Source organism: Ischnura elegans, chromosome 9 (genome assembly GCF_921293095.1).
Source record: "Ischnura elegans chromosome 9, ioIscEleg1.1, whole genome shotgun sequence".
Classification (NCBI taxonomy): Eukaryota; Metazoa; Arthropoda; class Insecta; order Odonata; family Coenagrionidae; genus Ischnura; species Ischnura elegans.
This window is the reverse complement of record NC_060254.1, coordinates 3,093,082-3,337,321: the sequence shown is the minus strand read 5'-3', so window position 1 is coordinate 3,337,321 and position 244,240 is coordinate 3,093,082. Positions and strand designations below refer to the sequence as shown.

Below are 244,240 nucleotides of genomic sequence, written 5' to 3'. Positions count from 1 at the left end.
TTGAGAAGATTCCCATAGTCATTCCCAATGTGTCAGTTTTTAATGGCATTATGGTGGTAAGAAAACCGTTTCAGACATGAAAAATCCAATTACTCATTGCATTTTAGGAATAGCAATAAAAATGCTGACAGGTTACTTTACTAATAAGGTTACCTTGGATATTTGCTCTTTTTGACATAAAGGTCAATAATTCATCAGAAAGCCTACTTAACTCATTTTTGACTTTCTTCGTGCTATTTTTCGATGCTCTGTATGATAGAAAATCCGTAACAAGACAAAATCCGCTAAAGAAGCTATCCTTAACTTTGGCGTCAAGTCCGTAAAATCCATAAAATCGATAAACGGGAAAAAATAGGAAAATCCACAAACCTGAATGAGGCACTTCAAATAAAAATAAAAGGTTTCATATTTGGGAATCATATTGTTATCATAATAAAAAATATCATATTTTGGGAAATACTTTTTACTTATTTTCCGTTCATCTTCGGTTAAAATAACTCAATTTAAGAAAAAATGTAAATATTCCATCCGCTAGCCTAGATGCATGTTTACTAAAACGTTTCTTTAATAAAAGTTTCTACATAACTGAATATTTCAAAGCATACCCTGCTAATGAACTTAAATATACTAAATAGGAACTGAAAGTTTTCCGAATACCTTTATGATAGAGAGAGAGTGTTCCACTGTTTCAAGAGCCAAACTCTATGAATAATATTTCATTTATGATCGAAGTAGTCAAAGGGAGGGAAGCAATAAATACATTTTAGTGTCCAAAAAAGGCTATTCGGGCTTCCAGCCGGGTGGTCTCCCTCCATTCTGCCGACGTTTCGGAACACGAGTCGGGTTCCATCCTCAGGGCTAATGGTGAGTGGATGAAGTTTGCCAGCTTGTTTACTTTTCAGTTGGTTGTGAGGTCTAACGTGATTGGCTCGGAGGCAGCCAATCTTATTTTCTTAAGTGCCGGTTTCCATGCATTACTCAGTGAATACCCTGTGTCACGATTGAGGGTGTTAGTTGCCAGCCGGATCTCGATGGATTCCTTAACCAGTCTTTTCCAGAAATCAGTCTCGCGGCATAGAATTTTCACGTCATCCCACTTTACCCTATGATCGGATTCAATGGCGTGTTCTACAACCGCGGATTTTTCCGGTTGGCAGAGCCTAAGGTGTCTCTTATGTTCTTTTATCCTTGTATTGATAGTTCTCCCCGTTTCCCCCACGTACACCTGCCCACACTCACAAGGAATTTGGTAGACCCCTGGAGTTTCAAAACCACAAGGATCCTTCGCTTTAAGAAGTAGATCTCTTAGTTTGGAGCATGGTTGGAAAACGGTGTCAATACTTTGTTTTTTGAGGATCCTTGAAATTTTCCCGGACACCGTAGACACATAGGGAATTTTGGCAATAGCGATGGGCTTTGGTCTTTCTTCCTCCTTTAAAGAGCCTAGATTTTTAATGCTCCTTTTTAGGGCTGAGTGTATCTCCTCATTACTGTAGCTATTTTGCTTGAAGGTGGTTTTCAGATGTCTTATCTCTTTTGGCAGGCTTTCTTGGTCCGCTATGGCTTTTGCTCGATAGAAAAGGGTGGACAAAACTGCTCTCCGTTGGGCGGGGTGGTGATGACTTCGCCCATTTAAATAGAGGTCCGTGTTGGGCGGCTTGCGGTAGACGCTGTGACCGAGCGTACCGTCGTTCTTTCTATGGATAAGGATATCCAGAAACGGGATTCGGTTGTCTTTCTCGATTTCCATCGTGAATTGTATATTTGTATGTCGACTGTTCATATGGCTCAGGAAATGTTGTAAACTCTCCCTCCCATGAGGCCAAATGATGAAGGTATCGTCGACATAGCGATAGAAGCATCTGGGCTTGAGGGTTGCAGATGAAAGTGCTTCTTCTTCGAAAGACTCCATGAAAAAGTTGGCTATTACGGGAGATAAAGGAGAACCCATAGCAACTCCATCTGTTTGTTCGTAGAAGGTGTCGTTGTACTTGAAGTAAGTCGTGGTAAGGGCGTGATGAAAGAGAAGCACTGTGTCATGGTCAAATTTTCCCTTCAATAGCTCCATCGTATCCATGATTGGCACACGTGTAAAAAGAGATACGACATCAAAGCTGACCATTATGTCCGTGCTCTCCAATCGCATATCAGCAATTGTTTTCACAAACTTAGATGAGTTTTGGATGTGATGGTCGCCATGGCCAATGTGCTCGGATAGGATACCCGCGAGGTATCTGGCTAGTTGGTAGGTGGGCGCCCCAATGGAACTAACGATAGGCCTTAAAGGTACGTTGGCCTTATGGATTTTCGGAACACCGTAGAGCTTCGGTGGAGCCGGCGCCGGTGGATAAAGTCTCTTGGCAGCCTCAATAGGAAGCCCTGATTTCTTAATTAGTGCTATCGTCTTCCTGGTGATAGAATCAGTGGGATCCCGTGATAGTCTTCGGTAAGCTGGGTCTTGTAGGATATCAAGGACCTTCCGATGGTAATCGTCCGTATTCAATAAGACGGTGGCATTCCCCTTGTCTGCTGGCAGTACCTTAACCGTGTTGTCGTTGCGAAGGGCACGAATGGCGAACCTCTCTTCTCTGGTTGTATTGGGTTTCGGAGGAATGGCCTTCAAAAGGACCAAAGAAACCTCAGAACGAACTTCCTCCGCTAAATCATTCGGCAGTTTTCGGATGCCTGGTTCGATGCCCCCAATGACATATCGGTATGGAATGATGCTTGGAGCCGGAGCAAAGTTAAGTCCCTTAGACAAGACTGATATAGTCGGCTTGTCAAGAACCTTATTAGACAAATTTATTACCAACCGTTTAGGATCCATACATGCTGCGGCAGGACGTGAAGGAACAAGTTGGTCAAACTTCTTCTTCTGCCGCTCCTTTTCCTTATTCAAAAGTAATTCACCGCTGGCTGCAGTGGCTCGATCAATATATTCCCAGTCACAGGGCCGGATGGTGGCCATTAGATAGAGATGAAGTTTGAATAATTTGTTTGCATTGTTGTCAAGGCGTCGTCTTTTGTCGTGTATACGTTCGCGAACTAAAGCATGGCTCGTACGTTTAAGAATGCGTTGAACAGCTGGTGAATCGAAAGATGCTTTTACAAGGGCAAATGATGGTACTGCTTCCTCCTCTCGACATCTCAAGAGAAAAGCCAAGGAACTAAGAAGTCTTGATCTTTCCTTCCGCAGCTTCTCTAGTTGTCGGATGCTGCGATGAACTTTCTCCCCGTAGAGGTCTGTGAAGTAAAATCTGATGCTTTCCCGGCGAATATGTTCAAAAAAGGCTATTCGGGCTTCCAGCCGGGTGGTCTCCCTCCATTCTGCCGACGTTTCGGAACACGAGTCGGGTTCCATCCTCAGGGCTAATGGTGAGTGGTTCCATCCTCAGGGCTAATGGTGAGTGGTTCCATCCTCAGGGCTAATGGTGAGTGGTTCCACTCACCATTAGCCCTGAGGATGGAACCCGACTCGTGTTCCGAAACGTCGGCAGAATGGAGGGAGACCACCCGGCTGGAAGCCCGAATAGCCTTTTTTGAACATATTCGCCGGGAAAGCATCAGATTTTACATTTTAGTGTCGTTTACAAAAAAACTTAATTCCATTTTATAGAGAAGATTTTAGCAATTTCAGAGAATAAGAGTTGTGCTCCATATGACGGCAAGTGGATTTAAAAATAAAAATCCTAATGTCAATTCATTGTCAAAGTTGACTTCCTGACATCGGTTTTCGGTTGACTTGGAAACAGAGAGACATTAAGCATGTTATAAGTACCCTTAGGATAAAATGTAATGGGTTGACACGCACTCTCTTCCCCGTGCATGATTGCAAAAGTCAACCGAAAAATAAGTACATGCGATTTCATTTCCAAGAGCAATTTATATTCGAATTTCCAAATTAGGATGAATTAAAGGCGAATATTTACGTCTGCTTTGGATTGGGTATAGATTGCTCAATATTATTGAAGAAAGAAGGCATTGCTATTTCATGTCAGCCCTGCTTTCAACCCTGGTCGGAACCAACGCCCTTCTCGCTGCACCAACCCCTTTCTTCCACCAACCCTCTCACCTTTATTTCCCTTTCCACCTACCCCTCCTTCTTCCCCCCTCCTACCCCTCCTCACCGCCCCTCCAGCCGCTCTCCATGCGCGGGACTCCAGTCAGGCGAGCGACGCCGTTGGGGACAGGTCTTTTCCCGCCGGCTTGCACTCTCGCGTCCCGTCACGTCTGCCGCGGGATCTCCCGCCGAAAAGCCGTCAGGAGGAGACGCTCTCCACACGTCCGTATCCCCCAACTGCACTGGCGAGAAAAATCTCCGACTGAGAGGGTCTGAACACGTTTTTCTTGTCCGTTTACCAATCCTGCCAAAGAGATTTCTGGCCTGCTACACCCTCTTCTCTTTGTTATCTCGCGACCACCTCGTTGTTGTGTGATCTCAAAACGTGACGCGGTGACATTCGGCACGATTTCTGCCGGACTTTCATCTTTCACGCGAGCTCATCAAAAAGGAAGGTTCCTCGCATAACGAGAGTGAAATAGATTTTCTTTTCGTCTCCGCAGCTGTAATCGTGGAAAAAAGCCGGGACAACATTTCACTCGCTTGCACTGCCGGTCTAATTCGAGTGATCAAGTCCTCCTTGCAGTCAGTTACTTTGTGTGATTAGCTTGAAAAAATTTCCTCGTCCTCACGAAAAGATTTACCCCTCTTTCTTCGAAATTAGAAGGCCTGACTGTGATTGTTACCATAGCAATCCCCAGAAAGCATACCTACTAGATTAGACTGTTAATGATTGGCTTTAGAGCCGTCACAACAGACTCACTTTTGCAAAGTTTTTAACGTCTTTACTCCATTGCCGCTGTTGTGGAGATACAGGGGTGAAACGAATTGGTGAAATAGTGACGTATCCACCTTCTCAACGCCCCTTTACAGTTGGGAGTAGGCACGTTTTTATTCGTGGACACGCAGCGCGGTAGTGTATTGTTTTGGATCTGTCTTCGCTGGAGAGGAGCGCGCGATTTCGGCGATCGAGTGACTGTCTGCGTTGAAACCACGGGGCGGCGAGGGAGAGGAGTGAAGTAACCAAGGGAGAGAAGAAAAAAAAAACAAACAAACAAACGTATAGAGAAGTGTGAAAAGCCACCGCTGGTGGCGCTCAGTGAACCGTAGGCTCCAGAATCGTATCAGCTCCCGATCCGAAAGGTACTAATCGCAACAGTCCACCGAAGAGAACAGAAGGAAACATCTTATCGAGTCGCTGCTACCAAATAAGATACAAAGTAACAAAGAATACACCTTTTAAGAAACATCATATTAAATTAAAATACGAAGGGTTCGAAGAAATACCATCGTTATTTCGGAGTAAATGTGTGGAGAATGACAGGTTTCAGAACACAAAAGAAAATATCGCATCAAGTGGCGAAAAAAAGAACAAATTGAATTGAAGGAGAAGAAATTTGGCGATTTTTCACATAATTATTTAATTCGGCCCCAAGCGAACGAGAATTGGAGAGATTTATCAGAAAATTGGCTCATATTTCACGAAGGAGATAGAGAATACGAAAGTGTGGGCATATGCCATCTTTTCGTACATTTTCCCTGTGATTCACGAAGGCAAAGAAGAATAACTGCTCAGCGTAGGGCGTGTTGAAGTTGGAAAAGTGTGAGGAAAGAAGGAAGAACCTGCCTGACCGGACTTGAATACTTGTTGCTCCTGGGTTTACAACACGGAGGAAGGATTGGAGGGAGAAATTTAGAGTCCAGAGATGTGTTTGACGATGTCTCCTGCATCACGACTGCGAACTACGTGAAAAAATCGACACCAGGAAGATTGTAGGAGGACTCTGTTTCTCGGACTGAAATGTGTGTGAAAGGCAAACTGTAAGAGGAAGACAAAATCGAAAAAAACGACATACCCTGCGGCTGGACGTTAGGCGATTGATAGACGAGCAAGTTTGTTCCAAAAACCAATGGCTCTGACAGTGACGCCGTGTAGCCAATTGCATTGTCCGATAGTGAGGCGAGACCCAGGGATCATCCGGCGACGTGAGGACAGAGGGTGAACACAATCCTCCCGCACCAACCAAAGGAGCGGACCAAGGGTGCAGAGCCAGTTCCATCAAAGGGTGAGCGAGCAAAATTTCTTGAATTTTTTAGGCCTTTACTATTTACGGGAATTACAACCTCGGTCATTTGTAACCAATTTTCAAGGATATTTACTTATTTTAATTACTAAAACGGTATTATTTTTAATAAGATTAGCCATAAATTTCTCAAAATCCTCTCCTACTATATAAACAAAACATATAATAGCAACGTAACAGATATACATGTCTTCATTCGCAATTACACCAATACATCAGGAAAATCAACATAAATGAGTTAGCAGTCAGACGTTACAAATAATTTAAAACATATTTGAGGGATATGAATTATATAAGGATAGTGGAAAGACGGTGTTTACGAACAATGCTCAACAAGAGAAGGAACACGTAGAATGGCCATTTTCTCCGACTCGAAAGCATGACTAAAAGCATATTAGAAGGTAGATTCGAGAGGAAAAAACAAAAGAGCAAACCTAGACTGAAACAATGTGAAAAAGGAAGGAAGTCAATGGAAGGAACTCCGCTGCGAATCGCAGAAAGAAGAGAAATGATTGGCCAAAGATCGGATGAAGCGGAAGAGTGAAAAGCAGTCCAATCCTTACACTGTAACCAGGAAAGAAGGGAAAAACTTATTACTTCCGAGTGCGGGATTGGTCGTATATTTGCCTTTGTATCGACAAATTACTCGTTAAATTGCATCTAAGTTAATAATAAATATTTAAAAAATTTCATCTAAGTAAAATTGCGTCTGACCATTGATCGGTTGAGATACGTTCGAATTGAAAATGTTGCGTATCACATCGGCCTATTACCCCTTCCAAATTGAAGTTTCCTCTTCAATCCACCATTCCCTTTCATTCTTTCCATAAACTCTATTCTCCTCATTCTCCACATTCCACAATTGCTTCACATTCTTCCCTTTTAGTTTTAATCATCATCCTCTTCTTATATAGTAGTCGTTCCATCCATACCTTTTGCCTCCTCCGAATCTACTACACTACTACTTCGGTCCTCTCCTCGACCACCATGTCCAGCACCACTTCTCTACTCTTCTCTATTCGCTTCATATTCTCCAATCATCTCAACACACGCGCTCCTAGATTCCCTATAGACATTCCTCGCCTTCTTTCCTCATCTTATTGGTGTTTTATTCCTTTTCAGATAGATATTAGGATTCGACCGCTCATGCTTTTACTATTAAATATCAGAATTCCGTCTAAATCATATCATCGATACTGATTTTCCGGTTTTCAATGGCAACCATCAACCGTGAGGTTGGAGCATCGGGAGAAGATAATACCTCAGCTTCTAACGGCAGGCTAATGGCAGACTTTGGTAATGGTTATCTTTGTCGGCTAACGGAATTCTATCGGAAGCAATACTTTTTCATCTCCCTTGTCCTCTAATGAATTCTCACAATTTGATGTGGTTTAGTACCGCAAGACATATTAATATGAGCCCAAGTGATAGTTATCGCTCTATTATTTTTCTAAGTGTAATGTAAAATAGCTTACCTATATCTCAGCTGACCTGAAATCAAATTCATTCCTGATAACTAACCCCTGACATTGAATAATCAATGGAGATGCAAAAACGTTTAGTCATCGTTTGTCATTTGTTTGTATAATTCCAATTCGCTGCACTCAAATCAATATCTCTATCATAGATTAAGCCAATATAAGTTTACTCCAAGAAATGATCTCTTTTTATAATTATCATTATTTAAATAATTTTTACTGTTAATAACCGTTACTTTAATTATTATTTTAATGATAAAAATATCAAATCACACCCAATGGCAATTTGATCCAATTTTTTTCACATCTCAAGGGTTATTATCACGTTTTTGTAACTATTCGCGATTTCACATGTCCAAAAGTACGCGATTTTAACTTGGCATGGCAACGGCCCTAAGTAGGCATTTCAAAAACTCCTGATTTGCAATTACCTCAAGTATCCCTTACGTAAACGATGAATAATGCATTTTTCATTGCCAAATCAAAATTAAGGGCTCGTAGTAATTAAATTTCAATCATTAGTAATCATTTAAAGAACACAGGAAAAGTGAAAGACAAAAAAAACTAAGTGGGGCTTGAAAGCTACACTGGTATAACTATTTGGAAATTTCAGACGGAACTTTTATATGTTCGTAATAAGTGTCAGGACCACTCGATTGTCTGCGGCATAATTTGCCGGGATACAACGCGAGTCAACATGAAGACGGCTGACTCCAATACATTCTTGAAGTCTCAGACACATCGCTTGGGCAGGCCGTGGGGGAAACTATGTCGTTAAAGTCTTCCAGTTCATTGACTTTTACAAGTGAGTGTGCAAAAAGATATGTGGAGGTATCAAGGAAGCAGTAAAAATCGATCTCATTGAACACAGAGGGATTTTACGGCAGGTATATCTCTAAATATCGTATGGGTATTGCTCTGGTCCAAATATTTATCCAAGAAAATTTACAAAAAGTAAATAAGAAATATTGAGACAAAAGTTTGATGATGTAGGGTAAAGTTGATTACGTGTATCCATCTTTCAGCAGAATTTATTCCTCTCAATTAGTACCATAGAGTTTCCCAAAAGAGTTGCATTTCATCTCTCTCCGGAATCCCTTCCTCGAATATATAGACAAAACCCTGTCAACACAACAAAAACAAGTCGTAGTTGCCTTCAAAATTTACCCCACGATACATAACACATACATCAATAAATCAGATTTTTACAAAATTACAGAAGATTTATGAATATCAAATGTGAAAACTCTAAAAAGTGTAGGAAAGAAGTCTTCTGAAAGCCTTTGGAAGAAATAGGGCAATTTAATTGGTTACCTACTTCATGAAACACAGTGGAAACGAAATGAAAATTATCGTTGAAGGAAAAGTGGGAGGAAAGAACGACGATGAAGATGAAGGATGCAATATGAATGAATAAGGTGTGAAAAGATTAGCTGACAGGAGAATAGAATGTAGAACTGCGTCAAACCAATCTTAGGATTGATTGCTATTGATTATATATATATATATAATTCAGTATAATACATACAGCTTAAATATTTGATTCTGATGAACTATTTATTTAATTGATGCAAGGATTTTGGTCCAAAATCATGGACAAAGTTGCAGATTTGGAGAAGCAGAAAGCGACCTCATTTTCACACCCACACTCGTTGTTCACTGCTGCTCCATTGTGACATCGTTCATACACACAAATGAGCTCTTAATTTGCCCCTGCTCGTGTAATCACCATCTCCACACGTTTCCTTAATAGCCGGGCAATTAGCTATGAATCATGAGCCGGGTTATGGATAGCGCTTTGATGAGGAGATGACGAAAAAGTGTTGACGTCTCATTTTGTCGATAAAAATGGCGCGGAACAAGCCGGGAGTTTTATTTATTTTTAAGGCTTATTGCAAAGGAGTCTCTCTTTAGGGAGGCCTGAAGGAATTCGATGGCTATCAAAGACGTGAGCCCAGGGGCACTTTCTCAGAATCTCGCTCAAAAATACAAAAGTATCCCGGGGATCGTTAAACGCTGCAGTCTTCCATGAAAATTCTGATGCATAAAGTTGGTTTAGATATTGCCTAAAACTCGGAAAACACTCATTAAGTTTTATTTTATCATTCTTGCTAGGTTTATATAAGTTTTTTTCCTTAAAAAACCAATGCATAGTTTTCAATTAATCAAAATTTCCTCATGGTTCGATAAAGAGGTGTGTCTATCTAAAAAGCTTTTTTTACGAATGATTTCCACAAAATTGCAGTAAAAACTTTACTGCTAGGACAAGAATCATTGATTGTCAATCAGATTAGCAGAGAGCATTTCGCGATTTGAATGGGAATGACATCTCCGTCGTTTCTATGACAAAGAGTCATTTCAACGTAAGAAAAAGAAATTTCTGCTGTATGTTGCTCACTGAATGTGAAATAATTAGGAGGAGCATTTATTTCCCTAGAATGAATAAGTACAAAGACATAAAATCCAAATGCCAATTGAAGTTAGGAGGAAAGATTTTCCGATTGGTCTATCCCTCGGTGGATCAACACTTGTATTTCTCTCCGCTCATAATTGGCTTTTTCTTACTCAGAGACTTTTTCACTGATTTTGAGATTACTCGCCCTCTGTATGACCCTGGACGTTATAATGAAGTTTGAAGATATTTTTCGGCTATACATCTCCCGATATGCTGCTATCGGAAAAGCAAATTTTCACGATTAAGTTTCATCCATTCGTTCTATTGTCAACCAAATAACCTCGTTCAAATTCATTTCAATAGTTAAAGAGGTAACAAGAGTAATTTTCTGCATTTTTTATAGTTTTCCTCGACCAGTATCCACGTTTATCACACCTCGAAAAAAAAAACTTGCGAGGTATTGAGGCGTAAATTGAGTCTTGAAAGAGGTTGAACCAGTTAAAATTGGAAAGAACAGCTTAAAATTACATCTGGAGAAATGGAATATGAGGTGCAGAAATATTTGTGTGGCAGATGTGATTTTCCAGATATCTTGGCGTTACCCGTATGAAGTCTGGTTTACATTCAGCGGTAGTCTGGATTCTGGAGAACACTGAATGCTTGATTTGTAAGGAATAAGTGCCTCAAAGGAAATTTTTATTGTAGTCCATTACACGCTTCAAAGTCCGAAAATTATGTTGTATTAAATAATTAACTTGGCTTCATTAAAAGATATTTAAGATATTAGCATGAAATGTTGACCATACTCAAACTCAGCAACTACAATGAGATAAATAATTTGTTATCTTAACCATAAGCAACCTCAAAAAATATTGTTACACATTAAAAATCACAAAAATGTTTCCCTCCCTAATACAAACCTGATACTAATTCAAAGCAGGAATTAGTTGCATCTTCAAAATTTCATTCAAACGAAATGTATCTATGATAAATCGAAATTCAGCATCATGATCAACACTCAAAAATCCGAAAATTTGTTTGACGAACGTTCTAATAAATTCTCCTGTCAGCTATCTGACACTTAATCAACCAGAAGCCTTTCTTTATCGTTCTTTCATTCCATTTTCCCTTCGGCGAATGCTTTCCTACACACCACAATGCATCACCGATTAAGTGTTACCATCTTCTTCCCACGGTTTTCAAAATACCACTGAATGTTCCCACACTACTAACACGATTTGTCAATTATATATATTCTGTATACACACAGAAAAATAGAGATAAGAATCGATGGAAATGAATGTAGCTTCCGATACTTTGTGTGACTCCATCATATAAAAAAAGGAAATACACTTCGAGAACTCCACTGAATATATTGAAACTACATTAGAGTCATTACGTTTCACTGCAGTCCAGCATCATCACGACTGAGCGCTTAGTTATCGTTGTTAGGAGGGTTTGACCTTGATCATCCGTCATAGGTCAAGATGTTTCGAAATGGAGACTAAAAACATTGTCATTGACTCGAGGGCAATGAGTTAACGGTTCTTTCAACGGCCAATTCAAAACGGATAATGCAAAGCAAATCCCCCCGACATCGGAAACTATGCATCCAATCTTAACGTTGCACCAGAACATTTTGACTAGAATTGAGAGGAATTAAACACATTGAGATGAATTTGCAGAGTGTCATTGCCTTACAGTTAGTGAAAGCAATCGCGTTTTCGATAGAGGGAATGAGGCTTCTGAGGATACACTAGTGGGGGATTGATTTTGATGTGCCTGACCCTGAGGCATCCCTTATTTCTTCGTCCCTTTTTAATCTTCCCCGACAACGGAATCCTCACAAGGGACCCAAAAAAGGCCACTGGTTAGTGACGGTGATCACGTAACGCCCGTTCGTGACTGGTCTTTTTTTCCCTACACAAGACACGCAAATTCAGATGTCACAAAATGCCATCCTTCAACGGTCTCCATACGCTACTATCATTTTAAGCCTAAGTCGACGGATTAACCGCGCTGTTCGTGATTTTTCCCAGGGGCGTACGAAAGCCTCGAACCAATATACATGTGATTGAATCTTTGCGGGCCAGAGGTACCTACAGAAGTTATTTCATTTATTGAAGTATTCTTCTGGTTAAGTTACGTTTTTCTTATTAAATTCTTCTATTCTTCATTGATCGTCCTACTAAGTAATCGAAACACTTCACTTTTTTGTGAAATTAGTGGAGCATAATTGAAACTATCATGAAAATGACGATTAATTCGATGATTTCAGGCTTAACTTTGTGAAAATCCATTGCAAACAATTAAAAAGGTATGGTACATACTTTTTCACACACTTTATTTAAGATGACCGACTTCGTAACCGGTTTCCAACGCGTAATAGCAACCAAATAAACAACAAAATAATAATTTCTGTACCTGAAGATGTCGCCTATGCGACGAAATTGGTCGTCTTAAATATATTGAGTGAAAAAGTACCATACGTTTTCAATTGTTTATGAAAATGATGCTTCGTATCTTCGACTGACCTCCTTAATTTGACGATAAAGAGGACGAAATGAAGAAAGACCCTTTGGTGGTGGGCGTGGGAGGAAGGAAGGACCGACTCTGAGCCAGTCTGGGGACCGAACAAACATTTCGACGAGCGTGTCCTTACGCTGCCTGACCTCTATCGCTGGCGAGAGTAACTAATGGAGGTGGGAGAAGGTTTTTTTGGAGCGATTTCCGGGTTCCGAACTTCGGTGTTCCTAATAGGGTTTCCTTTTAGCGCCGTGGCCCACGCAAAGAGGTCAATCGGAGTGGCTTTAGCGCGCGCTGTCACCTGACCCTCGACTTATGAAACATGATACTCGAGATATGCTCATATAATTAGATAGTTTATAATATACTAATTTATATGCAGCAAAAAAGCATTAGGGAGATTGTTTATTTTTGGATGGGTTTAAAAATTTTCATAAACCTCTCTTCCAATCCGTTTTTTTATATACTTTATTTTTCCTCTAAAAAAGTACTTGTTTTTTTATCGTAACATCAAGTTGTCTAGCATTGAACCTTTTTTATTCCTATAGTTCTCGTCCATTAACTACGGATCCGGAACTATTCCTATATATTTGCAGAAAACATATTTATATGCAACTGAAATTGAAAAGGACGTTGTCTCAATTCAAAAATTATTCATCCTATTGTACAGTATGTTGGATCGAAAAATGACTTTATCGGGATCAAATTATCTCTTCGCGGATAAGAGACATTTTTCGGCCCAGCCTGCAGTAGAGGGCAAGTAAGTGATTCGGTCCAGCATTTCCTCAATGATCCGACTTTAAAATTACACTGCATATCACTCCATTTTCCCATACATATATATCCTTCGACTCTTCCGCCGAGAATTCCCACCGCAAGCTCGTCACAACACAGGCCTCCGCAGGCGTGTGTGTCTCAAGGGCGCAGAGGCGTGTAGCGTAGCGGTGAAGAATATTCGCGGGAGCGGACCGCAGCATCCAGGTGCGGATGTCAGCGGAAGTGGACGACAACTGAGGCGCGGCTTACGCAACTCCAATGGGTCTCTCGTTGCAACCGTCGCAAAAACTCGAGCTGGATGGGAAAATCGATTTGTAGCAAGTCAATTTCTCTCGGTCTCCTGACCGAATTCGGCTGTCGATCTCATCAATTGGAATGGAATGCTGTCTATAATGGAATCATCAATGGAATGCTGATTATAATGTCCCCTCTCCGAGTAAAGCCGAGAAATTGCGCAGCTGGCCATTTTGAATAAAGTCGTCTATAATTTCGCTCCATTTAAAATACCGCATGGGAGAACGAGAGCTTAACTTTGAAAAATTTTCTCAGCTTCTATAATTCGGAGGAGATTGCGACTCGGAAGGTAGTTTTCCAGGACCCTACAAAAACAAACTTCAAAATGGACTCTTCTTTCAATAGAAATCCGCGTATTTCCCCATTAAATGTAGCGTACGAGGGAGGCGACCAAGTTTGGAGAACTTGAGCCACGACCACCGTGCTTCAGCCTGGCTTCAACTGCTTTCTTGCATAGCGGTCCAAAGCGACCAACAGCGGCTTCCGACCAAATTTTGCTGCCGATCTCGTCATGTGATCATTTAGATATTTTACAGATAAATTACAATGTAATCGTCGTCCTCATAAGATTGGTCAAAGTATCAGCTTGCCTTGATTACCACAAAATTCTGTCGCCTCACATTCACGAGTTAAATAGGCATATATTCGTAACTCGGGGTCGATTCCCAGATAAATGAAACAGGAAAAAGCCCAAAATCTTTCGATGATAGTTAGTACTTAAGCAGGAGAGCCCCACGAGGAAGGCTCCCCTATCAAGTGGCAACTGCAGAACTGAGATGCAGTGCAGTCTCCCACGGCTGAAGATGATTTTCATTGAGATGACGAGGCGAGGGTGGATCCGAACAATGGTGGAGAGAGAGAAAGACAATCGATATGCGATGGTGGGAGGACTACTTAGCAATCGATCGGCCTCCTTTCTTTTGTCATCCATTGGCGAAGGTGCTCGCGAATCTCCTCGAGACATCTTGAGACACGTGAACAGGTACATCCATCCATCCTTCCAGACATCCTCTCATTCCCCGCGGCACATCTTGATTGATTTCGGGGCCACAAAATGGCAGGGCATGATCTTTATGATTTCTTTACATAAGCCAGTTTTAATATTTTGATATAACATGAATGAATTTTCAAATAATGCCACGATCTCATGTAGTATTATTCAACTTACCGTTATTAATTTGGGTAAATATCCAGGAAAACGAATCTTGAATTGACGTGTTCAATTTTTCCTCATTTTTTAAATTGCAAGAAAATTGTTGGGTGAATTTTTTAGCAAAATAGACAATGTAAAAATACATAGGTTGAGTAATTTAGTAAACTTTTCCCCTCTCAAAGTGTTATTTCAAGTAACTCGAATTAATACGACCCTAATCGTCAGATTTAAGGGTCTCTCATGGTAAGACTAACAATTATCATGTGGACGGCATGATATATATGGACGATTGATATTTATTTACACATGATGGAAATTCTTGAGGGACAAGTGGATGACAAGAAAGCACTACTTTCTCATAAACACATCGTATAGACGCTCTTTCATCACTGCAACTGCGTTCATTGTCAAAGTTTTACTTTGAATTCACATCATTACCTACACTAAAAAGAAAAGCATACAATTAAAAAAATCTACGCATTCTTTTTGAGCTCTTCTTCCTTTCGTGTAGTCTTCAGATAAATTTGACTCTTCAACTGCATGACCCTTCTTCCACACAATTTTAACTCAGAAGACGTTCTATAAATACGAAAATTCAGCTTCTGAAAGTGACCATTGTTTATGTTGTACTTCGATTTTTTTCAGCACAATTATATTTTAAAGCTTAGCCCACATATAAATATATTTGTTTTCAATTGTGTGACTCGCTAGAATACTGAAAGACAATGAAAGGCGTAAGAATGACCAAATTTGTCCAAAAAAATCCAAATAATTACTTTTGAATCGATTATCCCTTCATTAAAGAAAGCTTAGTAATACGAGTGGAATAGGCACATTAATGTGTGGAAAGTTTTAATTAGAATTAGATACTAAAGTTTTAAGATACTGATTCAAGCCAACTTTCGCGAACTCCTTCTTCCGAGCTACATTAGTTATTAATATGATCTTTTCGAGGTGGCGAGGTCATTTGTGACATAAGGGAAGGGCAGTGGAGGGATGGAGGGATGGAGAGAAACACGGAATCGAAATAATTAGCTTGCTCTTGACAGAGGGAGGCGTAAAGGGGATCACGGCAGAACGTCCCATCCGACGGACGGAGTGTTGCACTCGAAATGTCTTCCACACAACACTCTAGCAGACGTCTGACAGACTGATGAAAAATCTCTGCCACAGCCGCGAATTGAACCCGAGCTCAAGGACTGTAGAGCCTACACTCTAGCCACCATTGATCTCTGAAGTGTATTAAATATAGGAGAAATGAAAAAAATATAAAATCGTGCATAAAAAATACTAAAGCACATTTTTTTAGCCCCTCATGTTTTTTGTATACATTTTTTTATTCATCCGTCTCCTTCTCCACTTGCTCCACCCCTTTTTTTATTATTATTATTCGAGGAGGGCGGGAGACGGCTATTTATAGAAACATTCAACTCTTGATTGCGTGCATTTTTTTCGCTCCCCCCCCCCTCCCTTCTCGTCTCGAGGCGTCTCTTGGCAACCAACTCCCACTCGCCCACTCCACCAGGACACATCTCCAGCAAGCCGGGAGAGCCCTGGGAACGCCGAAGCAAGGTGTTTTTTTATCATCAGGAGTTAAAGGGAGGATATCAGGCAAGAAACGGAATGACGCCTTACTTCGAGGCGTTTTATAATTCGGATCTGAGAAGCGTGAAAGTCAGGGAAATCGGCATTCGGTTAAAAAATGGAGAAAAGGTAAAGAAGGATGAGAAAGAGAAGAAATACGTAATAGGTGTGAAAAGATTATCTGATGGAAGAACTGAGTGGAGAGCTGAGTCAAACCAATGTCAGAATTGTTGACCAGTGATGACAAATAAAAATATTAGTTAAACTATTTTGACCGCATTTACTACCAAATAATAAAATTATGTCATTTTTGGACTGTTCTGGTTTTTTTCATATCATTCATTCCCTCTACTGAAAATAAAATTATTTCATTCCGTCGTATTCACTTGTTCAGGGCGTTTACTTACGCTGCATCTTCTCATTTGGATTCCTCGAAAGCCTTCGGAAAAAAAATCTCGACAGAAGAGTTGTTTTCGCATTTCTACTGTTTCTCGTTCATTGTTGCGTGAAAGGCATTTCCAGCGGAGCTTGTCAGTGGGCAAATTCTAAAGATAGGGTAGCCCAGAAGCCATTCATTATCTGTGAGTGGATCAAGGTCAAATCTTGCCCTTTGGATTTCTTTAGTCACACCGCTGGTCGTTGGTATGACTACTTCTCATAGAATGTAAATATATTTATAAATGAAAAACGATTTCTTCCTTTTAAAAAATCAGAAAACTTACTTTTTAATAATTCTGAGTTATTCCCATTAAGTCCCAGTATAATAACAAAATATTAATAAATTGAAAATGAGAAATCAAGGGAGTAAGCTTTCGAAATGTGTTACAACAGAAAAATTTACTTCCAATTTTAAGGTCATAGCACTAGAACTCAAGCTGCCCAATCGCGCATTAAGTCAAATTAACTTAACATAAGCTTCATGATAAACCTTGACTAGCCGATGATGCCGGACCCCTTGAAATATAATATTGCATACACACTGTTTTGGGGCTGTCGCAATTTAATTTTAAGTATATCATTTCATAAAGAGACGAAGTACGACTATTACGTGATTCTCTCTCCTGGGAAAAGATAGTATTATGGTATTTACCAATAATTATACTGGGCACCAAGGTTGAATTCGACTTGACAACATTATTCGTCATAGCAGAAAGTCGAACCCAGAACTCCCGATCGAATCCCAGTTTAGTCAAGTGACTTTCTCATTTCGAATTCCAACGTTGATGCATATAAATTTGCTCCCGTACATAATACTGCATAAAACTTTACTCGTTTCATGCAGTAATATTTTGATCCATTCACTTGCAAGTGAAGAGATTTTCATTGCAAATTATCAATTATACTCTGACACCTTGTATTTTCGCACACATGAAATAAATTCATTTCTATGAATGTTGCGACACCAATTTTATTCTGATTCCGCGAAAATAAATTTATTTTTTAAGTATAAAAATAAATTATTTATTTATTTCTTATGTGACTACCGAAATTAATAGAATGAGATACCTCGCCAACTGCTCTTCGCCACCCGTTACAGTTCTGCAGTAGTAATCGTATACAACTCCGTATTAATACAATGCTATTGCACTATTCAATTATTTTTTAAACGCTTAATGTCTAAAATAAAGTTGGTTTGGATTCCAGGTGTTGATAGGACTGTCATTATCGGTAAAACATCAAACACGAGGCACGAAGCCAGAAATTTGCTGCGGCAGGACCCTGGGTGGCACGCCATGGTTGCCAATATTGGAAGTTTGCTGCCAATGCTCACGCATCGATAAAACATAAATTCCATTATATAAGCTGTACATTGCGTTTGTGCTGATGATTATAGTTTCGATAATTTTTTACCGAAACTGACGGAGTTTCGGTAAAAAATTATCGATGACGGAGTTGGTTTGGTCTCCATAAGCGTTTGCTCCCTATATGCGCCTGATTTCTCGCGAAAATGTTCAACTTTTGGGCCACAAATATCAGCATGTTCCTTGAGAGCGATTTTGATGCACATTTCATGCAATGAAAAACGGAGTACAGCAGAGACAGGTGCCCATGGTATAGTAGCCTCCTCAGGAGATGCATGTCTGACAGTCGCTGTTAGGAGCTACAGCAAATTTCGGGGGGCGGCGCTGAAATCTCCTATGGCTATTTGCCTGTCATAAAAGCGAGATAAGTTGATGCGAGAACAGCTTTTCCTGCTCAGTAGCCAATGTGGTCGGCCGACAATAATGCTTTATTTGCTCTCCCACATGGAAGCATTTGAATAAAACTCCGTAATTAACTTAAGCGCACTAATATTGAGCCATATACATTTTCATGAAGAAAAATACCATTTACAGGCTTTCCATAATCTCTGTATTCGTCGTGGATCCTTACAAAGTGATAGTGATTTTCTTTCGAAATACAGGAAAACAATTTTTTTGTATTTTGATGTATTTTTGGGGCTGGAAAACATGGTTTAAATACAGAACTACTTTGTTTGTACTATACAATTTTTCGCATTTTAAAATTGCGCGATCGGATGAAATAATCCGATTCGAATTGTTATCTATTGTGTTATTTTTCTAAGCATTGTCCTAACAAAATTTTTCCGCGCTTTGAAATAACAATTTATCTTATTTCGCACTAAGCTGTTAGCCATAGACCATTAGAATGCTTGCGATTGGTCATAGACCATCTTAAAGCTTGTGATTGGAAATAGAATATGAAGTAGGTATCTGCCTGCCTGCTGCCATAAATATCTCACAAATTAAGATTATAGACTTCATTCAGATCTTGGGAGTGAACTTGAAATATTTCATTGCGTGAGAACATAAACACGACACCCTTAACGATGCAACGGCGTCTGCTGCTGTTCAGATCGGAATGCGTATTCGCCGTCGAAGCTGTTTTCAAACTATGTATATAGCACGACGCCAGATCACGCTTGCAGCTCACACAGCTCACACAGCTCACCTATCCTCTGGTATAATGATTAGTGATGAAAAAATGCGGGTTATTTATTTAAGTACATATACCGGGACTAGCCGCGGTGATAACTTTTACGGAGTCACCCGCAATGCACAAATTGTACGAATTGTGGAAATCGAGGGATCCGGGTTTGAATCCCGGTCAAGGCGAATGATTTTTCCTCTGTGGATTTTTCGCACAAAACATGAGTGGAAAAGGGATTTCGAACGAAAGGGTATTTGGACATTTAAACATTGCCTAGAAAAAAAAAATCCAAACAAGAGCAAATTTTTGACTTCGTGAGATTTAGGAAATTTTTAGGGGATTGACCACGATGAGACTTGGGATGTCCGTTTAGGGAATTAAGCATTACTTTATAAGTAGGTAATTGTCATTTAGGCAAGAAATACAAAACTCTGGGAATAATTTAGTTTTTTCCATTCTCTTTATCTCAATTTTTAACGGTGATTAGTGTCATGGAGTGAAGCTCTTTAAGAGTTATATACTTACAAAATATTTTGATCGATGTTTCGGCATATTTTTATACCTTTTTCAGGATTTTTTACAATGAAAATGATTTTTACCTTCAAATCATAGTAAACAAATAAATAAATCATATTCATTGAAAAAAAAGCCCGGATAAAAATATGAAAATATAGCGAATCGTTGGCCAATAAAGCCATCCATTCTCCTCCTTTTCTTTCAAGGCAATGAGTGTATTTATTTTTTGTAGGCATTTTGGAGCACTTCAGCCTTTTCTCAGTAGATTTTCGTAGGTTTTCTTGCAGTGGATTTCTTTCCAAAAAGTATACGTCGAACAAAATCCTTGTGTTTTTCTCAATAATACACGTATCTTTTCACAGATTATGTCACTATTTTGCAGTATATATGTTAGTTTTCATCTTTTTTTGTGTTCATTATAGTCTATATCACCAAGTATTTTGAAGGAATTAATGTTTACATCTTGGCTGCATTAAATCTTTTGCTTCCATCATTTTTAATAGGCTATTGAAATCGCTGTAAATATTTAGTAAGTATTAGTTCAATGACGAGATGTTAGATGGAAGAAGGGACTTCATAGTTTCAGCCAGGTACAGTATGAAATTCAGCAAGCATGATTGATGGTTTGGCCAATAGGAGCTCTGTGATCATTGTTTCTATAGCGTACCCAAATGACTAATCATAATAAACAATTAATAATGGACTGTGTAATTAAAGATTTTGATGCATCAACACTGAATGCATTCCTGAAATATTATCATAGAATAGAGTATTTTAGCATTGTTATTCCATGGCTGACCCTTTTCCTTAAATAAATACCTCAATTTGTGGGACGCCTTGGTGGTTTCCGAGTTCTTCATGAAAAGAGTGTGCTTTTGGGGTTAATTTCTGGGGTATATTAAACGTTGCTAGTGGTATTCTCCTGTAAGAATATCACTCAAAAGTTTATTAGACATACTGGGAGCGTAAACTGTCCCTGCGTTCACGAAAACCTCCACATTTGCGCCACCGAAGCCCGATGAGGGCTGGCGTCGTCCTTCTTAGGGCGGCAAGGGGATTGTGCTCACCCATCCGTAAGTTGGACGAAGCCATTGCATGGGGCTAATAGACGGGGCTGCCTGCGGTGGCGACTCTTCGGTTGGAAGGAAATCGACTAATGATTGCGGTCTGTGTCCGAAACAAAAAAAAGAAACTCGGGTATGCGTGTTACCTGAAATTCTCTCTACAACTTTATCTTGTTATCCAATGAGTGTAAAACAAACCTATCCTTACATGGGAAGACAAAGGAATTTCAAGAAAAGTGAAATTATTTCTGTACGTTCCACAGTAGCAATTTGGTGCCGACCACAGCTTTGACACTTATGACATTGTTAAGGTACTATCGTTCAAAATGGTTTCCTTACCACTTAAGTGTTGCATAAATGGTTCCATAAACGATTCTCGACTTCCTCTATTTCTGTGTAAGATTCAAGGGCCATGCGGTTCAAAATCGAAATCATAACATTGCATTATGTCGTATGCTCTTAAATCGATATAACTGATGTGCACCGCTTATGGGAAAGCAAATTATAAATTAATATTTAATGGAACATGATCAAGTACCCACTCATTAACATGTAATTTGAGTTAAAAGTAAATCAATCTTAGAGTAAGGATTAGCAGTGGGCGGATGACGTCAGTGCCATCATATTTCAAGCCACCAATGGTAACGTGGGTATATTGTCACGTGACTTGCATACGATTAACGAAATGGTGCGCTCATGTTGTGCATTTGGGCAACAAAAAAAAATAATTCAAGGAAAGCCAAGTGACCTTTTACTAACGAGTAATGTGCATATATTCTATTTTGATGTGTACCTCATATTTCCTCCCGGCCTCATTGACGTTTAAATTTCCCACGTCACGTGATACACATGATGGGTAAATGCGCTCCCTGAAGAGGACTACCCTCCCTCCATTTATAATTACTTTAAGAATCCAACACGTCTTGGAATGCGAGAATTACTCAGAATTTGCTCGTGTCGCCATGGTGACATGAGGAAATTCTGAGGTCATTAAATTTGCTTCCATATGGCTTATAAAACTGGATTATATAACATTGGCTTTGCCGAATATGTTCTCTTTTCTCCTTAATTCTGCCATCTATTTGATTATGTCTCTGAAGAGAATGTTAAATGGTTCCCACACTTCACAGCATCTTAAAGACCAAACTTTTATACGTTTTCCACACTCTCCGGGAGGTACGCATTAAATGGGGATAAAAAAGTATTTCAAGACACATTTTGTGCTATGCCCCGGAGATTATAAATATTTTTTTTTATATTTTCTGTTTTGGCTTTATTTAGCTCAACTTTAAATTAAAAAAAAATATTTATGTATCAATACAATGCTCAATTTTACAAATATATCCTTATTCTGCCTTTTTTTCGACCATCAAATTTCGACCGGAAAAGTTTTCGACCATAGAATCACTTATTGAGTTTAATTTGGCAAATTTGTACTGAACCAAATTTTATACACATCTAAAAACAAATGAATTTTCCCATTTTTCTATTGTACCTGTAACCTTTAACCCTACATTACCTGACCATTACACAGTTTTCATTCCTTTTTCTGATTTCTTTATGATTTTCTGTACACCTCAACAAATTTCCACCTGAAAAATGTTCATTTTTCTCGTTTTTTTCTCTTCTTCACGAACTACCTCTACCACGGGTACGTTTATTTATTTCATTTGTTTTTCGAGTTGTCTCCGTTCGGAGCCTCAACCTTTGAGGAACTGAAGATACGAAGGGAGGATAGAGATACGACCGAAAAAGTGCAAAGAGAAGAGAAGCGAGAAATTTAATTCACAAAAAACCACCGGACGGCGGCAAATAATAGTCAGAGGAGCGCAATTTTTCTCGTTTCCAGACACTGCCCCGCAGCCTCAGCAAAAAGTAATACAAAAAATTCAATAAAAAAAGCAAACAGTAGAGTAGGGAGTCTGAAAGTCTACGGAAAGGAAGGGATTTAAAACGATATATGGAGTGCACGCAGAGGAGAGGAGGGAGAGGAAAAGAGAAGAAGATGTGAAGTGTACGTTTCTTATTTATAAAAGAGGGTGGGGCGAGATGGAGAGGGAAACGTTGGCGAGCATTTGATTCGGAGCGCGAGAAAAAACGCGCGTGGTGGAGGCTGTGATTTGGACCAAAGCTGCGATGTAATGGAGGGAGGAGTTGCTATGGAGACGATAGCATTCGGAGCGAGAAAAAAATATATTCCTCTCCAAAATTTAATTTCGGCCGATTATACTAATGGAGAACAAGGTTTGTAATGCGATAAAAGATATACCACGCATCTTTTAGTGGTAGTTGTTGGAACTGATACACACGAGTTATGGTGGGATTTGTGATATGCAGCTCCTTAAAAATCTTTAGGCGGCTCCAAAAGGTATATACATCTATACTTTCTAACTAGCTGATGTTTCATTTTAACTGCCAGCATTTAATTAGCGGAGATTGTGATCGTGGGTGCCAAGATATGGTGAAAACCATTGAATGAAATTATTCCTGATGCGAAAGGCATTGGCTTTGTAAAATTGCACAGATTATTTTGATTATGTGCCGTCATGAAAGTAGGGAACAATGAATTATAAAAATATTTATTTTATGATCTTTTCATTTTGTAAAACAAGTTGAGATTACGTATAGACAGTATAAAAAATATTACCCCTCACTTTCTCACTATCTGGTTGAAAAATATTTTAATCATAGAATTTTGTTAGCGCCAATTGTACAAATGGAGAAAAAGGACCCGTGCAGACTGAAAGAATGAATGAAGTATGTACGGGGAAAAATACAATATTAGCTGGACTATTATAGGTTTGATGATTTAAAAATAAGGGTAGTGTTTTAAATTGGAGTCAGAAATAGTGGAGAATCAATAGTACCAGAGTTCAGCGGAGCCTATTTCTCCGTTGACGCTCTATTTAATATTCTGAATAGACACGGATGAAAGTGGAAAACTATTTTTAAATTCAGCAATGTCAGAACGAGGGACAACCGCAGAGAAAAAAGGAGGATTACAATGAAAGGGAGAGTAAATGGCGAATTAAGAAAGTTAGCCAGAGGTTGGAAAAGCGTATACGACGATTACGACGATAACTACGGCTCACGGCAAAAAACTTAATCCAACTGGCATAAAATTGACTGCAGATAGAAAAATAGAAAGGCCATGTGCCGCAGTAGGATACTTTCTCTACAGCTACCTTGAGGATGCGTAGCCAAGGCCTGATTAGGACGTAATACTTAACAAAAATGTCATGAATGGCATTGTTTAGTTTTTTAGTTGCACAAAAATCACCATTAAAAGTAAAAACAATTTAATGAAGAAAAATATACAAAAGTGGGTTCAACAAATTTCTCTAAAATATTCTTCGCTCAAATTATATCATATAAATTGAAAATTATAAAAAAAAAACATTTATTTATGTTATTTCCATTTTGAAAAACATGCTGGTTGGCAGATATTGAGCAGGAGAGGGGTAATTTATTAAATATCGTCCGCGCGTAATCTAAGCATGTTTTTAAAAGTGGAAATAGCATAAATAAATATTTTTATAGCTTGCAATTTATATGATATACTTTGATATACTTCTTGATGCTCACCTGCACATTACCTGGTTGGCATATGAGGTGAGGGGTATTGAATTTTATTTGCGCTAATTGTAAAAATGGACAGAAAGGTGGTTGGGTAATGTAACTAATGAATCGTTCTCAGGCATGCTACGTGATAACTTCTACTCTGCAGGACCTCAGTAATCCTGTACTTCCTCAGATTGGTAATTCTAAATCTTCTGCCCTGCTGATTTTTTTTCGGCGAAAGCATTTAATTATGGGGGATTTTACGCGTGAAAAGCCTAGGATAAGGTAGGGAAAACATTAAATGGAGGAAAAAGCTTTTTGGGTAAGATATTGCAACAGGAAGGAAGAAAAATAGACGAGGATGTAGCAAGGTACTGGCTTGTAGGATAAACTTACATCCATTAACACTGTGAGCTCCGGGGATTTGGACTTCATTCAGACTCACGCACGCGTGGCGTTTACTTTGTTTCTCAAATGAATTCGGCGGATTTTACACGCGGATGGAAAAGTAAGAAAAAAATGGTGTAGGGTGAGGCAGGAGGGGAGAGTGGGAGTGTGAAAGAAATGGTGTTTCGCAAGGATATCGCAACAAGGAAGGAAGGAAAAAATAGCCGAAGAGAGGGAGAGAGTGTGGGATGGGTCTGATACACACGAGAGTTATAGTGGGAGGTTGGGAATTGGGCGCCGTGGGAGTGCGGGAAGGGTCCATTGGAGAGGGGGGGGGGGGCAGGGTGTCGCGAAATGTGGAGCAGGGGTACGAGGGAATCGTGGGAATATTTAAAAGCAGTTCTTCACGCACAGGCGCTTGATGAAGTTGTGCGGTCCACATGTTGTCAACTGATAATGCTTTTGGGTTTACCCGCGTTTGACGCCTCTTCTTCTCTGCCGGGGACCTCTTCAGGATTAAGGTGTATTATTATAAATGTATTGTACACACCTTAGTCGTGAAGAAGTCCCCGGCAGAGAGGAAGAAACGTTGATTTTACATCCACCAGACGCGGGTACACCAGAAAGTTTTATCAATTGACAATTCACCACAAAAAACTCTGGGAGGAGGACAGGAATTTCTAACGATCTGTAAAGAAGAACACCCGGTCATTTCGATTCACTAAGTTTTTTTATAGTTTCATGTTCCACATTGCGTTATCTATTTAGTTCTTGCATCAGTCGACGGGCAGCAGAACTGGCCCCTGAATTAGTTTGGGTTTAAATCCATATAATGGAGAGAGCTTTGAACACTAACTGGTTACATACACATTGACACATAGAAAAATAATATAACTTTTTTTCTATCAGAATTTTTTTTTAATTTTTACCCGAATAAGATAAATTTCCTCGTTAAAATCATGGAACCTTCGAAAAAAAGTATATAAAGAGATATTTTGTGAGGGGTATCTTTTCTCCTACTCATGGTTTAGAACTAGATTTGTATGCTTTTATTGGATTTGGCCAACGTTACCCCAATGGATGATATTGCCCGAATTTTCTATTAAAAAATCGTAGTTGTTTAAAGGGCTAGAGGTTCAATAAAAGCCTTAAATTGAAGGTATGCGATCGGTCAATAATTGTAAATATTGTATCTTTATATACATTGTTTATTTATTTTAAAATTAGATAAGTTTGTTTGTTTCCAAGAAATCATGAAAATTTGTGCCAAGTTTACCCCAGTTGACCTATCTCAATTATTCTAATTCTTCGGCATATTTTCGAATTCCCACTGGGAGTGCAGGAGATGAAAACAGAGAAAAACTAACCTCGTTGTGACGTTATTATCGGAGAGGGCCTGTCATCGGTGATCCATATCCTCCTAGCTATAACTTCCATTTGAAAGCTTCTAATGAGAAATTGCGAAATAGTTTTTCTATATAAGCAAAGCATGAGTAAATCCAAAAAATGGCGCTAAAACTCAGATTAACCCTTTATAACCCAGAGCTGCTTAAGGGAGAAATCAAATTTCAAGATTTTTCATTCTGAAAAGATGAACATTTTGCAGTCAATCATATTTATCCTGGAAGATAAATATATCGTCATCAAAATTTACACCACAAAATAATACTTGGTTTAGATATTTCCAAAACAGAGCTGAATAAGTATACGTTTTTGGTGTTGCTTTGAAGCAACATTGGGTTATAATGGGTTAATAGAACTAGTGAATGGAAAAAAATTCTTTTTCTCGTGAAAGTTTAAAAACATCGATGAACAAACGTTTTTCCACATTTTTTGCCATCTTGCATTTAATTTTTACCTGGCCAGGTATGCTCTCTGATCTTTAATTTTATATTGTTCCCGTAATCCTGCTATATTGTCATTTCCAATGACTAGTTATAGCATGGACATATTTATTTAAGGCATCAGTACAATAAAATATCATTCCTCAATGCCATAGGACTCGAACACGAATATCTTGGGGGCTAATTATTAAGAAGGTATTAATTAAACAGAAATAAGGAGCTTATTAGATCTTAAAGGTAATACATAAAATTGATAACAAGATTCAAGGTACTACAATAATACGATGTTTTATGAAATGAATGAAGTTAAAAAGTTCACTTTTATTTCAAGGTGCCAGTGTGTCAGTAAAATGAGAAATGAGCAGTTAAATTAAAGCAAGTAAATAAGTTTGAACATGGCGTGTGGATCAAAGTAACGTATCTCGACCCCCTCGTGTTAAACATGCGGTAAAATGACTCAATTTTAGCCAGGCTAATCGGTGAATAAGGCAGTGTACAAGAAATCTAATTAATAATAAAATCAAGGGAGATAAAATATATCCGTAAATGGTGTTCGATTGCCTTGTGCAATCGTCTCTTGGGAGGACAAGTCAGGTGCTATTACACCAAGGGGTAGACTTAAGGTCATGGCTTTGATTCCCGTCCGTTGGCTGAGTGATGACATCACGTAAAGTGTATTTTATAAAAAATGAATAAATATAAATCAGAATCAAAGAAAAATGAGCTTCATAGCTTCGGAGCGTCCATAGGAAACATTTGCGTCGATTATAAACCATCCATCATTCTTCTGCATAACCATTACAGCTAACTGCCGCACTTATGAGAATGAAATTGAGTTGAGATGTTTGTTAGCGGCATCGATGTCTTTTATGGAGTTAAATTCTCAATTATAACCACGTAAGTTTTCATTCTGAGATGGCTTATTCCATTATTCACGGTTAGGACAACACTGAATAGGACATCAACAAAACAAGGCTGAATAGCGCACGAAAGAAATTACGACGACACAACAATATCCAAAGTTTCACCCTATTTTTCTCATTGATTTAAAATTGGCCCTGGGTAATTTTACCCTCGCCAATATTTTCTATGGACAATGGGTATTGCTACTAAAACCTCACGCCATGTGCTCCAGACAGAGTATTCATTGCAACCTTAAAATCGATTCTACAGGAATTACGATATTGTTTATTCTCAAGAACACACATGCTGCCTGTAAACTTGCAAGGACTTTTTTTAAATAATGACTATATTTGATCCACTTTACCAACGCCGATAACGGTACAAGTTGCTGTGAATCAACACACGCTCTACTTAGTTATTCCAATTCTCAGTTCGGAAATTCAGTGGATTTGTTGTGGACAAGGATTAACACCCGGTTCAAAAAATCCAAACGAGCTCGTGAGTTCGTGACAACGCAATCCTCAGCAAATATTTTCTATATGTTTTTGTAAACAAATACTTTTTACTCGTTGTCAACATCCATCGAGGTTATAAAGCAAAGGAGGGTACAAAAAATTTGAACAATAAAATCCTTATATTTTTACAGCTACCTTTCCAGCTGTTTGAACACCACAAAAATCAGTTAGCTATTGTTTACCGGTAAATAAATTATTATCACATTTCTTCCTAAAACTGGATTGAATCTGCACAAAAAAGTTTCATTTGAAGCACATTTAAAAAATCGACGGTGCAATATTTTCCGCATTTGAACGTTATCGGCAAAGATAAATTTATTTTTTTCAACATTTGTAGTTGAGATTCGTTCACTGTAATACAATTTTATTTAATTGAACGCTATCTTCAAAGATATCGATTCAGTGATAAAAAAGATAGACGATCGACTGGAGAAATGCTAAGAAGAGCGGGAGCAACGAGATAATATAATAATAGATGGGAGAGCTGCGTCAAACCAATCTTAGGATTGTTCACTAATGATTACGTCAATGAATAAAAAAAAAATTTTTTTAGGTATCCATCAAAATTGTCTTTAATAAAATCAGAAATGGCATTATAGAGCAAAAATAATTATCTAACTTTTTAGCAGCAAAATTTTCTACCAGCAATTCATCCCAGAGCCATTAGTAAATAAAAATTTAGCGGAGAGGAACTTGCTACCTGGCTGCTCCGTTCAAAGGCAGGCGTGTTAGCTGGCTGTTGGTGTTTCCTCGAATGTGTGAGGAGGCGTGTCGTAGGCGTGGGTGCGGTTAACTGTGGGTGCGGGAGCGAAGCGAAGGGAAAAAAACGAAGTGGGCGGAGTTATATCCTTCCCTGCTTAAATATAGTCCGCATCCCCTTTTCCTGAAGAGATCTCTGAAGTGAAGGGCGGCAGATATATATGTGTAAAGGCGGGGATATTATCGGAAGGGGTGACAACCTTCACGTGACAAAAAACCGACTCTCAATATAAAATAACAAGCAGTCAATTTTACAGCGCTTAAAGGAAAATTTAGCTTCACTGCTTTTCAGCGTGTGTAGAAAAAAAATTAACGCGTACTCAACGCCATCTATATTTTCTTCTGCGAAACTTTTACAGCAAACTGCCGCACACAAATTAGGTTCAGTTGTTTCCTTGATGTACAACTGTCTTTTCCGTAGCTTACTTTTCAATCTCATATCATATGCCATTTTATTTTTCTTCCAGAGATGCTTTTTCCCACGATTGACGAATACATCTAGAAAAAAACATGGTTGTAATGAGTACGAAAAAATGACTACGTCATGCGCGTTCCAAAGTTTCACGCTAATGTTTCCTTTTACGCAAAATCGACCAAACGCTACATGTCGCGATAATAACCGCACTAATCTTTTCCGTAAACGCTGCCATTGACCTGTGGGTACTTAATACTCCCTACGCTTAATTTTTTGCTAATTTTTTCTGAAAAGTGGCTTTTTTTTTAGCAAGATGGGCCTCAGCTGGCGTTCTGCTTTTGCCGTTGCCTCCAAATACCACGACCGATGCAAAATATCGAAATTTTTATCATACGGAGGGAAGCGTTATCAAAATTTGCTTTTGTCTTAAATAAAAGAGTTCACCTCAGAATTTTCCCACGGTAAAATTAGGATATTTGGGATACCTAATTGCAAATTTTGATGTGCCGTGTTTATATGAACGGTATCTTCACAAAGATCGATTCAGTAATGAAAACTGATGCAATGGATCGACTGAGGAACTGCAGAGAAGAGTGGGCGAAAAGAAAACTCTTCTAAAGATCATATTATTCTTAAAAATCATTATATTCTAAAAAATTTAGAATTGATAGCTTATTTTTTAAGCAAGTTATGAGTCACCAAAAAAAAGACGAAGTATGATTGATCTGTATGCGTAAAAGTATGGTATAATTTAAAGTATGAAAGGTTGATGCGTTCTCTTAGTTAGTGTTCCTCAATTTTTTAGACACGATCTCTCTCAATAACATTTTCCTCATCGATCTATCACTAGCACACTTTGAAATCATCATGACAGCAAAACATCAGTCTAGCTCAGTGGCGTAACTATGGGGATGTGCGGGTAGATCCCCCCCCCCAAAGCCTCAGAGAAAGGAATAAAATATTTTAAATTATTATCTAGTTTTGACGTGTTATAACTGCATCTGCTCAAAGTTAAATTTTTAGTGCCAAAATGATGTAAAATGTATTTCCAGGCACGTCATCTTCAAAACATTTTCCCGAAAAGTTGTCTATGGGGGGGGGGGGTCGCAACCCCAGGCTTTCCCGTCCCCCTCCCCCCACAGCATATTCCTAGTTACGCCACTGGTCTAACTTCAAAAAATATTCGCCATTATTACGATACCTAAAATGCCCCTTCCATGGGACTTCATCTAACCTCGCACCTTCGCCATTTATTTGGCGATCCACAACCCGCCAGCCATATTTTTGTTTCCAAAACACTGCACGTGACAAGTGACTCAACATGCAGTCACTCTTTGCAAATTTTCACCTAAAGAGAAATTTGCCATGGAAATATCATTCGGCTAGGTCAACCCAGACCCAGATATCCAAGCAGCTGGTCAGGAATGTTACCATTTACAACAAAAAGGCAAATCTTAGACCGATACCGATACGGCATGTATCAAGACAAATCTTCTTCTGAGGTAAATCTCGGACTGCGTTCACATGAACATTGTGCTGACGTCTCAAGTTCACATTGTGACGCAGGAGATGCAGGTCGTCATTACTAACCTACTGTCGGAGAAAAAAAATCACGCATAGCCGTTTCTCAGCAACGGACATTTTTCCAAGCACTGAAGAAGGTGTATTGGTGATTTAACTGGTCGGGAGATTCGGGTTCGAATCTTGGCTAGGCCAAATCGTATTTTAATAAAAGTTTTCACCCTTGGTGTATATTTTAATCCTTCGCTTTTGCAAAAAAAGAAACCTAGTCGTCCTCATCATTCATAAAATGGTTTTTCATCTTCTTTATTCGGAACTTGATATAATTTGAAAATATATGCAGGCTATCACGGCGCCCCAAGACTATGCTATGAAAAAATGGAAGAAAAAATTAGGGCAGGAAAGCATTCTGTTTTGACAAAAAAATATGAAAGGCAGGGATGAATGTGACGAGGAAATAGGCATAGTATAAATTCATCACTTTGCCATACCAATATACGAATTATTATAACATCAATGTTGTAATTGCTGTCGAAATAATTCATTTGAATGTATATGGAGATTAAATTGTCTCTAACTGCTGGAAAAAGTTTAAATAAAAGGTTCATACACCGACATATTTTCACATGACTTTTCCGTATTCGAAAGCAGTTTAAGTCATATCTAAGAAAAGATCCAAATTTAGTACCCACACGTATATGTTCTCGTAGCGGTGGGAGAATTGCGATATGGCTGAATGAGTTTCCTTTCCGGATTTTTTTCCATACCTTCCCTTTGCAAATGATTTAGGAAACGCGAAGAAGTCGCTTCACCGCCTTGTGCTCTCGTCGGAGTTACCACCCGTGAAAAACGCGATTCGAATCCGCAGAAAGATTCGCTTTGACCCCACACCGAGACACTTACGGGGATGTATCCCTTTTCTTTGATCTCTCCAAACCCTAAGCTTGCTCACATTCACCCTCTCTCCGGAACATCACAAACCAACCCTTAAAACCAAAGCCGCCGCAGAAAGATAACGATTCCTTTTCCGGGTTTATATTTGGACTCCAATACCTTTCCCAGAATATCATTTCCTTGCTATACATACTGTATATGTCTCCCAACCCAACCAAGCCAGAGCCATTTTTGGTTCCCTAGTTCTGCGATTTATTGACGACAAAAATTTTCTTTGACCCCTTTGGAAGTACATAATCACTGACCCTCAAAATATAAATAAAAAATAAGGTGTAAGGATGAGTTAGAAGACATAAGTAAAGCGTTGGACGTGATTTTTGTCGAAATTAGACCACGTGAGTGTTACCAGACACCATGGCGAGGCGATATTTATTGGCATTTCACCCATCGTCCGAGGTGATACACGGCTTTGCAGCATACAGTGGTTTGCATGTCAAATCTTGAAAATTTAAGGAAATCAATGGAACCGTATCGCAAGAATGACTATAAAGTCATTTATTAGGCTAATCAACTTCATTAGTCATTAGTGAACATCGACTGTAATCTTAAATCCTTAGCTTTCATTTTGACTTCGCCATCATTACAAGTTGAGAATCTGAGATTGTATTGACGCAGTTCTCCACTCTGCTCTCAAATCTATTAATTTCTTCTTTGGGTTCTTTGAAGAATTCCCTTCTCTCCCACTTTACCTAGGAAATCCTCATAACTCAATCGGTCGATACATTTAATCTTCATCATACTTCAGCAACACCATATTTCGAATGATTCCACTCTTTGAATTTTAAACTATTTTCAACGTCCATGCCTCGCAAACATAGAGGAACATCGTCCTTAGTTACTTTCTTATAAATTTATTCTCATTTCATTTTTGGGAACTTTCGTTATCTACGAGGGACTTTTTTTTAACCTCCTATGGGTCACGAAGAGAAAACGGAGTGAATGATTAAAAATTATTTCATGGCTAAATGTTGAGCACACTTGTGGTATCCTTTCGACATAATCGCCTCTGCGATTGAGGTGTTTTTCGTGCCTGTGGACAAGTTTTACTATACCCTCTTCAGAAGATGTTGCCGCCAATGACCTCCAATGAATTTTGCCTTAGTTCTTAAGCTCAAAGCCTGTTTGAAAACCCTTCTCTCCCAGCCAATTCTTCACTCGAGTGTTAAGATGGAAGTCACACGGCTCTATGTGGGGCTGCATCAGCTCTGAGATGACGGGCGTTTTCATGGATCAGAACACTTCCTGAAGCCAGCGTGTCTCCTCTTTTGTTCTGAAGGGGAATGGGTGTAATGCTTTACACTGTTTTACACTCTAGCCGCAGCGCATAAAAAAGTTCTCTATTATCGAAATAAAGGTCGAGAAATGTCAATGCTGAAGGCATTCGGCGAGTTTTCTGGCTGTCGCTCCCCAGGCGGGAGAATCCATTGTGGCAGTGTAGTTAATGAGATTGCCACTAACCTTAAACTAAATTCTTAAGATCAGGCATGACTTGAGCATGTGGTGCGGAGGACGTGCAGTCACCAAATGCGTAGTGTCCACCTGTCGCTTGTCAGGTGTTTTTGCCGAGCGATTGGAGGTCGAAAAAAAACTTCCGTCGTATTATAGTGATCGGGTCTGGTACATCTTCCGCATTTGCATTCACTTCCTCTCTTTTCCTAGAGTTACTAGTTCACCACTGCACCCAAGGTCTCCCCCTTAAAGTGAGTAAACTGCGGGTCTGGGGATCGTGTTGCATGCTTGTAATTGGTAACCCCCTGCCAGACATCCTCGAGCTATCTCAAAGGGTTTTATGTATTTGTATGCACACAAACAAGCGCTCAGTTTGGCTGAAGGCTGAGGTAGATTCTGAAAGCACGTCATTTAATAAAATTCTCCGTACCATTACAGAAACTAAATCACAAAGTAAGCTGTTGTTGAAATAAAAAAGTTAAAAATATTAGCCTAATATGTCTTCTCCAATACCATATCACGTGAGTCCTAAACTTATTGGAGATAAAATTATCTTATAAAATTGTCGAACTCTATGTTGCATTTCTATAAATGATATATGTAATAGAATTACTTATTGATATATGTGGTCTTGCTCCATCAGCAGTCATCGGTCACAAAATAGCTTTGAAGCAGCTCTCCACTCAATTCTCCGATCGCCGAATCTTTTAATGAATGCATAATTTTCTGATACTCATCCTTCATCGTCTGCTCCATGTGTGCTTCGGCCTGCCTCTGCCATTATTCCCTTCCACTATTCCTACCCGTCAACGGTAAAATTCTAGAAAAAAATAGACTATCGAGTCCCATGACATGGCTTACGATTATTGCCGGACGACATTGTTAACTGTAACACTGTAAATCAATTCAAAATGAAAATGTATGCTAATTTACTTGAAAAATATAATTGTAATTAAAATACTGTAATACTATTTATCATTTATACCGTAAAATTGTATTTTCACTTTTTCTTTGTTGTTCACTGCTGTGACTTATTTGTAAACTGTGTTCTGTTCCGTAGGACAAGGTTATTGAACAATAAATATATAGCAATAATTCATATTATTATTATAATAAAGAGCTTTGGTATTTCTTGACATGAATAATCATAATGATGGGGTCTTCGGATTAGCAATCTTGCACGCATTCCACAAAACAGCTCATTCGTACTGCTTCGCACCGAGGCCATTACATTCCCATCCCACCGTCCCAATTCATTTTCTCCCTCCGCTACCGATAGGTGTCAGCACATTGTGGCTTGTCAGCATCCTTCTTCTCCCTTTCAAACATTTTCCATCGCTTTCTTTTTTTTAACGACCCATTCCAGTTAGAGCGATTCCATTTCGGATATCATTTGTTTCTCTTTGTCCCAACCGATATTTATAGATCTTCTTTCTGTCTCCCACCACTTTTCCGTTCCACTTAGCGTCGTAGAAACGGAAAAATATTTTCGTTGAAAGGTATCACAAACCCCTCGTTCTTCGCTGACACTACATTCAGAGCCAGATTGATGAAACGTGAAGTGTACCTTCCATTGAGTGATGTCTTCGAAAACCAGAGGATTCCGTCTCATTATTTCTGAAATGTTTCTTTCCAATTTCCATCCTCTGTTGCAGTTTATCGGGAAAACTATTTTTAGATTTAGCTATGTACAATAATATATTAGGAAATATTTATATTGCACAAATATTACAAAGACTGCATAAAATTTTATACGTCATCTATATCATCATGTATTACGTTAGCAGAGTCATCCAGATGAATTTAGTATGCAACAAAAAATTTCTACTCACAGCGAGAAATTTAAACATAGAAACAATTAATCAGAACTTACATTTGCAGTGTGCGTCACTACGAAAGTGTGGCATTGACAATGATAACGACGGAGGAATAATGAGTGGAACAATGCATTTAAAGTGAGACTGTAGATGTCATTGTTGGAATTGTTTTTGTATGTTTGAGTAGCCCAGTACTATTTTGAATTGTCCTTTGAAAAAAATGATATTTTTAAGAAGCACATTTGAATAATTAAAAGTAAAATGGAAAAAATATCGGCAAAGGCTGATGAAGACGATTCCGGGGCTGCAATTATACACGACGGATTGAAAATGAGATTAAAATTAACCAAATTTACAAAATTTTATTGTTATTACTAAAAATATTGATTTCATAAGTAAAATCTTTTTCAATGCTAAGGGGAAAACATTGACCCATTGATACAGGTAAGCCAAGTATACTCTTTACGCCTGCACCTTACTCTTGATTTATAATTTAACCCAATTATAATCAAATTCGCACGAGAAAATTCATTTGAATTAACATTCTACAGTCGTAGTAAGTTTGTGGATAGCGCGCTCCCCTAAGGGTCGCAGCTTCAAACCCCGGGTGAAGACTATGGAAAATCTCAAAGGAAATTTCTCAAAGTGTGAGTTGGCGCAGGGAAAGTAACTGACCACCCATTGCCATTAATTAAAACCATACGAGCTCTTTCCCATCTGAATGGAAATCCTTAAGGTCATTATCATTGGATTTGATGCATTGTTATTTGTTCACATTTAATATGTTTGAATGTATTGGTATTTTTTATGGTTTGCTATATTGTGCCAATGTAAATCACAAATTAGAAATTTGAAAACGATAACGTTTTTTAAGGAGTATGTGGAAAATGGGAAAAGATATCCTATATGGCTGTCAAAAATCCAAATGACTACGATTCCGGGGCTGCAATTATGTACAAAGGAATCAAAATTAGATATAAATCTATTTTAGAAGGCAATCGTGGGCAATTTGCTAAATAACTACATGAGGCTTACTCCGGGATGAGTTCAGTATTCAACTTGCGAGACCAACGTCTTGGTAGAATCACTGCATGAGTGAGCATCACGTAATTATAATATACATTTTGAAAGCCTATAGAGCAGTAAAGTGGAGTATATGTGATTGACACATATTTTGCACGGACACAGCCGCCAAGTAAGACTCTCACTTTGACCTGAAAAAACAGTCGAAGGCAAAACACCGTGCGAAAGTCTTCAAAACCATCAACCAAGAAACCATCCCTCAAGATGAAACCGCCACTTAGATGGTCCCTCAGAGGGAGGAAGTGGACGCGAGCGGCCGTTTCAAAGCTCCCCGTTCAATCATCCCCCGGCGAAAGAGAACGCGATAGCCACGCCCCCTACCCGCGATCACGATTGAGCGATAAATCTGACTTCTTAACGACACCTCGGCAAAACAGCCAGACCCCTTCCGCGCTTCTGCTCACGCAAATGTTCCGTCTCCCTCGTTATAAAGTATCCCCTAATCGCACAAATGCCTGGCCCATGTCATCTTAACCATCGTCCTCTTTACCATACCTCATGCTCTGTACTCATGATAACACTCATCGCTTGCTCGAGTGGTCTGTTTTGCTGACGGTTAACTCGCTTTCAAACTCCTATTAGTGCTAACCCATTATAACCAATCTCTTACTCCAGTGATTGGCATTTTTGCCAAATTTTAGAGATTTTTATTAATTTTACTACTGCGCTCATAAAGTCGAAATAAACCTGCCATATCTAAAACTCAATCTTGTAGTATAATTTCTAGGCACTAGTTCGTCTAAAGAACAATTCCACGTAGATATCCGATTTTAATACTACGGCGGCATAATAAAATACGATCGAATTCAAACCGACGTAATACTACGTTTCTCGAAGTTCTATGAAGTTTCGCGAGAATGTACTATTATGTGATTAGCACTGAAACTGTTAAACCTATACTATCACCAATAAATTTGCAGGCTGTATGAAGCAGATCACTGTCAGAGAATACCTGTAAATCAAATTTAATCATTTTGCTTTTTAAACATTTTCTTGGCTGTAATTTTAATATCTGACTTGCTGGAAAAATGTTCAAGAATAAAATATAAGTTTTAGATTAGTAATCCGTCTCCAAAAAACACTAAAAACTAGTGGAAAGGGAGGGGATAGTTTTTGTGTGTTTGAGTACTCCACAGTTACTAACATTATGTGTTTTTACAAGTGTTTTTAAGAAACTGATTTTTATATTCAAATGGAAAAAAGGGGAAAATATATCATCATAATTGGCAATATTGGTCCTTTTAAGATGACGAATTATTGCAGGTAAACCGCTCTTTTTTTAGCGATGGGTCTTTAACCTAAAACCTACGTGAGAATTTTGAAATATTTCGGGATTCTGCGATAATTTATTTTTATAAAATTGGTGGCATAAAAGTTAACTTGAGGAAGCCAGCAGTAAATCTGCACGACACTCGCTCTTTCAATGTTCGAGACAGTTTAGCTGCTGGATTAACGCTGAAACTATTCCGTGAATGCGGTGCTCAGTTTTTTCCTGTACTTCCGAATCAAATGACTGCATTCGTAGAGCTGTTGAATCTTCAAATGAATCGCTCAGTGAGTAATTCATTGCCCGAGGATAACTGTGATACAATGGAAATGAACCATTCCCGTGGAAGTGAGCCGTAACTTGCGGGCTACTAATTCTACAACTAGTTGAACTTAATCAACTAATTCCAAACAATGCTCTTCTTTGGATGAATCTGCGAGGCCCACACTGACAAATAACTGAAAGAAAGAGGAATCATACCTTTTATTTGTCAGTGGTTCAAGCAAATGCGTTGTATTAATTTCCTTTATTTCTCGCCAGTAGAAATTATTTCTTTCTGACTTAAGTTTTCCCTCTTATTGTTCGAAATTTCCAAAATTACTTGAGGTATTCTAGCGGTAAAGGTTTTCAAATATCATTTTGCGAATAGCCAAGCTTTACCCTTCCTCAAGTAGAACTTACCTCTGCAATCACTTCTAATTGTATTCCGATTAGCTTTAAAACATCGCAATTGATGAATTTGTTGCATTAGTCAGTTTGAGACCACGATTTTCTATAGTTGGCCCTCGCGCTAAGAAGAAGACTGCTTCTTTTCTCTTAGGGGCTTCCATAACTGTCGCCGCGACATAAACACGCTTGCAAATTGGACAAGTTGTTTTGCCTTCTCCTGCGAAAGATCTATATTTGCATTGGTCCTTCGTTCGCGGTGACCTCACTAACCCCGTCCGTTCCTCACCCCGTCCGTCCCTCACCCCAACGACTCCGAACCCATCTTTATTCGCTTTCGCATCCGGTCCGCTGTCCTCCGCGTTAAAAGTGAACCCGAACGGCTGAATAAAGTCGCGTGAAACGTCTTAAAAGTCGTCCTCTACGCTGGCCAATGGCAATCTCAGATGATATACGTTTCTCTCCAGTCTTCAGTGTCCTGACATTCTCCTCGATAAATTAACGCGGGGAAAAATACACACAGCTATATGGACAGAATGTTCACGACTCCGGGAGCATAAACTCGTATCGGTTCCCCGCGGCAGCGTTGCCAAGTTTCGCACTTAATTCCGCGAGCTAATGGTCTCCCGTTGCCAGATTCGCCGAGGAAATGGCATCAACGTGTACAAATTTAAAGCACGGCTGCCAAACGTAACCGATGGACGGTAAAATGGATACCGGTGCGAAGAGCTATATTTTGTTGAGGAGATACTGATAGACCATCAGTGCGATTAAACATCGTAGCAAGTTCGTGGAAGTGCAAATGCTACTCGGAGGAAACTCATACAACTTCATTACGCTTCTCATGCACAAGATAACTTATTCGGCAATACTAATTATGTATTTTATGCCACACACCGAGTACTTTCCTAGTAAAAAATTAATTGCTCACGGCGTATTTTCAAATGATTGGTCATTTTTAGTACTCTAATGAGATGAGAAATGAATACTTCAACTGAAGAAATTGCAAGGTATTCTTGATATAAAACGTCATTACTACGCAACATATTATGAAATGATTATGTTCTTACCGAGAACGGAAAAAAATAACAATAAAAGTAACAGCAGATAAACACAAATTCCATACAACGAGACATTATTATATAATTTTAACAGTATCTTCAACTGGTTCTGATACTGTTATGTGCGTCAATCACCTTTATAGGCATTCGTTTCACATTACTGGATAGAATTCGTGTAGGTAAGGAAAGGAAGCCATTAATCTATAAAGGCATATTTATTACATTTCAAATATGGTCTTGAAAATAGTTCAATAAAAGTATGGAAAAAATAGTGTGATGTAAAGAAATTATTCTTCATCCATTCTGCATGCCTTAAAAATAAATGAACACAGGAGGGCGCAAACCTTCTCTCCACGTGATTGGTATTTATTTTCTGGTGAGGGATTACTCCCCTAAAAATCTGCTATCATTAAGAATGAAGATGGCAGTTTCAGTGGGAATGTGGTGGAACCGACTGATTCTCAATGAAAGAGATGTTGCAAGTTACTCTGAAAATTTTGCATCTCACATAATTAAATCTCATTCAAGACACGAAAATTTTCTATGATTTTGTATAATTTTCAATGCAATGAATGTAGTTTCTCCTGTGAAACTCGCAAGACCCCTTTCATTTGAGCATCGATAAATTTTTAGGGTATACAAAGTAGAACGCCGTCAGCACGCGACTGAACTTCAAATTTGGTAATATCACCTTTAAACTTATTTTTTCATGTTTATTTTATATAAATTTGAGATACGATCAAATTTGGATCTCTCTCTACCCTCAATAATTGCAATTAAACTATATAAGGACATATTAATCACATTCCAAGTTTTCCTTCCTCCTGAACATACGCCCCGAGTTTGTTCGTTCGCCCACATTCATTATTATTATTATAATTTTGGGCAATGGCCCGTCTGCCGGTGAGTATATTTAATACCTCTTCAGCGTGTAAGACGCACGAAAGGTGCAAGTAGCACCTCAAGCTTAAGGGACCAGTATTACCTTTGTCAGTGTAAGTGAAGGCGAAGACGAATGATAGGCTATTAGAAAGCGCGTACAATGCGAACTAAATCTTGTAAGAACTAAAAATAATCGATAACAGACATCGGGAAAATATTCTAAATGGACAGCAATAATTTAATTTTAATACAAGTTTCTTTTTTTGACTATTTGGTTTTTATTGATTTCTATTGGTTTAATAAATGTTTTGTTTTTTTATTAATATTTTTCTATATTTCTTCATTTTACAATATTTTATAATTTTTTCCTTTCTTACTCCAAATTTTATCTATTTCTTCTCGAAAAAATTATTTTATCATTTTTTAGATTGCTAGCAGTATCTGGCCAATGCCAACTGGCCAACTGCGTGGAAAAAATCACATTAAAATTGTTAAAATAATCATAGTAAATCAAACAAATAGGAAAGAAATAGTTTCGACCGAATTATGTATTATTTCTTTTGCAAATCTGTCGCTTTTAAAGCGTTTATGATTGACTCTTTTACGAGTGACACGCACGGCTCTTTCTCCAGGTAATACGGGTGGTCTCCACGAAGCCAATGCGAAAACGAAAACACGGAAAACCCGTCCGCGGCCAATATCGTTTTTAAGGCCCAGGCCTGCCTTCTGGCCGGAGGAGGGCTTACCGTGAGTGACTCGTCAAAATGTTGGCTTGCGTTCAACCGTATAATTCATGCGCCACTGATGCTCGGGCCATAATAGACTCTAAATCTCTCTCCACGTGAAGTGCCTAATTATTTTTAGTCCTCACTCGGCCCTTGGAAGTTTTCTGGAACAAACGTTCATCATGCGTGATTTAATCCAAAATGCTCGCAGATGTAACCTCTGCAAACATACGGAGAGAATATTTCTGTAACATTTTCCATCGAGTGTGTGTCCATCTTCTAAAATGCTACATCATGAATCCTCTCTGTTTTTGAAGGTCATTGAGAAAGCAGTAATCTTCAATCACTACCATCTCAAAATATCTTGCCTTGCTTCTTAATGTTTTTCTTTATTTCACCCGTACTTTCACTGATGCTTGCTGACATAAAATACACCATTATTCACACACAAGTTTAACTTCAATAGGTACTTCATTTTTCGAATAAATAAAAGACCATAGTGCAGAGAAATGTAAGCAACTCCTTTTTTAGAAACATGTTTCCATTTATTAATTTTTTATCTATCTCCCTAAGTTGTATTTATTTTAGATTATTAGATTTTGTTCTAACTGTAGTTCTGTATTCTGTGGTTCTCTAAGCTGCTATCCCCTCACCCAATCTAGTCTTTGAAATTTTTATTTGAATCCAAGAAATATATGCCTACATATCTAAGAAACATTTACGTACATAGGAAGAATGACATTGCCTCAATATACCACATTTAATCTACTGTTAATGTAGTTACGATCTTGTAGTCTTGTAGGCTTGCTTTTTTGCTAACATCTCCATGATACTCTCAAATATGATTAACACCGATGTACCAAATGTGCCCTTCAAACCAATTGCCCTTCGTCCTTAGGATTCGAGCTAGACGCATCCGTTTGTTTGTGGACGCTAGATATCTTTTGGATAGCCTCGATCTATTTATGAGTCTAGGGAGGTTCAAGATCAACCCTCGCTTGTCCTCTCAACGCCTCAGAATTTCTAATTTTACCCATCCCACTCCCCTTTTAAATTTCCCTCCTCCCCGCTTACTTAATATAGCGTTTTTACATCTCCACCCCCCTTCCTCTCCCAAGTGATTCGAAGCAGGCCCTGAACAAACCACGCGCCATATCCTCAAACAAACACAGACGACGAGGAGTTGTAAACACACTTCCCTAAGTTATGTGGTGCGCTAGTCTTCGAGTTGTTGTCCGGGCAACCTGTGGATCTTGGGCTAGGATACACACGATGCCCCGAGGTCGACTCTTACCGCTACAGTAAGAATATTTTCTATCGTCTCGAAGAGTGATGAAAAGGGCGATTTTTTCTCCCTCTCCCCCTCGCATTTTCTTTAAATCGCGACTGCGTTTCCTCAGGGACCGCAGAAACAGCGTTGCGAACAAAGTTACGAGTGGCAACGATGACAAACATCGCGGAGAAGATCATTAATTGCCACGTTTCTGTTATTCCTCTCGTGGTCATCACGATCTGAGTTCAAACCTCCCAGAATTCAGCTCAAATTTTCCATTTGTGATGATAATTAGTTATTTCATTTTAATTATATGACCCATACCATTTTATGTTCGTTCTTTGTCACCAAATTGACTGTTTGAGGTAAATGGCATGGGGAGTTCTCAGCTTGCCACCGAGTCAAAGGGTTGATTTTCTCCAACGTTTCGAGTGCGTAATAGCCATCAACTTCAGGATAGTGATAGTAATCACCCTGAACACAATGGCTGACTATTTCCATGAAACGTTGGGGCAATTCAACTCGGTGGGAAACCCAAAAACTTTGAATGTTATGGTTACTCTTGGAATTTTGTTATTGGTAACATGGAAATTATTTTAATCAGATTTGAATAATAATCATGAGTGACAATCACCAATCGGATACAAGCGCAAATGTTTAGGCTTGCCGACATTTCGACGAACCCGCTAATATAAGAATTCATTATTTTTAATCGTGCAATATTTTCCCTAGCGTGTACAGTCTCCACAGGACCTACAACCATGAATATCAAGTATGAGGTGAAAACGGTAGACTGGAAAGGATGAATATGACACGGAATTCGTTACCGTCTGGCATGCATCATCTATAAGCCTCTGATAATACCCAACGGAATCAATTTGCGTAGAAATATAAGAGCAAACGGCAGTTTATCAGTAGAGTCATGATGAACGCTTTTAAGTAATGAGGAAACATGAAAAAATCCTAAAGTGTGTAAAGGAAAGATTATTATTTGCGAATGTGAAGTAACCAGATTTTTCCCATAAAACGTACTTTACAAACGATGCTTTAAATTCTTAACGCTACATTCAAATAAGATACCAGGACACCGTGAGAATCGCTTTGTACCCAAGTCCGATATTGTGGAAGATAGCTTACTTGTTCTTTTGACATTACCACGCAATAAATAAGGCTGAACAACTAAAAATTGAAAACAATTGGCCCACAGCATATTCCGTGAATTATTTCAATCCATTCTGATATTTAACTTGGCTAAACTCACCATTACATAGATAGATATAAAGAATCTTTCAGTCCTCAGTTCAACAAAAGTAATTTTTTGCGAGATTTTTACTTCGGTGCATTGATACATACATTGGGAGTTTGTATTTCATTTTTCTCTCAACACAAACACATCAGTTCTCTTAAAAAAATTATTACATTATCGCAGAAAAACATTATTATTACAGAAATGTAGGTAGGATTATTGTCTACTTACTTTTAAATTTATAGATTTAAGCTTCAAACATCTTTTTGAAGCATTGAATGTCCAATAGCAAGTTGTTGCCTCAGTAATGAAAGATGTTTCTGGAGGCAGAAAATTAGTTTCTTTGCCTGTCCAGCATTAACGGAGATGGAGGTACCCATTGAGGGGCATAACAAAGTGAGCTTTTGAAATTTACGAGGAAGGTTAGATTATGGTGGTTTAAAAATTAAATCTAATTGAGTATTTGTATATAAAGGAAAATATGAGGAGCAAAATCAGCTCGAACTAGAAGGTCACAGACCGGTAATAAAATAGGTCTCGAAAGAATACTTTGAATATTTTGCAGTTATCTACACATTTTATTAACTTTGAGAAGTGTGATAGTGATAGTCATATTAGGTGCTAAAATGTGATCGAAACACAGTTGAAATTGGCATATTGACCTTTAGCTACCCTCTTCAATCGTTTGATCAAATTTGAAATCATTATCCTTGATTGCATTAACAATCGGAAACTGCTTCAATTTCACATGTGGTGGAGATACTCTTAATTATAACTGTTGTTCGTGCTTTATTCCTAGACCTTCTATTTCATCCTTCTCGAACCAATTGAAGACATTAGTAAAAAGTATTAATGTGGGATCTCAGAGAAACAACAACCCCGCTTCTACCACCTTAAGAGGATGAATCACCCCCACCGCTATAATGGCGCACTGGCAGTGATGCGTCCTCTTAAGCAAAAAAAAACAGTGGTGCGTACTTTATACAAATCACGCGTCCGCCAAATTATAAATTATACTTCATTTGATGAGAAAAAACGTTTGGAATATTTCTTAAAAAATCGGGCGCTCCAGATTTAACTGATTTTGATTTATTTTTGCTGACTTTAAAAAGTCTACGTATAGAATAAAAACATTAATTCAGTTTTATAGCCCTGGGGTAACTCAAATTGGGATATTAATTCCAAATGCGAAATGAAAAAGCCTATTTTTGTCTTTTCTTAGTGAGCTTGCTTCGCATTATTATTCTCACTCGTCGGCCTATTTTTTTTATTTTTTTACATTCTTATTTGCATATAAATGAAGATAATTACTAGATATTTCAAATGGATGCAGAGTAAATCTTTGCCAATATTACCTGTAAACATTTTACCCTAGAGCAAATACTGAAGTGAAATTGGGAAAATTTGAGGTAGGCATAGAATGTTAAATAGAGTGTACTCAATTTACCCTGAAAATATCAAGATGATGACTTGAGTTAAAAACCAGTAATGAATCTCGAAAAAAAAATATATATATATGAGGACAGCGAGTGGTAATAAACTTAGCTTTGGCTAAAATGAGCTTAAAATATTACTCAAAGGTTCGGGGGATAATGTGAGGTGGAAGGAGGAGACCTTTTTCCCCCACTCTACCAAAATTAGGAAAAGTTTAAACGAATAAGCTGTCAATCAACCACCTATTAATTCTATCATAGTATGTGAGTGCAGGTGATGTGAGTTCCCAACAACGATGCTACTCAAGAATGTAACTCAAACCCACCAATGCAAAGCAAGAGTTAGCTGACGGTTGGTAACTTAAATATACACCTCATAGCATTACCTGGAGATGGACCACACCTTCTTATTCGACCAATTTACTCATTACCAATACTCATGTTTCGCAGATTTTACTTTTGCATCTTCACGTCTTGATAACTATTGTTATGAGTTATCTTTATCCGAAAATAACAAATGCGTATGACACGGCCATAGTTACAATTGAAGCAGGGGAACTCAAAAATAATTATGTTCCGTTTTACACGGCTACAACACCCGTGATAGTTTTAAATCTCGGAAGGAATATACTGATAAAATGGCTAAAAATCATTCAACATTAGTATGTAAATGAAAAGATTTTCTTCTTCACCCTTCAGCTACGTTAAACTACATTGAACTGATGGGGCGGAAGAGCCCAAAAGGTTTTTTTAATCATCATGACGGCAACCGGCGGGATTTTTGACGAACTCTGCATAGTATTTTTTTCTTTCTTTTGACCTCTATTTTTAACGTTGATAATTTTAACGTCTAACGGATAGCGTCATGGAGTGTAGATCTTAAAGAATCAAATGAAATTTTTTTAATTTCCACATATTTTTATACCATATCAAACAAATCATATTCAATGCAAAAAAATGCCCTGATAAAGGTATAATAATAAACCGAAAAGCTGGCGAACAATTCGCATTTAATTCTTAAAGACCTACACTCTAAGGCGCTAATCAACAATAGTGATTCTAATCCGTTTGACTCGTGTACGATGGGTATGACGTAGGGTGATAGTGGCAGTCATCGGGGCAGATATAGACTCGCAAAAACGCAATTTAATCAACACATTGACCTTTAGCGTGTCTTCCCATTCGTTAGATCAAATTTCAAATGCTTGCCTTGAATCGCATCGGAAACCGAAGCCGTCGACGTGCTGCTTCGTCTCCCCCTCCCACCGGCGGCGGGAACAATGGTGTGCCGAATGACGTCACAGGCGAGGCTTTTCCCCTCCCCGCCGTCGTCGTCAGGGGGAGAAGCATCAAGCCCCGGCGCGAGAGAGAAAGAAAAAAAATCCCCTTCAACCCCCTCCCCTCTTACCCCCACCGCCACTCCCCGGGACGAGAAACCCCGTAGTGACGTCATTGATGACGTCAGAGAGCGACGCTCGGCCCAGCATCCACGGCGACTGTTCAATACTAACCCCCACCCTCTCCCTCCCCCTCTCTCGCGGAAACCACCCCTTACGGGCACATCGGGCTCCAACCCCTTCAATAACCACCCCGAATTAAGGAGGATAGCCACAGGCGGAGTAAAAGTTATCACCAAATGCATTTCCATTCACATGATTTAAAGGGTGTGTCATTTTAACGCCAAAATTAAACTAGGTACCTGTGTAGTATGTGTGTGTCATCGCGAATGTAAATAAACGCCGCTTCACGTGCAAAGACCTTTCAATTTCATGAAAATTTCACCTGGCGTGACTTCAAACATGTCCGCCTAATTTTTACTTTATTGATCCTCGATCAAGCAATTTGCATTCCAATGATTTGATAAACATTTCGATTAAATTCCGATTGCTTATTTGGGTTGGTTTACATGACGCAAATGACCCCATCCTCTCCTGTCTTGAAACGACCAGACACTTTGGGTGGTGTACGAGTTGATAACGTTCCATTTATTTATTTTTCATTCTCATGCGTTGCGAAACCATATGTCTTTAAAAAGACTTTAAATAACTTCGTACGTATAAAAGTAAAAAATATACTCATCATTAGTTGTTGCCAAATTGGGTTGAGTCGTGGTCTTTTCTTTTACATAGGTGTTCATCAGCAGAATGCAGCCTGAATATTCGTACAATTTTATAACTTTATGCAACTGGTTAATATTAGTGGTTAATGTGTGTGGCCAATTCTCCTGCAAAGGATAAGCTTGATCACGAATTGAGTTCTTTTCTCTCTCACCTGCTGTACAGTTCCGATTAGAGCTAACCCTATACTATCCTCTAAAGTTCACAACTCCGGGAACCTAACTCTCTTTCTCCTCCTTAAAGAAAAAAGTTCTGCATATTTCTTCTCTTTGCAACCGTTGCGGAATGCTCTTCAAGATATCGATTCTGTATGAAACAAACTTATTTGAAATCCTATTTATTCCTAGAAATCTTGCGTTAGCTCCCGAATAGATATATTTTTATGCCGTATCATCATTTTACACCGCAATTATTTGCGAACTCCTGGTGTACAAAATTTGTCCTCGCATGAAAATCCTCGCATCCCTCGATTTTGGGTGAGCTATTTATAAGCTTCATCGATTTTTGAAGTGGATTTATTCATAGTGGCGACGTTTGCGAACTCTTCGCGACAGATTTACTTTCATTATTCGATACTATATTGTATCGGGGGACTAAATAGATGTTCAATTATTGCAATGGGGATTCGTTTGGTAAAAATATCGAAAGGCACAAATTTTGATGGTGTAAATCCGAAGATAATCCCGGGATTTTGGTGAGGGATGGTCCATCAAAATAAAAAAACGATGACAACAAATTGATGATGATATCTTCCAATGCTGACCGCAGCGATAAACATTAATTTATCAAATGTAACTTAACATTGTCCGCAGTCGACCATGGTCATCATTGTACTGAACTGTGAACAATCGAACTCTAAAAGTCCCTCTCAATATGATCCCAAGAAATTGCCCATCAGGTCATCTTGATAAAGTCATCTAAAGTTGCGATCCGTTTAAATATGTGTGAAAACGCGGAAATTTGAAATTTTTATCAGCCCATGCAATTCGTATAAGATTGTGATATTATTGTATTTTACTGCTAATGCGGGAGCAGAGATCATTAATGTATATAATTAACAACAGGGGGCCTATTACGCTTCCTTGTGGAGCTCCTACATCTACATCTACATAATACCCTGCGAGCCACCTCTAGGGTGTTTGGCAGGGGGTGATCAATCACCAGCATGCAGCATGCAATTGGACTCCCACATGCACACCACACAGTCCAAAAAAACGTCACGCATACCAACAAATTATACTACCATAAGATTTTGATATTGAAGATAAATTAAAAAAAGGGATCCCCTGCGACAGACTTTCATCTCGAATAACAATATCCTTTCAATCGATTTTTGCGCTTTTTCCCATTTAAAATATTTCATGGGCGTCATGGACTATGTTTCGAGGACTGGGTCTTGGGTTTGAGCCCGCCTTCAACTGTTCCCGACCATTGGCCGAAGTAAAAAAAGTTTCCCCTGCCCACATTCGATATTATCCACGGTCGTAACCGTCGATATTGATTTGCATGGAGCAGGAAACATCGCAACATCGGAGGGTAGGGCAGTTGCGGAGACAGTTCGAATTCAATGTCACTCAAAGCAATAGGGAGTCATTTGCATGCGGTGCCGATTCCATCGTGAGCCGAGCCGTTGGGCGGAAGCACAGCTGTTAACGAACTCTTGCTCGCAATTTCATCAAACCAATATCACTGAACACAAAAGCTTGAGGGAGGATTGCCACCTCGAAGGAATCGTGATGCTGCATATCAATCGACTACCACTACATCTTTGTTTTGATGGTTTTCTATTTGCTTGTCGTCCCTTTGGAGATGTAATCCATGATTATTTCGGATGGAATGGAATTCAAATTAAAGAGAACTGATATTGATCCTTTATCTTAAATAATACAGGCCAACAATGAAAAATTTTTATACTGAAAATACCTTATTCTTATGTTTTATTAAGTTACTGAATCCAAATGTGATGCTGAAAAAGTTGTATCACCCATTAAGTATTCTCATTTTACATTTAAATTTATGAAATCAAGCAATATTTTTAGAATTTGACAGCTTTTTTACAGTTAAAATAAAAATTGAAAAAGTTGGTATAATGAACGAAGATAAAGGGGGATTACTGTTGGTACCTACTTCACCGAGAAGCTCAGCAAGCGATTCATCGCAGAAAAAGCTACACAAGAAGCTTCAAAGAAAACAGGGAAAGAAAATGTAGACCAATTTCAGTTGACAAGTGAATGCTACATTACTATTGTAAGTAATTTAACAGTAAATACAAACAATTTTATGAATTAACACAGTGTTTCATTGATTTCCCTATATAATGTATAGGAAAATCAGACTAATTATTAAAATTGGTTGGAATTGCTTGGAAACTATGGGTGATACAATAAAACTAAGGTCAGGTTTGGATTCGGCACATAAAAATTTATAAAGATCAGCTATTAAAATAAAAAAGTTTTCGAACAAAACTTTTTTGTTGGCCTGTGTAATCAATCTATCAAAAACTGAATAAACCGATAATTCGGAAAAAATAACGTCAAAGTGAAAATAATATGTCACGAGGGTAGTAACTAATGCTATGACCAATCTAGATGGCAAAATTCACTCGCATTAATTTTTAAAAAGACATTGGGGCGAAATGCATGGAAACTAGAATTATGCATAGCACTGGAAAATTAAATAATTACACATTTTCACACCTATACCTAGAGTTTGACACTCGTACTATCGTCAAACCTACCTAATAAACACTATTGGCCGGTCCTCATTTAACATACTTGCCATTGACTGTAATTTTTTGGCCATTCCGTTCGTTTTAAATATTTAAATGCCAATGAGAACGAAGTTTCCATCCATGTTGGTTCACCAAACCTCTTAGGTATATTAAACTATATATCATATCTTAATTCTCTAACATAATATCTTACCTTAAGTGCCTCTTCACGCTTCAACCGGGTTGTACAGACTTCCTTAGAGGGAATCCCAAATACCAGGAGCGCTAAGTATCCTACGAGTTCCTGCGGATGAGAAAGAAAAAAGACAGTCTAACTTACTTTGGAGCCTTTCACTGAAATGTCCATCAAAATCTTAACTTGAGATTTGACAAAATTAGATATCTCTATTTCCCTTGATGCGATTGCCTTGTATATTAATCTACGAGATGCGGAGGGTTACTTTCACACGCTGACAATGAAATCGCTTGAGATTTTCCATTCGAAGGGGTCATTTCGCATTTCTGAATGTGGGCTCATATTTGGATGACGTCACCGAGGTCCATTTTAAATTGGTTGCTCTTCAATTGGTTTTCAAAAATACCCATATACAGTGGCTGAATCCAGAGCGATCAACTTTTCTCTAATATTTTACAATATAGTAATTACAGTAGCGAGGAATAGCACTATAAAGTTGAGAATTTGATAGACAACATCATCTAAAATGTAACTTTCTATTAGCTCATGGCTTATTTATCCGTGAAATGCGGATCGCGCTGCCCGTCAGTGACGGGAGTGTCGTCTTTTATAAATGATTTATTTATTCCCATGCCACCGAACACAGCGCCATTGGCCTTTTACATCGGGGTTTTCATAACATTTAAATATTAAACTTAGACGATTATCCGAGGCATGGATAAGGGGAACCTAACCAGTCGGGACTCGAACCCCGACCTCTTATTTAGCAAGCAACGACCTCTCCTACACCGAGGCCAGCAATTATGCCACATAAATAAATTCGCGGAGGACGAGAGTAAGTACATCTAAAGACCGAGAGCACATCTAATGACCGAATGGAGAATTCTCTATTGTAATATTCGTGGTTTGAATCTATATCGGTGGCGTAAATTTCAGTAGAGCTTTAATTTCATTTCTATATATTTAATCCCACTATTCAATTTGAGTGGTGTTTGAGTGTTCGCTGGCTGGAAGGGCATCTTCATCCCTCTTCCACCGCTTGTCATTTCCCCGACCCTCGGACAACCTCATCTCCGATATCGTCTCCTCACTCACTGACGTCATCCGATGTTTCTCCCCCCTCCTCTTCCCTCCCCCCTCTCCCCCCACCACCCCTCCCCCCCTCCCCTCCACTCTCCCCGCTCTACGCCAGAGTCATCGCACGGAGGGAATGACGTCATCAATATGGCGGGAGTCGCAGGGTTGAATGCCGCCCACACGACGACGCTGCTGCAGTCGGGCGCCATTCTACGCCCCCCCCCCAATCGCCCCTGCGTCTGCCATCTCCATCAATCACGTCGAACAAATCCAGACTCTAAATCCTGCAAAACCACGAAAGACATTCGGCTCTTGCACCAACATTTGATAGGAATATTGGTTGATTACGGGAAGCCCCCCCCAATAATTCCTGGAAATATTGAAAGCATGGTACTCTTTAAGATGGATATCTAATGAAAATTTTCATTAGATCTTTTCATCTTAGCAAACACTATTTCACAATAATTGATGAATATATGAAAGCTACTTCTCTACGCACACTAGACCTCGAATGCATAATCACTGACAATGAGAGGTATTGCATACCACCACGGTGTTACGGAATGTAATAAATAACTTTAATCCGTCCCACACCAGAGGAAGGCATCCAATCAAATATGTGGAATATACGAGAATATTTATGATACTTGTTTTCCAAGAGACAAGAGGTCTTCACCAACATGCATTACGATGTGCATTATTCTGCCGTGAGAAAAAACTCTTGCACAAAAGCTCGTATGGAAATGCACATTGTGCATGGAATCTTTTAGCTAAAACACTGAAGATGGTTCGTACGTAGATTCGCATAAATGAGTTGCAAGATCCCATGTAGCCTGCGTGTCTCCACGCACATCTCTTTGCGGAAAAATAAATGTATTCATTAACTTTGAATACATTCAAAGATCAGAAATACAAATGAGCATAGCAATGGAAGATCAAAATCACGCAAGAAATTACTGACACGATGGAATACCAAAATATAATCCAAATAAATAAGCTCTTATAAAAAAATTTTTTTAAAAACCAGCCTTTATATTTAGATTACAGGGGATGAGCAACGTTTATATATGACACAAAGCAAAAAAACTCAGTGACCCCGAAAAACCAAAAGTGACGTATTAAAAAAGTCACTATATTTATTACTACGAATCTGCAGGCGCTCGAAGGGAAGAAAAATTTTTTGACGATTTTCGAAAAAAATCTAAGTGCCGAAAAATTTCCAAGTCCGGACCTGGGACGACGGAATTCGGACGAAATTTTTCCAAGTCCGAAGCCGGACCCGAGACGACGGAGGGACTTTGAAAAATTTTCGAAAGCGGGGGTCTCGCCGAGTAAAGCAAGACGAATCCCCCAAGCTAGGGCTGAGTCGATGGGAAATTTTATGGTGGATAACTTTTACTGTGGTCGCAAAACACGAAAATCGACCATTTGGAACTTCTTTGATCAAAAACATGTTTTGGGGGGCTATAGGTTGACTGGGGGGTGGTTAAAGGGGGGTTGGAGAGAAAAAGTTATATTTTCATGTATTGTCATCGGAAATGAAGAAGTGTGCAAAATTTCAGCGTTTTTGCTTCACAGGAAGTGAGTCAAATTTCAGTTACAAGATTTGTACCAGACAAACAGACAGGTTGGTGAGTTGATATAAAGACTGTAAAAAGGGGTATAAAGTTTTTATCATTCCAGTAACGCTAATATTACAATACATAATAGAGAATTGAAGATGTAGATACCATTAACTTTCGACGATAACTATGCTGTCACTGAATTTCTTTTGTCGGATAATTTTTTTGAACGAATAATAAACCTATTTTTGGATAGTATCGAACACAAAAAAAGCTTACATTAAGTCGCAATAGGCATGGGTTAATTCGGTGGTAAAATGACAAATTACTCATTGATTCTCCTATAAAATCGTTATGAAAACATTTCTGTTTCGCTAATTAGCTACGAAATCCTAAAAAAAACGCAATTTGCTATCGGTAGCTTTAGTATTAGTATTAGTATTATTTTACTTAGGTATTTGGTATCGCGAAAAAATTAAATACTCATAAGTAAAACATTGCTGTTGGATTAAGTGGATGGACCACGAATCCATGCCGCGTTAAATTAATCGTGCTTAATAGAATCATAATTACGATTAAAATTAGGACGAGTCATCGTCTTAATCACTTACTGTATTTGTACACTATTTATCGGAGCAAAGTTCTCTATTTTTTATTAGTAAGTTAAAAAACATTTAAGACAAACGTTATAGCACTTTGTTTATCATTCCATTAAATCGAGGTATGAATCAAAAGAGTTTCATACTAATTTACCAAAGACAACGCTTGACATGAAAGCCTTGATAATGGAAAAATAAAGTTCTAAAACGTTAGTCTCACATGCATAGGGTTTTTAATTCATGACGGAGACCTATCCTCGAATAATTATTCTGAGTTTGTAAAAAATATTACAGCTTACGAAGCTGATAGCATATTAAAGAAGAAAAAAACAAGTCCAACGTGATAAATGGATTATAAATTTAACTGTATTGGTATCAGTAGAATACAGCTGGCCAATTTAAACGTATTTAATTCAAAGGCTTCTGCTTAGAGTATAGAATAAAAGTCTTCGCATCAGAGGTTCTTGAGTTGCGTTCAACAGAAGCCGAGGAGTGTCAAAATGACAAGAAGGCCCTGGATCACTTCTCTTGCGCGCAGTTTTCCCTCTTCTGGGAGGTCTGGAGGCTATTTTCTAGCTGTCAAAATCTTACTAAAAAAATCGGAACGTCACTTAAATGAATGCAGAGAGTGAAAACCACTCAGCAACCCTCTCGTTCTATTACGGATCCCAATCGTAAACGTCCCTTAGTCACGATTTTTAAGTGTGGAACTCAACTAATAGGGCTTCCTCATCTTATTCAATACTATCAAATTCAGCATATGAGCATGAAATAGAATAAAAATCAGATTATTCAAATTAAAAATTATATATTTAAAGGATATTTTCTAAATTGTGGCTAATGCAAAAAAGAATATAGCCCTCTGATATTTTCTCGTGAATAATATAACTTGCACTGGGGAACAAGTGTAATGATTTTGGTATTAGCAGAAAAAAATCTAAAAACTACTGCCTTCGCTTCTACATTGTTTAATGAAGTTATCGATCAGGCAACAGCAATTTTTGATGAACTTAACAAAACTTATGTAGCAATGAATTTATTAAAAAGCTAGTCTACAGTATTGGCTGCACAGCAACAATTAATCAATATACGTGTTGTACTCGTAATACGTAAAATCTTAAGGACTTTGAGCGAGGGTAAGATTTTCTCATTGTCAATAACAGTATTTTCTACGATAAATAATTTTTTTGGATATAGTGCTGCTGTCTGTCAAAGGCTGTGATCCCACAAGGACGTACAATGAACAAAAGCTTACTTGAAAATGTTACGTTTGGTAATACAGAATCAATAGATAGGTGCAATCTAAATTTCCCAAATGTGAGTACGTGTTTTCCTCATTCGGAAATGCCATGAAGAGGTACATATTTTGATGCATATCGAAATGTATTTACTAAAAATTACGACTCAATCAAAATTCTACATTGACGTATAAAATTATGCTCCATCATTTTGATAGGATGTCTTTCAAGCCAAATTCATTTATATCTCAGAGAGGCTAAATATTTTTGAATGAAACTTCGTGATAATCACGTGACATTTAGAAAAATTCAATTAGCTGTACGTGTGGGAGGAACTCAACTTGGATGATAAGGAAAAAGACCAGACTGCTCCTGTACATCCTCTAACCTTTAAAGCAAACTCTCTCAACAAGGGTTGTACCACTGGGAACCTGATAGTGTCTCCTTTATTTCTTTTTTTAACCTCGGGGTAAATTGAGACCTCGATCGTCGGCTGTTCGGGAGAATGTATGTATATATGTGGTGCAGCAGGAAGTGGGAAAGAGAATACGTCCAACTTGACGAGTCGAGCACTCGATGATCCGGTGACCCCGATAACCTTTCAACATAATGGGCCTTCGGGGAAAACTTTTTGTCGACGAATAACGAGGTTACTTTGCCCTCCGCAAAATAAATTTGATTTTAAATAGCTTCAGTAGGACTCCAGCTTTGGACTTTTCTTTCAGAAATAGAATTGCTCGAGCTAATACTCGGACCAAAACAGCAACTATAAATTTTTATCTACTCCTACTTAATTTATGTTGGAAAAGAAGCTACAGACAGCTGATAACACTAGCGTAGAGGAATGATAATTCATCAGAACGTATGAAGATATATATTTTTTTAATTAGCCATTTATTGTAACCGCAGCATAGAGGTTGAGAGAATAAGCATTCGAAATTCATGAATGCTTCCGCAGTTCGGGAAACCATGACATAGTTAAAACAATTTTTATACGAGGATTGCCGAGAATAATATCCACGTAGAGATTCGTGTTCGTTGCATAGAATAAGGGAGCCAGAATTGCTCTCATAAGGGTAGAACGAAAAAACAGTGCAGTGACATAAACATGAGGTTGTTCTCTAATGCATTTTTCCCAGTTAAGAAAAGGCGGAGAGGAATGAGGAGAAAAACAAGAGTCAAATAAATGATTGGAATGAGAAAAACATATCTTCGATTATTGGGACAAAAGCAACGAATCATTCAATCGTTTATCATTAGGAACCCTCAACTCTGCTGATATGGTTTACTCCTCCACGGTAATTATGCAACCACAAAATGCGTGGAAAAATGTGTGAAGTGCAAAATACGACGAATCCAAACGAACCAATCAGATTCCGCCTGAATGGTGCCCGATGGCATTCACACGGACAAAAATAATCTCTACCCTTTCTACCAATCTACCCTTCAATTGATGGCGGTCTCTTTAGCCCTCGCAATTCCGATATCAAATAAAATTAACACCCGGCGAGAAACCCAAAAATCATCTTGGAAACCACGTGCCCCCGCGCCGGGAAAAACTGAAATCCTACATAAATACATCCGTTGGGTAAAGCCCTGACACTGAGTCACTCACTCACTCATCAACGTCAAAGCGGTCCAATAAATGGAGAAACACCCATAAAATAGTCGGGCTCCATTATTTGTGTGGTGTATAGAGAAACTAATAAAAGTCCTCCTCGAGACCCAATTTTTGGGGTTGTTTTGTTTACAGTTTGATGTTAAATTTTTGGTATCGAATGAAAAGCATTGGATTCGGTGTAGAACGTTTTTACTTTTGCCATTTTGAATCGCTTGGTACACTTGGTGTAATTTTATATGATCGAGAGGGAAAGGAATGCAGTACAATTTATTTTGCTCGATTTCCAATAGAGAATCATTGGTACACACGCCAATACACAAAATAGAAGGATATATCGCCTCGCCCAACTGAGCACTCGCAATTGCGAGAGGGAATAATCCCCCGCGCGTAACCTTTTCTGAACCCTGTTCGAAGCCGCTTGGAGGAACGTGGGTGGTGCGGCACAGTTCCCTCCCGCATCCCTGCTCCTTCCACAGCCGCTCCTAGGCACACCACGCACCCTCTCCTTAATGCTCCTTCGCACCACGCCACCCACGCCGCGCCGCCGGAGAGCAAAGGACCAATCTCCGGGATACGATCACACAATGCACCCACCCTCCATCCCCGCGACCGCCACTCTGGATTTAAGGGTGCGGAGGGGACAAAAAGAAAGATAAGGTGACGAGCCGCAGGGTACGTCTGCTCCTGACCATCCCACACACTCCAACCTCAGCCAGATCACAATTAGTATCAAACCGTCAAACCGATAACGAACTCTTTTTTAATCAAAAATATTATTTGAAACACTTCACTAAAACATTTCCCCAAAATAGCGTAGCGGATATTCTGTATAAATTGCCAGGCTAGGTCTGTGTGTGTAATTCATACAAACCGATACCTTTGATACGGCTGACCTGGAAACCAGTGAAATAATAGTAAATGAGAAGAAAAAAGCACATTTTGCGTGAAGAAAGATACGCTTCATGAAAAGGATTCGGGTGCCCTGAATGGTAGTAGACCAAAAGTTCAGTTCTGTGCTGTCATCGAGTGGATAATTAAATGCACTACTAAATATTTAATTGATCTCGTTTGTTTTCTATACCTAATTTCGGTGACTAACTGTGTAAAGAAAAAAGAAATCACTTGCACCCCTTGGTTTCCAACCCACTCAGTGAGAAAATACTGGGGTTAAAATGTCCATTTTAAGATACGGGCTAGTGCTGACAAGGGTCTACCATAAATATCCAGATAATTTCTAGATATTTGCGTAAGTAAAAAAGGATAAATATTCAACGAGGAAGGCTGGTCAGATGAGAGTGATGATGCATTCTCCTAAATGGTCGAATCTCACGAAGTGATGAAATAAACGGCAGCATTTACATACGGTCCCGTCCATATCTACATACTACGCCTGTAGCTGTCTCAAGAAGCGTGTGGCGGGTGGTGTTTAGACGCCAAACGTTTGAATTAAAAAGAATTCGCGAACGAATCACCACTTTTTTATTTAAGTTTTTTATTCTAACGGGAAAAAAATCCTGAGCCAAAATATCTGGATAAATATATGAATCTTTTCTTCGGGAGTGAGGTTCTAAGATGACGACCTTCGTGTTGCTCAGAAAGACATCTATTCTTTATTGCTCAAACTATCTAACAAAAAGCCAACTTCGTGTCTTCGGAGTCTCTAGCGGCTACCAGCCGAATTCCTTTATAATGTGTGTCACGTTCCCTGTTCTTTCGTGGCATTTTTTCAACGAATTAGACTTTTAATTCATCACTAAAATATGAATATATTTCTTAACCTTTCCCATTCTGTCGAGTGTAAAATCGGTCTTTACTTAATAGGCTTCCCCGGCTAGATCGGTGTAGATATTTTATCGGGTCACGGCTCCATATCAGGCTTTTTGATACTTGACCATCGCATCAGACCTAACGAGTGATCCGAAACTCGTCAGTCATCAGTTCATCTCATCTTTACTGATTAAAATGCAGGAGACAGGCATCGAAACGTCGCCTTTAGAAAACCCTACTCATTGGAGTAGCCGAGAAGGATTTTCTCTCTCTCCAGCTAGTAATTAATAAATGTATATTACGAATACTCTTTTATTGATATTTCTAGCTCTTTCTCTGTCAATTAGTTCATCAATTCTCCCGGAATTTCACGATAGGACGATTTTCCCTAGTTTACGGTTACATAATCATTTCTGTGTGCCTAATCAAGAAATACCAAGGATACGGAGAAAAAGAAAGCTCAAATAGGTACATGGAGATAAGAAAACTTATTCTCGACAGTTTAAAAGAAGGAAGCGAAATATGCAATCTTTTCACCATCAATCATTCAATCATGAGCTACAATTAAAGCATTCGACGTCCATTATGCCTTTTATTGTCGAGATATTTATCGTACTTATGCGCTAAAAAATATGCTCGTTGACATTTTCCTCAATTATAAACTCTCAATCCAGTAGTCGTATGGTACAGAAAAGCCACGTTTGGCGAATCGAGCATCAAAACTTCGACTATGGAAATCCTAAAGTGGTGGATAGCCCGAGAAAAATACCTGAACACTTCAGCTATTTATTGATAAATTAATATTATGCTTTCTCCACAGGCGCTTTCTCTATCTTTTTCTATCCCACTTTTTAATCACTCGCCTATGCATTTGCGTAAATGGATGAACTGCCTGAATTCATCTCGACGATCAATAGGTGATGAGTAATCAATGAATGGCCAGCAGCAATACATAACTAATACAAACTCCAAATATTTCTCAAGATATCCCAATGCATCACTCCTCCGCCTCGTATCCGTTCCAATACCAGTTGTATAGATGGCATGGGATGGCTATAATTCGTCCAATCACATCCCAACCGGACGTGAAAAGGCTAAACTTCCTCTTCCGGTATTGTTTGCCGATCGCAAGGGATCACGGGGAATTTGGTCGCTAGCGCAAACAATGGAGACCCAGGGATGCGACAGCGAGATTTGCCCAACACACACCACGCGATTGCGCAGCGCTCAATGGGGTATAATAAAGGGTCGGAGAAAGCCAGGGGAAAGGAAAATTATGGCGGGTGTCGTCTAGTCACCGGGTTTTAGCTATCTATATCCTATTCCGCTATTTGCATCTATAGGTGTTAGAAATTTAACAAAATAATCATCTTAGGATTTCCCGGCGCATCAGTTGCAGAAAAGTTTCTCGGGTTTTCCACCGGTTGATGTCGTCCATGTCTCCCGACGTTTCGACCCGCGATTCCGAATGAGACCCGATCATTCGGAAGATCCCCTGAGGATGATCAGCAAGTAGCGGATCGAAACGTCGGGAGACATGGACGACATCAACCGGTGCAAAACCCGAGAAATTTTTCCGCAAAAAATAATCAAATAAAAAATAAAGAAAAATAGATGCGTTACCAAGAATTTTTAAAGTCCTTTATCAATGGGGGTAAAACGAACTACCGTGCCGATCCTATTGGAAAAATATCTTTCTCAATGTATCGTTTCTATATGTATTCGTATGGTTCTAAAATGATATTCGCCGTAGATATATGTTATAAATTTCTCCAAGATTCGGTCTATCATCTCTTCTCCGAGTTTTAACCGCTTCTCAGCCTAATTCTTCAATAGGAAAGGGCAAAATTCTCATTCTCAGTTAAACAATAGATATTATTGATGAATTCTTCTCGGGTTCTCAGCCAGGTTAATTCTTTCATATAAGCCGACGTTTCGAGAGTCGACTTGTAAGGAATCACGGTAGTCACTGTAATCAGGTGTATAAAAAAACCTAAAGGAAGAACGTGAAGAATTTCAAAAGACCTACAGCCAATCGGACGACACCTGAGCCGTATTGTTGTCCTCTGTAAACGGTCGATCCGGTTCAGTGTGAAATTGGACTTCCATAGAGCAACACGGCCTTGAAGATGGGACACAAGTCGTATCTCGAAACGTCGGCTTAAACGAAAGAATTAATCTGGCTGAGAACCCGAGAAGAATTCATCAATAGCATTCACCTGGAGAAATTAAAATCGATTTAGAGGTTATCGGAGTTACGAGAGAGGTTTTTTTATGATTCAAGAGCTTCATTTGTGGGAAAAAGTGATAGGCCTTCGAGCCCAGATGCTGGTGGAGGATGCTAAAGATAATAAGGACGGATAGAAATATATTAGGATGTTAATAGAGAAGAAGAATAGAAGAAGGAAGGGCGCTTTAGATCGCCAAAGAAGAACACGGTGGATAGGCCAATCAATGAGTCAACGCCGTCAACTCGTGGGAAAAATAGTGGAAGGGACAATTGATGGAAAAGTCTCCAGAGTAAGACTAAGGGATAAGTACCAATAGAACAGATCAAGAAGGAATAATAACCTCAGGGAGGTAACGGATGCTAAGAAATGAAGGGTAGTAGTATGTTTGCTAACCTTAAGATTACAAGAGAATGAATGAAGGGTTGGACAGCAAATCAATAATTCAATCCAAATATACTTAACAATATAATACTTATACAAATATTTATCCAACGTTTCTTTCCTTTCATCAACAATCTCAGCGCGAAAAAGTGCAATTTTGATCGTGACTATACAGTCATTTACGCATAATCATTATTAATGTCACACGGGTACTGAAATTTGGGTCTATATTTTTGTACCTTGGCATAAAAATATGTAATCCGCGCGAAAAATAGCAACAAATCAAATCGCAAGAAAAAAGTGCTTGATAAAATAGAAATAGAAACGCATTATTAGTTAGACTACTCGCAAGGCATCCCGAATGATATTGAGAGACATATGAAACTGTTATATCATTATATTTACCTGCGCGAAGTGTATACATGTGTGATACGGTTGGAGACGGTGGTCCGTGAGTCAATGTAGTGCCATGAATGGTGGTGGGCGTAGCCGGTGGGATGATGGTGTGGTGGTTTAAGGGAGGTGAGGGGTGGTTGGGACAGCGGGGGGGGGGGGGGAGAATCGGGGCAGGTTGGGAGGCGGGGGCGCCGATGCTGGGGCGGAGTGCAGAGGGAGCATTGGGGGCAGGAAGGCTTATTCCACGAGCGGTTCCCCATCTCGAATCACGGTGTCTCAAATTAATTGATGGACCACAACGCCAGAAGCAAATACTTAATCTATAAACGTCGATCGATGTACACTGTCCACGACAATGTTTGTATGTGGAAATCCATTGTCCGTTGAATTAAGATTTTTTATATTTCTCTACTTTCTACGCTTTGGAATTCTTAATGCCTTCTATTTTTGGTGTTCATCGACTATCAAACGTCTTCGATCATCGCTAATTTCCCCTATTCACTAGTTCTCAAGTCTTTAACTGCTTTCCATTATCAAAGAGTATAGACCGTCTTTTTCCTTCAATTTTCGAACTATACGCATTGCTTTGCATGGATATAATTATATATTATGTACATGCACTCGAAATATTTATATGTATTAGCAAGGCATTATCCGTATTTGTAATTGTTATCATTTTCCATCGATACGAATTAGGGTACAGTTTGAATTTTTCTTTGATTCACTATAGGCGATGATGAAAAACAGTCGAATAAATGGATGACGACTCCAATTTTTTCCTCTACTGACGTAATTATTAAAAAAACCAGAGTCAAATGACACCCCTTGGTAAATATTCTCGCTCAAAACTCTCGCCTTATTCTTAATTCTCACATGCATTTTGAATTAAGCCTCTGTTTTCCAGAGGATTTGGAGATTTTGGAACACTTCACCTTTTTGTTATTTAACGTTTATGAGATTCCTTTCATTTGCGGTTTTTGAAGGTCACAACGAAAAAGAAGTCAATTACATGAGTAGACACGTATGAACTGTAGGCGCTGACTTTTGAGTGGGTGAGTAAATGACCTCAACTTCTACGCACACGTAGGCATACCACATACTGTTACAGGCTAATACGAAGACAACTACAAAATATACAGTAGAATATAATGGGTCTTGAAATTTTTGTGTTGCCTATCTGGAGATCCAAATACCTAGAATAATTATTAGGTACACTAGCAATAATTATTGTAGTTACGGTTACATCCACCCTCACCGACTACTGAAGAAATGTAAAACCCTACCACTGAATGATTTTCTTTATGTGAGCTTCACATGTTAACATTAGAATTATACAGTGAAATCTCTAATACTAAACTGTAGCTATAAGTTTTTTTCGCAAACAAATACATAACCGTTACAAATTTGTTATTTATATTTTTCCTCCCATTATTGTCTATTAATCAAGACGGTTAAGGAACTCCATTTTGGCGAGGGAGAGGTAGGGAAATTATTTTCTTATTAACAAAGAGATTAAGTTCATGGAAAATCTCACGTTCCTGGAGATCAATTTTGCCCTCTGCTAAAAAAATTCCCTACCTTATAGAATATCAAATGAAAATTAATTGCCGGAAAATTTCTTCAATCAACTGCTTCCTTTGAATATATAACGTGTCGGCTATAAAAATTTAAAAAATTTCGCAAAAAATACTCACCATTTATGGGGAAAACCTTTCCTGCAAATAAAAAATATTAATAATTAAAATTGCGCAAAATAATGAGCTCCATTGAGCTCAGAATTTAACGCATTCCTTTCTCAAATATTTATCCCAAAAATTCGTTCTTCTAAGAAAAGCTGCCATACGCCTTTGATGTGAAAGGGGAGACCTTGAGAATACGTGTAAAAATATAACCTCTACTCAAAAATTTTGATTATTTCTTCGCAAAAATGAGACTTAAATATTAGGCTGCAATAAAAATGAATTGAAAATTCCATTAAGAACGACGGTAAAAGTTTTCTCGGAATGGAGGAAAACAGATAAGAATTCTCTTTGAGCAGAATTACGTCATGAATGGACAAGAATAAGACGCAAATTAGTAGTACCAGATATACCTATTTCTAGAATTTTATCGAAATTGACTCAATCAATCTAAAACCAATGATCTGCTACTAATTAGCGAACATTTCATAGAAGAAAAGTCATTTCCTTGTCTTGGTTGATTGAGTGCTCAAATTAATGGAATCTAAATTCGAATCTTTGTCAAGGCAAACGCTATTTCTTTGTGAAATTTTGGAAATTCCTGGTTACTACGTAGAGATACTACACCGATTATTTCCTTGAACATTGTATCATGTATGGTAGTCTACCTTAAATTCCAATAATCATATAGTCTTGATTATAATTTTGTCGCCAAAGCAACCTAAGGATCAATACCGTTCGATAAGTATGTCCATTTGTGTCATTCGGTAAATTCCCGAGTTTGAAACGACAATAAAAATTTGTTCTCAGAAAGGTGCTAATCGGAGCGACACTAAATTTACTATCTCAGCAAACAGTCGCAGAGAAAGACCGAAAAGAATGGATAGGTAAAATACATCGTTGTTCTTTACACCTACACTGACATAGGAAGCTGCAAGCCACCTCTAGGTTTTTTAAATTGTTTCCATTCGAGATATGCGACTGTGGTTTTCACATTTAGGTGGGTTAATTACTTAATTTTCATCCTCTATCAACCATTTTATTGCCTACGATTATATTTTCCTTTCCTGATGCAGTGAAAGTGGCGAGATTGCTTACTTGCTTGCTCTTGGTCAAGGAGTCTATCGTAGAGCACGTGATCAGAGAGTGGTTGCGATTTCTTTAAGGGTTTTGCGGCCTGGGCCAATGATTTCCGATTCGAGCTAGGAAGCGAAGGAAGGAAGGGAAGGTGAGGAATGAGACGACTGGAGGGAGGGGGAGTAAGATGGCAGGTGTGAAGGCAGGATGAGAATGGTATGAGGAGAGAGGGTTGAACGGTCTCTCAAGAGGACTCCTGGGAAACGCGTGGGACGTACCTCAGGGGGGGGGGGGAATCGCAGAGGGGGGTGAGGGGGAGCTATTGTTCGGGCCAACGTGGGCGTATTAGATTTCTTGTTTCCCCTCTCCCCATTTGGCTGGCGCCACATATCGCAGAATATCCAGAGAAACTGGATGACACTGAATGCGAGACGCGAGTAAAATATCGAAGATACCGATCGATCTATTATTGCGATAAGCTAAATCGATTGTTCGATTTATCGAAGCTACGAGAGCTAATGATTTTCCTAATTGTCTATACGAAAGCGGATGCGATTACCCCCTGCCACACGCCTTAGTAGTGACTTGCACGGCACCTCGTAGATGTAGATGAGATTTCATGTTTTTCCTGGACTGGCACACATAACGAAGAGTTTCCTGATAAACGAGACGTTGCCGAGTGATAATGCCTCGTTCACATTACGATTGTTCCAGCAATTGTTGGAACTATATTCACACAACGATTGTTAAAACCTGTGCTGCCCTCTAGTGCTGACATCTAAAGTGAACGAGAAATAGACGATTAGCAAAGCTGTTGAGGTATGCAGGGTCAACATATTACTTTGTTCGACGTGTATTTAACGAATAATTTTTCCTCCTCCCATCTTCTTCCTTCCTAGGACAAATGCATGGAAAAATTCGAAGAGAGCTTCTCGAACTTTTCGTCTTTCTCTTGTCACTACCTTTTCCGGACTCCCAGCGCCTAACCATCGTAAAGAGGCATCGTTCGGAACTACACGAACTATTGTCAGGACATGCATTCACACTGCTAGCTCGGCCAACTATCGTTAGGACGATAGCTCGGACAATCGTAATGTGAACGAGTTATAAACGAGGGTAAAATATCGAAGATGCCGTTCGATTTTTGCAATAAGTCGATTGATCGAATCCAAAGCCAATGATTTTTCACGTCGGTCGAAATTGACCGGATATGTTTTTATCTATTACATCATTTGCAGCTGTATGAGATGAGACAGAGATACAGATAAAATATTTAAGATTTCCATTTTGCCATAAGCTATCACGATGATTCCGCCAATTGAAGATCATATTTTGGATCGGTCGGTCCTTTGGGATGGATGGAATTACCTCGACTGACGCAAATATAATTGAATTCCTAGACGAAAAGACTCGAAGGAAATATGATATAAATGATAGCATCTTTTGCATTTGTCCAACGTTTTTGGATCAGCTTTCAATGTTACCAACATTCAATCATAGTTTACTATTAAAATATTTATTTTCTCCATAGCCTGTGCTCATCCAGAATAAAAGTTATAAATGTTTTAATTTATTATTTTTAAGTTTCAGAATTGCTTGTTTGAAAATACTTGCCCTATAATTTCTCTTTGAATATATACCAATGAAATTGTCGAAATGAAATTTTTAAAAGCAAAAGAAATCCCTTGGAAAAATTCCCTGGGAAATAATGGAACAATTAAACTCGAAACAAAGGAATAAAAATTTCAATTGCACGCAATCCGTTCAAGCTGTTTCGCGGAACAGCATCCAGGGTTATTATTTATTATTTTTCCGTGGCTCGGCGTACCATTGTGACGACATCGTGACAGTGATGTGCAAAGCCACGGCGCAGCCATCATGTTCGTCGATAATTCAGCGAGATGACGTCAACGACGTAGAGCGCATTTCGTCCTTCTTCTTTTTTCACCTGCGAGTAAAACGAAAAAAAAACAACAGATGACTGCTCTCGGTACGGCAGCTTCCTTCCCCCCCTCCACTTCGCTCCACTTACGTCACACTTCCCAGGGGAGAGACGCCTTTCCCGTGACGGGAGGGTGGAAAGTGGAACAAAAGAAACGCGACGACGCGCTTCTTTTTTTTCTACCGAGAGCACGGGCCTCGCGGAGTGACGTCACCGATGTCCCTCGCTCACACGTAGAGATGCAATACCTACTTCCATGCAAAACTTGGACTTCGATTGCTCGATATATCGAAGGCTTAGGCTCGCATCCCAGAACACGACTCAATATTGAGTTCTCTCCGTTCTTCTTCGATGGTTCAGAACTCAGGCTCAGGTCAAGTGTACGTAATATTAATTCAAAGTCATTTTCCAAAGCTCCATAGATAGGTACTATTGGTCGTATTCCAGTGCGTTACTCAAGTTTGAATCCTGGCTCTAATTCGACTCGGTTCCCACGGATATATTATGAGACCTCAGTTGAGTCCCAGAGCACGCTCACCTATTTTAATTTCTACTCATTTCTATTTTTATTTCAACTCAACTCACTTGAGCTACAGCATTGGGGGTAACGTTCAGCCATAAAATTTACTCTCCTACTCATCGAAAACTAGCATAACTAGAGTACAAGAGTACGCGTGGAAGAAATTTTACGAGATATGTTTCATTTTAAAAACGATTTACGACGGCGGCGGCGGACGTCTTGGAAATTGCCGAATCGATTCGAGTTGGGACTCGACTTATCAAGTGCGAAGAATAATCTGAGCGTGCTTTTGCACTCAACTGAAGTCTCGTAATATAAACGTGGGAACCGAGTCGAATTATAGTCAGGATTCAAACTTAAGTAACGTACTGGAATACGACCATTAGTACCATTCTATGGAGCTTTCGAAAATGACTTTCGGCAATTTCATGGTAGGAGCAACACATGTGACTTTGAATAACCAGCAATATTATTTTTCGCATCCTTATTAAATTTTGCATTGCGTTAAAAATTGCATATTTACATCCATCATTCTGAATTTTTTTCGAACAACAATAGTACGGTCAGATGTTCAACTGTATTTTTAACGTAACATTAGCATGCAGGGAAAACTATAAATATTCTTCTCAACTCTAAACTAAGGAAGGGAAGAAAAGGAGGAGGAATTGTAATGTATGTAAACAACTCTATTCATTTTGAGGAGCAAAATACTCCCTCCACTAAATACTTTGAATCAATATTAGGTACCATTACCTTAGGTGATGTAGAGATGACTATTCTCTGTGTGTATCGACCACCTCATTACAAAGTCACTGACTTTATTACTGAATTAAATAAACTCATAGATGACTATTGTATAGGAGAATGTTTAACACTTGGAGACATGAATATTGATATGAAGGATAGCAGTAATATAAATACAATTAGATATAAAGATCTTCTTTCTGCTAACGGTTTTGTGAATATCATTACTGACTATACTCGAGAAGAAGTATCTAATAATAGAATATCTAGGACATGCATTGACCACATACTTTACAAAGGGAAATTGTTCCAGACGGATGGTTTAATATTAAAAACAAAAATATCTGATCATTATGTTACTGCTGCTGGTTTCTCACAGTCATATCATAATTTGTCAAGAAACAGAGATGGAAATAATGGTAGCATTAGATATATCTGTAAAAGTAAAATGAACTCTCTTATGAAAAATACTAATTGGTGTAATTTAATGGATTGTAATGACCCTGATAAATTATATGATGCTCTGTGTTTGAAAATGCAGAATATTTATGATAAATCAACTGTCATTAAATATGTTATGAGGCCAACAAATAAGAAAAAGGAATGGATGACCGAGGAATTATTAGAAAAAATAAAACTTAGGGATGCCTTGTTTAGAAAACTGTCCAAAGATCCATCTAATCCCGAACATAGACGTCAATACCAGAGTCAGCGAAATAAGGTAGTAGCAGCAATAAGAAATCAAAAGAGGGATTTTTATATGAAAGAGGTGTCAGTTATAGGAAATAATCCAAGAAAAATATGGACCATGTTAAACGAAATCACTGGCAGGAAAAGTGTTGTACGTGCTGACAGAAATTTGAAGGGTTTCAAAGGAAAGTCTGATGTTGATCTAGGAAAAATATTTCTAAAACAGTTTACCGAAGAAATTGAAAAACTCAAAGTAAATTGCACCCAAAAAATTCTATGTACTGCTGGTAGTGTTATGCAAAATAGTATTTATGTTCCAGAGATAACTGCAAATGAGGTGAGACAATTACTAACTACTATAAAAAACAAAAGCCCAGGAATAGACAGTATCAGAATCACTGATGTAAAAAATTATGAAATACTGCATGATATCATGGCAAAATTTATTAATTTGTCTTTACAGAAAGGCAAAATACCTGAAAACATGAAAACTGCTATAGTATGTCCAATTTATAAAGATGGTTTACATAGTGATCCAAACAACTATAGACCTATATCCATATTGCCCTCTATGCACAAAGTCATTGAAAGACATATTGCTAACTGTTTGCTTAAATTTATGGGAAAAAATGAGATAATTGCTAAGCAACAATTTGGATTCCAAGAATCAAAAGGTGCCAAACATGCACTGGAGAAACTTTCAGAAACTGTTAGAAATTCAATAGAAAAGAGGATGAGTGTAATTTTATTATTTATTGATTTTAAAAAAGCGTTCGATGCAGTAGATCATGATATACTCTTGCATAAACTGAATACTTTAGGTATAAGAGGTACAACGTTGGAATGGTTTGTTAGTTACCTAAAGGATAGGAGAATAAGGATAAAAATAGGACATGACTATATAAGTGAACCTGCTCAAACAGTTACAGGTGTACCTCAAGGATCTATTCTGGGACCATTATTATTTTTAATTTATGTTAATGATATATTTAAAATTATTAAACACTGTACTTTACTACTGTATGCCGATGATGCCTTATTAATATCAACTCATACTAATTTTAAAGATGCAGAGTTGAATTTAAAAAAAGATTTTGAGCATTTTTTATGCTGGTCCCATGATAACAAGTTAATTGTAAACGAAAAAAAAATCAAAAGTCATGCATGTTGTGACAAAAACTTCACAGAAAAAAACATTAAAAATTTGTAAACACTCAAATGACTGTTTACAGGTAGGTACAAAAAATTGTAAATGCCCATATCTAGAACAAGTAACAAAATATAAATATTTAGGTATAATAATTGATGATGCTTTTAAATTTAAGACACATGTCATTGCATTAAATACAAGATTAAGAAGAATATTATATCAAATGTATTACATTAAGGATATAGTTCCATTTTCTGCATTAGATATTTTCTCCTTCTCAATAAAATACATACGCATGTAGGGTGAACCCTAACCTCACCTGTCCAAACCAATCTTCATGTCCAAAAAATCTCCAAAAAAATCTTCAAACCAATTTCCAAATCTTCGTGTTGAATCACTAACAATGAGTGGAATATAAGAAAAATGCCGAAGAAAAACAAAAGACATTGGGGGAAAATTGGAAAAAATGGAAATTTTATTTCCGTATCGAAGTGGTCACCTTGCCTTAAAGACACGGAGCTGTCTGGGAGGGTTTGAAGGAGAAGGGACTTGTGAGGATATTCTTTCTTGAGTTGAGTCTTGAGAGTTCCGATTGAAGAGATGCACGCTCAGCTCTCACGACTCCGGAACCACTTTTGCGAGCCTCACTCACGACCACACACCCACCTCGTGGCGAATATCGAAATCTTCTCGGGTTTGGTACCGTATGTTTAAGGGAAGCGTTTCGATGAGAAACTCCCTCAGCGTCATCGGGGCGAAGCCTGACTGCCGAGATTGTTCACGCCCGGTTTTTCTACTTAACAACATCTTTTAAACACCATTTTAAAAATTATATTTTCATCAATAGTATTCGCCGGTAAAGCTTACTATCTTTTAATAATATCGTGTCTCCCTTCTGCGGCGAACAAGAAAGTCAAATCAAACATTTATTCCGATCTAGAACAAAATTATCAATTATTAATATTTCTAGCCTGCCGCGTGAACGGCGGTGAAATTTAAATGACTTGCCTCGAGCAAATATTGCCCTGGACTCGAATCCGGGAATCGAACCACAGACCCCTTGGCTTTACGGGCCACGGCACAGACCACTACGCTATCCAGGTCCCTAAATTACCATTGCCCTTGATAGCGTAGTGGTCTGCGCATAAGACCGGAAAGCCTGAGGTCCGTGGTTCAGTTCCCGGTCCAGGGGAAGTTTTTCTCCAGGAAATTCATTTATAAAATGCGTTCATCCAATACTCCGCACTATACATAAAACTGAGGGAAATTTGCAATGTTACAGCCATGTATAATAGATGGCTCGTTTGTGTTGACTGGTGGAAGTTAGACATATTTAAATAAATAAAAGATTGTTGCACTTTTCCCAAATTGTTTTTACTGCGTACAACGTGTTTCAGCTCACAGAGCCATCGTCTGGTACAAAAGTCTGGTCTTGGTCTGGTCTGGATCTTGGTCAGATCCTAATGTTGTACCAGATGATGGCTCTGTCTTGCTGAAACACGTTGTACGCATGAAAAAAATTGTGGAAAAGTGCTACAATCTTTTATTTATTTAAAATTTAAAATTATTTCAACTTTGAAGGCTGTGCATCAACTAAAGACAAATCCGAAAAGATGTTAAAATATAAATTCAATCAATAAAATGGATTATATTGTAAAAATAGCCACCTGAAACAAAACTGCAAAGGACTATGGATTAACTTCTTTTGGTGTTGTCATCCATTGATTACGAGAGGACAGCTGTATTTATAATGGCGATACGTCGAGATTAGTGCAGTTAATGTAAAAAACTTGAGTGTGGTAGCATATGGTTTGGCTGCTGACCTGAAGGGTCGCGGGTTCATATCCCGGATGAAGCCTTTGGACACCCCAATCTAAAATCCTCAAATTGTGAGGTGCTTTGGATTTGACCCTTCTAAGGTTTGTGTTCCGAAGACAAATTCCCATGAGTAATTTACGTCGTTTTAAGAATTAGCAAAACGGACAACAAAAAAACAAGAACGCTGCGAATGATGAAAGGAACACTTTTTGCAGCTCTTAGCGCCACATTTTGTTCCATTATTATCTTTTAAACCTATATTTTGGACCAATTTAAAGCGCTCAATTGTTGATCACTCAAGATGGTTGCATTACATTTTTATCATGCCTTTTCATAATTAAGCGCGTACTTAAGAACATCGTCGATTGCCCGATTCCTGATGATAGCGTTTTATGACTTGTGGCGGTATTCTAACAAGAATTCGTATAATCTTTTTATAAGTAAGTATTTCATTTTTTAATTCTAGTTTTCTATTACATTGAAGTTTGAAAGTTATTTACTCATTTATATATCTTCATAACGCCCAAAACTGCAACGCTAAGCCTTAACAGCTGAGGGTTGACAACAAGTAGCTAAGGATGATCACAAACGCCCATGTACTGGATTTAAGAAACCTTCCCAGGTGAAAATCGAACCCAGGACCTTCGATTTGGCAGGAGAGGACTTAACCCTCTACAACGGAGGCCGGCAAAATTCAAATTTCAATTTTGGTGCCTGGGCAGCTGCCTTGAAACCTCAGTTCCTTATTGCTTTTGAATCGCTACGCATCTACCCTAGGTCGATTGAAGAGATCTCTATTGAGAATCCCCGAGACTAGATAGATATCGAAGATTCCCAGAGTGAAGTGGGGCACCTCTGTTTGAATGGGCGACATGAACACGCGACGCGGAAAGGCATCCTTACCCTTTCGAGTGCGAACAAGATTATTCATTGTATGGAAAACCCCCAATTCTAACCAAGAAAAGAACAAATTCTCCACTCAATCTCTGACTCCCTTCTCAGTTCATCTCAACGTTATTCCTCCATGTGACGTCCTTCATTGTTGCCTGCACTGAAAAATCTCAAAGGCATTTCATACTAAGGACTGTTTTGAGTGAGGAAGGTATTTTGGCATTTTAGACGTCGACAAGGATAAATAATAGGGATATCCTGTTGTTTTCTGTGCTAACTAACAATACGTGCCTGAAGGGAGACCGACTATGGCACTGCATCGATAATATTCGTGCACCGGAACCGATGAACATGGAAAAATAAATCTGAAGGAATAATTGTGAAAGGATTTTCAAATGTATTGAAAATTGATGCAAAAGCTGTGTTCCATCCCAAAGGTGTCTGGAGATTTTTCTTGGCTTTTTGGTCGTTTATCGAGGTTAAAAATGCACCACAGAGGCGATGCTTGCTAATGTATGATTTTAAGTTTTTTAGATAAATGTCCATTCATATTGATTCCGCACCCTTCGCAAGCTTTGATATTTTTTTTAATTGCGAAATATCGACCGGGAAAGTTTGAACTTCGAATTTGCCGAACCTCCCAAAAAAAACTTTTCTTGGAACAAGTAGGATACTTAAAACTATTTTTGATGCATACCCGCTCAATGAATTTCGAAAAAACTACGACTATTGTCAGTGAAAGGCATTGCATGCAATATGTTATTCGGACATATTTTTTGGAAATTTAAGTTAAAGAATACAAATCTTGCATTGATTTTTATATTAATCTCTGCCAAAGTCATAATTCTACCTCGGATAAAAATGAAATAGATATAAATTTGCCCAAAAGCTAATGTGCAGAGAAAGCATTTTTCAGGCTAACATAGTCTCTATTAGAAATACTTCTCTTTATTTTAAGAGAGAAGCTGTTAATTTGTGTAAATTAACCTTTATAGCGTCCAAAGACATAATTAATTGGGTATTTTCAGCTTTCTTTAATGTTTGTCTTTCACTTCATTCTGCAAAAATCCCATTTGGAAGGTACATGGTGTCACTTCTCTGGTTCTATCAACACGTACGATTTCTTAGTTATCATTCAATCATTCCCCAACTCTTCTGTCCAAATGTTTCCCGATCTCGCCATAATAAACGAATCTAACGACCAAAATGTCTTCCGCTGTAACAATCTGTCAATTTTTTTATCTTTCATATCTCATTACTTTTCTTCATTGCGATATTGATAAAGGGTTCAATATTGGTGAGAATCAAGGTTTTATCTCGTTATTTCTCCGAAGAATATAATCCTGAGGCCTCCTCTTAAGCTGTTTCTTTTGTCCAATCATTTCTTCTCATTTCTACCCTCTCTTCTCTCATTGCCTGATTGAAATTCTCGCAAAACTGGATTTATCCGAATTCTAATACCCTTTCGAGTACGTATACCACTCGTCGAATCTTGTCTTTCTTGGTAAAAAATTCTCATTTACATTTTACGCTATCTACTCGTAATTAGAATTACCATGGTAAAACAAAACTTTTTTTCTACACATACCTGGGTCAAAATTATAAAAAAGTTACATCTGAGAAAATGCTGGGGTTAAATCTCCATTATGAGAAACGATCAAATTTTGTACAAATTTTTTGTCCAAATACATTTTTCATGTAACGTGAAATTTTCCAGATGACACTAGGTTCACAGAGGTCTTGGAATGCTGGGAAATGCCATGGTAGTAAAAATTGGGAATGGAAGTCAGGGAAATGTCGAGGCTATTAGATTATGAGCCGGAAAAGAAAACTTCAGAGGAGCAGCATAAAGGTGAGAATGGTAGAAGTTGAACTTACGGAGATGTGTTGACCTCAAGAGCGCAAGAGTGTGCATTTTGTATTGCTTGAGTTCGGAATAAGGCAGGAAGAAGAAGGAGGAGATGAGATCATTGGCACAAAATTTGGCTGGCCTGAAAGCCAAGAAGGCCTCAGAAACTGAGAATGATGCAAAAATGAATTCGGTAAACGATGGCCAGATGGCGGCTGTAATAATGGCAAACCAACGATGAGTTTAGAGTTTTCACAAGTTGAGTGTCATCTCACAATCTCAGTTTTTAGGCAAAGATAGGTTAGATTTGAATTTTTTCTGTATATGAATTTCTACTCCATTATTCAACATTCCTGTAATAAATTTATTTTATTTCGCAATGTAAATTGCAGAATTTTTCCACCAAATCCCTTTGTACGAGTGCTTTGCCATTTTCATGAAGTCAGGAAATATTTAAAAAAATCGAACTGGATATAGAAGAAAAGCCAGGAAAATCGAAAACAACGTTGGTATGCTCCCAGCGACAGAGTTAGTTTTAACTGAGTAATATGTAATGAAGCAAGACCGATTGAAGTGATAACTCCCCTTTAGAGAAATAGAATCGTCAATTTCCTGTGTGTGCTTCATTTTACGTCAGACATTGGCCCACATTTGAGTTTTGGGGCATCAAGTCCACTGAATTGTAATACTTGGGATTGCACTCAGAGAAAATGTGGTGAAGAATAAAAGTCACGCGAATTCAAATCAAAATAACGTAATTTCACCCGCCCAGGCCGCGAATAACAAAATGAACTCCAAGTAAACTATATAGTAACTAGTAATTACACAATGGTTAAACTCAAATAATAAGGATTTTTGAACAAGTGAAGTTTTTCTATTGTTTTCACTGTTGTTTATTGTATTAATAGCTAAATAATCGTATCAGATTCGTCCGATACTTTTTACATAAATACAGGTTATGCAGGATATTTATATGATTAAAACAATACTGCAAATGTGTAGATTGTCTTTTGTTTTTATGACAATCGTCTGTGATGAATCGACCCAAATTCAAAATTTTCTTCGGCCGTAGAGATCGATAGATAGGGAGAAAGAGAAATATTAACTACCTGTTTTGCTTACGATAATACCAGTTACTTCGAGTTGTTACCCTATTTCTCCTGCTTTCTATTTCCCAGCCCATTGTTTTCATTACTCTGTTCCATACCCTAGTGATCTGGCTAGAATATTCCGAACCACTATATCTATGGAATCCACATTTCTCCAAACCGTATCATGAATGTCCTCCTTTTTCAGCTCGAAGAATTCTCCTCGTAGAGTCCTGGAATTCTTCTCATATGACATTCAAAGCATTGATTGGATCCACTCAAAAGCAAAATTTATCGGAATGAAACGGAAAGGAAATGAGTTGAAGGATGAGGAAAAGAATCGTTTGACATTCGGAGTTCAAGTTTCATTTCAAGAGATATTTCGTTTCAGTTAAAGCCTGAAATTACGTATTTGCCACGCGTGCATAGATGACAATAAAACCATAAAAATTCAAAGCCTTTATCACTTACCATTTTGTGCACCTTATCCAAACTCTCTTTTCCCTTATTTCGATTTTTTAATCTCAGCAATCTATGCTAAAATTTATTTAAGTAAAATACGCGAAAATTATTTGTTTTGACCAAAGTTATTCCTATTGTATTATAGGTTATAATACAATAGGAGTTTAAATAATAAATTCGTGCATAATAAATATATACTAATAAATATATAGAGGCTACAGGAATATGTAAATGTAGGTATGAATGAAACCCACAACAATTTTCCTTCGATTGTATTTTTGTCCATACTACTTATACATAGTTCTTCATCCGGAATAAGTAGCTGAGAAGCCAAATCTCATATTGTTAGCATTTTCCTTGGCACTTGGTCTTTGCTCTCAACAGATCTCGCATTGCACATGGGGGTTGGAAGACTTTTTTTCTTTCGAGCTCTTCACTCGGCAAGCATTCTGACGTAAGAGGATTATATTCCCCAGCGGTCGTACGCTATGGCTGTCTTCATTCATTTCGCGATGGGACCGCTCAAATTTGGCCAAGCGCTCCTTCACTATGAAGCAAGAGTTCTCTCATTTTTTCCTTTTTTTAACGAGACAAAAGGCAGTAAAATTCAAACCGACATGATTTCCATTTTGAAAAAATCCTATTGAAACCGATTTGTAATCAATTTCCGGGGTCAGGCAAACAAAGATCATTCTGATTTATAGAGGAAATAATTACATGTAAATATTGATGATAGCAATAGCTAATTATGTAAAATCATTTGAATGCCGATGAACTCTTTCATAAAATGGTAAAACAATTCATATCAGTACCTGTTGATTTTCAAAACACGCTCAATGGATTACTTATCATTATCAATACAGTTTCTCACAGGAAACATTGCTCAAAAAGCGTTTTATTTCTTGCAGACTTTTTTAAGTTTCTTATAATTACTATTTAATTTTTTAATGATGAGTATAATGCCAAATAATAGCAGAATGATGACTTCTCCCTATTGCCATAAAAATCGATTAAATCAAAGAAAAGTCCATTTTGTTCATCAATTAAATATATATTATGTTTAAATGTATGTCTACGATGAAAACTAAAACATTTATACGACTTTATTTATCGTAAAATTGTTCTCGGACTGGCCACCACCACGTGACGATTAGTGAAATTCTGTTGTGGATCCTGACAGAGCACTTGCTAAATACGAGAAACAAGTCGATTTTGGAAACGTTGAGGCTTTTGCAAATCAACACCCGGTGTAAAGCCCGATAGATATTTTTATATTTTGAAAAGCGTATTTGATAAATGAATTCCTACCGCAATTGTGTACGATTGCTGGGGGAAGAATCTTTTTGCATTGGGATGCCGGAGCATTGAAAGATCGTTCAATCCACTTGGTTATTCAGAGTTGTGAAGAGCAGAGCGTCGGAAAGGTAAAAAAACTAATTAAATAAAATTTGTTTTTTCAACTATTTTTGCAGAATGAAGAATTCTTATGTGGCTTATTCTCAGTATCGAAGGAAAGCCGTAACGCATTTGTTTAGTGCACTATTAATACTATCATTATTTTGTTCACATTTAAAAATTGGTACACGCCATATTAGGCGTAGTCAGATTATAAACTATTTAAAAATATAAATCCTGAAACATTAAATCCAGAAGACCCCCATAAGGAAAAAAATTTGTGAAACCGAAATTATATACGACTTAGTTTTTTGTTTCAAAATGTCCAGAAATGTTTAATATATCTATTAATCTATCTCCAAGGCATGAATGAGCAAATCTGAAATCTGCTTATCATTACTACATCCCTTTCACACTTGAAACCTTGGGAGTGTTTAGTGCCTTTCGCAGCACCTTGATGGAACTTTACTTGGGTGGAGCCAATGAAGGGACACTCCCCTCTCTCCCCCAAGCGAGGAAAGGTCAGGGGTTAGACCGCATATTGCGCTTCCCAAGGCCTCCCCTCCCCACCCCGCCGAGCACTTGGCCAACCCAACCCCAATACCTCTCCCACCCTCCACAGCAGGCGAAGTGTTTGCCCCTATTTCTCCAAACCCACCCCTTTCTCCCCCCACTCCTTCTCCACCCGCCCCTCCCCCCCTTCATTCTGAGACTCGTGCACGGCGTCAATTTGATGGAATAAAACCACATCCAGCCACCCTCCCGCCCCACGCGAGAGATTGATCCCCAAGCTGCGTTATCCAAAGGTCACCCCGCCCTTGTCACCATCATTGTTTTGTGGGTTCGGATGCGAATTAAGAAAAAAAACGTAACGAGAAAAAAAGAGAAAAAGAATAGGATTGGGTGAATTGTACTTCATTTCGTTTCCCCAATCTCTCTCTCCCTCGGGAGAAGAAGGGGGAGAAGAAGGGGGAGAAGAAGGGGGAGAAGAAGGGGGAGAAGAGGAGTATGGGAAGAAGAGCATCTGCGGTCGCAAAAGCCGATTTGAAGCCGGATGGGGAATGAATAGAGGCATATGGTCAGCTTAAAGCCAATCAAACGTGCACTCCAATCAAGCTCTTGAGAAGCAGCTTTGAAATATGGGCTTCATTAGTCATTAATATTCGTGATAATAGACTACACTACAACAATAAGGAAGACGGTGTTATTAGCTCTTTATTTTACTACTTTTAATATTCACAATGATGGAATTCATTTCGTTCAAAACTTGTATACGAATAATATTCATCTATAATTCGTATATTTTTAAATCCATAGGTTTAAATATTACTAATAGGCTTCAATGACACCTTTCCATAACTATCTTGCGAGCGTATTGGCTTATTGCTTTGGCTAATCAAGGGTACATTTACTTAAAAAATAAGGAGATAACAGAGAAAGAGAATATGGATTTGAGGTATCATATCTGCCTGAGAACACATTGAAAAACCGAACTTAAATCAGACATGGAATGACACCACTTAATATTGCATTCGAACCTCTACTTCTAAAAACTTACATACAATAAAATATTCATTTATCATACGTGTATAAGTTAATTTGATGACTTTTAATTTGACGAAATTGAGATTCTACTTTTGCATATTTAGGTTACCGAGATCATACAGGGAAATATTTAGTTAAAAACTACTATGAATATATACCTCATTACTCGCTAATAATTCAAATAAATTCAAATTTTAACTTTAAGGATATGCTCGCTAGCTGTGCTATCCGTATTAGCTTGATATTTTTCAGTTATCAAGAGTGCATAGGGAAAATATTTCTTCAAAATGCGGTCCCTCTCAGTAAACTTGTTTTGTGGTTTTTTTAGATTATGATTTGAAGTCTGATGAAAATTATCGTTGAAGGAGATGTCGAAGGGAATAATGGTAGATAAATACCACATGTGAGATAGATACAGTAATTGATGAAGGTTTTAAAGCGAAAGTATTATGTTAGGGTTATAAATTGTGTGATGGCGAATTGAGTGGAGAGCCACGTAAAAACAATATTCGGATCTATGACTGTTAATGCTGATGATTTTAAACATCCGCACCGTTCATATTTGTCTCAAACTGCAATACAAGAGCTTAAACATATGAATTTAAAAAAATGAATTTCATGAATGAAACGACGTGGTGCAATCCCGGAAACTATAAGAGCATCTACTGCTGTCTTGAGGAGAACTTTTAGAAAGCACTTAAGTGCACTTGTAAGATAGCAGAGATTTCATACTGACATTCTTATTGAGGTGTCGTATGTTAAGAACAATGGTCAGCATTGCTTTGCAAATGCAAACGCAAAATGCAAATGCGCTCAATGGGTATGTCAATATCATTGGGGCATTTTAAAAATGGAAGCATAGTTGAAAATTAATGCCTAAAAAAATAAACAATAATAATAATTTATTCTTCCAAAAAAGAGACAAACGGATTAATACAATATATATAAACATAGTGGAGGTTAGCTGCCCCACTAGACATAAGGCCTGTATTTAGGGTACCAACATGCATAGCTCAAATTATGTCAGGGTATTACAATATATATGAGAATATTTTTACAGAAAAGAAAAACAAATTTTCTTTAACATGAAACTTGACTCTGGCAACAAATGAAATGAAAACAAATCTTAACGAAATACATTTTTAATTTTTATGAAAGACATTAACCACTGTTTACCTTAACTAAGAGAATTTGTACGAAATATCTCCTCTTTAATTTGTTTGTTACTTTTTCATATAATTTGGCCCAGTTAGCAAAAGGAATTTTTTTTAAAGCATGAGCTATACTTATCTCTAGATAACGTATAAAATGTTATGTGCCTCTGAGCCAATTTTCCAGAAGCTGGTATAAAAATATTTTACACGCTCGTCACGCATATATGTTTTCATCTTCATATTGAACAATACTCCGTTCATAGTAATTTTATTATTGCATTTTTTTGTGATTTTACTTGACTCCACGTCTTCGTAACTAATTCTTTTTGTTTGCACTGATAGCGAACTTATTGATTACGTTATATTCGTGGTAGTGAAGGCTGAGTGAGCTTCACTCAGCCCTGAAGATGGAGTACGACTCGTACCCCGAAACGTCGGCAGCCATGGAGGAGATTGCCCGGGGGAGAACTCGAATAGTCTTCACTACCAGCATACGCCGGGAAAGCATCCGATCATTTTTCAACGTTATATTCGGACTTGCATTATTTCAGTAGTATAGAATGATTTTTCAGTTCATGGAAAAATTGAATCGTAATTTGTCTTAATTCATGCTTTTTTATGCAAGCAGAATTTTCTGTATTATTCCACGAACAAAATTGCCATAGATTACAAATTTGAGTGATTCCAGGCTGAGAGGCTTGTTGACATAATTGACTACTCCTAATAATATGATTGACATCCCCACAATTAATTTACATTTCACATTTGTAGGGTGGCCGCTGGGAATTATTTTAACGTGTCTATATCCTGTTCTAGGAAACTCTTGACTTAAACGTATGATTTCGCGGTGAGAAGGGATCAGCAATATGCTTTTCATATTGATTAACTTCAAAATGAACGAGTGGCCTCGTAACCGTTTAACCTTTTCAAGAGAGTCTCTCTTTCCAACTCCGCATGCATAATTAAATTGGACTCGAAGGCAGAGGCATGGGTTTGCGGACGGCCGAAAGGAAAGCCGATACATATTATCCTTTTCTTTTCAACGACCTTGAACAGCTGAATCCGAAATCAAACCCCCGACGCTAATGCGAATGGAAACAAATTAAAGTTGATTCAGAAAAGGCGGGAAGCTTTCGTAGCTTACATCCAAAGATATATGTTTTTTTCTCGACTCGCACACCTCTTCTCCAATTCACATCGCCAACCTTTCAAAATTCCACCAAATTTATTCCATGGTATGATGGTTTGGTATTTGGAGGAGGCGATTGACGGTTGAGGTTATTTACGCCATAAGGAAGGGCAGGGTGGAGAGAAACCCGGCGTCGGCATTAGCCTGCTCTTGATAAAATGCTTCATGAGGACCACGGCCTAAAGTCCCAACCGACTGATGGAGTGCTCTAAAAAAAGTGCCCTTTAGTACTCATTGAAGTGCCCTTCAGAAAGCACTCAAGTTGGGATCGGGCACACTCTAAAAACTTCCACTACCGCCGGAATTCGAACCCGGACCCACAGAGTGAAAATCATCCAGCACTCCAGCCACCTGATCCCTCCTAATTAGTTTCATGATATGAACATTGTGATTCTCACTGATTTCTTTTATTGGAACACACACATTACTGGATGACGATGATGGCAAATTAAATGATAAAATAATTATTTATATGGAATGACAATTTCATTCTGCCATCGTTCCTCAATTTCCACTGTAAATGTGTAGCCATACTACTTTTATATTAATTAATTTACAAAAACGAAGCCTTAAATTATTTTAATTTATTCATTTAACTCAGTGATTTAACTCAAAGGTTGGTTCAGGGAGGAGAGGGCAGGGCTCACCTCGAACTAAGGCACAGGCATGTAAATTCCACACACATTTAGGGGGGGGGCTTCTTTTCCCTGGGCCAGCTTCGAGGATTATTTTTGCTTGAGGGAGACCGAAATCTTCATCCGGGATCTGATCCCGTGGTCCCCTCGAACGGCAGCCAATCGCCAATAACCAATGACACACTCCGCCTGCTATCTATTAGTCGATGGAAAAATAGTCTCTCTATTACTTAGCGATCGAAATACGTGATTGAAGTTCTTTCTCTTTCATTGCCAATATTATGCCACTATTTTACGTAAATGAAACATTCAAATCTTATGCAATACATGTTTTATTGAAAGAGTTCTCAAGATGCCATTGAAAATTTTAAGCCTACATTTCACATGATGGCGCAGGAAAATGCATGTCGACAATGAACGTCTTTTTGGTTCCTAGGTTTAAATACAATGGTTTCAATTTATTTAATATCAATGCCATGCCTAAAAAGTTCTTTAAAAAAAACCATTCAAATTCAATAGCTAAATATTACCATTCCAAGTAGCTCATTCTTAGAAACAGTGTAGGGAGAAACCCAGTAGCTGACGCAGAATCTAGAAGAGAACATGTTCTCCATGCATCAAGGGTCTAACCTCTGACATTTGGATCTATTCCTATGCTGCCTCCCTTACACAAGCGAATCCTGATCCTTTTTCCTTCCCCAGCCCTTTATTACCCTTTCGTGAACCCTATTCAAATGACATATCAAAGACGCGGTGCTCTGAAAGGCTTAACTTTGTTCATCAGTATTCAGCACCGTTCATCTCACACTATTCAATCGCTGCAATTTCTAGAGAGATGTAGAGCATTATATGTATATTACTTTCTATATCAATCAATTACATTTCAACTCAGGAATAGAGGAGCGAGTTAGCCTAATGAATAAAACGCTTGTATACCGACAGAAGGGTCCTTAGTTCGACTTCTGGGTGATGCCTCGCGACATCCACATGGGAAACTTTGTAGGATTTAGGTTTTTGCAGTAAAATTCATTGTGGCGTAGGATGCTTTGTAGAACTTCATGATAACGAAAAATTTATTAAGTTTATTAAAATTCTACTCAATATCTCCACTGGTAATTCCATTCAGTATGTTAAACTGGACTCCAGCAACATCAGGACAGAATACATAGTTGTCTTTATCAGAATGGTTTGTCAATGGTTATCCATAGGAAGTAATGGTCATATTGAATTCATTTTACGAGTAGTTAGTAGCTTATTTACGGAAGGAGAAGAAAGGGGCCAAGGTGGAAATGTTGCATAAAATATAATTGCTTTGGCTGTTAAAACTGATGCGCTCATTACTAATGACCACGCATCGTCTTTCCACTCCTTGACCTCTGACGGATGATCCAGGAAAAACCTTCCTAACAACGGTAACTATGCATTCAGTCGTGATGATACTGCAATGCAGTGTTACACGTGGGATATAATAAATTATAAATGCAATGTATAAGTGGAATTTTGCGAAGTTTAATTAATTTTCCATTATTGCTGAAATACCTTCCTTGAAACCTTTGCAGATGGTCTCCGTGGAAATGTAAGGACGCCTGCAAAATTTGAAATTCTCGGAATTAAAGATGCTCGTGCTCATTATTAATTAGTTTGAAAGAGGACGAGGTTAGATTGAAAAGGGAACTCTTGGAAAGGCCGGCGGTTCATGACTGGGTCGAAGCGTGGGCACGTTACATTACACCGGTACACTTTTCCGCGTGGCGAGGCAACCACAGACGAAGGCTAAAATTAAATACGACCGCGTGGGCTTCGAGAAATCCATTAGCTAAACGCGACAGTTTGATATTGATCAAAACTGTTTAATAATTGGTAGAGGTGAGGGAAAATCAGCCTAAGTCCTTCAAACGATGGGCCCATAGCGTAGACTAACTTTAACCGTAACCTTGGCCTTAAATACGGAATCATTCCTAAAATTTTATTCTTAGCGGGGAAATCAAATGTCTATTTCGAACGCTTTTAAGGGTCAAAATTTAGAAAAAAAAACAAGATTCTTCCACGAATTGAAGCCAAATTTGGAGAAAGAAATATTTTAAATGCACAATTTTTTATGCATGGCCAATCTAATTATAAACGTTTTTACACCGTTTGGTATATGAGCTAGTTAATGTTATAGCTCATACATATTTCACAGGATTTCCGTGTAGGATTTGCTCGAATGCGTACAATTATGCGCAGATATTTGCAAAAAGGTTCTGGACGCATGCGGCCAACTGAGGGAAGGAGTGGCTACTTTTAGCTCATTATGAACAAGAAGACTGCGTAGATCGACTAGTCATAGGCTTTCTCCGTCCGTGGTGGTTTGAAGAGCAAGGTTTATTGGTTAGCTAAATGTGGAACCACGCCTGTAGCATCTGGTCTCTCAAGCAAGTACCTGCCACGCAGTCGTAACCTCATGGACTTTTTTTTCACCTCAACCTCATCGCAAGTGCGTGAAGTAGATGTATTAACGGAGGAGAGAAGCTCTACGCTACCTTTGCTATTGTGAGAGTTTGTGAGAATTACGAGATATTGTGATAAACGAAGTATTTTCACCTTTTTCGAATGATATTCCATATAACATACTCATAATATGATCTATCAAATAGATAACTCATCAAAATATACCTGATTTTTTCAGGGCGATAACTTACCATTATGGTAAATGAGGTAGGTTTCCCGACAGATAGATGTCCTTACTGTCGCAAAGGACTCGATATAATAGGAGATGCATGTATGATCCATGCTTTTGACGACGTAACTATGTAATGAAACTCTGGTCGTGCTTTTTCAAATATATTAGAGAACCTAAACAATTTTTTTCATTTTACGTACATAATTGTTCAATTCAATCGATTAAAATTGCAAATAATATACTGAAAGGGACGAAATTGGATCCTTCTGAACTCATTGTTGCGCTGCAGGTGTTTGTGAAAGCATTCAAAAAAGCGCCCCAAGCGGCAAGAACAGAAAGCGACCTTCAATGAGATAAAATGGGGCCTCCCTAATTTAGTCAGTCCCCTGGGCAAAACGCCGCACCCACGCCCCTCAACCTCATCGCGTCTAGAGAGAATTAACGCAGGAAATAAAAAGCAGTGCTGTCCTGTGGGTCAGCTTGGAGTGATATCCCATTACAAACCCACCTCGCCGACACACACACACTCAAAACAAGCCCGAAGGTCAAAACTGAAGGAAGGGTCTGTTGAGAATCGCCACTCGCAATCTCTGCTGCGGGAATGAATGAATGGCGCCCATCACGGATAAATAACCTCAGAGTCCCATTCAACTCCACTCGTCCTTTCGCGCGGCTTCGCTTGCCTGCGTGTCCAGAGCTCATTCGCCCATTCATTCCCCCTTACGATTCCCATCTCTGGACTTCATTCATTCTCTTCTCGGGATAACCATTTCTTTTTGGTTCACATTACTGTTATCTTTTAATTTATGGTCAACACAGCCTACAACATTTTAGACATAACATTTGGTATATCTATTTTTCTTAGCCCCAAAAATAACGAATTTGGGACATCGATTTTGAATGCTTATTAAATGCTTGTCTTTTTTTAACCCGTTAATGAGCCTTAAATTGGCGCTCTTGCTAAAGTTATATTGTAGCTAAATAAAATATATGTTAGAGAGCAAACTATTTGAAATTTGTGACTAAAAATCAATGCTTATATAAATTATTTGTGTCGTGCCGGAAGTAAGAATGAGCCTATATTGTTAAATTAAAGTTGGTGATAGGGTCGGTAACTCTAAATCGTAATTGGTGCAAATATATCGGAAGTTGCTAGGGAGGGATACTATAAGACGAAGACATAGTAAATCCTTCTCATTCAGCCACTACACATAACTTTCAAATGAAAACAATGCAAAAGTTAGCTTTTCATGAGTTGGTTGACGTAATTTGAGTTTAGGTTCATTTGGAATGGTATGATATTTGGATAAGGTGGTCATTCGTGCCGTTAGGGAACGGTGGAGAGAAACCCGGCGTCGGCATTGCCCTGCTCTTAGCGAAAGGTGCCAAGGGGACAAAGGCTTAACGTCCCATCCGACGGGCGGAGTGCTGCGCTTGAAATGTCCTCCACACCACATTCAAGCAGGAATTGAGCAATCCCTGAAAAATCTCCACCACCGCATGGATTTGAACCAGGACCCATTGGATGAGAAGCCAGCACTACTCTAGCTACCACATCAACCCGATTCCCAATATACTTGTATAAAGAACAGTTCGTTGATCGAAGGAATCACTCGAAAGAGCGCAATCAACGACGAACAACGCGAGAAACAAGTAAAAGACAGAGGAGTAGTTGAGGAGCGGTTGAAGTGGAATGGAATGAGTTCGTGACGTCAACAACTTAATCTGCAAGAGGGTTGACGCCGTCGATTAATCTCCGAGAATGGTTTGAGAATCAGGCGACACTTAGAGAAAAGGAAATAACACACATATTTTTTATTTTTAAAACTTTCACAACTGACAATAACAAAAATAATTGCACACCAACCCAATTTACAACTTAATTTTCCAACTTTCCCTCTCTCTAGCCAGAGGCGGTTTCAGAAACATCTTGCAATGAAAATTCCTTATGGTCTAGGCAATTAGTAGCACATCATTAGGTTTTAGGGTTAATTAATTTTTTTATCCAATTATATTGGCCCTTTTCTGGCAATTGATGTGTCATTTATATAAGACGCTCAATATGTCGTAGTGTCAAATGAATTCACAGAGCCGTGAGGCTTTTATCGCAAACATTTAAGATTGGGGGGGGGGGGGTCGGTGGCGGATTTAAGGGGGGAGCCAACGCCCCCCCGATATTTTTTGATGAAATTGAAAAAAATTGCTATCATTAAGGCGGTCCTTCAGTTAAAGTTAATATTTCCCAAGTTTAAAAAAGGTCAAAAATAAAAATAATGAATAATTAAAAGATACGCATATTACGAGACGCATTATTGCGAAAAGGTATTTCATACTACCAAAGCGCCGGTGAAAGTGATGAACCGCCCCCACAAAACGACATTAATCCACTTCTAGGCAATACATCCCCTACTTCCGATTTTTCCTGAATTTCAACCCTCCTTTCCATCTTTCCAAAAAGAGTGTATCTTATTTTTTAATGAATATATGCTACCAAAGTTTTTCGCCTCAATTGACGTCTTTTTTGGTGCCTGAAAACGTAATATGTTGGCGAAGAATGATTTATAAATAGTAAGACATATAATTACTGGCAATTTACGCCTTATTTTTCTGCGAAGGAATTAATTTTTGAACTATATTAAACATTACTTCTGCGAATACGAGTGCGTCAACATCAGAGAAAAAAAAATATTTCTGCCTCATGAACAAATTTCTAATAAAAACTGCATAAAAAGTCAAATGACTTCTTATGAAAGTCAAGTACACATTAACTAAACTTTTTATGAAAATGACACAGTCCCCAATGTCGAATTTTCGTGTATTTCGGCGCAAATCAGGCTAATGTAATTAGAATGTATGCACTGGAGTATCGTTGCGGCGAAGTTTTTTGCGAGCATACATTCTCTTTCAGTCGCCTCGTCAGAAATTCAGTATACGGATGCATGGAGTCCAAGTTTAAATGCATACGAGGAGTTGGACAAGTGGGAGACTGTTGTGAATGAGAGAGATCACGTGATGTGGGCGTGAAAACATTTTGAAAGGGTCAAAGGTTACCGAGTGGAAATTCTTCCCTTCGATCCTCACCTTCCAAGCATCTTCTCCGTAACCTTTGACCCTTGGAATAACCTTTTTCCCCGCGGGTCGCATTCATGGTCATTTTATCGAAGGGTTATCCAACCAGTGTCAAGCCTCTGGCGTAGCAAATGGATTTAACATGCACGCATTTTAGCAGCCACGCAATCTCCTACACCCGAAAAGAGATACGTTTTTTCCATGCTTTTATTTCAAAACATTAAATATCACTCAAATCTAAATTCAGGCAAAGAACGATATTTTCATTTTGATATCAATTCCCTTCCTTTTCATAAAAAATAGATATTATTTTTTGTTCAAAAATCGGATACGAAAATAAAACTCACTTTCCCGAGACACCAACTTATCTTGATGGAAATCTGGGTTAAAATCTTCATTAATGACCTTGCCATCTCAAAAAAAGTATATAACCGCCAAATAGCGACCATAATGCCACAAAATCACACATTAAGGCGCATATAACTTTAATTAACTTCAAATATTCCGATTAAAAAGTGATTTTTGTCTGACGAATAAATTGCAAAAAATTATTTATGATTGTAATGTTCGTGGTTTCAAGAATGAAATTCATTGCATTCAACTTTTCAACATTGCAAATTCTTGATTTCTATATCGATTCTGGTATAATGATAGCGAGAAATATAAAAAAGAACTTTTCAAAAACTTTAAGTGCTCATACACTAAGGGTGGAATCAGCCATGAAAACACATCTTGCCTTGGCCGGAATTCGAACTAACCACTCGAATTCAGGCCAAGCAAAAATATTTTATCATGGCCATCATGGCTTTTGGTGTATGCAAGCAGCAGTGGGCTCGAAATACGGGCTTGGTTCAGTGTTTTTAATACTGAAAAATGATGTAATGAGGTTTGTCATCAGTCCAGGAAAAACAAGCCAAGAAAATAATAATTTATCAAAAGATTGGTTTTGATTGAAGAGGACGCATTGATTACCAGAAGTTGATGAAATTAAGAGATTAAATACTGGCTCTCAGGCGATTAAAATAATCCCGACGTAATTCTATGTTAATTTAATAAAAGCGAATCCCTTACTCGGGCGCTGGGTAAAAATAATATGAAAATTCTCCTTATTACATTCGATTAACCTTGGTAGAAAGAATGCAAAACAATACATTTTCGATTACTTCAGTTTAAAAATTTATCTTTTTGGTAAGCATGCTTTTATCTATCGAAATCCTTAACTCCTCAAACAAAATACACTTTAAATTATGGAATAGTTTGATTAGATAATAATACATTTACAGTTTATAGAAATTTATGAGGTCTCCCATTAGGTGAGTAACTTCATCTCCGTCGACGTTTCGATTAACGACTCGATAATCATCCTTAGGACTTCCTTATGCCGTTGTACTGACTTGTCCGTCTTAAATACCCTCCTTTCTGGAATGATGTGCCTTCTGATTGGTCGAAACCCCTGCCCTGTTGCATCTCTTTGAAGATCGGTTTCCAGGTGTTGCTCAGCTGCCAGACGGAATCTCAATCGATGTTATTCTTGTGAAGGCGGAATTTAATGGCCTCTTTTGTTAATCCATCCCAGTAGCACAAAGGCATATAGAAGTCCTCAAAATGATTACCGAGTGATGCTCAAAATAAAATTCGAAACATCTACGAAGATTGAATTACTCTATCTCTATGAATACGTAGGCCCCAGAAGAGATCATGCGAATGATTCGCAGGGAGAGCTCTACAGTATTTCCGTAGCATAAGGAAGAAGTGCAGGCCCATTTGCTTGCTTGCCTAACGTGACCTTTCTAATCTCATTTTACTCCGCATTTTTCTCTCTGCTCCGTCCCCAAAAAACACATGTGCACCTAAATTGTGAAAAACGGTTCTTATCTGTCGCCAGAATCTCCGTTCGACCAACGCACGCCATGTGTCTCCTCCAGAACAAACCAATCCCAAATCCATTTAAGCCTTTATTTATACCCGCACCCCACAATTTCCTCCCTTTCTCAATGGAGGGTAGAATTCCCAACCCCCTTGCACGATTCATCCCCTTCGATCGCTCTCCCTATAACGGAAAAAAAATCCCAAATCCAAAACTCCGAGCAATATCCACCGTAATCTAGCGACAAAAAAATTATATTGATCTGACGGTACAAAAATAATGAGCTTCTCTTTTTCATGAATTAACGAAGATATCTAAGCTACATATCGATGGCTAAGTTCTAACAACACGTATCTCAAAAATAGCAACTTTTCAGGAGAGCAAAAAAAACGATTAATTTTTTAAATTTATACTCTGAAATTAAAAACCAAAAGTTCAGAAAACTGAAAAAGAAGCATTCGTTTCCAAACAAATAGTTGCTTTTTTGCTTGTATTTTATTTTTTAATGTCATTACACTTTTTTTAAGATGCCTATTTCAAACTGGCCGAATTTGAGATACTTGTTGTTAGAACTTAGCCATCGATATGTTAAGTTTCACCCTTTTTAGATTGATAACTTTAGGCTATACATCACCCCCAGAGTTTGGAAGTAGCTGAGAAGAAGTATCTTGAGTTACGAGTAATAACAAGTATGAGGTAAATGAAATCTATAGATAACATTTCATTTACCTTAAAGTTGTAATTGTTAAATTTAAAAAATGTTACTACTACTTGTATTGCACTTATTGCATTACACAAATCTCATATAAAACTTTTCCATGAAGCGAAATTTACAGTTAACTTGTGGTTCAGACGCGCAAAGTAAATGGAATACGGAATGCAGACATCCAATTCACTCTAACATGCTACCATCCATTTAGTTATTTGATGGTTGAGCTGACGCTGGAGGTATTTTCACTTGACGAAAGTCCTATGATCTCTACATTTCATTTGTTGGAACAAATTTGAACATGAACGTTTATGCATCACACTCCTACAAACAGAAAATCATATTAGTAGTTTGTCGTTTTAAAATGAAAACAAATTGAAGAGATATGTTGGTTGGAAGCTTTCGAAATGTGGTATTGTGGAATAATGACCATGATTAAACCATAGAGTTATTAAATCACTATATTTGAACTATATACTCTAAGGATTAATGGATAGATTGTATGAGTACTTCTGTAATTCTAAGAAGAGAATTCCTTTGAAAATCTTGGGTAATAGATGGGGAAATCAACTACTTTTATGATTAAATTTCTATTTTTATTTTTAATTTAGTCGGCTATATCATGAGACGCGATAGAATAATGAGAGTTATATCGTTAGAGGACAGTTATAAGGGAAAGGTAGGCCATGGATGAGAGAGTACATAGAGCAGATAATGAAGGATATATGATGCTGTAGAATTACGTAGGTGTTAAATGATTGTCCAAAAACTGAACAAAGAGGAGAGATTTGTCGAACCAATCTTAGAATTGATGACTTTTGATGATGACAATATGCATGCGTTGTTACGGCGAAATGTCAAACTTTTACTCTTACAGAAAAGCAAATCCAAAGCATATCATAGTTGACATCCTCTTGTTTGAAATTTTACCATCAGCCTCCATTCTGGATTCTTCGAATTTGATTAGCGCCGTAGTGTTTCCTATACCTTACTTTCCTATGGACTGTTTAAAATAATCTAGAATCATATTTCTTCAGGCGTTAAATTGAAATGACTGTCCTCTCATCTGCACGACGGAACTTCAACCCCGATTACCTTCTGTGTTTCCTCAAACATTTATGTTTGCTAATTGGGAGGTATTATCTAGACAACTTTGATGCGTATTAAAAATTTTATCTTGCTTCATTATTTATGTTTAACAACTACTTCCAATATAAATTCTATATCCAAGCAGGAAGTGGTATGAAAATCACAGTATATGCTCAAATTTATGAGCTTTTTGAAGCATAAATTTGAAATTATATATTTTGTCATTTTGGCCTATGAAAAATCATTAAAAATAGGTATTTCTAATAGAGGATCAAAAGGAAAGAAATCGAAAGAGCTTCGTTTATTCAAATTCAAGTTTGGGAGGGGGTATAAAAGGAATACGTTAAAGGGATCTCCAAGGCGACGACCGACAAAAGCTTCCAGAAGGGGAGGGGGGAATAACAGGAACTGAGGATATCCCAATAATAGACGTCGTGGATGGCATGAAAGGGCCGGACAACTGGTGGAGAGATTACGTCATCGGTAGGGCATTATAAATAAGCATAGAAAAAGTCATGGAAACCGAAAAAAAACCATCCACCACGAATAAGACGATCCACGGACACTATACACGTATTGAGGAGAATTTATCCAATGTTTGTATGTCCTCGCTTTCATAACGACAATCTTTTTCCGGGGAATCATTGTTCAAGGAATTAAACAGAGGCATTAATCGTTTAGTGATAATATTTTAACTTCATCGGGGTATGTAATTGGGGTAGGCGGGGAAAAATACTATCGGGCTCAATCACAATTACTCTGTCAAATTTGTAATTAATGCCAATTAAAAACAAATTCTTTGAAAAATTAATCTGTACAATTACAATTATGATAGAGATTACTTTTAAATTTGCTCCTATAAGTAATGCGATGGCAGTTGATGTTTTCTCAAACAGTATTTACATGCAAAACAGTATTTCAATTATTTCCATTGCATAAATCAATTATTTAGATGTTTGATTTAGATACTTCAAGCATAAATAAATATGTTCCACCAAAAGTGTACGCCTGTGAGTGAAGGTAATGCAGCTGGAACTGCTTTTAGATCAGCGCTCGTGGAATTCAATTTTTCACTTTCAATTACTCAAATGTAACGATTACTTGCACGAGCTTTGGATATGATTTACAGTAAAAAAATAATCTGTTTGAATGTATCGATTTCAGGCCAAATTTACCAAATACGTAACCTTTAGCAGTAATTCAATTACTTTTACTTCGTTACATCACGTCAATGAGGGACTATTCCCGTATAATGCATTTATGCTGATCGTACCGTACAATAGAGTATCTTTTGTGCCATTATTATTTTGATTCAAGGTACTAACTTCCATCTAGGTAGTTATTTGCATCAAGAAATATTTGTGAAATGTGAACGTGTTGAAAGAGTGTAAGTTTTTTAGGTGGACAAGATTATTATTTTGGGCATGTTGAATAAGACGTCGTAATAACTGAAAGCGCTGTAACTTTAAATTGCAAATTAAAATTACTATCTTGGATCATTAAAATACATAGCAGATGCAAAAGTAATAGCAGTGATCGATCTTATTTGTTTTTGCGAAAAAGTGCTCCTGTATTTTTATGAAATCTGTATGAGATTATCGATATACTTTTACTCTAATTGTACCTTTAAGAATAACGCACTAACTGTTGCATTAACAAACGTTGTGTAGAAAAATACTAAGCCGTTATTGCTCCCACTGATTAAAATCTATCTTTTTCAATTATATCCCTTTCGTCCCATTTTCCAAGGGGACTCTTTAGAAGTCTTTTCAACTAATATTAAAGCTTTGATTTCAGCCAGCCCACAGCAAACCAATTTCTCTCCTCCAAACTACACACTCAACATTTTGGCGTTGATTTGGCCTCTTTCACTCTTGACACCAAGGCCAATGGCACAATATCGATTGTCCTCTTGCCCGCAGTTCACTTTATCACCATCACAACCCCCTCCCACCAACAACCCTCCCTTCTCACATTTCCCCCGTTGAGTATTTTCAGAGGTGACCTACTATCTAGGTGCAAACTACCCCTCAAATGTGGGTCGGTACAGTAAAAAATAAAATTATTAAGGATTATTAATACCCTATCAAACGAAGGAAACTTTCCGACCATACGCATTTTTAATGTGTGATTATTAAGAGATGTTTCCCTGATCTCTGTGCCTCATACATGCATTTGTAATCTCAGACGATGTAAAACTCTTGACTACTCGTATAGAATAAGGGTCCCAGGGATGTCACGCGGAGTGGCATCGCATGGGCTCCAGTCTGGCCTTTTTTAAGTGACGTTAAAATTGACCATTAACATTCGTCTGAACTGGGATTTCTAGAACCAAATAATTTGTATATTTTGAATAAATTAATGGTGGGTAACGAATCGCAAGCAATGCCTTTCGCTCTCTTTGATGAAGGAAACTACCATATTGAAATATTCCGTCGGATAGGACGTTAAGCTTTTGTCCCCTTGGCGCCTTTCGTTAAGACCAAGCTAACTCCGACGCCTGGTTTCTCTTCATTATTCCTTCTCTATTCTTCCCTCTTCTCTACTCTTCACTCATATACCTTCTGTTATCATTCTTAGAATTCATTGTCTCGGGATTTGGTTCAATAAATCGTTTTTTTCTCCGAAATATGTGAGTCACCGTGGAAACGTTTTTCCCCCCTTCCATCTTTTCTTTTCAAATCTCATTTGTTCTTCCAAGATTTTTTTTCTTTCCTCTCCTCTCTCCATAACATGTGCATCTTCTCCTTGGCTTGAAAACAATTTGATTTTCGTTTCTGATTTCGCGGAAGTGACTATTTTTCAATCCTTCAGGTGTGATTATGAGTTTGTATTCGTCCATGTATTGACACTTTCAGTCCCAGCAGGTGATGCAAAACTCTTTCAGTGATTCCACTTCGAGTTATTTTCTTGAAACGCCCAGTTGTAGCAATTCTTTTTCTTATATGTGTGTCCGCAAGTTTTGAATGTACGCACTGGGTTTATTACAGCGACAATTTATTTCATAACCGCCTCGGTTAGTGCCTGAGTAATAGATTAGCCTCGCTGTTAAGTACAACCACTTGACGTGACAGCTGCATGAGACCAATCGTGTAAGGAAATTTACTTTCGTATTTCAAACTATTTAGTTTGAAAACGCAAACCCGCCACCGTTTTCCAAAATAAATGCTTTGAGACTATTTTTACCCTAGAGTTGGATTGAATATCGGATATTCCTACCTGATCACGAGGTATAGCGATTTTACCAAGAAGCCTAGGGTCACCTCCAACTAATAGTATAATGCCATCATATGTTCCAGAGGATTTGAAGTCATAATATCAGTATAGCAAATTGTTTAGATAACAGGAAAATAACGGACCCAAAATATAATTAATAGCAAGAATGCTTGGGTATCAACGTGATCAATTCTCATGACGAAATAATTAGCAAATGATTAAAAATCTCGAGAGAATTAGAAAGAGATGGAGAGAGATTATTTCTTCGATTCTTTTAAAAGAATTATGAATCCCAGTAATGCAGCTCAATAATGCGGAGAGAATTGGCAGGACACCAGCATCTGTTTACGAAATCCGCGTCGGGAGAAAGCATGCCACCCCCAGAAGATTTAAATGGAACAAATGTATACTAAACAGACCAAACAAACTAACCCTTAGTTCACAATGTTCATACCTCCATTTTTTCTATTTAACGGTCGTAAAGCCTCATTGGCTGCTCCATAAGCACATCTGCATTTCAAAATTTGGAATTTTTCGAGAAAATTCAAAGTATAATCTCTCGCTTAACTTTAAATACCACATTTTTTCGTATCTGCATTACAAGAGAATTTGGTTTAAATTGAGATTATTGATGTATTTTTACATTTTTAACTCCTTGAAATTTTTTTCTCTATCATTTCCATTTAAAAAATGAAAGTTGACGAAATATTTCCTCATGGCATGGGTGCCTCGCTAGGGTATCACAGAACTACTGTCATAGTTATTGCTTCTATGTCCGAAAAAATACATAAAACAAATATCAACTCAATAAAGTCCATTGAGAAGGTAAGGGTAAGTTAAAATCATCCCAAACGACTAATGACGATTTTTCCCCGAATAAAGTGTCTGCACATGAGAATAAATGTGCATGTGAGTTTTGCCTTCGGTTGAATCGAAAATAGAATGCATGTTGGGTGGGTCGTTGTGGGTGTAGGAGGGGTAGCCGTGCATAGGAAATAGCATTACCCAAGGCGACATTTGGGGCATTGATTTTCTATTTCCAGACACCCACACCTTAACAACGTGACATAAAACTGCTCTGAGAGTACTTGACGTCGTATGCCAAGCCGCCTTGAGCTCTCCTCCTCAGCGTTATTCTTTCAAAACTAACAGGAAGGACGTGCTTACTTCAGCTAGCACTAAGAAATTGGCGATGCATTCAATCATTGGATAATGTGCCACAATAAGCGACCAAATATAAATGTATTTAACTATCGCACGGTCATCTTGTTGTAATAAATCCAAAAAATGGTGTTTATGCTCTTCAATGGATTGGTAGTAAATAAACAAATAACGAATATTCATCCAACAAAATCAAGTTCTAAATGTCTGATTTTGATTTTCCACACATTAAATGGTTCAAAATTAAGGTTATTTTGGAGAGGGTAAAGATCACCCCGGACTAAGCCATTGGTGTCTGAATTTCAAATTTAAGAGCTAAGGGAGAATGCAGTACCGTTCCCAGGGACACCTCGCGCGACAAGATTTCTGTGTGCGAGTGTGCGAAAGCTTCACTCAGGGTATGAACCCGGGTTCCTCCATTTGGAGACAGACAGTGTCAAAATTCGAATCGTCAGTGGCTCTGTATGGTTCAGAAGATTGGACGATAGAAGAAAGTGATCAGAAAGGAATGGAGGCCTTCAAGACCTGATGCAGGAGGATGAGGGACGGATAGGGTGAGATGGGTACGGAAGCACAAAAGGAAAAAGGGCAATATGGATCACTGTGCAACCAATAAGAACGCGATGCATTGGCCTCTTAATGAGACACTGCAGTTACGCGGGAAACGTTATGGAAGGAAAAATTGATTGAAAAAGTCCGCAGAGGAAGTATAAGGGACAAGTACATATATTGGACAGATACGGAGGAGAAGAATAGCCTTAGGGAGGTAGAAGAAATAGCTTGGGATTAGGGATGGCAAGTGAAACCAAACGATAATGATCCGTTTCGACCCGGAGGGAAACGAAAATACGAGGCCTACGTTTAGTTTCGTTCCCGCACGAAATTAAAATCACCAAGGAGTTTAGTTTCGACCCGGGACGAAACTTAACGCCCAGGAACGAAACTAATCGAATCGAAACTCCTCTGCTCATAGTTAAGTTTGGCTCCCAAAGGTTGAGAGGAGGGGGATAATGAGATGGAACAATTTCGACACATTACGTTTGACATACGTGCAGAGAGGTTAAAACATCGAGATTAAAAATCGAATGGTCAGGTTGTGTTCACCGTTCGCCTGTTAGTGGTAAAAATATGAGTGTAACTAATGGCTGTAGGCCGAACCTCTTAGCCATTCAACCATACTTCGTACTCGGTGCATGGATCGAAACTAAAGTGTTCGAAGGTGAAGCACATAGTCCCTACGGTGCGAAACATTATCTACGTCTCGTTTCGTTCCAGAGTTTTAGTTAAGTTTCGACCCGAAGTAGTTTTGACTCCGATTTCGTTTCGATCCTGAGTTTAGCTCCCCGGGATTAAATACATTTTACATTTTACGTTTCGCTCCTGGGAACGAAACTATTGAAATTTTACTGGTTTTCACCATCTTTTAGCCTCTATAGCCACCCTTGCTTGAGATAGGGACAGATGGAGGGATGCAGTATGTATACCGATTGTGGGACAGCAATACTATGTATTTATGAATGAATGGAGGGTTGGAGAACAAATTTAATAATTCAATCAAAATGTAATAATATATTAATTCTGAAAATATTTATCCAACGTTTCATTCCTTTTTTCATCAATCTCTGCGCAAAAAAGTGCCCACTCGGAAGCAGCTACGAATTCATTTATGCATAGTCATAAATTATATCATACGGGTCCACGTTTTCGTTTCTTGACATTAAAATATATTATCCGCAATAAAAAAATAACAGCACATCAAATTAAAAGTAAGATAATCGTAAATGAAACAAGACAAAATAAATAAAAAAGCTGAAAATTCGATTTAAAAAAATATTTATGATTGAATGAATAAATGACCCTTCCATTGGGAGCCCAATGCTCTAATCTCAAGGTTACCATGGTTCAACGTCCAATGGAAACGGTTAGAATAAGGGAGAATACTTTCCGATAGGATAACAAAATGAATGATTGTAATCCAGAAATGCAATGAGTTTTATTGAAAAAACTGAGTGGTTCTAATAAGTATGGCGTTATAATTGACTTATAATGAATCACCGCCGTTACCGCGTCCTTCCACTCATCCATATGACTATTTGCGGAATCATTTGTAGCAGAAGTCTGTCACTAGGAGAGTAGACACATAGGAATTTCGGTCAAGTGATATATTCTACGCCAGACTGCAATATATTAATGGATATGAGAAAGTAAACAGAGATGATGCCTGTAAAACCCTCGATATCTCACCCAAGAACACTTAACATTTTTCCTCTTTTGTATTCTCTGCTGGATATCATTAGATAATTTTAAACATGTTGATTAATAAAAGTATTATAAAATGCAAAACGAAAACCTCTTTGAAGGAAGGTCAAAGTGGACGAAATAGAATTACTATTAAGAATTTTGTGTCATCAGTCTTCGTCCGTGTAACTTCCCGCTATTTCAAAAGTTTTTTGTATGTGAGGGGGAATTTGCACTAACAAGGGCTCAGACAAACGATTAACAATATCCGAAAACACGCACAATAAAAGTGGTATAAGTTTCTATTAAACATGTGACAGGTCTACAGGTAAATCAGTACACTCAAGAAGTCACAATACCAAACGAAGGTGAGTAATAAAAAATATTTTAAGCTTCAAGAATTAGATCTAATTAAATATGCATAGTTAGAAAGACATAAATAGCAAAGTAATGTTCAGAATAAATAAATAACCATAAATAACGGACTCAGATCATAAGATCAAATTGAAGAAAAATTTACTGCTTCTTCCTCCTCAGCAGCAAGAAAAGAAATTGTTGACTCCTTTGAAGGCTGAATTCTCCGCTCCCAAAAAACTTTCCGCAACCCTCCACGCGTCTTCCGCGTTGGTGTTTTGTGTGATCACAAGTATTTCCCCCACATCAAAGTCACCGCAGCTCAGCCACAAACAGCCCGACCACATCCAAGCTGTCTTTCTTTCCTCCACCAACGAAGCGACTTCTGAAGGCACCCACAGCTCGTGCAGGTGGCCAAGCGTATCCCGTAGTAAAGGGTAAGAACACCAGATCTGGGAAGCTAGTCCCTATTCCACAATTTTGGGCTCACAAGACTAGGGTGACGTCACAGATTATGACAAATACAATACAATATTTGGAAGTTCAGTTAGAGACCACCAACGGCGCGTAACGCAGAGTCCTCTAGAATGAACTCTCAACATTACTCTCGCAGTTATTATATGCCAATATAGAGGACTCTGGATTCACTTAAAAAGGGCTCACCTCCACCGGAACGGATCTTTCACATCGTATCATCGCTGTTGTCTCGAGCAGTGAATGACTCATTGATTCGTTTGAAGATCCACGAGTCATTGGAATGTGGTCATTTTCATTCGGCGATGCAGTGCGATCCTTTTGGAGCCAGAAAAGACTTTTTATGCTAGATTCACAAATCATGATCAGGGTGATGCAAAGAAAAAAATCGAATTGGGACCTTCAAGAATCGGAAATGCTATAACCTATGCACGGACAACGTAGTCTACATTTATATAATAACACGCAAACCGCTTCAATAGGCGTGTAGGCCTCAACTAGACACCAACCGTCAACAAAAGTGCAGAAATAAAAAAAACAAAGGACAGTGCGCTTTGGAGATATTAGTCTGTTGAGAGCCCCGCCTTGCATTTATTAAAGTTCTTAATTGTTAGGGGAAAAATGATAGCTAATGCATATCCATCTGACTAAATACCCCTCTCGCATTATCCCTACTTTCGGACCTACTGTCGGCATCAAAATGATGTGCCTCTGTACTTTGCAAATTTATACCTGGACCTCAGTGCCATGCCATAATAATGAATAATACGCCATTTTAAGGGAAATTTTATTTTCAATTCTAATTTATTTTTAGTTTTATGAAAAATTAAAAAATGTAGACACGTGACTGCAATAAATGACTCCGCGCACCATAAAATTAGCGTTTTGTCAACTTCATGAACTTTGTAACTGAACCCAGGGAAAACCACTACGTCTACAACATTCATCTTCCACAATAAGTTGCAAACGTAAATGTAGATTAATAAAATGGATTTTGCGTATTTTTATACGCATATGTTTGTTGTAAAATAACGAAAATATTAAAAGTTTAAATAGTCCTACAGTTTACCCCGAAAAAATTGATAAAAACACTTCTTAATTTATTTGCAATTTTTCTATGATCTAGGTCCACAGGTAAATAAATACACTCAAAAAGCCGCAATACCATTATGTGGCCCAAGTTTATGATAATTTAATGGTGCGCGGAGTCATTTATGGCACTCGTGTGTCTACATTTTTGAATTTTTCATTTAAAAAATTAAATCAGAATTTAGAATAACATTTCCTTTAAAATGACATATTATTCATTATTATGGCATGCACCGAAGTGCAGATATAAATTTGCAAAATACAGCGGCACATCATTTTGATGCCGACAGTAACAACATGGTGATCTCCCAAAGTTTTGTTCTCAGGGTCGCTCTGAATGACATCCGTTCTCAATATTTAAAGCGATTCAAGCCAAGCATAAATCCACCAAGTCTCAAGTGGCTCTCATTCTAATTTAAGTATAATATGTGCTCTGCAACAACTTCGGAAATCCATAATGCCATTATTAAAAATTATATAAATTTAAATTGATTGTACAAATTATTAATTGATCCACCGACATTCAATTCCAGCTTGACTTACACCAATTCGATCCGGAACTTTACTTTTAAAAAGCTAATTGAATGTTTTAATGACTTATTGGTGAATAAGGGATGATTCTATCATCTAAAAACAAATGTAAAGATAAACTTCCTAGTTTCTTGAAAAGACATTGAGTAATTTTTCGCCAACTGTATTGCTCTTTACTCTTCAGCTTTTAGCCAAAATTACAGTCAATATAAATATTAACTAAATATTGCCATGTATTTGAAAGGTATAAATATATCGTCGGGTTAAGAAAACGTATGCGGTTTGTTTTCGCGTGAATTACCTATTTTCGAATTTCCCAAATCTTGGTACAAATGGCCAAATTTTCGTTTAATTTCACCAGAAGCCTCTTCGGGATCTATCCTAGAAGAGACGTCATGAAAAGAAAAAGAGACGTTGGTAATTAAATGCCGACGAGACGCCGGGAATTAAAAAAAGAGGTTTTTTGAATGGTAGATAAATCGAAACATTTTATAGTATTCTCTCCCATAACCACATCACTTCGATACCTAATTTCACGTTTGTCGAGTCTTCCCAATTTGATTCGTGCAGTCGCGAACATTTCTCCTCAAAAGAAGTTTGAAACAAAGGTCTGAGTACTTTTTGCGACCATTTACGTCAGATGATATGTTCGGATGGTTATCACGCAGAAATATCATTGGAGAAGATTCTGGATGAATTAAATTCATAATCAGGACTTTATAACATGAATAATATGAGCAGCTGGGCTGAACAATATTATCAAGAGGATATATATGGTAGATATATAATTACTAATCTGTATAATTATAGTAATCCTAAGCAAACAATAATGTGTATAATAAAGTTATATTTATCATTTACGCTTAACATTTTAATACACTGATTATTTGCTTAGGATTACAATAAATATAAACAACAGTCGAACTTATATCCTCTCATTCCATATTTATCCTCTTCATAACATTGCACTGCCCAACTGTTTATATTTTTATTTAATAGAGTCCTGGTGATTTTCGTAGCAGCTTTTTATAAATACATTTCTGTACTGCAGAGTTGTACAAACAAGACGTTACTTCTCTCAAGTAGCCCAAGACTAATGTTAGTTTTGCTACCTTAACATGAAAATGTATTTAAGAAACCCCTAGCGGCTTGAAAACACATTCTCTAGATTTGCGCTAACTCTTCACGCCATGACTGCCTGCCAGTGAGTGAGTCGTGAAGCGTTTACCGCGGAGCGAGTCACTCAGAAGAAGGATTAAGACCACACGAGACGTTGTCACCACCTTGCTTTAAGATCAGACGCCTTCTCAGCTTCTCGAGTGCACCTGAGACGCCAGAAAACATCGCACCAGGTGAACACACAGCTGTCAGAGGATGGAAATCCAGTCCCGCCGACGGGACTTACTCATTTTCTTTAAGCCAAAGTGGCAGTTACTAATAGACGCTAAACCATTTTATAAATAAAACGTGATGCGTAACATCCACAAAAAGGGAATTTGCGTTTTTGTCGTTTCGATTGGGCAATCCAGCACACCCAGGTGGTCGCGGTTTGCAACTCTTTGGCTGGGCCGCCTATATTTAAAATCAACCCCAATTCTTTGTTGGCCAAAACTTACCAAGATTTGTATCAAACAGCAAAGCCATCCATCTTACGAATAGGTAACTTAATAGAAGATTCACTGTTGACTATTTCACCAAATCTTTTAAATTGTCAATTGTAATTAATTTTAATTATAACGAGAGCCGGATTATTTTTCGATTCTCGATCCGTCGCAAAATTTCCGATATATTTGCGGATTAATCGACGGCCTGAACTCTATCGAAAACACGTTGATGAGGTCACAAACGTACTCCGAACGCGTCACCACTTTTCTCCTGCTCGCCCATTCATCTCAAAAGATGTGCTAGTGTTCACATTATCGTGCGATTCCCTCAATATATAATTCTCCCTGAACGAGTAGATGAACCTTTAAAAAATGACGACCAGCTGGTCAAAAGAAGGCGCACGAATACTTTCCACCCTGCCACTTGAAGCCAGTCAAAAACCACAAACGCACTTATTTAAACATTTTATTTTTTCAATGTTGACCTTTCCTCTTCCTCCCTGGATTTCCAAAAATATTCTCCCGCACAAAAATAGCATCTTTTGCAAGAAATAATTATCTATAAATTAAGTGACGCAATATATAAATGCATAATAAACAATAACATTTTAACTAGATACTACTATACTGTATTACGCATAAATTACACTTAATTAGTGAAATCATATCCTATACGAGGTTCCGAATCAAACCGCGATGTAATGCAAGATCTTTGTTTATGTAATAACCAAATAAAACTCTTATCTTTGAAAATCTTACCGCATGCTAAATCTTTTTTTATTTTAATAAACCATTTTCAATCAAACAATTTTAATGTATTCCAATAAAGAAAATATCACTTCATAGCCATCAAGTACTTCCTAGTATCACCTTGTTGATAGGTAAATTTATAAAACTTCTAAAATATAATAAAAAAATTACAATCGTGCACGTAATATGAGAATCATTTTAACGTGCTCCTTATTCTATAAAATAAAATAAAAACTAAAATAAGGGTGCATGGAGAAATCGGCAAAAATCTTATCAATCAAATAGGATAAGGAAAGGCTCGCAATCCTTAAATTCCATTGTCCTCTCTTATTATCCTACAGTTTGGGCATCCCGCTTTTCTTACACGCAGTGAAGGTTGATAATATTCACGGCGCTGCGTTAATGCCAAGAAATACCCAGCAAGTTCAACAGCCTATTATTTGGGATAAGTGCTCTCTATATTTAAGATTAGACCTCGTAGCCATACCGTTAGAAGCGAATCCTGAAAAGGCTGGAATGGTCCTTAATAATAAGAAAATATGTTATGGCACTAATCACATTAGATGAACGGCACAAATACAAGCAAATGTTTTTTTTTGGAATTGAAGAGAATTTCTCTGCTTTAAAAGGAGCAGCAGATCAGACAAATTAATATCGTCTCGAATAGGAGCGAAAGGGTTTTTTTTGCACGAAAATCAAAATAAACTCATTTGATAGTTGTGAATGTGAGCCCACCACGGTAAAATATTTTGGAACATTTGTGAGTCCTCCACTTTTTCTGGTATAATTATTTATTACTCCTAAATAATCTTTCAATAGGCAATAGAATTATATAACGTTCGAAAGGTTCCTAAATTAATCACATTGTTTTCTATGAATTCAAAAAACGTGACTTTTCTCCCGAGTCCAAGTGCCTTCTTTCTCCAATTAATGAAAATCGTAGACACTAATCTGTTCCAATCAGAAGAAAAATCATAAGATTCTAGTATCTATTTATCCCGCGTAATTATTTCGCATTGAATTGTTTTTTATCCGAAATGTAACTATCCTAAAACTGCATTTTAAAAATCATTATACAGGTCAACAGCGCAACTTGCACTTAGGTTAGGGGTGACGGAGTTACATTGAATAACACACCACACCAGGTAATAATAACCGCATCTAGTTAGGCCTGATTGTATCAATTTAAGAATTCTGCAGGAATTTCTTAATTAAGTATGTGAATAAACTAATAATTCAAATAAATTAAAGAGGCCTAAAAATCAATGCTAAAATATTATTAACAGCATTTTTTAAACATGATTGCTTTTATACGAATATTCTTTTTTATTTTGAAGGGTTTAGACCTCGAATGAAATATTTAAGATAAGTTAAGATGGGTATCATGTAGAATAAAGACATCAATGTGAAAATAAAATTAGCTGATATGAGAATAGAGTGGAGATACTCATGTTAAGATTGGTGGCCAGGGATGATGATTGAGGGTCTGGGAGTTTGAGGGGTTTGTTCCGCTGATAACACATAGTTACGCCACTGGTAAAGAGATAACAAAAGCAACTTTTGTCTTCGGTACTTCATTGTTTGAAGAAATCACCGCAATTCCTGCTTCGACTCTTTTTGGCAGTGATGCATTGGCATTGCGGTGGTATTGGGGAGTACATTAATCTTGATATTTTCTTTCCTTTCGATGTATTTATAGAATTCGGACGAGTGAGCACCTGGCACGATATTCGACGGAAAGGAGGGAGACGGAGACAGCGCCAGGACGACAGCAGTGGTCGTAAGGAGAACCTCTGGGGATTCCCGCCAGACGCCATAATGAGGACGGAAGGCAAGCGGAGAAGTCCCTTCCTCAGCTTCCTCTCCAAGGTAAAGAGAAAGCCAGCTCAAGATGTACTCGAAAACACTCCAATGGGAGGCCTCCTTATTTTTAGACTTTCATTGCGTTACATGCGCGAACATAAACCATCAAAATTATGGAAAATGGGAACAAATTTTTTATTGAGTTTTTTATGGATTAATTTTTTTGGAGTTGATTCAAAAAATTGAGCAAAACCTCCATTAGAAGTACTTGTGTAATTCTTTGTAAGTTCATTTCTGCATTCGATGAAATGCTCAAAGTTGCGTTCCTACTGCTGGTAACGTCTTCAGGATGCTGAATGAGATGTGAAAATCTTTATCTGGATGACTTTTGGAATTTCGACCACTATTGTCTTGGATTTGAAAAATAAAACCAATACAAATAATCGAATATTATACATCACGGAACGAAATGTGGACCATTATAAGTTCATTTTACGAATGCAGTTCACCTGAAAATAAATTATAGGAACGCTTCCAATGATATGTTTGCCCAATTTGTGGAATAATTGGGAAAATAATGAGGAATAAAAAACTCCAAGTTAAATTGTTTTTCCCAATAAATTTCCTACTCATTGTAAAACCCGAGTCAAAAAGTCGTACTCCCTATATAGCATTCAAATAATTATTATCATCGGTCACTATTAATAATTATAATCGGTCGTCTGGTGACGTAAGCAAACCAAGATGACACGCACTGCCAGCTACTGTAGTACTGCTGCCTTTACTTTGTGCACTATGTGTGGTGTTGACCGTCTTGGGGAGTAAACAAAGTATTTCTATGACCGTTCTTAGTATGATCGGTCGACAGATAGTCCTCTTAACCCAGTGCAATGGTGTTTAGATGATGGTACTCGAATTGATTGAAATCAAATTTTATAGTTGGTAATGAAAAGGTAAACCTCGCCCACTGGTGCATTCACTCTCGAAAACTGGTTTTAGACTCGTCCAGACTCATTATCTTCAGCTGCGCTTCGCCGTTAGCAAAATAAAAATTATGCTGTGGAGTAGCTGCGACTCCTCGTGGTAATGATGTGATGGTTTCCCCTTGCCTTCCACATCGCAGTACTACAGCCGCTAAAGTAAATATTACCACTAGTACCGTAGTGAAATGTGCGTCACTGTACCGACCACTTTGATCTCCACCGTCAATCAAATGAAGAAGAGCCGCTGCCTCCAAGGGTTGGGAAGCATAATTTTTGGCGATCTTCCGTTACCAAGTAACGGCATCTGAAGAGGTTTCGGTAGCAATTAAATGGGCTACCTAACCCAAGGAATCCATCAGTCCACCTCCTCAGAACACCGTCGCTTTTTGTCCACGACTGCTTACTCGACAAGTAAACTCGCTCATAAAGCAGCTAACCTCAATATCTAATAGTAGTACTAGTATTTAGTAGATGTTGATCCGATATGCGCAAACCGGTGGACGCACTCGGTGGCTTTATTCTTAGCCGCGAGAAAGATTTCGGGGGAAATGTAAAAATATTGTTTGTTTTTAATATTCATCCATACTCTCTGTCATCCTAGTATGAAAGTAAACAGTCAATGCCAGACGCTCATATGAATCTCCACTCGTAAGTCAGAGAATTCTACGGAGCATTATCTGAGGCAAACGTAATTTTGGCAATATCCCGAAAGGTGAATTAGATTAGCATTATATCGTTTGGCTGTACGCAACCGTGAATACTTCTGTTAACTTATTCTTTTACATAAGCACTAATACCATTTAAGTAAACATAGTCAGTAAATTAAACACTTAAGAATAATAAATGAAATTTACTTATAACGTCATCTGAAACACTGTATTATATACAAACTAGCTTAGTGCTGAGATAAATAAAATATAATGAAAAAAACGGAATATTTTCTCAGACAACCAAAACCTACACTAACACAAGAGGCAATTCATAGGTTTTTAAGGTTTAAATGAGAGGTAATTTTCAATTTACTCCTCAACTCGTGTGAAATTAGGGAGATTATGGAAACAATAATAGAGCACGGCATTTTCCCCCACATCTCCATTTAAAAAATTGGGTCCAATAAACAAACCTCTGATAAATCATTTCAATGAAAGGTCAATGTGTCGGACTCATTTGAAACGTTTGACTCATATTTATACCGCCAGTCACGAATACTCTCCATCTATGGGATTATCCAGGTCGCTTCTTGAATTGTTGACACCCAAAAAACACGCATATAAATGGGTTTACAAAAGTCGCCACTCGCGCCGCTGACGGGTAGGGTGGTTCTTATTTTACGGAGGAATAAGTTATAATGAGGGCTGTTAACCAATATTTATATTCATAATGGTGTGATCTATGAAATTCATGACTATTCGATGCCATTCCTCGCGATTTTAAAAATTAAAAACTAAATATTGGGATAAAAATGTAGTGATGAGCGATGCCTCGCCAACTGTGATTGAATCAACGTTACTGAAAAGTAGCAGTCACTGTCGGTGATTCAACATTCGAAATCACTGTGATTGGATCACTGTATTCGGTGAAGGCTGCTACCGAGTGATGAGCGATATATCGCCACCTGTGATTGAAGAGAAGTAACCAATCACTGCCGGTGACTAAATCACTGAAAACACGAAATCACAGCGACTGTGAAAACGGTGAAGATAGCTTCGGCTGTTACTACTGCTACCAACAATATAACAAAGGATGTTTCATTCATCTTTTATCATGAATAAGACATTCTGTACGAAATATACAGCTAACTGTTTGATTCATGATTTTTTTAAATGTAAAATATGTTTTAAAAAATGCCGACGGGATTTTAATGATCGCCCCTTATCAATTCTCATACCATATCAAATTCACTTAATCATCGTAATATAAACTCAGAATCAGAACTATTTTCCCAAAAAAATGTATTGTCTAATTTTTAAATTTTCAATAAGTTTATTCTTGCCTTTTGAGGAGAGCACATTCATTGGAATTGGACAAAGTACTAGGAATAGCAGTGCCACAAACCACGGCTGATTTTTAAAAGTGATTCTCGTCGATGATCGCAATTACAGTCAAGAATCACCGTTGCTGATGAGTAGCAGTCACAGGTAACGAAGTGATCGGATAATCACAGTTCCGCTCATCACTAATGAAATGGATCGCTCCGCACCCAGAGCCGAAAACCTGAAAACCTATTGAAGAGCACCCGCAGTGACAATGGAAAACCAGCTTCAACGGGATGCCGCCTTCTGTGTGCTGCTCCCTTGCCGCCAGTCATCGAAATATCTCTGAGAAATCGTTCGACTTCATCCACGGCGCCGGAAATCCACATGTTAGGTGATGAGAAGTCAAAGGACACATGTGATTTTTTTCTGAACGAAGTTAGCTACTGGTACTGATGGAAGAAGTTTATAAAAATTTAGTGTCCAAGGGATACAAGTGAGTCTCCGTTTTGTGCTGACATCGAGTGTAAATTTAAAAACACTACTGAATATATAATAAGTTGATCTTGTTTGTTTTCTTCGCCTAATTTCTGTACCTTACTCCGTTTAAAACAAAAATTACTTTTATTCCTCGGCTTCTCAACCCCTAATATCACCCCCTCCTTGGTTGAAAGTAACAGCTGATCGCTGTCGCACATCAAAACCTCCACGCACACGTGGCAGAGAAAGTTGACGAAAGTGAATCCTCCGAATATGATGGATAAGTGGCAGCAGGGTGGTTTCCTATTAATTATTTATTGCCTAAATCGAAAGATTATTACTCCTGGAGTACGTATTTCACGCTCTTAGATTTTTCAATGACAATATATATTTTTCGCGATCAAATGAAAAGTGAAAATTTTCAAGCGCGCGAAAACGCGACGGCTAAGTATAAATGCTGACGAAAGCCCTCTGTGACGTCTAGCTGCTGCTGTGGGAGGCCACCTGTTTGCGAGGCAATGACCGCCGCTACGATGCAGGCTGCTTGCTGCCGAGCATGGCGGTAGCGTAGATTACTCTGCTAGCAGGTAGCGCTTGGTTTAAATAAGGATTTTAATACCTTATCAAACGAAGGAAACTTTCCGACCATAGGCAATTTTAATAGGTGATTATTAAGAAATGTTTCCCTGAGCTCTGTGCCTCATGCATGCATTGGTAACCTCAGGCAATGTAAAACTCTTATCTACTCGTATAGAAACTAGGTCCCTGCGACGTCACGTGGAGTGGCATCGCATGGGCGACACTCTGGACTTTTTCAAATGAGGTTATAATTGAACTTTAACATTCGCCTAAACTGGGATTTCTAAAAGCAAATAACTTGTATATTATGAATTCAGTAATGGTGGGTAACGAATCGCATTCAATGCCTTTCGCTTTCTTTGACGAAGGTAACTACCCTCTAGCCAAAAGCCTGCATTTGCCTCGATTTGCTTCGTCCGGCTTAAAAATTTCAATGAGAGTTACATCTAGTTCATTAGATTTGATCAATACACGAGCACTATTCCTCCAGTATAAATTGATGGTAGAAAAATATGAATCAGAGGAATTTGTCGAATCACATTAAATGCCCGTAGGACACGGAAGTAAGGTCAAACTGTTGAGAATGTCGAAATATTAGGAGAAAGCAGACTTTTTTCGCACGACTACTCTCTGTGCTTGAATTCAAGAAGGAACCGAGGGTTAGTCAGTGGCGTATCTATACGTTGTCACGTGCAATTGCACTCAAAGTAAGAAAATTTCGAAGAAGAAATATATCTTGTGCCTGGATCGAAATCCCGATCAGAAAAAAATATGCTATAATTTCTCTGTGGAATTTCCATGCTATATTCGGCTTCAACCAGCACTCTTAGATTCATTATAGACTCCTCGTTCGAAATTTCAATCATGCGCTCATCATTGTCTTTGTTCTATGTAGATATTTTTGGGGTTCCGAAGGTTTTCATTTCTATTTTGCTCTTAGGAACCATGAGCCTTTGATGTCTGGAATGTTCATTCTTTTGCTCGACTTATTCCGAGAGAAAACCTTTTAGTTCCAATGAAGAGTCGAGTCCTTAAGTTTGATGAAATCATAAGTTTGATTCATTGTGCGTGTTATAAGCACGATAGGATATGTGCCAAGGTATGATGTTAAAAGTGCAGACAGAAGGAAAATGCTAAGTCACGTGTGTATCCAGCAAAGTCGAAATTGGATAAGGGCTCTATTACTTAGCTAGGCAGGAATAATTACTTTGCCTCATCATGTCCATTCGAAGCTATGCCCTTCTGCTTGGGAGAATAACTATATTAAAATCTTTCTCAACTCCATTATATTTTACTGAAGTATCTAAGAATCAGACACATTCGACACATTTGACTCAAAATTTATTCCGCTATTTAGCGAAATGTCTCATATAAATCCTTCGTCATCTACGGTACGTTTATTTCACACTCCCTATCCTCCTGGGGTGAAAGCAACAGCTGATGCCTGACGCACTTCATAACCTCCAAGCGAAGGTGTCGGAAAGAGAGAGAGAGAGAGAGTGATGAAAAAAGTGAGTCCTTCAAGGTTGACGGAAACGCGGCGATTCCCCGAACGGCGGGCGGCTTTTGCCACTCCGATTGCCGGGCAATTTTCGTGCTCCCCACTCGCATAACGCGGCTTCAGCCTATGTTCGCAGCCGCTCCTCGGAGAAAGAGAGGGACGCTAAATTAAGGGAGCTCTGGTGACGTCAATGCGGATGATTAAACGCGACGAATAACTCCCCATTCTGGGAGTGAGTCATGCGATGAGAGGACACGGCCCGTCTTCTCCCTTTGCAACTGCCACTTCGATCTTCTTGGCAGTGATATGCAACTCACAGATAAAGCGGGGGGCGACAATGGCCCCAAAGAAAAGCAAGCGCCTCCTCTCCTCCGCATCATAGTGTTACGGCCTAAATGTGTTTGCCTTTCTCCCGATCCACGGTCGAACGGAGCCAAGAGTCGTCATTTGTTTTCACAACGCGTCGAGAACCTGAAGAGTTACAGCCTTAATTTATCGCTACCATGTACTCCGGACTACTGCGTGAACTTTTTTAAGACGTAAGTTTTTTTTAGAATACTCAATTAGGATAAAACATTACTTCGGCGACCATACTTTTCACTGAGAAGGGGTACTGATATATATATGCAAAGAAAACTATATTGTAGGCTCATCAAGCTTCACTTCACGGAAGTTACTACTAAGTATTCATGTGAATTCTGTCGTAGATATTATTTCACTGCTATTTTATTGTTTGTAAGTCAAATTTCACTGATACAATTATAATATTCACATGCAAAGAAACATTTTCAGATCTAATAACGGTTTTAATTTAATGATTGAAGTTAACTGTCTCCTCAACTATAATTTTCGCTATCTTAGCGAGAAAACTGTTTCCTAAAAGAATGTTCTTAATGACACATTCAATTAATTGGCATTATCTGCAGTGATTCAAAGAATACGTAAATATTACAGATCGACGATAGACCAAGGAAACTTCTTTCAGGTGACAGTGTTACGGTGGGCTAAATGTGTTTTCCTTTCTCCTGATTCAAGGTCGAACGGAGCCAAGAGTCGTGATTTATTTCCACAACGCATCGAGAACTTTTGCCTTATTTTATCCCTTCCACGTGAACTATTGAGAGACAAACTTTTTTTTGGAATAGGTCCTCCATTTAGGGTAATCATTTATTCAGCAACCATACTTTTCTATGTGGAAATACGTGATACTGGTATAGCGGCATGGTATTTGGAGGAGATGGCCGCCTTCTGAGGCCATTTTCGACGCGTGGGAAGAAAAGAATAAATATTTACTTTGCTCTGAGCATCAAAATTGGGGCAAAAAACAAGTTCAAGGGATAAAAACTTGGCTCAGCTAAGAGAACAATATGTACATGATGGCATAGTCGAAAACATATATGAAAACGAAAACCTAGATGAAACAACAAAGCAGTAGAACAAATATACTTTTACAATGGTCAAAATTTGCAGGCTGTAATTTATTCGGCAGAGTAAGGTTAGTTTTTCTTTTCATTGATTTGAGTTATGTATAGTTAATTCTTTGATCGACGAATGTATAACTAGCTCCCTGCCCTTCTGTGACAAATTTGCAGGAGAGAAGTTCAGAATTTCAATGCCGTGAATAGCGATGATTGTCGCTATGCAATTGGACGAGGAATTGGTGTGTGTAAGTAATAGCTCTTTGAAAAAGATATTTTCTGAATGGTTTACGACCAAATCTGTTGTAAATCACTGAAGAAAGGTCGGAGAGAAACCTGACGTCGGAATTACCGTGATCTTAGCTAAGGGCGCCAAGGAGATCACGGCCTGATGATGTCCCATTCGACGGACGAAATCGGTACTCGAAGAAAGAAAAAGAAAGCAAGCAGTTTCTCAAAATCTGTGCCACTGCCGGGAATTGAACCTGGATCCACAGAGTGGGAAGGCAGAACTCTTAACTACCGCACCAACCCGATCAAAAAATTAAACCATCTAAAAACAAATAGAACAAAGAGCCAATGTAGTCTTCATCTCAACTGGCTTTACTTCATAGAACTTAAAACTAATTCATGTTATCAAAGCTCTTTTGAGATTCTGCATTAAAGCTCTTTTATTTTTAGTGAGAATAATTTCTCTGATCGACGAATATAGTAGAGATATAAAGAAATATTTTCAGACCTAATAATTTATAAATTAAAATATTTAAGTAAACCGCCGCTTCAGCCATAATTTTAGATATCACAAAGGAAAAATTGTTTCACAACAATTTGCGCCTATTATGCACCCATTTAATCGGCGTAATCACTTAACCTGTGAGACCTGTGCTAATATTTCCTTTAAACACGGCCTCAATAACCATAGAGTTGCAAGTAACCCAGTGGCTAGAAAACGTGTCTAGAAAACATAACGAAAACGTACTAAGGTATCTTTAGCCTGGCCACCAAATGATAGACCAAGAAAACCTTCCTCGGGTTATAGGGTTTCGGTGAGCTAAATACGTTTTCCTTTCTCCTGAGTCATGGGTGAAAGGAGCCAAAAGTCATAATTTCTTTCCCTAGCGGGCGGGGAAAGTAATTATTGCATTAATTAATTGCTTCTCTATACCTTAGAGACATCCGCGAACATGCGAAAGACTGCATTTTGTGATGAGTAGCTGAATTTGAAGAAAATAATAACAATATCGGAAAATATGGAAATAATATTTCACGAACTATATTTGTTCTCCATAAGTTACATAGTTGGGACAGATATCAACGGAAGTGAGGCCCCAAAAAAATTCATATCGGCAAAAATGTCAAATAACCATTTTAATTTATTCTATTTACAGAAGTATCTATCGTAATGACTATCCATTCTCAAATCTAGCTCAAGGGGAGTTTCTACGTCAGTAGAAAGCGTAACCGTAGTCCTGATTGAGTGAAAACATTCTGCAGCACAGAATTTATTAATACAAAAGCTACAATAATTGCCACGGGTTATTAGTTCCCCTGGAGCAGGATTCAAACCATTATCAGTTTGCTTTTTGAGATACTCACGGACCGCTTCGCTTACTCAGATTTTTTAAAATTTCAATGACATTTTAACTCGGTGCATGATGCTGGAATATTTTTCCATGCACTTTAAGTGTGAGTTTCAGCTCCGTTTACGCGGTAGTAGTGTAAGATATCACGGAAAGCAACAATATGGAATACACTAACGCATGTTTAGAGTATTTCTCACAGACTAATCGGACAAATTGGTGTGAAAAATTCCCATCATCATCATAGGTCAACAATCGTGAGATTATTTGACGCAGCTCTCTATTCCTATCTCCAACACGCTTGCCTTTTCATAGCGATGTCCATTAAGCGATAGATGAAGCCTGTGAAGACGGGACACCGCCAACAATTATGCCTCTTATCACCCGGGGGAGAGGGCAGCAGCTCTTCTTCATATATGAGAAGGTGGAGACCACGGTGGTCAGTACAGTGAGATTCATTTCACTGCAGGCGTGGTAACATTTATTTTAACATGGCGATATGGAAGGGAAGGAGAAACCACCACATTATTATCCCGCGGAGTCACAGCTATTCCAACCTTAAATAATCAGGCATGACGGGATTCTTTCAGGTTAAACATTCCGGAGAAAAACAATTTGAATTTAAAAAAAGAATAAACTTAGGGATTTCTGATAAAATAACTATGTTCTGCCGGACAGTCTGATAGGTAATGATACTAAATGTTAAAATCTTTCCTCCCCCCAGTTGGCAAGGCCCTTGGGACGGAAGAGGGCCAAAGGAAGCGATGGGACCACCAACTGCGACTCCTCCGCCGTGGTAATCCTCGCTCCGGAGGACGACTCCGGGGCCTTCCGCGACCAGCAGCGGCGGAGAGAGTCCAAGGTCCTCCGGCTGTCGGCCTCGGAGCGGTCGGCCCTCCACCGCATCCCGGAGCCGGCTCTGCCCGAGGTGGACCTCGACCTGTCCCCTTGTCCCCCACCGGCAGCGGCGCAAGTGTGCGGGGCGACGCCCTATCAGGGCCACGGCAACAGCAGCTGCGAGTACGACGTGATAAGGACGCTGGCGGAGGGATGCTTCGCCAGGGTAATGCTCGCCAGGCGGAAAAACGGGCAGCCAGTCGCACTAAAGGTAAGTAAAGGATAGTTTTTTTTCTAACATAACCCTCCGAAAGAATCAATAGGCTCGCTCGTGGAGTACATATAACAAATACAAGAAACGTATTTCAGGAAAATGTACACAGAATCATGAAGTTCCTGAGGCATTCCGGTAAATTGTGATGATAAACTTCCCTCCACTTTACCCTCAGAAACGATAAAATAATAGAGATATTATGCCAGACGAATAAGTTTAGGAAATATTATCCATCCCCCGCCCTGCCAATTCCGCTGATCTCCAACCTATTTTCTTCCTCCAGGCGGTGCACGCGGAACTGACTAAACCCAAGGATTTCTACCGGGAGCTGCATTACAGCATCAAACTGGGAACTCACCAGGGCATAGTGACCACGTACGAAAACGCGGCTTTCGTGGTTCGGGGCTCGGCCGTAGTGAGCGGCGGCGGCGCTGCGGATGCCCGCACCCCGCTCACCACATCTATCTCCCGGCACCCATCCGCCAACTCCGGCACCACGTCTGGATACGCCTCCTGCAGGTGAGAGCGCAAATGCCCATTCGACCGCATAATCTGCTGATTTCTCCTCAATAAATCCTGAGTCACGTGATATTTGGCCTCACACGAGTCCAATGACAACAGCGATCACAGAATGTCCACTCGACTGGCATTGTCCAGGACCGAACTTAAGGTACAGACAATTTGACGAATGGCGCAAACTCACTGGTTGATCTCATCATTGGTGCGGCAGTATATACTTATATCTTCCAGAAAGACCCAGTGGCCTTTTAAAAATCGACTTAGCTTATTGTTATGTTTTCATTGCGATCAGCAACAGTTTTCATCAACAACTGCATTTGGTTCTGCGAAAAAAAGCTTTCCATGGTGACATGTAACTCAAAAAAGCCATTTGCAAGTGCAAGTATCGTGTAATTGGGGAAAATATCTTCAGAGGCATTCCAGATGTGGTCCTGGAAACCCTGTAGATGCCAAAATCCTCGAACTAGAAAATTCAAGCTGAATGTGGCTGTGGTTTAGGATGAATGCTATTTTTTCTATTTCTTCAGGTTGGCCAGCCTGGAGCGTCCGACGCCCACCAAGGGGAACGGGGCGGGTCAGCTGAGTCCGCAGGGGGGCCACTCTCCGTCCACGCCCGGGGGCAACTCCATTGGTGGCCCTCCCCTCTTCCCCGTGCCCCTGCCCGCATTCTACGTCATCGCCCAGGAGGTCGCACCACTTGGAGACCTCTCCGCCCACGTGGCACTCTGGTAAGCACGCCTGCCACCAACACTACTTCTTCTTCTTTGACATAAAGTCTCGCAATGTCAACCATTCCACATCATGACTCAATGTTGAATCTAACTCGTTGATTCTGATATCAGACTCAAGTTGTGTTTGAGTAATAGTTCTTATTTTGGAAAATAACCTCAACTCAACTCACTTGAACTATGGTCATTGTGGTAACATTTAGAGGTATAATTTATAAAAAAAATACATTTAACGAAACAATATTCAATCTTGGTATCCTGCTCTTAATATGCCACAATTACTGGAGTGTTATATCACGCGTAGGACTTTTTTTACGCGAGTAATTAGATTTCAGAATCGAGAGGGAATAGAGCCGGATATCTTGGAATTTGGGAACACAATTTGAGTTGGGACGACTTATCAAATGTAAGATCGAACTTTGGGTGTCAAGAGAGTTCTCATAACACTAAATTGGCAACCTATAGTTGATTTCAAATATCTTTGCGACTGGGAGGCAGGGCCTAGGTTTTGGTGGGGGGGGGGGGCACGTGACTTCCTGAAAATCAACCAAGACGCGATAGTTGGAGCCAAACCTCCGGAAAATTCAATCGCTTTCATATCACCACGGTACACGCTTTGTGAGTAAGAGTTAGCTGTGTTGCCAAGTGTTGTGAGGGTTTTCGATTCAGTCGTTCGTTTACATTCACCGACAATGTCTTTTGAGTAAACATGGCAACGCCCGCCTCTCTCTCTCCCCATCCCACATCCATATTGTTGTAGGCCCCACCTTCTGCTGCGACGTCACTCGAAATATTCTGAGCATTCACGAGTGGGCCAGTCGAAACATATTTGAAAAGGATCATACTCCAGGTTAAGTTAGGTTCTACAAACTACATGACCGCAGTTTCGCTAGCACTGCTGCTAGCGTCTTCAGGTCGAAGATTCCGGTCCACGATTTTTGTCCTCGTTGGATAGGGTCTCATTCCCGCCAGTTGTGACTGCTGCTCTTCATTGGTCCGTTTGAATTAGTCTCCTCCAATTGGCATCCAAGTGGTATCCATCGTCTGTATTAAAAGTTGCAATGCAATTGAAATAGCCAGGACTGACACTTTTAATACGGACGATGGATACCACTTGGATGTCAATTGGAGGAGACTAATTCAAACGGACCAATGAGGAGCAGCAGCCACAACTGGCGGGAATGAGCCCCTATCTAACGAGGACAAAAATCGTGACCGGCATCTTCGACCTGAAGACGCTAGCAGCAGTGCTAGCGAAACTGCGGTCATCAAGAAACAACCAGACGCGGGAGCACCAGAAGAATGGAGATTATGGAACCTCGACACCGCGGAAACCTACGCAGTCACTTATCCCACTGGGTGGGAAGCAAACATTCAAGCCACCACACCAACCCAATCCCGTCGCATTTCCTTTGGCACGTAATGCTTTCCCCTTAACAGGTGCAAGGCGCCGCTGTGGCGCCGCGGTGGCGCCGTGAACGGAGCGTCGCCAGGCGTGATCCGCGGCCGACCATCAGTGGCCTCCATCGGTCTGTCTGCAGAGGGCGGGTCGCCCGAAGCGTCCGTCAAGAGGGCCGCCAAGCAGCTGGCCTCGGCGCTCTCATTCATGCACGACGCGGGAGTCGTCCATAGAGACCTCAAACTAGAGAACGTTCTCGTCTTCGCCGCGGACCTATCGCTCGTTAAGGTGAGTCGCAAGTGGTTCACACCACTATAGGGCGGTTATACTCAGGGATGCCGACTTGCAAAAAATATTGGGGGGCCCAAACCGGGGATCTTGCCCCGGGAAATTTTATAAGTAGTGAATTTTAAGTTTTTTAAGCATTTTAGAAGAGCCATATGATCAACATTAGAACCCTGATGACTCGAATCTCGATATCTGGGCATTCCGAGGAAAATCGACAAGCCTGACACATTTTTCCTCCCACCCCCATAACGAATTTTTGAGGGGGCTCAGGCCCCATGGAGTCATCGCCACTGGTTATCCTGCATTTCCGAATGAAAATGACCACATCCGGAGATGTGCTGGATCTTCTAATGAATCCATCAATGGGTCCTGCACAGGATGTAGAAAAATTTTCTCGAAATTTTAACCTTGGATAGCTGAAACCAGTATGAGCCAAAATTATCAATTATGTTTAGGTTGAATACTCATCACATTTAAACTGCAGAAGTTTTACTCCCAGCGCTTCGATTTTCCGCGAGTTTTCCCTAATTCGGGATGCTCTCGATAACTCACGACTTCGAATGCTTTGCCTTTGACTTTGTCCAGAGCATTCTGCAAAAGGGTAAAATCGGAGCGCTTGGCTTAAAATTTCTGTAGTTTAAATGTGATGAGTATTCAACCTAAACATAAATTTCCATTTTGGTTATCTACGAAAAATCGTAGGATTTTCTTTCATCATAATTAAATCTTTCTTTTTTGTAGAAACATTAAATTATGGTTTCGCTAGTAGTAGGACCCGCCCGCTTCTGTGACGGTGCGGGATTCCCCTTCCTTCCCTATCCTATCCCAGGAGGCATCGCGTCGTCGGGCTCCTATCGCAGCGTCGCACAGTGGGGCCAAGCCCTACTTTAGACGACAAAAGTCAAACACTTTACTAACAACCCAAAAATATACGTATACATGTTTTGAGAGACCGCTTTAATGTTATCCAATATTAATTTTTCATTATTTTCGATTTTTTGATTTTTTTTTTTCAATTTTATTACTTTAAGAATGTTAAAAGTAACTTGATTAGTTGTAAAAATAGATTATATATAAAAATTTGAAATAATAAAAATAAAAGTTCACGTCAATAATCCTAGTGGTCAGAAAAAATCTGATATAAAATTTGCAAAATTATTTTAGCAATATCTTTGAAAAAACCTTCATGCTTAATAGAAAAATAAAGATTTGATCTTAAGTTTGCATGTACCATTTTCCAATACACAAAGAAAGAAAATACTACATTGAAGAGGTAGTTGTAACTTTCAAAAATAAAATACAATAGAATATGGTTTATTGCGCGTAGAGTGTGAAAAAGTACTAAATTGGCATTCCGGAATCGAATAAGTACACCTCAGTTGAACGGAAATAACCTTTTCGAGCACTTTATTCACGACATGGTGGGAGCCTCGAGAATGGCATTTCTACATTTCAAAAATCTCAGCCCTTGCGTAGAAAACTTCACCGCTTGTATCTACGTGTAGACAAAATATCTAATGCATGCAAATTTGATTTATTACAAAATAATAATATCTTAATGGGCACTGTTTACATTATAGTTTACCCGTTGCTATGCGGCCATAGCGGCCGGATGGATCCCTTTCGGCTTGTCATGCATAGCTAATCTTTTATCATAAAACTCCTTTTGCAACTCGATGGCAGTTGATTTCTTTTACATTATTTAGCTCATTCTTCAATTAATAATATATCTAAAAATCACGTTACGATTCCGTCCGATTATATAACTTTTCTCTAATTAAATAAAACTTTTCATTGTGAAAAATCAACGACGTTCCATTCATGATAATTAATTTCTCCACGGATTTTTTCTCCAAAATATAGATAGTAAAAGCACATTTATATTTTCCATACTTATTTCATTTGACTGCAAGTTAAAAAAATAAAATCAAAGGGGCCAGTGTACTGTAATCATAGTTTAAAATCGACCGTCCATTTAGGCGTCTGCGACTCCGGGACCAGTGCTTCGCTTTTCTCTCACTTTGACACTTATTTCTACGCGAAGTTGCACACATACCAACCCGTAAAATACACTGTTCTGCAGTTCAAACATCCTATTACCCAACCTTATATTAAAAAAAACCCATTTCAAACTTTCATTTTTGGACTTTTGTCCACTTAAAGTGGGGTTTGGCCCCACTGTGCGGCGCCTCCTTCCTTTTTCCTGCTCTGTCCTCCCCCTTCTGCGGTGCAGAGGTGATAAGCTAACGCTTCCAGACTTCGGCCTAGGAGAGTAACCCCGCGAGCCCGCCCTAGGGTTTCGAATCCATTGTGAATTTTGGTCCCTACTGTAAGTAAATATCCAGGGTTAAAATTTCGTGACATAATTATTCTTCATCTTGCATTGCCATTGATCACATTTCAAATAGTGATTTTAATTGCAATTAATGACAGATTTGGCGGTATACTCGTGATTGAGCCCGATAACATTTTCCCCAACACTGATGATAACAGATATTCCTGCCTCTTCTCTTTCTCGAATTCCTCTCCTGCTTTCGACAGATCTGCGACCTGGGCTCCGCGCGTCGCTCCGGCACCCTGGTGACCAAGGTGCGGACCACGTGGTCGGCGTGGGTGCCGCCCGAGGTGCGGGCCACGCTCGACCGCGAGCACTACGAGTGCCGCCCCGCATCCGACGCCTTCCAGCTGGGCCTGCTCATCTGCACCACTCTCGCCGCCGCAGCCAACGCCAGCGCCGCCGCCGCCGCGGCCGCATCCGCCGCCAGCGCTCCTCCGCCACCGGCGCCACCTACCGCAGGTGAGACACACCCACTGCACCGCGAAATCGCTCCGACTTTGAACTTATATCGTCGGATTTAAACAACGTTCGTGTGTGGAGCCAAGAGTGGGTACTCGAACTTAATATGAGCAAATGCAAGGCGATACATTTATTGCGGAATTCGTCCAGCTATAACCTTGTTAATGCTATGGATGGTATTGGGTAACACAAAGGCAACAGACGAAGAAACAAAACATACGATAACCTCGAACCTCTCATGGGGAACACGTATAAGGAATGAATGACCGTAGGCTTTCCCGGCGTATCGAATCGTGGAAGGTTCTTCGGGTATTCCACCGGGTCAGGTTCTCCTACTCCATCTCGGCCGACGTTTCGACGGACGAGTTGTCCACCGTTGATGCCCTGATGACCATGGACAACTCGTTCGTCGAAAAGTCGGCCGAGATGGACTGGGAAAACCTGACTCGGTGGAATGCCCGAATAACCTTCCACGACATATAAGGAATATTTGTGGCATAGCCCTGAAGAAATTATGATCCGTCAAGCGTTTTGTGGGAATATTTTCGGGTGAGAGAGTAAAAGAAAGGTGCTATTTGTCACACATCCGACCGCACCTTGAATATGCAGCGAGCGTATGGGATCCGGTGCAGAAAGACTTAATTCGCGAACAAGAGAGATATTTTGCACAACGGATAGATATGAAAATTCGTTTCCCCGAACCATAAAGGACTTCTACAAATATTAATCGCTATTTGTTTTGAGCATTTTCTTTTTATATATATAGATAAACGGCTGGTGTCCTAACACCCCCTGCCACACTCCTTTTTAGGCGTCTTGCGGAGTAGTTAGTAGACGTAGAAGTAAATGCATTCTTCAAAGCAACGTGTCCCCACTAACTCATTCATTCGTTCGTTCATTCATCAAGGCAAAGACCAAACTACTGCACAAGAGACATTTTTGAAATAATCTGGACGCAATCCTTATGCGAATGAATCCTTTGGCGAATGAATGTAAGTAACGATTTTTGCTAAAAACAATTTTAGTTTTTTTTTACCTCAACGAAGTTAAATTTTGTTTCCCATCAGAAAAGAATCGCAAGAATCCATTCCTTTTCTTTTTTAAACAATAAAAATTAGCCTGAGCTGCCATTATTGAGCGTGTATCGAAAATATTTTAATGAAAATTAAAATATTTAATTGGTATTCACACCGGTAGTGTTTTAATTTTATGAATTAAAATTCATGTCATATATGATTCTAATGGTTTCAATCCCCGTTGAATGTGTGTGTGGGTTACCATTCGCTTTGTCCTTATAAGGCGTTTGTCAAGGATTTCAATATCAGTAAACACGATTGCAGAACTGAGTTCCCGATTTTGACTCTACCCATATATGACGAGTGACGATGACGATAAGTGACGAGTTATCATGGCAACGTTAACCTGCAGAGGCGGCTAACTACGCCGCCAATATGTAAAAGCGAACGTCGTTAAGCATTTGTATTCCCTTAGAATATGATAATTAACACAAAAAACCGCCTAAATTATCGTCACTAACGCGTTATTTCCTACTCACTAGCAACTAAAAAGTATTTATTTGGAAATGTATGTCATTGTTAACAACCTGATGAAATTTAAACAGTGTATTTTAACATAACAGGTAGCCTGATTGTGAAGTGAATATAACTTCTCTAGTAATTATAGAGACCACCTGAGCCGTTGACAATTTAAATATCTTGCATTTGAGGTAAGGGGATCTTAACTAAAGTTTACTACCCAGAACCACAAGTAACCAACAAGCCGTGAGTAGCACGAAACTGTAAAAATTTCACCTCTGGATATACCCAAATTTGAATCCGGAACCACCCAGTGTTAAGTGCAACGATTTATATCGAGACTGCGACATAAAATTGACAGCATTTGTATTTGTTAAAATTATGAGATCGTTGTCACATTCCTAACGAACCGGCAATGTGCAGAATTAGTCAAATGCATTCAGTGTGATAGAAAAAAGTCCTCCGCCATGAAAGCAAGACAGACGAATTATCTGATTTTATTAATACTAAGGGGAACCGCCAATAGCAACTTAGAAGCTGCGGCGCTGCAAATCACAAAATGCAAAACACTCTCAATAATGCTTTCGCGTCATTTTGTTGTATTTTTGCCTTGAAATATTTTCCCAAAAAATTAAATCGACAGTTTTCAAACTGAATTGTTTCCATTTATTTAGATTTGATCGATGACAAAAAGTTTACAAAATAAGAATTTACATGATGCTTCGAAGCAATTTAACAATTCACTCCTTCAAGTAAGACCAACAGATAAGTAGCTACTTGTAGCAGATGAAAGAGGTTACAAGGAGAAGCATCGGGAAACTGAAGGAACTAGCTTGGTAAAAAGAAAATTGAGGGTTGAATTATATCAGTCTTAAGATTACAGTGATATGATTAAATAATCTACATGACATGCATCGCCGAACACGAACATCATTGTCCATTAATTAAATAAAAATTTTCCTTTATGGACGCTTTTTTACTTCGAAACTTAACCACTCGTTCAGATGTATAGCTGATTCATCAGGTCGAATACATCAGGTAGTTCGGATATAGTTACTGATCTTTAGTTAATTACAAACGAGATTTTGTTACATGTCTGTGTACGATACTTATGGCGAAACTCGTAGTTCATTTTTGCAATTTAAAGAGTGTAGAGCATGGAAAAGTTATACTTAACGCGTTCATCGTGTTGTTCCACCACATCTAGCATAATACAAGAGCGCCATTGTCCATGTTTCGCCTCCTTTCTGTCTTATTTGCAGTTGGCTCTTGTTGTAAATCCCAACCGATGTGGGTCCAAACTCGACTCTGCGCTAATGAAGGTTTGATAAGGCAATAAATCAGAATGTTTGCCGTGTCGTAAAGGGGAGGTCGCACGCGTGATAAGGAGTGGCGTGGGAAGGAATGAAACGGAGAGACACTCGCGACGTGTCCTTCTTCCACACCTTCTGCGTCTTTAATGCCCGTCTAGATCCCATCCTATTAAAAAAATAACGAAAATAACTCCCTCCTTCCAATTCCTAGAGCAGTTTCACGGCTCCCCCGCCTCCTTCCTTCCGCCATCACCCTGGCATCCGTTCAGTCTTCGCGATGGAGACTAATTCCTTCCGGTGGCGCACCTGTGGTCGACCGTCAACCATCTACGCCTCCCAAGGGCGGAGAACAAGATGGCGGCCCGAGACGAGCACAATCTGGGGTACCCGACAGGGCTGTCAACATTGCGGTTTGCCATTTCCCTCAATGTGCTTGGGGAGGCCTAGTCTGTGTTTACGAATTTGGGCCCAGATTCGGATGACGTCAAGATTAACTATCCAAATAGAGGCATTGTTTGGAAGTTCAATAAAAGACCACCTTCGGCGCGCTTGTGACGGCTAACTGAGAGTCCTCTGGATGACCTTTCTGAGAACTAGGCACTCGATAACCAAGTCAGTTATCATAAAGCAATCTAGAGGACTCTGGGGTCGCTTAAAGGTTTCCTCTACAAGGAAACGATACATTTCCATCACGAGCAATGAATGGCTCATTGAACGATTCACTTTTAAATCCAAAAACTCTGGTTAATGAATGTGGTTATTTTCATGAAACTCCCATGAGCTCGAGAGATGGCCATTTTCTAATCTGACAAACTTGAAGTGACCTGCTTTTCATGACATCATTCACAAGCTGACCGCGGGAGGCGTCCATTTGTAAATCCCACTTGGACCACAGGTAGAAACAAGAGTTTTCATATATCAGGGAAAATCATCGTTTTCTTCAGATTGCTATTGATAATTAATACGGTTTTTTTTTCAAAACAATTGAATTTGCTCTCTTCCAGCCACCTGATGCCAAAATATTTATGGTCTGCCTCTTATGAGATTTTAAATGCAAAATGGTTGAGACATGGCATAACTTACAATTAGTAAATTACAGTGGGAAAAAAACGATTTTGTCAATCGGATGTCTTCATAGTAATGTTTTATTATAAGTACTGCAGCCATTATTTCGAAATTTGATGAATCGGTACTACTTAATTAAAAATCAATTTGTTTAAAGACTGATATTAAAGAAACAGCTTAGAAAGGAAGTGGGAAGTATGTCTATTTCAGCAGGCATTTTTCGGGTATCTACATCTACATAATACCCTGCGAGCGACCTCTAGGGTTTTTGGCAGGGAGCTGCGTAGATAATTGGTACAAAAATGTCGCTCGCAAAATATTAATATTGTCACTATCAGGTGTTTTCCTACACATGATATCGCCGCGAAAACCTGAGACCAACATACATGAATGTTTTTTTAGTGTGACCTACGGAAAAGAGTCGAAAAAATAGAGACGGAATAATTAATATGGTTGCGCCCAAAGCGTATGCATCGCTGCGAAAACATAAATCACTCTGCTTCGTTACAATCAATTGCTATATTTTAGATTTATGATTCTGCCATTCCGAATGCAAGTTACGAAGTGTGAAAAGGTTTAAAAGGTTTTAGCGGTTCTATCCTGCGAAGCAACTGAGTAACCTCGTGTCATTCTATTAGTTGTACTTATCTGTTCCTTCTGAATTTGAAAATGCTTCCAATGTACTCAAGATGCATTCGCGTAAAGTACTATTTCAAACATGAATTAGTCATATATTTCCATTCCATTATGACATTAGTTATCCACTTCAATCAATGATCGCTCGAATATGAAACTCTTTTCTACAATATTGCATAAAAGTTGCATTTAACATATCGAACACATCTATTTTTCACTGCACTTTGTCCGTTATCGAATTGACATAGATAATGACTTCGATGAGGACTTTTTACTCTAACTTTCAAATTGTTAGCACTTTTTTATATTAAATTCCTCACTTTAAATCCGATAAAATCGTTCACAAAAAAACTATTACGCCAATTGAAAATACGTTTCTAATTTTCACCGAACTACTGACAACGAGAGAACAAAATTGTAAACATCTTACGGTGTACTTCCTTCACATAACTACATGCTCAATTTTGATCATATCTTCACTCTAATTCAGTAAACAAGGCAGGCAAAATTGGCCCGGATAAATGGTGAGGATATTATTTGCTCAGAAGGAAGACTACAAAATTTTTCATGACTTTATCATGCAATCGTGTAATTTACACTGTCGATGGCTATCACAAAGGGGCAAAGTTGCAGACCCCTGTTACGCCGGTCTGAATGTAAGCGGAAGAACTATAGAACATGCTCGATTGGATGAACTTAATGACTACTTTTTCCCCGAAATCCATTCCGAATTGAGAAGAGAAACGTTCGTGACAGGCAGGACACATTGTCTGCTGCTCTCATGGCGAGACTCTCTAAATGGGATCGAGCGAAAAGATTCGTCTGGGATTCCTTCGGCTCGCACTCCGATGCTCAAATGTTCTCGACTGTTTTCCGGGTCGCGCTAATTAATGAAGGCGTTCGGAAATGGAACTTCGGCTTTGAGAGCGACGGCCTGGCGTTGTCCATACAAAATGAAATTCTCCCTCTATAGCGCCCAATCGAAGAATGGCCCCTACTTCACTCTACTACAGAGAGGAAGAGGAAACTGTGACCTCAATACGCTGGACAGGATTTGATCCCGAAATTATGGCCCCCTTCGAAAAATATTCCGAAAATGTCACATGATCGAGCCACCGACTTGCGGCAAGCCATAATTGAGTTCATTTTGCACTCTTTTTTGCCTTCAAGCTCACGGTTAGACGCCCTTTAGGTGCAAGTAAATACGGAGTGGGACGTTGAGGGAAATGTTTTTCCAGCCCATATTCCCTTGATAGGACACACACCTCCTCATTGGATCGGGCTTTATAGTGACGAACTGCACGCTCAAAAACGCTCAAAAAATACTACCTACCAACTTGAAATTTTCAGTGTGTATATTTTTTCTTTCAGCGTTGAGTTTTTCGGGGTTACTACCGCGTAGATTCATATCTGCAGACGAGAGTTTCGCCGGCATTGCAGCAGGCTTCTTCAGATCAATAAAGTGGAGATCCGCGGTATCGCCCGTCTCTTACAGACCCCGTCGGAGGCCGGTGTCTTCTCATTGGCTGGTTCAGGAGGCCCGGGTGGCTTCTCATTGGTCGGCACCTCCCGGCTCTGTCCTGTCTCTCCGGGTTTACTCTTGAGGACTCTTCTCCATGTGTTAATGTGTTAGGGATGTGCTGGTATCCGTCCTCCCTATTGAGGGTGTCCGGTGTCTTCATTATCTCTATAGCTTCCCCAATGATCCGTGGGAAGTATCTCTTTTCATCGGAAATGACTCTTGCATTGTCATAGTCGGGATTGTGATTCGGCCCACTCCATGTGTGCTCAGCTATGACCGAGAGGCGCAGCTGTTGGTTACTCGAGGCTCTTTGGTGTTCTTGGAGTCGACCTGTCGTTTGCAGAGATGAATCTACGCGGTAGTAACCCCGAAAACCTCAACGCTGAATCCTCACCACACCGCGAAAGCCTACACAATACCTACACACCGCGAAAACCTACATTCGGATACAAGCGATGGATTCTCCGTATCATTGCTTCCTGGCTCCAGCACCGAGAATTCTACGTTGCATGGAGACCGGCGGTTCCCAGGAATCGGCGCATAAAGGCTGGAGTACAGCAGGGCAGCATGCTGTCCCCCATTCTGTTGAACACCTACACAAGGATTTTCATATGGTAGCTCTCTGCTAAGCTAAAAGTCACCTTGTGCATCAACCGGGTTGCAGGGATGGTGAATCAACCTCCAGATAAAGGGGTTAGCTGCGATATAAATGAGTTTACTCGTCGGATAAGCAGTCGTGGACAAATAGCGCGTCTACCTGAGGGACCATTGGTTCATTCTCGTGAAAGGGCTGGTCATTTAAACGAAAACCTATGAACATGCCATGACTTGGCAACCAGAGGCCACCAACGGTTATGCCTCTCCTCACCCCCGAATAGAGGGCAGCAGCTCTCGTGCGTGTAATGTAAGTGCCTATTTCACCTAAAGGTCCTCGAGAAGTATCGCAATGCAATTATAAGGGCACATTTCATTTCATATGAATATCATATTTGAGATGGATCACCGATGTGCTAGTGTAGGTAAAAAAATCAGTTCCATTAGTCTACGTGGTAGCTTAGTGGATATCAACAGAAGTACCTCGGATCCAACAGACTCCATTTTTTTAAATTTACTTTCGTTATCTTCCGAGTCTCTTTACACGAAAAAAATATTGCAGGAGGTGGACTGAACGCAAATTGACATTTTCTATGCCATGTTATTTAAATTAAATCGTCAATATTTGGTATACATGCGTTGCAGTGGACTCTACGTGTTTGATTACGCAAAGCACACGCGAAATTTACTTAAACCTCATTATGCATTGCTTACCCGATCATGAGCCATGTGGCTGTGATTTTCACGCATCACATCTTTAGAATTCTACATTTATGCAAACAGCTAGTTGGCCAGTTCATTGAAAATAAATTCTGATTGTAACGTTTGATATTTAAATACCGTTATTTAATGTTGTTAGGGAGTTGTTGATGGAAGGGTAGGCGAATTTGTTGAGGAGAAAAGGGAAAGTGGCTTAACGGAGTGAGACAAAAAAGAAAACTTTAATTTGAAGAAAATAAAGGCAGTTTTTAAGAAAAAAAAAGCAATCATACAATGTTACGAGGTTAAACTAATCGTTTGCTCTGGCTGGGTAGCTCACACATTAAAATGTTCACTCAAATGAATGACTCAAATGAACCAATGACTGAAACTGTTCCCTTCTGCGAATACAGGCGCCACAAAGGCAGCGGAGGTGCCCCCAGCGGCCGCGCCCGGAGGTTCGTCGTGGTGGTGGGCTCGACGGAGCCGCAACAATCGCAGCAGCAACAACAACAATAACAAAGCGGAGGCGACCAAGGGCTGTCGGCGTGGCTCAGTTCCGAGGAACGCCGCTCTTCAGCAGCACCGTGCTTCCGTTACGGCCGCGCCGGCGCCACTTGAGGTGCAGCCGTGGTCCGTGGCCGAACCAGCAGACCCAGAGTACAGCTCATTCATCCGGTGGCAGAGGAGGCGAACTACCAAGGTGGGTGGAAATTAGCCATTTTCACTCGAAATAGCGAGTGCTGGTGTCGCTCACTGTATCACCCGCTACGACAATTTCTCGTTATTTGAGAACTATCATCGCCGCCAATATCGTAATGTTCTCGTCATATAGAGGTCCTGAAGATTACCGTTGCATTGATTTAACTTATAAATTCTCGTTATTTTGGAAGCGCTGAGCATAGATATGGGAGTCGTGCGCGCCGTAGCGTCCGAAACCGGCTGGGATCTGCAACAAAGAGGCATGCCAAATTTAGGTCGCAGGTTTCCTTTGCTTCGCCACTGGCAATGTCAAAGCAAAGGAAACCTTTAACGAAACTCTCGCTAGTCTCTTTGTTGCGTATCCTAGCTACGTTTGGCCGCGACAGCTTGCACTTCTTCCCCATCCCTGCAGAGTGAAATTCTTGCTATATTGAGACCCTGCCTGTGACCAATATATCACTAGCTGTAACGAATCATCGATTTATTAGGTTAAAATTTCGCCATTCATTGAACAACATATGAGATGTGATCGGTGTGTTGGCTAGGGTGTTTCCTTTCCACACTTTGGGTCTAGGTTCAAATTCCGTCCGTGGTAGAGATTTTTTAGAAGTCTCTGGACCCCTGCTTGAGTGTTTAGTGGAGAACACTAAGGGCCGGATTTATAATGTCTAGTACGCGTTAACCGGAACATGATACATGGGCGTACCCAGCGAGGGGCAGGAGGGGGCAGCTGCCCCCACCTAGAAGCAGAAATAAGGATGTCTTTAAGGACGATAATATTTTTTCAAGCAAATAATTTTTGAAAACTATATAAGAGCTTTTACAGTTTCCTTTAAATTTTGGTTTAATTCACCTTTCCTATGCTTAAATCTTAACTTTAACTTGATCAACCATGGCTTGCCCCCCCCCCCCCTAGTTCTGATCCTGAGTACGCCCTTGATATAATAGTGTCGTAACCTTAACTGAAAAGTATTTTAAAGTTAAAGTTGTGAAAAGTAGTTCAGGATAACGGTTAGTTTAACAGGTGACTCCAAGTGGAAGATATCGTTAACTCTGATTTTTATGCTCCGAAAAAAAACTTAAGTAGGCATTATAAAACCGGCCCCCAGGGTTCAATCCTCCGTCCGTCGCATGGGACGTTAAGTGCAAGCCTCTCGTTAAGAGCAAGCGGTCGCCTGGATTTTCTCCGCTCTACCTTACCATTCCCTAGTGGCGTTGATGTCTTGAGCTGCTGGTCGCCTCCTATAAATACCATACAATGCCTTTGAATGGCCAAAGTGGCGACGAATGAATTTCAGGCATGACGTTAGACGTCAAGATTAATTATCCAAATAGAGAGGCATTGTTTGGAATTTCAATAAAAGACTGCCTTCGGCGCGCAAGTGACGGCTAACTGAGAGTCCTCTGGATGACCTTTCTGAGAAATAGGTACTCGATAACCTCGTCAGTAATCATAAAGCTTTCTTGAGGACTCTGGGATCGCTTAAAGGTCTCCTCTACAAGGAAACTAATCATTTCCATCACGAGCAATGAATGGCTCATTGAGCGATTCATTTTTAAATCCAAAAACTCTCCGAATGTGGTCATTTCCATGAAACTCCCATGAGGAGAGTCGTACACGCTATTCCAGGGATAGCGTGTACGACTCTCGCCCGAATAGGTTTTTTTACTTCTCAGTGCATTGGTATGGATGAAATTCCGATGATCTAGTCACAGTCTTGTCATCAAATCATCATGCCATCCTGCTGGACCCACTATGGTTTGTCGAGGGTTTGGGTGTAAATAGCTTTTTTCCTTTGGTCCACTCAAAAAGGAGTCCTCTAATCGATCTGGCTTGAATGAATACCCATTTTTTAGATGCACTACCAACTGGGTGGGGTATTTATGCTTGGGGTTACCACATGAGTGTGAAAATAGTATCTTGCAAGAGAGCTGAGGGGAACCAACGTAAGGATAGTTAACCGATGATGTAGGCGACCTTCTGGCTATCTCTATCCAGCCAACGTTTCCAGCTCAAAGCGAAGGAAACCGAACCCTTGCATATTTTTTGTTTTCAGATCCCAGCCAGGTTCCGCCGCTACAGCGCGCGGTTCCTGAGACTGGCGCGGCGTCTCCTGGACCCGGATCCCGAGTCTCGATCTCCGGTCTCCGAGGTGTACAAGTACCTGGAGGATCCATGGCTGGACCGCGCCTATTACCCAGCATCCCCTCTGCCCAACTCGGCCGCCTCGTCCACCACGCAGGCGACGCAGTCCGTCCAGAGGCCGCTGGTCAGGCCGCCGGACAACCTCAGGCGGGCGTCCGTGGACAACCGCTCGGCCAGATCGCGATGCGGCAACGCCTCGCCACGCCTGGCGGGCGACGCGCTCTTCGGGACGGGCGACCTCGCGGCGAACAACGCGGGGAAGTTCCTCACGGTGCCGCAGGTAATCAAATAATGTGTACAGTTGCTGCCGGTACATTGGACCACTGGTAAAGATGGCCAGCCGCTTATTTTGGACGAGTCTCAAAGAATAGAATCCAGCATAGTAAAACCACTTGTCTGTTTCCACACACTTTTATTTAAATCGACCATGGTTTCGGCAACTTGAAAATGGCACGAGTTGCCGAAACCATGGTCGGTTTAAATAAAAGCGTGTGGAAACAGACAAGTGGTTTAAATAAGCTGAATATCAAAGATTTCCACCGTATCACGCCGAACACTGCATCTTTTTAATGGAATCCAATAAGGAAGTTATCTAGAGCTTTCTGGGGTCAACTGGAACAAAAGCTGTCCAAATTAATACCATTTGTGCAATTTTACGAGAATATATGCAATCTTTTAAACTCTATACAACCGATTTTGTTCACATTCCCTCTCGATTCAATAAATATTAGCTACTTCTCTTCTTCTATTGTCTCTCTTGCCACTGGAACACATTCATGCATTAATTTCACATAATTACCGCTGAAACAGTTCGATTTGTTGGTGAGCGCATCTTTTTTCTTCCCCAACGACACTGTTAATTTTTTCAGGCTTGTAAACCGTGTGTCGTAACATTCACTTCAACCAAAACGTCCCCATAGTTAACAAAAAGTTACATGTCTAAATATTATATAAAGTGGTAGAATGAATACTATACATGGATGCGAAATTTCCAAGTACTTTAAACGTCTTACCCTGCAATTATTTATAACAAATTTTGATGGCATGAATGTTGACATCGGTAGATATGAAGGTTCAAATCAGGATCTAATAGGGTGTGGGTCAAAGGCATGAGATACTTGGAACGAAGTTTTACGTCGAACGTCTGAATTGTGTTCTGAATTGTCTCAATCTCCCGCAACGTAGGTGACTGGCGTGGCGGTTGGCTCCAGAGACGCCGACGACGACGAGGAGGAAGAGTTCTACGAGTTCGAGGACGACTGCTGGGACATGGACGCCAACGAGGAGGATGAGGAGGAGGATGAGGAGGAGCTGGACCCGAGCAGGCGGAAGCTGCGTCGGCTGCTGGCGGCGTGCGGCGTGGAGGGCGGCGCGGACCGCTACGCGCAGGCGCAGAAGAGGCTGTGGTCGTGGGTGCTGGAGAGCCAGCCGGGGGCGGACGGGGGCGAGGAGTGGTGCGAGGAGGGGGGCGGGGGCGGCGGGGGGCGCTGAATCGGAAGGCCCCTCATCGAATCCTTCGCCGAGCGCCCTGTCCCACCGGGGCAGGGCCTCTTCCTCGTGCCCACCCGACGACGCCTCCCCCCGGGCAACCCGCCACGCGGCCGCTGCCGCTGCGACGCAGTGGGCCGCCGCCAATTCGAGGGCCGCGCCCAAACCTGCCCGCCCGGACTCCGTCTGCGCATGTACATTAAGAACATATGCATAATCATCGTCATTGTTTCCCTTCTCGCGCCCGTTTGTCGCCACAGCCTGAGTTCAATCGACGGTCCCTGGATGGAGCGGTGATGGTCAAAATAAGTGTCTGTGCGCCAAGGTCTTTGTTTTTTTAAAAGCGAGAATATAGCTGTTGGTATGAGACATGTAGATTATGCGATAATCCACCGTTTTCGCAATCACCAGGCAGACTTGGACAGCTCGTCATGTTGGAGATTGATTTTACTTTGGTAGTCCCACAAGGAAGCGTGATAGGCACACATAAGTGTTAGGCGTACTCGTACTGTCGGTGATTGCTACCAAGTGGTCTTTCACGGAAATGCATCATGTGAAGGTGACGTCTCGTTGATACTTCGCGAGGCATCATTACAGTTCTAAAAGGTGGTCAAGGCTTGCGTGCTGTTGACAATATAGTGTCAAGAAGTATTTGCGTGGATTTTTTATGAAGGCTGTTTTTCACGATTGCTTTTGGGGAAAATATTAGAGTATTTTCTCAGGGTAAGAGTTCTGTGCCAGCCGTCAACGTAAACTTTTGTGATTGGCGAAGGGTGTCTAAACAGATCTCTTTTTGGTCTCGTCCTCTGGCTGATGGACTGCTGCTCACTACCACAACAGGATGATATGCCTCGACTGTAGTCTTCCGAAGGACCGGTGCTGTATTTTGGGCATAGGTAAAACAAGGGAAATGATATTTCGGCGAACAGCGCAACGTGAGTGCCTCTAAAATCTTATCAAGAAATTGGGCCCGTTTTTTTATAAAAATTGAGGAAGAGCGTGCATGAGGGGCCTGTATAAAACTTTAGGTATATTTTCTCAGCGGACCATTCAAGGGCCCGGATTGAGTACTCATCCGAGCCTGTGTTTTTACTCACCTCTGCCTTAAGTCTTGAGAATGAAGTAGATATCGCTTCAGCTCGAATTCGAGCGATTTTATTCACCTTTTCACGGAAAGAGCTCGAAGAAAGGGAATACTGTAAGTCACAGATCAGCTTAAGCCTGGCCTTTTATGGCGCCTAGAGAGCTTCAACAGTTCGATAATACACCATCCAGGATTGCATCGGTAATCAAAATGGAGGTTTTCCTAGTAATTGGCTGATTATTAAAAGTATAGTTTTGGATACGGGGGGTCGGTAATTCTTTTGGATATTTTGTTGCTCTCCGAAAAAAAAAAACACGCTAAGTTTCCATTGGTGACAAAAAATTGAGACTTGATTGGAATATTTATCTCAACATAATGTCCACTAAAGGCAACTTACTGAAAATTACCCCGCTATCAGTATTCTGAGACCAGTCTCATAAAAACGAAAATATTTCGAATTTTCCCGAGACTTTTTCGCAAAAGCTGGGAAGAGAGCGTGGCCACTGGCAACAATTGAAGTCTCCGAGACTTCATGCGTAGCACAATCACACTCGCAGTCTCTGAGAGTGGTCTTACTCCCATTTTCACCTGAGAGTCGACTTTCGAGACTCAGTCTCGAGACTTTTAGTCTCCTGTGGACTCGTGGCATAAGATTTATATTTGAGAGATTAAATCTGAACGTAGCAATCTCTGGACTAGTCTGGCATTCTAGGCATGCAAGGTGCAGTGGGAATTGTGCGAAAACATGCTTTATTAAAAACCTCACAACCAAATAATGAAAGGAGTCTTAAAAAATAGCTCGCGCACGAGAAAAATAAACACAACAGCCAGATGTATTTCTAACACCGACCGTAATTGTGGCCATTTGATGAATTTACAAATGAACTCTTTGCGCTCTTGATTGAGGAATAAACATTTGACTATTTTGCACCTTCAAGCCCATTATCCCTCGTATTCCAAACCCTCAGTTATTTGTGTCAACAAGGATACTTATATAATTCCTTCTTACAAACTTTTAAACCGGTTCAGTAACAATGGAAGGTACCCAAGGATCGCGTTCAACCTAAGCATTATGGCGGAAAATGACATTTTTTTAGGCCAATGTGTTTTCTCAAGCGTCCAATGAGACTAGAAATTTACTAATACTTTATTCTGACTCAAACTCACTCGTTTATCATGTTGGTATGAAGAGACATAACTCGAATACCGAAGTTAGCTTATAATATGGTCCACGGTTGATAAGTGGAGTCCCAACTTGTCAAATTGAGTCGCCAAATAGCAAGATGTCCGCGGCCGCCGCCGTCTCACGTTTTTTAAATGAAACATCTCGCGTGAAAATACTTCCACGTGTGAAATTGTGCTCCAGAATGCTAGTTTTTGACGAGCACGGGACAATGAGTGACAAAAGTTTAGGTAAATGTATTATTTTGTAAATTTTAAAACTGAAAGTTGCCATATTTACGCTAAATTAAGTGAATTGAGTCATAGTCAGTTTCAAAAATAGAACCCTCACTAGAACTCAAAATGGGTCTGAGATCTGAAACACCGAAGTAGAGTAAGGACTCGAGATTTAGGCAAATATTGGAGTAAGGTAGTTAGTTTTCGAAATATAATCGATAAGAAGGAACTGGTAAACGCCTACACATATGCAACCCGATATTCAACTACATCGCAACGCAATAAATGGCAACATTGACACGGAGACTCTTCCACTTCGTTGCTAGGCTCGAGGTTGAGCGGTGTTGCCATCATTAATGCGGCATTTTTGTATCGCGAGTCGCATAAATTAAAACGTTTTACTGACACATCCTATCGGCAACACTTCGAAAACTAACGTCCATTGGACGCTTGAGCATGGACACCTTGGTATTTAAATTTCGTTCCCTGCCAAACTGCGAAGTTTGAACGCGCTCTTGAGCTGAACATTACGGCACCTTTATTAGTAAGCAGAACTTAGCCATACCATTCAACAAAACCATTAGCACAATCTTCTCTTTCACGGTTAGTGTGTGCAAATAATAACCGAGAAATTCGAAACAGTTCTCACTTGCCAAATTCAATTACGAAGTCGAAAATGCCATAAACCAGCGCCCGTGCACCATTATCCAACGCGTATCTTGATGCAGATCATTCCTTGAGTATCCTCAGAATTTCAGCTTCTACTGAAAATGCAACCACTTATTAGCATGCAATATTGCACCATTTCAGGGAATATGAGAGATGGTTTCAATGCGGCAAGGTGGATAGCTTTTTTAAGATCTCATGAATGCACGATTATCCATTGAATCCACAGTTCATATCAAAAATAAGTTTACCCCACATTTTTAATCTTAGCTTTGTACTATAATCGAGCAATTTTTAATAACTCAAAAGATGAAAAAAAATATTTGGGACGAGAGTGATACTATTTATTATATGCATTATTATTATTATTCCAAACGTATCACACGACTTTTTAAACTGAAAGGTCCGGGACTATTTACTAGCTGGACATTTTTATAGGCCCAGCTATTCTATGCTGCAATTCATATCCCTGCTTTTGTGTACTTTTCGAAAGTGTATGTTGTAATTGAAGGACTTAGCGAGGAACTGTCCGTGATAATAATTATGATAATAATAATAGGAAATTTCTAAGAGTGGAGTTAACGTCGATTAAATTAGTTCAATTGAATCGATAGAAAGCGTTAAATCATTCGGTAGTGTTGAACGAAGGGATGATATTTTATTAGGGCTGACCTTTGAATCAGCAAAATAAAGAACGCGACAACATGTCTTTCCGTATAATATGAGAATTATTTTCGGAAAACACGACGTCTTCCACGATAAACAATGCATTGGAATTGGAGAAAAAACTGAAGGTCAAATTTGGCACGATGTAGATGGCGATAATAACGACGGAATAAAGTTAGACGCTATTAGGAGACGTGTCATGTGAATGGTGTGTGGTAGTTTTAAAATTGAGGGATCTTAATGATTGATGAAGAAAGTGTTGTTCAGTGAAATATATTTGAAAATGTTTACCAAAGAAAAAACATATACATGATAAAAATATCGCGATGCAAAAAATTTGATGTCGAAAACCATTGAAGAGTTTTAAGTACGAGTGATATATTTTTATAACTTAGAGCATGGGTTCCACATCAGGTCTATCATTTCATTATTAATCTTAAATGTTTACTTTACTTCGCAGAGTCCAATTTCTGATCTACTCTGGATGAAAGAGGATTTTATAGAATTTTTTCAGCCATTGGCGGCATAATCTTCAAATATGTCACAGACTCATTGAATCAAAGAGTGGTCAATGAGATTCAAGGTGCTGAAGGCTGTTATATCCTCCGAGGTTTCTGGATGGGGCTTTCGCTATGCCTCTAAACGTTAACGTGAAGCCCGCCATTTTGATATACCACGGATGAAGCAGAATACACAGCACTGAACTGTAAACAATGGAATGCTGACACGTGAAACCAAAAAATTGCGCATTTGCCCATCTTGAGAATCACCTCTGAAATTGCATTTCATTTGAATGCATGGGAAATCGCGCAACTTCGAATTTTTTCCCAGATCGTGCATTTCGGATGAGGTTGCCCCTAGGCAATTAAAGTCCCAAAACACAGTTTTTCACCAAAAATGCGCCCACTATTCTTTCAATCGAATTTGAGCATTTATTATTTAAAACAATTGATGGGAGATAGCCAAGTTTGTAGGTCCGTGATGTGTTCAACAACTTCCGTTCGCCCACGCCGGTCATGGCAACCAGCATTATATCGTTTTCAGTTCAGTGATACTCAGAATCTTCCGACAAATGTGGGTAAGAAATCCAATTTTTCTCTAGCGACAGTTCGGCAATCCCTTATCAGCACAAAAACGTGAAGAAATTTATTTTGACGCGTAGCCATTCCAAGATATAAAAACGCCCATATTTATAATTGCTAGCCAAAGCTAATCACTATCCGAAGCGCACCTTCTGAATGCTTTGGTAGCCTTGTGCCATGGAAAAATTTACGATTTAGTTCCTACACATGCTTACGAGAAACAAAAAAGCGCGTTCGGTCACTATGGCGGTAAACAGGATTCATCTGGCTTCACTTTAATGCACTCCAGAAATCTCTTACGAGTCTATCCGGCTCCCCGAAAAATAGCGCCGTAGTTTTCTTGAGGAAACATCTGTGCATAATGATAAGGGCCTTTTCAAAATCGCCAATTCTCAAGTTAACTTGATACATAGTACACCTGATGACGTAGGAAACGATCTCATAATTACAAGTCACGAACAACCTCCGACGGAGGAGACATCCGGCGGTCATCGCCGAATTAATCATTTTGGCACTTTCGGTACAATTGGAATTTCGATTCTCATTTTTTCGCAACTCGGCCGTGGCCGCTAGAGATCTGTTCCGAGGGAAATATTTCGTTAATTGGGTCCATTCAGGCGCACCTTTGCTAAGTGAGAGGTCATGACGGCATGGAACTGAGAAGAGTGACGTCACCGATAAATCGCCATTTCATTGACCGTAAAAACACTACGCTCACTTCCGATCACACCGGAGCAGAAGGAAGGAAAACAATTGAGAGTCATGCTGCGTACTGTTACGGAATCCCGCGCATTCGGAACGCTCTCACACAGTGATCGTGACATCATGAGCCACTGACCACAAGCGCGGCTGAATGTACCCATTGTCATAATAAGAGGTTGTTGTCCTGCGTAATCAATTAGACTAGACATCAAATCAGCTTGATTTCTGGCCCTTCCAATAACACGATGAATCAATGTTTTCCCAAGCGCTGGCACACATAATTTTATCCCGAATTTTTCAATAGGTTTAGGAAAGCGAGGGAACTCTTTTGTGTTGGAAAACAGCCCACCCGTAACCGTCACGCGTGACCATCAAACAATTCATTTCTCCGCATGGATTCCATGCAATGCTGGTGCCCCTTCTTTCTGGAAAAGTAACGAAGGTGGTGTCTTCTATAGTGAGGTGTAAATGTGTCCAAGTAAAGTGTCCGTATAATTTGAGTGATTACTGAGAACCGTTCCACACTCAACTCCATAGACAAAAATAATCGTTGGACTGAGGTATATATAGGCGTCTCTTGGTGGTGGTTTTTTTGTAATTGAAAAAAGCAAGCCTTTGAGGGAGACCAAACCGTGGAAACTAGATTTTAAGGTGATGTAATATACTTATATAAATACCAACTGAACGTCATTTACGTGATATATACATATAAACATGCTAAAGAAGCCAAATATATAATGTTGATACATTGATATGCAAAATTTATTTTATGACATGTAAACAGTGTGTATAATAAAGATTAATATGATAATTAATCGTGTAAATATTTTTGTCTGTATATTTCCTGAGAAATCAACCTGCCCTTTTTTGAAACCCTTTCAGCGCTATTGTAGATAAAATTTAATTTTTTTCTCAAATTCTATTAAAAGGCGAAAAAATATAGGTTTCCCCAGCCCACAAAATGCTAAATGGTTCTTTTACAATCTAATGATAAAATAAAAAGAAGCTCTTGCGGAAAAAACGATGTGGGGGATAAGCGATCTCAAAACTGTCACCTTGGCAACCCATTGCTTTGACCACTAGACCAACGCATCACTATGGAAACAACACGGGCAACAATACGTAACACATTAGTAATTAACGTTGGCATGGTGTTCCCTCAGTAGTTCCAAGTCATCACCTTTGACCTCAGTTATTTTGCGACGATATTATACCATTCAAAGTTTTTAATGATATCATTTACACAGAAAAAATTACCATTATTCACAGAAAACATTTATCACTTCTGCAAAATTAAAACGCGTGATATCATCACATTCATCTGACCTCTCCCTTCTAAAATTCTGTCATCAGCAATCTGTAATATCAACAGGGAGAGAATGAGTATGAATTACGATTTGCTGACGGTATGTCATACAGCCGAGGCGAATGGATCCTAGGAAGACAGATAAATATGGAAATGAAAATGGCCAGGTATGAGCCCAAAATCGGTAAAAAAGAATGCTCCGAAGTACAATCGCATCTTTGCAAACGGTCTGAAAGTTTGAAAGAACGGCTGAAATTACGGGGGCCAATGCTCAATAGGAATTGGTCCTTATTTTTCAATTTTTCGAATTTATTTCGGGACACCCCTCATTTTATGCCAATTGGTGTAAAAACATATCCTGTTAAATATTACCTATTACAATTGTATAACGGGAAGACGTGCCGAATCGCACTCAAAGATGAGAAATTTTGCCATTTTTGGCTGTTTTTCGGATATGAATGGCGATAAGAAGACGCTGTAGAAGTAGTGGCTCTCTTTTTCCACCTTCTTCGCTCTATCGAAATCAATTTTGTGGCCCGCCTCGCTCCGAGCATACTCCGCAATGGCTGGCAAGTGCAATTGTTTCTGATTAGTGGCTCTTAAATGCTCCTTCATCCTTGTCGCCATTCATTGCCATTTTTCGCCAACATATGCTCTTCCGAAGGAACATGGCACGTCATACACGCCTTCGCACAGTTCATGCGGTACACGATACTTTGGTCCACGTACAATATTTTGGATCTTGGTCACGCAGTTGAACCTTGTGACCTCGTGATGCTTCCTCGAGAATGAAGAAGATAAAATGTATTGACCGTGTGAGTAACCAGGAAGTGCTAAGGAGAGTGGGAGAAAAGAGAAGCCTCCTGAAAACCTTAAGCAGAAGACGGGACAACTTAGTTGGCCACATTTTGAGGCACGATGGTCTGATGAAGACAATTGTTGAAGGACAAGTGGAAGGGAAGAATGACAAGGGACGGCCCCGAATGAGTTAGGACATAGGACAAAGGGTTATTAAGGATGTAAAAGAGAAGAAGTACGTCGCTATGAAGAGATTAGCGGATAAGAGAGATGAATGGAGTGCTTCGTCAAACCAATCTTAGAATTGTTGACTCATGAGAGATATGACGAGTATAAAAGTTCAAAAAAAAGTTAGACAGTAATTTGAATAATAAAATCCTCATATTTTTATGTCAAAACTTTAAAAAAATCGAAGCGAAATTAGCATATGAATGAGGAGATTTGACGTCATCTACAGGATTTAAATGCTAATTACTCAGAAAGTTGTCGGTTGACCATCATAATTTTAATTTTTATTTGATTCTAATGGCAATACGAACATAATATCAATTTTGATCGAAACAACACAAGTTTTCCAGCATTAGGCTACAATTTTCGTGTGCTTGCACAAGCGGTGTCTTAAGATAACGAGTAAGAACACGGATTACCGAATGAAATTTCAAAAAAGTATAGCACACAAAAGGTTTATTTTTTAAGGCATCGATGAAGTACAGTTTCAAAAGCATGTTAAAAAATTTTCTTCAAACTGACATATTGTACCTACTTCGTTCCTTATAGCAACCTGCTTTAAGAGTGAATTACTTTCGTGGTTCCAGAGCAATGTCTGGAGGTGGCAGTGAAAAACATTTATTGCTATTTAATATCGTCATTAAAAGTCAGCAAACAAACAGATACCTTTAACTTAGCTCCCCATTTCGCTGTCCTATCTGCGTGGAAGGCCTCTAAATTGCTTTGATTAGGAGAACACAAGCCCGATCTGACAAGACTGCTCGATCACTGCTTGAATGCTACGTGGAGGATGTTTCAAGTGCAAGACTCCGTCCGTCGGATGGGACGTTAAGCCGTGGTTCCCTAGGCGCCTTTCGTGAAGAGCAGAGCATTGTCGACGCCGGGTTTCTCTCCACCCTCCCTTCCCTCATGGCGCAAGTGACCTCACCTGTCGGTCGTCTACTCCAAATACCATACAATTTTAATTCGGGTTTTTTAATCGTTTCTGCCCATCGTAACGATATGATGCGGACTATTTATGAACGATTCGAGAATATATTGTAAGCACTTTTCACTTAACCAGACGAAAGTACGTGCTAAAATATATCAATTTTATCTAGATAACGCGTTTAACCCGTAACTTGGTTATGTAACTTATGTTATTATGTTATGTAACTTGGCAATACGAGTGGTACTTGGTACGAGTGCTCACTTATTCATGGGGAGAGTTTGAAAAAGTTTGGAAAAAATCGGTAAAACTGTGTGAGAGCTGGGAATAAAATGATCTAAGTTCACGCACACATTCGGGAATTTAAGGATGTGTCAAAATTATGATCCTACCTTCATTTGGTGTCGGTCTTGGGGCGCACCATTCCACTGCGTCTCTGATTTCACTCGGTCCACGGTATCACTCACCTAAATCGATCGCCCGTCTCTGAACAGGGCAAGCCTCAAACTTATTTACTTCATTTACTTATTTGACACAAAAAAAGCACTTAAGACTTTGTATTGGGTTACATAAATTGGGTAGTAATTAAGTAATTAATTATTTAAATATGGTAAAAGCAAGAATAGACATAATTGGTAAATAAAATTGACGTTTATCAAACGCAATATACTATACCAGAGAATCTTTTCAGGCTTTGCAGTTGGCTGTCGACACTGGTGCGGGAGGCTTTGGGAAGAAGAAGTAGCAGTTGGAGAGGGAATTGGAAAGGGAAGGAAAACGGTATAAAAGGGATCTTTGGGAAATTGAGAGTCGGAGCTTGGGGTGGTAGAAAGCTTCTCTATTGCGGGTCGTGCGGCCTGGGATGTGGAGCGAAAAGAATCCAAGGATATCAATGCATGTGAAAGACACCCTCGCAATGCCATCAAGAAATTTGATGAAATGGGGAAAAAATTTTAAAATGGGAATATATGGAGAGGGGAAGGCAAAGAATGGGAGTGCAAAAGAAAGAGAATTCCGATTGATGGTGGACGCGTGGTTTCCAAATTCCTTCCACTACTCGGACACCTTCCACTGGCCTGCACCCTGATTGTGCGAGAAGGGTGAGAGCGATGTCGTTGCCAGGGGCAACGCGATTCCCCCGACGGAAGGTGATAGCAGCGATTATGAAACCGTGATCGCACTCCTTATCACGCTGCGAGCGTCATCGGCCTATCACGTTCGAAACCGATGGTGATAAGCATATGCTGGCATAAAAACGAGCACTAAATGCATGTATTAGCATAAAATTATTGTTTATTTAATTTAAAAATGCCCTATAATCGAGTAAAAAACAATAAAAGTCTTAATTATTTCCACTGGAGTGCTGTCTTGACTTTATTAATTGTCCTGGTTGTTCAATTGCTACATGCGCATGGTGGTGAATTCGATTATGCTGCTTTATTTCCACACAGCAAATTGGAAAGTACTGCTAATTGAAGTACATCCATGATTTAAAAGTCAATTAATTTGTACCGAAGTTTTATTATCAACATTTTCCAAGAACGTTCTCCAATATATCAACATCGTTAAACTTCTATTCGATTTTTTAATCATCATAAATCAACTATTAACTACTTACATTCAAATCGCTAGCGTGATTACACTTCCTTCGAATTTTACTTTTCCATTATCATTTCAACATTAATTAGTTTCAATCCAAGGCTACGACTTTTCGACCATTCGCTACGGCATAGCAAATATAATGACTGCAGCATCTCCTGGCGAGCATTAGCTTAATAAACTACGTGATCACACATCGAGAAGTAATACTACACTTTACCATAATACTTTATCATAATATTACCTATTGGCGAAGCGAAGTACTTAGCCTTGAACAACTCCATTATATGTTTTCGTTGTTTGTTATTTCAAAGACACCGCAGACGACGCATTCACGGACAGAGTCTGTCGAAGGATTTCATTGACCCTTCAGATTTCCCAATGGTACCAACCTCGCGCGCTAGTACCTATATGCTAGGCGCGATGACGGTGGCTTACATGATCGAACGATACAGCGGAACTTGATGGCCATCTATCGCCGTCGTCGCTGTCACATTTACATATTCGAGGTGCTGGTGTTTGACTCCAGAGTCATAAGCCGTTCTATGAGGCAATGGGCGAGAGGTATGGCTCTTGCAGCGAGGGCCTAACGTCATGTGCATTGTGTGCCCATCCAACCATCCCATCCCTTTCCCATAAATACACCTCATGCATTCGACCGAAGAGTGGAGCATATGTGTGCACACAGACTTCAGCAAACGATAGTACCTATGTACGAGCGTTTTAATTTCTGTTAAGATGATGACAACGTTTTCAAAAACGGTCAGAGCGGCCCTTACCATAGTTTAGTATTTCGTCTGATCTCGTAGATTAACGTTGCGATATCCAATAGAGACTCAGGGACTACGTGCAAGGCCTTGATTGCTTGAGAAATTAAGAAAAGATATCTTTCAGAGCGATACGTAGAACCTCATTTAGAACCTCTTCATACTCCTTATAGCCTCGTTGATTAACGCAGAAATATCCGCTAGAGACTCGGAGGCCACGTACTAATCTTGGATTGCTTGAGAAATTAAGAAAAGATATCTCACAAAGCGACACAGAAAATACAGTACCTATGAGAAACTCATTCATTATATTCCCTGGTCCGACAGGACCGATAAATCTAGATAAATATTTTGAGAAATATTTTTTACGCCAATTGAGACGTCTTGTGCGATAGTATTTAAATGTAGAAAATATGACGCCATAAAGGAAGAGAAAATATAATGGAATATCAAGCACACCGCAATTTCGACCGGACTCTTTCATGGTTACTTAAATTGGCCACATAATGAGGCACGATTATCTGAAATGCGAAAGATTTTTCAAATGCAAAAAAAAAAAACTTCACTAAGTTCCTATGAAAATTTGGAAAAATTTTAAGCATTACCCAGATGACTATAGTTATTTAATTTGGAATTGAAATTTGCATACCTCATCAACGTTCTAAAAAATTGCAATTAGTCATTGGATCGACCGAGTATGCAATGAGGAAGTGCTAAGAAGAGTGGGAGAGAAGAAATGTCTTATCAGACCTTTTAAAAGACGGGACAACTTGGTTGGCCTCATCATGACGTATGATGGCCAGTTGAAAACAATCTTCGAAAAATAAACAGGTGGACGGGAATAAGGGCAATGGAAGGCCCATCATAAGTGTCACAGGGCAGGTTATTAAGGACGTAAAAGAAAAGAAATCCACAAATATTCATCCTTTTCCATTCTTGCCATCGACTTATCCAAGGAAGATTGCCTACATCAGGCCATCATGCCTCAAGATATGGCCGACGAATCAATATATCAGAGACTACGTGCCTGTAAGTTACCGGCAGTTTTCCGAAAATACTTTTATGTTTACTTCAATATCGGTTTCAACATCTGTTGTATCATCTTCAGTTATTATTCTTCACCTGATTCACAAAAAATGAATCGAAACCATTCTTGAAGTCAATTAAAAGCATTTATGGAAAATTGTCACTAACTTTGGATTCACCAATGTGTTAAAATTTCACCAGATTAATCCTAAATTAACTCTCTATTCGAGCGATTAAGTTGTCCCGCCTTCTTATCGAGGTTTTCATAAAAACTTGCTATTTTTAAAAATTTCTGAGATCTATACTGAGTTTTAATTACGCTACCACATTTCGTTGGAATTGAATCCCACAGCATTACGCCTGACGCCATTAAATCACCACTTATGACAGAGGAGTAAAGGGCGCTGCCAATCTACAAGTACACGTCAGTGCGAGCCATGACTGGAAACGATAGATAAATGATACGCCTTCCTCAAGACATGAAACCACCTTCGAAATACCGAGATGACTAATCCTGCCACAAATACAGGTTCCTTAGGTTACGGTCGCGGGCTCTGCCGATGCACGGCAAGCGCTGCGAAACAGCTGGGGACCTCGGGAGGGTGGGTGGGTGGGAGGGAGATATTTATGAAGGGAGGAGATAGGCCCAAAGGTAATAAAAGGACGGGAAAAATCTGTCGCGGTCTTCAGTGCACCCCTTCCTCAAAATGACCCCCCCCCCCAAATATATACAGGCTAAGTCCTTGGAATTGGATGAAGTACACCGCCTATTGTCCGTGAAAAAAATCAACACACTTCAGAGTTGGAGGAGCCGTATCGTGCAAACGATGCAACCAATTTCGATGCGATTAAAAACATATCATAGTCCATATATATATATTATTACGTTGGTTGTCGGCAACACTTTAAAAACTCCTCTCCCCCTAAATGTAATTTGATCCTAATGCTTCCCCAAAAAAGTAGGTACTCCTTTTTTGCGCGTAATCACGGTCCATAAAATCGAGCGTTCATGAATTGACTGTTTACGGCTTAGCACTGCAAACCCAGAAACGATCATTTCGATCGTTCATTTGTTCACTCACTTTAAGGAAAATACCACAGCATTCAATAGGGATGTGATATTTTGTGTCTTTTTTAAAAAATTACATGTATTAATGCTCTTAAAATTAGACATGAATTTTTAATCATTTACGAGCCACGCATTTTACCTAATTTAAGTCCATAACTAGTAATTTTTTCGGTTAATATTCGCATACAGCCGTTAAAGTGGTGGGTGTGTCAATTGCGTACTCCAATATCTCAGTGAAAGATTTCACGAGCCCTGTGACACAAAAGTAGGGGTCCTTTATGTATTTCAGGCTTTACCTGAATTCGAAAAATGAAACTCTAAAATAAATGACATACTTATAGCGCCAATATCGATAACACGCAGTAGTTAGGTAAATATTACCTACAACCCAAACGTATCATGTTAAAGGAGAATACAAGTTTAAACCAACAACATTTGGAAATATGCACACAGTTAAACAGATGCATTCAGGGAGTATGAAACCGAACATTCAATAACATCTGCCACCCCGTATTTTCTCAGCGTATCCGCTGCATTTCCCTGATGAGAACTGTCAGTGTGCTCACGGTATAGGATTCAGCAATAGTCGCCAAGGCATCCGACATTTCCCAAATTTTCCTTTATCGTCGTCCCATTCACTTGATATTCTAATGGAACCTTCCAACCTATTGCGAACTAACAGGATACATAAAAAATTAAATATTGCATTGCCAACAATTGCAAATGTGCGCTATTGGTGCAAAAACTGTGGGCGATAAGAAATTTTGAGTTTCATTTCCGTAATCAGGTTGAAATGCCTATACACATAATATTCACTTTTTTGTAAAATGTTTTTGTGACCTTGAAGTCTGTTGCATAGTTTAACAATTGGCTACTTCGCCCGGTAACCGGTAAAACTTTTTAGCAATTTAAAAAAAAAATGAAGAGGGCAAAGATTAGGTGCCATGGAAATATATTTAGAGTACCTAGTGTGAAGTCAGAACTTAGCAGTAAAAATTCCATTGTCTGACATAAAGCAGTAACTTCTACATTTACGTCAAGAGGTAAAAAAATCAATCGATACAAAATCTCTTCGAAATAATGGAAAAAATACTACTGGTCAAAATTATAGATAAAGGAGTTGCAGATATGACCTGATCTCACAGGGTCCTAGCGTAATTAGAACAAAAGTGAGCCTGCAATGCATAAATAGCCTCCCACGTTGCAGTAAGCACTTACACTCGCTCTCAACTAGAGACGATCACGGAGTGGGCACTTCAAGTTTTAGTGAGGAAAATGACTCGAGATAACGCAACTGCATAGCAATAGCGTTTGTTGACCCAATATTTTGGGAGGGGGTCCATGATAAATATAAGGTTACGTTGTGTATTTTAAATAAGGACGTAACGTGATACAGTGGCGCAGCGAGGGGGGGGGGGTTTGGGGGATAAACCCCCCCAGAGCTCAGAGAAATGTTTAAGTTTAATCCATTTTACTTAATAGAATTAATATTACTTATAGAATAATATAAGGATTATAAAATATCCCTCAGAAGGCCGTAAAACTCACCATTTTGAACCATTTATTATTTTTTTCTGGGGGAGGGGCTCCGTACCTCCTGCTCCCCTGGCGGGTATTCCATACCCCTTAACTCCCCAGTATGAGTTGTGCCTAAAACCCCACCCCTAGCCTCAATTCCTAGCTGCGCGCCTGCCGTGATATACAATATTTGAAATAAATTTGGAAATATTAAATTGCATTGAAAAAGAATGACAGTACAGTCGCGGATCTTACTACCCACGAGCCGAAAATTTTCCAAGTCCCACATTGAGGCCGAATTGCCAATGCCGCCGAACCATGACTAAGCATTCGAGAAGAAATAACCCCCTTGGGTTTGGAGGGAGGGCTTTTTCTGCGGTGCGGTCGAGGCGTGCCCAAGTAGCTCATCGAGGAAGGGAATTTGACCAGCAAAGAGATTGCTATTCGAGGGGGAGCTTACGAGCATCAGGAATTCCTCACGGATTTGACAAACGAAGTACATACTTTTTAATTTCCTCCGCAGAAAGCGTTTTCGTGCGTATTGCTGGGAAGGACAGCCCAGAATACAATAAAAGTCAATATAATTGAAAAGCCTTCCTTCATTCCCGTTCTTTCGTGGATAAGGCTTGACTGCCGATAACATTACGATTAAGAAGATAATACAACAATCGTAGCGAGAGTCGCCAATAACTTCCCGAAGTTGAGTACGCGAAAGCTAATGGCGTCAGCCCCCAGAAATTTATTCCCTAGTGACGACTATCCACTGAGCGTGTGCTGAAGAGACCACTAACGCATCTATCCTCTGACAATCCATTTTCCGAAGTAGTAAACATTTCATGTCTGACAATAACCAATGTTGAATTTGATTGTTAGCACAGCACAATGCAAACGAAATATATAGCTGACTTAATGATTTCACGTAATTTCAACCCTGGATAGCTGATGCCAGAAACTACTTATGATGTTTACGTCGAAAACGCACCGTTTTTTAACTATAGAAACTTTTAGCCAAGCGCTCCGAAAGTCTAAAATAGGCGAGTTAGTCCTGTTGTCGGATGCCTAGGATAGGACGAAGTCATGATTTGTCCAGAGCAGCTGACAACAGGACAAACTCGCGGCCAATCGGAGCGCTCAGCTTTCTATAGTTTAAAAATGGTGCGATTTCAACCTAAACGTCATTAGTAATTTCGGTTCTTACTGGCATTTGCCATCCAGGGTTAAAATTTCTCGACAGATTTTTTTCTCCACCCTCTATAGCTGACTTGATAAAACATATCGATGGCTAAGTTGTAGCAACACGTATCTCAAAAATAGAAACTTTTCAGGAAAGCAAAAGAAACGATTTATATCTTTAAATGTACACTGTTAATAACTAAAAACCAAAAAGTCATAAAACCGAAAAAGAAGCATACACTTGCAAACAGAGAGTTTTTTGCTTGAATTTTATTTTTTAAATGTCATAACAGTTTGTTTAAGATACCCGTCTCAAACCGGCCAAATTTGGAGATACGTGTTGTTAGAACTTAGCCATCGATATATGGTTTCCGATGCGTGCGAATTGCTAACAAAATATCAGTGCAGGTGACCCTCAAACTTCCCAAGCGCCTCCCCCTCTCGAAGCAATTTTTTTGCTACGTGCCTGCGCCCTAAAGATCCAGCGTTAATCCTAACCCGGCAAGAAGTTACCCCAATGGAATCGAGTGGGACTTGAGCGCATTGGATGCATTTGACTCACCCGCGGCAGCAGAAGGCGTCGGAAGCACACCTGGAAAGTGGCTCCCCTCACCACAACTGCACGGCGACAGAGGCTTGCTGGGCCATTAGCGTATGCTCGTGTGAAGCAGTTCGTCACCTTCCGGTCAAGGGCGGAGCACGAGGAATCCCAAAAACGGATTCATATAAATTCCGCGGTCGCACACCAAGAACTACATTTATGCGTGTTGTCTTCCTCGCGACAGTTCTGCCAAGACTGAGCAGTTGAAGTTTGCAGCCTCTAGGTGGAGGAAGTGTAGGTACCAGCCGAGGAGAAGCTTGCGCAGTAGAAAGTAAGTACTTAACACAGTGAACTATTTTCTGGCCCATACGTTTTGTTTCCCTGCAATCCCGAATGCATTTGCGATGTTGAATTCAGCAGAGTTACTACTCTTAATTGTTGCTAATGTCTGAAGGCTCGGTTATTAACCCATACGAGTTCATGTGTTTTTGCATGAAAGATTTTGGTGGACCGGAACGGAACATGTACGAACGCGCAAACCAAATTAGAACAGGTTCTCTTTTTTGTTCATGCATTCGTACAAGATGGGTGGTTACACGGTGCATTTTAGTGCTCATTCACGCCTTCATACGTTTAGGCATCAACTCGTACATGTGAATTTTTCGGGTAATTAGGCCTTCGGTAATAGCCTTACTCCTGTGACATGTTAACCCGCAAGTCTGACTACATTCCCGATGCGTTTTAACATGGGATTCTTTTATCGTTTCTCATTGTTATGTCCGAGCTATTGCCTTACTAGAAATTCCTGCTAGCGTAATTGTACACTAATAAATTTGGCAACGCTTGGCTTATGCCCATCATTAAGGTTTTCATCGCGATATCACTGACTTTAAAGTTACCTTCCTAAATGGCGTTTTAACCTTAGTCTGTCAACTTACTAACTTGGTAACCGTAGCGTTGATGTAGTATTTTAAAATTTCTTATACATGGCTGGATTTTAAGTTTGATTTATCATTCCGAACGCCTTTTTCCGAACATTTGAAGGCTAATCATGTTGTGCAGAGACGAATATGAGTGTGTGTGTGTAACGGTCAACGCGATTAGATAACGAAGGTGTGTTCATATATACTGACATATCTTTATTTTCAATTTTTCTGATAAACTGTATCAACAGCTAAGTTTGATAGTGATAAGGTCCTCATTATTTGTAAACCTGATCAGTGCCAATTGAATAAAAAGGCGTCTTGTTATTCATATGGATTTGGGTGTTTTGAATAACAGCAGTACGATTAGTGTCCATTCCGAACAAGGTCTTTCATTTGAAGAGGAAATGACCCTTTACTTCATCGCAACGTGAGTTAACGCTTTTTCTAGGATGGTGTTCGATTACGCTTCCGCTTTAAAGCGATAAATAAACCTGGGGTAGGTACCTATTTTTAATACGTAGAGTATGGTTGTATGGACTTATTTCATCGAACCGAGGCAATAGTTTTTTCGAGATAATATCAGGGGCTATCGTTAAATACAGGCACGTAGTCAGACATTTGCTTTGGGGGTGGGGAGGTTGCCCTTCATTGGTATACGAATTTCAAAGCATGGCTAACACACCTGACCAGCAATCGGGAGATCCGGGTTCGAATCCCGGTTAACTCAAATATTTTTTCATGGCGAACCACATCCATTGGGGTATACGAATTGTGTGATGTATTGCTGTCAATTTACATGAACATTTCAACAAGTCGGCTGTTGATCGTTTTTAAAAATGTTTTTCATAATGATGAATATTAAATTCATCGCTAGCGATTCGCAGTCTTTATGAAACGAAACATTATCGGAACCTTATGAGTGAGAACATAGATGCCCCTAGGCTAGTGGTTTCCTTATTATATGCATCGCGGGTAGTCGCCACTGGGGAAAAGATCTGGGGGGGACTAAAGCCTCCAAAGCTTTCACCTGGCCAAGTTCGTGGTTCAGTCTGGGGATAAGAATAGCAGCGGTATTCTTTCATTCAGGTTCACTAGGGTCGCAATGAAGAAAACTATCACTGCTATAACATAAGACTGTTTCGGCGTATCGGCGAAACTGTCGTCGTCAGACATCAATCAAACAATGAGAGCAACCACTTCTCATGTGAGGGCACCAATGGCATTTGGTCTCATGATTTATTCATTCCTTCTTCGACAGGGAGGAAAGCAGCCACGTGGAAGGAAGTGTTGCTATCATCGCGTGAGGGAAGCTAGTCGCCGCTGTTTCGCGTGACGGCCGTCGATTTATCCAGCACAGAGCGCAACTCGCATAAGGGCGGGTCTAGCAAAGAATGCCGGTGCCGAAAGCGAAGACTGCTGCTGCTGAGAAGGGCGTAGCGGCGAAAGCCGAGGCCCCCGTGCCGGAGAACCCGGCCAAGCCCAAGTGGATGCAGTACCGCAAGGCGAAGCCGGAGGCGGCGCAGACGACGGACGAGGAGGCGGAAGAGTGGTCGGACGACAACGGCTCGGATGGCAGCTGCCTCGAATCGGAGGGGACGACGTCCTCTTCGGAAAGCGATTCCGATTCGGGAGAGAGCGAAGGGTCGTCCAGCGGAACTTCGGATTCCGAAAGGTAACTTCTCCTTTTTTTTTGTTGAAATTGATTGTTCGAGGCGTAACTTTGTGAAAGCGATTCATTACGAAAAATGAAAAAAAGAAGAAACTTTGTGCTTTCACATGAATATATTTATTCACACATTTACACGACCACGGTTTCAACGTAAGACGTCATCATCAGGTGAACTCCACAGAGGTCCATTTAATCAATTTACACCTTTAGGCTTGGAGGGGGAGGGAGGAGGGTATTGGGATTGAACGGATCGGTCAACAGAGATGAGGGAAGGGGAAAGAACTTGGTCGTGCGGTAGAAAGGAGTTAGGGGGAGCCTCCTCCTATGTGTGAATAAATGTTCATGTGAAAGCATTAAGTTTCTCCTTTTTCATATGTATCACGATTTCACCGAGTGACTGCCATATGTTCGTTCTGCCGGGAAACGCTTTGCAAATCGAACTCATTTCACATCCTGATAATCTGACTGCTTCACTGAAATTTCCAGTACACACCAGACCCGGGTGACAATGCATTCTTACCCTATTTCAAAATTTCCGACCCTACCTTCCGACCATCCTTACCCTATTAAAATTTGTCCGAAAAAAGCACGAAACCTGTACATTCAAGTACAGTGCATACGAAAACATCAAAAGTTGAAATAAGTTTAACAACATTTTTGTATTGTTTTTACTTCAAATTTTGTTTTCAGAGGCTAAGTTGAATAAATTTTCCAGACGAGGGTCCCAGGCAACCCCCTTCCCCATGTTACAGGGGTTATTCCATTGCCCCTGAACTTAAAAGCCCCAGGCAGGATTGGTGCCCCCCCCCCATAATGTAAAACACTTTCGACATCTAATATTTGAATTAACAGCTCAGCTGCAGCATCAATTAAAACTCTTCTCAACTACATAAGTCTCCGCAGTGCACAGACTAGCAAGGGAACAGAAGATTTTCAATTAGTTCGGGAAAAGGCGTTACTTTTTCATCATATTTGTTTCTTTTTTACAAGCTATCTTCACCTGTCTTAAATCATTTTAGGTTTTGCTATTTTTAATCTCCAATAAGAAAAAATTAATTTAATACGTGACAAAATCATTGTAAACACTATCTTTTTTCATTTGAACTTTAAATACACTATCCTGCCTTGCTAAGGTTCAACATTTAAATTTTACAGATTAATGATTGCATGTTCAAAACAAAACAAAAACACTACACATCAATTTCAACACCTTAAATCACCATTCTTTCCCTGTGAATGTCCTTTACAAAGCTGCCATTAAAATATGTGCCAGTGCATTTATATCACCCCAGTGTCACATGTAAAGTGGATGCAAATCATGCCTTTTGTTTTGAATATGCAGCGACTCAATTTTAATTTTTAAATGTGGGGAAGTTTGGTTTATATCCTCCTTTTTAGTTTATACGACAAAATTTGCTCAACCATTATTTCTTTAGTTTCTTCTATTTTCTATAAATAACTTGTAAAAAATTAACCATATAGAGTACTTACAGGCTGGTTATTATAAATGAATGAATTAACAGGGTTGTCCACTGCAGAGCAGTAATAAATTTCCCTGAGAGTCAAAGGTATTCAAGGGGAATGGCTTTGTTTTTCAGGGTGCTTTAGGAGCAATTTTGGCAACAGTGTGAGACGAAATGCCTTAATTTTTTTCTGCCTAATTAAACTAATAGGTAGTTCAGTTTCATATCCCACATACCCTAAGAGAGAGAGTGAATATTAAGAAAATTAATATCACTATTAACAATAATCAACCCCATAGCGTTTCAGAATGTAACTGATAGATTTACTAAAGTAATGAAGAATGGTGAATAGGGAGTGAGACGCCCTTAAAAATGGACTAACCTGTATGTGTTAAGATGTTGAAGGGGTGATCATGGACTTAAAGCTGTTGCCATATACTTGCGGCATACACGACCCATGATTTCCATGATGCTATTGGAAATCATGGATGACAATATGAGTAGTCAGTGCATTCAAGATTTTCAACTCCTTTTCAGATCAAGTGAATCAACATCCGAGAGTGGCAGCACTTCGGACAGCAATTCGAGCGATGATTCGGAAGGGACTAGTGATGATGAAAGTTCAAGCAACTCTGAATTAAACTCATCTTGGTCTTCTTCCAGCTCAAGTTCAAGCAACTCTGAATTAAACTCATCTTGGTCTTCTTCCAGCTCAAGTTCAAGCAACTCTGAATTGAACTCATCTTGGTCTTCTTCCGGCAGCTCAGACTCTGAGAATTCAAAGTGTAGGAACAGTTCAGCAAAGTGGTAAGTGACCAAGCTGGCCAGCATCCTTAATGTGCTACAGCATGATTTACTTGTCACAGACTAGTGTGTACTAATACCAGTGTAGCGTTTACCACTCAAAAATTTGCCATCTACAGCCTTGCATTGCACTTGTATGAAACTACTTTCACTGTTTCTGATAATACAGAACTTCTGAAGTGTTCCTACACTCTGCTCTATGGAAACAATTTACAGAATCTGTAGAATTACCATTGCGTAGGGGGCACAATGCCACCGAAGGTTTTAACTTTAAATGTGACATGTTAGCATGGGTAATATGGGAAGAAAGATGAAAATGGGAATTTCTTAATAAGTAGTACTGCAGTGTCTAACAAAAGTATTCTTCCACTTACAGATTGAATAAACGTCTACATAGTGGCCTCAATGCGGAGCAATCCAGTGAAACAGCTAATAATTGCAAAGTACACATTGTATTACAACAAAAAGAGAGTGAAAGAAATAATTGCTGCAAGAGTAAAGATATGTTAACATATACAATACTAAACTATGGCCTCCAAGTGTCACTGTATGCTTTCTTAATTACAATTGTGTGCTTTTTAACTAATTTAACGATTATATCTTCATCAATGCCATTATAAACAATCGCATGGTGTCCAGTATGGCACAACAGATCAATTGCATCAAAAAAAAAAGTAACTGTGTTAACTTAGAAAGATAGGTATTTTTTTGTAAATAAAACTGTTCTATAAAAATTTATGATTGGGAGATAATGAATTTTATGCCTATATTATAAAAATGGTTGGGTTGTATTTTGTATGTTCTAGGTTATAATTTTAATGTGTGTTACTATTTGAGAATAAAATATTTTATAATTACCAGGTGGAGCCTTATTGTGCCACATACTGATATCGAAATTTAAAGATTTCGCCCATGAACCAGAAAACTCAAAGCGCTCATATTTTTTTAAATTTTTTTATATTGATTAAAAGGCTGAAGGGGAAAAGGAAGTTGACCTATACTATTGCATAATTTATTTTGAAAGATATCCTAGGGAATTTCAACATTTTCTCTTTTAAACACGTAGGTAATGGAAAAGATTTTCCACCGTCTGATGTTCACTTAAGTAAAGTTCATCAGTATCAGCAGTAGTATTACTGCTGTAATTTCAAAACTTGTTTATAATTAAGATATAACTTTGCATTATAGAAAAACTTTATTCTACTATGACATGAATCTTACAGTCTGGAGTCAGTCATAATCTGAAGCAGTTAAATTATTTGGGCAGCACATAGAGGAAAATGTATGCAGCAGTAAAGATATATATCAGGAAGACAATAGGGTGATTTCCTATTATTTTTTATTGCCTAAATCGAAATATTATTACTCCTGGAGTATGTATTTCATGCTTTAGATTTTTTAATGTCTATATCTATTTTTCGCGATTAAATGAAAAGTGAAAATTTTTAAGAGCGCGAAAATGCGACGGCTGAATAGGAATGATGGGAAAACTCCTTGTGACGTCATTCTGGTTCCCGCTGCCGCAAGTGAGGTGACATTGGGGCGAGGCTTCGAGCTCTGATACAATGCAGGATGCTAGCAGGTGGCGCTTGGCTTGAATAAGGATTATTGATACCCTAACAAACGAAGGAAATTTTCCGACTTTAACCAGTTTTAATAGGTGATTATTAAGACATTCCCTTGAGCTCTGTGCCTCAGAAGTTATAAACTCCTATCTACTCGTACAGGAACTAGGCCCCTGTGACGTCACGTGGAGTGGGATCGCATGGGCACCAATCTGGCCTTTTTCAAATGTGGTTAAAATTGACCATTGCCATTCGTCTAAACTGGGATTTCTAAAATCAAAAAACTTGTATATTATGAATACACTAATTTTGGGTAACAAATCGCAATCAAATGCCTTTCGTTTTCTTTGATGAAGGAAACTACCCTATTCATTACCAAAGACATATTTATGTAAAGGAAATAGCTATTGTGAGTATCAATATCAAGGGTTTATAGAAAAGTGAAGAGGCTTTGAGAAGTGGGTACATATAAAGCAGGTGAAGTGGATGGAGAGGAAGAGATATGAGGAAGCACAAGACCTGGTGGAATGGGAGAGGAAACTTAAAGATAAAATACTTGGATGGTGTGCTAAGCAGGGAACCAAGCAAGAGGGAAAAACTTTAAGTAAACGGATAGGGGGCAGAAGAGAATATGATGGAATCAAAGAGCAATTTCAGAAGTGGGACAGGTGGGATGACACAAATTTTTTATGTAAACCTAAGTTAACCTGTAGAATACCTTTAGTAGTAAACAGAACAGATGAAGCAAAAACTAGCATAAAGGAACTATGTACAAGGTGAGTTGATGTGGTCAATGCTGAACTCATAGGATCGGCAGGCAAATGAGAAAATTTCTGGCAAGTTAAGGTCTGTTCACTTTATCTTTGCGGGTGAGCTGGTGTGGCTTAACCGAGTTGGGGTAAGAGGAGGGAAAGTTTATCTACACGTGACTTTCCCTCTTCCAATCAGCAGACAGTAGGCGTGGCATAGCACTTTGGAATTTCAGTCGCTCTCAGACCTCCGTCGTGTCAACTTCGTGAATCTGCTAGCTGTGTTGCCAAATATCGCGCGTTCTCTTGGTGCTCTTCGAGTCTTCCATTTAAATCCAACTTATAACTTACTGTTCCTTATTCTACCACATCAACCCCCTCTAAATAAGAAGCTATACATTGTATGCATTGTTTCGCCGCAGGGCCCAAAATATCTGTGCCCACGTATCTTTTCAGTGGGACACTAGGGCGCCTGTGTACATTTGGCAACGTTAAGGTCGCTCCTGCTCTCTCTCTCGGTACTACCCCTTCCCCTTCAGCGAGGCCCTTCCCCTTCAGCGAAGCCCTCCGATAGTGTCCGGGATCTCACGAAAGCTGACCCGCAGAGATAAAATGAACAGATAATAGTACCCCTGATCCCTAATATGCGTAGTAATACATAGTTAACATCTGTACCTCAACATGACTTTTACCAGAAGCAAATTGGATGTTTTAGGCAATGATATGCTAGCTCTCCATCCTTCCGAGAATTCAAAAACCTATAATATAAAATATGTTCAACCGAATCAGATGAGATATGATGGAACAGTCAGATGAATGAATTAAAGAAAATTGCATACTGTTTACTTTATAATCGTGAAAATTGGTCATGCATAATGTGTTTTGATGCATAGCATCATCATTTAGTCATTAATTATTTCATTTTTTTAAAAAGTTAAAAAAATACAAAAATAGCATCATCAATTTAACACTAAATTGAACCTGGAGACACATTTTTGCAATCCAATTGAGGACAGTATGATAAGTTTTATTTAATTCACTCATAATATGTATGTACTATCGTTTCCAATACTATGTGGACACATTAGAGCCCCACTCAACTGATGAGGTCAGGTCAGTGAAAACTTGGGAGGGTTGGCGCATGACGCGACCTGCATCCTTGGCCTTCACGGCACCAAGAGAGGGTGGATGCAGATGATACCAATCTACCGAAGCAGGAGTCAAACTCCAGGGGCAAAAGGCCCAGCGAATTTCAGAACGCACTGAAGAACTCTCGTCCACAACCCTTAGGAGTGTTTTCGACTCCATGGCAAAGGTTTTCCTCTCCTAAGTTCATGCTTGGACTCACCATTTGTCTCACCAATACGCGAGTGGCTCCATATTGCTCCAATTAGGTCTTTTCTGTGCGCGCTAGATGCAGTGAAGTTCTGGGATGGTTTGAATCTGACAGAATCATATTTTCATTTTTTTAAAAGAGGAATTCTTAAAATCGACACACACTATGTAGTTGACTCAAGAAAAACTTGTTTTCAAATTTTTTGTGACTATCTACATTAACACTTTCACTTCTAAACATTCATTCCCCGAGTGGAAATAGGCAGAAATATATTGGTAAATGAACTCTTAACACTAATTAACCCCATGAATTTTAATAATTATACATTGATGACCGAAATGATGGTCACTCATGTCTTCAAACTTTTTATTCAAGCTAATCCGTGATTTTACTGTTATGTATTTTCTTCGGGATAAAATGATAGAATTTCCACCTGGTCCTTATAGCTATTTGTGGTAGGCATATACACTGTTAGGATAGTGTTTGTGCTTTCATAGATGTAACTTCCCACATTTTTAGTAATGAAGTACCTGAAATTTGATAACTATGATTATATGTCGAATTCCAATTATTTTTCTTACTCTAGGGTTATAAAAATGATTTTACCTACGAGTGTATCCGGTTATTAAGTGGGAATTGTTGTTAATATGATTAGAAATTTTTATCAGCTGAAATTGATCAGTGATAAGCCAAAAGGACACGAAGAAACAAACTCTATCACTCCCTCTGCTTATTTCCTCCTCGAGAATGAATCTGCTTACAATTGGAAATGTGTTAACTTAGCCATTATTTTAATAAATTTAGTCTTTCACAAAAAATCTATCAATTATTTACTGAGTCAACTGCATCTATTACGTAGATGTTAAAAATGATTCTTTCCACAAAATAAAAAATTTATAATTACATAAGTGCTTCAGATTCGAATGCTCCCAAAACTTAAGCAGAAAAAATGTGGGCAAAACACACCTACTGAGCTACGGAGCCACATGCATGAACTTTGTAAATGGTGAGTTCAAATATGAATCCAAAGAGATGAAAAACCTTGACAAGGAGCCCAAAAGGAAACACTCCCACGGCTCAATCTGTGCGTGAACGTGAGTATTCCCATTGCATTCCCTTCCCTAGAACTTTTGCGCCAGGAGTTTTGACTCCAGTCTCACTGGCGTGGTCGCCCCCGCATCCGTCCTTGTCCACTCTTGGTGGCGTACAGGATGCAAATTACCTCATGTGCCAACCTTCCAATTTTTCACCAACCCGACCACATCAGTTTAGTGGTTGTCTACATATTAATGAAAACAATAGAACATGCCTAGGGCAAAATCACAATTCAATGAAAGAATTCTGTGCATGGAATGGAACGACAAGTCACAATGAAAACAAATCTTCCTCACTCAAGCATTCTCTCGTAATTTTTATTAAGGCAATTTAAAAAAATCAAAGTTTACCCTCACTTATCATTATTTCAGGCATGTTCCCAGGAGAGGGAGATTTGGGGGTTCCTGCCCTCCAGAAATTTTTTCCTGTGTAAAGACTGCCAGCCATACCTCTCATTAGTAAATAGCTGTAACTATAGGCGGATCTAGGGGGGGAAACGGGGGCACGTGCCCCCCCAGACTCTTAATAAATATGCAAGATTTTTAATACGGTCCCGTTATCATTTCGTTCGTTTTGTATTACGAGGTATCCTTGTGGCCCCTAGAACAAAATCCTGGATACAGCCTTGCTTGTGCCCCCCCCAGAAAGAAATCCTGGATCCGCCCCTGGCTGAAACACTTAATTTTGTGTTAGATGTTGGTGTGAAGATTGGTGGGAGGAGGACAATGAGGCGGGCAATAATGAGCAGCAGAGGGGGAGTGGAGCGATTGTTGTTGACGACGCAGGAGGGAGAGTATGAGGAGTATGGTTGTAAAAGTTGTGGCGTGCAGATGTGTGTTATGCTCCCGAGTTTGTTTATAAAGTCTAATAACCATATTTGTGAAGTTTGAAGAGGAAATAAAAAACATTAAATAGCTTGCCCAAGAATCTAATCCTTACACTTTCTCATCATGATATACCTAAACTGCAGCTGAAGTAATTTTCCACAACTTTTACTTTGCTCAACTGTTTTCAATGTTTACACATCACTATCAAGAGCTGTCTCTGAGGACTGAGATCAGGGTCCCTCTCAGATATAAAACTATCTCGAATCAGGTAATATCAATAACTACCTCCAGGGCCCTGAAGTTTAACTGTTAAAAAAAAAAACCAGGCAGATTACGCAAACAAATGCATGTTTAATGATAGATGATATATCACCTGTATAGTGATAGATGATTTAATACCTGTATACTAGAACTTTCCTTTACAATGAGCTTAACTTATGATTGAAATCTTGGCTGATTTTTTGAAATTCCAAGTTTGACCAATTTTATTTCTAATTAAAAATATGCCATCACAAATGCAATCCTAGGCTCATTTGTACACGAAACAAACTTTTTTGATAAACCAAAATTTACATAGGCCAATGCCCTTCCAACCAATTCCTCTTTTGCAAATAATAAAAATTCAACAAACGCACAATGGAACCTGCTGTACCACTGTTGATCCAAAATGGATTAATATCGTAAATTGAGGGTCTAGTACTGTATACACACATATGTCATTCGCAACTTACAACTAATCCCACCTAAGACCAAGTCTTCGGAATATATATCCTATTTGTAAATATGTGTACAGTTCATCATTCAGATAGATCATTGTTCAGCACTCCGTTTATCAGAAGCGACGTTAAGCCGTGGTCCCCCTTGGTACCTTACGTTAAGGTCGAGCTAATACCAAAACACCACGTTTCTGTCTCCTCATGGCGCTAATGACATCAGTTTTCTCCAACTCACACTGTACCATACTTATCAGCAAAAGGGTTAGAGGAGAGGATTTTACGCCAGGAATAGCTAATAGAAGAAGTAGGTGACGGATCAAAAAATGGAAAAATATGACTCTCTCTCGTTTTTTTTAGCTCTACCACAATTAACAGTAAAAAATAATTCTAGCATCATTGTACCTCCCACAGTAACTAGGTATGCATTTGCAAGCTTCAGAGAAAACAGAAAAAATAACAATAGCAATATCTATATTTTTTTTACAATAAGTACAGTTTGAATCATTTTTGACACAATAATTATAGTTCAACATTAGTATCATTAAATAGTTACGCATCACTATCAGTCCCTAGTAAAAAAATACCACTCCGAGGATGATTACTTCTTTCTCAAAGCAAAAACACACACATCTTCCAGCATCAATAATTTCTTTAGCAATATTTCACTTTTACACTTTGAACAACTTCAAAACATCATTTGACACAATCACCCATCTGACCGACAACGTTCAAAATCCCAAGTCAAGAAATCAAAACAAAGTTTTGGGTCAAAGATTCATCGTCAAAACAAAGAGAGAAATTGGCACTCCTCTTCCAAAGGCTCACTGAAATCTATTTTATGCTATTTTCAATCACTTGATTGCCATCCTTTAACCATTTTAATTCATTCGACAAGTAAACAGCGATATAGGTTGCCAATTTCTCTCTACATTTAACAAGTGCATCTCCACATTGCTTGAATAAATGTTCCTCATCCCATAATATATGAGACTTAAGGTCTCCTGTAGCAAAAATTTTTAAGGAAAACAACTTTTGTGCCACCATATTCCTTTCAATTCAACATATAAAAACAATACACTCTAACTCGAAAGTAGAATAATTATGCTATGCACAAACTCAGGTTCAAATTTAGAGTGATTATGAATGCATTTCGGAATTCGCCGCATAGAATCAATAGTAACAACCATTTGCACTTCTTGATTATGGGGCAAGAGGCAACACAACTAAGTTCCATATAGTCTCCTGTAAGCGTCCAAGAAAAACTTAAGATAACACCATATTTTCTGAGATGATAAATATTTCATAAATGAAGCATGAATGCTAAACAAGAAATAGTTTGAAGTGTTTTTTGATATAAGGATGTAGAGTGTTTGCTGCCCACTGGAACCCATAATTGGAACAAATCTGAATGAGCCTCTGTACCAAACTTTTGTACACCACAATACTAATTGGCAGAATACAAATAATAATGGCATTATCAAATAATACAGGTATGCTTAAGCCCAGATGATATTGCAACTCAATCACCAAAGTGAACACATACATTATAACGTACAAAACCAAAAAGGTGAATGATTGAATGATGAAAAAAATTCATTCATTTGCGGCATTGGAAACTTTTGCCAACAGCAAAATATACACAAGAGAGACCCGTTCAAAAATGCAAGAGGCATTATTTGCAAATTATGCTTGAGAAAAAAAAGTGCATTTTCAGGCAGATTGGCTGAAAATTTACCTCATTCAGATGCCTTTTGGTATAGATGGGAAATATACATGACCAATTAAGGATTCATGACTCAATAATGCAAGAATGTTCACAACAAACCAGCCTCAGTGATGCTTACTTAAATCAACAGAGACAGATATCAAACAAACTGTGAAAGCCTTCGAAAGAGATACAAAATAAGTAAAAATTATGACCAATTTTCACGTAACCGACTACTCAAATTAAAACAACAGAAATTATGGATATAATTTGACTGTTTGACCTCATTATAACTGAGGGTACATTTGTAGATAAATACTTTAGAGCGATCACAAAAAGGCAACAGATTACCTGTTTACATAAACCGTGATTATGTACAGATAAAATGCCTCCTCTACACATTCTAATACAATACAAGACGAAAAATTGAATATACATCCATAAAATATTTGAAATTTCCAACGTTGTAGTAACATGTATTAAAAAGAAACACAATGGAATCTGAGATAATAAAGTTATTCAAAATAAACAAGCTCAATTCTCAGGAAAAGGAAATGAATTACACAGCCATTAATGAGTGACTAAAAACAAGCACACAATTAAATTAAAGTGAAATGTTAAACTTATTATTTCTCCTATACAATCTAAGATTAACTTGATGATCTGCATCCAATAGAAATAAATCATAGTTCAAAAATAAAATAATTCGTTTTTACCCAGATAGTTTTTGGCAAAAAATATCAAGGTGTAAATATAGATCAGCATAAACTTCTCTTCCCACGTACAGTAGCGCACCAATTATCCGTTATTACTGAACCTCAGAGGGAAACCTCAGCAGAGAGTCAAAAAAGAAAGATCTGACTGACATTTAGTGTGCCATAAATAAAATTTTCATTTTTATTATGCACTTATATCCTGAAAATAAATTTTAAACCAATGAGTTGGCACATTTGAGAAATATTGATCATGAATGTGGCTTGGTAGCAAGATATTGGTTCACAGATTCCCAAATGATTTCCACCAATTTTATTTCCCAGTTTAAATAAATTATATCTATTAAACCTAGAATCAAAAGCCCCAGGGGTCCTAAGATGATGAAAACTTACCTTTCACCTGGCACCTTTCATTCACACGTTTCAACACAACACATAAGAAAAAAACTGAACATATGAAAATAATTAGCCATCAAATTTTGGATATGTTCAAAAAGGATGGTGCCCTTACTTGAAAAATATTGATTGATATAACAACAAAATTAGGGCCTAACTTTCCTTCTTATGTTGATGTTCACTACACTTGCTGTTATCCTAGCCATCACAATTATGTGCTTTTCTGACACTTGAAACTGTATATGGCACAGCTTTTTTACCTGTTATTTTGATCTCATTGGCAAAGCATTCATTAGAATAAGCATACATTTTATGTTGGCGGAAGAAAATATGTACTTTTCTTGACCAGTGTAACCCGTTCATGACTTAGGCCTTAGTTTACCTGCAGTGCTTCCTCTAGCAACCATTCGACTGAAATCAGCGTTGCAGCGATTGGGAAAAAGCATCCGAGTTCTAATTCCCCAAAATGTTTAGCAAATAAAGTCTTTTGCGTATATCCTCCCAAAATGAACCCCCAAAGACTACACTCAAAAATTCTTTTCTGGCTGCAACCAACCTATTTGGAAATGCTGTATTTCTCCCAATTTAACTACTATAATTAATCCCAAAGATTTTGGGCAAAATGGTAAGTAATACATATATTCAGAGCAATATGAAGGGTACTCTTAAAAGGGGAGAAGAGATAGATAAATGGGTATAGGGTGGGGTTGGAAGGACAGGCTGAACAACTGACAGAGAGTTAAAACAATTCATTGAACGACAGATAATTAGTGCTCTACTGCAATTAAATATGTACTTACAGACACATCCCAATAACAACATCTCACTCAGTTTGAACAGTTATCACCATTACCTTTGATATCATGTTGTTGATAAAACTCGATGGAACACAAGGGCCAAAGTCAACTCTTGAGATTAATTAATCAAGTAGGTTTTTCACATTATGAGTTACATTTTTTCCACGAATACTTAAAAATTCTGATAGCTGAATGATTATTTCTGTGACCGTTCTAAGATTGTAGTAAGGGGAATGCAGAGAAAAATAAAGGAGAGGTCTGCCAGCAACTAGACCTATAAAGTTATTGACAATGTGACAGTGATTATGAGTGCTGCAAAACAAGTACATATATTTACATACTGATTAACAGGCATTATTTTTGTGATACATATATCGTGATGCTTATATCATACATCAAATAAGACAACTATTTAATAACAAAATATACGAACAAAAACTGACCAAACAGTTTAGCTGAATGCTTCTTCAGTATTTTCCTCTAATACAATATTAGAATAAGCAAGGAAAATTTTGAGGTGGTCATTTCTTATCCCTTATATTGCAGAAATAAATTGGTAACTGGGAAAACATCCCTTTCATTTCCCAAAAATTTGTTTAACAACAAAATAAGACAACATGGGATCCTCTCTACACTTGAACGTCATACTATGGGCAATCTAACATTATGTGAAATCCATTCATTAAGCCATTTGAGAGCCTACGCTTTGAATATATAATCTACTATTCTGGAGCAAAAGGCCTAAAATTACGGGTCAGCACTAATTCAATGAATCTTATTACCTACAAATTAAGATGAATTTTCAAAAATATGTCTGTTCACTTCAGGAGGCATAAGGTACTTAGTAGGATTTAAACAAAATCAATGCCAATAATGCACAGTCGCTCAAATAGTAGCTTATCAAATTAAATGCAGCCTTAGAATGAAAGCAAACTCATTTCAAATTTCCCATGCATCAGCCTAACCCATGCAGTAAGTGAACCAGCTTAATGTGCAGCAATTTAAGCATGGAATAGACACAAGTCAGAATTAAAGCAGAAAAGCTAACTCAAATAATGCCAACCTTAACCAAAAGCACTCAACTCAGGAATATTTACTCTTATATTTTGCTAAAAATCAATATGAAGGATTGGGTATGCGGAACATGAATACATACACACTAGTTCGTGTGAGAATGCATCAAAGCAAGAATGAACAGAAAAATACACTGTGTAAACACTCAACTGGGAGAAACGCAAAAAAATTGAATAGACACAGCTCCAATTCAATCCATGCATTCACTAAACTTCTGTTCAATTTAAACTGTCCATGAAAAGTACATAAACTATTAATTTAATGAATTATTTAGCCAATCCATAATGTATCCAATAATTAAAAAAAATAAATGTGGACTGAATATAGCATTATGTACTTAGATTTGGAAAAACAAATGTAATACAGATGGCAATTATAATATAGCCTTCGGCATGCAAAGAAAAGACAGATAGATGGATAAAGGAGACACAAAAAATTGTTGACATGAGTCAAATTATTGCTCAACCAGAAATTATCAATGCAATACAACTTCAGCTTTGCACTAATTTCCTCCACAAAACTTTCCAATTTTCAAGGATTTGAGGAGTTCCTAACAAATGCTTATGTATATTAAAGCAAATCCAAGCCTTTTAAATGGACAGTAGAAACACTGTATCACAGCATAGATCAATTGTGAGGACTTTGGTATTTGGAAAATTGAAGCTTAAAGCGACCTCATTTCATTATTTAAGCAGAAAAAAGCCATTTTTCATACTGAATAATGCAATGCTATAAAATAAAATCTTTTCAAATAATTATGAAAGACTCAAATATGTATTTTCCTTAAAGGAATAGCCTTAAGCAATACTTACTGCTACTAACATCATACTCATATGATCCTTTAAGCAATATTTCAACCATAAGAGCTATAACATAAGAGGCTAGTTCAATTTAAAAAAAATCATTTTTGTGTATCACTGATTTGATAGCACCAGGGTACAAATATCACATGACACATATGATGGCAAAAAAAAATTCAACTGCATAAATGGAATGTAACAATAAATTAAAATTCTGCAAGGTAATACCAGGAAGTAGCCAGTATTATAACCACAACTAACCTTGTCTACAGAAAAATATTTCATAAACATACTTTGATTCCATGAGACTGGGATAAATGAACTACTTATGCATCTCATTATTCAATCATGTTCAACATGAGGGTTTAACTTTGTGACCCAAGATAAAAAAGATTAGCGAATCAAAAGAAAAAGATGACTTCAATCTTCTCAAGCAATAAACTGGGCACTTCAAAGAGAAGTGAAGCTAGAATATAAATAAAATGCATTTCATTTAAACTTAGGATTGGTCAGTTCCACTATTTTGTCGGTTCTGATTCCGGTCCGGCTCCTGGAATCTGTTCCTGGTCCTAGATCTGTGTTCTAGCTATTCTCTGTTCCATTTGCAAAGCATAATTTTTAAAGACTATTCGTCAAAAAAAGTATATTAATTTTAGGAGGCATGAGGTACTTCATGTGATTAGATCAAAAGAAATTTATAATTGCACGAAGGCTAACTCACATAATGCCAAGCTCAGCCTATGAAATGCAGACGTGGAATGTAGGGAAACTCCCTTCTATTTTCCTTCGCCATTGGTCTAACCCACCCAAGTGAGTTAACTAATGCAGTTCACTTTAAATTAAGCATTATATAGGCAACTAAATGCAAGAAAATTATATCAGAGAAGCTTGCTCAAATATCTTCAAGCTAAGCCAATAACATTGAACTCATTAGTGTACCATGGAAACTGCCTAAAACACATCAAATAATCTTACAATTGAATCAATTCATTTCATCGCTATATATAATGTACAGAATACAAATTATGTCATCAAGAACATTTTTCGTATCAAGTTTTGTACAATTATTTTGGTTCCATTTCAAAATGGGTACAGCTGTGACACCAAGCTCAAGAATCAGTTGAACAAAGGACTGAAGAACCAAACTGACTCATCTCTAATTTAAACAAAGAACTGACCTCACAAAGTACACAGCAAAACTTGCAGCACACTTGGCTAGCGATTCATAGTTCTCCTGGTATCAACCTTACGCAAGCCTACAAGAGAACTACCGAAAAGGAACTGGAACACTTGCTCATTTCAATGTGATGATCTCATTACAACCTCCTCACTTCATTGGCATCTGAAATCTACAGCTTCCCTACAGGACTCTTACAAAAACTCAAAACATAACCGGCCTCACTACATTACTTTTCAGCAACAAGTATAAAAAATCTCTTTAGTAAGCCACACTGACAAAAACTCACACCTAATCATAATAAAGTGCAACAAACATCATGGACTACGATGAGTGATACATGATGATCGATATAATATGGAAAAAAGATCACTTTTTTTTTAGAAAGTAAGATAGAAAAACTGCAGGCTTCTCATCAAAGTCCAATGAAACAAGTACACACAGACTTTTCTCTTGTTCAATGCACAGAGAGTAATAATCTGCCCAGGTACTTTGAATGAATACAAAATATGTACACGCCTGACTATTGTGGGCAGCATACTGGTCGGTACATTGACCTGGCAAACCAAAGATAACAAAAAGATTCCCCACCCCGGTCAATTTTCCCCTTCTCATGATAATCCCAGCAAATTTCATCGCCATCAATGAGGCAGGACAGAGATTAAGACACAAAAGCAATATTACTCTAACTACAGAAGATGGGTACAGGGAGAACAATGCTAAAGTAATCAATTACATCACGTTCGACAATGCAATTAAAATAATTGATTGTAAAAATATACGTTATCTTCAATTGCAGATGGGTTTTGAAAGAGAAATATGACTGAAAAGCCCATTATAAAGGTTAGTCATATAAACAAAATAATTAATGGATAAATATATATAAAGCTATGCCCAGCCTCAACAGGAATGCATCAGAAAGGTAGATAGTGACAAGTCCAAATTTCACTTCAAAAATCAGATCTCCACTCTCAACAAATGAAAAAAAACTGAAAACATGTCAATGTAATGAAAACTTAATGGACAGCATGATGAGTAACTTTACCGTCGGCTCCATCTCGATAGGCAGCCTTGGTAAAACAAGAGGCTACGTGTCGGTGGGGCAACAGTCTGTGTACTCAAACCACCCGTGTAGGAAGTTCCCATTTGCGAAGAAACAGAAGCAGCAGACGCGAGATGTGTAGACGCTGAAGGTGTCACTGGGAACAAAGAGGGGTTGGCAGATTTTCTCCCAGACGCAGTGCTGTCTTCAGGAAGGACAGGGAGATCCTAAGCGTAAGAAAAGGTGATTAACAATTAACAACTATGGCATAAGAAAGAGGAAACGTAAACTCGAATAATCAACCAATTGAATGCCATAAATAATGAAATGCAGTGTAAGTCCATTATAACGGGTGATGTGATGTAACAAAGGAAAAGTAATTGAGTCTCCACTCGCAATTACATCTTTGGTAATTTTTACTTTGAAGCAATACATTTTGTTTAAAGTAATTTTTATTGCAATCTACTTTGAAGCTTGAAAGAGTGATTGCTACAATTGAGTAGTCACTAAATTTCAGTAATCAAAAATTGAAAATTTGACTTCCGCTCACACTGACTGAAGAACAGTTCCAGTGCAGAATCCTGATCCAATTATAAAAGCAACATTTAATCACTTCAGTCGAAATTTCTGAGAATACTTCATGACTTTTGTGGTGAATAGATTAAACCCAAGGCTTATTCATTACAAAGTATAAAAAATTGACTCATTGATTAGATTAGACAAAATTATTTAAATTTTCCAATTTCTCCATGTTTCCGGTGCAACCGCGTTGGTTTGTTGGTGATGACAAAGTTATTTAGGTATTTCAAAATTCATGTGAACTTTGTGCTCAGTTCATGTGAACAAAATTCATGTGAATTCATGTGACGGTCACCTCGGGCACTCTGTATATCGGAAAGCCACGCATACGGACCAGTATCTAGACTATGCCTCGCACCACTATCCTGTGCAAAAGGCATCCTCGATAAATACACTTTTTCACCGGGCCCACCGCTTTTCAGATGCTGAGTCACTGGCAGAAGAAGAGAAACATCTAATTGCAGCATTGAAAAAGAATGGCTACCCGGATTCGGCCCTGAAAAGGACCATTAAAAGAAAACCACTTTCAAGTGAAAAAACGGAAGACGAAAGAGCTTGGGCCGTCATTCCCTACGTCGCAGGGACCACGGAAAGGATTGCCAGGGCCCTGAAAAAGCACGGCGTCACCACCAGGTTTAACTGTACGACAAAAATTGGTGACTTGCTGCCCACAGCCAAAGACAGACTACAGCACGACCTTCATGAAGGTGTTTACAAGGTCCCTTGCTCGTGTGGAAAAGCGTACATCGGTGAGACTTGCCGTTCACTCAAGATACGGATGCAAGAGCACCGAAAGGCAACGAAAAACAGGATATTCCAGCTGTCTGCCATATCCGAGCACGCCTGGAACCCGGGACATGACATTAAGTTTGACGACGCCAAGATAATAGTGAAAGAAGGCAGATATTTTCCCAGACTCATCCGCGAATCCATTGAGATAGCCCGGACGGACAATTTTAACAGAGACGACGGCTACCATCTGGATGCCCATTGGAGGAGGCTCATTAGGCGGACCAATAAGAGAGCGGCAGCCACAACTGGCGGGACTGACCCCCTATATAAGGAGGAAAAAAATCGTGGACCGGCATCATCTTCGACCTGAAGACGCTGGCAGCAGTGCCAGCGAAACTGTTGTCATCACCAACAAACCGTCGCGGTTGCACCGGAAACATGGAGAAATTGGAACCTGAACACCGCGGAAACCTACGTAGTCACATTATTTAAATTTTATTTAATGTCTTTCTCTCTTCCCTTAATATCTGACGAACAGCATGGTTTCCTTCCAGGATCATCTACAGTAACAAATCTGTCCATTTTGCACAAATATTGCATTCACGCTTTCGAGGCTTCATCACAGCTGGATGTATGCTACATTGATTTTGCCAAAGCTTTTGACAAAATTAACCATCAATTACTGCTCTTCAAATTAGAGAATCGGTATAATGTCCATGGTAATTTTCTTTCTATCTTATCATCTTTCCTTCAGAACCGGCAACAACACACAATAATGGGTCGCGTTCTTTGATGGCACCGGTTACATCTGGAGTTCCACAAGGGAGTGTCCTCAGGCCTTTACTTTTTGCATTATACATAGATGATCTAGTTGACATTATCTCCTCCACCAATTGCAAAATATTATTATACGCAGATGACTGCAAAATTTTTAAACAGATTGATTCCCCGAATGACTGCCTTGCTCTGCAGAAGGCTCTTGATGCCATAGACCAATGGTCTGAGATTTGGAGTCTGAAAATTAATCCAGCCAAGTCTACCATTCACCCTACGCAAGTCTATCCTGAGTAGAAATTACCGATTATCTGGACATCATATCCCTTCGGTCACCTCTCAGAAGGATTTAGGGGTTATTTTTGACTCTAAGCTGCTCTTTCGTGAGCACATTAAATCCATTTCCACCCGCGCTATGTCTTTGGTGGGTATGATGTATCGCCATAGTGAGGTGTTGGATTTAATTGCTCTACGCACCTTCTTCCTTTCCTGTGTCTCTCCGGTCCTAGAATACTGCAGCCAAATCTGGTCTTCGGCCCCGCCTTCTTCATTAAAGCTCCTGGAACGTCCATTGAATTTTTTCCTTTCTGTTGTCCGCTACCGCCACTTGCCTTTTCGTAACTTCTCCCTCAATAAGATTAGATCCTCTCTTGGCATTTCTACTTTAGCTGATCGCCGTATCCTCAATGACCGGAGACTCTTTCTAAATATCATTAATGGCAAATACAGATCATCAGACCTTCTTTCTTTTTTTCCGCTTCGTGTTCCTTCGCGCACGACGAGGTCGAGTGACCTATTTCATTGTTTCACCCCCCGCCTTTCTGTTTCTAAACGTTCTTTTCTATTCAGACTTCCTTCTTCCATTAACTCATATGCCAAATGTGTTCCAAATTTTGATCCTTTTTTTCACCCCTCACCCAACTTGCACCATCACTATCGTAATTTTCCCCCTATTCCTCGCACCACCTGATGACAATTCTTTGTTATTATTTGTAAATACTGTTGAATATTTTTTGTTTTTGTTGTTTACGTTGCTTAACACGTTCAACGCTGACTGACGACGATCGTCGTCCGCCGGGTGCTATCCAGTGACGCCGGACGACGATCGTCGTCCAAGTCCGCTCTCCCTTTCCAAGGCCATATACGAGAGACGCCGACCCATAGCGCTTCCATTTCGCTTGTCAGTCGTTCATTAGCCCTCAGAGCGAGTGCATCGCCAGTAGCCGGAGCGATTCATATCCCCAGGAAGGTTCCTACAGCTGTTTCTTTTCGATGGTAAGTTACACTTTTTTTTTGTTAATTATCACTCTCCTTTTGTGGTTTTAATGTGTACCGACCCATTTTTAACGTAAAACAACTTTCGTATGTGGTAAAAATCATTAGTTGAAAGTTTTGCATTTTTTTATTTGAGATTTCCTCCCCCCCCCCCTTTCACCCCCGCATTCTCCTCGTACCCATATTACGATTTCATCGGTGTTTTTTTATTTTTTTATAATTTTTTTTGTAGATATATCGCTTGTGATAAAATTTTGAAATTTCTTTTACAAAATAACTTCGTGAATGTAAAGTTGTTTTTTAATTGTATTTTAAAGCAGAGAAGTAAAGTCGTTGTTCAGTGAAATTGTTACATTATGTGACAATAATTTTCGTTTTGGACAGATACTCATTATTCTAGTTTAGATTGAGGCTAAGCATTACAATGCATTCCGGACCATGTGATTACATAGCTGCATTTAATTTTACCAGGAATATGCTATTAGCAAATATTTTACGTTTTTTTACTAGTTTGTCTTCAATAGGTGATAATTTGCAGTATTTTACTCCAGTCACTTGTAACTTGAATATTTCCTTTATGACATTCGATAAATATTTATCATCATTTGCGCTTGTTGTTATTGTAATTTTAATAAAAGTTCTATTATTGATTTGCTTCAATTTTGTCTGCTGATATTGTTTCTTTTTCTCCTGTATATAGCAAACAAGTGGAAGCGAAATTTTACAAATATTTCCTGATAACTTCCGATCCAAGTTCTTTGGCAGTAAGATACGTGATATCATAAACATTACTCAATTATTTCATTGCTATACGATGTTTTTTCTTGTTATACATTCATATAAACACATACTTGTAAACATTCTTGTTTTCAGAAAGGAAACGCGGAGGTAACACGGAGGAATGGACCGCAAAGGGACTACCGGGGAAAGGGGTCCCGAAGAAAGGGAAGCGGGGTGTCAAAAGCCAGTCTATTGAGAAAACCACCCAACTCCCCTCAAAACCTCCCCTTCCAACCTCCAGCAGTAACCCCAGCCCTTCGAGTTCTGGTGAAAGCCGCCAGCCCCCTGACACCCCTTCTCGTCCCCCAAGTCCGCAGCCATCGGCCTCGCGGTCATTTCCACCCCCAAAAAGGAAGAGGAGGGAGGAAGAAAGAAGATTCGGGAGGGTGCTTTCTGCAGAGGAGATGGCGGAACTGCTTTCAATGGATGAAGAAAGCGACGATTCCTCCTTCGGGGAAACGGAGTGGGGATCCTCGGAGGATGAAGAAGAAGGTAGGGTGGGTGATCCCTCAAGATATGCTTCTCCTTCCTCTCCTGGCCCTCTAGGCTCTCAGTCCCCTCCCCTTACGACGAGAACTGCGACAAAGACTTACACTTGGACGGACAAAAGACCAACCCACCCACAATTCCCCTTCACTGACACCCCTGGCCTCAATACGCAAGACTCAGGACACGATCCCCGTAAGTATTTTGACCTCCTCATGACAGATGACATGGTGGACTTGATAGTGACGGAGACAAATAGACAAGCAGACGTTTTAATTTCTGCTAATGTATTTCCCAGAGCAAGAATAACGAAGTGGAAGCCGCTCACATCGGTGGAATTTTTAACGTTTTTGGGGGTTCTCTACCACATGGGCACATGCCCATTGAGTATAATATCCGACTATTGGAGTGTAGACCCCCTTTTCAATTATCCTTGCTTTAGGAAATGCATTAGCAGGGACAGGTTCACCGCGATCATGCAAGCTCTGCATTTTGCGAGTAATCCTGGTCGTGATGAGCCGCAACCGTCTGATCGACTCTACAAAATCAGTCCGTCATATTCCGAACCTATTCCTCGTTCCTCTCCCAGCCTAACCTCCAGGGTCCTTGGATTGTCTAAGCACTTTCCGGAGACACATGACATCGACCAAAAACGAAAACGTGTCCCTCAACGACGCTGCACGTTCTGTAAGTCTAGAGGGTTCAGGAAGGAGACGGCATATTTTTGCCCCGCCTGTGAGGGATGCCCACCCCTGTGCTTGAAGCCATGCTTTGAAGCATTTCATAGAAATGTTCAATGTTATTCCTCTCCATGATTGAATGTATTAAATATTATGTATTCCATTATTAAATGTTATGTAAAATTTAAGTATTAAATGATAATAATTTCAAAATATTTTTTATTTTGCCTGGTTTTCGGTCCCCCCACCATGTACCTGGTGAAAACCGTTGTTTCCTTTAGGGAGTGCAGAGGAAGAGCGAAAGTTGTAAAATTCTATTGTTTCCTAACTTTGGTATTCCCTCCTGGAACGGGTAAGAAGCATTAGCGCAAGTTCCTGGAAGATAGGGATCAGCACCCGGGTCGGGTTCGGGTGATTAGCACTTCGGAAGTTGTCGTCTAAACCCAATTTTTGTATCCACTTGGAATGTCGTCTCCTTCTCTGTATTATTCCTCCTTTGTTTGTTTCAACGCAAAAATATATTTCCCGGAAATTGCGCCGAAAAAATAAAAACGAGTCTGAAAAATTATGCTTCGAAATATTTTATACATTTTAGTTTCAATGAATGAAAAATCATTTTTTATATATAGATAAATGGTTAGAGCAGGTCCTTTTTTTCATTTAAAACAATATAATTTTGAAATTTGAGCGAATTTACTTTGAGACTCATGAAAACTGAACATAATATAACTCATTATTTTCAGAAATAATAATTACGTATTGTTTTCAACAGAAATACTATTGTTAATGCTAAGATAAGTTTTTAAAGAATGGATTTGAACAATATTACAATAACACCGTCAATGGGTAGAAAAACGGCATTGAATTCGATAAAAGGAATTTGTGATCAAATGAACACTAGCCGTCCTTATAGGTGGGGTGAAACTCCCGTCCTCTTAGTGTTAATTTAAATATATGAAATTTACATCTTTATTTGTTTTAAATTCCCACCTCGTCTTTGAATTGAAAGATATATTCCTCGTCAGGTCCTTCAAATACAAATTCAAAAAGTTGAAATAGAAAAGGCTATGCCACATAATTCTCTATCAACGACTAAGAAATTCGAATATTACACAGCCATCAACGTTCTTGCTAATTAATATTTACGGCACGGATCAATTTATATTCAATTGATGTGTAAGATTAGAGACAGAGCATGGCATACGGTAAAAAGAAAAAGTCATCGGAAAAATGGGCTCAATTATGCAACCACGCATTACACGACTGCTATGCTATCCGGTGACGTCGGACGACGATCGTCGTCAAATTTGAAATTGCGATTTTTCATTAAAAAAAATTTTTTTCGTAACTACCAATGAACAATTTATTCAAAATGAGACCAAAACCATCTAAAACCAAAGAATTAAAATTCAGTCACCGGCAAAACTTAAAAAAATTACCGCCGCGTTGAAAGTGTTAATGTTATGTAATTATTTCTCCTGTTATTGTAGTCCTATGTAATTGGCCTCGTGCTGTTTTTGGACTAAATAAATAAATAAATAAATTTAAAGCATTTCTAACCCAAAATACAGACTTTCATCAATACCACCACATACATCACACGAAGATGGTGAGTGGACATTATTGGAGAGGCAACTTGTGAGGAACTTACATACCTTTAACGTAATTCACTCTAGTAACAGACAAAAGCATGAAATATTATCAAGACAGTTGGATTCATAACGAAAATAAAACAAGCATTTTGGAAAAAGAAATTCCAGCAATTATTCTTATATTAAAATCGAATAGGTTAGTTAACTTGTTTTAGATAAAAAAAGTGAAACAACTGAATAAAAACGTAAAAAAGAAGTAGACGAAGTAGGTAAGCAATAAACAAGAAGGTAAAGATCCATAATACATATATACATTTCATTACTTTTTGCTTCTCGATTTTTGTAATGCAATTTAATATACTAATGATAATGGAAAGAGGATAAACTCACCTGACATTCTGATATAAAATCTAACAGCCTTAAGCTCAGCATCCTGCTGGAGTTAGTGAGTTTTCTCAAACTGAAATTAGACAGGGGAACACAAAACAAAGAGATGCATTATTAAATGGTTCAGGGATCAAAGCAATCATGCAAACACCACAAGATGTGCCATTTGATCGATTAATTTGCAACACCACAAATCATTTCAACACCCCACCCCATGATATCACAAAAGGAATCATCCGAATGTTTAACGAATTCAAAACGTTGAAATTCTGGAGGGCTTGAACAGAAGATTTTTCCACCTTTTGGGGTTTACGTAAGTCTTTCAATGTCTTTTGGGAAATAATTTACAGTGCTTTCAAGCATGCCTTTTTAGGTCACTGATAAGAAATCCAGCATGAGAGAGAAAAGCAGTCCAAAGTGTCCAGGGGAATGGGCATGGCACAATGGAAACACAGGGCGTAATAAAGATTTTCCAGACTCGATGAAAAAGGGCTCTTGGAGCAAAATCTAAAAGGTAAATTCTACGTACCAATCAGGAATTGCATTAAGTATTCAAAGTGATCAATACTAATCATAAAACAGATGCCTTACACTTTAATCTATTTGGCTTCCACGGTGATCCGCCCAGCCTACCCAGATCATTACCCCAGCAAAATATTTGTGACGCAAGCACCACAAGGTAATGCCGCTTATTATCATCATCAAGGTCATTTAACACACACACACAAACATGCAAATATTTTCACCTCACGACATGCACGTCACTGTGACTGGTCACACGGTACTGTCGTAAAAGTGAGATGAGTATATTTGGGCACACAGACCTTGGCAAGACAAAAGCATAGAGTGGCTTGATCATAGGAAAAGGACGATAGCAAATGCCATGAAACATTTTGTTGCACAGACGAGACAGACTTGTGACTTCCACCTCGCTCTCATAGATTGAGATTTAAACTATAACTTGAGCAGAAGGGATTCCACTTAATTTGAGGTTGCGTCTTACTTCCCAAATTTTCTCTGCCTGTTTGTTTTTCCCTAATGAGTTATTACAGTACATAAATACATGAGTGACCTTATGATTGTACAACACAGGTAGCAAAAACTCAGGCTGCGGGAAGGCGTCGCTTCAATCCCAAAAAAAATCAACACTAAATTACTGATAGACTCCAACAAAAATCCCAAAAATGCAAAAAAAAAATGGCTTGTGTATTAAGGTGGGTGGGTGTGAATGTGAGCTGCCACAAAATTGCATGGAGTGTCTCCTCTGATTGAAGCAACGTCTGACTTTCTTTTTGATTTTTTACTTCCTTGTTTGGGCATTGACAGCGGCAGAAAAGTCGAGACTAGAAGCATTTGAAACTTGGTGCCATCAAAGATTGATGGATATTAAATTGATTAACCAAGTAAGTAATGAGGAAGTGCTAAGAAGTGTGGGGGGAGAGAGAAGTCTTCTTAATACTTTCAGGAGATGGGACAACTTCTTCTCAACCCCTCCCACTGTATAATGACGAGTCTATTTCGTCATGAACTTTCGACGCCAAACCGCGCAATGACGAGTGCATCTCGTCATCGGATTTTCATAATTTTAGCACTATTTAGAATAACAATATAATTATTTTGAAAGTTTAACAATGTTAAAAAATTCATAGTATACATGAATAATTCATTTTTCATGAAACATGAGGCATTGGAAGGATTAAAATGATTTTATTCGAGTAGCGATAGCTGCGTTCTCCATGTTTAATAATCACATATTATTTTTCGGTTCTAAGTTGATTACAAAATATCATTTCATTACCTATCATTAAAGAAGAGAACCACAGAAAAAATAAATGGAGAATAGGAGCACAACATTCAGAAAATTAATCGCAGTGGAAGGGGATGAGGAATAGAGTCAGCCACATGATGGCTCAAGATGGCCTGATTAAGATAATTATCAAAGGACAAGCGGACAGGGAGAAAGGGCAGCCTCAAATGAGTTACATAGCACAGGTAATTACAGATTACATATTTTAACCCTCCGTTGGACGCAATGGATCTGACAGGCTCAGTGCGAGTGCTTTTTAATTTCTTTGTGTTATTAGGTGGCATAGACCCTTGATGCTTATTCACAGTAGCTGTTTGTTTTGAAACGCTCTATGCAGCCTCCTCCCATAGTTTGACTTTGGCTGTCCCCACAGGAAGTTGTTTAAGTTTGGATCAGAGAAGCTCATTGCACCCGAATTCGTCACAATTTTAAAGGTTATGTATTTTTGATAGGCAGAATATTTATTTTAGGCATTTTCACTCGATGCTTCTACGATCTTTACTACTCGATGCTTGGATACATTTAGTGAAATATAATTCCCTAAAGAGCATGTTACATCACACCTAGCTGCATTGGTTTGGAGCTGTATGAAGGGGTGTACCTATATACCACATGTAAGACATCATTTAAATGTTGGACTATTTATTTAATTTAATTTTATTTTATTCTCAAACCACAGAATACAGCTCATATTGGCCATTTTATGTCGGGGTATTCAACAAATTTAACAATTAAACGTACACGAATAACCATGCCCTGAACAGGGGAAATCTACCCAGGCGGGACTCGAACCCGCGACCTCTTGTTTGGCAGGCGGGGACATTACCCCGCCGCCACCGAGGCCGACTACACTGATAATAGTGCATTAATGCTTCAAATTGCAGCTCTGAGCCATGCTTTGAATTAATAATGTCTATTCGTGTATATGCCTATCACGGACATTGCGCCTAAACTCAGGAGTTCAAATATTGCGCCCGACAGAAGGTTAAAGATGTTTAATTTTGATTTCCATTAAGTCACGCTAAATAATAAAGATATAATTTTGATTTTCATTAAGACTCAATGAAAATCAAAATTATATAAAATATAAAACGAAATCCTTAAGCAGTAACATAGAAAGAAGTCGACAATCCTAAGATTGGTTTAATGCAGCTCTCCTATCCACTGGCCTTCACAATTTTGAAATGTGAAAGACACAAAATGCATCAACACGCATCCTCAATTACATCTCGTCCTTGCTGTCACCAATGACACCACCAGGCCATCTTATTATGTATAATGTTTTATATCTCACACTGGGTTAACCAAACATGGTGTTGACGTCTGTGTCCACACTGTGGTGAAGGAGACAGAGGCTGTGCTAACTGAGACATTGTCAGAGAAAAAAATCCTACATATCATGTTGCTATTCAGTGAAAGGTGTTTTCAAAACACTGACCAAAACAAGTAGCTAGGTATGCAGTCATACACATGGGTGCAAATATATATATACCAATGGTGAAATTTGTCATGAAAAAATATTTGGCTTCGCCAGGATTCAAACCCCAATCACCTGATTGTTGTCCAGATTTGTCCTAAAGAAAATTTACGAATCATTCATCCTCCAGGCCTTAATCCTAGCCCTCACGGCCACACGTTTTCTGCTTACCTTTCCTCTTCACAAAGGCCTCCATTCACAATGGCGTGGCACACTTCCTCGTTCGCTTGAGCGTCAAACAATGGAACACCAAAACTGCAATCCAAAAGCGTCCACTCGTCAAATTCCGTCTTTGCCCCACTGTCTTCATCCACACACTCACAGTCCTCCTTTGCGCTCCAACCCAGCCGCACAGCACCACTGTTCACCACTGTGTCCTTGTTTTCCGCAACCATCGATGATGGTAACTCAACACCATCTAGGGCATCCAGTTCCTCCGCAAGGATCGCCGCGCACTCCTTGTCTGTGACCCCATTGCGTGGGCTGCTCCCTTGAGACTTGCGCCCTTCCGGAGTCCTCCTCCCCAACGACGTCCTCGGGCTCAACTCCGACTCTAAGCTTAGGCCAGCAGTGCTGTTGAATGGACTCGTGCCGTGGCACCTGTTGTGTCAAACAAAAATGAACACTCTCAGTGGTGCTGTTGAAGGATTTTGTTCCCCCATGCATTGGCCAATGGGGAGAAATACTACACCACAAACTTTTAGCGAAGCTATACAAGGATTTACATATACTTCATCATTCACTATTTATCTCTCCTACACCAGCATTTCCATTCAATATTTGCACATTACAAGATATATGCAGCATTTCTGTGCGATAATCAATGCCTTGTACATAGTGACATACAATAACTATATGTTATTTCCTGCAGGATGTTTTATATCTCCTTCAAATAAGGTAGTTTCTTCATCAAAGAAAATGAAAGGCATTGCGATTAGTTATCGACCATTAGTATATCCATAATATACAAATTATTCTGTTTTAGAAATCCCAGTTTAGACAAATGATAATGGTCAACTTTAACCGCATTTGAAAACGGCCAGATTGGCGCCCATGCGATGCCACTCCATGTGACGTCACAGGGACTTAGTTTCTATACGAGTAGATAGGAGTTTTGCATCATCTGAGATTACCAATGCATGCATGAGGCACAGAGATCAGGGAAACATTTCTTAATGATCACCTATTAAAATTGCCAAAGGTGGGAAAGTTTCCTTCGTTTGATAGGGTATTAATGACCCTTATTGAAACCGATGGCTACCTGCTAGCAGGGTACTCTGCTACCTGCTAGCAGCCTGAATCGTATCAGTGCTAATAGCCTCAGACCAAGGTAGCCTCACAAGGTGGTAAATGACGTCACACAGGCTTTTCCCAGCATTCACACTCAGCCGTTGCGCTTTCGCTTGCTTAAAAATTATCACTTTTCGTTGAATCGCAAAAAATAGATATCATAATTTAAAAATCTAAAATCATGAAATGCGTGCTCCAGGAGTAATAATCTTTAGATTTAGGCAATAAAAAATAATAGGAAACCACCCTATTAGCAACCTCTTTATGACCAGTTTCATGCATATGTAAAAATATTTAGAGGGTCAATAACATTTTATTTAACTCTTACCCATGAGCACAGCCAGGATCTCTTCCCATCTTTGCCATGGTAATGAACCCACAGTTGTGCTTGAGGTCAATGTGCTCCGAGAGCTTCATTATCACTGGGTGAGACCACCAATCTGGTCCATTCTGGCCAACGGAAGCTGAAAGGAACATCACTACAGCTCAGATAGAGGTCAATACAGAGGTTGGTGATCCTTCACTCACATTTTAGGGTATGTACCCAGTGGAAAATTGGAGGTACAACACTCCAGATCCAAAGAAAAAACATTGAACAGTTGACAGCGTCAGCCAAGTGAAAAGTCTGACTTTGGGAAGCCAATTTGCCATAGTCTACAGAATAACCTCAAATGGCAAACGACTTTATTCTATTTGAAGTTGTCTTGGGTTTAGAAATAATTTTTCAGAATAAAAACAAACATTTATTTTTTTTTAATTGCTGTATTCTACAATGCTATCTTTACTGAAGTTTTGAAAGTACTGATAAATATTTTTTTCCTTAAAAACACAAATTAACTAAAATAAAGATAGCTTGCACATTTCTTTGGCATAGTTATCGAAAATAAACCTTATCTTGAACTTTTTGGTAAGATAAATTATATTATACCCTGAATCAGGACATGTAAATCATAATTGAATAAAATTATTGGACATTTATGTCGGCAAATTAAAAAAAAATTTCACAGCAACACACAAAGATTGATTTACATATACACAAATAGATAAGTGTGCTAAAGCCTTCTGAGTCATACAACTGGAAAAGTCACACAACTGAAGGAGGCTCAACTGAGGTTCTACTGCATATTACATGTAATTTATGTTTTAGTTCATGTGCAGCATTAACTAAATATCTCCATTTCCAGATAGGTAGGGAGTGTAGTGTCCTTAAACCTGTGTGTACCTTTGACCTATGCTGTTTTCAGTGATATGATGTAGGTAAAAGAGGTCATCTGATCCGTAGTACACAGCCTTGCCACTAGAGGAGTCTGTAAGTTGGTGTTTGTGTGGCAAGCTACACATGTTAATTTTTTTAATTAAAAGAAGAATTTCATCCTCAAAAAATGAAGTATTTATGATTTACGATTTGAGTATTCCATTACAATGGTTCACAAACTGAAAATTAAACTATGTCTTAATACCACTCTTTTTGGTTACATGGACATGTGTTTAAATTGGATCTTTGGTTGAGATATAAATTGTTGTCAACCATTTTCTGCATAAAGGTGCGACAGTGTGCCTTGGTCCTAGGAGATTAAGTCTAATAAAAAGGAAACTATTGAACTGACTCTTCATGCACGCAAGTTTGAAGTAATCATGGGTGACAGTTGCATCAGGATTTGGGAGACATATTGAAGTAGAATGACTTGCAAAATTTTCAGCATTTTTATTTTCATTTTCATTTTTATTTGAAATTGGTGGAAAAATGCATATCCAGTAATGCAGTATTCACTTTAAGAGCAAAGTATTCAGAAAAAAATAAAGTACAGTAAAACCTCTTTACATCGTAATGGAGGGGACCAAAATTTGGGCAATTTGATGTATGGAGGTTCACTATAGAGAGGTTTTAGTGGTAGGCACCATTTTTTCATATCCTTGGGAAATGAAAGGTGCTACTGTCTTTTAAGCCATTATATTAATATATTTGAACATATAGGTATGCATAAGCGAACATATATTTACAATTTAATGGTTACACATAGGTAAAAGTAAATTGTTCAAGAGGCCTTTTTAGAAAATAAATTAGTTAATGGGTTTGCTTAAAATTTTTTTCAAACTCTTTCGAAATAATGTTTTCAATTCTATGAGCACTTTTTAATGTCATTTTCACTCTAAATAAATCACTAGCTATTTTCGTTAATGCCTTTTGACCTAAGAAATAATTCGCTGGTCTAAGGGTTGTAATTTACTTATAGTGTTCGGAGGAAAGAACAATAGTTTTATATTTCTAAACATAATTTCTTCATCCTCGTATTTAACTGCCCGAGTTTTTTTATTTGTGCAGCCTAGCCAGTTTCTTCTGTTTTTCCTCGGTTGTTTAAAATAGATGTGAGGGTGAATGATGGTATTCCAAAGGTCACTGCCTTCTGCCTGTCCTCGTTGATGGCTAGGAAAATTGCTAATTATGTGGTAAAGTCAAGCAGTCGCCTTCTTTTATTTCTCGAATCCATCATCAGCCTTTGATTAATTAAGTAATTTTCATATTTTATGGCAAATAATTGAAAATACTCCTTATTATATCTTTAAGAATTGATTTATCATTCTTATAACATGCGACTTGTTAAAGATCATAAAAAAATAAGTAAACATGTGACTACTGCAAAAAATAGACAAAAAATTGAGTGTAATTTTGAAATTTTTGTTGAATTCCCTCTCTCCAAAATATAATGCACGTAGCGTTCCGAATAAAAACTCTGTCGAGGGCACACAGAAACGCTAGGTCTGCGAAAGGACGTGATTTCCCGGTGAGAATGCTGGGCGAACCACTTCAGAATGCGGCGGCGACGGTAAAAAATTTCATTGCCCTACCGTGTATCAGCAAATTAGCTGCCTCCTTCACCTAAAACTGCCGCGCATGGATTGATGTTCGTTCAGTATTGCTAGAAATTGACGTCCCGGACTCCCGATGGAATAGTCAGATTTCGCGGCATAAATACGCAGGCAAGACATATGACTAGGGACATGCAAAAGGTGGGGTTATTTTATAGCCAAAAGTGGTGTTATTTTTCTTCAAAAGCGATGTTATTTTGCCCTGAAATCGGTGTTATTTTAACGGCAAAATAATTGATGCTTATTGAGAGCCATCCTTCCAGTGGCCCACCCATTGCCCTAAATTTAGGATATTGTTGACCGGGAATAATTTAAGCAATAATATACATGGAGTATTGGCTGAATTCACCTATTTTACATATTTATCCTTCACGTATACATATATCTAGCTTACATAGAGAGAAATTACTTTTAAATGTCTGTAATTTCAAATGAAATATTGCTATTGTGATCAAGTTGTCATCTTTTACATTTGTTCTCTTATCTGTTAACACAGTGCTATAGCAGGAAAGAAATCTTTCTCAGTCCATGTTTGCAGAAGGGATCCAGATTGCTTAAAGGCACTTAGATGCAAACGATGTCTCAGACATTTGAGCTCCTGGATTGCTTTAATTACATACACTGAACCCCGGGAATTTTGCTTTTGTAGTAATTTCTCCCAACCCCAGCATCAACTTCTCTGTCTCCATTGATTCCAGGCCATGAATTTTTTGTTTTTAAGTCAGGGTTCATGTCTGTAGATGGAACTTCTTGGGGATCAAAAACAGATCTTTTCAAATACCTATTTTTCTGCTTAGGTCTTCTACCATAAGAGAACTAAGTTTGGTTGATGCCTTTTCAGCCATCTGCATAGGTATTGACTTTACAGCAGCTGCTTTAGAGGTTTTCATGTTTTGCAGATGTAATTAGTGGTTTTATCTAAAAAAAGTACTCTTATGAATATTCTCGAGGCTCATTTTTAACTTCCTTAACTCTTTCAAAATGGTGGAGTTCTCTCCTTAACATGAATGCAGGACTGTGCTCCATGAGACTCCTCGGTCCCCTCTGTATGGAGCATTTATGTTGGACATCTGTTAAGAAAGGTCTTGCAGATAATCAAACACTCTCAACACCAACCTTTTCTGATCCTTCCTAGTGGGCATTTTGCATTATCTTGGACTCTGAGGGTAGTTGGTCTCCCTCCTTTCGTGGTTTATAACCCTACCAGCGGCATTGGTTTGCTGTCAACTCATGCTTTGTTTATGTGAATTAGCTATATGGATGATTGTTGCTTGCACGTAAATTGCAGACTTTCAATTGAATTCCTCGATTTATTCTGAGAATTTTAAAATTTTGAATGAAGCTCTACCATCAGCATTAACGAATTTAATGCATTAACAATTTCCATGTTGATTTTATACTGAAATCGAGATATAAGTTAATATTTATGGTAGAATTTCGTTTAAAAATTGTAAACGCTGCCAAAAGACAAAGAGTTCAATTCTTATTTTATATTTTTTAAGAAAGAACCATATATTTATTTCGCAAACTAACTGATGAACAATTGTATGACTGCGATCCCGGCAGTTACAGATTTTGCCAGTCCATGGTGTTGACCTGTTGGGTCCCGAAACTAAGACTTTGCGAACCCACGAATGTCATAAAAGGAGGAGAGCAAGGAAGCGTATATACGGCATTAGGCCTGCGTAAGAAAATCTCAGACGAAAATTTTCGCCTTTCGTCTCCCGGGTCAAAAAATATCCTGCCGCATATTTTCGTCATTAGCAGCGAAAGGGTTAACTCTTTATAGAATGTGAGCATTTGGATTATTTGAACCCTCCAGTAATTTTATTAAGTCAACCATCAGATTCCCATGGCATTTTGGCTACTTTGTAGACATCGTGACTGCGGTTTAGACATCCTCCGGACAAACAAGTCGCCTTATTTCCTCGAATGTGTTTCTTTGTGGAAACCATGAATTTTCTCCAATTCATGGGCGATTTTCATCATTTTTTTTCCTTCTGCTCTGCATGAAATTGTTTTTCGAGGCGTATATATTTAAGCCGTAATTTTTTCAAGGCATTGGCCGCTCACCGACGCGACTAATTTCCGCGGGCCGCCGTTCCCGGCACAGCGCCGTGAAATCCAGAGAGTCGTCTTGTCGGAAAGTGGCCTGAATTTTACGGCGCTGTGCCGGGAACGGCAGCCGGCGATAAGTCGTCTCGGCTGAAAGCTGCCAAAATGTAGCTCCGTGTGTATTTCACGGAATAGACGGCGCACAGCCACTTTTTGCCGCTTTCAGACTTTTGCTTTGCTCCGGCCCTCGTCAACGGCACGGCACTGTGCTTTCAAATAACCATTGGTCTCAATGCATGTCTTCAAACGAGTCGAATCGCGCAGTTGACGGCACGGCGTTGTTGACGGTCAGCAAGGCAAGGTTCAATCTGGCGGTGCGCCGTTTATGGCGTGAAATACACACCGTGCTATCTTGAGGCTACCTTCAAACGCGACGACTTTTCGCCGGCCGCCGTTCACGGCACGGTTCCGTGAAATTCAGGCCATTTTCAAACGAGACCTCTCTCACTTTCAAACGAGACATCTCACGGCGCTGTGCCGTGAACGGCAGCCCATGGAAATTCGTCGCGTCGGAAAGCGGCCAATGCAGTGAAAAAATTACGGCTTAAATGTACGCCTCGAAAAACAATTTCGTGGGAGGAGCATAAGCAGAAGAACAAAATGGTGAAAATCGTGTCTGAGTTCATGAAAATGGCCCATGAATTGGAGAAAATCGCAATTAACACGAAATTCGCGTATTCGCGGGAAAACCCCGGAAATCGCGTATTTCGCGGGAAAACCCCGGAATTCGCGTTAAAATTCGCGTTATCGCATTTGCGACTTTTGCATGTCCCTACATATGACTGTCGCTAATCGCAATAAATTTTAACCACGATCGTTCACGAAAGCATCGAAAAAATTACCAAGGCGGTAGTAAGAAAGTGCTACACCGGGAAATATGGGAATAAAATAATTGCGAAACTGTATTTGATTTATTTCAAGTCGCGGAAAATTCTCGAAATATTTTAATTTTAGAAGCGGAAGTAGCAATGCGGACGAGTAATTCAGTCTCCATGGATGGGAGTGAAGTTAGTTGAAATATTTCCGTCAGCTAGTGATTATAGGCTGCGCTGGTCGCCTCTTTTATTAACTGAACATAGTATGTAGGCACTTACAAGAAAATAAAGCCATCAGTAAAAGAAAGCGAGTGTTATCGCGCGATTTTGACCGTGATTCAAGAGAAAACGATGTGTTCTGTCTTCATTTACCGTCACTTAATATTATTAGGATAGTTGGATGCCCTAACTAATGGTTAACGTGAAAATTATTTAAGGTGTATAAGAAAAAAATAAGCGTGAAACATTTATCGCTGAAAATGTCATTCCATGTAGGTAATCGCGGCTGCATTAATGGTCTCTAGTTGTCTCGGTACGATTTGCGGAGGTAGTAAGGCCGCCTCGGGGCTGTCTTGTTGGTACGATGTATGGAGGTTTTACGAGATAAAGAGGTTCACTATATAGAGGTTTTCCTATAAATTTACATGTAAATCTGACGGGACGAAAGGGTTGGTACGAAGTATGGAGGTTTACGATGTAAAGAGGTTCACTACATAGAGGTTTTACTGTATTTGTATTCAATATTTAAATTCGAGAAAAATGCTATACAACCCATCTCTAAATATAATATGTATATATTTATCACAGAAAGTAAAATTACAGATTAATTAAAATAAAGGGAGTACATACAATGGTTGGCCTTAGCAGGGAATGGGATGAGGCTCATCTCTGGTCCACGATCAATACCATAGGCCTGCAAGAACCAATTTTAGCCATTAAACATGGAGTGCTCTTAATTTAAACAGAATAACTGCTGATAAAGATCAAATAAAAAATAAAAAACACTAAATTAAAAATAATTGAAAACACCATACAAAGTACATTTGAATAATTCTCCAGGATCATCAGAAACATACCCCATTAAATATATACATACTTGTAAAATAAAATGAATTTTAAGACAAGCCCATTTCCATACCTAATTAGGCTTGAGAATGGACTACAATGGAAGTTCCTTTTAATGAGTAAGCATAAGAGTAAGAATCTCGTCATGACAAATGATTGGCATAATATCGTCAAAAATTCCATTGCTAACATGTAAAAAATATGGATATAGCGAGGTATAGGAAACCCTACAGACTAAGCCACTTTGCTGGTGAGTGCAGTGCGTGCAAGTTGATCCAACAGTGCAAATTAAAAATTAATAGGGCTAAAAATGATCTGTATAGTTTCATGAAGAATTTTTAAAAATTCACTCCAGCCACCACTCACAGCAATAAATTTCATGGAAATACCTCAAATACTCTAACAAGAAGCATGAATTGAAGGAAGCATGAAGTTTCTAACAAGAAGCATGAATTGAAGGAAGCATGAAGTTTCTAACAAGAAGCATGAATTGAAGGAAGCATGAAGTTTCTAACAAGAAGCATGAAGTTAAGATGAAGAGAGAGAGAGAGACCACTGACCTGGATGAGGACTGCAGAGTGTCCGAGAGCGTCGTTGAGGGCAAACAAGATGCTGGAGAGGGGGAGAACGGTGGGGTCGTGGCCCCAAGTGGTCACCATGACGCGCTCACAATGCGAGAAAGGGGACGGCAACTGCTTCAGCCGGGTACCTATTATTCGCCCCATCAACAATACCATCAACACACAATCATCAGCAGAGTCACCAAAAAATGTTCCACTAAAGCAATCACACATCAAACTAATATCACAGTCAGGGTACACTCAACACATACAAAATCAGATTGCCAGACTCTTGCCTGAAAAAAATATTCATTTCATCTGAATTTTCACATTCTCCCGTTGAACCTATCATGACATTTTCCATGAGTAATGGTTGGTTAATCAAAAAAATAAGCACAAATTAAACAGAGAAGTTAACAAAATTGATTGTTTGAGGCGTAACTTGGTGAAAGCGATTCATTATTAAATTAAAAAAGAAGAACTTTGTGCTTTCACATTAATATTTATTCACGACCATGGTTTCAAATAATTTCCTGGGCTAACACGACATGACGAGACCTTTCCTCGCCCTCTCTCTCACCTGAACCATCCCCCCTCCACCTGCCATGCCCTCCCTAAGGGAGCCTCCTCCCCCTAACCTCTTTCTACCTCACGACCAAGTTCTTTCCCCCTCCCACTTCTCTGTTGACCGATCCGTTCAACCCCAATTACCTTCCTCCCTCCCCCTCCTAGCCAGGTATGAAAAGATGTAATGGACCTCTGTAGAGTTCACCTGATGATGACGTCTAACGTTGAAACCATGGCCGTGAATAAATATTAATGTGAAAGCACAAAGTTCTTCTTTTTTAATTTAAGAGAAGTTGACAAAAAATTAGCTTCATGCTCTGGGGCATTTATAAATAGAATAAGAGTAGAGTGCATTCTCACTTTAGAATGGACTCAGCATATGATCTGATCTGATTATTTGGGAAATTGCTGTTTATTTTAGCATCACTGAGAAGTGGTTACCACCAGGGACACAGCTAGGAATTAAGGCTAGGGGGGGGTTTGGCACAAATAATACTGGGGGTATGAATTACCGACCAGAGTAAGCGGGAGGTGCAGGGAGGGCATGGCAGGTGGAGGGGGGATGGTTCAGGTGAGAGAGAGGGCGAGGAAAGGTCTCGTCATGTCGTGTTAGCCCAGGAAATTATTTGAAACCATGGTCGTGAATAAATATTAATGTGAAAGGGGGTGAGATAACTTCATGCCCAAGAAAAGTTTTAAGATAAATGGTTCAAAATGGTGAGTTTTATGGCTGCGTAAATAGTTTGATGTTTTATTTGTTCAAGTCATCCGTCCCCCTAATATAAGTTACTAAATTTGTCAGATTAAAATTTTTTTATAAAAAAAATTCTCTGAACTTTGGGGGGGTTTATGCCCCCAAATGCCCCCCCTCACTGTACCACTGGATACCACCAGATCCCACTTGATGATACAAAATCAGAGGATTTTTGGCTTTGAAAAGGAATTTTTTAACACTTACGAAGTCTTTCGATCCTTCTACCACTTTTTAAATCTAACACCACAAGTAAGTGTTGTTTTCACCAATTCAATATATTTCATTTGGCTCGATTGTATTCACCAACTCATCATTTAGAGTTTCTATACCTGCTAGTTTTTGATATTTCCCCATTTCAATGTACAGCCAGGCCGTGGCCACAGAACAACAGAAGAGTCCTATGCTGAAATTTGGACACCAAATTTAAGGGTTGAAATCTAAACCCCAAATTCCTCACTAATTTTTAAATTACAAACAGCTAGACCAAAATGTGTAGAGAATTTGCAGGTGACTAAGTATAAAAAAATATAAGGCTAGTCAGGAAGCCTAGCTGGCATGTCTAGAGAGAACTACCACTGATTTGTTTGACACCATAATTCATGATTTGATACCTGATAGAGAAATAAAGAATTACTCACCACCATGAAATAAACAATAACTGTAGCTGTAATAATGTTATGAATATCATTCAAATTAATAATCAGAAGAAAATTATCAAATAGGGGGAAGTAGGGGTTACCTTTGGGCAGCAGCAGTGATGGTGGTCCAGATCCTGTGATGTGATATAAAAATAGTTTGAACCATGGAGAATTGACTTCAGGGATAGCTGGCCCAAGGTGAGGTGGCACACAACTGCTTATTGGGCGTATTTCTTTGCTCAGTGGAGCCATTGATACCAGTAACCTTGCCAGGGAGAAGAAAAAGTTCACTGAGAATATAATAATTATAAATTGCAAAAGTTATCTCAATTGACTGCCATGAGGACAATTTGCCAGGTCCAGGAATTAAGCTTTCTAAGGCCTTCTGGCTTATGAGCTGGACACTCCATGATTTTGAACTTCCTTTCCTTTTACCTAACATTCATGCATCAAATCGCCATGAAAGTTAAGTAGATGCTCAAGGATACACATACTACTGAACAAAAAAACTATGTACATATGCAAGTTTGAAGTTCAATTACAAAATAACCAGCTGCTCCACTTAAAAACCACATGCACCAAATCTTTTTCATTCAGTAAGCATTCTTCACAGGAGCAACGAACAACTCATTAAATCATGCATATCAAAGATCCAACAGCTACAAACACTGCCCATATCTGGCCAAATCTGCAAAATCATCTAAATTTGAGCCCTTATTGGGATATACTTAATAACCCACCTTACCCCATATTTAACACGTTCAACGCTGACTGATGACGATCGTCATCAAAGTCCGCTCTCCCTTTCCAAGGCCATATACGAGAGACGCCGACCCATAGCTCTTCCGTTTTGCTTGTCAGTCATTCATTAGCCCTCAGAGCGAGTGCATCGGCAGTAGCCGGAGCGATTCATATCCCCAGGAAGGTTCCTACAGCTGTTTCTTTTCGGTGGTAAGTTACACTTTTTTTTTGTCAATTATCACTCTCCTTTTGTGCTTTCAATGTGTACCGACCCCTTTTTAACGTAAAACAACTTTCGTATGTGGTAGAAATCATTAGTTGAAAGTTTTGCAGTTTTTTATTCGTGAATTCCTCCCCCCCCCCCCCCCCACCAACCCCCGCATTCTCCTCGTACCCATATTACAATTTCATCGGTGCTTTTTTATTTTCCTATAATGTTTTTTTGGTAGATATATGGCTTGTGATAAAATTTCGAAATTGCGTTTACAAAATAACTTCGTGAATGTAAAGTTGTTTTCTTTAATTGTATTTTAAAGCAGAGAAGTAAAGTCGTTGCTTTACAAGTAAAATTATTACATTATGTGAAAAAATTTTCCGTTTAGGACAGATTCTCATTATTCTAGTTTAGATTGAGGCTAAGCGTTATAATGCATTCCGGACGATGTATTTACATTGCTGCATTTCATTTTACCAGGAATATGGTATTGGCAAATATTTTACGTTTTTTTACTAGTTTGTCATCAATAGGTGATAATTTGCAGTATTTTACTCCAATCACTTGTAACTTGAATATTTCCTTTATGACATTCGATAAATATTTATCATCATTTGCACTTGTTGTTATTGTAATTTTAGTAAAAGTACTATTATTGATTTGCATCAATTTTGTCTGCTAATATTGTTTCTTTTTCTCCTGTGTATAGCAAACAAGTGGAAGTGAAATTTACAAAAATTTCCTGCTAACTTCCGATCCAAATGCTTTGGCAGTAAGGTGCGTGATTTCATAAACTTTACTCAATTATTTTATTGCTATATTATGTTTTTTCTTATTATATATTCATATAAACACGTACTTTTAAACATTCTTGCTTTCAGAAAGAAAACGTGGAGGAATGGACTGCAAAGGGAAGGGATTACCGGGGAAAGGCGTCCCGAAGAAAGGGAAGTGGGCTGTAAAAAGTCCTTCTGTTGAGAAAACTTCCTAACTCCCCCCACAGCCTTCCCTTCCAACTAACCCCACCCCTTCTAGTTCTGTTGAAAGCTGCCAGCCCCCTGACACCCCTTCTTGTGCCCCGAGTCCGCAGCCATCGGCCTCGCGGTCACTTCCTCCCCCAAAAAGGAAGAAAAGGGAGGAAGAAAAAAGATTTGGGAGGGTGCTATCTGCAGAGGAGATGGCGGAACTGCTTTCAATGGATGAAGAGAGCGAGGATTCCTCCTTCGGGGAAACTGAGTGGGGATCCTCGGAGGATGAAGAAGAAGGCAGGGTGGCTGATTCCTCAAGATATGCTTCTCCTTCCCCTCCTGGCCCTCTAGGCTCTCAGTCCCCTCCCCTTACGACGAGAACTGCGACAAGGACGTACACTTGGACGGACAAAAGACCAACCCACCCACAATTCCCCTTCACTGACACCCCTGGCCTCAATACGCAAGACTCAGGAGACGATCCCCGAAAGTATTTTGACCTCCTCATGACAAATGACAAGGTGGACTTAATAGTGATGGAGACAAATAGACAAGCAGACGTTTTAATTTCTGCTTATGTATTTCCCAGAGCAAGAATAACGAAGTGGAAGCCGCTCACATCGGTGGAATTTTTAACGTTTTTGGGGGTTCTATACCACATGGGCACATGCCCATTGAGTAGAATATCCGACTATTGGAGTGTAGACCCCCTTTTCAATTATCCTTGCTTTAGGAAATGCTTTAGCAGGGACAGGTCGCCGCGATCATGCAAGCTCTGCATTTTGCGAGTAATCCTGGTCGTGATGAGCCGCAACTGTCTGATTGACTCTACAAAATAAGGCCCCTTATTGACATTTTCCATAGAACAATGGACGATATTGTGACCCCGACTCAAAGACTGTGCGTATATGAATCCATGGTTCTCTGGAGAGGTCGTCTTATTTTTCGTATTTATATGAAAGGCAAGCGACATAGGTATGGTATTAAACTTTACATGCTCACGGAACCTTCCGGATTAGTTCTAAAATTTCTCTTTTACACTGGGTCCTCCGATTCTGATGTGGGCGGGCCGGGTCATGTTGACAATGTTGTATGGAAATTGATGGAGGGAAGATTAGATTCTGGGCGATCCCTCTTCATGGATAACTATTACAACAGTGTTGACTTGACCCACCGCTTGCTTGAGCGGAGTACCTATTGTACGGGAACTCTTAGATCTAATCGGAAGGGGAATCCACCTCACGTCCTTTCTTAAAAACTAAAACGCGGTGAAGTAGTGGATGCATTCAGTTCCGAAGGTGTCTGCGTGATGCAGTGGAAGGATAAGCGGGATGTACTGATGATCAGCTCTGAATTTGGGAGTGACCTGATCGATGTCCGTCGCCAGCGAGGAGGTAGCGTCACTTCCAAACCGGAGGTCATTGCTCAGTACAATGAGTCAATGAGTGGCATCGCTCTCCATGATCAAATGATGTCATATTATCCCATTGAGCGCAAGACACTGAAGTGGTATAAAAAACTGGGCATCCACATACTTCACCTCGTTTTAGTGGATAGCTTTTTCCTGTTCCGTAAAACCCACCCTAAATTTCCTCTCCATGATTTCCGCCTATCTGTCATTAGAACACTTCTCAGTCCGTCATATTCCAAACCTATTCCTTGTTCCTCCACCAGCCTAACCTCCAGGGTCCTTGGATTGTCTAAGCACTTTCCGGAGACATATAACATCGACCGAAAACGAAAACGTGTCCCTCAACGACGCTGCACATTCTGTAAGTCTAGAGGGTTCAGGAAGGATACGGCATATTTTTGCCCTGCCTGTGAGGGATGCCCACCCCTGTGCATCAAAAACTGTTTTCAAGAGTTTCATAGAAATATTCAATGTCAGTCCTCTGTTACTCCTATGATTTAATGTATTAAATATTACATTTATACTTACTCCATTATTAAATGTTATGTAAAATTTAAGCATTAAATGTTAATAATTCAAAAATATTTTTTATTTTTTTTTTTTTGCCTGGTGTCCTGTCCCCCCACCATGTGCATGGTGAAAACCGTTGTTTCTTTTAGGGAGGGCAGAGGAAGAGCGAAAGATGTAAAATTCTATTGTTCCCTAACTTTGGTATTCCCTCCTGGAACGGGTAAGAAGCATTAGTGCAAGTTCCTAGAAGATAGGGATGAGCACCCGGGTGGGGTTCGGGTGATTAGCACTTCGGAAGTTGTCGTCAAAACCCAATTTTTGTATGCACTAGGAATGTCCTCTCCTTCTCTGTATTACTCCTCCTTTGTCTGTTTCAATGCAAAAATATATTTCATGGAAAGTGCGCCGAAAAAATAAAAATGCATCTGAAAAATTATGCATCGAAATATTTTATACATTTAATTTCAATGAATGAAAAATCATTTTTTATTATAAATGATTAGAGCAGGTCCTTTTTATCATTTAAAACAATATAATTTTGAAATTGGAGCGAATTTACTTTGAGACTCATGACAACTGAACATGATATAAATTAGAGATGTGCGAATAGTATCCGCGAATACTCGAATACCTCGAATACTAGAAAGCATTCGATATTCGAGGTCTCAAATAGTTATGCGAAAAGTACCGCCTCGAATACCTCAAATACTTTGAATTTCGCGTCGTACACTGTCGCACGCACATCGTAGGTAGTTGACTCGGAAAAATGTTGAGAACTCTAGTCTTTTAGTGCATGAAGGGCCGTTATAGGCAAGTTGACGAACTACATCAAATTCGCGGGTCAGAGCGGTGAAAAGAGTTCGACGTGGGGAACCTAAATAGATCCGAGTGAAAAAATCCGAAAATCCCCAGTTTCCCCCACCAGGAAACTCCAGTGCCGTGGGATAGTAACATCGGCACATTTCCCACGATCTGCTATCCCCCTCCATTCAGCATTCGCCTCACCCACTCTGACACTTTCATCTTCTCCGAAATCAAACAAAAGGTCATGAGTACCGTGGGATAATGACATTAGCGCATTTCCCAAGATCCGCTATCCCCCTCTGAGGTTTTCCTCTTCTCCGAAATAAAAAAAAGGTCCCAGCTCGCGCAGGGATCATATTACGAAGACCTTAGCTTCGAAAAAAATATCAAGTTACACGAGAGCAAAAGAAATGTTTCACGCCCCCCCCTTTTCTCACCCACTGACCTTTTTCAGCCTACCTGCTTCTAAGTTTCCAGTTTCTGGAGGTCAACTGCTACATGAATCACCTATTAGCCCAAAAGGTGTCTAACTATGACTTTCGGCAATTGATATTACACCTTTGTTGGATTGAAATATTAGTAATGTGCACGTAATTTAAAGAAGAACAAGACCAAACGCGACGCATTTCTGACTTTATTTAAGCATTTTACGCGAGGAAATAAATGTCAAAATAGGACGGAGGCTTGGCATTCTGGCGAGACTCGATATGAGCAGCAGAGCTTCTCGGAAGTTGATGTGGTATTTTTTTCCGAAAACATGTCAAGTTACAATTTATGAGTGGTGCTATAAATCTTTATTGTTACAGTCCCAGACGAAGGGATATTTTCTCAGGATATTTGGTTTCTCCTGATAGCAATTCCAATTCATCTTCTTATTTCGTGAGAACTCCCAAAGATGGACTGAAAATAATTGAAGAATATCCGGTGGAGAAGAGCTTGTATGTTGCAAAATGCCTCAGATTGTCAGCTAGCACTTGGCAACAGGAGTGGGGGTAAAGCGATGTTAGTTGAATTAATTATATACCCAATTGTTTCCATAAAATTAAAATATTCCATTAATCAGCTAAATTCCTGTTCGAATCCTTTAAAGGAAATCAAAATTACTCCCCAAAATCTTGTGTTGCCTGCTGCATAGGCAACCAAGTCAAACATTCCAGCATTCATCGTTTAGTATTCGAGGTATTCGAAATTCGAGGTATTCGAATATTCGAGCAATGATTTAATATTCGAATTCGATATTCGAGTTCGAGAAATCTGCTATTCGACCCATCTCTAATATAAATCATTATTTTCAGAAATAATAATTACGCATTGTTTTCAACAGAAATACCAGTGTTAATGCTAAGATAAGTTTTAAAGAATGGATTTGAACAATATTACAATAACACCGTCAATGGGTAGAAAAACGGCATTGAATTCGATAAAAGGAATTTGTGATCAAATGACCACTAGCCGTCCTTATAGGTGGGGTGAAACTCCCCTCCTCTTAGAGTTAATTTAAATATATGAAATTTACATCTTTATTTGTTATAAATTCCCACCTCGTCTTTGAATTGAAAGATATATTCCTCGTCAGGTCCTTCAAATACAAATTCAAAAAGTTGAAATAGAAAAGGTTATGCCACATAATTCTCTATCAACCACTAAGAAATTCGTATTTTACACAGCCATCAACGTTCTTGCTAATTAATATTTACGGCACGGATCAATTTATATTCAATTGATGTGTCAGATTAGAGACAGAACATGGCATACGGTAAAAAGAAAAAGTCATCGAAAAAAAAAAAAAAAAAGGGCTCGATTATGCAACCACGCATTACACTACTGCAATGCTATCCGGTGACGTCAGACGATGATTGTCGTCAAATTTGAAATTGCAATTTTCTATAAAAAAATTTTTTTTCGCAACTTCCAATAAACAATCCAATCAAAATGAGACCAAAACCATCTAAAACCAAAGAATTAAAATTCAGTCACCGGCAAAACTTTAAAAAATTACCGCCGCGTTGAAAGTGTTAACCTACCATTAGGCAAAGGCAAACGGATGTAGACGTTGACAATGCCTGACCCAGATGTCAGGCCTTGCTAATGCCTCAGCAATCTTTCGTCCTTATCCACCATTTATGTACGTATACTATTCATCATTAATACTCATCCTCACCTGTAATTCTTATTGAGAAGCCTCGATCTGGTCTCAGGATCCAAACTTTGTAAACTTTCGATGCGTACCAGGTCCAATGGCAGGCGTAAGGAATCAGGATTCGATGAGCTATGCTCGTTACTTATGTCAACAGGGGATACAGCACTGGAAAAAATAATTACTCATTTACTCAATCACTCATTACTTACTGGAATAAATAATACATCATTGAGAAAAAAATAATAAATTGCACAACTTAGTTATGATGAACTAATGAGTAGTAAAATATCAAAATACCAGACTGAATTAGAATAGGCATTTTAAAATTTATGTCAATTTATTGTGCTCCCCATGCATTCCCATTCAATAATATTAGTATAGATTAGTATAGAAGGTGCAATAATATTAGTATAGATTAATCAATGTATGACTAATCTATACTAATATTTACAATTTTTGATTAATCTATACTAATATTTACAATTTTTGATTAATCTATACTATTATTATTGCACCTTCCATTTTTTTACATTCAACATCTATTACTTGTGTTCCCCGCAAGCTTTCAGGTCTGCTTTTAGTTTTCTTAAGAATCTCAAGAAATAATGTCTGAAAAATCTTTTGGTGAGCATTAGAATTGATCACTCAAAATGTGGGTAAGAGAGTAGGATGGAAGATACCTTAGTTAGGGAATGGCATTCAGAGACATTGAAACTTATACAGTAGACCCTTGTTAATAAAAAACACATTATTACAAAGTTCTCCTTATTACAAAGCAAATCGTTGGTCCTGACGAAAAGACCAATCAAATCTATAGCAACAGAAACATTATTATGAAAATACAAACCAAGCCCAGTCCCGGCAGCTACAAAAAGAACTTTATTATGAAGTTCCACGAATAAGCGATGGCATTTACGTGGATGTACATTATGCTACGTCATAATCATTGCTCTACGCTTAAGTTTTCCACATGCACTGAGCCCAGGAGCGTCAATAATGGTTTTTTCTTCAGTAGGAGATACATGTGCATATCTGTGTGCATAATTCTGTATGCACGCAGATACGAAAATTAGAAAAATTCAAGCGCGCCCAAAATTTCAAATTTGGCACCTTCTGAGTAGGCCAATGTGATGCTGTGTGGCACCAAGAAACTTGAACTTTGGGCTTAATCTGAACAAAGTATCCTTTAATCCGATGTGAAGTCAAGAACTGTTCAGCGTTTCACCCATCCTTCCTTCCTGCGGACAGTGATTTTTTTCGCATGCCCGGCTAGATCAGTTCATCACAAGTGTGAGTTCATGGACAATTGTAATGCAAAGCTGATTTCTACCGGATAACCGATTCACACAGTATTTGCACGCATCTTGTTCGTATATTGAGGACTTACTGTATTCAGGAAGATATCAACCCTTGATTGTGTCATGCATCATTCTTCTATTGATTAAATCAAACAAAATCGCTTGTTTTTATACATCTGTGCATAATTTAATCTCAAATATTACGCATGAATCTGAAGCTATTCTGCAGTGCGACTATAAATATGGGAGATTGAAGAGGCAAGAAATTTTGACAAATCATGTTTTTTTTACCATTCCTAAAAGAAACGTTCATAAAAACTTTGTCATTAGTAACCACCGGTTTTTTTGTCCCGGGAACTTTGAAAAAAAAGTCTAATGTGCATTGCTAATTCTCATATTTTGTAATCTTGATACCATTTGACTCTGAGTACGTGGACTGTTTTAATAATTTATGATATTAAAGTAATGCATACCATGATCCATCACAATGGAAAAACTAGTTACCTGCATATCCTCACACAAGTTCATTACTTTTTTCAGCTGCATACCATGCTCACAGCATCCTCTGGCATAGAATTCATAACATTTGTCACATTAAAGAATAAAAACTTCTTAATTGATTAGGGGATAGTAGCATATCTTTTTCTCTATTCCATGGGTATATGAGCAACTCAAAACCTTAGTCAAGTTAAAGAAAAGAACTTGACTCCATCACTTTTTTCAAAACTAGAGTCCAATCCAAGACCAATCCAATACTTCGTTTACATTTTATGGAAGTAATATTGAATGAAACCGCTAGGGAAACAAATTCATATGCTTGACAGATTCTGATAGAGATGACATTCTATTTAAACTAGCTCATATAAAACATTGGGAAATACATAGTTGCCAAGCTAAATCCATTCATCACATGCACTTTGAAAGTGGGCAATGTTTAAAATACATGAATATGCATATGATTCTCCATCAAATAAATTTTGAATGCATAGTCTTTGATAGAGGTCTGGCCTGCACTTTGCCGTACGCACCCAGAAGAGAATGCTCCGTCGTTGGGCTGGTTTGGGCCGCTGAGCAAGCAGGGCGGGAGAGCCTCGGAGGTGGGAGATTGTGGTGGCCAGGACGTGGGATTGGTGGCGTGGGGGCGCAGGGCGAGGAGCGTGGAGCGCAGGAGGACGGCGTGGTCGAAGTAGCGCCTCGCCTCCCCCTCACAGTCACCCTCCTCACACGAGATCTTGCACAGCTCCGCCAACAGGGACGGCAAAGTCTCGTCGGGCAGTTTGCCCACTTCAAACATGGTCACAGCATGGCTCTTGAGGCCCTGTTAAAAAAAAAATCATCAACAGTGAGTTTTATTAATCCAAGCCATATTCACAGGTTCATACATAAAATGTAACAAGTTAAATTTAGCACTCAACAAGAAACTACCTTAATGGCTCTAGGTTCTTAAAAAAAAATTAACTCAAAATGAATGCCATACATGTATTCTTCTTAAGAACAAGCTACAAACTGACATGCACACCGTGCTAGCGCCATTCACACTGGAAGGCTTCCGAAACTGAACTCAAATGGCAGCTCATTCCTACAACCAGCTGCTACCAGTGACTCGTGCAGTAATTTTCACACACTGACCTTTGCTGTCACAGAGCTCACCGGTCAACTCACAATCAGCTGTGAAGCCCAAGGAAACACTGGAGAATTTTCTGCCCATGGCTCAGGGCATATTGAGTATGCATTGAAAATTTAATTGGACACTATTGACCCTATGTTAGAGCGTAGGTTTCCGCGGCGATGGTTTGATCTCTGCATTTCTCCAGGGTTTTCTTCCGCGTCAGATTGTTGGTTGACAACAGTTTCGCTGGCTATCCTGCCAGCGTCTTCAGGTCGAAGGTGTCGGCTGTTGGTTTCTGCCTCGCTTATATACTGTAGGCTGGATGGGAGCTGCACTGTGATTGGCTGTCTGACTGGGTGCTTCTTTCTGGTTGGCTCTCTCTTTGATCACTCTTTTCCAGGCGCTGTGAAGGAAGTATCCATCTTCTCTATTGAAATTCAAAGGTGTTTTTTGAATTTCTATTGCTTCCCTGATTTGTCTAGGGAAATATCGGCACTCCTTAACTAATAGTTTCTTCTCGTCAAATTTAATGGCATGGTCGGAACCCGGCCATGACATTAAATTTGACGAGAAGAAACTATTAGTTAAGGAGTGCCGATATTTCCCTAGACAAATCAGGGAAGCAATAGAAATTCAAAAAACACCTTTGAATTTCAATAGAGAAGATGGATACTTCCTTCACAGCGCCTGGAAAAGAGTGATCAAAGAGAGAGCCAACCAGAAAGAAGCACCCAGTCAGACAGCCAATCACAGTGCAGCTCCCATCCAGCCTACAGTATATAAGCGAGGCAGAAACCAACAGCCGACACCTTCGACCTGGAGACGCTGGCAGGATAGCCAGCGAAACTGTTGTCAACCAACAATCTGACGCGGAAGAAAACCCTGGAGAAATGCAGAGATCAAACTATTGACCCTATTTCATTACTCAGCCACAGCGAAACAGTGGGTTTCATTTCATGCACATTGCATTTAAATTTTACTTCTTTGAACCACTTTTAAATTGAAAATCTACAAAATCTCTTTTACTTATGGTTAAAAACAAGCATTGTCATGGAACCAAACTTGCAGGAGTGATCCATCCTTAGAGGAGCACACTAATGGACCTAAAGATTGAGAAAAGAAGAAAAGAGACAGTGTCACACTTACGGGGGATAGGTTTCCCATCATGAGGAAGGCAGTGAGGGTGGAGTCGAAGAGGAAGGCGACTCGCTTTGCCCGAGGGGAGGACGTGGAAGGGGCAGGGGGAAGCACCGAGGGGGCGCCACAAGAGCCAGGGGTGCATGCCATCATCTCGCCCTCAGAGAAGTCTGTGGAGAAGGACGACACGCCAGGCGAGGTCAGGGTGGGCGTTCCATCGCCACCGTAAGAGGAGAAGGGCCCAAGGTCCAGAAGAGAGACTGCTTCCTTCGTTGTGGCCATTCTGAAGAGCAGGAATGCATGCAATGGAGCATTGGAATATTCACTTATTTTTTTAAAATTTCATAAATATCAACACTTCATATATAAACAGAACCTAGATCTGTCTCAAGGGGATTAGGGAAACAGTCCTGTTATCAAGGTGCTCCTTTTTTGTGTAGGGTGATGTTATATAGGTTATTTTGGCTTTCAGGCACATTATCGAGGGTACCAAATGGAATCACTAAATCCCTTGTAACAAATTCTAATCAAGGTTCTACTGTACTACCTCATTTCCCATTACCCCCGAAAACAGAAAATTAAAGCCATTACGTTGGGGGTCCAAACAACCAATAGCATAAGAGACAAATGTATACCATGTCCCCCCTGGATAGAGTTAATCTACCACGGCAGGACTCAACCCAGTGACCTTGAGTTTGGCTGGCAAGGACAGCACCACCACCAAGGCCTGGCTACACAACACACACACAACTTGATGTGTATATGCATGGATGCAAAAATGGACCATGCTACCACCCAACTTGGATGACCAGAAATATGACCTGTTCTAATTTGGCTCATGCATTGTCACACGTCTGCTTCTGCATCCACCAAAATATCTCGCAAATTCACACAACTACACATACATGTTTATGTGCTGTGTAACCAAGCCTTTGGAATCCCTCGATCTTGAAAACGAGTCAAGATGCAATGTAGCTATACAGTATACAATGCAATATATTGAGTTGTGATATTTCTCCCCTTAATATAAAAAATTAACATAACACCAAAACCTTTCATAAATAACTCACAAAAGATTCTTTAACCGGCTTTTCACAAACTAACACCAAAAAATAAACCAATACCTTATTTTCCCCAAATTTCAGCAAAATATGATTCATCGTGTTCATTGCTTTTCTGAGATAACCCCTGAGATCTTATTTATATTATCTCAATAAAGTATTTTGGTACACAATTCGTACAATTATCATAGAATGCAAACATTAAAAGTCTTTTCTTTAATAAACTGACTCCCTGATTAACACACAAAATTAATTCCCCAAAATAAAGCACTAATCGAAACAACACCATTCCAGTCATCAAGCTTAATTGAAATTTGTGTTATGGAGCTTATTTTGTCCCTGAGATGTAGTGCTGTCCATTTGTACCAGAAGAGTTATGTCGCGTAGTCCATAATTCAAGGACCACCAGTATTTAATTTAAAAGAATGTCCACTTATCACTATAAAAGCTTCAAATCATTTCCAATGAGACCAAGAACATTGAGAGATGAACAACACTACGCCTCTACCTCCTTCCACTGAGTGCATGGCTTCCCCTCCAAGACGAATGCAGCTCGGAAGGGTCAGGCGGCATCCCTTTCTTCTTGGCAAACCCTAGACGACAGTACAAGGATATTGCACACTTCACCAACTCCACATCGATTTGGAGGACACTGGCCAGCTGAAATATCAAATTCACACACATTTTTAATGCACTTTCTTTTAAATGTCTTAAACAGTGACATGCAAGTAGAGAAAGAAATTATATTGCAATGAGAAAAACAATGTTCGCACATGCCTTGAATGCCACAACTCACATTTCTTTACAATAGCAGTTAAAAGCAATGACTGTCATTCACTTCCTTTAGAAATAATAGCAAAAACTGCCAGTTATTTGACATGAAGAAAATGCCTATGGCATATAATTTATAAGTAGAATACATAAAATACAACAAATACTTTTTATGATTACAATAGTGAACCATAATGTGAAATCTTTTAGCAGATGATCTAATCCTTGTTTTAATAAGTCAAAATGACAAACTGTTAGCATATAACTTGGGCACAAGCTATAAGTATTATCATTGTAAATGAAAGGAATCATTGTACACTACACAGCTGATAGCTATGCATATCAAATCTGAATGTCTTATTGGCAGAACCACATTCTGAGAAAAATAAACACACTGCATTCTGTGCCAAAAAAAGTTTATTTGTATGCATTAACCTTTAACATCATGACTGCACATCATCTTTATGACAACACAAAAATATTCACTATATCATCAGCCATAGCCATGAATGAATTCTAAACATGGAATTAAAAAGACATTGAAATAGGCAGCGAAATATTGCCAATGATACATCATTACTTTCTTGCTGAGGAAAAAACCAATGACATGTGTTTCCAACCAAGAGTTGAATCATGAACGTTTACGGACCACAAGCTTTTGATGGTCTAGCATTACAGTCTGTAGAATGCGAGAACATACCTCAGCCACAGGCGTGTGTTCATCAATTGAAACAAATATCTTGTAAAGAAGGGTTTCAAAATAGTCTCCCAGAACTCTGTTCATAACAAACCCCTCAAGGGGTGGCACTATGATGTAGTCATCATCATCTATTGGGACATCCAGATATATAAGCCCTTTCCTGAGGAAAAATAGAAAAAATATTGAGTCAACAATTGAAACCACACAAAAGATGACCTTCCTATACTGCCATGAAATTGCACCATGCTATCCAACAGTAATACATAGTAAACTGTCATTGTTACAAAGATGTTTCATTCTTGAAGGACAGAATATAGGTAATTGATGTTCTCCAAATCGAAGTAACTCCAGTTCATGGTCATTATTTATTTATTTTTATTTATTTAGTAGCTCCAGGACATGTGGTTACATGTATAGAACAAGTCAAGATACAGGAAAATAAAATATACATAGGTCATATATATAGGTACCTGGCCTAGTACTATATATGTAGGTACTAGGCCATATACCTAGGTACCTGGTTTCAGCCGAAGAACATAAAATTTTACCATTTAGCCTGAGAAGAGGAGTACAAATTCTTTCCCTCTGAGGAGTACGAAATTGTATAAAAGTAGATTTTTTTTCGTTGACAAGCATCGATGATCGTATTAGCATAAACCTCTTTCCTAGAGGAACATCTCTATGAAAACATTTTCATAACTCAGTATGAGATTCACTATTTATTTTTTCCAGTGATATAACTGATGAAGAGAAGAAATGGCAGCGTTAATTTAGTAGAAGAAAACTAAATGCCAGAAAAATCAATACGGCAAAATTATCATAATTAACACTTCCGCTCATTAAGGGTAATCCAGCACTTAAGAATCATTATGATTTTCATTAGAAAATTTTTGAAAAAACAAATCAACTTCTGATAACGGTAATAGTTAATTGGAGGAATATAGTGTAGGAAATTTCAATAAAATAGGGCAACTACCGTATTTCTCCGAATATAGCCCCCCTCTGAATATAGTCCCCCCCCCCCCTAATTTTAAGGCTTCAGTTTCGGGAAAAGTTTAAAAAATGTGTTTGAATATTGTCCCCCCCCCTTTACTTTTACCACGGGCATTTTTTGAAAAAAAAGGGAGACTATATTCAGGCATATACGGTATTACCATTACTAATCATGGAATTCCAGAATCAAATAAATGATGGAGTGCTTAGATTTAGCTCAGTGCTTTGATGAAGCCTGGTTTCCACCGTTATGCAAAATGAGTTGTATGGAAGTACATCATTTACCCACTAGATGCAGACAGGGAGTTTGATGTTAAAAAAAAGTGCATATTTTGATCAAAGAAAATGGCACAAGGCACCAATAAATGCACTTAAAACTGAAACTCCTTTCTTCATCAGCAATCCAGCCAAATACATATACGAGGCATATTCTAACAATGAAATATTTTTATGAGTCAACCTGCACATTTTCACGCCAGCCTCCGAGGGTCAAGTCCTCGCCTGCCAAACCAGCAGCACGTTCGAGTCTCGCCTGAGTAGGTTGTCCCTATCCAAAGCAAGAGTGTTGTTTTTGATCATCCCACATTGTTATTCGTTGGATTCCTCCACTCTAAAGGCCTGAAGAGCACTGTTTTCAGGGTGTTGAAGAGAATTATCAGATGGACAGTAAACCCTAACAATATCTGAGACAACAGTAGGACTAATTCACTCAAATATAAAATGCCAAGTATATATGTACAGTAGATCCCCACTTTATGATGTGTTTGCCTTATGAGTTTTTGGTTATTATATCTGAGCTGAATATGTGCACGCTTCTTCAAATTTCAATTGGAATACAGTCTTTAATCAACCATGCGGCTCTCCAACTTAATTGTTAACAAAACATTTCCACATGGAAAAATTATTAATGTGCTCTGATGCTCTTAAAATCTGATTCAATTCAACATGCAATGGAATTTTCTTTAAAATCGGTCCTGCCGGAACAGATTAATGTCGTAAATCAGTGGTCTACTGTACTCTTTTCTACCAGGCTTAGCAGGACAAGTGAAATTACAAAGACTGCACACAAAGCCAGCTTACAAAACTTTTGAAATTATCTAGCGAGGTGAAAAAAATAGGCCATTGCTCCCTATAAACCCAGTTGGCCAATCAATCGGCACAAGGGAATGTGTGGGATCCGTCGGTCAGGTATTTATACACATTCCCCACCTCACCTTGCAGTGCAACACACAGCTTAAGTAGCACAAGCATAAAATAAGTATGTATTAGTATGGAATGAGTATTAGAAGTTTATGGAACCTATTTCATTCAACCCATTTCCCCTTGAAAACAGCACACATGTGACCTCAAACAACATATCCAACAATTAAAAATGTACAATCACGCATGTCCTGGATAGGGGCTACATATCCAGGCAGGACTTGAACCCAAGACTATTGGTTTGGCAGGCTTCACCCTCACACCACAGAGGCCATTTTATAAATTTCCTCACTGAAAAAAGACAATTTTTTACAATACTTCATGAAATCACTGGTAAATTGCAAAGATCAAGCACTCTTTAGTGGACACTAGATAAGACACTGGCACTGAAAGGATTAATGAAAAGAGCTACCAAAACAGAATAAACAGCTAGTAACATAAAACCAAAACAACTCGTTTAAACATACTTATATAGGCTGTGGACAGCTTGGAAATCCAGGTCACCAGTTCGCTGAGGTCCGTTATCTATGACACAGTCAATGACCTCTTTCTCCACATCAGGCACAAGCTGCATTGACATAGGTCAAATCAAAATAGAGGATTACTATGAATTGTGAGAGTTCAACTAAATCACTTGAGAGATTGAGAAGATTTAATCATAAAATCAATAGCTTATTGTCTTAGTTTGCAAAAATGTTGCATATTCATAATGAAAGACATTTTTACGTTTGCTAAAGCCAACTGAAATAAACTGGTATAAACAATGCATTAGCCTTAATTGAGGGCTTACTAGAGTAGTGCACGGTAAACAAAAATTCAAATATCTATAGAAAGCTAACTTTAGAAATAACAAAAATAAATACATGATAAATTAGAGGCACTACCAACCTGCAAAATATCGATTTAATAATATGAATCAATTAAAATCCAGCAACATCATACATTGTGTTGCTCCAGTATCAATGCTCCAAAATGAATGAATATCAACACCATAAAATAGATATACAGCTGCACAGCTATAAAAAGTTAATCGTTGTTTCTTCTGTGAGAAGAATAAGTCACACCTTACGTCAGCACTCAAGTTCCATTTCCATTAAAATGTTTAAAAGATTATTAGACACTCTACCGACATCAGCATGTACACATCATCTTAGAACCTCTATATATTTATAGATCAGACAGAAACCATAAATTAAAAGAGATATTCTGTCAAACAGATAGGCGTAGGGATTCGCTTTTTTCCCTCAGCAATGAAGGAATTTGATAAATGCATGGAGGAAATCAACGTGGGCATTTCCTTATCTTTTATTCTAATGGCTGATATCCTATCACGCCCTGCCACACACCTAATCAGGCAGCTTGTGGGGTACTATGTAGATGTAGATGAAATTTAACAGAAAAACATTTATTAGTGCAGCTAGCTAGTTAAAAATAAACTAACCCAGCACTAAAAGTAGAAATTGGTAAGAATCAAAAGGCAGAATGGTGTGAATAATGCCTTGTAAAGAAAGAAAACCAAATACGTCACATGCTTAGCGCTCACCTTCATGTCCTCCTCTGTGACGCAGCCCACTTGCACTTTCCACCAAGGCTCAATGTGCACATCCACAGGTCTCGGAGGCAGCAAGTCCTTCACGGACGCACCTCTCCGTCGAAACAGCCGTCGACCTCCAGACCGACATTGATTCATCAATTCTATGTATTCATTCCGTCCTATTCCTAATAACCTCAAGCCTGTGGAATATCAATGGGGAAATACTGACTTATACAAGGTATCATTCAAGGAACCAACATATTACTAGCCAGTGGCTAGCATACCTTCATATAGAGTCACCCACAAGTAAACATGAAGTGAGAAAATTCCACTTAGGGAAAATCATTTGCCTTGACTGGTTCTTAAACCTTTATCTCCCAAATTTGTTGGTAGTCCAGGTGGTAGACCACGTGGTGCAAATTCCGGAAATCCAGGTTCAAATCCCTGAGACAACAGCATGCTCCATAGGCCATGCGCCTATGCGCATGCGCAATACATGAGTAAATTCAGCTGCATTCTCCCCTACTCCCGGCAGACACTATTTTCAAAAAACATATCATACTTACGATTCCACTACTTTACACGCTTCACTGTACTTTAATTAATTATCAAACTTGACCTTAACCTGCCCTTTCCCACAAATGACCAAATACTCTCATATACAACACTCAACTGTGATGATATTCACGTCAATCACCATTCCCTCTCACTAGCTTCTTATTATGCTGCATCAGCAATATATAACAAAGACCTTCCCGACATCAACGCTCTATCATCATTCACGGTTAATTAAAAGGACATCCTAAAAATAAAAGCCTAACAGAGCATTGCTGATTTTTTTTAAGCAAATGCAAATTCTGTCATTTATGAAATGCATGTTATAGAATTTACCTTTCTACTTAATCAGGTAAATTTTACTCCTATATCTAATCACATTGGTGCACTTATTTGTACCCTACTTTATAACCTAACAGGAATAATTGTAAAATTATTATCATCATAAAAATGGTTTTTCCTCTGTGTAATTTTGGCACTTAGTATAAAGGTACCCTAAAAGACTTAATTCCGCGAAGATGATGGATAGTTGATGCATGAAATACTTTAAAGTTAAAAATTCTCTATTTCCCACCACTGCACGCCTCATGTGTAGTTTGATAACATTAAAACGGAGAAGCCTAAATTCTATCAACCTTTTTGCAATTGCCTTCATTCTCCTCAGAAAGTCTTTTATCATTCACCCCCTCACTCAGTGATTCAACTCGAAGGTTGGCTTGGATAGGTGAGGGTAGAGTTCACCCAAAACTAAGCCCATGAATTTCACTGAGTCAGTTTGTTTCCCTGGGCCGTCTCACACTTTCCGGATTCTGTTTGGCGTGTCCGAAGACTTCACCCAGGATTTGAACCGGCGTCCATTCAATCAGCAGCCTAGCGTTCTACCCCCTTAGCTACCATACTCCCACTGTGACTGCTATAGCCTCATTGAATAATGAAATGTGAAAGTGGTGAGTTATTCCATGGTGAAAGTGTGTATTTTCTTCAAGACTTAGTGTGCACATACATATTTCATAATGAGCTCTAATTTCAGAATTATTTCCTTAAATAGCAATATATCGAGTATTAAATCAACAGATACAACATCCCTACTCTTCCATATGAATTTCTTTTATCCTTTTTAACCACTTTAGATAAGTCAGAAAAAAACAGGTTCACTAAATTCTTTGCATACATCACCTCACCATTTTCACCAGCAAAACTACCAATGTTGAACTAGTACAAAAAATGCGTAGCAAGGTTTTCGGGTTGAAACGCCGGCAAAACTGTCGTCATGAAGATGAAACGACACGGAGGTCAACCCAAAAACCTTGCTACGCATGCTGCACCACCCAGCAAAAGTCTCCATCAACATAGTACAAAAAATGAAACAACATTGTGTCTATTCCTCAATTATTTTCCTGTCTAGCATTTTTAGTGCATCTTCATGAATATTTACACAATACTTCGGATAAATGGGGTGGCCGCATGAGAAAGGAGAAGTGTGACTGTCTATATGCTATGACATAAAGCTATGAGCTAGCTTTATGCAGCATGAGCACCTAAACACAGATATCTTCCAGATTAATACAGAGAACACCATCTTGATACCTTGCTGCTTCTCTTGGTTCAACGGAAATGATAAAATAAAGAGTGATATTTTGCAGAATTGACAGAAATAGGATTTTGCTTTTCTCGCAAACAATACAGGAATATAAGTGCTAGGTGGGACTTGGTCATCAAATATCATCATTGCACACCTTCTTCTTATCTTTTCTGTCAATGGCTGATGTTCTAACACCCTCCACCAAACTCTCCTACTGAGGAGATTAACAGGATGGTACATAAGTAAATTTAGCTGAATTGATCACATTTTCTACAAAGAGAACACTGAGAGAGTAAATTTACAATAGAATCAAAAACAGCAATAACAGGGGGTTCAATCAAAACATGCCGAGGAAAAATATGGAGTACTACGTGACACGGGAATCGGACTTTGCAGGCTTCACAGCAACTAGGAGAAGGCTTGAAAGCAGGGTAAGAAACATGGACACAAGGCTGCTCCAAAGAGATACCCACACACAGCTCATTCTGCACAATTATTTTCCTTTCTTAGTCCACCCCCTTACTCATCTTCTACCTCAACCATAGCCGACAGAGTTGACAAAAACTTATCATGTCCACTAAGAGCAAATATTTGAAACGCTAGTTAACTCCATTAATAATATTTTAATGGCTCACATTAAGTATTATAAAAGAATGACTTCAGGATGGTTTTCAGTATGAGCCAGGCAATTAGAGTAGCAACTTTCTCTAACAATACCCCATTCCAACCAATGATGCCCAGCCACACTTAAAACAAAAAATTAGTGACTCCACGGTTTGACAGTCAGCATGCTAATGAAATCAGGAGGCCGACCAAGAGAAAATATAGCTTTAGACCGTCTAAACCTGAACTAAAAATGAAATGAACACAAGTTCTGAGTTGCAACACAAATACCGAGGAAGGAAAACAACGACGAAATACTAACATGGTATTTCTTTCCTGATGATAGATTACAACATTCATAATTTACTCACAATCAGCAGCAGTGAAGTTTGGTAAGGAATCGTACGATCTCTCTTTCTCCATGGTCGCTTCCACAACAGATACATAATATTGGAATGGCGTAGCACGGAGTCCTCGGACAACAACATCGGAAAGGTGATAGGGGTAGAGAAGGAGACTCTCCTTGCTGTAGGCAAGAAGCTCCTCGTAGTAACGTTTCTCATCTTTGTGCACATGCCGTACTAATAACAAAGAAGATGAATCAGAATTTAGAAAAACCGAGTGGATATTCAACAAAGAGGAGGGAAAAAATTGAGGATAAATTACCCAAGTTTCACACACTAGGAATTTATTTACATTTAAAATGAAGCACCCACTTAGAACCATTGCTTTCTCACTCAATTTTGATGATTTTGAGAATATGAAGTGTGCCTTAACGCGATAAACTTTTAGAGTAACATTAAGAAAAGTATATTAATTCTATTTGCATCTGATTTACGCCGTTCGGAAATCAATGAAAGCGTTTTATGACCAATGGACTGCCTCGATGGAAATCAAAACATAACAACAGGGTATCACACATTATGCATCGCACGTCAACTATTTTTATAGTAACATACAAACCTAAATTTCCACGATATCTAAGCTGATTCTTAATGCTGAAATTTATAATACACTTTTCATATTCCTTTTGTGAATTTCCCAGGCTCTGCAACAGAAAAAGCATTCAATTTAAATTAAAAACGAATAGTTTCCAAGTTTATAAAAGCCACAAACATATTAAAGTGGGCATTAGAGTTGCTCTCAAGGCATAGATTTAAAAAATAACGAAAAGAAACACCAAAACATGAGCCACTGCACAATCACTTAACTTCACTAAATGTAAACAAGAACATTCTCAACCTACCTGTTTTACATTAGCTGGGAGTTTGGCCCACGGTAAATTGTGGCGAATGTGATACTCAATCTCGCCATTCATGACACTCGGTATCAAAATACTACTGAATAGATATTAAATAGTAAACCATCACCGTTTACACGACACCATTTCAGCGTATCAGCTGCGTTCGATCTGGAACTGAATTTTTCATACATATCACAAACAGGAAAAACTGGTACCGTACATAGGCAACTTAAGAAAAATATAAAGTAATTAATTTCGTAATTATGAGGACAATTCTTTGAAATTTAGAATATTAGGATAATTTACTACGTTTAATAACAATATTTAGGCTTTTTTTGGCGATTACATACGTGAAATATTTTTTTATTGAAGTTGGAAATCCAAAATATTTATATGTTGGCAATAGTAATGAAAATTTGCAAAGCCATTTATACAGCTATTGCGCATCAATCCGTCCCACGCATGTATTTCTAATTTCTGAGGGATAAAAGAAATGTCGTGGCAGGCCAAGTTGCATCAATGTCCTGAGAACCTGTAATTTTTATTACTCTACATTATCTTGAAAGATTTGATTTGAGGACTAGTGTGGCATTATTATAGGCCGACACTTGCCTTATCAGCGACCTTATCTGTCATTAATCGCCTAAATTGTCATCAATCGTTTACATTTATCGCCAAATATTTCTCATATTTAGAACCACGACAATTTTAAAATACAGAGCTAGTACTATTTAGTTATGATGGTTGTTCTCCAGCTAATGTTATAATTTTTTTCTTTGCATGAAATCCGACCGTTTTCAGCGCTCTCAGCGGCGAAAATGTTTATTTCGTACCCTACGCATCTCTCTTTAGCGGGTAATACGATTGACACGTTATCGGTGACTAATGCTAAAATAACAATTTCGGGCAAAAGCACAAGTCTTTTAGTAAACTTAATTTAACTAATGCATTATTTAAGAGATATTCAAGTATTTAAATTGTTTTTTTAGGCGAAATTTGATTTACCACTCTGGAAGACTTCGACTTCACTTCGACCACTACCTAAAAATCTGTCTGATAATTTAATTGTGAGCAAAACCATCTTTTATAAAGGCTAGGTAAACAAATCGAAATTAATCATTCTCAAAAATCATATCTAAACTTATGATACTAACATAATTTACGCTTCCAGAGTTTAAATTTATCATCCGTAGTTACTCTGAGGCTAATATAAAAGATCTTTCTACGTCAATTGTTACGCTCGAAATGGAAGCGAATGCTACCAGAAAATAGCCTCAAACAACAATGGAGCACTGTTATGTATTAATGAGGAGGCGGTTATCGTTTTGATTGTATGCACCCACAAGTTCTTTACTTCAAACGAGTTAATATTAGGTTTCTGTGTCAGTGAGCGTAAGGTGGTTCCGTTGCTCACTGAAATGAGATCTGTAAAAAAAGACAAAATTATAAAATGGCATTTTTCGAGATAGGAACCGGAAATTTTGCACCAATATTCACTACTGGTTGGTAATCAATGAAATTAATGACTAGTGATGGGTCGATCATGAACGATTCGATCAAAAAGATTGAATCACTAGGTGAATCAAATGACTCATGATTCATTTCGTTAAACAAGTCGATCATCAATCATCAATCACTCCGACTTCCGGTTTCATATCAATCATCTCGGTTTCCGGTTTGATTCAAAATTTGGAACGACCGATGCATGAACATACGTATGTTCATGGACTGATGCTTAATCTCTTTTCGTCAGGGCAGAAATAGTTGTGATAAAATTAAATACTATGTTATGAAGAACTGAATACTTGTGTAATCTTTTTCTTAAATGTTTTCCAGCAGTTATCAGTATTAATAACACCAATACACGTAAAAGGAAAATATTAAGATGACTCCTGTAGGAGAACGTTAAGAAGTAGAAGTTAAAGCTGGTTATATTTTATTGTGCCGTTCATAAAATTATCCTGCAGATCAGATTCATGCATTGTGTGGTGTATTTTGTGTTATATTTTGATCAACTATAGTTAGAAATTATTTTATTAGTGTTAAGAAACTGTGGCAGTTTCGCCTTCCCAAATATTTTCATGACACTGCTTCCTTCATTTTTTCAATCTAATTTACTCATCTAGGAATTCACAATCAAAATAGTATATGAAATGATAATATGGATAGCAATCAGCGTTACCAATGCTCTTCGCAGATGAGGCAGTATTTATTCGATTATTCAAAGTGATTTATTACATCCATTGATTGAGTCTTTTCGATCTTGATTCCTTTTGAGTCTTTTCGATCATGATTCCTTTTGAGTCTTTTCAATCATGACTCCTTTGAGTCTTTTCGATCTTGATTCCTTTGAGTCTTTTCGATCTTGATTCATTTGAGTCTTTTCGATCATAATGATTGAATCAATTGATTGAATCATTTATGTGACTCGAGTCAAAATGATTGAATCACTAAAATGATCGACTTTGCCCATCACTACTAATGACTATTGCCGTGTAAATTCGTTGTTGCCTCGGTGCAGGCCTGCAAACGTGACAAAATTTTCTATGGAATGGCATTTTTCTAATTTCTTGGAAAATCCTACAGATAAGTTCTTGCAGACGCTATTTGGGAATTTCTTGGGGGTGAAAAAATTATATTTTCTGTCAATATGATACTTTTCTTTATTTTGGGTATTTTCAGATTTTTAGAACTGATTTTGGGTGCCATGACGTTACGAAACGACGGATGCTAATTTTACGCGATCATTGATACAAACTGGAAGAATTGACGCAAAGTCATGTCTGGAGAAAATTCAAAATCCGCTTTCGACGCTGATTGTGAGTGTTACGCTATTTTTTTAACAAGCGGTCGGGGTTCGGCGGTGTGTGCCATAGCAACAAGAGCATTGGAAACTTAAGATTCGCTTCACTTTATCCTGTGATGACGACCATTAAAAAAAAATACTCCATTTTTTTTTCGCTTTTTAGGTACTTAAAATATGTTATTTATAGGTCATGTAGCGTTTTAATATTCTGTGCATTGCACCAAATAAATGGAAAATAAGCGATTCATTATTTTACTTTGAATAATTCCCAGGAGCACTTCACATTCACACTCTCAAACCTAATATAAACTATGTTACTTAAAAAGAAAATTATTATTTAATATAATATAGATCTCGATGAGCATCATTTTTCATTTTATGACCATGGATATCTGTTTCTTGCGACCTAGGCAATACAAGATGACCGTTTTAAATAGAGCTGAAAATCTGGACCACGGAATCTTTGAGATCGTTGAACGGCACTTTCAGTTATTACTATTACTATTTTTCTCTTTTAAATCCATATATCAATTTCCACCTGAAAATACGTCCGGTAGAACCGTAACTGAAACTTCATCCGAATAGGGAAATTGCATACTTTTTATAAACAGTATGCTGATATACTACAGTAAACACTTAGTACCGCAATATACTTTTTTCCGCTTAAAATTCAGTTTATACCCTAGAAAATGACTCCCAAAAGTCGCCCGAGTTTCGCGGGCTAAAAAATACCGCCCCCACTAATCTTTGGCTGTGACGTCATAGTTCAGTACGAGTCCAAGATCCAAGCCCAGTAACTGCAGGTTTGGAAGAGCCACGTTGCGTTTAAAGGAGAACGTGGGTGAAATAAGGAAAAATTACAAGTGGTGCATTGTACCTCTGTGCAATAACACCCCAGAAAAAATTTTCGTCTGCATTCCACGGAGGAAATTAGAAGAAAAGCCTCGATGCAAGCCGTCTGTCGGGATCGAGCGTTACGGAAAAATAAGAGTATGATAAACGGAATGATAAACCCGTGTGCTATGTGAGCGAAGATAACTTTAATATAAATAATATTTCCATATTTCATTGACTGAATAACTTGAAACTGAGATTTTTTGATAATTCGGCCGCCGTAGAATAAAAACTCAACTTCCGAACAAAAATCGAGATAGGTGTTTCTCGATGGTTACGATGGACTCAAATTATTAAGGCACTTGTTCAATTTCAGTTACGGAAGGACATAGAAAATTCCATGATGTTTAAAATCAAGGGAGGAAATATGAAAATATAGAGCAACGTTGATCCTCATGCATTCGAGTGCCAGCCAAGAAGACAGCGTTTTCTTCTACTATGTCGGCGTCAAAATGATGTGCCGCTGTACTTTGCAAATTTATATCCTGGCTTCACTACATGCTATAAAAATGAACTATACGTCATTTTAAAGGAAATTTTATCCTAAATTCTGATTTATTTTATTACCAAAAAATTGAAAAATGTAGACACGGTCAGTGCAATAAATGACTCCGCGCACCGAAAAATTAGCCGTTTTGTCAACTTCATGAACTTTGCAACTCAACCTAAGGAAAACTACTACGTCTACAGCATTCATCTTCCACATTAATTTACACTCATCAGTGCGGATTAATAAAATGGCTTTTGGGTATTTTTAGAACTTATATTTTGTTATAAATTAATGAAAATATTTAAACATTATCTTGTCCCATAGTTTACCCCGAAAGATAAAGGAAGTTGTAGATAGAAAAAGAATGGAATCCAGAGGTGGTCACAAAAAATGAATCGCAGCATTCTTTGATTTTATTCTGCGCCGTTGCTTGCTTTTCAAAAAAAAGTTGAGTCACAAGAGGAATGTTCCGCGGCCTTTGATTTGGAAATTATGGAGATAAGAATGGACATGTATGGATCAGCAATTTCCATTTAGTTGGTTGTCAGGATAAACCAAGGATCCATTTAAAGGTTGTCAGGCCATCGTATAAAGATAGGACTGATGTGCACCACAGGGGAAATGGTGTGTTTGAGGGAAAGTCAAACCCAAAGTTGCCCAAAGAATGTGCAGTTCTATGTTGCTCTTTCCCCAGTTAAAACCAAATAGATATTGGATTGGGATGATATTTTCACCACGGGTTCCAGTGATAGTGAGAGTGCAGGTGATCACGGTCATCGTCGAAAAGTCATCCCTCTAGGAATTCCGATACGGAATTTTTAAGTGACAACCGATCGCAATGACGATGAGCTCGCCTTTAGAGAAGGTTTCAGATATATCGTGAGAAAAGCTCCCAAAATGTATTAAAGACTCTGTTTGGAAAACATTCACATTTTAATGCTAATTTAGGAAGTATTTCATTTCAAAAGTAACTTATTATCACCTGAAGACGTTGTGTTTATTATATTGATCGAAGTGCGATTGACCGATTCTTTCTGCAGAATAGGAAGTGGTTTCGGGGTTTTTAGTCACAAGATGGTAGATTGTGTTGGAAGTTCGTCTATATTATCGCTACTAAATTGAAACATTAATAGTCTGGCTTCCTCAGAGCTTCCTGTCGCCTTCCAGGCAAGGTATTTTTAAGTTGAAAGTATCATCGACAGCTTCGAGGTGGAAATAAGTTCACCATAAGACTCTACCGGACTGCCAAAAGAATACACATTTCACATGAGTATACGCTTTCGCCAATATTATACGCAAGTCTCACTTTGTTATGAACTATAAAACATTACAGATGCACATCAGCTACCTATCCATTTCTCGGCATCGACTTTCCGAGCCGACGAAGTCTACAGTTTCACTAAAATACCCTGTTATCATGATGGAATCAGTAACAGGAAGCTTGCTAGGATCAGCCTAAGAATAACCATATGCCTTCATCTTTACGCAATCTATCGCTTTCAATGGAGGAGAAATAGATCATATAATAGCCCTGAAGTCACAATGAACAACTCCGATACGTCTGCACTTCAATAAATGAATCATAACCACGCCGTCGCATGTATAAGTATGCAACCTATACTATGGCCGTGCCGCCGTCTCTCCTCGTACTGAACTATGACGTCACTTTTCTACCAGCCAATCATCGGGCGTTTTCGCTTCTTACTTGCATTTGAAAATTCTCGTGAACTTTGATGCATTAAATATCGCAAACCACGTCATAAAATAATAAAAAAACGTTCACCGAGGTATGCAAACATATATTTTTATATAATTTTGGGGCTTTTGATTATATCTGAAATATATGCAAGTTCCCTATTGGATGCAAAAAGTGTTCAGTGAGGAGTTAGCGAAAAATGAAACATCTGCTATTCCTCCAATAATACCCTCAACCACCAAATCATCATACTTATATATTATCCTTTTTCCCCAAAAATTGTATTTTTCATTACAAATCAATGTAAGGAATAGGGTAGTTTCCTTCATCAAAGAAAACGAAAGGCATTGATTGCGATTAGTTACCCACCATTAGTGTATTCACAAATACAAATTATTTGGTTTTATATATACCTACCGCTTTAGATGAATTGCAATGGACAATTTTATCTTCATTTGAAAAAGGCCAGATTGGCGCCCATGCGATGCCACTCCACGTGACGTCACAGGGACCTAGTTTCTATACGAGTAGATAGGAGTTTTACATCGTCTGAGATTACCAATGCATGCATGAGGCACAGAGATCAGGGAAACATGTCTTAATAATCACCTATTAAAATTGCCTAAGGTCGGAAAGTTTTCTTCGTTTGATAAGGTATTAATAATCCTTATTTAAGCCAAGCGCTACCGGCTAGCATGGTACTCTGCTACCTGCTATCAGCATGCATCATATCAGCGCTCAGAGCCTCGCCCCAAGGTCACCTCACTTGCGGCAGCGGGAACCAGAACAACGTAACACGGAGTTTTCCCAGCATTCATACTTAGCCGTCGCGTTTTCGCGCTCTTGAAAATTTTCACTTTTCATCTAATGGCAAAAATAAATATCGTCAGTTAAAAATCTAAAAGCGTGAAATACGTACTCCAGGAGTAATAATCTTTCGATTCAGGCAATAAAAAAATAATAGGAAACCACCCTATTCTGATGAAGTGCCTTCATTCTGACCTATCGCACTAAATTAATTCAGCAAGTGGAATATAACTCCGTTACAACCTTACTTACGTGTTTCGTAGTTATTCCAATTATAGGACCCTCCATGATTGTATCGCGATGCGATTGTTTTCAATGGTTTTACGTGAAACTAACCTATTAATTTCTCTTCCTCATGAGGCAAGATATAGGTAATAATATCGGTAGTCATTGCAACATGAATCACTTCCCAATAATGGCGCAAATTAATTTAATCTCCATTTTTTTTAAGACTTTCATTATAATATTTTATACTCATTTGCCATTATTATACTACTAATAAGCATTATTTTTCATGAAAAAAATCAAGTGTTAGTTATAAAACTCGTACATTTGGTCAGTTTTGGTCTTTCTATTGATTCTTATATTTGGAATAATAAGGGAAATGGTACTGTTCGATTTTTTAAATTTAGGGCTCGGCGGCATTCCAAAATACTATACCATTTGAAAAAAACCTTCTTTTAATGCTTAATTAATAAATACAACCTAGATAAGATTGAAGAGTTACCTTAAACATTTGTGTTTGTTCGAGTCTGACCAAGTTGCTTTTTTCAGGTACGGATTCTTTGTTCTGCGGCTAAAATAGGAGTACAAGGTTCTTGGTCAGAGGATAATTGTCACTTTGATAGCGGATATTTCGCGGCCAATCACCTTTAGGAAAATAATTTAAGGCCATTGTAAGCGCCCCTCACCAGCCATGTCTTCGGGCCATATAAAAAAAAATTCCATGAACGCAAACCCACATATTTGACCATGGAGTATGTAACTATAATACGATTTAAATCAATTATAACCAAGTGGATTGGGGTTATTTCGACTACAGCTGCGATTTTAGAGGCATCCATTTTGCACTGCAGCTTACTCCCGCAAGCGCGTTGTGGTTACAACAGATGGGGCTCACAATGCAGACCATGCAAACTATTTCTATTTTTAAATCAATTTTCATTATAAATGTAACTTAAAATGTAATTTTTATGGTTTGAGCAAAACTCATTGTTTGAGTAATTATTTAATCAAGCACCTGTGTGCTAACTTGCACTGGACGAGCCTTAGTTTTCACTGCAGGAGTGTGGTTGGATTTTTATTAAAATTCACTGATCCACTACTCTAAATGCAGTGTAGTCTCAGTCATAATGTATTTGAGAGATATTTATGCGTGTATAACGAACATTCTGTAAAATTTTCACTTGTTTACCTTCAGTCCCTTTTTAAATGTTGACCTGCAAAAATCCACGCTGAAAGGCTTTCGGCATCGTTTCACAAGCTCTAGAAAAAGATGGAATGCATTCTCAGTGCTAAAACATATACCACAAGTAGATTTTAAACTTTTCAACCCAGAAATAACATTTTATTAGTGAGTCTCGTTTCCTTCATAAACAATTATGGCGTTAAAAAGTTAGAATTGACAATTTTTTCCCGAGTTTTTGCGGAAAGATTTTGACTGACTGTATTTTGCGACAAAAAATTTAAAAAATGATTATCAAAAGTTCTATTCATTATAAACACACTGGTTTTTAAATTTTTTTTATACCTTTTAAAATAGCTTCGAAATTAAACCACGTTTTTCATCAAAATTTGACCAGCCGCCCTTTTAAAAATGGCTGCCAAAAAAAGTATGGCTTGTAAATTTTTCAAATGCTGTTTGGTGATTGTCTACATGTAGGGAACCAATGATAAAAAATCAGGATAATCAAAATTGTCGAGCAACATTGCCTGGGTGATTTGAAATGGATTGATCCCTATATGTGTAAGTGGGTAATGATACAGATCGACTTGCTCTACTCGCGCTATTATCCTTGGAATGGATATTCACGTCGAAAAAGGAGATTCAATTGAGCATTCTAAGCCTCCACGTTCCTCGAGAGAGACTGGGGAAGAGTTCTCCATTCTTTTTTCTTCCTTGAATCCCTCGTCCAATGCTTTCCCTACGCAGTTCGACACTTCAACTTCGCCCGCGTTCGCTCGCGCTGCCTTCAGATTTTTTTTCATTTCCTTTCAACATACCGTTCACTCTACATAGAAAAATATTTCCATCTTCCTTCGTTTTTAAGGTCAAAAACAACCGCGTAGAAGGTTTGGTTTTCCGTTTGGTTTCTCGTCCATTTTGCGATTTAAAAGTCTGCCTTTCGTTAATTAATTCACGGTAAAGAAGGCAAGAGGAAGGAATTTCCCTGCATAACTTGCTGCTCTTGTAATAATGTATTTCGCCGTGCAAGAAAGAATTCCCGCAGCCTTTTCAGACTTTGCAGGGAGGTCAGAATGCTGGTAGAGGACCCGGTTGTGCACGTAACGCACAATTCTGCAAATCAACGCTTGAATTCCATTTGCGAATTCGCGAAAACGTTAAACTTCCAAGAAGATTACTCTATAGGAGTATAATATTTGAGAATTAGACTTCGTGCACGATTTTCTGGTAAAATGTTCCTTAAATGTGCGACCGGTTTCGTCCAACAATGGACATCATCAAGTTTACGGATACAGATAGGATACAGATCCGTTATTTTCCGACCAATGGCGCTGAGATTTTTCTGCTTTTAATATTTTGGAACAATTAACCTGAAAATGAAGTTTTATTGGGGAGAAAAATTCACATCCAGAGAAATTTCAGCTTTTACCTAGAATGGCCGCGAGCGGTATGACGTAATTTGGCCGATCCTTGGTGTCAATTTCGTCAGATATCATAGCGTGCACTTCAGCACACACGAATACTACTCAAGTTTGACTGTCATGTCTTAAAAACGGATTTTACGTAAGATTTTACAGATTATGTGATGGAGAGACGCATCAGCAAAACAAAGGTATGTTGCGTCATAAAGAGTCTAAGCCTACCAAGCATTCTATGGGCACGTATTAAAACTCAAGCCTAAATATCTGCGCCTGCGCAAAACTCTTAATCCCAGTTTTTTACTCGTTGACACATTGTCACATTGGACGACTTGGTTATGAGGAATAATAGATTCCTATCGTATGCCTCATGCTGTTCGTTGCTCGACGAAACCGGTTGCGCATTAACGGAACATTTTTCGCGAATTTCGTGTGCAGAGTTAAATTTTCAAATTAACCTTGGATTTCCTCATAGTTGAGGCAGAAAGCATCTAATTATCTCAGAGTAAATGTAAATAAAAGGAATGGACTTCCATCAGGTTGACCATCATTACCGTTCGACCGATCTGTTTTGAAGGCATAATATTGATCTCAAACTCACGATATTGTAATGTATGAAAATGAATAAATGTGATTGGCCAACATTCGCGCCACTTCCTCGGATGTTAAGTCCCTGGATGTAAAGCAAGGCTGGAAAAAACCGGCTGAGTCAACGGCAGTCTTTGTGTGCCTCTTACGAAACGCAGTTTACTGAAATTTTAATTATCCATCCCTCAAGGCCTGTACGTTACAATTGGCGACGAGGATGGGATAGTTTCGTATAATACCGTAAAATTAATTACAACCCGTGTGTGCAATGCAACCAGTTCGATTGTACGGGGTTAGTTTTTTTTACGAAAATTAAAACGGAAGGAAGTTGTATCATTACCATGCACCACGTGTGGACTCAAAATCTGAACATTTTGATGTCTAAACAGGTAACGGTGAATATCACGCCGTTATTCATTTAGAAAAGGAGCAATTATGTCAGGTATTATCGGCGGAATTGGTGAATTCGATAACTGCGTGGAAAGTTGGGACTCTTATATTGAGCGTTTTGAACTATTTGTGGACTGCAATAATGTAGCAGATGAAAAAAAAGTGAGCACACTACTAACTGTCGTAGGTGTGAAAACTTATAGTTTATTGCGGGATCTATGTACGCCTACAAAACCGTCTTCAAAAACTTTTAACGAGTTAGTGAAGTTGATTCAGGAACACATGTATCCTAAGCCATCGTTCATTGCCGAGCGATATAAGTTTAGTAAGAGGAATCAGCATGATGGCGAATCCACAGCAGAGTACATCGCCAGTCTCAAAAAGTTATCCACCTACTGCGAGTTTGGCGCGGCTCTTAATGACTACCTCAGAGACCGATTGGTGAGCGGTATCAGAAGCGAATCAACCAAGCAGAGATTACTGGGAGAGGCAGCCCTAACCTACGACCAGGCAGTGAAAATCGTCTGCTCGGTGGAGGCGGCGGAGAAGGATGCAGCGACGCTGACGGTCAACGACAGGAGCGGCCGAGTCCAGCGGATGGCAGCACAACAACGTCCACAGACGAAGGATGGGTGCGGAGTAAACCGGAGGTCAAGGTTAGAGAGAGTGCAGTGTTTGTGCTGTGGGCAGTATGGCCAATGAAGTAAGCAGTGCAGGTTGTTTGGTGTTGTGTGCCATAAATGTGGTAAGAGAAATCACATTTCTAAAGTGTGTAAGTCAGCAGAATCTGGTAAGACACCAGACTACCATTGTAATAAGTTTAAGAAAAATAGGCATAATCACTTTTTGAAAAGTTCTGATTTCAAAGAATTGCCATTGTTGACATTTAAATATTTCTTGGATTTCAATGAACTCTAGTATTTCAACGAAGTCTTACTTTTAGTATTTTTTCTTTTTACCAGCACACACCTTAATATTTTGGAATGTATAGGGGTAAATCTAGGGTATCATAACACCTCCACCAAACTCCGAATGAGGCGGCTAGCGGCGTACTGTATCGATGCACAATGCCTAAAAACTGAACCTGAACGCTGAACCGATGTTCGTTCATTGTCGTCAAAGGTCGAAGTTTGTACTTATCTGAGAGCATCGGAATTAACTCACAACCTATGGAAATGAAGTTAAGAATTAATATCGCTATCCCCCAAAGTTACGTTTTTTCGCGGTTTTTCCCATTCACGTAAAAAAAGAAGTTTGGCCGAAGAATTTTCAGTCGACGAGCCCGAGACCGTGAATGGGATAAATCGTGAAGGGCCCTCGAAACGCAAGCCATTCTTCTTGGTTTTTTTTCTGTAGCAGAACGCATAAAGGAAATAAAAAATAATAGTAAAGGATCCGAAGCCGAAAATGAGTATAAAAAAGCGAGCAGCACGAGGAGGGATGGGAGAGAAGGAGGAGAGAAGGAGGAGAGGAGGAGGAGAGAAGGAGGAGAGAAGGAGGAGAGAATATGGGAAACGATGGGACGCGGCCACTCCAATTAATCGAAGCTGCGGAAAAAACCAATGGCGACTTTTTAAAAATAAATCGACTGACAACTCCTCGAAAAAACCCAGCGGCTGTTTGGTTGATTCCTCATTCTAGACCGCATCTTCAATCGCCCCTCAGCGCGGCCCTGGTGGCGATTCCTGTCACTACCACACTCCGCGGATAAAGCATTCAACCCCACGCAGCTCCGAAACCACTCTTGTCCGCCGTAAAAATTCCATCCAAAACCCTCTTATCGCACGAGCGTCCAGATTTTTTTAGCGAGCTCCAAGCCCTTCAGCGAATTGCAATTCCGTGAGAAGGACGAGGCAGGGGCAAGCGAGGAGGAGGAATATGTTGGACATTCGATTTTCGCGTCATCGACTTCCGATGGCGAAAATTAATCGGTCGCTTCCGATGTCACTGCTCAAATAGGAGAGGTTCCAATACGTACGGAAGGAGATTGGCTTATATTGCCATAAATTTTTGGTTAGCATTATCGGTTTTTATTACGGAGGCTTCAGCGGTGATTAAACTGATACTTACGATTACGTTGCAGGAACTTCGGAGAGAATCGCTAGAGTTCTCGCGAAACACGACGTTTCGACGAGATTCAAAAGCTTCCTCCGGAGTGAAGAAGATCGTCACCCATCAGATATCTACGAAGGGGTGTACAAAGTAATGTGCTCCTGTGGCCAATCATACATCGGGAAAACATCGAGATGAAATGCCGAATAGATGAACATCGCGAGGCTACCGAAAAGAATTTTCGCCTTTCTGCGGTTAAAGAGCATGCATGGTCGGAACCTGGGCACGCCATACCATTCCAAGAATAAAAAATCATCGCCAGAGAGAGTAAATATTTCCCTCGGCTGATAAGGAAGGCGATAGAAATAGCGAGTCATGAAAATAACTTCAATGGGGAGGACGGCTATCCTTTTGTTTCACCATTCAAACGGCTCTTTCAACAGTGGAATTCAAATCAACGGGCGCCTGAATACTGTCGGCGTCAAAATGATGTGCCGCTGTACTTTGAAAATTTATATCTGGACTTCAGTGCATGCCATGACAATGAATAATACGTCATTTTTAAGGATATTTTATTTTCAATTTCGATTTATTTTCTGTTTTATGAAAAATTCAAAAATTTAGACACGCGAGTGCAATCAATGAGTCCGCGCACCATACAATTAGCCGTTTTGTCAACTTCATGAACTTTGTAACTCAACCTAGGGAAAACTACAACGTCTACAACATTCATCTTCCACATTAAGTTGCAACCGTAAATGTAGATTAATAAAATGGCTTTTGCGTATTTTTAAACGCATATTTTGCTGTAAAATAACAAAAATAGTTAAACACCATCTAGTCCTACAGTTTACCCCGAAATAAAAAATAAAATTGATAGAAACACTTCTTAACTTTGCTTGACCTAATCATTGTTGACGATGCCAGGAAATTAGATGACTTTGGTCAAGAATCTGTGAACTTTCTATCAGAGCATGACTAAGTGTATGTGAACTATATTTTCAACCCGACACCAAATAAGCCTCCTGAAATCTCTTTCCGGGATTTGGCTAAACTTGATTACATTATGTTTGAAATGGACTGGAACGGTCTATCATGGGAGGATTTCTTTTTAACGCGTGATGTCAATGAAAAAGTAGCAATATTCAATTCCCACCTTACTTGTCTTTTAGATAGACACGCTCCCATTAAAAAAATAAAATTAAGACGTAACCCATGTCCCTGGCTCTCTCAAGAAATAGAAAACGCCATGAGTCACAGAGATTCTTTACGTAGGCACTTTCGAAGAACTCGGTCTGCTCAAAAATACAATGAATATAAAGTCTCCCGAAATAAAGTGAAGCAAATGCATCATAATGCAAAAGTTAACTACTTCTTTTCTTGCTTATCAGATAAACATGACGCTCGTTCTCTGTGGCAAGAAATTAAAAGATTGGGTCTCGGAAATTCCAGAAATGAACCCACCATTATTAATTTCCCCCTCAATGAACTTAATACCTATTTTCTAACTAGTTCCACATCGTCTGATTGTATAGACGAGGAAGAGCGTCTCGATGTCAATGCTTGCATTGAGCGTGAATTCAGCGATGAAAATCTTTATTTCCCTCATTTTACCCCCGATCTACTATTAAAATACATTTCAATGGTAAATTCAAACTCTACGGGGGTATATGAAATCAGTATTAAGGTAATTAAAAAGATTCTTCATCTATCTCTTCCAATTTTGCTTTCAATTTATAATTGCTCGTTAGATTACTCTAACTTCCCCTCCTTGTGGAAATCTGCTCTCATTCAACCAATTAAAAAGAAGCCCAATCCTGTGGAAATGTGTGACTACCGCCCTATTGCAATACTGTGTGCCTTATCAAAACCTCTTGAAAGATTCGTGTTTAATTGTGTTACTGAACATCTGTCTAAAAATAATTTTTTAAATAATTTTCAGTCTGGGTTTCGCAAAGGTTATAGTACTCAAACAGCATTGATTAAAATAACAGATGACATAAGACTTTCAATGGATAAGCAGAAAATAGCAATATTGGTACTCTTCGACTTTAGTAAAGCTTTTGATTGTGTTAGCCACAGTATACTTTTAAGAAGACTATCTAATTTGAAAATATCTACTTCTGTTTTACAATGGTCCCGTTCTTACTTGAGTCAACGTTTCCAGGCGGTGAATGATCGGAAAAACAATGTACATTCTGAATTACTACCTGTCGAACATGGGGTCCCCCAAGGGTCAATACTGGGGCCATTGCTCTTTGTCATTTACATTCAGGACCTCCCAAATAAGATACGTCATTGTAAGTACCATCTATACACTGACGACTTGCAGATCTATATTGACTGCGATCGCAATGCGATCTCTAGCGCCATTGCTCAAGTTAACGAAGACATCTCAATTATATGTGAATGGGCGTCTAAAAATTGTCTGAAAATAAACTCACAGAAAACAAAGAGCATTATAATAGGCAGTGACAAGGTCTTGTCTTTCATAAACATCGGCTCACTGCCTAAAATTCAAGTAAATGACGTAGAAATAGATTATTCTGAAAATGTTAAGAATTTAGGCGTTATTCTAAATAAAACACTAACTTGGGACGAACACATAGCATGCATCTCTAATAAGGTTATTAAATCTTTGCACCAGTTTAAATGCTTCCGTAACCTAATGCCTATACCATTGAGACTCAAACTAGTGAATTCTTTGTTGATTCCTCATATTGATTACTGTTCTTTGGTGATGTCGAACATTAATAAATGTCAGATATCTAAATTACAGAAAATACAAAATTGTATCTTGCGTTATGTGTGTAACATCGCATATTATGAGCATATCACTCCATATTATGAGGAATTAAAAATTTTAAAAATTGAAAAAGGAAGAAAATTTCAAATGGGTCTCTTTATGTATAAAATTTTAAAAACTGAAACTCCTTGTTACATTTTTCAGCCTTACATAGATAACTTAATGAAAAAACAAGATTTACAAGAAATAAAAATAAATTAATTGTACCTATTCATAAAACAACCATGTACCAAAATTCATCTTATATTAATTCATGTCATGTATGAAATTCGATTCCTCAAGAGTTAAAAAATATCTCAACAATCAATAATTTCAAAAAGTCTTTGTTTTCTTTCTATTTTTATGATACCTGAATTATATAAGCGTCCGCAACTTGCAATTTATGGTTTTGTATGTTTTATGTATGGTTTTGATTTTGTTTCATGTTTTTGGAAATCTGTATAAAGGTGGTTGTTTGAGTTGGTTGGTTGAGTGTTTCATAATTTCTTCTTTTTTTATGTTAGTCTTCTCAGTCTGAGTGTTTATGATTATGTACTTATTTAGGCTCCAAAAGAAAGGATTCCTGGAGCCAATAAAGTTTATTTATTTATTTATTAACTTATTTGAAAGTTTTCTATGATCCAAAAATACATGATTTTTTGGCAGTATTTATATTATACTAGCTGACCCGACAGACTTCGTCCTGTCAAAAAAATTTGTAATGTGGCAGTGTTTTGTTCCTACCTTTTTTATATTCTTTGCAAAAAATTATCCTGAACAGAACCGTCACCCTGGTAATAATTCGGTGTGAATTAAAAATAATTAAATAAAACACTATAAGCATTTAAAAGTAAGTAATTTTAATCATGTAAATCATAATTATTAACAAAAAAAATCAGTTCTATTTTCATTGTAGTTTCGCTAAAATAATTATGATTAACTGCTTTAATACATACCTTGAAAGTTGGCATAAAATTTTCCCGAACTACATTTGTTGCCCCAAATGAAGTCATTTGAAAGCAATTGTTATATTGTTGGATATTTTTCAAAAAGTGTATGGAATCTGTTCCTATTCCTGAAACCAATGAGTACAATGGCTCTGGTGGTGGATTCAATGGTATTAATTTCACTTTACCATTTGCGCAACACAATCCATTGGCTTCGTTTTTGTATTTTAATGCTTTACGATGTGAGCAAACCGAGTTCATAGAACCAATAACAACACATTGGTAGTTACTGTAGTCAATTGACACATCGTAACTGAAAGCAGCTCGATTCAAATTTGCGCGATTATTACTTGAAATTCGTGCTCGCGCTTCACGTGTTTGTGATATCCTAATTCTTTCATGTTCATTTCGGTCGTCACGTTCTTGTGCAGTACGATTAGATCGGTAATTAGCTTGGTTTGTAGCATTTCGTGTTCTTCTACTTAAATTGCCTCGTCTTATAGGAGGCATTATTAAAATATTGTGTCACATGCAATAACTTTTTTTTCATAGGTAGATAACAAAACACTGCAAACAAAACAAAAGCACACTCAGTAGAGTATAACAGAAAATCCAAGAAAAACAACACCGGCAAAGGCGGCAAATCGACATTGACAGTTGTTTTTTTAATTTGTTTTTTTTAAAATCTGATATGACTTGAAGTCAAATCCTTTAAAGCCATACCAATGTTTTATTTTTTATGTCGCCTGCCGAAAGTAAAACAAAAGAAATAATATCGCGAATCCAACCAAGTTGTTATTATTATATTTTGTGACTATTCAATTTGGTCGGGTCCGCGATCACTTTTTTTTAGTTTCGGAACGCGACATTAAATCCTCCAACGACGTATTCTGTGCTCCAACGCACACACGCACACTGTTTTGATAGATATGATTGAATTTGAACTTTGTATAGCGGTAAGAAAGTGCAAATTTACTTTTTGACGTTAGGAACACACCTACATTTCTTAGATAACAGTGAGTGCTTGTAATTTAATATGAACTTTATATAATAGCAATAAAGCTCAAATTGATTCTACGTTTTAGTTAGAAAACGTTTGTATGTGAAAAAGAAAAGGGCTGTTTTTAGGGTTTTCCCGGCATATATTCGATTTTTTCTCGCCGTAAGAACCATCCTTGGACTTCAACTAACAAATTAAAAAAAGAATTGGCGAAATTGGTCCAGGCGTTGTTGAGTTATGCGCTTACCAACACATTTTGCGATTCATTTTTATATATAAGAAAGATATGGGCATTTAAAATACGCAGGAGCGAACGAAAGCTGCGTTGCCACGTCTTGCGCGCGAAATTTAGCTTGCCGGCAACTGGCACTGGGGCCGTATTCTGTATTTCGTCGGTACCGCACCGGTCGGTTTCCCTTCCCAGCCAAGCGACAGCACATCATTCCGTACCGACGACGGTTTCCATACCGACGACGGCTAATTCAGCGATTCAGTATGGTCGTCGGTATCAAACCAGTCGGTACGGTTCCCCCTCCTTCTCAAACAAGGAAAATCCGAATATATCCGAAGTTAGAAGTCATCTAACGTGTCTCCACCAATGAAAGAAGGGTAAAAACAAGTGAAGACTCATTGGCACAGTTTGTTGTCGTCATTCTCAATCTTTTTATTTGCGGAAATTACGACTTATTGCTAGATTAAGAGAAACGATATTGGATAAGTTGTTAACAATGCTTATATAATGTGTGGTAGTAATGCTGTACCTACAGAATCGAAGGAAACAATATCACGACATCACAATAAAGTTTGTATGTGATGGAGATTGTTGTTGCTGGAATGAATTATTGAAACTATCCTTGAGATCGTAGTTTCTTTTTTTAAATATTGGTTCCGTATATTGCTATTTATTCATGATTTGGTAATATAGTTGTCATTAAGTAAGTTCCGTCTAAATGTTATCAACGGAAGGTTATGCCATTGGCACCGTAGCAGACGAAAATAACATACCATGGAACGTGAACGTAGGATTCAAAAGCAAATGTAAATGTCATATCAGAGGAACAAGTTAGGAAATTGTTATAAAAATATGGAACTGGGTGTAATTAAAAGAAGTGTAATGACGAGGAAGTAAAGAAATTGTGATTGGGTGAAATACATATGTTTAAGTTGCGCATTCCAAGTGAGAGAAAATGATAATATTGCGGTAAACCTCATACTTATTAACAAATATCTTCTTTTATCGCCAAGGGAATCAATGGCTGACGATAAAATGAAATATAGTTGCCTGTTACAAATGAAAGAAAGTGATACCGTTGTGGCCAACTTCATACTTAAATAAAAAGATCTTATTTCTATGCCGAGAGAAACGCCAGATGATGATTGAGTGAAATAATAGTTGCCTATTCAGAGTGAGATAAAGTGATAACATTGCGGCAAAACTCATATTTAATCAAAAATATCTTTTTTATGTCAAAGGAGCAAATAAATGATGATAGAGTGAAAGAAATCCTATTACAAGCGAGTGAAAGTGGTAACATAAATGAGAGAAAGTCATTATATAGTGGCAAACCTCATGTTTATTAACCAATATCTTATATTTATGTCAAGATAATCAATATAGATGTTGACACAGTGAATTATAGTGGCCTATTCGAAGGGGAAGAAAAAGATAACATTGCAGCAAACTTCATTATTTACTCGGTGATGAGATAAAAACAAAATAAAACGTTCAATGCGCACCGGGGAGTTGATGAAACCCACCAGTCGGTGGCCGTACCGACACCTTTTTGCTGTCGGTACGGCTACCGACGATCTCTCGCCCTCACGTCGGTGCCGCACCGATCGGGTTCGTACAGAATCGCACGACTTCTTACCGGGAGTCGGTGTGACGTCGCACCCGACGAATCGGTGCCGCACCGATCGGTTTGGAGTTACAGAATACGGCCCCTGGACCGGCGCGGCCCCGTTTGGCAACATGATATTGATAGAAGTAATTGACACTCAAAAATATCAATATTTTTATAGATTATGGATGAAAACAAAAATTAATCAGAATTGAGAATAAAATTTCCTTTAAAATTATGTATTATTCATTATTATGGCATAAACTGAGGTCCAGATATAAATTTGCAAAGTACAGCGGCACATCATTTGACGCCGACAGTAGCCTTATGTTTAAAGAATAAGAAGGTCTGCAGATCATTTGGACCCGAAGACGAGATTTGCTGGAACGCGCCCGAAACTGTCGTCCGCAAAATATGAGTCGACGCGGAATTAACCCGGAAAACAAACATAAATGATCGGTTTTTAAAAATGCCCACAGCATGGCAGTGAGTGCAGGGTAATTTCTCCCCCATATTTGCAATGTAATATTTGCAATTGCGAAAAATCGCATTGAAAAATTAAGATTTGGAGAGAATATATCATCGCGAATATATATTTCGGTCCACAGCCCTAATTATAGCTCACTTTCTCGTGCAATTCAGTTTAGCTTTGCCTGTCAGAGACGCAAGCGGTGACTCCTGTAAACACATTTAAATGGCCGATGGATGACAATGGCTCACTATTCTCTTCATATAATATTCGTGTCACCGACGCGAATGAAATTCTCCAAAAGCTGAATCGTTGATGTTCGTTCATTATCGTATAAGGCCAAATTTTACTTACCCGAGAATGTCAGACCTAGCTCAAAACAAACGAAAATCAAGTAAAGAATTAAAATACATCATTATCGCCCACACTATTTTTCGTTTTTTTACACGTTTTTTCTCATAGTTAAGTATGCCAAGTCACGGCCAAGCAGTAATTACAATTAAGATAACATTGAACTTTTTTACAGCTATCTACTAATAGGTATGTACAAAAATATTAGCGAATTTTAGAGGCAAGAAATTAAATATGGGAAGGAAGAATAAATTAGGGATGTGCGTACATAGTATTGCAAATCTAAGATTGGTACAAACACTTCATCCCTCCGTTTCTTCCCATCTTTCTCTCTCCCAAGCCATTTCTTTTACCCCCTCCGAATCTCCCCTTTCCCTTATCCTTCTTGATCTGTCTTATCCATTTGTCCATTGGTCTTCCTCTTGAAACTTTCTCTTAAAGTTTTTCCTCCATGGTAATTGTTGTATCTCATTTCGAGGCCAATTCATCATTTTATTCTTTGGCGTACTCACTCACTCACATGGCCTTTTATGCCCCAAATGGTATTTTAGCCTCGCCAACTCTTTCTCACTTCTGCATCCGCCTCGCTGCCTCCCATTCTCCCCATATCAATCACCACCTCATCCTTCCATCTTTTTCTCGGTCTTCCTGGAGGTCGTCTTCCATCAGGGTTTTCTGCCCAGACTTGTTTTAACTTCGTATTATGTGCCCTGCCCCTCGAAATCTCTTCGGCTCTTGGCTTCGGCGAGTTGAAAAGGTTCCTGGTTTCCATATTGTGTTTTATTCTCCAGGTTCCGTTCTCTCTTGTTGGACCAAAAACTTTCCTCAACACTTTATATTCGAAGACAATTAACTTCTATTCCGTTCTTATGTCGATAACCCATGATTCCGCTGCATAAAGAAGGATAAGTCTTGTTATGGTCTTATAAATTCTGATTTTGGTTCTGATGGATAACATTTTTGATGTTAGCAGTTTTTTCGGGGCTTACACACTTCTGTTGGCAGAATTTATTCTGTTTTGTATCTCACATGATTCTTTGGCGTACATTGATCCATATTGCTATTTCACAGTGTTCCTATTCTTACATATGCCTCCTCATTTCTCGTCCCGGTTTATCCTTAATCCGAACATTTGCATAACTCCTCGCACGATAATAATAACGCCCGTTTCCCGCATAATTCCCAAAGCTGCCTTGACTGCCACCTACTGTATTCCTCTCATTACCACTAACCTAACTTTCCTGACCGCGAGCGTCCGAACTTCGCATATTTCTACAGTCGGATATTTAGTAAGTATGAAGTTATGAAGTCTGGTGCCCTTAAAAAGTTGTATGAAAGCTGCTAAATAATAGACATAACTGGGATAAATACACCAATGGATGAAGTTCGCCGTGAAAAAATATCTGACTTAGCCGGGATTCGAACCCGGTTCTCCCGATTTCCGGTCAGGTGTGTTACACCACCAAGCCATTTTCTCAGAGCGGACTTCGAGATGGGATTTACCGAACAAGATGTTGACGTCACGAGTCCACAATGTGGCACATGTGGCGAGGGTCGTGCTTACTAAGCCACTGTCGGGGTGAAAAACTCTTATTTTGCCGCTGGTCTGCGACGACGAATTTCAAAGCTCTGCAGAAACAAGTGACTTTGTACGCAGTCACGCGCACGGGTGCAAGGTTAAATACACCAACGGATGAAGTTCGCCATGAAAATTAGACGAAAATAACTGGGATAGCAAAAAAAAACGAAATAACTCCCACTTTCAAGTTTCAGTGAAGTTTAATCAGTAGAAAAGCAATACCATAAAATCACAACTTCGCATTTTGTCATACACTTGGTCACAAACAAATAACAGACTCAAGAATGTACCAAAAATGAGAACCCAATTCGAAGAAATATCTTAAATATCTCCCAAATATCATGGCCTCCACACCTGCCCGCAAATATTTCCTACTGCTCATTTGCGAGGTTCAGACGCAGCGGCGCGGCGGCTCGTGAGTCAAATGCGCACTCCACCGAGGGGTCATAAATTTTTAATATTTTGTGTATTTTACTGAGTATTTTAAGGCAATATATGTATTAAAATTTGTGATACCATATGTTCCGTTTTTTTCAACAAAAATATCTAGTTTTCCTGATAAAGCTTGATTAATAAATACTAAATGCAGTAGACTCTCGGACATACGGATCAGCTTAGGGGACTTCCAGCAATTTATGAATACTTGATATGATGGATGCTCGAGTCACTCCTTAAAATCTAACAGTAAAGAGGCTTATTTGATGGCTCAAAGTTTTACCAGCTTATACTACTCCGCAGATAAATTGAATTAAACCGCTGACAAAAAGGATACAAACATTCGTTTAAAAGAGACATTGCAATGTTTCCACAGAATTTATTTTCACTCGACGCGTTCTGTTGTTACAACAACATTTACAAGTTTTACTTCCATCATATCGTGCCACATATCATACAAGATATAGGATACCAATAGTTTGGGAAAATAAAAGACTCTTCACCTTTGGCCCATGGCTGGCTAATGGCATACCTGACATGAAATGACTGCATAGGACTTGACCACGATCTGAATACCTGAGTGCAAGAACCAGACGATGACCAATTTTTGCAAAAATGAGAATTCCAAAAACACATGAAGCTCTTCCCCCTTGACTAAAGGACATATTTTTTGCAACTGTAAGCTCCAAATAAGTTCAGCAGGAATTGTCGAAACCTACCTTCTACCGATTCTACCCTCCGAGTGACCATTATTATTTTCTATTTTTCTCAAAAATTCACCTTTAATTACTATGCGGTCCTTGAACTGTCTTTAATTAACTATATATTTAATGCTCTAAATTCAAATATAATGATAATAGAACTTATAGCACAACGTAACTTCCCCAGGTCGCACCTCCAGTTTTTGCTTCCAAATTTTTTTCCAGTTTTCTTTGTATTTAAAAAGTGAATGGGATAAATTTCAGATAGTGGGTAGGGCCTATATTGAGCAGTGTCCCAAGCCTACAATGATGTCGGTGCGTCACTGGGGGAAATTCAATATCTATGCGGAAGCAGCTCTACTTGTTCCAATATGAAATAATCAGGTTGGGGAAGGACGTATGGACTACTGCACTTCAATCTCGTAGTAGGTATTACAACTTTTTGTTTTGCGAGGTAATGGCAATTTCCACCTCGCTATATTTAAAAATATAATATGTGAGTAATCAAACCACTTTTTTATGGTTAATTTCCTCCGCTAGCAATAATAATTGATATAACTTTATTCGAAGTTAAATTGAACCAGCTTCTGATTTCTCACATGAGAATAAATTTAAAAAATCAATAAAAACGAGGGATTTCAATTTGAAATCGAAATAATTTTTGATTCAAAGGATTGATTAAATTTTTTATACCGTGTCTCTTTTAAACTTTATTAATCTTATGATTACCCTAAAATCTCAATCACGTCGGAGGCAACAATTGATTTCAATTACCCTTCATCCGTTACTATGGATAAGATGTTCAAGGCTCTGGCGCTGAGCAACAATGGGAGTTCCATGGAGACCACTTCTCGGGTTCCTCATTTGGCCTTAATAGCTGCTTAGTTGTGGACTTGTATTCTTTAAGCCATAACTGAGAGATATAATGGGCTGCGTTCTTTGCTGCTGCGGACGCCAGGAGGAGGAGGAGACGGAGGAGGAGGTGACGGTCCTGGCTGAAGCAGTGATGGAGGGAGTTGTGGAGGGAGATGATACCTCCGAGATTTCGATGGATGCGTCCAGCGAAATCTCGGAGGAAGGCTATCTGGGGGACATAGAAGATGAAGGAGAGGAGGAGCTTCTACCTGCCCCCCACGATGGCAGCGGTGAGGGCTCGGGGTCCTATCACCACTTTCAGCCGCTGGTTGAGAGGGGCCATGGGTCTTTCGAGCGCAGCCTGATGGCTGGAGGTGACTTCTCAATGGATGACATCTTCCACGAGTGGTTCCTGCATGACCTTCTTTAATACTAGTATTAAAGGAGGCCATGAGTATCTCAGTCAGCAAGCTGTGGAGTGAGTGAGAATGAACGGGGCCAGAGGAGGGTCACGGCCCTACTCTGACCTCGGGGGTGCGTGGTATAGGCCGGACCGGAACCGAAGGGGACCGGAAGGGGAATCCCCACGTTAAACAGGATAACGAGCCGAAAGCGCGGCCTCCTGGGCTCGGCATGGAATGCGCTGAAGAAACGGTGGAACATAACAATTGTTCAACCCAAATAAAATTGAACGTACAGTGGCGGCTCGTGAGTCAAATGCCGGGGGGGTGCACTCCACCGGGGGGTCATAAATTTTTAATATTTTGTGTATTTTAGTGAGTATTTTAAGGCAATATAGGTATTAAATTTTGTGATACCATAGGTATGTTCCGTTTTTTTTTCAACAAAAAATATCTAGTTTTCCTAATAAAGCTTGATTAATAAATACTAAATGCAGTAGACTCTCGGTCATACGGATCAGCTTAGTCCTGACTCTCGATTGTACTGATCAATGATCTTGAAGAATAAAAACATATTTGCTGCGATATTTTACCAATACAAACGAAAATACGTAACTCAGCGTTTTAGGGCCTACATTTTTCACGCGGATATGGCCGCAATAGACTTATTTTTCGTTTTTGCAATCATAATGCGTTATTTGTCAAATCTATACAATATTTGCAATGATTTAGGTAGCAATGACACTTGTAACACCCGAGGAGGGAGGGGAGAGTCAATGACCTCCACTAGGCAAGAAACACTACTAGAATGCGCGCGCTTTGTCATTGCAGATGTAACCTTCGATTGCTGTGTTGTCGTTGTTTCTTGAATACAGTATGATTTCAAATCAATAATTAAACGTTCCTCACACATTTTTAGCAAAATCTGCCATACTCTACTTACCTGCCTTTAGTTATATTGCTTGTAGCAAAAGTCCATCTTCCTTTCCCTTTGTCCAGCAAAGTGATTAATTACACGTTCGTTGAAATCAGCGCCGGGCAACAATTTTTTTCGATTGAACACATGGCAAGGGCACTAAGTCTATCTTCTTTTATCGTGCTTCTAGTAAATGTCTTTATTCGTTTCAATGTTGAAAAACATCTTTCACTTTCTGCTGTTGTCATTTGTATGGTGCCGATGATCTGGAGTAGTTTAACTCATTCTGGGAGAACTTTTAGGTTGTTGTCATAAATAAAATTAAGAAGCCGCAATGAACCGGTTGCCTCTGAAAAATGTCTTCTGCTGTATATAACTAGAAGTTCTTGTTTCATTTTCACTTTGTATAGTTAAAATAGTTTAGCTACGGTTTCAAGTTCACCAAAGAATGGAACCTACTTTCTCCCTGAGTGAGGAGGTACTAATACTTGTAGCCTTTAAAAAAGAAAAGGACTCGTATGATTGGGTTTACTTAATAAACAAGGGGCGACACAAAATAGGCCAACGAAAAATACAACCAAGAAGAACAAGGTGCCTGGACACTGAATTGGGACAATTTTTCCCTATTAAACTACACTTTCAATGAAAACAAAAAGGAGCACTGTTGATGAATTTAAAATTGTCTTCTTGAATGTACACACAGTTTTAAGAAACTTCTTAATCGGCAAGTACGCACAGTTAACTCCTCGAAAATGATGTCTGAACTCATTTCACTCCGTTCTTTCCGAGAGTCCTGCCGTTACTATTAGGACGACTCAAGGGAGATAGAAGCCGTGGTCCACTAATGCTGATTCAGCTGAAGGATGAATTTAAGGTCAAAAAGGCATTCAAGCAAAACAAAAGACGTCACGGACCATCTCCTTGAGTCTAAGATTCATATGTGGTAAACACACAAAACGCCAACGGGTCGCACTTGGAATAACCGTGTCTTCGAAATCATTGCCATGATAAAATAGAAAATAAATTGTAGATCGTAAAAGAAGACGACTCTAAGCCACAGATGGGAGCTGTAAGGATCTACGCACTCATATAAACTCTTCGAAGCCACTTAAATCAGACCCAAGTGGACATTTTCCGTCAGACAGCTACCGCTCTGCCGCTGAGGAATTAGGTGAACATGAACTACGTAATACGACAAGGACGGCTAGAAAAATGATGAACCTGTACACAAAAGGTGCATTGCACGCGGCACTTCTTGACATTCATTGAATGCCTCTATTTAAAGTCACGTTTTACGGAGTAAATCATGTTCAATCCTTCACCCTATCACGCAAGCACCTATTTCCTAAATTATAAATCAGTGGGGAATGTAACCTGATTTTTTCCAATGCAACAGGTCTTTTGATAAATTTATCTGAAGAATAGGTACCGCATTTCTTATCATGGGGATGTTAGGACTACATTGCCAAGCCCTAAATATTATAATATTAGTTTCTCAAAGGTTGTTGAAATTCGTAATCATAACAGAACTGTGGCAAATACTCGAGAATAGTTTTCCTGCGTCAATACGGCCTTTAACTGGTTGGATTTAATGTGTTCCGGGATTCGAAAACCCGAAAACACAAGCATAATGGGATAATTTATTTTCTTTAGCAGTACCTACCAGTAATTTAAAATTAAAATCGTATGACTACACCCAGAACAGTGACCATTCTGATTCCGTAGGTCCCTATTCTATGGCAACACCAAGCAGGCGCCAGATTGTACGCCCGCCGCTCCGGCCGGCGCAGCGATGCCAACACACTCGTCGCTCTGCGCATGTCCGGACGACGTCCCAAAACTCCCATAAGGCACAGGCTTAGACGCGTCATAGCACCATCAGCCCCCACCACTACCACTCTCCATATAACTGCATTGGGATGGATTGGGACGTTCTGGCCAGCGCCCCGCGGCTACAAATATGAACTTTTCGCGCAATTTTTTTTTCGTGTTTTTCGTACACTCTCGATGCATGCGATTGAAAAAAAAACTTCGATTAATTAGATGTATAATTATAAATTAATGGATATTTATTTTTTTCCTTTTTCAAATCTTTGGGAGGGGCGGCGTCCGAGAGTCCTTATGGGCAAGACGCCACTGTACAGACGTACAGAACCTGTACGTGTACCTTTTTTCAACTCTTTCCGACTGCCATGAAACGTATGGGATACGCAGCGAGGGGGGAGGTTTGGGGGGGGGGAAACATCCCCCCCCCAAGAGCTTAGAGAAATTTTTAAGTTTAATCCATTTTACTTATTTGGATCAGTATTGCTTATAGAATAGTGTTAGGATTAATCGGATATCCTTCAGTAAGCCGTAAAAACTCGCCATTTGAACCATTATTCTTAAATATTTTCTGGAGGAGGGACCCCGCAAGTCCCGCTTACCTTGGTGGGTGTGCAATACCTCCACAAGTATTAGTTGCGCCTAATCCCCCCCCCCCCCCCCTTAGTCTTAATTCTTAGCTGCGCTCCTGGATGCGACCTCTCACCCTATCCGTACATTTTGTTTTCAGTATCCTCATCCAGCATCACATCTCGAAGGCCTCTATTCACTTCTGATCTCTTTTTCCAATGGTCCAAGCTTCTGAATCACTGAGTGACACTCAGTGGCTCAGTGTGAAGTGACACTCAGAAATAGTGAGTTTTAAGTTTGTTAAGCATTTTAGAAGAGTCATATGATCAAAATTAGAACCCTGATAACTCGAATCTCGATATATTTAAATAAATAAAAGATCTTAGCACTTTTACACAAGATTTTTTCACTGCGTACAACGGCTTACTGAGCCATCGGTCTTGTACCAGATGAACCGTAGGTCTTGTACCAGATGATGGCTCAGTGAGCCGAAACGCGTTGTACGCAGTAAAAATCTTGTGGAAAAGTGCTACGACCTTTCATTTACTTAAATATGTCTAACTTCCACCAATTGAAGCCTGAATCTGTTGAACTTATTCGAATCTCGATATCTGGACACTCGACGAGCCTGATTCATTTTTTCTTCACAACGAATTTTAGAGGGGGCTCGGGCCCCCTAAGGCCCCATGGAGTCGACGCCACTATACCCGCGTAACCTCAAAACGTCGTGTAAACGCTCAGAGTTACCATGGTAAGCCTTAGTACCTAATACCCCGTTTACATTACGCAGGTAATTCGTAAAACGTAATTATTTAATTTTAGAAATTTATGTTGGACACGTTCAAGACGGATTGAGTCGATATTATAATAAGGTGACCAGTTAGAAATATATTCCAATTTGGAAATAACAAAGCGATATATGTACAATCCTAATCGCATGAATATTGTTAAATTTTGGACAGATTCTCACAATGAATCCTACATTCTTTAAGGTTTTACCAACAGTTCGGTCTAGCTTTAGTTTTAGCGCATGAAAACATTAATATTATTTTGCTTCTTAATTTCCAGTGTTTCAATTTCCTCACGCAGTCACGCCGTCAGTTGTTAACTGACACAATTCCACAACAACGAGGGCAGCACTGAGTTACGATGGTAACTTATAGACGCGTAAACGCGCCGTGGTTCCGATCGAGGTGAATAGTTGCGGAATGTGAATTGGGGTATGTATTATGCTCGTGGTGCATTGAGACGGCCTCTTTGCCGTGAACGGCGGCGCCTTCGCTTGGGATATTCTGCTCTTGATATCAGTCGTGCTTCTGCCACCCCATGAAATGCAATTGCGCTTTCACGGTAGATCGATGCCTCCACATTCTCTATCACTATCCTTTGAGGCGAATGTCGCCCACAGTTTTCTCTCTTCCCCTCACAAGTCTTATCTTGGTTTCATTCGTATTTATTTTATCATTATATCCATGAAACACCTATTTATTTTTGATCATCGAGTCTTGCAGGTCTTCCTAACTACCTCCGGTGATTGAAATTGGGACTGGGGAATATCAAGGTAGTGCTGGTTTTTCATTTACATGAATATTAATACGGCAAGAAAGTTTCCACGCCCACGACCTTCATAGTGAGTGAATTGAATTGGTGAGAGTTGATTGAAGCCATTTAGATCAATTTATGCAGTTTATTAGGCTTGGAAAAGTCAGCTTGGGCTGAACATGGAAGCACAGGATAAAATGGGTTAGCGCAAAAAATCAATGTGCTATTTCTGATTATAATTTTTATTTTGAGGTTACGAGAAGAGGAAGACTGCGGTTAGTATACCGTGCATCTGACCCTCCCTCAAACCTTTCCCATCCATTTCTTTCCCATCCTGTATCATCTTCACCCTCATATGTACCGGTGCCTTTCCCACACAAAAAATTTGTTATTCATAACCGGATCCACCACCACCATCCACTCCCTCCTCTCTTTCCCTCCACTCCGCGTAATAATTTCTTCTCCACCGAGGGCCCTCGTCCGATGCTCACTTTTTCGCTTTCCAATTTGTTCGTAGCACATTCAAGAAAAAGCGCGCTCTTATGCCGGAACGATAATATCGCGAAACGAAGTGAGTGGGAGAGAAAGGCGGGATATTGGAGGAGCAAGTGGTGCGCACGGCTTTATTCATTTTTTTTACATCTCTCGCCGCCCCGCGTTTCGCAATTTTTTTACGTTCCCGCCGCCCTTTCTTTTTTCATCCACTCGAAAGGATTTTCGCGTTCATTTGTCATGCTAACCCGAGGGTTATCCATTCGGAAGAAATACCGCAAGGGCAAAAAAAAGGAAAAAGGATAACAGAAATTAAGCACCGTGCCCAAAACTCCGATGGATAAAAATGTGCTTTTTCACATTCGAAACGTGAGGAAAAATGAAGAGAAACTGATATATACATATGTATCTAACTCAAAGATGATTTCTTAAAGCATTTTCGCTGATTTATGAAAGCCGTGGATATTTTCTATTTGTATTCTATTGGTCAATTCTAACCCAAATTTCCTAAAATGAATCATGCTAAGTAAGAAATCGCTAACTCTGTACCAGTAAGTATAAATACGAAGTGTACCGTTATACCTAATAGTAAAGTGGCTGTTTTAGTAAAATATTTGTATAGTTTGATAAATATTTATAAAAATTCTAAGTCACCGATATTTTCGGTTGAATAATGAAAATGAAAAAGCAGGAGCAATTTCCACAATTTTACATTTATTGATACGACCGGTTTCGCTTTTCAGCATCATCAGGTACAAAAATATCAAGTGCGCTGTGCTTAAATAGGAAGGTAGGAGGGGGTGGTGGGCGGTAAGGCGGGGGAAGGGGATGGAGGGAGGGTGTACAGTCACGGGGCTTGGGAAAACTGAGGATGGAGGACTCTCTAACCCCATCCTCAGTTTTGATGACCTCATGATGCTGAAAAGCGAAACCGGTCGTATCAATAAATGTAAAATTGTGGAAATTGCTCCTGCTTTTTCATTTTCATTATGTCACGTTTCCACTCCATCTCGCCTGAAACCTCAGACTATTTTCGGTTGAAATCACAAACTTAGCAATCTTATAAAAATTTTTACAATCACCATCACGCCAATTTCGTGTTAATTTGCAACAAAAAATTATGGAAAAAGAAGTTAAATAACAATAACACGCCAAAAGATATACCGTAAAAAGGAATAAGCATATAAAAATAATAGTAGCAAAAGAATTTAAATCGAATTAATGATGTTGTATTCGTATTAAAGAATCATTATCCTATGCAATTCTTCATTCCTATTATTCTCCATTCGTATGTTCTTCTATTGCGTGTGATTGATACATCATTCAGAGAGAAAGAGTAGTCATTATTTCAAATATCTCCTATGAAGTCTCCACGGATAAAATAAAGTAGCGAGCAAATGAATATATCAAAATATGGAGTTAACGGATGTAGTTTCACTTCAAAAAACATTTGATGCAAACGAATTGGAATTAGTTGCCTCAGAATGGTTTGATATAAATCCTTTAAATAAATGCACACAGGTAGTTTTAACTGCAAATTTTCGATAAATTTCATCGGTAGACACTTAAGTCAACCAATAAAATGATTCTCCAAATAGGCAGCTTCTCTTTCATTGGAATCCACTGCCCAATTAGTGGCTAACTCGACAAGAGCGAAAAACCACAATTTTAAGAAATAAATCGCTCTGATGATATTTCAGTAATTTCGTATTCAACATGTACGAAACACACTCAATAAAGACATTTGGATATAAAAACTGGAAATAGGGTAGCAGTCCATTTTTAAGTAGCGAAATCGAATATACTGCTCCTGCATTGCAGTAATTACCAGAGGACATGAAAACGGTTCTAAAGAAATATTTTCCGATGAAAATCAATGCGCCGCAAAATATCCTCGTTAATTGAGATCCCATTAACTTTATTTACCTAGTCATGATATGACTGATGTCATACTCAACTAGGAATCGGTTTAAAAACTGAAATAAAGAGATAGGCGAAATAAATTAGTAAATGGAGGCAGGTTAGTTCGGTATCTCCAATGCATTACCAACTGCTGGCATTAAATCATGGATCAATATGCTACGTTATCAAGAGGTATTTTATTTCAATATGGCCGACGTAGCACCTGCATGTTGAAATAAGCTATTGGTCTATTTAGAAATTGACGGCGTTAAAAATGCCTAATAACAGTTTTTCCCTTAACTTTCAACATGCCTCGAGATAATACAAAGTCGCATGGAATTATATATTACCACTTTCAATCGACTTCTTAACGAAAAATCCTAAAAATAGTAATGAAAATATTCCCATGACTTATTTGAAATTAGCGTATAATTTATGGCTATCCATGACCATAACTATTAACTTTGAATCCCAAGGAAAACATAAGCCCAGGTTAACTTAAATTCAACCGCCGGCGACCTTCATTTTGTAATGCATTAAACGACGAATCTTTCTCGCTTATTTAGTAAGCTTGACGATTCTCACATTCGAAGGCGTTAAAGCTGGTTGAGGTCGGGTAGGAAAAGTTTTTGTTTTCTTCACCACAAACTTATTGAATTCTAAATTGCACTATGAGCTGTAACATAATTTAACGCACTTCAAAATTTTGATGAATCAATTTAGCATTTTAAACTCCACTCCACATTAAAAAGTAAATTAAATGAAAATTATTATAATGAACCTTCTACTATGAGAACGTGAAAACTAATTTGTTGCACGAGATATAAAAAATTTGTCGACAAGTGCAGGATGGATTTTCTAAGAGAGGATGTAGGAGAAGCACTTTGTTAATTCATCTCTTTTTGATCGAACAGGAGATACCTGAATATTGCAAATGCACATCGATGGCTGCTCATAGCTACCACTAATCACATGACGCACAAAACGATCGCTGGGACTTGGGTTTGAGGCAATTGGATCGGAAAACAGCCGGCTGCATACAAACTCCTCTTAGTTTCGAGGCCACTACAGCCATTTAATATTTTTTTGCCAGTCATTCCATCATCCATTTCGGTCTCGGGCTTGTGCATTCCGAATCGCAGTAGCTCTGAAAGTTATAGGTACTATACGAGAGAGTTTTAATTTTTTTTGATGCGCGTGCCTTTACAATCAGCGAACAGCTCATTCCAGATGGGTAGAGTCGAATTTCAACCGCAAAAAATTAATTCCTCACCACTTTGCTTTCAGAATTAGCGGTCTTGTTCCTTTTTCATTTCGTTTCAGGTCGCCTTTTATTATTTTTAGCAACGAGAATATCCTTTTGAATTGATGAAAAATTCCGAGGTATGTTTTCCGTAGTGTATTCATACAAATCTATTTGATTGCCTGGGCTTTGGGAAAAGTCTACGTTAATGAGTGAAGACTTGTGTGGCAACATTGCAAACAGCCATGAGAATTCCGGCTCTCATTGGGTTGAAGTGGCGTGGGATGACTTCACGGAAGGGGGTATCTGGAGCCATAGGGTGGGATAAGGGATGATTGATGAATCGTCGGATAAAAAAATTGGAGTATAAGGACTTTTCAAGAGTCTCCGCGTTTGTAAAAGTAAAAATCCCACTGAACAAAGGCTAACGGACTGGAAAAAACTGATGCCAGCAGTTGAAAAGAAAGACAAGTGTCGATAGAAATTCCGAAATCTCCAACTCCTTTTATTTTACTTTATTGAGAGGAAATTTCCTTTTTCTTCCCCTCCTGCTGCTGCTGCCCTCTCTGAATGAATGCGAGAGGCGAAAACTTTCGCGCACCGCCAACAGAGGGAGAAGATTGAAAAGGGCCACTCCTTTCTTATTTAAATTCGCTCCCGATGTTTCTTTTGTTTCATCTCCCACCTCGAGTGGTTCTTAGAAGCCATTTCCTTTCACTGGACGAGGGAAGTGTGGCTCTATTGGCCGTAATTGGGAGGTCATTGCTCGTTTGCAATTAACATTTTTCGTCGATGCTTGAGAACCCGGATGAATTCTGAAAGCCCTGCTTTACGCGGTCATAGTGGGCATTCACTTGTGTGAGCCTGGCCGCAGATCGCTCGTGAAGCCTGAAAGGACTAATGCTTTTCAAGGGAGTTGCCATTCATTAAGAGCTAAAAGAATCTGCCCGGGTCACAAATATGAAAGGATTGCGGTGTTTTCTTACTGGCTTTCATGAGTTAAAAGGTAGGAGTTATTCAGTATCCACAACGTAACACTTATATCTTTTTCATCCGTATCTCAAAGGTGAATGCAATCGGAGAAAGTAGACCTCATGAGAGTTTCCTATTACATTTTTGAAAAAAAAAAACAACTTGATGGACATTTTTCCCTCGATTTGTTTATGGAGAATTTAATATGTTCATCACCTGCGAAGTTTAGCTACGGATGGGACATCACTGCAAGGCCAAGTACTTAATGTGCGAAAAATCCACAGAGAAAAGATCATCCGCCTTGACCGGGATTCGAACCCGGATCTCCTGATTACCGGCCGAGTACTTAAGCCAGTTCAGCTACCGAGGCTTCATTCTCCCCTGTGAAAAATTGAGGACTACACCGGACAAGGTGGTATGGTTTGTTTAGCATATGATGCCACGAGCAGTCCAAATCTCGCGCACAGCGCCACAGCCAGAGACCAACAGATGACTCGAGGAAAGTTATCACCGTGGTTAGTCCCGGTATACTTGAACTAGCCAAGTAATTAAGGCAAATCACTTGAATAGTACCCACTCCAGTTTCATAGTAAGGCAGGGGGTGATCAATCACCAGCATGCAGCATACAATTGGACTCCAGTATGCACACCACACGGTCCAAAAAACGTCAAGCATACTAACAAATTATGCTACTATATGCTGTTAGAAATAATAATAACGTTAAGAAACATACATTAAGTTGTACATAAGTTAGTAGGATACACTACAAGTCTACTACTACACTACTATCTATTTATTAGTGCTAACGCTGCCATTATAATCTCTTATTGATCGTGGAAAAAAAGACATTCTGAATCTGTCTGTTCAGGGATGCCGTCTTACAAAAAATATTGGAGGGGCCCAATTCGGGGATCTTGCCCCGGGAAATTTTATAAGTATGAGTTTTAAGTTTTTTAAGCATTTTAGAAGAGTCATATGATCAACATTAGAACTCTGATAGCTCGAATCTCTATATCTGGACACTGCGGGGAAAATTGCCATGGAAAACCATATTCAAACAGACCGAGGAAGGATAAACATAGCGAACAATTCGTCGGTCGTAAAATGCTCCCGTTCAACACTAGTTAACAAGAGAGCGTGGAAGAAGATGTAAAGGCGGAAGCTGAGGTAAAATGTGGGATTAGATTGCTGTAGCAGTGGCTCAAGAACGATATCTCGCGACTACCATCAACAAAGAAGAGTTCCAAGAGCGGCAATGCGCTTCGCCAATAGCATATGCAATAAAATAAAAGAACTGACTGTTGCGAAGGAGAAATAATTTCATCTCCATTTCTTTGTTCATTCATTCATTTCAAGAAAATTAAATCAATTATGGCTAAGATTTGATCCCTATTAGTAATAACTAGGAAAAAATTAATCGGTAACTGCATTCTTTTCCTGAGTAATTACACCAATAATTTCCAGCTACGATGTGTCCATAGCCATCGATTCCTATTGCGATCTAAGTTTAACTGCTTCGACCTCTATGACAGATCGAATCAAGACTTCCTCCCTCCGATTCGACCTTTCGATAATCAACCAAGTGCTTTGCCCTGAAGGATATCACACTCCCTATTTGCAATAATAAAATTCATGACGTTTTAAAAGCGGCGATAAAAAAGTAAAGTTGATTGATTGAGTTCCCTCGATGGCGAAGGATTACGATCTCATATGGCAATTAAACAACTACCACCTCCAACCGAAGAGACATCTAGCGGCCATCTCACGGTTTATGACCGGTACTATCGGAAATTCGATACTCGATATTTTTAACTCGGCAACGAATGCTAGATGTCTCCCGCGTTGGAGGTGATTCGTTAATTGTCGTTTGAGAGATTCTCCTTCTGCACGAGTCGCCGCGGAGCATATGCACTAATTCACGGATGTGTAAGTCTCCTTCACCCTTCAGAGATTTATTCACCCCCTTGCTCAGAAAGGAGAGGGATGGATGAGTATGGCCAGTTAGTTACTACCCCTTTTTTATTATAATCTCGGCCAGCAGTCAATCCATGGAAAAGGGGTCCCTTTCGACCAACTCCCTCTGCCACCCTCCATCCCTCTCCACAACCCACTTGCCGAAACCCTTAAAAAAAAACTCCCTTCTGACCCCGCACCACTGTCCCTTCTCCCCCTACAACTCAAAATTCGACCCTTCCCCCCTCAAAACCTTCCCCCCCCCCCAGAGCACTCTCGTAAACAAAGAGGACAAAAGATTGCGGGGCTTTTCGAGTGGTCGCTCTGAGAGAGAGAGAGAGAGAGAATGAGGGAGTCTAAAAAGAAAATATGGAAAAAAATAAATTCGGGGCGCGTTTCATTTTTATGTTGGAGTGCTTGAGGGAGAGAGAGTGTCCGAGGATAATGAAAGGTTGGTCACTCGTGGCATGAGAACAAACCCCGAAACCCCCCCTTCCAATACGCTCCCCCCCCCCATTCCACCCCCGGCCATTTCCCAAAACCATCCCTCTTGCTGTGAAGGGGTGGCCGAAACTCCAAATGCATGTGTGCCACCGTGCGAAGTCACGTTGAGTCACCGTTCGCACCACGGTGATTGCGACGGAGGAATCCTCGGTCAGGAGGCTTCTTGTTAGAGAAATGCCGTCACCCACCACATGCTAAAATGAACTAGCAAAAGTTTCCGCTGACAGGGAGAGTGATGCGAATTTCACCGATGAATAAGCTTTACTAAGGGCTATTATCAAAACTTTCTACTCATTTGCGATGATACGATTCATCAAATTCATATCTTTATATAAATTTTGATATTAGTTGTTGTGGTGTAACCAATAAAGTTATATGAGAAAAACTTAAACCGACTAAGCATACAAGGGCTACACAATAACGTCAACGACGTCAGGCGAGATGATGTGGAACATATTGCGAGGATTAATAAATGAAAGATTTCGCAATATCCACTTTAGCTTTTAATTGAGTACAACGCGTTTCAACGCCACTGTGTCGTCATCAGGTTCACTGATGACGCAGTAGCGTTGACACGCATTGCACTCAATTGAAAGTCTGCCTGGACATTGCAAAACCTTTTCTTTATTAATTCTCGAGGACTACGCAAATTTTACGCCGATCTGAATAAAGA

General features: G+C 39.0%; 3 protein-coding genes across 9 annotated transcripts; 2 read left to right on the top strand and 1 right to left on the bottom strand.

Annotated features, from left to right (window-relative positions):
- Positions 1 to 4,183: 4,183 nt before the first annotated feature.
- Positions 4,184 to 130,021, top strand: LOC124165860. Its single transcript, XM_046543386.1, has 10 exons — positions 4,184 to 6,126; positions 102,859 to 103,028; positions 112,201 to 112,584; positions 112,871 to 113,106; positions 113,634 to 113,834; positions 115,275 to 115,521; positions 118,063 to 118,318; positions 126,096 to 126,385; positions 128,442 to 128,810; positions 129,716 to 130,021. Exons 2-10 carry the CDS (start codon positions 102,978 to 102,980, stop codon positions 130,019 to 130,021), a joined length of 2,340 nt encoding a protein of 779 aa, XP_046399342.1. The 5' UTR covers positions 4,184 to 6,126; positions 102,859 to 102,977.
- Positions 130,022 to 146,664: 16,643 nt separating this feature from the next.
- On the top strand, positions 146,665 to 152,288 carry LOC124165752 (uncharacterized protein DDB_G0271670-like). 7 transcript variants are annotated; one of them, XM_046543239.1, is made up of 5 exons: positions 146,668 to 146,900; positions 148,754 to 149,167; positions 151,165 to 151,278; positions 151,327 to 151,434; positions 151,808 to 152,288. In XM_046543239.1, coding segments are annotated over exons 2-5 (504 nt in total). In that variant the 5' UTR covers positions 146,668 to 146,900; positions 148,754 to 148,886; the 3' UTR covers positions 151,809 to 152,288. The 7 variants fall into 7 exon arrangements, with proteins under 7 accessions (XP_046399197.1, XP_046399194.1, XP_046399195.1 ...); XM_046543240.1 differs by having other exon boundaries at positions 146,669 to 146,900; positions 151,165 to 151,326; positions 151,375 to 151,434; XM_046543241.1 differs by lacking the exon at positions 151,165 to 151,278 and having other exon boundaries at positions 146,665 to 146,900; positions 151,339 to 151,434.
- Positions 152,289 to 158,173: 5,885 nt separating this feature from the next.
- LOC124164902 (protein FAM91A1) lies at positions 158,174 to 207,913 on the bottom strand. Its single transcript, XM_046542131.1, has 17 exons — positions 207,742 to 207,913; positions 207,459 to 207,543; positions 206,867 to 207,076; positions 203,765 to 203,955; positions 202,689 to 202,789; positions 200,029 to 200,188; positions 199,066 to 199,217; positions 197,506 to 197,779; positions 195,779 to 196,068; positions 193,474 to 193,617; positions 186,766 to 186,929; positions 184,706 to 184,854; positions 183,930 to 183,993; positions 177,611 to 177,746; positions 176,164 to 176,592; positions 172,712 to 172,781; positions 158,174 to 165,650 (listed from the first exon to the last, which is right to left on the bottom strand). Exons 1-17 carry the CDS (start codon positions 207,811 to 207,813, stop codon positions 165,423 to 165,425), a joined length of 2,919 nt encoding a protein of 972 aa, XP_046398087.1. The 5' UTR covers positions 207,814 to 207,913; the 3' UTR covers positions 158,174 to 165,422.
- Between the last annotated feature and the right edge of the window lie 36,327 nt (positions 207,914 to 244,240).

What these genes read in the sequence shown, in the direction of transcription:
- LOC124165860 (XM_046543386.1), top strand. Translation starts at nt 102,978, where the DNA reads ATGAGGACGGAAGGCAAGCGGAGAAGTCCCTTCCTCAGCTTCCTCTCC. An exon ending in CGGACCTATCGCTCGTTAAG is followed by an intron (nt 115,522 to 118,062) that starts GTGAGTCGCAAG and finishes TGCTTTCGACAG; the next exon opens with ATCTGCGACCTGGGCTCCGC. An exon ending in AGTTCCTCACGGTGCCGCAG is followed by an intron (nt 128,811 to 129,715) that starts GTAATCAAATAA and finishes CCCGCAACGTAG; the next exon opens with GTGACTGGCGTGGCGGTTGG.
- LOC124165752 (XM_046543235.1), top strand. Translation starts at nt 148,887, where the DNA reads ATGCCGGTGCCGAAAGCGAAGACTGCTGCTGCTGAGAAGGGCGTAGCG. An exon ending in GGAACTTCGGATTCCGAAAG is followed by an intron (nt 149,168 to 151,164) that starts GTAACTTCTCCT and finishes ACTCCTTTTCAG; the next exon opens with ATCAAGTGAATCAACATCCG.
- LOC124164902 (XM_046542131.1), bottom strand. Translation starts at nt 207,813, where the DNA reads ATGAATGGCGAGATTGAGTATCACATTCGCCACAATTTACCGTGGGCC. An exon ending in CATGCACTCAGTGGAAGGAG is followed by an intron (nt 197,780 to 199,065) that starts GTAGAGGCGTAG and finishes CCTGCTCTTCAG; the next exon opens with AATGGCCACAACGAAGGAAG. An exon ending in TGATGGGAAACCTATCCCCC is followed by an intron (nt 196,069 to 197,505) that starts GTAAGTGTGACA and finishes TTTTTTTAACAG; the next exon opens with GGCCTCAAGAGCCATGCTGT.